The following is a 277178-nucleotide window of genomic DNA, read 5'->3' as shown; positions in this document are numbered from 1 at the left end:
TAGCGCTCGCTGCCGCCAGAGCAGTCCAGACAAACTAACTTAGCCCCGCTCACAATATACGCGAAATTATGCCGATGTCCCACTGTTTATACTTATATTCATTAACTTTTATAAGGACATATGTGTGTTTTTATTGCATTAATTTTCTGACTAGACCCTGACACAGAATGACTTGAAGTAAGTTTTTATTGGCTGTCTTGAAGGGAAAAAAGGGTCTCTATCTGCATAATATACAGTAAATCTTCATTATACAAACCTCAGACTGAATGGTTGAAGGAACAAGCGTAATGAAGAGAATATGCACAGCAATGCAAAGTTATAGTCTGGTAATTTTGTGAATTAATAATAAAGCTACCTGGGACTTGTGTCTTAAAGGTAAAAAAAAAAAGAAGAAAAGGATTATGTGCACTTTATAATAAACTTGGTCCAGGCGGAGATAATCGAGGCAAAGGAAGCATGAGAAGTACAAAGACAGGAAAACGGGTGTATGATTCATATAGCTTTACATATGTATATGTATTATGTGCAAGAGAGTAAAACCTTTTCGAGACGCCTGCAGCCCCCCCTGTGCAGTGCTTGAAATTCCACACACAGTAAGCGTAATTAAAAACAGGTGAACATTAGGTAATCTGAACATGAGGCTCGGATATGATCAAACATAAACATTCTTTCGTTATTTGCTATATATTACCAAAACTGCTGTATCAAAACTGTGGCTTTGGCACTTTTGGCATTCAGCGGATGTATCTGAAAGCACTCTTGTCATATGGGTGATACTGAATCCTTTTTAGGGCTTCTCTTCACAGCTTTTGCCTGTGAAGCAAAGAAGCATTTATTCCTGCCCTCGGACCCTGGGTCATTAAAGCAAACTCTCGGTCGTTACAGAACCAGAAGCAAACAAGTGACTTTTATTTTTTTCTTAAATTTTTCTTTTTTTTTTTTTACTACGGCTGATGGTCTGACAGAAATAGAAGGGGCGTCAAGAGTCACCGCAGCAGACAGATCGCTTCAGGCTGTGGCACACACCACCTGAACTGCCTGCACATGTATGCTTGTGTGTATGTGTATGTGTGTGAGCATGCATGATTTTGTTGTACATGATCTGCAGCCATTAAAGCATACTATCAATCAAAAAACATCATTAAAGTTTGTATTTTAAATAAATGATTTTATTAAAACATAATTACTGAAGCACTGGTGTAATATATATTATTTCCAGTAAAGGACAGGAGGGTGTGCGCTCGCCACACATCATGGTCCAGCTAATTCTGGGAGATTACATTTGGGTCATTTTGAAACAGCTCTCTTGTGGTAGTTTTGTAGCAGAATAATTTATCAGAACATTTTATGCTGTCCCCCAATTGATTGTGACCAGCACTAAAAGATGCAATACTTAGGCATGCAGTATGCATGAAATTATGCTAATGCATAACACTAGCGTTCATATGGATCTGCATATTGATATATACAGTATCTTTTACCTGATTACATTAAATCTAATAAATGTAGGCAAACACCGAGTGATTCAAAATAGACATAAAATACAGAGCACCAGCCTTTTCCTTATTGCACTTTTTAATATAATAAAGTATATATGCGATATATAGTATAAAAGTACCAGACATACGTTGGAGCGCTCCAAATTCAATTTCTGCAAATGTCCACATGAGTTAAATGGTTTAAGTTGGAAGTAAATGCAGCCATGTATGCCATATATGCTGAAACACAATATTGTGACTCCTTAAACTTCCAATTGTACTTCACCAAGATTTTGAATATTTCCGCGTGATTCTTTTGTGAATTTTGAATCAAATAAGTATCATTACATGCCATTTTCAAGCGTAGGCTTATAATTTCAGTCGCTTTTAGTATGATTTTTTTTTAATGCTACGAACCCTAATGGTAATTTAAAATTTTGCTTTATACATTGGAGTTAGTCATTTCAACTGATGAATCAGATGTGTTTCGTAATATAACAGAAATTGATTTTTGAATAGTTAGGCCATTTGCCAGAGGAGCGTTGGAGTATCGTATTAAGCTAAAAGCTATAGCTGTAGGTTAATGCTGCTTAACTGGATGTTTAGTTGCACACACAGACACACACATGCACAAGTTACGAACGTTCAGTTTGCTGGTGACACCTCAGTAGTCACATGCTTGGCCATATATCTATGATAATGGTTGCTATGCTGATGATCAGAGCTATTTACTTTAAATGGGTCATTATCAGTCGAAGACTCTACCGTGTGATGGTGATGAGGGCTTTGACAGATATATTGCTAAACGGGAATAGGTGGTGATGATGAGCCACAGAAGTGTGCCACTAGTCTGTGCTTCCATTCGCTCCTTGCATCTCTCCACTTCATTGTCGCTTCACCTCTTTGTCCTTTAGCTCAATTTTCGAATCACAAGTCAGGAGCAGTCAAGTGCTGCCATTCCAGCGCACAACAGCGTGTCTCGGGACTCTGGAAAAAAAAAAAGATTATAGAAAAGACAATGGAAATGTATTAGTAACACAAAGTCTGCGCTCTGTTTTTATTGAATTATGAAGAATTTATGATAGCAATTTGATCTGGGGTATCACTTTCAGCTAGGCTCTTGTTCTGCATGTTTAAGATATAGTGCAGCGCTTGGATATCTGTCTCTTTGGGGAGTTGGCAAGGAGCAAAGCATGCTGTGTGATGCTCCGCTCATCCCAATCACAGCTTTGAGTCTTCAAAGAAAATATGACGACTCAAATTCATATTTGACACGGTAATAATAAAACTACTTAAAACTATAAAGTCTCTCCCAATTCCCCCATTTTCATAAGCCCATGTTTATCTCCCCATTTTAATTAGCAAGTGGCATTAATTTCTGCTTTTGCTTTTATCACCTATAATTTACAAGCACAAGGATGATCGTGTGAAAATTACCGAATTATGGAATACATTCCCTAGGTTAATTAGGTTGTTCTTTTTAATTAGAATGTAATTGTGTGAACTGGTGTCTTTTCAAGGGGAAAGACAGGCCATCAGGCAGCACAGGCAGGCCAGACTTTCACCAAGTCTGACACTGTAGGCAACAGTGCCCTCTACGTGTCAACAATGGGACCACATTATTGTGCCGGGACTGGCCTTCTAAGTGTTAGAAGGCTGGTTTGTGTGTGAATGTTTGTGTGTCAGGGTGCACATGTGTTTGTGTAACAGGCCTACATGGGAAAAAAAACGTGAAAAATGGTCTGATTCATAATGATTCATGGCTGAGTCATAAATTAAACTGAACACTCCTGGAAGAATATCTATTTTCAGGCGTTTATGCTCGGACATACTTATGATGTTAGGTAACAGATTTTTTTTCCATCTAAAGCTGATCTTTTGGACTGGCAATCAGTTTTCCATGAAGCATGAATGTGTTGCAGAAGAACCTTTTGAGCTAAGCCACCAGAACTCTCGATTTGGGCGCGTTTCTTTGGGAAAAAAAAGGTTGGAATTTTAATATATGAAAGCCACTATAAATGCAACTACTCAAGGGCCTCACGAAAGTGTTGCGTCTGCGCATGTGTGGATGTTATTCTCCTCTTTTGTCTATCTGTACATATACTGCTGTGTATTTGCCTACAGCATATACACCAGCGCCTCCAGCTTAATCATTCAGCGCAGTCCCTCGCCCTCCATCACGCCCACAAACAACAAACATAGTGGACCGCAGGTAAACAGCACTATCTCTAGGCCAATCCCTCACATGGGGTAAGGCAATTACAAACTCTGCATGCCACCACACCATGCCACCTACATTGCACACACTTCCACACACACATTTGTGCACGTACCTGAAGACACACCCCCCTGTTTCGAACCACCCTGCACACTTTCTCAGCATTTCATCCCTCTCTCATTCCTTCTCCCGCCCGCTCTGCGTGTCATTCTCTGTCACTCGCCTTGTGCAAAATTGCACCGAGGCGAGCTGCCACAGTATTGAGGAATAGTGTCATATACTGGCAATTTCCTCCCTAGGTGTCAGGCATACTTTACCTTAATATGTCTGCAGCGACTCTTAATAAAACAGTCTTGTCTATATACATATCTCTACCGCAGCCTGGCCTGTGCCACACTGCACACGGCACTCAATAGCATGCTGTTAAATATTTACCTCCGCTGAATGTCAATGGAGGAGGACTAGCTGGAGAGGAGAGGAGACAGAGGAAAGAAATGGAAAAATGTGTCCCCGGTTGGTGTTTTAGCTGTCTGGATCTATTGCATGGAGAAATTCCATATCAGCCAGCAGAATGTTTTAGGATCTTGTGACGCCATATCAGTGTAGCCTGCCTGCTTGAGAAGGGGGGCGGAATAAAAAAATAAAAAATAAAGTTAAAAAAAAGGCGACAACTGGAAATTGAAAAATAGTGGGATATTTGCGATTCAGACAGAAAAGAGGAAGTATTTGGATGCAGAGAAATTTACTGCGCCTATCTGCCTTGCATTCACGATCTTAAAGTCATGCACAACGTGCCAGAACTCTATGTGCTGACAAGCCTTTGACTTAAAAAAAGAACAGTAGGTCCCTTACGGAGAGCCCGGGCAACACTTATCAACGCTAACTAAGACAGCCTATTGTGGTTTTGGATCAAGCCGTGCATTGCGCGATTTCACTGCTAACCCTGCATCTTGCGACAAACTTCATTTTTACACCTCACATATTCACTTCTCACTCATACTCAGTTGCTGAGGGGTAGTTGGGAAAGGGATGGAGAACAAAAACAGACATGTGACATTTGACCTTAATTTTCAAGGTAATGACAGGGATATTGGATGTCACAGAGCGCAGATATGTCTTGGTTTATGGCTTGTCGTAGCTCGACTCTGGCTTCTTTCAAAGTCGTCACATGTGGAGAGCTAAAAATAATGCAATATAGCATGTGCATTGTATTCGGCAAGATAGCACAAGAAGTGCTGGGAATGTGTCCTAGCTTTCAAAGCCAGTGGTAAGCTGAAATAATCCTGCTGCACATGCAGTAGTTGCCCTGAATAATCACTAATACTGTGGCTTATCAATCCACTCAGAGCACGCACCCTCGACGGCTTCATGTGGAAATGAAAAAAAATGCACTGTCCAACCCCACGAACTTTATCACTTAGCAGTGGCATTCATTTGAGCGAAAGTTAGAAAAGTATCTCCTGGATGTTAACTATGTGGCAGGTGATCCTGATAATAATCATGAGCTTGAAGGAAGGAAAGCTAACATCTCCTTTAAGTGCAGATTTTCCAGCTCAGACTTAGAGTCAGAAATATTCTCTGCGAGGGGAAACAGAAAAAAAAGAGGAAGAAAAACGGCAGCAGGGTTTTTAATGACTTTCTGCACATTAGAATAATCTGTCATTTCAATTAGCGGGATTGTCATCTATGAGATGTCTCCCGCTGCACCCATACATAGACACACCCACGCGCTCACATGCACACACACAGGCATACCACACATACCTATACCTTGAGGTTGTCATCTGTGTACCCCTCATGGGAGAGAAGCAGGGGTGTCAAAGCATCCCCCTCCACTCTGCCGCCACCCACCTCCCTCCCCCCAACACCGCCACCACCACCACCACCACCGCCGCCATCACCACACACGCAGACACACCACCAATACCCCCACCACCGCAACTACACACACCATCCTTAAAAAACAAAGCAAGGTTTCAAGGGAAATTGCTTGACAGCAGCTTAAAAGCCAGTCAGGAATAACTTATCAGGCAAGGGCTGCCATCGTGCCTCGCGGGGTCATTTCATTACGATTACTTTACCCTCCTTAACTCAAAGAGAGTGAAGAGAGAGAGAATGAGTAAGAGAGAGAAGGGGGGGGGTACAGGTGGTAGTGGTGGTGACGGCAGGGAGGGGGTAAACTCTTCAAGAAAGATAGATAGAAAGGAAGCTGAAGTTTCAGGAAGTGCTTAACTTTTACTTTTCTTCTTTTTTTTCTCCACTCTCTGGTTTTAAAACTTGTCTCAGTAATGAGCTTACATCTTTTTTTCCCCCTGCTCCTCAGTATATCATCTGCTGTTTCCTCCCTCCTGCACGTGGGGTGTTTTAAGCCGTAGAAAATGAAAGGTGAACAGTTTAGATATTTCTTTCAGTTGTTTCTGTTTTGGGTTTTTTTTTTTTTTTTTGAAGGACAACATTTTTGTACAGTGGAACATGTTTGACCCCAGACCTCATTTGCCCAAAGGGCTGTTGCTGCCTTCAATACCGTGTGTGTGTGTGTGTGTGTGTGCGTGTGTGTGTGTTTGTGTGTGTGGGGGATTTCAAGCAGAGGAAAATAGCTTGCCCTCATGTCCAGTGGAGTAATTTCATTAAACTTTTTTTGTTTATTCAGGATTACTTGACCCACTTTTAAGCTGTTATTCCTGCTATCTAATTATGTTCTCTAGGTTAAGGAAATAGATATTTCTTTATTTTTTTTGTTTGTACCTCAAGGCAATTAAGAAGCTTCTAGAGAATAAGACTGCATGGCATGTAGGGATGATGTTATGATTGCTAATTATGCTCTGATGCGGCCCTGAGAAATGCTCTGCGTTCTGGCTTTTGTCCGGCCAGCTTTGCCAGGCCCAGATAATATTTATGAAATGTAGACATTCTTGGGGCTAAAGCAGAGTCTTTATAATGGGAGACAGATGGGGTCTGCTTCGGATTAAGAACATCGAGTCCACTATCTGTGGGAACACCTTCTCTCTCCGTATGTGTGCACTTAAATGTGTGTGCATGTTTGCCTCAGTGGGCTTGCATCTGTGCGTATGTGCGCCTAAGTGCTCACTCATGTGTGGATGCGTGCGCGTGTGTAAATGCAATTGTCTTTGACAGCCGCAGCGTAGTTATTTTTTAATGCATTTCTGAGTTATGATAACCATCGTGCATTCTGCCCTTCCAATGGCTTATATATCTGACAGTGGAAATGGGAGTAATTGTACAAAAACGCTTCTCAATAACAACAAAAAATCCCTTACAATTACATAGCTAGAGTTCATTTGGGCCAGAACTTTGTTATTGCCAACAACCAAGGCAATGTTTCGGAGTAAATGTTTCTTCATTCCTGATTCATCAGAAGCAATGATCCTCCAGTACCTCACTGAGAGGAAGAGATAAGATAAGATAAGATAACCTTTATTAGTCCCACACGTGGGAAATTTGTTTTGTCACAGCAGGAAGTGGACAGTGCAAAAGTTATGACGCAAAAATTAGAATACAATAAGAATAAATACAGTACACAACTGTACAGAATAGAATAAAATAATATACTATATACAGTAGAATAAAATAGAATAAAAATATACAATAAGATAAAAATAGAATACGAATGCTATATACAACTGAGTAAAAATACAACGATGCCAGAAAAGATTATTGCACTTAGTGTTATTGCACATGTGTGGATGTGTGTGTTTGTTCAGTTAAAGTCTTTGTTGTGGAGTCTGACAGCAGTGGGGAGGAAAGACCTGCGAAATCTCTCCGTCCCACACCGTGGGTGCCGCAGTCTCCCACTGAAGGAGCTGCTCAGTGCTGTCACAGTCTGCTGCATGGGGTGGGAGACGTTGTCCAACAGGGATGACAGCTTAGCCGCCGTTCTCCTGTCACTCACCACCTCCACTGGGTCCAGAGGGCATCCTAGAACAGAGCTGGCCCTTCGGATCACCCTGTTCAGTCTCTTCCTGTCCCCAGCAGAGATGCTGCCGCCCCAGCAGACCACACCATAAAAGATAGCAGAAGCCACCACAGAGTCATAGAAGGTCTTCAGGAGTGGGCCCTCCACCCCAAACGACCTGAGTCTCCGCAGCAGGTACAACCTGCTCTGCCCTTTCCTGTAGAGGGCGTCTGAGTTATGAGTCCAGTCCAGTCTGTTGTTCAGATGAACACCAAGGTACCTGTAGCTGTCCACAGCCTCAATGTCCATACCCTGGATGTTCAGTGGTTGCAGTGGAGAATGCTTGTGCCTGCGGAAGTCTACCACCAGCTCCTTGGTTTTACTGGCGTTGATCTGGAGGTAGTTCAGCTGGCACCAGTCCACAAAGTCTTGAGTCAGTCCTCTGTACTCCTTGTCGTCCCCATCAGTGATGAGGCCGACTATTGCAGAGTCATCAGAGAACTTCTGCAGGAAGCACTGGGTGGAATATGATATAGATATGCAATATGAAGGCAAATTGCAGATAATATTCCCCTGACAAGCAACAATATAGTATATGGTGTATTGTTTACACCACTAGCATGTCATCTTAATGCCATCTGCTGACGCACTACTGATAAATTCAAAAGCACAGAGGTTAGCTCAGCGGGCATGATGTACTGCTGTCTGTTATTTGCACTTATTGAGATTTAACTATGTCAGTGTGACTTCCAGAAAGGGTGAGATCAAGTAATGGCACGTTGTTATGTGTGGTGCCATGGCAGAACTGTATTATGTTCATTAGATTCCAGAAAACAAGATGAGATTTCAAAATTCACATTAAAGATATGACACCAGGAAATAACCTACACGACTGCCTATCGCCCTTTCGTCATTCCTTCTTTCCTCTTCTTTATCTCCCGTTTTCTGTCCTCCTTTTTTCCTTCTCCCACTCTCTTTCTCGGCTCTCTATCTTATCATTTATCTCTTCTCTCTTTTCTGTTTTCCTCTTCCCCTTCCTCTCTTACTTCTTCTCTATGCTCTCCTTCTTTTAATCTTCCCTCTTTTTATTTCTCCTTCTCAAACATCTTGTACTGAGAAAAAAAAAGTCATAGTTTTTTGCATATTTGTCACACTTAAATGTTTCGGATCATCAATCAGTTTCTAAAATTAGACAATGATAACCTGAGTAAAATATAGTTACTAAATGATGATTTCATTTATTATGGGGCAAAAAAAGAGCTATCCAAACCCTACTGGTCCTATGTGGAACAAGTTCTTGATTTCATTTCCACAGCTAGATCCAGGCCTAATTTTTGAATCAGGAAATCACTTCAACAAAACCTGTCTGTCAAAGTGCAGTAGGCTAAACGATCTCAAAAAGCAGCGCATCATGCCAAAATTCAAAGCAACAGCTGACAAATAAATTCTTTGACATCTTTGGTATTCCAGCAAACATGGTGAGAGCCGTTATCTACAAATGGAGAAATGTGGCTGGCCTTTGGAAATTACTCCAGGACCACATCAACGACTCATCCAGGAGGTCACAGAACAACATCTAAAGAAGTGCAGGCCTCACCTTACTCAGTTAAGGTCAAAGTTCATGATTCAACATTAGAAAAAAGCCTGGCCAAAAATGGCAGCCAACTTGTGACATCCGGCATAAAACGGTATTTCGTAAAAGAACGTCATACCATAAGTCAAACGTGGTGGTGGTGACTGATGGCCTGGGGCTGCTTTGCTGCTTCGGGACCTCGACGACTGATTGATGGAACCATAAATTCTGCTCTCTAACAGAAAATGCTGAAGGAGAACGTCTGGTCATCAGTTTGTGCTCTGAAGCTTAAGATCAAGTGAATTATGCAGCAGGTCAATGATCTAACCACACCAGTAAATCCACCTCTGAAGGGCTCAAAACAACAAAATGAAGGTTTTGGAGTGGCCTAGTCAAAGTCTGGACTCACATCCTATTGAGATCCTATTAAGATGTTTCGGCATGACCAAAACAGGCTGTTCATGTTGGAAAACCAGTGTAGCTGTATTAAAAAACTGTTCTGCAAATAAGAGGGGATCAAAATTCTTCCGCGGTGATGTGAAAGACTCGTCGCCAGTTATTGCAAACACTTCATTGTAGTTCTTGCTGCCAAGACTGGCACAACCAGATATTAGGTTTAGGAAGCGGTTACTTTTTATTTCAAAAATTGGTTTGTATTTGCTCAGGTTTTTGTTTTTTTGATGATAAGAAACAGTTTCTGTCAAAAACTTGTTTAAAACCATGCACGTAAATGATGGTAATTTGGTATCTTATTCAGCAACCACATATATAAGATTCTGTGTTTTTAATCTGTATTTTTTTCATGCATATGTCTCAGCTGCACACTCTGGTCCTCTGGTCTTTGAGCTAGAAGAGACAGAAAATGGAGTAAAAACTCAGATGATTGCATTACTATTGAACACGGCTCAGAGTTAACCAGCAAAACACTGCTTCTATGAAATACATTGGCTGAAATTTATAAAGACACTAAAACTCTACCGAGCCAAAAGAAAGCCAATGTTTTGTTTCAACTGTTTTGAGATTGTTGGGCTTCACTTTTCCTTCTCTACAAGATCCTAAGATATTATGGCATGTTTGGATAAAATACCTAAGCTTTTTCAAGTGTCTTCCACTCTGTAAATACTATTTTTGAAGGTGGAAATGTCCCCGCTTTGGTTGCAGAAGAAACAAGAGAAATGAGGGATGAATCAAGCCTCTTTTGCCACATATTCATACTCATCCTTCACCAAATTGAGCAGATGGAAATTAAGTGAATCTGGTGAGGCCATATTAGTCCCATTTGGGTAAATGTCATTGAAAAGATAGTGAACAGAGCTAAGTCGAATAACGCTTTGAGCCCAGTGAATTAGGCACAGTTAGGGATTAGCCCACAATGGGGGTCAATTGATTAACAGTGTTAAATACAGTGTTAAATGTTGGAGTTTGAATAAAGAGAACAGAGAGGGGAAAAAAGAGGAAGGTTCACATGGAAACTTGGAAGCAGGCTTTTTTTTCATTTTTGTTGTTTTTACCTCACAGGTCAGTTTATGCATGATCTTATTTTACCAGTTGATATGGTTTCTTTCCCGTTGAGCTGTGATTCCCTGGAATATCAAACACTTGGATCTCCCTTCTTTTATCCTTTCTTCCCTCTCTCCTCCCAGTCTTTTATTCTTTTCTCCCTCTGCCGTATCTCTTCTGTCATATCCCATCTTTTGTCGTTTGTCTGGTTTCATCCCCCAACAATGGGGGTGAAAATTACATTTCAGCTGGAACGTTTCATGTTGCAAAGCGCCAGCCGGTGTAATCTTTTTTTTGCAGAGGTGAAAACATCAGGCTGCATTTGCTGCACTTCACGTATGTAAATCAGAACGGTGATGCACACCTTCTGAGGCCAGCTAGACGATGCATTTAGACTGCTTAGGGAGACTGATACAATGTAAGCTCTCGGCGTTTGTGTGTGTGTGAGTATGTGGTTTTGACTGTGCATGAGTGAGTGTGGGTACACGTCTGTGTAGGCCTATGTTTATACCCTTTAGTGACAGCCTCAACATAATCTGAGCTTGCTCTACAGGCATGGTGGGATGATACTTCAAAGTAAGTACCTGCTAACAGACATTAGTCCATGTAAACAGGGCATACTCAACCTAAGCTGGGTGCGCAGTACAACATGCATGTACAAATATTTCTTGTTTGTGCAGTGTCACATTAATGCAATAAGACACTGTTGCGTGGTGTGGGTTTTTTTCTCTCTGTGTGTAAAGTTACATTACGCCATGCTGGACAATTCAGCATGTACACGCGAGTGTGTGAGAGTGAATGTACAGGTGTGCGTGGTATAAACAGGAGCCTGGAATAATGGAGGCAGAGACAGAGAATCAGTTCAGCTTCTTGAAGCAGAGAAATAAAGAAGGACCGAGCTTTCAGGTGTGTAACAGTTTACCACATTGTACTGCAATGAAAAAACCCCAAATTTTGTACACCTTTAGAAGGGTTCTGCTGGATAATGCAATCTTGTAACTAAAAAGGTCAGGGTAAAAAGACCATATAAAATGAATAAAATTATCAAATTTACACCATGTCTTATCCATCTTGTTTTCAACCATACATACATTTTGTTTCTGGGAGGAAAAATGAAACTACATGAAATATATATATATGGGCAGCACCGGGCCACGGTGGCACGGTGATTAGCACTGTTGCCGCAAAGCAAGAAGGTCTTGAGTTCAATTCCACCATCAGGCCGGGGTCTTTCTGTGTGGAGTTTGCATGTTCTCCCCGTGTTTGTGTGGGTTCTTCCCAGGATACTCCAGCTTCCTCCCACAGTCCAAAGACATGCAGTTAGTGGGGATAGGTTACTTGAGTAATCGAAATTGCCCATAGGTTTGCGAATAGTTGTCTGTGTCTCTATGTGTTAGACTGGCGATCTGTCCAGGGTGTACCCTGCCTCTCCCCCTATAACAACTGGGATAGGCTCCAGCGACCCTGGAAAGGATAAGCGGAAGCAAATGGATGAAATATATTACCACTAAATACTCATATTCACTGGGCTCTTTATTAGTTACACTTTGCTAGGTGAGCTCTATTTTCCTTCAGAGCAGCCTTACTTTTCGTGACTTAGATTCAACAAACTGCTGGAAACATTCCTCAGAGACTTTGGTCCATATTGATATCGTAGCATCATTCGGCAGATTTTTCAGCTGTACATCCATGATGCAAATCTCCCATTCAACCACATCCCAAAGGTGCTCTAATGGATTGAGATCTGATGACTTGTTTACACTACATTCTGACCCTACTGTCCAAATGCTGCAGTAGAAATCGGGATTCATCAGACCAGGCAGTCTTCATGGTGTGATCTTCTGCTGCTGGAGCCCATTTGCTTCAAGGTTTAATGTGTTGTGCCTTCAGAAATGCTCTAATGCTAATAGTTTCTTTTTTTTGGACCACTCTGTAACTCTTTAGATGGTTGTGTTGGAAAATCCCAGCAGATCAGCAGGTTCTAAAAGACCAGCCCGCCTAGCATCATCAACCACAGCACGTTCAAAGTCAAATTCAAATTCAAATTTTATTTGTCACGTACACAGTCATACACAGTACGATATGTAGTGAAATGCTTGGACAACTGCTCGTGACCTAAAGAAAACAAAAAAAGGAAAGGCTATGAATAAGATAGGAAATAAATATGAAAAATTAAAAAGGGTAAATTTAACTAGGAAGGAATAAAATATAAATTAAGGTTAAAAATGAAATAACTGTACAACACAAATTAGAATGAAGGGTAAATTTAACTGGGAAGAATAAGATAAAATATATAAATTAAAGTTGAAAATAAAATAACTGTACAACAAAATACACAATACACAATATAGAACTATATAAGAATGTATGAAGAAATCTAAATCTAAATAAATATATACACAATAACAGCAGCTGTACAAGTATTAACTGGAAATGAAGAATATAGTGACCAGTGTTGTGCAAAAACAATGTCCAGAATGTCCAGTGTGTGTGTAAGAACTGTATGTGTGGGTCAGTACTGTGTGGTGGTGTGATTGAGAGACCGTATCGCCTGCGGGAAGAAGCTCCTCCTCAGTCTCTCTGTGTTGGTCTTCAGGGAGCGGAATCGCTTTCCTGACCTCAACAGAGAGAACAGTCTGTTGTTGGGATGGCTGAGGTCCTTCACGATCTTCCTGGCCTTAGTCCAGCACCGCCTGCTGTAGATTGAGTGCAGGTCAGGGAGCTCGGAGCGGATGGTGCGCTCAGCTGACCGCACAACCCTCTGTAGTCACTTAAGTCACTTAAATCAGATAGGTAGATATAAATAATAAACAGGTGACGCTGGATTAGAAACAAATCAAGACATCTCATCCTTCTGTTATTTATTTGCACTTTTTTGTAAGAGAAAAATTGGATTTAGGGCACAATATGATTCACTGACTTACATTATCTGTTAGGACAGATCACCTCCAAGCCCAGCACCTTTGCCCTGTAGTTCACAATGCTGCTGACAGGATATATATCAAGTGCACTTATCAAACACCATTATCACACCTTCCGATGCATTGATGGTCGTCCAGAATGTGCCCAAACCAGTCAGTCCATCCCTCACAGTGTGTTTTTTTTTCCATTGATAGAAATGAGAGAATAGATGTGAAGAAGGTGTAAGAAAATCACCCTGGCAGACATCATTGCCACGCCGAGACCTTTTTCTGTGATTTGCCTTTGTGTGACTTCCATCCAACATACTTTTGCACTTTCTCCTTTGAATCCCTCCCCTGTTCTCCTTTTCTGTCACTTCTCGCTTCCTCCCATGTCCCGGCTCGTCCCTTATCACTGCATGTTCAACACAGGCTGAGGGACTCCTCTCCCTTTCTCTGTCCTTGCTCTCTCTTTGCCCTCCTCTTTCCTGCAAAGACAATAGGCAAAGAGGATAACCCCTTACTCTAGAATTAATTATCTGCCCCTTTAATTCTGGGCCACGCTGATTAGCTCTGTATGTAAAATGGAGTCCATATTAACATAATATTTGGCTATCTTCTCTAAGCTGAGGTCCCCTGACCTTTTCCACCTCCTAAGTCTCTCTGTCTCTCTCTCTCTCTCTCCCTCATCTTTTACTCTCAGGAGGTCCCTGACAGTCCCAGCCTATGAATGTGATTTGAAGGGGTAAATTAGATTTTGCTTCTCTCTCCCTTTCTCTCACGTTTCCCCTCCCTCCTTCTGTATGTTTATGAAACTAACGACAGTTCATTTCGAGGCCCCCGGTATAATTATGTGTGCTTTTTTTCTCTATCATTGACTGCTCTGATGGCAAGGCTGATATGCTGTGTTAATATAAACGTTTAGCTCAGTTATTATGAGCCCTGAGAGTCATAAAGGACAGCCAACCTGCGCGCCGATTGCCTCCCGTACAGGATGTCCACCTTCACTCTCTGCTGCTATTCTTCCCTTTATCACTGTCCCCTGTCTCTCAGTTTCTATATTTATTGCTATGTTGTGTCTTTTCTAACATTGCCCGTGCCCAGTGTAATGTCTGCCTTGCAGAATTGCAGACACCGGAGATTGCTTTCAAATCAACTTTCTTGAATAGCCATGAATGGATGGCACACTTAAGATGGCTGCTGTAAGAATGGTGATAATGTCATTTGTGGAAATGAACATTGGTATGGTGCCTTAGATCAGAAGAGCTGACTTGCCATTGCAATCATGGCAGATTTCTCTTCAAAAAATCTTTAACTGGTATTGTTTTCTTTTGCTTCGGTATTATTGGGCTGCAGCCAACAATGTTAATGATACACTGAAAAATCTGGATGGTTTTTGACTCAAAGTTTGCACCACTTACTCGCAGATTCCAGATTTTTCTTTTTTTTTTTGCTTCTTTTGGCATAACAGAAAGATCAGTTTGTTCTGAACTCAAAGTCGGATTTCAAATGTGCAGATTTTTGGTAGTTTTAATCTACATTTCTTTAAGTACACTTTTTGTCAATGGACTAACTGGTTGATTCTTAGTGCTAGCTAAAAACAAAACCTAAACGCTCTTGACAGTTTGGATGGACCGCCCTTTTTTTGCCACACCTTGGCATGATATTATCTGAAATCCCCAATCAATACAGGGCAACTTAACTAACTAGCCTAGCCAGTATTGCCCATTCCTGGGTCAGTACTTGAATATTGTATACAAGCCTTTTATCAATATGTACAACACCAGCTATATACAGTGGGGCAAAAAAGTATTTAGTCAGCCACCGATTGTGCAAGTTCCCCCACCTAAAATGATGACAGAGGTCAGTAATTTGCACCAGAGGTACACTTCAACTGTGAGAGACAGAATGTGAAAAAAAAATCCATGAATCCACATGGTAGGATTTGTAAAGAATTTATTCGTAAATTAGGGTGTGAAAATAAGTATTTGGTCACCTCAAACAAGGAAAATCTCTGGCTCTCACAGACCTGTAACGTCTTCTGTAAGAAGCTTTTCTGTCCCCCACTCGTTACCTGTATGAATGGCACCTGTTTGAACTCATCATCTGTACAAAAGACACCTGTCCACAGCCTCAAACAGTCAGACTCCAAACTCCGCCATGGCCAAGACCAAAGAGCTTTCGAAGGACACCAGGAAAAGTATTGTAGACCTGCACCAGACTGGGAAGAGTGAATCTACAATAGGCAAGCAGCTTGGTGTGAAAAAATCAACTGTGGGAGCAATCATCAGAAAATGGAAGACATACAAGACCACTGATAATCTCCCTCGAGCTGGGGCTCCACGCAAGATCTCATCCCGTGGGGTCAAAATGATCATGAGAACGGTGAGCAAAGATCCCAGAACCACACGGGGGGACCTGGTGAATGACCTGCAGAGAGCTGGGACCAAAGTAACAAAGGTCACCATCAGTAACACACTACAACGGCAGGGAATCAAATCCCGCAGTGCCAGACGTGTTCCGCTGCTGAAGCCAGTGCATGTCCAGGCCCGTCTGAAGTTTGCCAGAGAGCACATGGATGATACAGCAGAGGATTGGGAGAATGTCATGTGGTCAGATGAAACCAAAGTAGAACTTTTTGGTATAAACTCAACTCGTCGTGTTTGGAGGAAGAAGAATACTGAGTTGCATCCCAAGAACACCATACCTACTGTGAAGCATGGGGGTGGAAACATCATGCTATGGGGCTGTTTTTCTGCCAAGGGGACAGGACGACTGATCCGTGTTAAGGACAGAATGAATGGGGCCATGTATCGTGAGATTTTGAGCCAAAACCTCCTTCCATCAGTGAGAACTTTGAAGATGAAACGAGGCTGGGTCTTCCAACATGACAATGATCCAAAACACACCACCCGGGCAACAAAGGAGTGGCTCCGTAAGAAGCATTTGAAAGTCCTGGAGTGGCCTAGCCAGTCTCCAGACCTCAACCCCATAGAAAATCTGTGGCGGGAGTTGAAAGTCCGTGTTGCTCGGCGACAGCCCCAAAACATCACTGCTCTCGAGAAGATCTGCATGGAGGAATGGGCCAAAATACCAGCTACTGTGTGTGCAAACCTGGTAAAGACCTATAGTAAACGTTTGACCTCTGTTATTGCCAACAAAGGTTATGTTACAAAGTATTGAGTTGTATTTTTGTTATTGACCAAATACTGATTTTCCACCCTGATTTACGAATAAATTCTTTACAAATCCTACCATGTGGATTCATGGATTTTTTTTTTTTTTTTCACATTCTGTCTCTCACAGTTGAAGTGTACCTCTGGTGCAAATTACTGACCTCTGTCATCATTTTAGGTGGGGGAACTTGCACAATCGGTGGCTGACTAAATACTTTTTTGCCCCACTGTACTAGCCCACTTTTACAATGCCGATTCCAGTTGTTATACCCTAATGTAAAAGTAATTTCACAAAACTGTCTTTGAACAGAACACTTAAAATGCATTATATCCACTTCCACTAGACTTTATAACCATTTTCAGTGATTTAAAAAAGTTCAGTATAACATTTTAGATGTTTATAATCACACATCTTTAAGAAATATTGCAAGTTCGTGGCAGGAGGGGGTAAGGGAGAGGGAGCAGGTGTCCAAAAGGAACCAGAAATCCAGGGGGACTCATTTATCTCCAGAAACTGAGCAGGTGAGTTCAGAGTAGAGTGTAAGATTTGTGAGACGACATTTACATAAACACTGACTGGGTAGAAAACAAGAAAATCCTAATTTTAGACATCTGGTGAATGACAATTAGATGTGAGCGCTTCACAACTGTTGAAAAGCTAGGTCCTTATTTCCTTATTTCTATATCTGATCTCACATTCTCCCCATCAGAAACAAGAAAATGTTCATATTCTGTTCCTGAAAATTAAAGAAACGCCTCTAGCAGCAAAGGTATTTACAGTGGCTTTTCTGATCTGAAGGTCAGGAGTATGTAAGAATGTTCAACGGGACTTTTTTTGTTGTATTGTACATAGTCACAAATGAGGAGTTCTCAGGCAGCTTGCATCAAACTGTGCACATGCAAAAACAAACACACTCGAGGCCTTTCCACCACCACTCAGTCACAGAGAATTAGCAAGCCGTTACAACTTTCACAATCTCGGCTGAGGAAGGTTTTTAATTGCCCAGCAGTGTGTAGGAGAGAATGTGTGTGGCTGCGCTTTCTTCATCCTACTCCTCAGCTCATTAGATATGGTGTGTGTAGTTCCAGCCCTGGGCAGGTAAACAGTCAGAAGGACATTAGCTTCCAATCAGCCTCCACTATATCACCTAGAAGTTTAATTAATTCCAATCCATAGGGCACGCAGTGTATGGAAAGTCTGTAATTCTACGTATGTGTGTGAGCGTGTATGTGCATCTGTGTGTGTCTGTTTCCATTTAGACTTCCTTATAACCCTTTCACGGACACGGTGTCTAAAACTGCTGGAAAGGTCAGCACATAATCACTCTCTTTAGCCTGCCTCACATTTTAATTGACTATCTTTCCCCCTGCTCCCCTTCCCACACACACACACACACACACACATACTGTACACACTCCCCCATCATTACAGCCGGTATAGATCCCAGTATGAATTGATGATCTCCTATCTAAAGCCTAATCACTGTGCAGGACCTTAGGGAGACTCAGTGATCCGTTTCCTCTTCTACTACACCACAGGAATCTCACATTCGCATGCTGAGCCTTTTGATGGGTAGAAAATGAGCATTCTACCTGGTTTAATATTGTAGTTCATCACAAGTCCTGTGAAAAATGGAAACGGACATAAAATGGTTCTCTGAGACGGGCATTAAGATTGGAGAGATTGGCTGAAGTAAATGATTAACTGTGTAATGCAAGGGGGCAAATTTAGATAGAAAAATCAGGATGATTTGCCTTGTATTGCAGGGTAACCATACGTAATGGTTGCATATAGATGTAAGATGTGTGAGGTAAGATGACAGATCTTGGCTTTGTTAAAGAAGCTGTTTTTTCTTTTTATTAAACACATTGCAACACATGCTGAATGCTCCATGTTTTCTAGAACACCTAGAGGAAGAAAAGCTGTGTCTACTGATGCTAACGGGGATTCTTACTGTACAACAGCCTATTTAGTACAGCAAGCATCACTGCAGTACAGAACCGAGTGGCTATGGTGTTTAATCATTGGCTTTCATGCTTTAATATTAACAATGGGAAAAAACAATTAGAGAAAAAGTAAAGTGGGAAAATAGTAAAAGCAGAAGTCAATTGAACATTTTGTCATGACTTCTTTTAAAGTTCTGAAAAATCACTTTTAAGACGCACTTAAGCAGAATAGCAGAAATAATTATGTAATTAGTCTCATAAGGCTAAGACGTCATATTTGTCTCGAGAAAAGAAGGAAAAACCATTAAGAAAATATAAAACACTGCTTTGTAAAGCCGTGTTGCAAAAAGAACATTTTTTTTCTTTCGTGATCATTTCTACTTTCTTTCTTAAAATAAAGAAAGGCGCAGACAAAATTATGGCGACCCCCGATAGACCCTGAACAGCAGCTATTCAAGCATCTACATAATGCTCTTTGATGCACCATTTCCTGAAGGAGCAAGAAAGGACCTCTACATACACACACAAACACACACACACACACGCAAGCTCACGCACACACTCGCAAACAAAGTGGCGATAACACAGGCCTGCTTTTGTCTCAGCCTTTTGGAAGTGGAGAAAAGGGGAGTGTGAAAATGAGTGCGCGAGAGAAAAGAAGCCCAGGATGAGGTGTGTTATTCAGCCTCGCCGCAGGGGGTTAGGACAACTAGGAGACCAGGAGAGTCTGCCCATTGTCTACACATCCCACACACAAGCACACACACCGGACAGAAAGCAGGCTCTGCCGAAGCAAAACCCAATATGTTGCAACATTTGCCAAAGAAATGTGAAAATGAGTGTAAATTGAGGTTATTTTCTCCACCTCTCCCTCACTACCTCACACTTGTTATCCAGTCACCCTGCGAGAGGGGGGTGGGTCATTCTACACCCCTTTCTATGGCTGAGCGCAGCCACCATATGCAGGTGCTTCCAGAAATGTAAGTAGCAAACAAGGAGCCGAGATTACTTTTTGCTCAACTTCTTCCTAACAGAGAGTTCTCCATCCGTGTCTAAGATATTGGACGAAACAGCTTGTATGCAGCTCATGATCATCCATGAGGATAATATTGATGGTCACTCTTATCCTCAATAAGTCTTAACTATATCTACTGAACTCCCAACACCTCCCTTACTGCTTTCTGAGAACCTGCAGCTGCTACTACTTAAGATACACATTATCATGAATCAGAGATCACTGCTCCTTCTTGGAAATTTTAATCATAGGTTAAAATTCAGCTACATTTGCACTGATGATGCAACTTTGAATGTTTGCACATCACGCAATCAAATCTGACTGTGGGAATTCACCTTCAGCACTTGTTCATTTATAAGCATTTGCTGTAGCCCTACATTAAGATCTCCCCCATGCTGTGGAAGCCAATATATTTCCACTGAATTTGGAAAATGCCTCCAAAGCACTGCTTGTCAGCTCGGTGCTAACTTTAATATGATTATATTAATACGATGTAGTTGGAATAGATTTTTTAAAATATTATTATTTGTGGCAAATTTATTTCTTTTTTTCACACTTTTGAATGTTTAACACAGACCTCCCGCAGTGTCATTGTCTCCGCTGTTTAGACACAACACAGCCAAAGTGTTTGTGGCAGCCTTTTATTCCACTATTAACGCAGTCAAGTGAACCCTTTTCTCACAGTAACCTGTCAGATTTTAGACAATGATAGAAATGTTTATTTTGAGAAATTCAAATTGATCTGACCAGGAGTAGGTGCACGATCAATCATGGTTCCCTGCCCTGAACCGCTTTGATATATGACTCGCTTCAGTTTGCTTTTAACTTTTTAGAACAACGTGCAAGACTTGTATCAAGGCTAATAAACATCAACACATATCAGTTAATACAGCATCCCTTCCTGTGCGGGCTGTACAGAAAGAAAAAAATCCCTTTGTGCTCCATCACCACTGAAAATCCTTCTTTGCGCCTCCAAATAGCTTTCTTTCTTGTACATATTGAGTTTGTTTATTGGTCAAAAAGAATATTAAAGAAGCTCATGCGTAGTTGTTTCTGGTACATAAATATCAGCAGCAGTGTACCTATCTAGGTCTGAGCATACTGAATAATGTATTCGATGTACTGGATTTTTTTCTGCGTGTCATTAATAGTTATCAGTCTTGATGGTCTTTAAAACATGCCCCGTCAAATTCAACTGTGAAAAACATTGGGAATGTGTACTTTTTTTTTGCCAGAGACAGCCTGATCAAGGGAGTCCACATGAAAGCCTTGATTCTTTATTGATTTCACCTTTTTTTAAGCCTCAGCTCCCCCGAGGGTGAGTTTCAGATTATGAGAGGTTAAAAAAGGCTTCACAAATTGACACACTGATTGCAACCAATCGGATGGAGCTCATTATTAAAATGCCATTCCTAATATTTTGTACACTCCGTGTTTATTAGCACAGCTGAGTTCCTAATTTTAACTGTCTTCACACATACATCATATTAGAAGATGCTCGTTTTTTTTTCCTTGACTTGCAAGATACCCAGTACAAAGTGGGCACATGCAACACATCTGGTTGCTTTGAAAACAAAAGCTGATAAGGGTTGATAATGATATAGAGAACTACAGTAGAAACTGTCATCATTTGTTCTTTGCATAGCATCTTCCAGTCATGCAAATCAAAACTCCAAACCAGAGGCTCTCCGTTTGTCTCCAACTATTTTTGATCATTCTGCTTTATCAGTTTCAAAGAAAAAATTGCAAAAAAGAAAGAAAAAAATATGTCACAAGAGCTAGACAACTACGACATGTGGGAGAGAAAAGATGGAGCTTCGATAAAGGTATTCATTGTTGTTACGCACCAAACACTCCTGTGTTCTTATTTTGTGCTTTGCTTTTGCTTTTGGCTTCTTTCAGCTGATCCACTGCTTTAAGCAGGTGAATGTGTTTTGTAAATGTTGACTTCTGTCAGGTAAGTTTCTGTCACTCGTGGAGTAAAAGAAAGAACTGTCTTTGAGTTGCAGCTATGCAAGTTCCCTCAAAAAACATCCCTAAATTAATTCATTTTAAATACAGTTATTATCATTATTGTTGAAATGTCTATTATTTTGTGTCTAGTGTCACCATTACTCTCTCAACGCATCAGCTTGGTTAGCTCGTAACGTGTTAGCGCCGCGCAGCCCCATGCACGGTGCGATCCGCGTTAACTCGCTAAGGAGATTTGCCATAACCGCGTTAATGCGGTTATTTTTACGAGATTAACACTGACAGCACTAATATTATTATTAAAGTGTACACTTGAACTTAAATACATTTCCCAGTTAAATTACGCTAAAGTATTAGCCGCTAAAGTACCAGCAGCTGCTAGCTAGATTTGCCAGCAAAATACTGTTATTTTACAGCAACGTCAGTGTAATGTGTAGACAAAAATATAGCATACAAGCATTGCCATGCAGTACTGTCAGGTTGGAAATTTGATGTATCTGGCTCTGTTTAGTGTTATTAGTATTATTACAGACAAGAACTCTTGGACAAAACTAGAGGAATGCTGCCGTGTTCAACATTTTATCAATCACCTTGAAGATAAACGATAGCCGACCAGATAAATATCTACAAGAGTCTTGCACATGGTGGCCCTTGTTGGCTAAACTGCTACTGCAAGCCACACACTGGAAATCACATCGCACATTCACAACAATCAAAGGCTAAGCACGCCATACCTAAAAAGTCCATAACAACACGACTAAATTAATCATTTAGTGTAGTAGGACGTGAGGAGAGGAATGTATGTCCAGAGAGAGATGAGATGGTTAAGAAGAGAAAAAAATTTTTTTTCCTTAATTGTCAGGAATCAAGAGGTGTGTGCGTGCATGTTGATTCATTCACACCTGTGTTGCGTGCTGTATGTTTATGAGCGCTCTGTAATGATAGATTGACAAGCTGCTCCCGCTGGGCTGCGGCACCTCTGACCCTTGACCTTGAAATCTCCAGTCTGGTTTAATGATCCAGTCCTCTCACACCCATCCAGGAATATGTTACCGTGGAAACATAGCCTTTTACCCCCACTCATAATGCAGGAGAGTTTGCCATCCGTGTCTAATTCAGTCTCAAGCCAAGTCGGTGACCTCTGAAGAGATGTTTGCAGTCTGATCAGTATATCCACAGATGCACTGCTTGTGTCCCAGAAGCTGCTGTCAGGATTTCAGGTTAAATACTACAGTTAATATTGGCGGGAATGATCTATGCAGAGATAATCTCATGCCATCCAGCACAATCCTTCAGAAAACATCTGGATTACATTGTTAAAATAACTCAGATACACGACATAAATAATTCTCATTACTCCATAAAAGGTTGTTTCCACCTTCCTTGTGAATCAAAGTGGAATTTTCTTTGAATACATCGACTGACTTTGAATATTATGCGATTCTTAAAGTGAGCATTTCTTTTCTGCCTTGCATTCATATTATTCAAAAATGCTGCTTATGTTTTAAACATTCACATGTAAAACAGTTTTATCATGTTTATCATGTAACTATGTGACTTTCAATCTGCACGTCACATGTTGATGGCACCATATAGCAAGCTAATTGTTTGCCAGATAAGGTTTACAGCATATAGTTTATAGATTCTTAATGTCCAGCTATTGGGAAGGAGAAAGAAATGGTTGCTTTTAATCAAGGCAGTATTTGTGTCTGCGAGCTGGGAACCAGCCACATTATCATGTCAAGTTACAAATTAAAATGCCTGGCCGCTAACAGACTCGGGATATAAATGGGCCATCATGGCCATCTAAGTGTTGTAATGACATTTTTTTGCCTGCCAGACAATTAATTCTATCAATCTGCATAACCTTTCCCAAAGCTTGGAAAACAATGGCATTTTTATGGCTTGAAATGAATGGAGTCCAAGTGAAAAGTATGCTTAGGCAATCATTACATTATTTAACAAATGGATTTAATTGGATTTTGATGCCTGGGTGTCTGTTTCTGGAGCGCTGCGGCCAGTGTGCTGACTCCAGCTCTGGCTAATTCAATAGGCTAAATGGAATCAGTGGAAAAACTCTGCAATCATCACTGCATTAGGACACCCATTCCCATCATGTAAACATTGCTTTGAGCTCCTGCCATTTATCTTATGGTCTGTCTGTCTCTGTTTCCTCTTTATTTCCACCACTTCTCAAGACATTCTTTCATCCTCCGTTTAATGAAAGTTGAGGTTGAGTTCCGTTTTGGACTCAAGTGAATTCAGAAAAAGCAATTTACCAAAAAGCTGGTACTTCTAGACGCATGAACTGCTTAGCTCCTCACTTTTCATAAATTAGGGGGGGAAGGCTTCCATCAGACAGGGTCTCAGAGGGATTGGGAAGGTGCTAAGCATGTCTGCCTTTAACGGAGGTGAAAAACAGACTAATTCATTAAGCATTGATCACCCCAAATGACAGCAAAGTGCTTCAACATTTAGCGGGCAAATAACTGGCAAATTGGCACACAATTTTTGTACATTTCCAACTCTTTAATGGGTAAAGTATGGAGCAAAAAGGCAATAAAAATGTTAGCAGACAACCCGATGAACCCACACCCAGCCCATTATGTTCACCACTCCTTATGGCTAAACGCCCTTAATGTCTTAAACTGTGGGCAAGGGCTGTCCTAATGATGCATTTTGGTGAGTGTTTCTTACTTTTTGATCAAAATTACATGTTTTATTTGATTCTTTTAAATGCAGTTTGTAACAGGATCCCCATTATGCAGTGGGTGAATGGACCCATTACGAAGGGTTAGGCTTAAAGTACCTGAGTATGTATTTGAGGAAAAGTGCTTAATCTTGGATGGTCTAATATAATTTCTATCAACACTTCACCCTGTTCCGGCCTGTGAGATGAATACTGATATGACCTTATTATTGTATTATCATTGGTTGTGCAGTAGGCCTTTGCAGTCACATACATACTTTAACGTAAAGTCTTATAACAAAAAAATGGAGCATGTAGACATATCAAATATCAAAATTTGGCAGCGCACACACTGTATCCAGACACGTAAATGGCCACAGATGTAACAAATTCTGCATTTTTAACAGATTCAGCCTTTGGCATGGCTCCATCTGAAAAAACAATTAAAAGAGGCTAGGGCATGTCAGTCAACACAGGAAAGCTGGGAGACGGCACCAAATGTGCGAGAGTGCGCAAGGCTGGAGCAGTGCTGGATGAGCAGAGAGCTGACCTGAGCCCCAGACAGACTTTATTAATCAAGGCAGGAAACGTGTGCAACCTCTCAAGCTTGACTGTACTCGCTGTCTTCCTGTGCTGTCTGCTTCTCCATCTCAATGCTCTTTTCTGTTTGTGCTGTTGGCCTTTTCCATCCGTGAGTCTCTCTATCTCCTGTGCATGTTTTGCAGATAAATTTTGTCTCTTAGAGCATCAGATAGCAGCAAAGGGATTTTGAAACAATACCTCTTCAAGCAGTGACTCCGAAAGGTGGTAATGATTTACAGCATTATACCTGCAGAGACTCAAGAACCCCTGTGTCTCTGTGATTCATCTGTTTCATCTTCTCATTTCATAGCCGCGGATGGATTGATGTCTCGTCCCCATTTCTCCCCTTAAAACTTTGTTGTTTGTGGTGTTGGAGAAGATGCTCTTCTCATTTCCAGTGTTTTGTGGATGTGATTGAATTTTTTTCATTTTCTTTTTGGCTATCTGTGGCTATTTTTTGCGTATAGATGCTGGTTTGTGTAAAGGGCTCATCTGGTAGACTTTCAACATAAACCTAGTTCTAGTTACACAGAGATTCAGGGTAAAATCCACCAGTGACTGTCATTCCCTGTTCTGTCAATGTGTCAAGCGTACGCGATGGATCTCCTCCGCTGTGTCAAAATGTCAAACCTTTCAAATTAAATTTCAATTTTTTTGGAAAGAAGATGAAAGAGGCTGAAGACAAATAAGAGAATGGAATAACAGGGAACCAAATCTAGTGAATAAGGCAACACTTTTGTTGGTGTGGCAAAATAAGTTGCTTGTTTTTAGCGCACCGTTCTCATGTTCTCATATAAACGCCTCGGGATGTAACTGAAGATCTCAGAGTTAAGAGTCGGAGCGGAGTGGAAGGATTCATGGTACAGTAGCCGTAGACCAAACTCTCGTCATCAGTGATGATCATCAAAATTAAGGTTAGGTCATCCTCGGCTTGTTGACAGGCTTCTGCTTCATAGTGCAAATCATAAGTGCTGACTTGGAAGTGATCGTGCAATACACAACACAGGTCTCTATACTGGTTGCATCACATCACACCCTCCAGCACTTGGCTCATGCACAATGGGCAAAGTCTTAGGAACTTTTTCACTCCACCTTGCCAACTAAATTTTAAACACTTTCAAGTGCCAGACCCTTCTCCATCTTTTATTACTTTCATTTCTATTACTCTCCCCTTTGTCTTTGCCTCCTACCTGACAACAGGGTCAGGGGGGAAACAAAAGCATGTCCTTGTTCCCCATTTAACCGAAGCTCATAGAGAACAGCTCCCGATGTATTCTGTAGCCAGTGTACGTTTTACCCTCAAAATTCAAATCAAAATATCAGTTTGTTGTGACTTTAATGTTCAAGATAAATTTAAGTTTCAGCCTTGTTACTTAACACAAGATTCTCAACTACTCCTCAACTTTGTTTAAAAAGAAACCTCATTGTTCACCCAGTGAAAATATACAGAATAAAGGAGAAAATAGTCTTGAAAAGGCGTTTTGTTTGAAATTCTGAGAAATCCAATGCCAGTTGTCAGTGACTATTGCTCTTACCGAATATTGCTGACGTGGTTTGAGGAGTATGCTGTCAAAGGTATATAAAGAAGCAGAAGTAACTGTGAAGTATATTCCACTTGGGGTCTGAACATTCTTATCCAAAATGACGCAAATAAGGCAGAGAAGAATGATTAATGTGATTGCATGAGTGATTGCAGGACTGATTGATGGTTGGCCCCTTTTAATGAAAAAAAAAAAGTTTGTGACAAATAATGTATTTTTCGTCACAAGGAAAAGAGCAGAACTGTAGCAGAGACTGGGGGGAAAGTACTCAGACAAGTTGGTGCAATATTGACTGTGCCATCTGTGATGTGTGTGACTTCAAAGGTACAATTACTTTGAGCGGTTTTAAGACTGATACCTGCTCATGTTAAGAGGCAGCCTCTCACCTCCGGAGAGCTGCCTGCCAGACGAGAAATAATTCATTTTTAAGAAACTTAGGCAAGGGCAAATTCTGCCGTGCAGCTCTCTTCACATCCATCTTCAAAGAGAACCAAGTTCCTATATGAAACAATAGAATATTTGGCTTCTTATTCATGTCATGGGGCTTTTTTTTTTTTTTTTTTTTTGCCAGTGCAGGGTCCTTTAATTCCTCTATTGTTACTGACAGGCCCTATTGGGAAGGCCTAAGAGGCTTTTTGGACCCCACTGGACACTCTTAAACAGAGACCAATCAGAATGCACAATAACAATTGAACATTCATTCCAGAACTGCAGGGATTTTAGTATCAGGATGATCTCCATCTTTAGAGAGACAATAAAAAGTCCCAAAGACATCCTGGGTGTTTCCACGAGAGGCCATTTTGTTCGCTGCAGCTGTTTCCTCGTTTCTCTTAAATGACAGCTTTGCTGCAGCCATTAACATGCATGCCACTGAAACAAGTATTATAGTTTAATTCCTACCATGAAAAGCTTCCAGAGGCATAAAAATGGAGCCGCGATGCGGAGGATGGTGCAAAGGCAGACAAGCTCCAGAGGCCTCGTTGCTTGTGTGTTGCATTGACTTAATGGCAAATGGATGTCATTGGAATTTCGAGCGAGGCAGCAAGATCTTATCACTCAGATAAATGAATTAATATTTTACACTTCAGCTGAATATTTTTTTCTGTTACAAGAGGGCTAGATTTGGGGGGGTTCAAGTAAATTAAGAAAAAAAAGAGAGAATGAGACAGAGTAAGAGAGAAATAAGAGCCTGGGATGTGAACTCTCCTAATGTTATTCAGAGGCAGTGAGTCATGTAAGAGAAAAGGATCTTTTCTTGTACCAGTCAAGGACATTATCTTCTCCTGCTAGCAGTTATTAGCATTAGCATTTATATATTCAATGCAATTTTGAGGTCTGGTGATACTCAGAGGGGTCAGGAGAGAAAAACGAAATGAGGGAGGAAGGATAAAAAAGGTCTTTTCTCTGTGCGCAATTGGTGCTAACCAGCACAGAATAACCAATGAGGTAAGACACAAGGACATTTCATGCTGGAATTTAATCTGTGATCAGAACTCAAATTCTCTCCATCAACAGGAGAAAGCCATACCTCGGAACAAAGCAGAAATTATATGGATAATTTCAGTCTGATTGAGAAATGAATGATTTGATCGCTTAAGATTCTGAGCCAGCGCTTGAATCGCAGACTAGCATATCTATTTGTTGATTTAAACAATGCATTTACATGCATTTATTTTGTAAAAGGTATTAATATTATACATTACATTTAGATGGGTTAAAGCCATCCAAGATCGACTGTCTAGAGATGTGCGATAACATTTGTGGGTCAGATTGCATTCAAAGCAAATGGTTTGAATAATTGAAGATTGGGTGTTAAATTGTGTTTTCTATGAAGGAAAAGTGGGGGAGGAGATCCACTTGATAGACATGCACGCACACACTCACACACACAGCCATGCGTGCACATACACACACAAAGTGGCTCGACGTTCTCATCTAATGGTTTATCCCTGCAGCCCCGGAGGGTCAAAGATCACGAGCTAAAGCACTCAGATGGTTTGACACAGTTAGATGCATCACCTGTTCAGTGTAAAGACAATAAAAGGGACACAAATTGTTTCATACTTTGCTTTTAATAGTGAAAATTGCGCCAAAATTATGGCAAAGCCTAATTCTGAACTCTATAATTGCTTTTAATCATATATAGCTCGAGTTACAATTTCATTCTAGATTAGCAAAGAGTGGCATGTGATTGACAGCTACAGCCTGTATGTTGCATTTGACAAATAGAAATGCACTTAGTATTCATGTATTCATCAACTAACCACTTTGTTTAATTCTGCAAAAAGCATATATTTGAAGTGTTTTCTTTTTTATTCTAGTTTTTTTGAGAAGGCATCCTGTTTCTTAATAAACCTTGTGCTGAAAATGTTTTCCACTTGAGCCGTTGTCCAAAGAACCAAGCGTACACTGGATTTTCTTTAACTTGAAAGACAATAGGTGCTCCCACTTCAGCGACACCTCTTCATCTCATGCACCTCTCATCATTTTGAAGGCAGATGGGGCGTAATGCCCATCATTTCCACAGGCGATGTGAATTATAGAATGAAAAGAGGCGGATACAAGCTCCGAAAACAATGTGGGCTTTTTTCCTGCAGAGACAACAGAGCTGAAGAAAGAACGACGGCAGTTCTTCACTTCTGTGTGGAGCTGAGATGGAGAGAAAGAGAGCCACGGTCCATGAATCTTTTCTCAACATTCATATTTCATTGTAGCTTTAAATCCCACCTATGAGAAATGTGATCTTTACATAAATTCACCCCCTTTGTGTGTCCACTAAAGTCGTCTAATCTCACATATAATGAGTCTCTTTATACTCGCCATCATTGTGTTTGTTCCAGGAGTAATTTTGGCGGCCCTAAGTGTCACAATTTGCTCCCCCCCCAACACCACCACCCCCCTCCCCTCCTCACACTAACACACACACACCCACAGCCCACCTTGTCCTAGACAGTCATTGTGCAGTTGTATTAAGTGGTAGGGGGCAGAAGAGGAGGGGATGGGGCACAGTGAGGGGGGTGGTGGTGGTTTGGTGGGTGTGTGGGGGGGCACATTCTCTTCTGAGGCTGACTTTGAGATTGTTATTATCATTTTCAAAGCATCAAAGCTTTCTCTCTCTCGCTTTCTCTCACTCTCTCTCCATCCAAGCTTAAAGAGATGAAAGTTTGCCTTTGTTCCATCCCCTGCTACATTACCTCTATGCATTAGGCCTCCTCTTTATCCGTGAAATTACCTTTTAGCTTTCTCATTCAGCGCAGGCAGTCTGCATGCGACGAGATGGCTCGCACTTTTTCACCACATCATATCCCCCCTGCACACCTCTCTCTCTCTCTCTCTCCTAAAAAGATTGTTGCATTTGCAGTTTGATTTTGTCTACACCTCTCTCTGTCTCTCTCTCCTCCCATTTTGCTGTAGTTCTCTCTGTCTCTCTCCACTTCATATAAGGTCCATCTGTCCCTTCATTATATGGTTAGTGCTGTTCTTTGATCGTTCTATCTCCAAAGCAAACACAGGGGTCTGTGTTGTTCTCCCCATAACGCAGATGGCTGAGAGATGATGGCTGAGATGCTTCTGTTCTCGCTGCTGTTCAGAGAGCCACTTTCCCAGCCTCTTAAAGCACTCTTTGAAGCTGACAGGGAGCACTCTAAGAGAGAAAAGTTGCTTGATAGTCATGCAAAAACATTTTCATCTCCCCCTTTTTTTGTTATGCATGTTTTCCCCTTTGATTGAGCTAATCTTTCCATGTCTGCCTGTGTTTCTATCTATCTATCTATCTATCTATCTATCTATCTATCTATCTATGCAAGATTTTGTTTTACAATATCTGAAACTCGTCAACCGCATTACAAGCAATGAACGGAAAACCATGTAATGCTCAATGTCTGTGCAACCTGTGCCAAGTCAATAGATGTGATAAATGTTCCCCTGTCCATAAAATGCTCATATAGCAGTGGCTGTGTGTTTACTTTGCAAAGCAATACATGAGAGTAAAAGTCCTTTCCACACTCATAAACTCATCTCTGGAGAAGCACTTACCGGCTATTGTTTGGCCGCAAGACAGCATTAATATACAAATGAGCAAAAGTGTATACAGTATAAGGATGAGAGATATACACAGACAGAGATACACACACACACACACACACACACACACACACACATTCTACACAGCTGGAATGACTCTCTGCAGACTAATGTAATTAATAGCTTTTTATCCATGTAGAATTTGAAATGAAGATGTAAATTGTTCGTTTAACATAGCCATAGGACATGGAGGCTTCTGCTGTCAAAGTCAATTACAGACTCAGCATAGTCCCAGACTTTATGAAAACCTAATCAAGATGTGGTCTGTGTGTGTGCGCATGTGTGCTTGTGTGCATATTAGCATGTCTGGACACAATATGAGACATGGAGCGCGAGACTGCACGTGCGTTTGTATGTGTGTACATGTGAGTGTAAGCAGAAAGCCTTATTCTGGGAAATACAGCATCTACAACTCGAATCTTATCAACAGAGGAAAAAGTTCTGTGTTAGCTACTGTATCAAAAGTGGAATATAGTCTTCATTATTATTATTATTGTTATTTTACAGATTATTTCAATTGCTTTGGCTCATTTTTCCAATATGTCTTCAGAGTTCTTAGCGCTGAAGGTGCAGTCGTCAAAACAGCTCTTACATTCAGCAAAACACTATGGTTGATGTGCATGGGGCTTTAAAGTTTTTGATCCTCATCTTCTAATTTCCAGTCTTGCCCTACTTTTTTTTAAGCAGCAGTGAATGTCTGCTGTACCAGACTATTATCTTTCTGAGGATAAGTAACAGCTATTATGTATGAAAAGTGAAAATTCCTCACATTTTAAGAACGCGAGGTTTTTCCATTCCACTTTGTGAAGCAAAAGCACACTTGTATTTACATTTAATCTGATTTTTTCCCCTATCTCTATATCTAAAGTACAATAAACAGAGAAAGAAAAGTAATGTAAATAGAACGAAACAGAACAAAAGCATGTTGACCATCAATTTAAAGAAGAACATGTCATTTAGAAATAAAGCAGGCCTGCAATGTGCAATATTATACCACAGTGAAAAGGACGAGAAAATATGTTGTGAATGCTTTTGCTGCAGTCCTTGGCCACAGATTCTCATCAGCCTGACATCTAATGCTCTCCCTTGCAATGTATGGGGGGAAAACTGCCCGAGTCATCCTCTCAACTTTTCGGCATTTTCATATATTCTTTTTGTCTGTTCTTGACTACAAAGTGATATATCTGTAGTCTTCTTCCTCTTCTGGCTCTGAACAGGCTCCTGCAGTGTTTCCAGACTGTTGTAACTCTGGTGGTCTTGGCAGATTTTGACATTTAAATTGACTATTTTTCATGCAGCGACTTACACAATGAAACGATTCTAACACACGTTGGAGGATAAAACTATTCAACTGAGACGAGACTATCTGTTTTGATCACAAACACATATAAAACCACAGTATTGCTCAAATTGCAGACAGTTGAGCAGTTTCTTAAATGTGCCGAAGTGTGTGCAAATGCTAACATAACTTTAGCTATCATTAAAAAAAAAAACAGAGCTAAATGGTGTTGCATGGTGTTTTAGCAAAGGGAAGACAAAAAAATTATAGGAAGATTCAGAATGACATGGAGGATGTTTGGGGGAAGCTTATCACCATTCTTTAAATTGCAAATGAGAAAAAAAATTGCATTTCCACTGCTTTCTTATCAAGAAAACCAAGACAATTGAAAGACTTTTGAAACCTGATCCATCTAAATTCATTTTGGCAGTAAGACCTAAAACATACAGCAAGAGTCATAAACTGCCCTAAACTTTTATAGCCACAATCTCGAGATGATTGTATTTCTTATATTAATGTTATTTATTTTGTCATAAACAGGATATGACAAGTGACAAAAACTACTCTGTGTTTATCAGGCCTGTAATGTGTGTTTTTAACATGTTTTAGTGCTTTGTATCTCGTTCTATTTAATCTGAACAAGCACCTAAAAAAGGCTTTGATCACTGTCGGCCTCTCTCGTTTTTTTTTTTTACCACTCTTCATTTTAAAGTTCTGTTTTTAAAACCTTACAATGTAACTACAGCTCAGCCCATGCAGCAGTATATTAATGACTAACCTCGTAATGTGGATTATCTCAGTTGTTCTCTTGACTGAAATTTGGTCCGTTTACAGCATCCTGCCATGTGATTGCATTTGTCCCAAAACATCGGGAACCCTCACGGTAACTTTTAACGAGTGGAAAAAGTTAGCGTTCATCCTCCAGCTTCACTGTGTTTATATTATGCTAACATAGCTGTGTAGCTAGCCACCATGTAGCACATCATTATATACCGGCTAGCCAAACTTCAGTAACCCTACGAACATCACTGCTGTTTAGTTCCCTGTCTTACAGAACTCAAGAAGTGATAGCAGAGCTATACGTTTTAATTTTTCAGAAATCCCTCAGCCTTAACATGGTATATTATTTAATCTGGAGACTTCCCGCATACCACTAGATGGAGCCCAAGTACCACGAGTGGTACGCGTACCACAGTTTGCGAACCAGAACCATTGGTATAAACCATTATGGTACCAGATTTCTAACAGTCGGGACAACCTACCTGTCAAGTCCCTTTTTCTATTGTGAAAGTAAAAACTGAAATATAGTTTTTACTCTTTGTGGTATTTTACTTATTATTATTTTTACTTACAAATTATTTAATTTAGATTAATTGATAAGCAGAAAATCTATCATTACAAAACAATTTTTTAAGCAAAAATATCCAAAGCTAGCTTATTAAATATGAATGTTTACTATTATTATTGTTATTTATTCTTCAACAATAGAAAACTTAATCAACTAACTATTTTGTGATTATTTTGACCAATGACTGTTTTCCACGGTCATTGTTTTTGACTGTCAAACTAAACCAGCAGTCTGAACATGTAAACTTTGATGGCCGTTTTCTTTTCCAGTCTGTACCATCTGTGACCACATTTATGACACTGAATCTATAAAAATACGGTAAACTTTAGATGTTTTTATAATCATATTCATTTTTCTGGATGACTATGCAGTGATACTACATTCATTAGTGTATTTCTGTATAAGCTACCAAACAGTGCATAACAACAAAACCATTAACATTTCACGTAAGACCTAAGACTCTTTTTAGTTTCTCACCTGCTGATCATCGACTGGAGATCGTTTTTTTTTTTTATGCACATTTCTGTTTACCCACGCAGTGCTATTTATCACTCAAAAAGTCAAAAACAGTAGTGAAAAATCTTGTCAAACTTTTTAATGCAACTTGTCATGCCAGTGGATGACTGACACAAATTCTGTTGACAGACCTCAAATACCCAAATGAGCAGTCGAGTAAGCCATGCAGGCGGAGGTTTGCTTGTGTGGAAAGTCATTTATAAACGCCAAGGGTAGCCATTCATGCTCAATGATTTAGGACTTTCAAAACACATTTCTAGCTCATTTGAATAATAATGGTCATAAAAAACACTGCCTCGGGCGCAGCAAGCATACATCAAGCAACAACAAATGCCTTCTGAAGTTGTCGAAAGACCCACAAACACGAAAACAATTAGGACACACAACTTAATTTGCAAAGAGTATATTTCCCAGTTACGCCTTGCTCATTTTAATGAGTTTGAAGGCAGGAGTGTCTTGTAGTTCGTGCTGCTGATTAATTTACTGTTGCAGACATACAGTGAAGTCTCAGACAGACCTCCATTAAACTTCAGCATGTTTATGCAGATGTGCACACTCAGGCCTGTTTGCACAGCACACATACAAAAACATATTGTGCTCTACCTGGTTTCTTAATCGCACTAGGTAGCTGGTGATACGACACTCAAACACCCACATGCACAGACTCAACACAAAGATGGATCAAACAAACCTACCCACTTCAAACAGATGACCTCGCGATTGCCTTACATCAAAACTGCATGCAATTAAGGCTGAGTAGTGTTCATCAGCCTGGCCTCGCTTTGTCCAGAGGCTTTTCATTGTCCAGCACACTCAGCAGCAAACATCAGCGTGGGGAATCAAAAGATGAGTGCAATTACATTTTACCAGTGTGTGTAAAAAAATAATATATTGACCTTTAACATCTGAATAAAAATAATTTTAGGATTTCAGCGTACATTCTTGACACGTTCACAGGCTTACAAAATTTAAATTTGCACTACACAGATTTGAAACATCCTAACAAGATAAGATCAAAGATATAGGTCTATAGGTAAGCATACTAAATAACTTAAATATTTGTATCTTTTTATTAAATGCCTATAATGCAACCGTTACATACAATAATCAAGTATATCTCTGAAGTATTGCCACTACTAGAAGGTATGGATTACCTAGACACTGAATTTTTGATAATGCCTTCTCTTGCAGTGCTGCTTATTTCAATGATATAAAAATACACATGATCTTTTTGGACATTTAAGTTTAAAAAACCGATAAAAAAAAATCGCTAAAGACATGTCAGTGTGTTGTAGGGAAGCGAACCATTATAGCAACAGAAAAAAAGCTCTTCATCTGATCATGTCGTGAGGCTTAAAAATGCAGTGGCAACACAGTGGTGCTGAGATTAGCACTGTTGCATAACAGCAAGAAGGTGCAGGGTTTGGCTGGAGCCTGTCTGTGTGGGGTTTGCATGTTCTGTCTTTGCCTGTGTGGGTTCTCTCCAGGTCCTCTGGCTTATTCTCATAGTTCAAAGGGATGCTTGTTAGGTTCTAAATTGGCTGCAATGGGTTTCATGGATGGGCCCTGAATTGGATAAGCAGAAGAAATGTAGGAGCTTAAAACATTTAAGTTACAGCTTTTTTTGCATCTTCGTCTGCAGTAAATGCGATTTAGTCTTCTGTTTGGGAAGTTGTTCAGTTTTTGGTTTGTTACAGTTACACCATCCAATTTCACTTGTTTCACATTTTCTGAGCCCACTTTGTGACATGTAACCATGACACATGAATTTACGCTGGAGATTTTACATGCTGTTCGTCACATGTTTTCCCTAGTCTGGGTCACTCTTTGTTTACCCTTATTGCACTGAGTGATAACCATTGTTAGCCTTGTGATAATGCAATGTAACCGAGAGCATATCATTTACTGATGTAGCCAAGTGAGACTTTTATTGTCAGACAGATACAGAGGTCATGTCTGTTCATTTTAGATGTTTTCAACATTTTTAAGAGAAGTTGTTAACTTATTATTAAAGTTTGGCAAATATGTATATAAGACACATACTATAAATGGAATAATGTATATAAAATAACAATAAAACAGCCTGTCAAACAGTGGTCTAGATACAGTTTCTTTGACAAATGGAAAGCTGCACACTCTGACTGACTTTTCCCTTTCCGCAGCTTGTCATACACAGTCGCCTCACTGATTGGCTTTTATTGTCTTTGTTGAGTGAGAATAGCACATTGCCTGTCTCCACTGGAGACCATATATACGCATCCAGACAGCACATGCTTCCACACATGAAACAACATGCTGAGATACACGTACGCTCTTTAGGCAAAGAGGACAATACCCACTGCAGCCTAGGTGGAAGTGACACAAACAAACGCACACAGCTCACTGACTAAAAAAGTGACTAGCAAACAATGCAAAGTGGAAGCATATTAATATTTAAATAGATCATTTGCAAGATTGCTATAATTAGCAGCTCATATTCATGTATTCACTTCAGGGATATCACATCGAGACATGTCTACTTATTCAAATAAGATGCAACATGTCACAGGGTGCATATATGCAAATGCACATATGCCACTAATTACACATTGCCTGTCACAAAGAGAGAGAGGCTTTCAGCAAAAATGTTCAAAGTTCTCTATGAACTGCTCAACCAGGCTGCTCAGGTCTAATTAAAACATGCATGTCCCCAAGGCCTTATCAAAGCACTGTAGAAATATGTACATCTCAAATAGAGGAGAATTAGCTAAATAAAGGACCTCCCTGGTGCTTTTGTCCTGCTCACATTCCAGGCACTGCGCTAACAAACTTTATTTCTGATTGATACTGATCGTCCACCGCAGGGATTTGAGAATATTTTGACCTGAGGCGGGGGACTTTTATTTTGACATCTTTTCCCCTGGCACCATCCCAGATTTGATACCGTACTTGACACCAGCTGTATTGAAGGCTGTTGTGATGGAGATTGTTATTTTAATGAGGTGGAAATGAGATGTAAACCTTCTAGGAAGTGTTTTCTAATTAACCAAATGATTTGGCCTATGGGGTTGGCTACTGACAAATCATGCATTGTGTACCACACGAGGCTGATAACAGGATTTATTTTAAGGCTTCAAAGAGCCAAAGATTCAAGAAGTGCTTTACTTTTTGCCACAACTTCTGACTGATTCTTGCTATAATGTAATTTTGTGGCTTGATTTGATGAAGAGTAACAGAGAAACATTTATGAAGTAATTAACTGTAAATAATGAAAAACACTGACATTTTCACAGAAAAGCTCTTTTCAACTTTTAGAAAGGTCATGTTATGACATGCAGATTGAAGTGAATAACTTAAAGCTGACATACTGTAATTCACTGCTGGGCAGGAGAGACAACCTCATTAATGTTTCCTCTATTGTGCATGCAGTTTGACCAGCAAATGAACATTAATTATTTTTCAAGTTCTGTGCATTAATGTGTATTTCTCCAAAAGAATTTTACAACCAAATAGATAAACAGAATTGCATCTTTCTAAAAAAAATTGATCTGACCACTCACAGTACACCTGTGTGTACACACACACACACACACACACACACACACACACACACACACACATACATACATTCATTCTAACATATACTTGCATTTGTACACACAATGCATCCATTCTGCAGAGCTCAGAGGTGTCCAGAAGCCTGTCTGTGTGAGGAAAATGTATGCAGCTCAAATCAAAGTGATGTTGCGCACAGTAATCTTTCTCTATTAAGGCTGTCACTTTTTGCAATCTTTTTGCAATTGCGGTCTAATATCCTTTACCACTCCACTGCTGGGTTGGTGAGCTTCTGCAAGGCTGCATACACACATGCACTCGCTGTCTCATCACACACTTCCACGGCGTGCGGGTATCCCACTGAAGGAGTCAGTCATGTGTGTCTTTCAGATAGGAGCTGAGAAAGCTCTTGATTAGGACAGGAAGTCATGTGTGTAAAATTTACACTTCTTTACCACCGCCATCTTTCTATACACGGTGAATGTAACGTGTAATGCGAGGCTGTGTGTGTCCGCGTGTGGAGCGCACATCTATAGAAGCCATAATTAACTGACGTAAAAGTAAATAGTAATATAAAATTAATTACACGCTTACAGTGGATTCCTTTGTACCTTTTAAAGCGAGCTCAGTTCTAATTTCGAGGTAAAATAATTAGATCCAGAGCTGTTTGGGAAATGAGACGCCTTGCCTCCTCTATGAAATACAAATTATTTACACTTGGTTTGTTTCTGATGATAAAAATTCGAAATGAAGACTCAACAGTCTTGTGAACTGCCGATAAAGTGACTATTGTCTAATTCCACTGATCTTTCTCAGGTGTGTTTAATTTTTTTCTCTCTCTGTCTCTTTTGATTAAACTCCATTTACTGTGAAAATACTGTAATTTATACTGACAGCTGCACAAAATCCCCTCAATATGCATGGGTTGACCAGAGTTTACCTCTGTTGAAGCATTCGTGCATTTAAAAAAAAAATCTATTCATGCATTTTAGTATTTAGTATTTAGTATTTATTTATTTATTGTCATTGTCAAGAACAATGAAATTGCGTTTGGGGCTTCCATACAACCCCCCAAAAAAGAAGAAAATAATAAATACCCCTTAAAACCCAAGTGTACATATTTAACCCAGTGTGACTCCAATGCAATAAGACAATCCTTAGCAATAATGTTCGTAGAAATTCAGACAAAGACCTGAGAAACATGACAAAATACAACAATGCAACCCATTCAATATTATTGTACTGTGAGATATGATATCAGATATGATAGTTATCTATTTAAGAAAGGGGGGGGGGGGCAGGAGGGGGAAGAGAATAAAGATATGATGCACCAATGCAGACCAGTTCATTGCTATTAAGAAGTTGGATATGGTTATTGTCCGTGAGAGGGGGGCAGAGAGTTCAGGAGCCTCACAGCCTGTGGATACAGGCTGTTGGCCAGTCTGGATGTTCTGGCCTGTATAGACCTGTACCTTCTCCCTGAGGGCAGCAGATGGAAAAGGTGGCGCGCAGGGTGATGTTGGTCCCGCAGGATACTGTGCACCCTCCTCAGACAGCGAGTGGGGAAGATATTACTGATCTCTGGCAGACTTGTTCCAATAATTCTGCCAGCTTCTTTCACCACCCGCTGGAGTGCTTGCTGATCGGCCTTGGTGCAGCTGGGGAACCACACTAGAAATCCATACGTCAGAACGCTGCTGATGGCACAGTTGTAGAAGTTCAACATCAGAGATCTGGGAATGTGTGCGCTCCGCAGTCTCCTCAGGTAGTAGAGGCGCTGTTGGGCCTTCCGTACAACTGAGGTGATATGGTTGCCCCAGGACAGGTCCTCGGTCACAGTTACCCCCAAGAATTTAAAACTGCTCACCCTCTCCACCGCCTCACTGCCAATGAAGAGAGGCAGATGGTTGTTATGACCCCTCTTCCGGAAATCTACAATGATCTCCTTGGTCTTTTTGGTGTTTAAGACCAAGTTATTGTCGTGGCACCATGACTCTAGTTGTTGCACCTCTGTCCTATAGTTTGTCTCATCATTGTTGGATATAAGTCCGAGCACTGTAGTGTCATCTGCAAACTTAACAATGAGATTGGACGCGCAGGAGGAAATACAGTCATGGGTGAAGAGAGTGTATAGCAGAGGGCTCAGAACACACCCCTGAGGGGCACCGGTGTTGACCACAAGGGTGGAAGAGGTGTTCTTACCCACTCTGACACTCTGTCTACGGTTAGTGAGGAAGTCCACAATCCAGTTGCACAGAGAGGAGTTAAGTCCCAGTTGGTGGAGTTTGGGACGGAGTTTGTATGGCCGGATGGTATTAAAAGCCGAGCTGTAGTCTACAAAGAGGAGCCGTGCATAGGTGTTCCTGTGTTCCAAGTGCTTCAGTAATGTGTGCAGCACTGTGGCGATCGCATCCTCGGTTGACCGGTTCTCCCTGTATGCAAACTGGTGCGAGTCCAGGGATGGTGGAAAAGCAGCTCTGATGTGTTTAATGACCAGTCTCTCCAGGCATTTGGCGGGAATGGGGGTGAGTGCCACAGGTCTGAAATCGTTCAGACATGTGACATTTGACTGTTTTGGGATGGGAACGATGGTTGCTGCTTTGAAACAGGATGGTACCAGTGAACAGGACAACGAGGTGTTATATATAGAGGTGAAGACGTCCGCCAGGTCCGCAGCACAGTCTTTTAGCACCCGGCCCAGCACTCCATCCGGCCCGGCCGCCTTCCTGGTGTTAATGCTCCGGAACACACGCCTCAGCTCATGAGTGCTCAGGACCGGAGCAGGGTCGGTTGAGGGGAGAGGGGACAGGAAACACTAATTTGTAAAAACTGATGTTTTTTTCTTCTTTTTTGGTTTGCGTACTGTTAAAATTGTCTCATCTATGTTTAATTCTGTTGGAAACCTACTACATTTCCCAGAATCCCTCCTGAAAACATCCAGAAAACGTACTTAAACTTGTCAGCTGTTTTGGGAGTAGGGAGCAGTGAAAATGCCAACCAAGTGAGTAAGCTTTCCCAGGAGAGAGAAAGCGAGGGTCACAATTAATCAAGACACAACTTGTCTTATGACAGCAATATCACATTATGGACTATTGATGCAAGCGTCACAGGAGAAATTGCCATCTCTTGGAATGGAATTTTCCCATACTGCCGAACATAAAATTGGTTAAAATCCTATGCTGCTTGGTTCTCAGAGGCGGAAACAACCATCTAAGAGCCGCAGATATTTTAGATATAGATGCAGTATAGATGAAGTTACCTGAAATTTCTTTTTTCTTTCTTTCTTTCTTTCTTTCTTTCTTTCTTTCTTTCTTTCTTTCTTTCTTTCTTTCTCACTTATTTACTTACTTATTTATTTTAAAGGTTTGCATTTATAGCACTGGATTGCTGGGAGGAAACTTTGTGCTGAAGCTCTAACATAATTAGAAATAAACATGTTAAAAACTTGTTAATTACTACAACTGCTAATGCCAACACTCTGTGTTATATTAAATTCAAATTAATTCAGTTTAATTCAGTTTTAATTCAGCTTTATATTAGAAAGATGCTATAATAATCTAGGGGAAATCTCCAAAAATCATAAGACTCCATATAAGCAAGCATTTGGTAACAATAGGAAGGAAAAACTCCCTTTTAACAGGAAGAAACTTGTGGGAAAACCAGGCTCAGGCAGCCATCTCCTGCATCAGGTTGGGGTGAGGGGAGGAAGACATGGCAAAAGAGCCTGTGGAAGAGAGGGGGAGATTAAAAATAACTAACAATTAAATTCAGAGTGGTGTACAAACACATAGTGGGTGAAAAAGGTGACTGAAGAAGAAACACCCATCCGCCTAGGCCTGTTGCAGGGTAACTAAAGGAGGGTTCAGGGTCTGATGTAGCACTAACTATATGCTTCATCAAAAAGGAAAGTTTTAAGCGTAATCTTAAAGGTAAAGATGGTATCTATCTCCTGAATCCAAACTAAGAACTGATTTCATAGAAGAGGGAAAGCTGAACGCTCTGCCTCACATTCTACTTTTAAATGTCCTACAAACCACAAGTAAACCAGCAGTCTGAGAGCAAAGTGCTCTACTGAGGTGATATAGTACTAGATAAGATGGGGCCTAATTATTCAAGACCTTGTGTGTGAGGAGAATGATTTCTCTAAGCTAATATGTGAGAAACATGGTCTCTTAATATTCAGGCCTGCCACATTAAAACCGTTGGTTCTGCAAGGCAGTGTTCTTAGAAGGGCTTCTATTGGTCCCAAAATCATCTCATTTAACTGAAAGCACCTAATGAAAAAGTGGAAAGCAAAATCATCTGCTTGTTTGGTCAGAATGAAAATGTGCAGATTCGTTGGCCTGCAAGGTTAAAACATATTTCAGTGATGACATCAAAGAGAGCCATACTTGGCTTTGGTTCCATGCCACATTGTGTATAAATAAGGACAGTATTCCTGCACCTTTATTACTGTTTCATATTACCTCTTATTGTGCAAAACATAGCCCACCTACATGCTACAATTTGCAGTACATTTAGTATTATTGACCAAGGTCCATAGGCCCCTATAATTTAAGATACCAAGCGCAGACTTCTGCTGCGCTTCACTACAGGGTCCCTAATATCCTTTGGATTGAAGGCGCTTTAGTTTCCGCTCCAACAACATTAGATGGGTAAAAAGGTAAGAATTTCCTAAATGCATATGGAGTTATCTGAAATCATGGCTCTAGTATTCAGTCCTCTCCCCTCCTCCTCCCTTTTCTCCTCCTTTTTCTCTCTCGCCCCTTCTTTCTCAATTGTGTCCCTCGCCTCTGGCAAATGGGAGTCATTTGTTTGTGTGAACTTCCCATAACCCGCAGTGTGTGAGACACTTATCATTCAGAGTGGGGCTGCTTCGTCCCGAGTTGTAATACCTCTTCTCTTCTCTTCTCTTCTCTTCTCTTCTCTTCTCTTCTCTTCTCTTCTCTTCTTCTCTTTGCCATGTCTGTCCCATTTGACATTTACCATGGTTCATCATAAACAAGTCTCCATATTTCTCTATTCTTTCATTCTCTTCATAATCCCTGCTGCCTTTTTTTCTCCCTCTACAGTACACCCCCTGCACTCTCATTCTCTCTCTCTCTCCAATCTCATTTCCTATGTAATCTCAGGCTACAGAGGACCATTTTCATTCCTGCTCTACTCATCTTATCATCCACCCTGTCACCTCCTCTGTCTGCTGTCCTTTTTTATATTCCTTTATTCTAACAAGTCTGCATCTGAGAACCCATCAATAGTCCACCCCTTTTCATTTCCCTAATGTAACCCCACACTTGCACACACATACACACAGCACTGTGTGGCCCTAACCCTTAATTTCATCACCGTAACCTGTTCCCCCATCATTGCAATGTGGTGGACCCCGCTCCCTATAACTATGTAATTGACTGTGTGTGTGTGTGTGTGTGTGTGTGTGTGTGTGTAGCCAGCAGTGCACTATTTTAAATCTGCGTGTGGATTATCTCTGCAGGTCAAAATGAACAGCAACAAGACAAAGCAGATAACTTAAAGAAGGAAGAAGATGTAAAGGGGTGAAAAAATTGTGAGACAAAAATAAATATGAAGGTGACGAAAGGAGGGTGAGACTGGGAGGGACAGACAAAGAGGAAAAGAGTGATTTCAAGGAGGGAAAGCTGTCACCGAAGGCCGAGGTGAACCCTCACCCTCATGCTTGCTTTAATCCCTCATTTATGTGAACTCAGCTTTGGAAATGAAGCTGTCTCTGTATTTTTCTTCCCTTCACCCATCCTGTGGTATAATCAGAAACCACACATGCATTCAACACACACACGCACACACACACACACACACACACACACACACACACACACACACACACACACATATACACAGTTGCAGGACAGAGACACAGAAAATCACTCAGGAGAGGTTTTAAATTCATTCCAGAGTTAGAGGCAGAGATTCATACCGCCTCACCTTGTCTCCTAGAGGAGAAATCATCGGATATGTTAGAGACAGAGGGGAAATATGGGTAAATGCACTGGTGAGGAATGATAGTCTGCAATCTCCGGCTGTAATCTCGGATCGCTGACACATGCCATTCATTTCAGACTGTACCAATATTCTCCTGCGTGGTCTGGAGCCAAAGTGTGTGACTTTGCAATTTTTTTTAGCCATTTTCCATAAAAAAAATAAATCACAGTTTTAAATCACAAATGCAAAGTTACATTTAAAAAAAGAAAGAAAGAAACGCTGAAAACCCCTCTCTTTAAAAATCTTTATTGCTTAACTAATCCTTAAGCTTTGATCTTTAATTAGTTTGGGAAAACCACAGATGAAGAATAAATGGTAAAAAGAAACATGTCAGTGTGTTTCACGCTTCAAACACGTTAAATAAAATGACTGATATAAGCACTGTGACATCTTAAATGTTGCAGCTAAATGAAGGTGGCTTGTTGCATTTGTGAATCTGGTTCAGATTTTTTGATTCTTTTATTATTGAAATTGTGATTATTTTAATCTTTTATTTGGCTTAGGATGGCAGAAGAAGAAGGAAATATATATACACGCAACCAATAAAATGCAACACGTCCCTGTGGAAACAACAGTACTGTACAGCCATCTAGTGGTCATGACAGAAAAAGGCAGTGTGGATTGTTATTTGATGAACAGATCAGAAAAGGGGGATTAACTTTTTGCAGCCCAGCTCTCAGCACTTATACAACAAATAATAATATTGCAGTTTGAAATCAGTTTTTCTCCAAAGCAAGTTAATCGATGCCCTATCAGCTTAGCCACTCTAGAAGCAATGGCCACTTTAGAACTTCTCAATCTTAAGTGTAAAATTAAAACATGCAAACCTAAGATCCAGCTAAGGAAGACCAAAACATTTCACAGTTGCATCCTTCTTTTGTTCCTCCTTCTGTCTGTCTCCTCATCCCTTTGTTTCACCTTCCTCAGGTGGAGTGAGTATCATACTGGTTTGTAATAGCGTGCTGTCAGTGTGGGCCGCTGTGAGGTGAGGTGTGGGGAGGAGAGCAGTGCGTCTCAGATGAGATATGTGACTGGCATGCTAACACGCAGTTTTATCTGAGCAAAAAGAGAGAGAGACAGGGCCCCCATATCTCCTCACTATAGGCCTTTGATTAAAGCTCCCCAGGTACGCACACATACTCACAATTCCAATAACACACACAGGAGTGTACACCCACTCACCCGCTCGGATTCTAAATAAATTGCAGCTGGGAGAACACACACACACACACACACCTACTGTATATGCACATACACACATCTTTCCGTTGCAGGTGGTGTTGTTCTGACCTAAGCCAGGTAGCTTGTCCATTATGGAGTTGATAGGAGGATTTGGCCATGTTGATTCTAGACAACATCATCTCCTCCGCCATAAATAACCTGAATGTTTTCTCTGAGTCACACCACAATATATAGACAATAAGAGCTCTCGGCTTTATCCCTGGGTTGCATCCACTGCACGCAAACAATCACACATACACATAAACCTCCATAAAATGATTGCGTGTGGACGGACGTAAGCAGAATCACAGATTTAAAAGTACAGTTGGCCCCTCAGCTTAGTTTTATTGTAAATTACAGCTTTGCATTCGAGTTTGGCTTCAATGTTTGTCTCAAAAATGTGTTTTCCTCAGATGGACCACGGGGGGAAGCTGGTTTGCTTTTAGATGAGCAGCGTCGTCCGGCGCTGTGGTCTCAATAGCTTGCCAATAAAGCTTTGGATACAAACTGTATACCCCTGACCAGTGGAACTATGGGGGAGTGTGATGACTTCCATGAGGGAAGTAATAGACAAGCCACACTCACTATTACTGAATGTGGGTAAACCATATTGAAATATATTTCTGCCAATTTGTCATTATCTGTGTCTATATTGTCTTCCTTTCCAAATATGGAAAAAAAGTCAATTTTACCTTTTTTCCATATAGCAAAAAAACCCTATACTGAAATTACTTTTTATGGTTGTAGAAACAGATAAATTGGAAAGGAATCATCTTTTTTTCCAGACATTTTTTTATTTGTTTTATAAAACACAAAAATGAATGAATGCATAGACATATAATATTTCATATATTACATATACAACAAGTAGTACACCTGGCACGCTGTTGTATTTCACCTCTTCACAGCTAGAGGGTAGTACTGTGCTACAGCATAATGTACTGAATGGCAAGGTCATTACAGTTAATCCAAATTGACAAATTCATTCACAAGCACTTCTTAAAGATTGTCTTTTAATCAACATATAAATTCAGAAATGTACACATCATCAGTACAAACCAACCAAAATATACAGCTGATTCAAGAAACTGAATGGATTTATATTTTCTGTAATTTTGAATATATACAGCAAGTTAAATATTATCCACATTCCTTTCTGCATTTATCATGAATTTCATTACTGCAATGCTGATCTTTATTATATTAATATATGTATGTATATCAGGCAAGTCTCATTGTGTAAGCTATGTGTATTATAACTCAGTATCAAATATTAACTACAAATTTAAATATATATATAATTTTGTTGCATAACTGTCATTTACTTCCTGTGTACATACTTTAGTTTAGAGGTGAGCACAGTTTTAGATGTATTAGGCCCAAAAGAACAGTATTATTTTTGTGATAGCCAGCTTTTTTTCCTGAGTATCTTTAATTTTTTTTATATTTATTTTTTTGCAATAGCTTTTTTTCCTATAATGAATAAAAGCAATTTTTGTACATTCACATATTTTCAGATAAGTTATAAACAGTACCGTTTAGTACATTAGGATTGATCTACAGTAGATATATGTTTTATATATATGTATAACCAATCAAGTAAGAAATTTAAGACAAGAAAGAAAGTTAAAAAAAAAAACATTTTCATTTCACTAAGCAAGAAGGGTGCCTTACTGACTTGAATACCATCAGTCAGTTAATGGTTTTAAGTGACCACATAGATGCACAACTTCCTTCATTAATCCCAGTTTTGCAGCAGAATATTAAACTCTGAGGGCTCAATTTTCTTGAGACCGAACACAGATGGAGGCTCAGACACAAAAGCAGCAACAGGTGAAACAGAAAGCACACGAATTTCAAAATAAAAATCAAGCTACATCACCTTAAATAGGCTGTCAGCAGTGCCTATTTAAACAGACCCATTTATGTCTTAAAAGTAAAGTCAGCATTCTAAATATAAAAGAGTGTCTCTGCAAAATACCAGTTTAAAATACTCATCAAACAAAATAAACAGTCTTCAGGTCACTTAGAGATAATTTTGTTAAACAAACGGTCAGACTGAAATTCAGTGAAACCATGAAGAGAGCTCCTGCCGCCACCATCTGGACTTTTTTTTTTTCTTCCGGTGTGCTGCAAGCTTTTATCTTCCTTACTCAGCACAGCGAAATTAAAGGCTACTGGACCCCTGCGGGAGTCTATCCCTGATATTTAAAAATAAATTTGGAAGGCATGCATTTGAGCTTGTTTTAAAATGTTTTCACCAACATGTTTACTTGTTTAACATTCAGGTTGGATGAAAGTCATGTGAGCAAATATTTATGAATATGATTCCAGTGGTCAAAATGAAATATTATACGAATGTAATGTGAATATATATAAGTTTAGATAGAGTCTGGACTTTGTATTACACATAATATATGTGTGTGTGTGTGTGTGTGTGTGTGTGTGTGTGTGTGTGTGTGTGTGTGTGTGTGTGTGTGTGTGTGTGTGTGTGTGCGCGAACGTATTTTGATGGAGCTCGGAACTCATCCTGGGGACAGCTGCATTACTCCAGATGATTTCACTGTTAAATCTCTGAGAAATAGCTTTCTAGTGTGATGCTCAGAAAAACAGAGAACATGCCTTTAGTTGACGGATCCTGCTGCCAAGTCTGGAGATTTAAATGAATAATAAAGTTGCTGCTGTGCCATCATCGCAACTTAAATACAATCCCTCTTTCATATCAGTGACTACAGTGGAAGCACACGTATCATTCTTGCTGCGGTGTGATGACTATGGGTAAGACATGGTCTGAGCGTGTTTTAAGGCAAATACAATTTTGTGCTAAAATGAGCACCAATGTTTGACTGCGCCGCCTGATCAGGATACCCAGAGTCTGCGCTGCCAAACACTCTGGTGCCAGGAAATAAGCAAATAAGCATAGACACACACGCAGACACACACAGACAGGGTTGTACCTGAAAAAGACTGCATAAACATTGTGCTTTTCTTTTGTGAGTTTTGCCACTGTAAGAAAATAAAACCTTGAAATGTGGTGCACATAACCGGTTAGGATATTGTATCAGGAGCTCCAGGAGTCATGGGGTAGGAAAGTCTAACTGTTGACACTGAACAGAGATTTCTGTCATAATTTTCATACCATGCCTGGATAATGAACAGGGGGCAAGGAAACTGATCTGCTGTCAGATTCGTTGACATAATGCAGGAAAGAGTCAGGGGTCTGTCTGTGCAGAAGGTGAAGGGCTCGCTGGAGGACAAACAGGCTGGGGAAAATGTTTGTACATTTCCGGTGCAGGACCCTGCGGGGGCGATGGGATGGGAGTGTCTGGAGAGGCTGCAGGAAAAGAGACAGGGACAAAGCAACATTTGTAGGATTGTGTGATATACATACATATATATTACAGATTTTAATTACTTTGTTGAAGCATAATTTTAAAAAAAAAGTTTTTGGACACACTCTTTAGATAAGATAAAGTGTGTGTTTGTTTGTGTGTATGTCACGTTTGCTCCAGTGTTACTGAATGCACTTTACATGACTGCATGCATTTTTGTTTGTGTGTGTGTTAACTGATAGCATCCAGAAACTTACCTATTTGTGGAGTGTGATTGACAGGCATGGTACTGATGACCAATGTGTGTCCAGTCACAGGGTCCTGGGCCAGCTGGGTGTGTGCTGAATGGTGCAGGTGTGTGGGTTCTGTTGCAAGCCCTTAAAATATAACACAGGTGCAAATAAACTTCAACACACAGTGATGAAGTTGTAACCAGAGTAATTTTGCAGATTTCTTCCTACTTTGTTTCATGCGCTACTTTATGTTCAGGGGTGTGGATAAAGGGGGCACCCGGGGTGGCACTACCTCCCTGAAATTTGATTGCCACTCCTTGTTGCCCCCTTTAAACTGTGTTGCCATGTCAGATAAATGTATAATTAAATGTAATAATAAATGTATAATTACGTACTGCTAAATAAGTTAAATGCAGTGATAAAATTTTGAAAGTTGGACCCCCTCTCATCGACCTCAGTAGTCTGGGCTACTGCCTACCATCCCCTGTAAATGTAGAGACTATGTCATTTATGTATACCACTCAGTAAAATTAAACATATATGCTGTTGTAACCAGACTAACTTTTATTCAGCTTTTACCATATTACAGTTGCAAAGCAGTTAGGTTTTTGAGTGTTTCTACAGGTGAGAGGTCTGTTCACATTAAAATATATTAACTCACTGATTTTTCAGCTAGTTTGTTTGTATGTGTGTAGATATCCTATTTCCTTTTAAAAAGATGGGCCAACCTGAATGAACCTTTGCACAGACATTGTCACATATACAGTAAGTCCCAGTTCTTTTGATTTTGGTGTATCATGTTCACTTCATCATTCCCCAGAGGATGCCATGTTATGTTCTCCGATATGTGTATGTCGCCCGTACATGATTTCACGGTCACGAAAATTTGAATCAATGTTCTGTTCGAGTCACCACTGAATACAGATTAAAGAATAAGAAATATGGTCCATAAATATCACAGCCGTAGAACTTAACAGGTGACATTTCATTCAAGTAAAGCTAAAGAAGCTGTAAGTACTGCAAAAGGTTTTTATGTAAGACTTAATTTTTCATATTGGTTATGTGGGTGTTGTTAATGATTCCTGTATTATATATACAACATTTCTTTAAAATATAAATGAATTACTATGAAGGCAGCAGTTTGAAGTTAAAAGACCAAAGGCAGGATGTGAAACCATGAGGCTACAATTGTGATCTTAAATTATTGTAGAAAAAATCCCCTAAAGCACTTTTTTAAAAAATTACAGGTTACATTTTTGTCTGTTTTTGGTGATTATTACCAGACATACTAACATAACCTGTAAGCCGTCTTTCTTTCTGTTTAAACAAGTTTATATATACATATATGTCTGTGCCATTCATGAGTAAAGCTAAAAAAATTACTTGATATGAGAAGACACATTGTTTTTTATAGATGTTTATAAGCTATACAGGATCTTTCCTTTTGTCTTTCAGTTTTGCTTGATCATACTCATTGCTAAATATAATGTCATCTTAACAGAATTTGAATAGCCTGAGAGTTTTTATTACTGCGTTTTGTGTGTGGTTTCGTTCTACGTTCTGACAAGATGCTGGCAAATGCAACAAGTGCAGCTATTTCTGTGCTCTTTCTTTTAAGTCGGGTTGTCATATCATGGAGGGTTTTTTTAAGCATATATGGTGAAAACTGGAAAACATTTTTGGAGATGACTTTTTAGTTTATGTTTCAAGCTTCAATTGTCTGTCATGGCCCTCCTGAGAATATATTTGATGCACTGTAGCTTTAACTTCAGATTTCCCGTATTTATATACATTTAGATGTGTTTGCAGATGTCCCTAGCAGCATCTTATGTACCCGGTTTATTCTATTTCAGCTTAACGTAATATAAATATAAATGCGTATTGTACAAAGTTATTGTGTAAAACTTTTTGCCTCCTGTATATAAACTAGAAAACTTTCAAGCAAGTATTCTTTTCGTTTTCCGCAGTGCTTCATAATTCTGCACTGAGAAATTTCAGCAGAGGATTTGGTGGTAGTGCTCAAGGTCAAATTAGTTTTTTCTGCACATTTACAAGCACAGACATCAGCCAATCTCACCTCCTAGAAGCATTTCATGCAACAGGTTGTCTATCTTGGCCAGGCCGCAAAACTTAATGAACTGGAGCTGTTCGATCATCTGCCAGGTGATGCTCTGCAGGGTGGGCAGCAGGAGTAACAGCTCTCCAAAACGACCTCTGGAGTCATACTGACGATCATTAATGTAGTCTTCCAGACTCATCTGAACCTGTGCGCACGCACAAACACAGAGTCCCTATGTGGTCACATGTCACTGTCATTATAAGCAAAATCCATTTTTCTTTAATTTTGCTGACATATTGAAAGAAGATGTGCATAAATTAAAAGAAAAATACATGATGACATTGAGGTTGACATTGACAGGATGGTTGCTTTTGAAATCAAAATCATTTACATGATTGAAAATTTAAAAAAAAAAAAGAAAAAAGAAAAAAATATCCTAGAACGACCAGATGTCCCGCAACAATCTAGAAAGGTCAAATGCTTGACCTACCTGCAGTCGCATGGTCTTAATCTTCGAAGGATCCCGCAAAGACTTTGCATCTGCAGAATGGAAGGCAAAGCAAGGAAGGGGGGTTGCGTTAAGGCGGGGAAGGGATATAGGACAGGATTGAGGGACGGGGCAGCACAGGATAAATAAATAAATAAATAAAAATGGAAAGATCATGGATGGAATTGCGGATATGAGTGGAATTGATGGAATGATTATGGTCAAACTTTGGCATGAAGTGCAAAATGAAGGATTTAGTGAAGGGGATAGAAAAGGGAGGGAGTAACAAAACATGGGGGCAGGGATTGTGGTCACACTAGGGTAACGTAAAGAGGCAAGAGAGGGATTGGGACCTAACTTTGAGGGGAAATCTAGCCGGGACATGTCGGGAAAGATGGATATGAGCAGAAAAGGCAATGCAGACAAGATAAATTCGTCTGTTCAAATTGATTGTGATGTCTGTCATCATCTGTGGTTTACTATTTTTACTGGTTCTGGGGTTAAATGCCACTTTTTATTCATTACCTGGGTCAAAAAAGACAATAGCCTTGAGTGCTGCAAACTCGTTGTCATCTATTTGTATTTCCTGGAAGGGCCGCACCAGCTCATCCAGGACTCTGTTGGCTACCCTACAGATCTCTGGTTCAGGACTGTCTCTGTGGATCACACAGCCATTACCTGCAGGGACAGTGAGTAAAGTTAGCGGCAGTGTTGAGATGAAGTAGGTACTGAACATGGGTGTGTATGAGGTGGAGCGCTGTGGTATGTGCTTTTGGAGCCAGGTGGATTTTTGTTTCCTTCAGAGAAACTTGTAGACTCTCTTTTAGGCAGGGCAATGGGCTATGGAAAATAGGTGTGGAGATCTTAAGAAGTATAAAAGTGCCTGATTGTTTGTAGTTGCTTACAGTATGATGTATCGATAATGAATAATGTAATTTACAAGAAAAACTTTTGAAGTCACAGAGTAACAGAAAGCTTTAGTTAATCATTCTAAGTCCACATGACTTCACCACACATAAGGAAGAGGCCTTTCTAGTCATTGGTTTCTACCTAAAAGCAGGAAGTCCTTGAATGGCATTGACCTTTTGGCAACCCCAAGCAAGAGGTGTTCACCAGCATGAGCCCGAAGCAAGCTCACCTATGGACAAACACACACAGGTAAACAAAGAACAGAAACAATGTAACAATGCCTCAAATTTAATCATTACCTTCAAATATTCTGTTTTCAAACCTCGCACATCAACAAGTGCTGAAAATTAGTTTCCAAAACCAGACATGAGATAATAAGTACAGTATTGTACAAATGTCCTGAGTCCACCCTCATTTCTCTATATTTTGGTTCCAAGTGCTTGCTTCTAATTTTTGTGGTCTTAATCAATAGTTCTCCAGGATGTCTGAAGGGCTTTGTACCTGACTGTTTTCAGAGGAATGTTTATTTGTTTTGTTTCGCTCTGCTTTTTGTTAAGCTATTTCAAACGGACCTATGAATCATTCAAGCATAAAAAAGGAGTGTAACTCAAGGGATTAACCAATGTTCTGTCTACACATAACAACTCTGGAAAAGAAACCCTTTTAAATTGTATCTTTGAGCACTTTGTTGCTAGCAACCTAAAACCCCCCACAATTTCTTCCCCTTTCCTTAGTTGAATTTATGGCAAATGCCAAAGATAACACAGTTTCACAGGCATAAAATATATAATTTTTTGCACCTGCAAGGGGATTCTCAAAAAGCTGTTACTTGAAAATTTGGCATATCTCAGCGATGTGTGTAAAAACATAGAGAATCTGTACAGGTGGAGGACAAAAGACGATGCGGCAAGCCTAAACAGTATGTGCAGAAGATGAAGAGTAACTGAAGTCACGTCATTAAGAAATAGGAAAACTCCAGCAAGGACCTCAGCAACTAAAATGTGCATCTGGCTAGGGATGGGTACCGGTATCCGGTGCGCACATTTCGGTGCTTTTTTTTTCCTGAGATGTCATACACTTTGGATTCTAGCCAATCATTTTACCTTTGCAAGCGTAGTAGGCGGGCCCAGGTACCTACATTCTTTTAGAGCAGAGCTACAGATTAAAAATGCCCAAGGCGAAGCGGTCAAATTCTGGCTGTACTTCACAGCAAAAGATGCAAACTCAGCAGCCTGCAACAAGTGCTTTAAGGTGATACTGTGCAAAGGAGGTAACACCTCGAATCTGATGAAACACCTGGCGACGTATAGCATTTTGTTAAAAGCCGAGAAATGCGCCGTATTTGATAGCTTGCTGCGAGACTTCACACCGTGCACATCTACTGCGGGTGGGTTGCCTGTTATCGGACTAGGATTTAGTAACATCCCCCAAGAACCCGAAGAGTAGAGTCCTGGCCCGTAGCCCGGCCAGTGTAGCAGAAATGATGAGGGATGATGATGGCAGCAGCAGCCGTTCTTCTCTGCGTGAGTAGCTTAATGTTGTTCGTGTGTAAGCTAACCACGTTATTGAATTAATGCATGTAAGGTGAACTAGCAAACACCGTCGTAGTTACATGCGGCTGTCTTCTTGTTTGATGGCAGATGCTCCCTTCACCCTGGCCAAAAAGGCTAAAATGACCAAAGAAAAAGTGGAGAACAGCTAAACATGAGAGGTTTTTGGACAAAGTTTGTTTTTTGCATTGTTTAAGCACTGCTTCCATCCAAGAGTGATACCATAAATCCCCTATAGCTGCAGAAAAGGCTAACATTGTTATCTTTTTACAAAAAAACAGCTGAACATGAGAGCTTTTTGGACCAATTTTGTGTTCTCCATTCTTTAAGCACCGGTTCGAGCACCATTTAAGCACCGGCACCGTTTCAAAAGTACCGGTTTGGTACTGGTATTGGATAAAACCTAAACGATACCCATCCCTACATCTGGCCCTTCAGCTGTTCACCAAGTCTTAGTAGAAATAGCCTCAGTGCAAAGGTGGCTGTCAAGAAGCCATGGGCAAGAACTGGACTGTGTCATCAATATATACAAAGGAGATCAGGAGAGAGGCACAGCAGTGAATGTCCACAGAAACCTGTAAATTACGGTGGAGGCTCTCAGCCAGTGGTGCTGTGAATCTTGTCAAACATGGACTGGCCTTGCAAGAGCCTGGACCTTAACATTATTGAAGCAGTGTGACTTAATTGGGACTGAGAACATAACATTCAAAGAATAGCTTTAGAATGGCCTTTAAGACTACCTCAAGAAATGGCAAGAAATTTTAGGTTGAATTGGATATTAAAGGCAGTCATACCAAACTTCAAGTTCCTTAGGATTGTCCAAACTCTGTACAAAGTCTTTCCATGTATGTTTTTAGATGTTACAGTACATTGCTATAGCCATTTGCTATCATATATTAGGAAGTGAGGGGCAGCTCAAGACTTTTGCGCAGTACTGTATGCATGACACTCATTACATGCAAAGAAGAAATGTCACAGTCACAGATTGCAAATCAGGCAGAACAGCCAGTTACCTGGTCATCCAGTGGAAGTTCTCCAAAAGTAGGAATATATTTGGCCCATTCCACCAACACCAATAACTGCTGTCTCATAGAATCACATATGTCCCCTACAGTGGCTGACTTCTGCTCTGACAAGTCTGCTATTCCAACCGGAGTAGTGCTCTGCCGGAGAAGAGGAATTGAACAGCTTGCAGGTTACAGGTCACTCATATTACTGATAAAGTTCATCAACTAACATACAAACATAAAAGAGATTTAAAATAAGAAATTTATAAAGGGATTATCACCTGGTGGGACAATGATTCTGCTTGGGCCAAAATAGTAATAGTTGGAAGGTCTTGGGAGTCGGAGATACTTCTTCGGGAACTGATCCGATCCCTCTCATTCTGCACAGCTAATATATCACAAACATAATTATGGCTGTGTGTATGCATGAAAGAGGAAGCAATCTAAAAAAGGGAACAGTGAAGAAGCAACATCTCCAACACTTTACCAGTCAAATAGCCGCCCCCCCCCCAAAAAAAGAGTAACAAAGTAACAATAATGAAGCTTTATTCCTGGTTTTCCAGTTTTGAGGCTTTAAATTTTAAGTAATTTATGAGTGTTAAGAGATGCCTGCATACACTACGACAGTTAATAATTAGGAAAAATAACACTACAGACTCTCATCAACAAAGGGAGTCAAACGTTAACCTGATACAATCCAGAACAACATGTTTAAATAACACATGATTAGGGGTTGTAAAACTCTGTACCAAGGTTATACCCCTCATAAATACAAACACACACTAAGTAAACACCTGTTTTATGGCAGAGCCCATTTCATCCATCTTGAAGCAGTTGTCGGTTTCTCTGACAGAAGTAATTTCTTCTCTCATTTTAATTTTCCACTTTGTCATTAAACTTCACTAAGAAAGGTACTTCTCCTTCATAGTGTGTATATAATGTACATACAGTGCTGTGAGGGATTGGCCCTCTTCATGATGCCTTATCTTTTTGCATATTTGCCACATTTACATGTTTCAGATGATGGAACCAATTTTAATATTAGACAAAGATAACTCGGGTAAATACTGGTTGACAGTTATCTAAACCCACTTGGCCCTACGTGGAAAAGTAAATGGCCCCTAAACTTAATAACTAGTTGTGCAATGAGTCATTCACATCGCGGTGGAAAAACTTTGGCCCACTTTGGAAAACTATTTTTATTCCATTTCATTTTGAGCATGAACAGCCTCTTTAAGATCACGCCGAAGCATCTCAGTAGAATTTGAGTCCAGACTTCGACTAGACCACTCCAAACACTTCCGGAGTGTTTTGGATCATTGTTCTGCTGCATAACTTGAGAATACTTAAGCTTGACTGATAACGGATGGTCTTCTTTATGTAAAGAGCAGAATTCATGGTTCCATCAGTTATGGCAAGTCATTCAAGTCCTGAAGTAGCAGAGCAGGACCAGATCATCATTGCCAAGTCGCTTTCTTATTGTTGAATCATGAACTCTGACCGTAATTGAGGCAAGTGACCTTTCAGCCTACTTCACTTCTCACTTTCTTGATTTATCTGATCTGACAGATGAATGAAATCATTGTTTAAAAAATGCATTTTGTATTTACTCAGGTTATCTTTGTCTAATATTAAAATTTGTTTGACAATTTTGTGCGACATATATGCAGAAACGTAAAAGATCAGGAAGACTCTATCTCTATTCTCTGCATGTAGGTGTAACAATTTCACTTTGCGTCTCATTCAAAAGAGGTTTCACTACCTTCTTTTTTCATGCCAGCTCTGAAGCATTTGTTGAGTCTGCAGAAACGACACTGGTTCCTCTTATCTTTATCCACGACGCACTGTCTGCTGAACCTTCAGAACATGCAAAGTTATCAGAGCAAGAAAATTGTGACATATCATTTGACAATAAAGTATGCAACCCTGAAACAAAAAGCAAATTATCACTATTTTTGGCAAATTATCTTAAGGGTGCATGAGTATAAAAGCACATTTGTGATGATATTTATGACAATTGCATGAACTATTTCTTATATTTCCCACATGCATACACACATTATGCATTTCATGCTTGCACAGTGTATCTTTGCAAACTGTACCTGCAGGTATAGACGTGGCTCTTGCGTATCGAGCGTCTGAAGAAGCCTTTGCAGCCATCACAGCTGGAGGCTCCATAGTGTTTCCCTGTGGCTTTATCTCCACAGATTGCACAGTTACTAATGATCCCATCTGGACCAGGCAGGCTTGGCTCTGTCGGCATGCTGTCTGGAGCACCAAAAAAAACAAAATAAAACACACACAGGTAAATACAAATGCATATGCATTATGCACACGTCATTCTTTCAAAAGTGATTCACTTTGTGCATTTTATGATGATGATGGAGATTTTGACACTTTGGTCCCCAATCTCCAATAACCATGTGGTGATATGAAAGACCGTAGCATACAGTTCACATTACTTTCACACATTTCAAGCTATTCAGTGACCCCTAAAGCCCTGTGGGTGGGGGCTTTTGGATCACGAAAGAGGCCACTCTGATCAGGAAATGATCATCGGATTAAAGGTGATTTTGTAATGACTTTTATCCCCAAAGGAACTCAAAAGTCCCACTCGGTAGGTCAGCAAAATGCCCCTTCACCATTAGACCCGCTACATCCTCTGTGGGGTTAGATTTTTTCCTTTAACTTCTCAGTGTATTGCCTCCGTGGGAGCAATTAAGGTATAAAATGTTTAGTTAATTAGTCACTGTGTGAAGCCTTACTCCAGAAATAACAAATATCAAAATGTCCCCCCCCCCCCCCCCCCCCCCCCCAAACCATGTATCACTGAAGGAAACCCATAACACTGCTGATACTTCTCTGGTAAATGTGTTGTGCATTGTGTTGGAGGATGTCTGGTATTACCAGACATTGCTGTTAATGACAAAACATGATTGTCATTGTCTTTATTTCTATTTTTATGTCTTTATTGTCATCATCAACATAATCTCTACCATTATACCAGCACCAGCATCGTCACTGTAATAGAAACCATCACCATCATCGCTGCCTCCATCTAAGTTGTTCTGTTAAAGTCTACTAAATGGAACCTACTGTCGATCGAGTAAAAACTCAAGATGCATCGAACACATACATGTTTAAATTTCTACTGCGCACAACTCATTTGGTCTCACACGGGCCAGTGCCATTGTTAAATGAGTCAATGAGTGTCTACAGTAAATGTTTGACTAATTTTCCTTCCATGCTGAGGTAACGCCTGTGTATCACAGAGATTTGTGCTTGCTGTCCAGTAAAATATCTTTATGACACATTCCTGCAGTTTCTGCCTAAACTGTTTGGTTATCATTCATTTAGTCCCCCTCAAACTTTGACACAGCCCTTTTATTTCCTTCACAACACACACTTCCTTTCATGATGCATACACACATACACAGGCAACAACAGGCAAGTGGGATTTACTATACATAATGGTGTCAAGCAAGACACACATACACACTGGCAGTCAGTATTAAAACATCAGTCAGAGTTTCCCAAGCAGTGCACTTGAGCATATCAAACACATCAAACACATTTCCCCTCTTTCTGCAAATAGCAACTCATTTGCGTTCAGCTGCTGTCACTAAACTTCATCAGTGACTGTCTTATTTAACAAACAGCCACAACTCCTCATCCAGTACTCTGGCTGATGACCCAATCAGATCATTCTAAAGGCCCTGATAAGTATGTGAGAGAGTGGCCTATCTTTCAATGTATGTCTTTCTGTGTGCTTGACTTGTTTGTGTTTTGGTGTGAATCTGTCTGTATTTGCACACACTTACCTCGTCCTACATAGAGTACCTCTGCATGCTCAAAGCCCAGCGTGTTGTACGAAGGATCCAGGCCTTCACAGTAGTTGGCTACTTCCATATCTAACAGAGTTTTACTCTGAGGAGTAGGAGGATACTTCATTCCTGTTTGAGCCTGGTTTTCTCTCTCTTCTCTTCTCTTCTCTTCTCTTCTCTTCTCTTCTCTTCTCTTCTCTTCTCTTCTCTTCTCTTCTCTTCTCTTCTTTTTTCCTATAGTCCTGCCTCTGTTTCATCTATTTCTTTCAGAAATAACAAGGGAGATCCCTGTCATAAAAGACCCATAATCTGATCTGATTGGGCCTTGAACAATAAGGAGGGGAGGAGCTGGGGTTCTTCTCACCTTATTACACTTCACTTATCTACCCTTCTCTCATACACTTATCACAGGGATGAATAGATAGTGAGAAAAGAGACATTTCCTTTCCCTCCTCTGTCTTTCATTGCTCTTTTATTTATTTATTTGGAGAACGCTTGCACACTATGTGCACAATTTAGGCGTTTGTTCTTACAGAGAGTAGCATGTATGAATGTGCATCTGACGTATGTGTGTGTGTGTGTGTGTGTGTGTGTGTGTGTGTGTGTGTGTGTGTGTGTGTGTGTGTGTGTGTGTGTGAGTGACTGTGCGTGTCCTTCCCAGGTTTCCTAATCTAATCAATGGTGAAGTAATAGCACTACCACCTCAGCAGATATAATCGATAAGGACACGCAGTGAAGTAGAAAACACTGATAACTCCCATTAAGGCATCCACATACACACCATGGGTTCACCCAACCCACTGTTTTTAACTCTTTATTTACTCTTTTTCTACTACAAGTTTCTAAATAATCTGACTGCTACTTTAAACATCACCAACAACACTGCTTTTAATTTCTTCTTCTTTCATAGTTTTTTAGCTCAGTCATCAATGTCTATGGTTTCATATCAGTTAGAATAATTATTTGCAAAAAAACCAAACAAACAAAAAAAAACCAAACAAGATTAGTAAGTACAAATTGACTCTAAAGTGCAAATTGGAACAGGTGTTACCCTCCTATTTTCAGTCAGGGAAGTTAAAAACATAATATGACCACCTTTGCATGAATCCATCAACATGTGCCTAACCCACCCATTTAAATCAGGGGTTTCATTACACTAACTCTTATCGTGTGGGTTAAAGGTAATCAGCTTGAGGCATTGTGCTGTGAAGACTGTAAATGATAAGAGGCAGTGTCATAGGAGATTTGATGCCCTAAATCAGCAGTGAATGGCCCAGTCTGAGGGGTTCGTCATATATGTGCAGGTATGGTGTGGTCAGTTTAGGCAACAATATTGCACACATGACAGAAAACGCTATTAGCACTTGGCTGCATGGTAATAACAGATATATTCTATAATATTGGAAGCGTAGGGACTAAGAGACAGAGGCGATAGAGAGAGAGAGCGATGTGATAGAGAGATTATAGAGAGATTACATTTTAACCAGGTAGTAACGTTAGGACTCCTGACTCATCACATTTGTGGAAAGGGAAGATGAAGAATTGCATCCTTACCGTCACATTTAGTCTGTATAAAGGCATGAGGGTAAATGCAGATGCTCCATGTTAGTTTCTAATAAAGGTTCTTATGTGATTACAGTTTAATAGACAACAAAGAATCGTGCTTTTAGGCTTGTAGATAGAAAGAAAAATCAATGTTCACTCAAAAGTAAAAAAATCTTTAATCCAGAACAGCCTAAACGCTCTAAAGGGCTTTTTTAAAGCTTCACCTTCCACTCTTAAGAGCAAGGACAGAAAGCACAGCAATTGAGGTCTTTATTTCTGTAATGATGAGTGCCTTTGATCTTTCCCCTCTTTTTCATTTTGAATACATAAGAAAGCACTTTCTGATTTGCACTAAGGAAGCTACAACATTTGGAACAGCAAGGGTGATCAGCTGCTTGTGTTGTTTCACAGTAGGTTGTTAATTTTGTTGATCTCTCAGATACATTGAAAGTCTATTCTGCCACCTGGCAAAAAAAGAAAATATAATATAGAAGCAGTTCAGCCTAGACGTAAATTTAAATTAAAAAGATTTTAATGTATGAGAATCACATTCATAGAAACAGTTGTAATACTAAAAAGGTATTGTGGCTTGTTGCAGGACATGTCTGAGAAAGCTTGCATCTGCCTAGCAACCAAAAGCCTTTTGTGGCCATAAAACCCATAGCTAAGAGGCTATATCTGTGTGAACTGGCCATAATACTGTCGCTTCTATTTAGACTAGGTTTTAATAGTCACAGATGACAATCAGCCTCGATTACTGACTCTAGTAAACCCTTACTTCCTGATACTCTGGAAACAGTTAAGTACGCAGTTCAGTAGTATTCACTCCTAAAACTGTACGTCTTTAATACAGTATTTCTTTTTTATGTGTTGCAAAAGAGAGGAAGAGAACATGCAAGAGACTAGATGCATGAAATAAATAGTTAACTATGGTTTTGCAACTCTCACTCTTCACAGTGAAAAGTTAGCGTTACTGTATATGCAAGCTGAAAAAAAAAATGTTAAAAAAATACAAATCAATAATTCAGCTGAAGTGCGTCCTGTGGGTTTAGACATTATAGTTAAGTTTAAGTCTAACAGAACAGCAGAACAGTAAAGGGCAGACCGATATGCACAGCCTCAAAAGTCAATCAACAACTCTGGGAATGCCTCAGCAAAACAATCCCATTGCAATCTGGGCTAAAAAATTAACTAAGGGTTGTTTCTTTTTTCTCAATATGTGTATACTTCATGTATTGTCAAGGTTTGTGCAAAAAACAAGTAGTTTTGTTCACACAGGCGTTGCATGTTCATGTAAATAGTAAAAAAATAAAGAGCAAAACTTCCGCCTCCTTCAGATCAATTCATTATAGAACTGCATTATAGAAATGGAATCGTCCTATTGGACATTAAATGCAGTGATAGTAGAAGAAAAACACCACATGAACAGATTACCATCTTTCTGCAGATGAAATGGGTTATCGCCCGATCAGCGCAAGCCCATGTTGCAAAGTTAGTATTTCTTATCTGCTTTTTACAAAATGCCTGCAGATACAGAGTACTGGCTACAGGACATAGCAGCAGGTGCCAGTTGTGCGAACAAGGAGTCCAACCATTGCCACCATAATACAGAAACCACGTGATTTAAGGGATCGCATTCACAAACTTCCTTGAAAAACTACCAAAGGTAACCTTCACTCCCACTACAGCAAAAACAACACTTCTTCTACTCTTCTTAGTCTGATGTGAACCATTTGAATTTCAGCGACAGTGTACTTAAAAAGAAATGTTTGGCTTACCTGTGTTTCTGTTTCTGTCCGGGATGTGCATTTATCCAGGTGTACCGTTGTTCTCCGACAGCTAGCAGCCCTGAGCCCCTCAGTGTGTCATTGGACTAAGTCACACTGAGCATGGGAAAATAGTAAAGGTGTTCAACCACGTTAAAAGGGAAGGTTGGAGAGCTGAGCGGCCTATAATTCAGAAAGCGACACATTGGATGGCGCCACCATAGCCCTGTCATTAGATCGATTTACTAAACAAACTCAAACTAGGGTGGGGATGTTAAACAGTAACCCAGGACCATAAAACTGAAAAGGAAAAGATCACCAGGTGTGAGTCTGTGTGTGTGTGTAGGTGTGTGTGCCCTCTGAGACCCAAAAAAGGTTTGAGATAATGTTTCACAAAATAATGGGGGAGACATAACAATTTACAGTATTTATTTCTCTTCTTCACATCGGCTATGTACACAGGATTTAACTGTTAAGTGCAAATACAGTTAAAAAGTATTCACTTCCACTTAGAGTCCTTGTACACAGATTTACAGAAACAATATCCTGAGATCTCCAATTTCATAGTCTAACATTATAAATTCTAAGTATGAAGCCTTTCTATTATAAGCACAAACCAGCAAATTGCAAGAGCGCCTGCATTAGGAAATAAAATCAAAAGACAGTTTTAAAGTCCTTAAATGTTCTCATGAATAAAAACACGGCTTGCTGTGACACAGTACACATATATAGTAATAACAACAGTAATAGTTAAAAAAAAGCACAGCTTGAAAAGTGTGTGTGTGTGTGTGTGTGTGTGTGTGTGTGTCAGTCAATGGTACAAAAATTGTAAAAGTGCAAAAGCATAACTAAGGACATCGTCAGGGGTCTGTCAGTTTTATTTTTTGAAACTCTGTATATATTAAATTATGTTCAAATGTAAAGTGATCTGAAAGACTTGAAGCCAAATAAGCCACTAAGGGAATGTTTTGTCTGACTAAGGTCAATATTTATTGTTAGAAACTGAAAGTCGAACCTAAGCTTATAATCAGAACCAGTGTTTATGCGTCATTCGCAGTTGTCTGCACAGTCTTTTTTTTTTTCATGTGCAATTTTTATGATAAAATTTGTTTTTTAATAATTTTTTATGCTATTTCAAACACTTCAAAAGCAATAAGATTAAATTGTTTAAATTTATGGAACTGTACCAGAACCCTGACAGGCATAAAAAAAAGTGAAGCAAACACAGTACCAGCCGCTTTTAAGCAGCTTTTCCTACAAAGCACATGTTACAGGACCTCCTCCCCAGGAAAGTAAGCATGTCCAAACAGTTAAAAGTGGTTATGCTCAGAAATATTTCATTTGTACCCTCTAATTCTTTTATATTGTTTAAGTAGGACAGTCGAAAAATGTGGTAGGGAATGAAGCAGATGACCATGATTAGCGCAAAGCACAGGCTCTTCAGCTGAGCTCCGAACTCCTGCTGAAAGGTGCATCCCTCCCGATGCTTCTTGTATAAAACCCATAGGACATTGGCCTGGAAGGCTGTCAACACAATGGCAATGACTATAATCAATATGCTTGTCAGGTAGTTCAAAATCAGAACAGATTCTATAGATTTTCCAAACTGGAAGCAACGAGTGGCATTTTTGTCATGGTCTTTGCCATAATTAAAATGGATGATGCAAGGGACAGTGATCAGCACAATAATCCACACCAGAAAACTGATAATGCATGCATGCATCCTGTGAAAGGACGCCACCTGGCAAGCTTTCTTGTAGAACGTCAACAGACGGGTGATGAGGATAATCACATACAGGACAAAAGACATGTACATGTGGATGTGGATCATGCTGCTGGTTATTTTACACCATTCATAGCTCAACTCCCATTCATGAACTGCGTAATAGTAGATTCTGAAGGGAACCGTTAGCAGGAAGATGAAGTGAGTGAAGATCAGGTTGAGTACGGCAATTGACGTGGTGGAAGTTGTGGTGGATTTCATGATGCGCATCATCATGGTAAGGCTAATTGTACCACTGATCAGGACCACAGTGTAGATGACCAAGAGGGCTGTGTGGTACTCTTCTAGTTCATCTTTCTCTGAAACTGAGGGTGTGGTCATTGTTGAACTTTGGTTTGGAGATAGTGTGGTCCCATTTAATGTCGAAGTCATCCTAAACAGAAGAGGAAATTGAGTAAGAAAGAGTAAGAGACATTAGAACAGGAAGACAGGCAGGTGTGAAGAGTTAGTGGAAATGAAGTGTATCCAAAAATGATTAAAAACGGGTGTTATAAAAAGAGAAAGAAAACACAAGGCTGTATTGAAAAAAAATAAGAATGACTGATTTAATGTATTTTAAGGGCTTGTTTGTCTTCGGGTGATGAAACAAGACTAAAAACATGTGGCTATGTCACACACCAAACATGTTAGTAAGACTAACTAAAAAAGGTATCTCAAGAATTAAGAAATACAGATAGACCATTTAACCAATAATGGAACCACTGAAGGACACCATATGGTCCACATTAACCATTAAAGGAGCACCACAACACTGGAAAGAACATGATGAGAAAACACAAAGTCCAAGCCAGAGATACTATCGTTTATCAGTGAACTTACTTGCGCTTCGGTCAGTGAAGAACTGTATGCCGAGTACTCTTCTGTGTGTGCGTGTGTCCTCTGGAGTAGATCACATTATATCCAGCAGCGGTATGTTCACAGTGTCGCAGAGGAAGAGAAAAGCTGAGAAAAAACGGATTCTGGTTGAGTGCATTTGCGCATATGCCTTTGAATGCGCGCATGTGTGTGAGAGAGAGAGTAAGAGTGGAAGTTTGCCAATGTTCGGCGGAAGTTAAGGTTCTGAAAATGAAGCCTTTGTGAGCCTGCGTGTGAGTGTTGTAAAAAACCACCATCTACTTTGCATACTGTGTCAGAAACAGGAGGTTGCTGTAAACACATGTCAGCACACAGGAACACAGGGTTGCTTACTTCCTCATTTTTCTCTAAATGCACTCTTCACTTTGACATTTAAAGTGAAATATAGACGATAAGAAGTTGTTGTAGTAGGATGCCACTTTGAATAAATTAAGAAATTCAGTAATTTGGGGAATGTAGTGCTTGTGTCCTGTATAAAAAATTGTGTGTGGTTTACCAGATGACCGTAGATAAAGACAGTTAAAAGCACTGTGAAATGATTAGAGTATTCGCAAAAGCAACAGATTAATGCAACATATTAGGCATGCATGTCAAACAAAAAAGTTTATACTTTTTCACTTTAATGTTCTTGCATCTCTTACACCTTAGGAAGATAACAACTTGTTGTCGATTGGAAGAACACAGTTAAGTCCACTAGTATTTGGAGTGTGGCACAGTTTGTGTTTTTTTTTTTTTCTAAATTCTGCCTCTGTACACTAACATAGTGGATTTTATATCAAACAATCAAGATGTGATTATAGTGCAGACTTTCAGCTTTTTTCCAGAAAAGTTTAGCCAAAGTATTACATTAATATTTTAGGAATTACAGCCATTTTTATACAAAACTTTCACAAGGGTGAAAACACAAAACAAGCAGAAGCTGAAGGTGACTGCAAAATCTCAAGGGAGGGGTGATGGCATGTGGCAATGTCTGGGTGGTGGGGGGGGGGTGTTCTAGAGTTCAGAACAGTTAATGGTTTGTAAATAATTATTTTTTGAAACCAGTTATTAAACAAAGCTGAAAGTCTGCACTCACATCCTAACACCACTCTGCTGTAGAGAGGCAGTATTTGGCATCATCCAAATACTTTTGAACCTGGTTACAACTTTGAAACATTTGCTTTTGCACTTGCTAGACAAAGTCATCTACTTGCTTATTCAAAAGAGAAGTTAGTCAGGATGTGGTAATGCTAGCTGTGATGTTGACAGATTTATTTAGTAACAACAAAGTGCAAAGACAAGTTACAAGTCATATGACATATACAGCACATTGTATATTGTGATTCCAACTAATATCATAGGAATTTATAAGCTTTTGACTTTGCACCACAGTTGCAAAGATGTCAACATAAAAGATCCAATTAACACCACAGTCCACTTTACTAAACAGGAAAACACCTTCGCATCACTCCGACCACAAGCTTAGTGTGCATGCTGCAAACATTTACCTACCAACGCTGTCCAACATCGATGGTTTTTTAAAGGTTGGTTTATTTGATCCTGCGTATAACCGCACACAGTAAACATAGAATTTGTTCAGTTACACTTTTGCCACAATTAATACTGTTATATTCTGATTTAGGTTTGCGCTTATTTTAAGAACATTTACCTCATCTTTTATTTTTTTCTAGTTAGCTTTAAGTCCAACTGATGTCTATTTTTGAACAAATGTAGCTCTACTGCACTACTAGTGCATAGAGGGCCAAATATTAAAGTGTTCAATCGTTTGTTTTCATTGCAAAAAGAACCCTTGTCCTAAAAACTGTTGCCCCAGCCTTTTTGCACAATTACCCACCAACTTCTGCACCTTCCTGGCCCTGATTCTGCCAGAGATGTTGACACCACACTCCATTAGATGTTAAAGAACCTCTCGTCACTCCTTAAGAATTCCCTGTCAGTTTGATTTTTGATTTTGTTTAAATAGGTCATCTTTACTAATATGCACTGTTGCGAAGACAACCAAACGTCTAAAATGATGGAAAAAGTCAACAATTTGCAACTCAAGTTTTCACGCGACAATTAAATTCTCTTAAACACACGTTTGCACGCCAATCCTTCAGTTTTATTGATACACACGTAGTCAAAATAAGTTAAAACATCCCTTTTCACACTAAAGAAACATACATTTTAGGCAGCGTTATGAAGTCTCATGTTACATACTTTCACCAGACCATTTATCGTAGCAGCATGAAATCATGAAAAAGCAGAATAACACACACAAAAGCATTTGTTTGCTTTTTGCATGCGTTTCATAAATCAATTATCATTACTAATGCTTTTCCTCATTTGTTTACACGATTTAACCCTTTCAGAGAAACATGTACAGAGTAAAATATTTAAATGTGACAAGCAACATGTGGCCAAAGTTTTTTCTTACTGAGGTACAGTCCCATTGTATTATGTTGCAAATCAACACCCTCATCAAAAACCCAATTCACAGTCATATTTGCAGCAGCCTATTACAAATTCACAAATGAAACTAAGACTGAGTGCATTTGTACCAAAGAACACAACACAGTACTGTGCAAAGGTCTTAGGCCACTCTGCAAAAAAAGTATCGCATTATTTAGGTTCCTAAGATTATTTTCCATTTTGTCTATTAAAAAAATTAAAACAATATGACAAAACATAAAACATATCTGAAATAAGACAGTTAAATAGGTACACTGATAAATATCGTGTTTAAGACACATGGTAACATTTACTAGGGGAAGTGCATCTTGCGTTGCCTCCACAGGACGAGTCTTTGTGAAGTGAGAACATGTGTAACCACACTCAGCAACATGAGAAAGATCGTCATTGACATCACTATCACATAGTGACTAATGCTGTAAAAGACAGAGGAAGCTTAGCATGTTTTCGATGCATCGCAGACACCCAAACAAGAGATTGATAAGACATGGTTTTAAATGCATGTCCAAGTTTCATTACCTTGTGCCAATGTCCAACCAGCTGCCATAGTCCTGCACCATGAAGAAAAAATGCTGAGGAGAGCAAGAGTGAGTTAAAATCTATTTGAGCCTCATGTGCAGTTTGCTTAACAGTGGACGAGAGAAAGTCTTTTATAAAAGATCAACATTAAACCTGCATTACCAGAGCCATCAAGTCAGAGATAACCAGGACGATGAGGAACAAACTGCAAAATAAAAATAAGAGAGATTTAAACATTAAGGAGCACACATTGGTCAGTGCATTTAAACCTTTTCATGCACAATGAAGGAGGAACTAGAAGATCCTGGGCCATTTACTATAGTTATTTTAGATGCCTCAAGGTTTAAGAGTCATGTCTAACAAAGCAAACAGAACGTACTTTAACTCTACAGACAGAATCAGATCAGTGATTCAACGTTTCCAACAAATTCAAAGAGTTAATTCAAGAATTAAAAGACTAAATTTATAATTTTAGATGAGGAAGCGAAGCGTTACCTCCTTGATGATAGCTGTGTTGCAACTTGGATGGTCTCAAATGTACACATAACTATGATGAATGGAATGATAACCTGGAAGAACAGATGACAATTTAAGGAAATGCAGGATTCTATTAAATGACTCGAAATAAACACATTATTATATAAACTCGTTTAGACGTATGATGCTAAAAATTTCTATTACAAATCTGTCTGCCTAAATTCTCCGTACAATAAATGTAAAAAAAGATACAGAAATTAATGGGCTAGGTCATGGCTGTTAAAACAAATTAACATGAGCGAAAAAGAAAGGCAGGTTAAACCGTATTTAAGCTTACTTCTCAAGCAGAATATGAATAGATCATGACTTGTCATAATGTGCAAGACTCCTTCCCCTTTTGGGGAAGCACAATACATATCACAAAAAGGAAATGTTTAAGAGTACAGTACCTTCCACATCATCAACCCTCCCATTATGAAAGGGTTGAAAACAGTGAGGAAACAATAAACAGATGCTGGGTCAAAACTAGGCAAAGGGAAACAGAAGTACACAAAGTGACTACAGACACCAGACTAGAATCTTTAACTTTTCAGAGAAGAAAATGGACCTCGTGTTGTAGAATATACACACTAACGTACTCTATGTTTGGTGCAAAACATATAGTGCATAGAAAAGAAATTTGTCAGAACTGACTTTTTTTTCTTATCCCCTTCCTGTATGACACTCTCACACTCACACAAAAATACTATAATGCATATACCTGTTTATGGACGCAATGTTTCCTGTGCCAAAAAATGCTGTTATTATAAAAAATACCTGAAGAAAAGGTGAAGTCAAGGTAATGCCCAATGTGAGAATGAACCAAGTTGATTTTTTTTTGTCCGATTGTACACTTTAAACATAAAAAACTTTTATATTACATTTTTAATACTACATCTTATTTGATCAAATCCAGCCTGAACATCACCCACAGACTCTAATGAGCCCAATGCGCTTCTGTGCTTCGGCGAACTAACATTGTTGCGAACTTGCGACTGGTCTTAACAAGGATACAAAAAAATAGGACCTTCGGATGTCATCCAGCTTCAGCTGTCGAATCTTGGTGATGTCGATGTTTGCAGAGAAATCGATGGTGGATAACTGGAGGAAAAAGAAAAAAAACATGCATGTCTGTAAACTAGTGGTGCAACGGATCAAAAATCTCACGGTTCGGATCAGATCGGTTTTAAGTCACGGATCGGATCAATTTTCGGATCAGCAAAAATAGAAAAAAAAAAAAGACAAAAATTCAACTCGCCATTTACTTTGCCTATTAAAAAACATTCAACTGAAGACTCATTCCACGCACTTATATAAAAACAAATTAAGGTGCAATATGGACATTATGGACCATGCTGGGCATCCTCTGCACACGGCCATAAACAACCAGAGGAGTCTGTTCAGTGACAGGTTGCTTCTCCCAAAGTCAAGGACCAGCAGACTTAAAAAGTCCTTTGTCCCACACGCCAACAAACTGTTTAACTCCTCGCTGGAGGGGAGAGGGAGGGGAAACGGGGACAAAGGAGGGGCGAACAAGTAAGCTGTAGTGCCTTTTCACTGTGCAATAGTTTTTGTTAATAACCAACGGTGTAATAGACTCACAATACTTGAAATGTGCCGTTCCCTTGTATTCTTATTCCTATTTATTCTTTTTATCCCTTTTGTATTCTCTGTGTTTATATATCTGGTATATTTCTGCTCACATTCTGCAACTTCTGTGGGTGCTGTGCTACTGGAAACTGAATTTCCCGGAGGAACCCACCCGAGGGATAAAGTTTCATCTAATCTAATGTGATCTATAGGGCAGTACAGGGCCACTCCGCTGTGATATAACGAGCGGTCACGGTCACGTGGCTTTCCGTTGCCCTGGAGGTCCACCCATTTGTAGTTTGAGCAACAGAAGATGCCTGGGACAGTTCAGCCATAACTTTAAACTTCTCCTGCTCATACATGCTTGGAACGATCTTGTCACACTGAAGTGGACGCGCAACGAGATATCATAGCGTGGCTCAAGCACGTTCATCACAGTTTAAACCCCTTGTTTTGCACAACTAAACACCCCAGTAGCTTTTGTAATAACTTTAGCCCGGTCGGATTGGTCAGCAAAGGGCTGCTTAAATGCCGCAAACTCCTTTGCTCTGCCACTTGGACCGCTAGCGCTGGCCATAACTACCGCTTGACAGACTGACCACGCGCACCATACACATACTTTTTTTTTCTTTTTCGAATCTTTGGATCACGTGCGTACCGAACCGTGGAGTGGGATCAGTTTGGATTTCGGATCAACCGTGATCCGTTGCACCTCTACTGTAAACCCGGCCACAATGAGACATGGACTTTAAGACCTGTGTCTTTTCTTTCCTGCAATTTGAATTTTCTGTGTTCTCTCTAAGCTCTGTTCATTCTCATCTCTTTCCCCTCATCCTCAAACTGCTCATAGCAAACAGCCTCTCCCTTAGCCTGGTTCTGCCAGACATCTCTTCCTGTTAAAAGGGGGTTCTTGCTTTCCACGATTACTGAGTGCTTCCTCATGTCAGTTGACTGCTGAGGTTTTCTTTCTGAGATTGTATGGTTTTTACCTTACAATATAAAGCTCTGTGAAGTGGCTGTCGTTGTGAATTGGAGTTATATCAGTAAAATGGAAAATATGACCTTCACAATTAAATACATACATAAATGATAGCTTCCCAAAGCTTTTGGTTTGCAAAAGTTTTCTATTACAAAGGGAAAAACAATGGCTCTACCTCTTGCCTACCAGACATGCCCTGAGCAAGCAAGGCTTCCTGTTCGATGTTAATCCACACAAACATTAACCAGGATAACACAGGGGGGAACAAAGCCTCTGACCTGTGAGGGAGACAAAAATAGAAATATCATTTTACAGCTTTGCTGCGGTGGTGCAACTCTGCACAAGACACAACTAAAGCATCAATGTGTTGTCCTACCCAGTGCTAAGCAGCAGGTAGGTGGAAGTGAGAGACAAGAATATGCTGAGGAGTCGATGAAAAAGTCGTGTTGAGCTCAGCAAAGGAACAAATATAGAAGATGCTGTAGAGAGAAGAGTTGTCAGAGGTTACTTGGGTGTCAGCGATATGACGTTTTAACGTCTTTTGAGGTATAGCTTACGTATGCGATCAATATTTAAAAAGTAAACCATTCTAGATCCCAAGTATCTTGTGGCCACTTGCAACCAACCCACCTAATGTGCTCCAACTTATGATCTGATTAAGAAGGGGTAGGCCCTGTTTCTGTTGCAGGCTGGAGTGTGTGAGGGATGGCACGTATGCACACACAGCAACAAGGAGCATCTGCCGGGTTTGACAGGTAATTAATCAGTATTAGCAAATGCAGTAACACACACAAAAACACATATGCCCACAGTGACATGTACCTGTATGACAAACTGTGGTCTGTCACCGAGGTGCAGCGGTGTCCTCCGTCGAGATGACCAGAGGTAGCAAGCTGAGGTGAAAAGAGCGAGCAGACCTGCACAGGTACTGAGTTGACAAACAGGATGTGTTACTGTACTTTCAAAAACATGGATAGTTTGTACACACAGCTCGTTGTGGAAAGACGGTATTGTGTAGCAGTTTAATCATTCCTCGTTTTCAAATGTACCACTTTCAAATTTCCCGTCTGTTTATATATAGAGAAAGTAACCATCGTGGGACTTTAACTTTTAACAGTAAGTCTATTCAGTTTCCTTTAACTGGGGGTGGATGCTCGTGGCTCCACAGTTTTTTGGGGTTTTATATTTGAATATTGTGATGGATATTTGCATCACTAATATGATGCAGATTCCAGTCACATTTTATCTTCCTGATCTGTTTTGCAGATGTTCTAATTTACTGAAACTCACCTACCTAACCTGGCATGAATTGGGCTCTCAGTTTTTTCCGTGATAGGATATTGCGGTAAATATTCAGATAAATATATACAAATAAAGGAAGTACTCACACCAGATGTATGTTAGGTTCTCTACCCACAACAGGCATGAGGGGGAAAGCAGCTAGACACAGACAGCCCACAAGCCAGCTCAGTGAGCGTGACTGCACCGAAACAGAGACAAAAAGAAATGCTGTCTTCCACTTTGACACATTTACCATTGTGTATCTATATTTAATAATTACCTTTATAATTATCTACTGTTTTAGGCAAGCAGTACCAATAACACTCTAGTTATAGACACATAAGAAGAATTAGAATGGCTAGACATTTCTTATTAATGATTAGGCATTTTTTGTAACTCTGTTTACTCATAATATATATATCTATAAATATATATATGTAGATATATATATTATTGGAGAAACAGTGCTGTCCATAACCAAAACAGGGATGGATATTAAAAACAGCTATAACACACATTTTCCTGCTTTTATCTGGCTAATCTGTAAATTACCTTAGCCTTGCCAAAAAGCCCCGACAAGAAGGGCCAGAGAGAGAGAACAGCCAGCCCTACAGTCAGCATGGCGCGATGGAAGAAGCTCACCACCTGGGGGCAGCAAAAATAAACAGCCATGCAGCATCCAGGTTTATTTCTTACAGTTAATGATACACAAGTGAAATTTTGTGCACTTATGCAGAAGGATGCCTTTAACACAGCAGATTTAAAGACACCTACCAGCAGCTCAATCCCAAACGCCACCAGCACAAAATAGCCCAGACATTTCCACAGTGGGAGAGAAGGGGCTGTCTGAATCAAATCTCTCAGAGTTCCAGACCTAAAAATAGATCATTGAGGGGATTACTTTTTCCTGTCATAAAAGGATGAGATGAAGAATAAAACATCTCTTTATCCCTTTTACATAGGAGAACCATGAATGCATAAAACGCCAGTTCAAAGGATCTAATTAGCACTTCACTCCACCTGAGCCAGATGTGCATACAAGCCTGTGTGAGGCTAATTAGATCCAGTGAAAAGCTGCTGTACTCACTGACTGATGTGATCCTTTTGCGTGTGTTTTAATATCAGGGTTCTGTGACTATAGTAAATATACAAATTATTGTAAATTGACTGAATGCATCTGAACAAACTTGTTTTGTACATTTTTTAAATCCAGTTTGCATTATTTTGAATGTGTCTTTTACTTACTCTTTCAGAACAGAATACCACACAGGGATAGGCAGCAGGCAGTAAATATAGTAGGTTATGGGGCTTCTTTGAATAAGCAGGAAGAGTGTGATCACCACTGCCACACACGTGCACAGCCTTGCCAAGTTACGGCCAGGAATCTGCACACAGGAGAAAAATACCAACTTAACAAGACATTCGGGTTGTGCAGACTTGTTTGGGTGGAAGGCATCTTGAGGGATTACAATCTACTGTATATCCTAACCTGTTTAGTGAGATTAGGATGTCTGTTGAGACTCGCGTGAGTCTTCAGTATGACTAAGACGACATATGAGGTCCAGCCTACAAATCCCAGCACCACACTGCAACCGAGGAAGAATCGGTCGTAGGTGTGGTAGTAAACCAAGCCTTCCAGAGAGCGAGATATCAGAGACTGGCACAAAGAGATCTGACAAGAGACAAAATAGGGGGACAAAAACCTAATTTGTTGCTTAAGCGGAAGAAAACATACGATGGAGAAAGTAGCGATAATGTAGAATGCATTTACTGTAGTTCATTTAAGTTAGACTTTAGTTTATGAACACAGGTTCAGTAAATGTTTAAATAATTCATCAAAGTATCAAAATAAATCTAGAAATTGGCTTTGCACGTATTGTAAAAGTATGATTAGATTTAAAAGCCACAGACCCCCCCATACTCACAGCATCCTCGTACTTCTCCAGCTGAATGAGTATTCGGGCCTTCTGGGTGAATTCTGCTTGTTTTGACTCAGTCAGGAGTCTGGGAAGAAAGAGGGTGCAAGATGGTGCAAAACAGATGAAGTGTGTGAAAGTGTGCAATTTAAATACGGCCATGAATATGTGGTTTGGTTAGTGGACACATTCTTGGCCTTCGTGCTGCATAACCTCAGAAGTTAATCTAAATGTCACATTGACTGATTTTTAATGGGTCAGCAAAAGAATTTACTGTGAAAGTACAAACCCCGTCTCCAGAAACGTTGGGATTTTTTCCAAAATGCAATAAAACCCCCCAAAACTTTATATCTTCAGAGGAACCAGATTAAGCAGGGTAACTGATTGGGTAAAGGTAAATTTAGAAATCACCACAAACTCGGTCTTTGTGGGTTGTGGTTCATCCCTTATTTCCTTATGTGTTATTCATGAGAGAATTGCTCCAGATTTCAAAAGAAAAGATTTCTCAGTGCACTATTGCAAAGAAATTTCTTCAGACATCTATAGTATGTACCACTATGAAAAGATTAAGAGAATTCAAACCATTTCTCACACTAAGGTCAAGACTGAAACCAGCTTGAGCCCTCAGGCTACACCGCCTTAGAAACAGTCACGCTGCAGTGATATAAATATATAAATATAAATATAGCCACCGGGGCTCAGAAGTACTTCAGAAAACCACTGTCACTTAACATAGACCCACATCCACTAATGCAACTTGAAACTGTATTATGATTGAAGGAGGAAGTCAAATGTCAGTTGCATAGAGCTCTCTATGTCAGGGTTCACCTCAGAAGGACAGAAAGACTGTGTCATTGTGCGCTATGCACAGATAAATCCACATTTCTGTGTTTTTGGAAAACAGCGCTGAGTTCTCTTTGCCAATGATGAAAACAACTATCCAGATTGCTATCAGCGAAAAATGCAAAAGGATCTGTGATGATACAGAGGAGCATCAGTGACCACAGCAGGGCGAGCTGCATCTGTAGATACCACTGACTGAGGCACAGAGCGCTGCCTGTTAGGATCTATTTCCTACAGACAACATGACCGCAGGTTAAACCAAGTAAAAATGAACAAAATTTCTAACTGGAAAACTACAACACTCAGTTAAAAAAAAACAACAGTAAATATGTCTCAATCCCAACTTTTGTGTTTACTGTGTTGCACCTGTCAAATTCAAATTTTGGTACATTTACAAAAAACAATTAAGTAGGTCAGGAAATCTTCCAACATCTTTGTACTTTGGTCACTTGAATATATGTTCACGTGAATTAACATATCACAGATTTGTATTTTTTAACTTCCTAGGACCTGGCATCCACATATGTGGACATCACATTTTGGGTTGTCTAGACAAAAATACTAAATTTTGCTCTACAAGGGCCTGATATCCACTTACGAGGACGTTATACTGCTACTGTTCTATCAAAATTTAAAACAAATGTCTTCATATGTGGATCTAATTTTTCTCAGAAACAAAAATCAGTAAAAAAAAAAAAAAAAATAGATTGGTAATTCTTTGTTTTTACATTCATCAGGTCCCAAACAGCCCAAATAGCTAAGAGAAATTAAAAATGCATGCCATGAAAGAGTTTGGAGGTTAAAAACATTTTAGAACATATCCCAACTTTTCTGGAAATGGGATTGATATAAAAACACAGCATTTACGTTACAAATACTTTTGTTTCTGCCAATTAATTCTTTGCAAATGACTCTTTTAATCTATTCTCTTTACACTATCTATGAGGTCACAGTAAACACAACAGGCCACGGTGAAAAGCAAATTCATGTTCTTCTGATTGGATTTTTGTTAGAAAAACATCAGTTAGTTACTGTACGTACTGGTATGGGGTGAAGAGAAAAGATAAGGTTGTCTCCTTTTTCTGCATCATTTTCATCTACAAATAAACACACACAGTAAAAACACAGCTTTACCATCAGTTTAGATCACAGTGTCATATAGAATAATAAAAGACATGACAGATAGTTGATAAGCATTTTGTTAGCCAAAGCAGATGCTGTACCTTGAACTGCTCCAGTACTTGAATAGCATTAGTGTACATGCTCTCAGCCATGAACCGCTCACTGTTGTTGAGGTAGAGAAGAGGTAACACGCCCTGAAAAACAAATACAGACAAAACATGTAACAAAGACTTGAAAAATTATTGAACATTTCCCATTAAATGGCTGATTTTGTCTCTGACTTACAACAGAGTTAACAGGAATAGGCACACCAACGAGGGAAGCCATGAGCGGAGCAATGTCAGCCTGCCAAAAAAACCCAAACAAACAACGAAGACACACAAATATTACACTTTAATACAACTGATGACAGGAAATTGTTAAAAAGTTTAAATTTCCATGAGCTTTACCTGACTGACGTCGACTCTACGAAGATGCTCCAGTTTCCAGTCTAAAAGAAACAAACCAGGACAATCATTTAGACAAAGTAAAACAGACAAACTGGAGGGTATCGGTTGTAAATTTAAATCTAAAAAAAAAAAGTGTTTGAACGTACCTTGTAGGAACCCATCATTGTATGGTTGGGGTTCTGTGGCTCCCTTGGCTTTCTGAACCCCAGCTCCCCACGCCACTAAAGGGGTTAGCGTTTCAGAAGGATGGCCCGCACCGTGGGAACCTGGAGACAAACGCACACAAACATGCCAAAGTAGAAAACTGTAATAGAAAACTCGCTAGCAGGCAGCAAAACATTTAGATACACAAACAAGTTTACCCCAGTTTGTCATGCCGTGGTCAGAGGTAAACACATAGGCTGTTCTGCCATCATTGTCGAAGAAGTCCTCTATTATAGACACCACTTCAGCTACACCTGCATCTACTAGACCAATATTGTCTAGGTATTCTCTGGGGGAAAAAAGACAAAATAGAAGACAAAGATGCAGCTGGATGAGAGAATGCTTATTTGGATGAATTTGTTAACACGACTAAGAACCACTGCACAACTGCCCAAAGGTTAAAAAATAAAAAAAATTAAAAATCAGCAGCTCTTAATACAAGGTTAACTACTTACTGCGACATTGGTCTGTGAGCATGTCCATTAGTGTCAATTCCAAGCAGATGCAGGAAGAAGACATTTTTATCCTCCCATAGGCTGGCCTTCAGAGTGGAGTTAGACTGTGCAGACTTAAAGAAGGACTGTTGAAAAATATTAAATAATTTTAGGCTTATTCAGGAAATCCATGTGGATCAATTCTGTAAATGAAATTCTGCAATGACTCCAAGTTGGGTTATATTTCACTGCATGACACATGACACACATAATACACATAAAACACAGTCTTTATAAAATGTGTTTTTGTGGGTAAACCTGTAGTTAATATCAATAGATCAATCATAAAATATTTTTTTATGCTAATACTTCCACTACATACTTTGACTTGAGTGAACACCCAGCTGTCTAGCTTGGATGCATCTGTGGAGGCAAAGTCCTCCTCCACTGCCGGGTATGTGTGGGTATACACATGGTCCCCACTAGCGCCTGAAATAACCAAAGGAAACATGTTTGCTCAGATATGTGATTTAATGTTTTTTTTCTATTGTGTAGATTAATGGTTCTGTTTGTGATGCTTGTGTACCTTTGGCAAACATAGGTAGGATATCAGGGCTGCCCCAGCACCAGGTGTGTCTGCTCTCATTAAACACAGAGTCAAATTCTACAGGATTTTCCTTCCAGCCTGAAAACAAGCACATAAATGGTCACAGTAGAATGCCACAGAGAAACACATACAATAGAGAGTAATCTCTCCAAGTCGCTGAGCATTTCTCTTCCTACCATGTAAAAAACAACAAAAAAACAAAATACAAAAACCATCATGCACACACCTTTAGCAACTGCACTAACATCCTCATAGAAGCCAGCAATGAGAGCAACGTGACCGGGCCGAGACTCGGTAGGCACACGTGTGTGTGACACACCCCAGGTCCCCTTGTCCTCTATTATACTCCTGAAATATGGAAACAGAAGCACATATGCTTATGCAAACAGGGGGAATGAAAAGACATGCTGTAAAAATGGCATCACCTTACAAGAATAATTAAACAGACCCAAACTCCACATCAAAATTTATTTCTTTGTATTGGTTTCCTGACCTCAGGTATGGTGTCCTGGATGAGCCATTGGGGAGCAGGGTGAAGAGACTGTCTGCTCTGAGACCATCGGCCACCACTAACACCAGTCTGGAAGCAGGGGGTTCCAGGGGTGTGGAGTGGGGTGTCATGCCATGGACCAGAGGAGAGGTGAAGTAGATATCAAAGATAGAGATGAAGAAGACCACGTGGACTGTCAGCCCAATCACAAAGAAGGTGATCATCCTCATTTTGGGTGCCAAAGCCACACCGAGGAACAACTGAGGGTTTACTTGAGGACAAGCAGGGTAGATTTAATTCACTTGGAAGTGAAAAGAGGTGACTAGAAGAAGGAAAAATTAAAAAAAAAAATGGAATAGAATGAAGACAACTCACAGCCTGCATTTGCAATCAGGATTAAGAAGTTAAAGCCAATAGAAGGGGCATTAGAAGGTTTCAGAATAATATAGGCTTGTTAAGCCAAAGTATGCGGTCTTAAGAGCAGCTTAATCCTTCATTCACCATATGCCATTAAGCAACGTTAAAAAAAAGGCTTTAATGTTTAATTCGGAATATTTTAATGGTCCAGCCAACTTACCACTGGTAACAAGAAAGTAACTTAGAAAAACAGGCCATGAAAAGAGTCTTACCTGCATGTAACGTCTGCGGATTTTGATCATAAAAACGGGAATAATGTTCCGTTAAAGAATGAATGAGTGAGTGACCAACCTATCTACTACTATTACTACTACTACAAGTTCATAGATTCACACTGCTTTAGCTTCCATTGTCACTTCGTAGATCGCCAAGAACATGCTCAGAGAACCAGACAGATCAACCTAAAAAAAGATCAACCTAAAACCAAATGTCTCCCTGTTTAAGAAGATTACTACAAGAAATTCAGGCAGCATGAGCATTCACTTCCTTGTTGTCACTCGTTTTTGACGTTGTGTGTTGACGTAGTGGTTTGTAGCTGCATTGTGGGTAGTGTAGTTTAAATTAAACGATTCACTTCAAGTTTACCTATTACGAAATGTAATAAAAAATAAGCAGCCCTTATTTATTTGTTTTGTTTGCAGTGAAGTGCATTTTTAATAGAAATGGTTTGAGCGCAGCTTTTTTTTGACAGCATAGTAGCTAGCAATTGCTATCAGCTGTCAAATGTGCCCTGCCTAGTTTTCCTCTCTACATCAAATGTACCCAATACTTTTCCAGTATTCCATAAAAGGGGCGGGCTTTGGGAGTAGCGTCTCTTACATTTGACCAATCGTAGCTTCGCATTTCTTCTTCTTCCTCCTCTTCCACCTACCAAACCTTAGCTAACCTAATATCCATTCAGGAAGCAGCGGGTGTGATTAGCTTAGCTAGCTTTAAAAAAAAAAATCTCTTTAGGGCAAAAATGGCGTCGGTGAACCCATTTAATCTCAGTGATTCTGAAGAAGAGGCCGAACGGCGCCCTAACGAAACAGTTGACACAGAGCGGAGTCCGAGTGACGGGGCGCCAGGACCACCGCCAGGCAATCCTTTCTCTCCGCCTGCAGACGCAGAGCCTCCGTCGCTCCTGCTGTCTAGCAACCGGACGAGCCCCAGCGGTGAGGGCATCTCGGCGTCGGCCGCCGCCACCTCCGCTATGGCAGGCAGCGCCGAGACGCGGGTATCTGTAGATGTCATCGCTGCCCAGTTATTGCGGGACCAATACATCCTCACGGCCTTGGAGTTTCACACCGAACTGCTGGAAGCAGGCAGAGAGCTCCCCCGGCTGAGGGATTATTTCTCCAACCCTGGCAACTTCGAACGACAGAGCGGTACTCCACCTGCCAAAGACCAGGTACTCGGACCTGGAGGACCACTGAGTAAGTGTCGTTAGCTGCTCTCTTAGTGCTACATATGTAGCTGTTCGCTAGCTCTGTATTGATGTTGTATGAAACAGAGTTAGCCCATCAGCTGGCTAACGTTAGCTTTAATCATTGGCTACGATAGCTTGAGATCTGTTTGCTGCACCTGCTCTTCAGCTCCAGGGCCGCAGCCAGCTATTGGGTTTTGTGGGTCAGTCGTGAGATGACAGACTAACACAGAGTTGTGACAAGGCATTAAACATTAACTACTCACTGAAAGATAAATACTGGTAGCGTAATAATGCTGGTGACCTGTAGTGATCGCCCAAGTGTAATTTAGCCCTGTAGGAAAACACCCGTCAGAGGTCAGAGGTCAATATCGGCTATAGAAAACAAAAGAGAGGAAGGAGAAGAAGCGGGTGCCTGTACGAACAGCTTTTGCCTTTCCCTGAACCACAGTATTGCTCAAATAGCACATTTGAACGAAGGAGAATTCTACAGTCTTGTAATAATGATAAAACAGGCTTCAGGCTTCCTGAATTAGTTTGAAGCTGTATCATCTGGTCCAGGAGCAAAGTGTCTTGTAAATGGTTGTGTTGCTCTACACAGGTTGCGTCTACCCAGCTAGGGAGATAAAATGTTATTATGTAAAATGTGTACATCTGTTGCACCCTAATCCATTTACAAGACTCATTTTCATTAATCACCATGCACCAACACAGCAGTTGAAGAGTCTGGCAGCAAGGACCTTAGGCAGACCTGCTATGCAAATGGTACCCATGGTCACAGCCTCATCCACAAATAAACAGCACCTGCTATAGTAGAAGCAGTAACTAAAGAGTTAAATCTTGTTAAATAGCAGCAAAAACATTTGTTGTGGCCCCACTTCATACCAGTGAGTCAAGTGAATGTATTTGCACTCAGCATAATGTCTTGACATTAAAGGATTAGCAAATTGGCTACAATGATAGACCATTAGCATTAAAAAATGACCAGATGAAAATATATTGGTCTAACATTTAGAAATGTGTTGACTCAACATTTATTATTGTATTTACTTCATGAATTCATTGTAGACTTCATTAATAGAATTTATAATCTTATAATTCTATAATTTTAGATGTGTGATAGATTAGGAAGCTTATAGGTAGTAAATTGAATTATGTTACACCTACATTCATTGTTCACCACACTAATTTAACAGAAATAAATCTCCCTTCCACTGAAAATGAGGTGCTTTTTTTTCTGTTAGTGTGTTTTGGTGAAAACAGATTGTATCTTGAATAGAAAGTGCCATGTCACACCAGTGGGTGTGTTTGTCTACTTGACTGTTTGAAATTAGCAGGGGGGGAGAGAAAAAAAGTCTTCTTCCAATATCTATTTGGCAGTGAAACATGCACTCAAAATCAAGGCTGACTGATTTTATATCACGGTTTTAAGATGTTTTTGTAGGGTGAGTTTAGTCATTCATTCGAGACATTGCCCTCACGAATGAAAGGATTTTTATCAGTGTGCCAGACTGAATGGCTATGGCTTTTTGCAGCATGTCATTGAAGCTGCACTGCAAATGTAATTTTGACTTTTTCAAATTATGGAACAAGGCTAAATTATGTATTTTTACTGTAGAAGCATTTGGCAGTTTTCCAGCTGAGGGATTCATATAAATAAATGTTAAAACCAGACACAACTATTTTGTATGCAGTGGCAATGAACATTGCCTAAGATCTCAGAAAACCGGAGTATAGTTTTAGGCGTGTGTCTTGGTAGCTGGCCTCAGTCTGGCTTTTCCAGATTGCAAACGGCAGCTAGTCATATTCCTTGTCTTTTTTTTTCAATCTGTTCAACCTTTATAATTAAATTCTGCCCCTGTATCTATGCCTTAAGGCTACAGCAGTAAACACAAACCACTATAGGATGTGTGTCTTTTAGTATCTCCTATTTCCCAAAAGGTTTGGAACACGGTAAGACCATGAGTTTGAAAGGACCTGACACCTCCCCTGTTGTGCTTGTGACAGGAACATCATAGAGAAGTGGTGTAATCTACAAGCCTGTAGCCTGTAACAATGAGTTGATATGAGGGACAGACTTTGCTGAAGGCCATGTCATTTTTCATCCTAGCATAGCTGATAGTCCAGACCTCATGTGATCTCTGCAATTATCTTTCTTTTCATGTGGGAGAATTTCTCTGCCACATTGCAACATTAGGATTTACTTAAGTTGCTCTTGTTGCTAAAGAAGGAGGGATACTGTTTGGATGTCTGCTTTCTTTTTCTACATTGACAGAACAGCTTGCTATTTCAACAGCCAATTTCTCGTGTGTGTTTTGTTTGTTTTGTTGTTGTTTGTTTTTAAACAAATCCCCTTCAGTGGTTTCTGACTTTGTGATCCTTATGATTGTAAACACTATAAATAAAATAATGTCTAGTTTATGATGACTTATTGTGTTGAAATAAATTTGGTCCATAGATTCTGATGCCTGTTATCAAGTCTGAAGTTAATGAAAAGATGGATATTGTACCTGCAGCATACAGTAGAGAGTGTGATAGTTTCCTTGGATAGGTTTCATCCATATAGTGCTATAATATATATATATATATATATATATATATATATATATATATATAATTTTTTTTTTTTTTTTTTTTTTTTAAGATATGTGATACAGGCTAGAATTTAAAACAAAATCTCTCTGACGAAGTAACAAATCTCTGATGAATCTGAAATGTAATTGGTGTGGTGATTGCAAATAAAAAAAACAAAACTTGTGACTGTGAATCAGCAGTGAGCATGTGTGTGGATAATGACTGTGTTACAAGCTGCATCTGCAGCTGTTGCTCTAGGGCACATGACACAGCATGCCATCTCCCACCACCTTGCTAATTTGCTGCAATGAATTTTGCAGGATTCTCTCTTCACCTCTTGCTAGACAGGCAACTGTTTATTTGTAATCGTTGCAGGAACTTTTGTATTCTTTAAATAGGTTAAATAGAAGCTTCACATTATCAGTTCTAGATCATTTGTGACCACAATTTATGTGCTGTCCTAGTCTGAAATCGCCAAACTACATTTTCAGTGTGCTGCACTCTAATGTAACCTGTCAATAGGAGTATATTGCTGTATTGTATGAATTCACACAGTAAACATGAACATATATTTGATTTTTTTTTCTAATACTATGCAAAGCGATTGAAATGATAACATGCTTAGGAATAGGAAATCCTGACTTGACATAGTAATTTTGTACTGGAAACTGTGCCTCAAATGGCTTTATTCTGTTAGTTTGAGTTGAAAATATTAAGATAAACAGAATCAGTGGTAAAATCTCAATAAGAAATCATCATCATTTATTCACATACATGCATACAGACATACATACACACTGACGTAAATAAAATGATCTGCTGCCAGACAAAAAAGGCTTATTTTCTTAAGATCTAAGATATTTGATCTTGTGTAGGTTTGTGTGCTTGTCTGTGATTCACTTATAATTTGTGCTCCACTTTTTCATCCCATATTTATAACCACAGTTTAAATCAGTCTTGCCAAAAACCTTCCCATTAAATTAAAAGTGCCTGTTGGCTTCCTCCTGACCATTCATCAATATCAGCTCCTAGGCCCTGATGTAAACTCGTGTACCTTAGCTTTCAGTTTATATCTTTTAGCGTTCTCTGTTTTGGCAAGTAGAAAGACAGTCATCTGTGTGCGCTTAGGTGTTGTATAATCAGCTGGGGTTGAATAAAGGGAGGTGGTGACAGACTGAAGTGTCAAATCTGTCAAGGAAATGAAAGGTCAACCAGGCTTGGTTTTTTTTTTTTTTTTTTTGCACATCAGACATGTACACAAAGGACATCTGCAAATGCCCCCTCACATTATCAAATTACTTTTTTGTTTTTTCTTTTGCTCCGTTCATGCACGCACACCTGCAAACTCTATTACTCACTGTTTTGCCAGATGGATTGCAGCTACTAACAACAAATGTCCTCACACATCATCAGGAAGTAAACATGTTTGGAAGCTTTCTATGCAGGAAAATTAGTTTGCCTGACATCAGCTTGGCAGAACAATGACACTTGTGTAGACAGACATTGGAGAAACACTGTCACTATATCATAAAGTTGCATGGTCGTGAATTTGAACATGACATAAAATATTGTATACGCTTATATAGACAAACCTTATATGTAACAGAAAAAGAAATATTAGTGAAATACATTACTTGTCTACAAAGGGAAATACATGCTGGTTTTTTTTTCCTTTGATATCTAAGTTTTCCTCAGTCTTTTTTTTTTTTTTAAACTCTAGAGGATTTTAACAATCCAAAGTAGTAATATGATCAAAGTTTATAATACAAGTTATAACTTAATGAGTGGAAATTATTTGCTAATTCAGTTAAATTACTCACACAGCTTTTTTTTTTTTTTTTTTTTTTTTTTTTTTTTTTTTGGTCTTTCAGGCCAACAAGGTCACATATGATTTGACATTGTACTGTATCTTGATATCAGAGAACAAACAGGCCAATCTCACACTTGCGTTGCTGTGGAAAGAAAGCCAACACCATTGACTTAGCTATCAGAGCAGCCTAGCCCAGTGAAATATGAGCAAAGAGTGTGCTTATTTATCACCTTTATGTTCCTTCTCTTAGCACCTGCCTACCCTTGTGTATAGTTGGTGGAATTAATAGTTTGGAAGTGGGTTTTACCACACTGAAGCTGATCCTATTATTTCATAGAGAAGAATCTATAGAGCACCATGTAGGCTGCACAGTTAAATTTTTCAACTGTGAGCTCTTGGGGAGTGCAATCATTTAGCTGTATGGTTATGCAGGTGTATACTTGTCTCACTTCTGTCTCTGTGTCTGTGTTTTTGTTCAGATCGAGCAGGCAGCATCAGCACCTTAGACTCTCTGGACTTTGCTCGTTACTCAGATGACGGTAACCGAGAGACAGACGAACGGGTGGCAGGTAAGATGAACCATACGGTCAGGGCTCAAAACAAGAGGCCTAGCTTACACTGGGGATAAAAGATCGGGAGAGTAGACAATGACTGAATGGGAGCGCCGTGGAATATGGCAAAATGAAATCTAAAAGCTGCTTTAATAACAACGATGACCAGTAATAAATAAACTCTGCTTAATAACACAAATGTGTTTCTGTCAGTCCTGCTTTATTAGGGATAAATTAGTCACATTTTTCTCTTTTTAAGTTCATTGAGGTCTTTGTGCCTCCTCTCACGAACCGTCACACAGCAAAACCAGTCTGTGGTATTTTTGGTACCAAACATGTATCAGCATTATTTAAAAAGCGCACTCTCCCCCGCCCTCCCCTCTCAATGGCTCATTCGTGACACACAGTCTGATAGTTTTAGCTAAACACATTAACAGCTCCTCCTGACGCCAATGATGTGTCATCACACCATTGGGTTTAAGAACAGGTGTTCATTTACTGGCATATTGCCTTTTTTCAGGTGTTGTGTGGTGAGCATTTTTATGCCGTGGACTAAAGGAAAAAATAAATGAGTAAGCCTTTGATATTTATGTAGAATGCCGAACGCAAAATGGGATCAGGCAGGGACTATGTGTATTAACCAAATCCCCTTCTGGTTTTAATTTTGTAGTTTCACAATCCTCAAGATGAAGACATTAATGTTTAGCCATGAGAAGTCTGCTAGATTATAAGGGTTAAAGCTAGTAACAGTTTTCTGCAGCCATCCACACATTTTAAAAGTAAGTGTGTGTAAGTGTGTGTCCCAAAACTGTGCCTAAACTGTTAAAGTGGTGGATTATGTTGTGTATTTTTGTTTGTTTTTTTTGTTTTTTTACATTAAATTTGTTTTCCCTTCCACTGTACATGAATATTAAGGGTGAGAAATAGATTGTAGAGCATGATGGGATGGGGGATGGCATATAGATTGTCCTATGAATATAAATGTCATTTAATTTAAATGTGTATGTTGCATTCTGATGGTAAAGTCTTGGGTAACGCCAGTTAATGCACCAATAATGTAAATGCGGGAAACGCTTGCTTCTGGTTTGGGGCTTTTATCAGTTGAGAAAAACGATGACATGAAGTAAGGGCCCAGTTAAAACCATGCAGCAGAGATGTTGGTTCCACCTCACACCTCCAAATTATGCATCATTTTTAAAAATGACTATTCACACACTGCCCTTTCTACCAAATTGCCATGTTTCCCTTCCTCTCTCTTTACTTTTGAAACATCCCCACTCTCATTCCGCTCAACTTGTTCTTCTTGTAAGAGCCCTGCCCCCAGCTGTCTGACTCTGGGTTTTCTGGCTTTCTCCGTTGACGTTGATCAAACCCCAGTAAAATACTGGACAAGTCACTCCATCCAGTCTAGCTTTTTGCTTTTATTTATTTATTTTTCCTTCTCTTCCCGTTATTCAGTTCTTGGTTTTCCATTTTGTTGCGTTTGCATCCTGTGCACTTGATCTGCTAGGAAGGTCTGAATGGTAACTCGGTTTCCTCTGGCAGAAATTTACAATTTTTTAATGCTCAGAAATTGGCTTTGACCTTTATATGGAAATTCAGACTGTTTCCTGAAAATGTTTTTCGGCTTTTTGTTGTTTTTTTTTTTGTTTTTTTTAAGCTCTTCTTTATAGCGTGAAACCTGGTTTCACGCTATAAAGAAGTGTGAAACCAACAGCAGCCTTAAACCTTAAGTGACACATGTTGGGGAAACAAGAGACGGACCAAATTGCAGATTTTTCAGTGCACAGCTATGCAACATAGTTTTCCTGCTCCATTGCTTATTACTTTTTGCGTGTGTTTTTAATCTAACATGTCTTAAGACCTTGTGTGTTCTTTAAAGAAGAAATCAGTATGAATCTAGCATTTACCATTTTTACTTACAGATTAAAAATAAACATTTTTATAAATAATACCTTCTGCTCCTTCTGATAGTATATAAGATGCCAGAAACAGCTTCCTCGAGTTTCTATGATTGGCTTGATCGTGTTATGTTTTTTGTTTTTTTTTTTATTTGTTTTGCAAAGTCAAAGTCAAGAAAGACGAGTCTAAATCGGTAACCTAGCAAAGAATGCCAAACTCACGTTTTGTCTGTTAGCTGAAATAGCTTTATGTTGTGGTGTTCATAGTGTGATGGTCTTATCTCTTAAGAACAAAACATTTGAGCATTGGCTGTCCCTTGAGTGGCTTGAATTAAAATGTGTAAATTACTTATTACTTATAAAAACCTGTGTCAGACAGCTCCTAGTTTATCAAGGATACATTTTAGTAGCCTGAATGGATTTATTTGCCTCTCAGCTACAATGTAGGTAAATTTGGACTTCCATTTGTTAAGTATTAATGAGAGGAAAACAAGGGCAGGAAATTCTATCATTGAGCTGCGTCTCAATGCAGAAAACACACCTGTCCAAGAAACATCTTGCCAGCTTTACCATAGTCCTCTGCTGCATGCGTTCCTTAGACCCATGATTTGCATGCATCCTTTTTTGTTTTGTTTTTATGACTTTTTAATCTTTTGTGTCATTGTTTGGTTTTTCATACCCATCTGTTTTATTTGTTTGTTCCCTGTCTTTGGTTGGATGCACTTCCTGTGTGTGTTGTCACTTCCTGTCCAGTGCTGGAGTTTGAGCTACGGAAAGCAAAGGAGACCATTCAGGCTCTGCGCGCCAACTTGACTCAGGCAGCAGGTGTGGCGCACTTTTAACTTCTTCTCCACCTGAACCCTTTTTGTTACAGCTTTCTCTCTTTTTTGTCAGAGAATTCCTTTTGGTGAGTGATGCTCAGCATCCTTTCAAATTTATCTCATATATTCTCAATTTCTCAGAGAGCGAAGTGCCCTCTCAGGAGAGAAAAAACTACAAGTCAAGCCCTGAAATTCAGGTGGGGGATTTACAAGCTTTCTAATTTTTCCTTTGTGGTGAAATGAGTGAAGAATGAACGAATGTGTCCCTTTAAACCTTTGTGAGAACATTGCCGTGATCGACCTTGTTCTTCTCTGCCTCAGGAGCCTATCCGCCCACTGGAGAAAAGAGCCTTAAACTTCCTTGTGAATGAGTATTTATTGAAAAATGAATACAAACTCTCATCCATCACCTTCTCTGATGAAAATGATGATCAGGTAAAGGATGGTAAATGCCTAACTGGAGTTAGTCTTTTATTTTTAAAATTAGGTCTGTCTCCTTTTCAACAAAAAAAAAAACAAAAAACATCCTAATTCATAAGAAAGTACTGAAGGTAGTATGAATAATTTAAACTTGTACTTGCACATAATTGTGTAATGCAAAGGAAGAGCCCATGCCTGACACAAATGACAATTACTAAACTGTTTTGCTTTATGTTTCTTCCCAGGACTTTGAGTTGTGGGATGATGTTGGCCTCAACATCCCCAAACCCCCCGACCTGTTGCAGCTCTACAGAAGCTGTGGCACCCCCCTCCCTTCTCCTCGGGACACAGCTGATGTGTCAGTTGGAGTGGATTTTGTCGATCTTCCTGGAAACTGCATTGCCCAAGATCCACTAAAGAAGCCTGACCTTTCACAACAGGTGTGTGTACGCTGAGTTGAACCTGTTTTATTGCTTTGTATTCCTTCTAGTACCAGAGAGATTCATTGAGAAAAGGCTGTGAAACTAAACGCAAAGTGATTTTTCTCTTTCAGGTAAATCTGAAGAAGTTGTGACTTCAGAGCTCCGGCTCTTGAGCTGAGTTTGTAATTTGTCTGCATTATGTTTTTTTTCTTCTCTTTAGCAGCAGACAGAAGTCGTGCAAGAGTTGGAGTACCAGATAAGCCTCCTCAATAATGAGAAGCAGAACCTAGCAGAGCAGATAAAGAAACTGCAATGGTGTGTGCTTGAGTGCATGTCTGTGCTCGTATACTATTCTTTTTGAAAAACTCTGAAGTCTTTGATCCTGACAAGGTTTCCAACATTCATAGCTCTTTCACTGCATGTCATTTCAGCAAGAACATTTACCCCTTCTACTGCTGAGCAAAGAGTCAGCAGAAGTATTCATTAAAAAAAAAAGTCTCAGAAGTTTTCAGTTTCTATAACCGTGACCAAAACTGGCCATGGTGTAAAACCAGATTGGAAATTTCTCCCAAGCACCACAGCTGCATGAAATTACAGAGGAAACTTTGGTCTGATGAAAAAGTGGAACTTAATTTTCTTGTCATGTGAAGTCTTTAATTGACACCATCAGGATTCTGACCAATTTTACTGAACAGTTCAAGCATGACTTTGATGGTAGGGGTGAAACAGTCGATTGTCTCGTTCACTTGCTGCTTGATTAAGTATGTAGTATTTTTTGACTTATGTTATGTTACCTCTGCCCCACAGTGAGATTCAAACACTGAAGAGGACAGTTTCCTCCCCGCCTCCAACCACTTTGGACCTGGGCTCTCAGAATACACCTAACACTTCTTCCTCTTCTGCTACCACTGCTTGCTCCGCTGACCCTCTTTCTGTGGTATGTGGTCATTTTGAATATGTAAAGCACAGGCTTATTTAAATGTCTACCAGTCACACAGTTTTCTATAGTAAATTTTTAAAAAAAGCAAGAAGAAAGGAAAATCATTCAGTCTGTATGACGGTTTCTCTGTAGTTTGTTACAAGCCCAAATATTTGACCCTATAATGCTAACATCTTGTAGTCTTATCCTCAGCCTCCCATGGATAATGGCAAGTATCTGGACATCCGAGGGGTTTCAGAGCCTGACAATAACGCAGACAACCTCTCTACTCAGAACACATCACAATTCCACCCACAGACTCACAGCAAGCTGAAGAATAAGCCACCTGTCCAGTTTGATCAGCCAAACAGGTGAGTGAAAATTCAGGCATGAAAAAAAAACTTGCAAAACAAAGACCCAACTTTCCTAACATTTCCTGTATCAAGGAATGCAAATATGATGCTCAAATGTAAACAAAAAATATAGGGCTTTTTTTAATACCCGTGTGACATATGTAAATCCACTAACTGCCTGAGTCTAAAACCTGTGGACATCCCTTGAGATGTCCTGCCAGGCCTTTAGTGCAGCCAAATTCAGTTGCTGATTGTGTATCTTTGTGCTTTCAGTTTTATCTTCAGTAACAGCAGCTTTGCAACATTTGTCTGAATATGACAGGGTATAGCCCTGTACAGTTCACAGTTCATCGTGTTACTGTTATCAACAGTCACATCAATAATTGAAACTACAGGGTGGGCCATTTATATGGATGCACCGTAATAACATGGGAATGGTTGGTGATATTAAAGTCCTGTTTGTGGCACATTAGTATATGTGAGGGGGCAAACTCCTCAAGATGGGTGGTGACCAAGGTGGCCAATTAGAAGTCGGCCATCTTGGATACAACTTTTGTCTTTTCAATAGGAAGAGGGCCATGTGACACATCAAACTTATTGGTAATGTCACAAGAAAAACAATGGTGTGCTTGGTTTCAACGTAACTTTATTCTTTCATGAGTTATTTATAAGTTTCTGACCACTTATAAAATGTGTTCAGTGTGCTGCCCATTGTGTTGGATTGTCAATGCAACCCTCGTCTCCCACTCTTCACACACTGATAGCAACACCGCAGGAGAAATGCCAGCACAGGCATCCGGTATCCGTAGTTTCAGGTGCTGCACATCTCGTATCTTCACACCATAGACAATTGCCTTCAAATGACCCCAAAGGTAAAAGTCTAAGGGGGTCAGATCGGGAGACCTTAAGGGGGCCATTCAACTGGCCCACGACGACCAATCCACTTTCCAGGAAACTGTTCATCTAGGAATGCTCGGACCTGGCACCCATAATGTGGTGGTGCACCATCTTGCTGGAAAAACTCAGGGAACGTGCCAGCTTCAGTGCATAAAGAGGGAAACAGATCATCATGTAGCAATTTCAAATATCCAGTGGTCTTGAGGTTTCCATTGATGAAGAATGGACCCACTATCGTTGTACCCCATATACCACACCAAACCATCACTTTTGTTGTTCCAACAGTCTTGGAGGGATCCATCCAATGTGGGTTAGTGTCAGACCAATAGCGGTGGTTTTGTTGGTTAACTTCACCATTCACATAAAAGTTTGCCTCATCACTGAACAAAATCTTCTGTGTGAACTGAGGGTCCTGTTCCAATTTTTGTTTTGCCCATTCTGCAAATTCTGTGCGCCGATCTGGGTCATCCTCGTTAAGATGCTGCAGTAGCTGGAGTTTGTAAGGGAGCCATTTGTGAGTAGCTAATATCCGCCGAAGGGATGTTCGACTAATGCCACTCTCCAGTGACATGTGGCGAGTGCTACACTGTGGGCTCTGGCTGAATGAAGCTAGGACAGCCACTGATGTTTCTTCATTAGTGACAGTTTTCTTGCGTCCACATTTTGGCAAATCCAACACTGAACCAGTTTCACGAAACTTAGCAAGCAGTTTGCTAACTGTAGCATGGGAGATGGGTGGTCTCGTAGGGTGTCTTGCATTAAAATCTGCTGCAATGACCCGGTTACTGCGTTCACCAGATATCAACACAATTTCGATCCGCTCCTCACATGTTAACCTCTTTGACATGTCAATGGCTGTGAACAAAGAGAAACTTGTAAATAACTCATGAAAGAATAAAGTTACGTTGAAACCAAGCACACCATTGTTTTTCTTGTGACATTACCAATAAGTTTGATGTGTCACATGGCCCTCTTCATATTGAAAAAAACAAAAGTTGTATCCAAGATGGCCGACTTCTAAATGGCCACCATGGTCACCACCGATCTTGAGGAGTTTTCCCCCTCACATATACTAATGTGCCACAAACAGGACTTTAATATCACCAACCATTCCCATGTTATTACGGTGCATCCATTTAAATGTCCCACCCTGTAGAGAGCTGGTCCAACTGGCAGCCATATGTGTTCACGCTGCCTCCGCCATGTTAGACAGATAATGTGGTATGCTTCAGACTGTGAGGTCTCAAAACTTTTCTCACCATTTTGATACAAGATAAACCTGGTTTCATTTGTTCAGATAGGTGCATGCTCTTTTAGTCTGGCAAAGTCCAATATAGCCATCTGTTCTTCAGAGTGTGCCTTCCTCTAAGCCCTGCATTTGCCTTCATAAAAGGCGTGTCTTGATTGTAGACTTTGACAGTGATAGAACTACTTAAGACAGTGTTATTGACTCAGATTGTTAATTTGGCCACTCCTAAAGTTTTTGCCGTTTGCCTGAGAGGTATGTTTTAGTTTTTCAGCCTAAGGATGGCCTCTTTCATTTACATTGACATCTCTTTGGACGTCATTGGAAAGTTCCAGTGAAGTTCCAGCTATCAAATTAGACGCTCAATACTTGGAATCAACTCCAGATATTTTGTCTGCTTAAATTTTAATGGAATAACAAATGAAGAGGCCTCACTGGGCATGAACTGCTCATCAGTCAATTGTCCAGTGACCTGGCGCTTTTGAAAATGGGGGGACTAAACTTAAAAGTGGCTGTAAATTCTAAGCAGTTAATGTAATATCTGTTAAAAGCTAAAGCTGAATAAAAGCTAAAAATTCTGCACTTTTACGGTTAGATTTTTTTGTTTATTTATTTAATTTAAAATGTAAAATTCTCTGTGGGGGTTTGAAGGCCAAAAAGAAAAAAATATATAGTTGTAAAAATTATTAGAACCAACCGTGTCTACTACAGCCACGTTGGCCATTTTTGTGTAGTCACTAAATGTAGCCACTAGATGGAGGTAGTTATTCGTCTTTGTCTAAAACCAGGTATTAGGTTGTGTGGCTGCCCTCTTGAGTAAGAAAGTGTATTGTGCTTTAAACTAGTCATCACTGAAACTGAGCTTTCATTCATTTAATGTTTTTTTTTTTTTTTCTTATTTGTGTCCCACCTATGATGTATTATTTTTAATGATATTTTTTGATGTTTCATTATTTTTATCATTTAAATATGTGTTCCCTTAAAAAAACAAAATCTGATTTATGTGGTGCTAAAAGAAAAAAGTGAGTGGTGCGTTACTGTTAGTCAGCCACCTGCTATTCTTAGTACTGTGGTAATGTCACGTTACATGGGAGAGTGGCAGCACTAACCTCAGTGGCAGGGTAATCTATTCCAGTCCTCAATCATTCAACGGTCAGGACATTCTCCAGAGCACTTGTGGTGTACAGATTAAGTGTTGCAGACTGTAGTGACTGTTTTTGGTCTTTTGTTTTTTGTGGTGTCTCAGGAAGTTATCTCCGGCCTTCCAGCAAGCCTTGTTGTCCTTCTGCAGAATGTGCTCCGACAGCCGCCTAGGAGCAGAGGTCAGGAGCACACATTTCATATACAGATTAAAAAAAAGAAAAGAAGTAAATTTAGGAAAAACGGAATATAATGTCCCTCCTGTTCCCAGGTGTCTCGTATAGCAGACAGCGAGGAGAGTGTGATGCTAATGCTGGGTCGCTGTCTCCCTCACATCGTCCCTAATGTCCTTCTTGCTAAACGAGAGGTAAACCTGCTTGTGCTGGTCATCCTGCCCTCTTCTTCTCCTCCCTGTTTCCCCATTCATTGTCACCATCACAGGCTTCTTGTTTTAATAACCAATAGATACACACAGAGCAGCAAGGATGAGAATAGGTTAAAAAAAGTAGTTGGTCATTCACAACTACTAAAGTTTCCTCTAAACTGTGTATTTATAATGTAGAGGGGAAACGACTCTAAACAGCTTAATGTGGTTATTGTCAGTAGTTTTGGTAGTAATGGTGCCAATTTGACAACTTTGCAAACATATTATTCCATTGGTGATTCATCCACTTCACCATCTGCTGTTATGTGAAATATTGCTGCTATATTACTGAAATATTACTGCTTTAAAGGAACATTACCCCCCTTTTTTTCTCCCTTTTGTGCCTAAACTGTTCTCACAATATGAATATGAACTGTAGAGTTACACATTGTGCAAAGGCTGTTTTCTTGGCAATAGTGGGATTTGTGTGATTTCTGTTTTTTGAGATAATTAAATCAATGTCTCAAACTTGATGATGCACAAAGCGCCTTTGTCCTTGTGTTGCCTTTTTGTCGTTCCCCAAGCAATACGAATATAGAGTTGGAGACATTTTTACCTGCCAGATCCTGCTGACTTGTGTCTTATCTATTGATATGTCGGGTCACCTTCTTTTGTCATGGCATTTGTTTTTCAGAAGTCCTCATCATTTTTCCTCTGCATTTTTTCCTCTCATATTTGCTGTCCTTTTGCCTTCACGGTTTTTTTCTTCTCTTTTCGTCTCACTCATTCTCTCACTCTCATGCATGCCTCTCTTCTAGAGAATGGTTGCGCATCTTTGCCAGGTGAGTCTTTCACGCACTCATTTGCATGATTCTCACATGTAGATCAGAAAAGTGTAACTAATGCCAATTCCTTCTGCTGCAAAACCGCTGTCACTAAATATATTTTCACACATGCGCTGCAGCCCTGAACTTTTTCTTACCTGAGAGAAATGCATGAGATAACAAATGTCCAACTCAGTTGGATCGGACAATAGCTTCACTTAAGCACAGGTGAAGTGGAATTATTTCCTGTGAGAACAGACAACAGTGGGAAAATATCCTGGCATAACGCTCTTGAAGTTGTTTGAAATCCAACTATAAGCTCTGATTTTCCATATTTATTATTTTTTGCAAATACAGTCTGCAATCCTGTAACGGTGACACTGAAAAATAGTGTGTACCCAAAAAGTAAGTTGCGTTGCAGTTTTGGGGCCAAATTTATTAACAGAACATTCCAGAGCAAATCACACTCCTTGGGGGTTGCTATCTACTCGTTAAGAGGTATAATGGCAGTTTTGTAACTGTGAGGTGTGGCTGTTGTTTGGCTAATGTGGCTGTCATTCTCACTAGGAGTGTTCTTTATTTGAAATGCCAGGGGGAGGTTTTTGTCAGAATGAGTGTGTAATTAACACAGGTGAACGGTTTAGAGCTGAGCACAGTGCCATAGCTATGAGCTATAGCTGTTCACTGTGTCCTCGCCCTATATAGAGCAGACCTTAAATGATTTGCGCAGTTTCATTTTTATTCATGTTTCTAAACAGAGATTTGGTCATGAAAAAACTAAGAGCGCCTGCTCGTCTTTTTCTCAGCAGTGTGCACATCACACAGAGCAATGTAACATTACGAACACTGCTGTGAAAAAGTATTTGCCGCCCTACCCGAGTCCTCATTTTTTTTGCATATTTGCATCAGTTACATGCAAATTTGGGGGAAAAAAAGGTTAAAATATCAATACTACAGTCTAAATATCAGGAGAGCAAATCAATTTGCTTTCAGATGTGTGGCTGGTTTGATCATTAAACAAATTTCAATATTAATCAAAGATAACCCAAGTAAATACAAAATGCAGCTTCGTCATTTGTGTGACAAATATGCAAAAATATAAGAAATTAATAAGGGGGCAAATACTTTTTCACTCCACTTTAATTTGGTTTCTTTTATGGTTTTGTTTGATTTTAAATGTGTCCAGTACCGATTCTGTTACATATCATATTAAAATGTCTCGCTGTCAAAATTAAATTTATGTGACTAAGACACATCTGCAGTGTACTAAATTAATGTCTGTCTTTGTGCAAAAGAACAATGACTCCATTTACACACAGCTGGAGTAACTTCAGTAACATGCAAATCTCTCAACGTCTGATCTTATATAACGTTTAGTGTTCTATATGTCCTGCAGGACCCATACATTTTATGTTTATATAGCAGTCTTGATTAAAGAAGCCCTTCTCTGGATAAATAGGGATAAATAATAGTGTTATTTATCCTGAGAATTGCTGCCTGAACCTCTTAGACCCCACAAAGTCTCAATCAGTATGAGTTGAATTCCCCTTCAGCTGCCTGAGTCTGAATTACCATACTGTTTCTGAAGAGAAAGTGTTTATACTGTAATTTCTCTATTTTTTTTATTTTTTATTTTTTTTCCATTTAGCAGAAAGTAGCAGAACGATCACTCGCTTATCTGATCTGCTTGTTTTGTTTTGGGTTTTTTTGTTTTTTTTTCTTATTTGTTTGTTTGGTTGTTTTGTTTTTTCCATTAAATTGGGTTGGTCTCTTATAGAAATGAGCTGCCTACATCTGTTTGTACATTAGTGTGTTGTTAGTAGATCAGCTGCTGTTTCAGCTCCTTACAGCACATTCTTGCAGTTGCAACCTCACACTGATTTGCCCTGTTTAGTAAATCAGGCCCTTAGTCTTAATATGCCATGCTGTACGATATGTCTCTTCAATTCGCTCACCTTTGATTTATTAAGCTCATCAGACATGGGCCCAATCAGTCTAATCTCTTTAAGTGTCTAAATGCCAAAGATTTTGAAACTGTTTTGATAAATATCAGTTTAGCAACTGTTTGATAAATGGGGTTATGCTCTATTTTTAAATCTGAAAACCTGGAGAAAAAAGGTTTTAAAATCCCAAATCTTGATGATTAGGTGACTTAACGAAATGCAGCCAGCTTTCTTCCTGCAACTGATTGGTTTTAAGTGCTTTTGTTTCCACAAACAAAAGTGTTTTTTTGTTTTGTTTTTTGTTTTTTACTGAGAAGAGTAGGAAAGGAGATTTGAAAAAACAATAAAACAAAAAATGTTGCATTAGCAAGAAATTACTCTTTAAAAGCTGACACCTGCACAGGTGTTCTATGTGTGTCCATGCGTAACATAAGTGCAGCGCATGAAATTTTATACAAGGAACTGAAACTTGATCGGAAACCAAATGGATATACTGAAAGAGGTAAATCTAGTTGGAGTAGTCTTTGGTCAGGCTGCTTTGCATATCACCATGGTTATGAGGTTTTAATCAACCCCCAGGCAGTTATGGAGAACTTAATCTCTTTTAAAAATCAAGAAAAACAAACTGAAGGGAGAAAAGGCTGGCAGGAAAAAAAAAAAAAAAGTAAATGCAGCAGCGCATTAAGACTTCTTGAATAGTTGGACTTTGTACAATATCCGTTAGATTCACAGACCATGACTGTGTGTGTGTGTGTGTGTGTGTGTGTGTGTGTGTGTGTGTGTGTACACATACTCACACCCACACAGATAAAGCTGCCCGTGCTTCCGTATTGCAGGCTTGACCCTTCTAACCAGCACGACCCTGGAGACACGCCTTTACTTGTTTGAATGTGAAACCCTCTTAAGGACAAAAGGTGTTTGACTTAAAACGATAGTATGACACACTGAAACACTGCCTGCCACCTGGCTGTATTAGCAGATGCTGTAAATCATCAAACCCTGTGTTTTTCTTAAATTTAAAGGATTGCATTGCAACACTTTTTTTTCTCTTTTTTTTCTTTTTTTTCTTTTGGTCAAAAACATTATTTTGTAGTAATTTGCTACAGTACTATTTTTATATAGACTTTCCAGGCATCATTAAGGCAAAGATGGTATCTAAAAACTGCAATTATAGACTTCCTGTTTTTAGTGGGTAGATTATCTGTAATCTTTAACGGACCTAGACATGACACAGAAGGTTGATAGTTTTACTGGAACTGTTTCTTTGACAGACAATTTCTGGTAATGTACTATTGAATGCATGTGTTTGAATTCAAAACAGACCTGTGTCAGGAATTCTGTGTTGGAATATTTCATACCTAAGACATTATGCCTAAACTCCACTTTTGGCTGATGTAATTTTCAGTAGTTGTGCATCAACCAAAGTGCTGGAATTTCTTTTTTTTTTTTTAATTTATTTATTTTTATTTTGGCCTGATGTTGGTGTTTGATGATTGCTCAGGGAGCTACTAAAATGATTAGACTTCACATTGTGATGTGCATGCATACCACGTTCAGGTGCCAAAGAAAAGGTCAGGGCAATTTAAAAAGCCATCTATACCAAGTGATCAGATAATCCAGTTTGTAGATGCTGACAACATTAAAAACTAGTGGAAAGAGCAATAAGTTACTTTAAATTCTTCTGATGCCTAAACCTAACCACAAAGCGAGGAAAAAACAAAACTAACAAGTCCAGTCATCTTAAAGTATTGAGACAGCCTTAACATTTAAACCACGTGCATAATATGTGTAGTTTGTGCGGTAAGGGTATCCTGTGATGTCTGGCACCAACACGTTGGCACTGGGTCTTCAGTTTCTGTGAATTAGGTGGGGCCTTTTTGGATTGGAATTATTTCAACGCGCTGTTCTTCAAACAACTTCTGTGAGGTTTAGAGGCTGGGTCGATGCTTTGATTTGGCCTTGTAGTCCTGGAGGCATTCCTGAGCAGTTTATGCAGTTTGGCACACAACTTTATCCTGCTGCCATCAGGAAATGCCTGGAGAAAGAAGTGCAGTGTTGTTCACGTGTTCACGTCACCTGTTAGTGGTTTAAATGAGTGTGCATCTTCTGGAAACTATGGATGAGTTGGTGTGTAGTATTAAGAGAGATATGTTCATTACTGTTTTTGTTGGAGATAAGACACATTACAGGTATACCCAATAATGAGCATCTGGGTCAAGAAACTACATAAGGCAGTCTGTCATTGAGAGCTGCTGAGATGTTGCATGCAACATCTCAGATGAAAGTTGTAAGCCATCATGTGAGTGGTAAAGCAGACATTGGTCTTTCCATAGCCTCATAGTTAAAATAACCGAAAAGACTGAAAGGAATAGTCACATGGAAGGGAGTTGTTGCTTTCCTTTACTGAATGCAGGCTCTTCTACATTGGTCCTTAAATTAAAAGGAGTAGTTGCCCTGAATCTGGCCCCTGGTCCATGGTCCCTGGCGTCATTCTGTCCACTCTACCTGCCCACAGTGTTTACACAGGACTGGTCAGTTATGAAGGAGATTTCACATCATAGGAGTCCACACTGAAATAGAACAGGGTCAGCGTGGTTTCTGGCTTTTTAGATGTGTGCTGTTTATGAATTCCTCTATTTGCTTTATCAGCCCAGTGCTGTTGACTCTCCAAAATGTGTCCTGTGAAAATGTGTAGCCTTGTAATAGACTGCAGGAGAAGATTATTCAATGTGACTGTTAAAGTTGGCTGAATTTGTTTAATTTGTCATTTTAAGCTGTTTTGTTTTTTTTCTTCTTCTAATGCTGAAATTGACTTCAACTATATTGGACTAGTCATGTAACCACTTAAAATGACCCTTTTGATAGTCAAATGTTATATTTTTGCTTTTCTAAAATATAGCCAACATGGCAGTGACTTCAGAGGGTTGGTCCAGCATTGAACGAGTGACTCATCACAGTCTATCTTTACCCAAGTTTCTCTGTTAGGTCCTTTTGTCCATCCAGCATTGGGGTTTAGCTTGTTCTTCCAGTACTTGGCAGGAAAACATCATATCTTCCTGGAAAAAAAACAGACTTTGAAAAAAAATATATTTTTAACTTTGTGTGCACTCTCTAATTTCGGTGTGTGTGGCGGGAATGCAGGGCTGACCACAGTTTGGCCATGGAGGCCCTGTATCAAGGGCAGCTGAGTGCTCTCCCCTCTGGCTGGAAGGCCCATGAACTTTGTCTGAACTCTGAAGTAGGAATCATTTATATGAGGAGAACTAGTGCATTAGGTTTGTGTTTATCTGTCTATATGCCGCCGTGTGCATGCACTACTAAGCTTCTACAGTATGTGGCCATAACTTTCTGTGCCTCAAAGTCCAAAGAAGAGTAGATATGAAACCAGCAAGGGATTTACCGTAAGCATGTTTGCAGGAGTGTTGAAAATCTGCTGTTGGTTTTTAAGAGTGACCCCCTGTGTATTTTTCTCCTTGTGACTTTCCCATTTTCTGTCTTCATAATAAGCCCCCTCTTCCCGGTTGCTGTTCCTGCTACTCCATAGAATTACGGGCCTGCTTGAGTGCTACAAACCATCCTTTCCATCCCTGTGTGTTGTAACCATAACCACACACTTTTTTAAAAATGTATTTGCAGAGTAATCTAAACTGATCCTAGCCTTTTCTGTCTCTGTGTCTTCTTTAATTCAGGAGTTGATTCCACTCATCTTATGTACTGCCTGCCTTCACCCAGAGCCTAAAGAGAGAGACCAGCTTCTCCACATCCTCTTTAACCTAATCAAGCGACCGGATGATGAGCAGAGGTGCTAACACTTTGTGTCAACAGCCTGTGGTTAAAAAAACTCTGCCTGCCTCCAGTATTTTCTCAAATGTGTGTTTTTGTCTCCAAAGACAAATGATTTTGACGGGCTGCGTTGCGTTTGCGAGGCATGTGGGGCCCACACGTGTCGAGGCTGAGCTACTCCCTCAGTGCTGGGAACAGGTAGAGTACATGCCTACAGGGGTTATTAAATATACTCCTACTGAATTTCACAGCTTTGAGATCATATTACTGATTTATAAATGGTCTCTAATCTGTTTTCTTTTTAAACATCTGAAGTTTATTTGAAATTCATGAATAATGCTAAAGTGATCAGGTGTGTAAATATTTAGATTTAATTAGCATACAGTCTGTTTGCTTGGCATTGTGATGTGAACCTTTCTGTAGCACTTGAATTTATAAGACACGTCTCTGTTTTTGTTTTTTAATTTCAGTTCAAAGATGGGAAGTATACGTATGAATGATTTGCGTTTTCTCTGTATTTTTGTTTTGCTTTTTGTTGTTTTCCCACTTTTTCTCTCATAAAAACACTCAAAGGTTAGAAATGCAAACATGTCAGATCTTTCTGATTTGGGAATCTGTTAGCAATACCTCCATAGGCGTCCTTGAGTTAAATGGGTTAGCGGTTTGGTCTTCGTTGCCACCTGTGTCACCACATGCAACACATGTGTGATAAACAAAATCTGCTCCCATGACAACGGCCGCTGCCACCAGTTTGGAGTCTGAGAATCTGCGCAGAAAGACAAATAGTGGTTTCCACAGGGTCAGGATGTTGCTGATACTCGAGTTGTTTCCATTCCATGGTGGCTGCACTCCCGTCTGCCTCTCCTTTTCTTTCAATTTCTATTGCTCTTTCTTTAAACACTTCAATTCCTCTAAACTTGTCTTCTCCAGATTAACCACAAATATCCAGAGAGGAGATTGTTGGTGGCAGAGTCCTGTGGAGCCTTAGCACCTTACCTGCCTGTAAGAACACATTATGAATGCAACATATTCAAGTTACAGTATATGATGAATATGGGCCTAAAGTGCAGACTAAGCTTTCATTTGTGAAGCATTAATCTATTGCAATAACTGTTGAGAAATGTTTATACTTTATAGACAATCCCCTATTTTCAAGGGCTTAAGTGTAATTGGACACTCCTTATTATTTCTTCATCAATTGAGTGGGCTGTGAGTTAATTCCAGGTGTGGCATTTTCATTTGGAAGGGGTTGCGAGGAAAGTAAACTATCAGAAGGGCTCATAATCCAAATGCAACCCACACCACGGTATAGCTTCCTGCTTCCAGTGGAAGTGGTTTTACCAATTAAATCTGAAGAGCACGGGGATTCACGGTGTGCTCGGACTGAGCCAGGTGCAGCTACGTTGATTGGATGGTGCTTTAAAGAGAAGAAGTATAAGAAGAAGAATGATCCAGGACAAATTTTAAAAGCAACGTGGGAGTTCTTGAAAGCAAAAATGGCAAATCAGTTGCCTAATGTCAACCCGATCATAAATCTTTTTCCAATTTCAAACAAGAACAACTGAAAACAGCTGTTTTAAAGACCTGGCAAAGCATCACAATAGAGGAAACCCATTGTTTAGTGATGTTCATCAGTTCCAGACATCAGGCAGTCGTTGCCTACAAAAGATTCTTCTAAATATAGACTGTATAAAAAAAAATGAGTGAAATTTCTTGAGAGTTAATAAATATCTTTGCTCACCCACAATTCGGAAATAATCCATTTAAGCCCATACTCATCATGTACTAAATGTAGAATTATAAAATATGACCTGAATGAATTCTCAGTCGGTCTTTTTTTTTTTTTGCTGTCACTGTTTGTCTCTGTAGAAGGAGATTCGCAGCTCCCTGGTGCTGTCCATGTTGCAACAGATGCTTGCTGAGGATAAGGCGGACATGGTCAGGGAGGCTGTGGTCAAGAGCCTGGGTATAATTATGGGTTACATAGATGACCCAGATAAGTATTCCCAGGTGTGTATCTTTGTAGATGAACATGTATGAGAGTGATTTGTTTTAATGATGTCCACAACTGCTATTCTGCATTGTATGTATTACGCCAGGATTTTACAACTGCTTTTGTGGGTGAGACTGAGTGTTGCTCTATTGTTTGTCTGTTTTCATTCCAGGGTTTTGAGCTGATGCTGCTGTCTCTTGGAGACCCATCAGAGCGGGTGGTCAATGCGGTCCACCAGGTCTTCATCCCTGCCTTTGCTGCCTGGACCACAGAGCTGGGCACCCTGCACACTTCACTCATTCCTTCTCTACTGGCACGTATAGAGAAACTACATACAGTAAGTGTCTTTCATTTCAGTCTTGGCATAGTGCATATATAAAATTGCACTGTCTCACTTTCCATAATATGTGCTGCTTCTTTCTCTAGCAAGGAGAACATGGTCTAGATGAACACAAGCTACATGTTTTCCTGTCAGCCCTTCAGTCTCTTATCCCTCCTCTGTTCGCTGTGGTGCTGCAGAATGCACCCTTCACCAGCAGAGTCAAACTCCATGGTGACATACCTGCAATTGAAGGTAGGATGTTTACAAACACACACAGGTCAATTGTAAAAGAAATGCAGAAACCTAAGCAGAAGTAGAGGTTTGTATTTTAGTGTGACTAAAATGCAACTTTCAAACATTTTTCATTCACATATAGTCTACTGGTGCTAGTGTGGCCTTTAAGCCTTTGACATTTATTATTCAGTTTCTGCCTTGGTCCTCTATCTTTGGATTTGCAGTGACTCGATTTCCCCGGCCAGCTTCTCCCCTCCAAGATGTGGCAACCATCATCGGCAGCAGGGAGATGCTGAGTGCCCTGCTGCAACTCTATGACCACCAGCTGGAGCATGAAGGAACCACTGGATGGGAGAGCCTGCTATGGGTGGTCAACCAGCTGTAAGAAACGCACGCACACACATACACTCAAACCCATGAAGCTTGGTTTTGATCACTTCAGTGACTTAAAATAACTCATCGTAACCTAAACCAAGGCTTACTATAACCTTAAGCTATCGTGGTAAAATGCAGTGACTAATGTTATGAGGATGTGGTTGTTATCCTCAGAGGGAAGAGGGACCTTATAATGGGAGGTTAAACACATTAAAGACATTCTAGATTTCCTCACAACACAAGTAACACAAGTGTAATCGGCACATGTCTACTAACATCGGTCGGCAAGGTCTGTCATCTCGGTTGTGGGCAAAAGACCTGCAACTGACAAATAAAGGCTATCTCATCTCTCTCAACATACTTTAAAAAAAAAAAAAAAAAAAAAAAGATGTATGAAAGAATGCCCATTGTCATTAACAACATGGACTCAGACTACTAATTTCTATTTTTTTTCCTTTCTTCTGTTTTTTTTAAACAGCCTACCGCAGCTCATAGAGATTGTGGGTCGCATAAATGTGACATCATCAACTTGTGTTCATGAATTTTCTCGCTTTTTCTGGAGATTCTGCCGCACCTTTGGCAAGATCTTCACCAACACTAAGGTAAACCTGTGATAACTGAGTAAACCATGACAGTTTAGTCTTAATAAGCATTCTTAAAGTTTCCTCCAGTTTAGCTCATTTCAACCCACCTTGTTTACCTGAACAGGCACACTTGTTTTTAGAATACTGAATGGTGTTTAGAGCTGAGGCCACTAAAAAAATCTATTCTGTCATGTCATATACATAGTGCAACTACAATAAATGTGTCAGTTTACTGTGTATACGTTCATTCTTAGTTTGATATTTAAAGATATCTTTAAAGTTCATATGGGATGTTTAAAAGTGTGTGTGTGTGTGTGTGTGTGTGTACAGTAAATGCCAATATTTATAAGTATTATGCTGGCATTTTATCATTGTGACTTTTGCAGGTTAAACCACAGTTCCAGGAGATTCTCCGACTGTCTGAAGAGAACGTTGGTAAGGGCAGCTTTAGCCTAGACGCAGATGTGCAAGTGTAAGGTTTTCTCAGCTCTCTCAAGAAACTGTTGATAGGTGGAGTTCAGACGCTGACACTGTTGATGTAAACAAGCTATTTGGAGTCTGTTATGGGTGTTTCCATCTCCTTTTTTATAAATTCCAAACATGTTTATATAATTATAAAGAGGTGCTTGGTCTTATGTGGCTGCCAAGTGTTTTAGTTTTGGTATTGTGGCCACTGATGAAATGTGTTTTGTATGGAGACCCAGGCTGTGTTGAGGTCATCGGGACCTTTTCTGACATTTTTATAAAACCACAACAGTATAACATGCATGGTGAGGCCACAGTGTCACACATATACTCATGTTAACAAATGCGAAGCCAGTACATTGGGTTGAAAATGACCTCGTCATGTCATATTTGTTTGTGTCTCGGCTCATTTCTAATCTTCTTGATTAACTGAATTTATTGCGTTCATTGTTATGATCGGCTTTTGTTCTCCTGTCAGATGCTTCAGCAGGGAATGGTATTCTCACCAAAGCCACAGTTCCTATTTATGCCACTGGAGTGCTGACATGTTATAACCAGGTAAATTAACAGCTGCTCAGAAACTAACAATCGTGATCAGACTTTTTGATAGTTTGTAGATTTCTTCAAGATTTAGGTAATCTGAATGATGGAATAAATGTTATACTACCATTTTATTTAAAAAAATAGCTAAGTCTTTATCTTGGTTGGTTTGAGTTTTCCAGGGAGACAATTTTTTGATTAATTAGACAATTTGTGACAGAATCACTTTATTTTACAAATCTGGTCTATGCAATCTAAATATACACGTATTTGCAAGTTGGAACTGGATCCAGCAGCCACAATTTGCAAATACATGTGTTTGCAAGTTCAAATACATGTATAAAATTCACTCCTAATGCCTGAGGTTAGCTGTCTGTCTAAGTGCAGTGTTTTGCATCAACTTTTAACACAGTGTCAATGTTCAGAGCGGCCAGACTAAAAAGAGAATAAAATTAACCGCACTCTTATAAATTATATACAGGTGTTACAGTGAAATACATGAAATTGTCACAAGTATGCTGTCATCTCTCAAAAGGAGGAGGATCGCAAGCTGTTGGTGGGTTTCCTAGAAGATGTTATGACAACCCTGTCTCTGTCCCATGCACCTCTTGACAGCCTGAAAGCCTCCTTTGTAGAGCTGGGGTAAGCTGAAACGTGTGTGTGTGTGTGTGTGTGTGTGTGCACCCATTTATAAGAATGTGGCAGGTTCTTTTATACAGTTACTCGTTTGTTGTTTTAACTTGACAGTTTGAAAGTTAATGATTACTTAATCGGGTTGTTTTGTGTTTTTTCAGTGCCAACCCAGTGTACCATGAGCTGCTGCTAACTGTTCTGTGGTATGGGGTGGTCCACACGTCTGCTCTTGTCCGGTGTACGGCAGCACGGATGTTTGAGGTACAAACACACAAGCACAAAAGGTTTTTTTGGAAGGAAAAAAAAAAACTGTACCACAGTTGAAACATTGCACTAAAATGTATTTTAGTAAAATATAGACCAATGAAGCTGCACAATTATGGATAAAATCCTAATAATTTTTAATGCATTGTAGACATTTTTATTATGTAGTTATTGTTGTTGTATTGTGTTAAAGAATCTAAGTTGGTAGATAATGATTATCAATACATGTATAGTTTCACTGAGCTAAAAATGGTCAGTTGTGGAGTTATAAACAATATAGACTCAATATTCACATTTCCATATTTGCTATACTTGTGCTAGCTTTGCTTGCTGTTGCTGCTCTTGAACATTTGTTATTAAGCTGTTCTGCCCTTTAAATGTGAGTAAAGACTGTAGCATTTAGCTTATCAGTGCTCTGGTTCCAACCTTATGACTAGACCCTCAGACCTTTGACTGCACACTCATCCCAGTAGCGACAACATAAATATCTGCTACATGTCAGAAAAAACCTGAGGTCAGTACCCTGAAAGTACGGCATAGTTGAAGGAGCTGAAGGCCTGTTCCCTTTCAGTGTTGTTGGAAAGTATAATTTAATCAGAAATGTTCTTTTGTGAATTTTTTTTTTTTTTTATGTTTTCAGAATTTCAGATCCTGTGGAAACATAATACTGCTGTTATTTTGTAAAGGGAGACAATACCTTCTCTGTTTTCTTCAGCTGATTGGATCCATATTAAACCAGCCTCCCAAGGCAAAAGTCCTGGCCAAAGCCATAAGAGACATGAGATCTCGTTTGTCCACACTTTAGGTCAAATACTGGGATGAGACTCTAGGCATAGCATTGGAACCTGGCCTTTGTTGATCTGAACTGGGGGAGGAGGAGTGGTAGGCCGTATTCATTCCCCCCTGTTTTGTGAACGACTCGTTCTTTCCCAGAACACCTCACTGTCACCATTTCATAGTGTGTAGCTGTCCACCATTACCAAAACTGTGGATCAAAAAGTGGCCCTTTACCACAGATGCCAGATCAAATTACTCTCAGCTATTTTATAATCTGGCGTGTGTGGAAAGAGCCCGCTGTTTTATGCTCACTGTATTGTAACAATACTTGTGCAATTTTAGCTATGTTGGCTTTGCCATGTGTGCATACCTGAGATTGCATGTGTGTGCGTGCGTGTGTGAACGAGTGTGTGTACACACTTGCTTGAAACATACAGTGCTGTTCCGTGTCTTGCAGCTATTGTTCTTGTCATTGTATATCACTTTCTTCCTATCTTTTTGTGTTTTTCTTTTCCCTTCCTTCTTTATTTTGCTTTTCCCTTTTTTTTTTTTTTTTTTTTTCTTTCTCTATTTATTGCCGGTGTTGCTCACTCTTGTCCCAAATGCCCCGCCCACCTCTGTGACATCACGGCTGGCTCTGTCCAATCCGATCAGCTGCTGGTGAAGGGGGTGAATGAGACGCTGGTAGCTCAGAGAGTGGTGCCGGCTCTCATCACACTGTCTTCTGACCCTGAAATGTAAGTGAAACAACAACAGCAAACTGCGCCGCGTCTCTCTCCCCCTTCTCTTTGCTGCCTGAGAACTATCACATTTGGACCAGTCTTTACCTGCCAGGAGCAAATTCAGCAGAAAATAAGACAGTATGAACATTGAAATAACCTATTTGTCCAATACATTTTCATTCATTCTTCAAATATAACTCACTCATGTGCATTAGTTTAGAGCGGCTCCTGTTTAGGTTTAGGCTGTGCCATGGGGTAATTCTTCAGCATAACCACGGTGAACTCTTTTATGCATGTACACATCATCAGTCTGCATCACTAACTCATGCCAGCTCTCATTGCCTCATCAGTCTACAACTAATAAGTCCTTTGCCAGAAATGTGGTTGCATATTTCCCATGTGTCAACAGCACAATCCCTGCATGCCTGCGTGTAACCTGCCCCACCTCCTCCTCTTCCTCTCTATCCCACTCTGTGAGAGCAGGGCCCCTTCTGATTGACTCCAAATAGTGGTTGGCAATCCTTTTTTTTTTTTTTTTTTTTTCTTTCTTTCTCTTCCATTTTATATATTCTACCTTTACCTCTTTCTTTCACCTCGCTTTCTTCTTTATACATTTCCCTCCTTCCTGCTGTCTCTGTCCCCTCCCATGGCACCCCTCCCTCTCTCTCATCCTGCTGTGTGGTGGGTTTGCAGTTGATTCTCCGAGGCATGAGTGAAGCATTAGTAGATCGCCGGGCGGCTCCAGCCCTTATAACTCTGTGCAGTGGGCCTGAATTGTGAGTCAATCAACACAGAAAAATCTCTCTGTAAACACTGTCCTTTTGTGGGCTGCATCCTTGCAGTGGTGCGTTCGTATAAAAAGAAGAAGAAGAAGAAATTTCTTGAATCTGTCTTGCTGAGCTGGCATCAATATGATGCCAGAAGTCTAAGTCTTATTTCGCTAACACAGCAGTTTTTCTAACCACAACAAAATCCAGTGAACGAGGAAGTAAGAGCCTGAGTTCGCTGGCCTCTCTTTCTTACCTCCCGTTTTCAATAACCACTGATGTCAACCCAGTGACTCACACTGACTAACAACATCTGTGCTTGGATAAATAGTTAAGTCTCCACTCTCTAGTCCAACAGGAAAATGTTTATGCATATTCATTTTGGTGATCTTTAGATTAATTAGCAAACAAATTTGATTCAGCCCTGTGTCACGCTATAAGCTGGTAAACACATAGCACACTATAAACAACAGCCTGTCTTCTGAGCCATGTCGTGACAATAATTCAAAGGGGTTTTTTGGCATGGATCTATCAAACTCGACACTAATGAAATTTGTGGCATCACTGCTGGAATGCAGCCCCATTCATCTCACGTCTCTGTAATGAAATACATTTTTGGGTGCATATGCTTGTCCCCAAATTGTACTGTGAACACAAATTGATTTAACTTTTAATGCATGTTTTTTTTCCTTTTTCTTTGTTGCCTTAAAAAATTGGCTTCACGTGTTTTGCCGTATCTACAATTAGCAGTTTATAAATTTAAAATTAATGTTAAGAGAAATGATGAGAAACGTTCTTTTTTCCTCCAATGATCTCTCAGATGACCTCTGGCTTTTCTAGTCCTACTGACTGTGAAATGATTATTTAACATCACTCTAACGCCCCCTCCCCATTAACCTTGCTTACTTCCATTCATCGCAGTCATTAATTCAAGTGATTAATGTCAGATATTCTTATTATTGTTTTGTATTTTTACAGCAGATTTAAGATTTTCATTTGTAGTTGGATTTTCTTCAAGAAAGATATAAATATATATAACTGTACCTTATCTTATAGTCCACTGATTTCTAAATATAGATGTGGGGCAAATAATATTCACAAAGACTTAGCATTTTGGTGCTCTGTAAAGTCAGATGAGCTCCCAGATCTTGGCTAAATTGATCATTACTGCTCAGATGATCACCATTTCAGATGCTCAGTCCAAACACAAACTCTCTATATAGCAGCTCTGTCATTCAAGTACTCAAAGCACTGATGGGTCATGCACTTGACACTTTACTTGACACATGTAAATTTCACTGTTTATGGACATGTAATAACTTGAGCATAATGTAGAGCCTGATCTGGCACTACAGTAACCATCTCAGTCATCATTGTGGTTACCAGTGTGTCATTACACTGTAATCACTATATTTATGCAAAACCTAGAACATGTGTTAGCCACAGTAGTCCTAATTCTTTGACTTGTTGTGGGTTTTAGTATAAATGCTTGCTTGACACTGGATATGGCACTGTAATAAAAAAATGTACACAAATGAAAAATTTTAAGTCAATTCTGGAATCCGTTAGCTGCACTGTTTAAAAAAATCCCTTACATGCCTTTCATCTTATGACATACCCTGAACACATCTCACTTCTTTTAATGTGGTTAACCCAATAATCTGGTGTTTCCCACATTATGAAATGAATCTGAAAACCTTTTTCCAGATAATGTTTGACTCATTCTAATTCTGCCATAATGGCACGCTAATAGAGTGTTAGAATGCCTGAAATAGTGATTAACTGACTATCTATGGTCAAAGCATTTTCTTGCATTCTTGCTGTTTGTAGCTCAGTGAGGATCTCTACTATTCCTGCCTTTGGTACCATAATGGAGACTGTCACTCAAAAAGAGGTGGGGAACTGTCAAAATACACAGTGATGAAATTAATTGAAAGCATTTTTAAATTCATCATCATTCTAAAATGTCTAAAAATACTTTTGCTTGCGTGTGTTTAGCTGCTGGAGCGTGTAAAGATGCAGCTGGCGTCATTCCTGGAAGACCCTCAGTACCAAGACCAGCACTCTTTGCACATGGAGATCATCAGGACATTCGGAAGGGTTGGGCCCAACGCAGAGCCACGCTTCAGAGACGAGTGTATGAAAATGACTAACTGTTTAAAGGGGGACTTTATGCTCAAATTTCCAGCTCAATGTGTTTGTTCTTGGACTCCAATTGAGGAGCTTTGCAGGATTCACTGCTTAAGAAAATTCCTGTTTACCTTAAACTGGGCTTGAGTGCAGACTCTCAGCTCATGCTCTGTAACGAGGCGTTTTAAGTTTCTTTCCCTTAAAGGCCACACTTCCTTTAAGCCAACTTTTTTCTGGTTGGCTTCCCCTCACAATCAAAATATTTGAACAACTGGTGGATTGAGCTTTGTTGTCTGGGATTACCATATAGTGGGTATCCGCTCCTACTGTCATCATTGAGAGCTACGCGTAGGAAAAAGCTTCTGAAACTGACCACTTATTTCATTTTGCTATCTCACCTATGCCAAACCTTGGCCATGTTTGATATGAGCATGCTCCAAAAAATACCAAAAAATAAGGACATCTCATTTTTTTAAAATATGCTTTTTAATCTCTTCATTGTTTTGTTTAATTCTGCTTTTTCTGTGCTCTAACCATTTGCCCCTGTCTTTGCTATTCTCCTAGTTGTGCTTCCACACCTTCACAAGCTTGCTCTAGCTAACAACAGCCAGAGCGTTGAAAACAAGAGGATTGACATTGCCACTCAGCTGTTTGAGGCCTACAGCGCCCTCTCCTGCTGCTGTATCCTTTTAAAGGTCATGGTTCACAGTCCATGTAAGCTGTTTAGAAATGGATTTCCATTCTTAAATGAAAAAGCAATTTAACTGTCACTCTACGTGATAAGACCTAATAGCTTAAAACTAACTTACTCCAAGAGGAAATATGAGTCCACTCGTCCTTTTAATACTCCTGTACTTATGTGTTTCCAAATGATTTACCAGAAGTCAGTGTCAAGTTTGGTTAGGGTTCAGGGTTAGATGTTGTAACTGTAAGTCAGTAAGAAGAACCTAAGCGTTACCAGTTATTTCCTAGCTATCCTTGTGAGATGTGCTGGTATGTATCAGTGTGGTCTCGGTGCCTCTGTGTATGGATCACTGTGTGTATTGGCAGGATTTAACTATCATTTGGCAGAAGGAGAAAGGAAAAATAAGCTGCCTCCATTTTGGGGCCAGATGTAATTACAGGGTTGGTTAAGCAGAGGAAAGGATGAGAGAGGGAGAAAGTGTGTGAGTGGAGGGAAAGGACTGAACATCAGCTCCAATCCTTAGGAACAGTTCCCAGGACAGAACTCACGTTTATATCATCTCTGCCATCCCTCTTTTCTCTGATTCTTTTTCCTCTATTTCTCTTTTACTCTTTTTTTTTTTTTTTTTCCCCTCTTCTCTTTTTCATCTTTACTGACAACCCAACCCCACCCAGGTCCAACACACACACACACACACACACACACACACACGGCAGCTGTTGAGGTTCATTCCTGTGGATTTTTGTCAGGCTGTGATTTTATAGTGCAGTAGTGTCCAGGAGGTATAGCCCTGACCTCAGAGCCTCTACCTCCCACTGCACTTCTTTCTCCTGTAATCAGTGCGACAAGCTCTGAAAGTGTACATTTCCATCCCTAAAAATAAAGACGTGCTCACCGCTGGTCCCATATAGTTTCACTGGGTTTGATGGGTGGCAGAACACATGCAGTCTAGGATGAAGGAACATGGAGTAAAGTTTGTGTGAACCTATTTTCATTCTCAGATGGGTGGAGTGTGCCCTGTAGCTATAAAGTAATGAAGTGAATTTTTAATTGTAATTACTATTGATTTCATCAGCAGCAAAATATTTTAAATTGTCCTGAAGTAAACCCCTCCCATCTGGTGATTCCCGGAAACACTGTTATTGCTCAGTAGTATTACTAACTGTCTGACCTTGGAATCACCAGTTCTTTAGTTTACATGTCTATACAAGTAGCAACAAGAACAAGATAGTAAATTGTAAAAATCCTCCTATGTTATTATATCCCAATATTCATCCTTCCAGACTAAGTGCATTTTGCAACTTTTCTTTTTAATGAAAAAAGCAAAAATCTTTCAAATTTGTTTACTGTATTAAGTTTAAAAGTTCAAATTGCATGTATTGTTTTAAGAAATAGATTGCATTTATTCTTTTTTTCCCTTTCTTTTCTGTTTTACTGTATTTGATCTAATTTAGTAGTTGTGATTTGTGGAGAACCAAGTAGTTTTAAAAGGACTTAAAACTGAACACTTGCATTTGAGTTTCTGATGGCTGCATTACTTCAGTTAAGCCCTTAACTTTCAGTCCAGTCATTTCCGAGGAGGTGATGGTCAACCATTTCCTGCCTGGTCTCAGGTGTCTGCGTGCTGACATGGAGCAACTCTCTCCAGAGCATGAGGTCAGGAGAAAACACAAAGACATGCTTGCACATTCATATAAGCCTGACTGATATATTGATATTGGCATTCATAACAACCAATAAGTTAAAATGAAAAAATTAAAGAAGACAGCCTTGAACCATGAATGTAGCTGTAGCATAGCTTAGCCATTAGAGGAGTATACAGTGGTCCCTCGCTATAACGCGGTTCACCTTTTGAGGTGTCGCTGTTTCACGTAATTTTTTTTTTTTTTTTTTTTTTGGTGCAATTTTGCATGCGTTTTGTTTTTTTGTTTTTTTTTAGGTGCGCGCTGTGTTCTGCTTTCTGATTGGCTGTAGACTATTGTCAATCAATCTTGTGCCCCATCTCTTGTCCAGTACAGAATGCGTTCAGCTTTTCAAATTTGCATAAATCTTCGATTGCTAGCAGTGTGACTCTGAAGTGCTGTACTGTATGTTTGTAAGTTTTGTCCAACAAACACAAAAATGTCGATGAAACATTTTGCACCGCCATAGGCAAGAGAGAAAAGTGTGGAAATGTTCGAGCATGTCGGAGAAAAGTGTATAAAGTGTGTAATGAGGGGTTTTACAGCCATAAAACATCATAACAATAAAAATCAAGTTAGCTACTCTGCGAATTTCACCTATCACCTGCTATTTTTAGAATGTAACTACCGCGATAAACGAGGGACCACTGTACTATAACGGAATTGTAACACCAGCAGGATTTCTTTACATTTGCTTGCTTGTAAAAATCTACAATCCCAGTGAGAGAGGGTGTATCATGGGGATGGTTATCGACTGTTATGCCGGGCTTTCTGCTTCAGGCTCTGTGTGTGATCACATAAAATCGAGTGCTCCTGTAAGTACAGCCTAGTCCAGTCAGACATCAGATGATGATGATTAAAAAAAAAAAGATTCAACATTGTTGCATTTTGATTAGATTAGTGGTTCAGAAAGTCCAGTAATCGGGTGGTCTGGCAAAGAGATCGGTAAAATAAACATTTTAATTTGAGTTCTCAGTGCTGCTGTTTATTTTAAATAAGACAGCAGCATATTAGTGCTCTGAAATTTTAAGTTCATTCATTTAAACATTAAAGGTAAATGTTCTGCAGCCAAATACAGCAGATGTGAAATCTGCTGTTTAACTCTAGTCCTGTGTTTTAGTAGCTGCAGTTCCAGTAAATTATAAAAACACGTATAAATTTTCTTCATTATCAAACATACACATTCCAGCAACAATGTGATGCACAGTTTGTGCTGCTATAATTTGTACGGTGGCAGGGATTAACAGCTTGCACATAGAAAACATATACCCCAGCAGAGAATCTTTCCTACACTCCATGGTCTGTAATGCATGCTGTAAATACAAAAATCATTGAAAACATGGTCAAGATAAACTCCTCCTGACCAGGTTATGTGTTCAGCAATAGTTACCATGGTGATTTAGCCAGTTAAATGGAGAGCAGCTTTCGTGTTACAGAAAACTCTGACTTCAAGCCCAGCGTTGCTTGGTAAACCATTAATCTTGCTTTTTTGTGATGATCAAACAAGATTGTTTTTAAGATGCATTGTGATGCAGGACTCGTAATTAATAAATGTTAAGGAGATCTGAAGCCTGAAAGGAAAGACATATTGGCCTATGTGAAAGATTTACATAAACAAATAGTGGTGTCAGTCTTTAAAATTCTATATTGTTTGGCCTCTAAACTCTACACATCATATTCGTGCGTGCATACACATGTGTTTGCATGCTTTTATGTTCCTTTGGGGTTGCTAATTCAAACATGTGGACCTATCCAATGTGCTGACTGCTTGGGAATAAGTGAACAGCTGAAAGCTGTTTTTATTGATGAGCCACATCGTCTACCTTTTTTTTTTTGTTTTTTTGTTTTTTTGCTACTGATCTGTGATCTCGCACAAATAAGAAAAAAAAGACAGTCTTTCTCAGACACACTCATACACACACCTCTCATATATATTTGTGTCTTGGAATCTCACGCGATCCGTTTCATGTGAACATTTAGCCAAGGTGACTAATGATCAGCTGACTCTTTCATTCATAAGACATCGACTCTTGACTGTAAGCTGTGCATACCAGATTAACAGATAAAAAAGGTTTCACGCTGTGAAACATATGAACTCTAAAGGCCTTTATAGGACTAACCCAGCCCAAATAAATACACGAAAATAACAGGAACTAGTTTCAAAAATTTGACAAAATAATTTCCTTTTATTTGCGTCTGTGTTAATTTACTTCACTATTAAATAATTATTATGTTTCCATTTTGCAAGTTCCTCTGTTTTCTATCAATCTGTTGAATAGAAGCAGTCGTTTCTGTTGTTAGCCTGGCTTTGATTAAGCAAAAGACATGAAAGTTAATCCCATAAAACAGCCAATGAATGACAGCCAAGTCCTTTCAACACTCAAGACACACATAGAGAAATGTAGAAGAAAAGACGCACTAAAAACCAGCATGCCAAAATAAAGTGGTTGGGATTGGTTGGGTAAAACACAGTGATGTGAATTAATGTAAAGGTACAAATCACCTGAACAAAACGGAAACATGGAGAAACATTTGGGGTTCTTTTTTTAGCTGAATCTGTTTCTTTCATTCGCAGGTGATTCTTAGCTCAATGATCAAAGAGTGTGAAATCAAGGTGGAAAACAGAGCGATGTCAGACCCACAAGGGTAAGGCTCAACGCACCCCCATTCATACCATTACTTTGCTCTGAAAGGAATGTCAAAATATGGGCTTTTATTGCATAAGACTCTGACAAATGAAGACAGAATGAAGTAGTGAAGGATCCTTACCACGTGGCGAGCGTGAAAGACAGAGCCCATATAGTGGGAGTTTTGGGTTTTTCTGTATCCCCCGTTACGAGTATTTTTAAGTGTCAAAGCCACACGAAAGGAAGATTTTTGATCATGTGTATTTGGAGCTTATTAAAAAGAGGGGCGATAAAAAGTGTATGTTTGTGAGCATGTAGATGCAGGAAGTGTGTATAAGTCTGTGCGAGTAGATTGTGTAAAAGTGTGTTCCCCCGAGGTTACAGCCGTTAAAGTCTCTGCGCTCACGCTGAGAGATTTTTCTTACCTTTTCATTTTGTTCTCCCAAGTCTGGCTTCAACTTCTCTCCCCATAACTGGTAACATGGATTGTTACTTTTTAAGATAAGATAAGATAAGATAACCTTTATTAAGGAGATCTGACCTCTGAGAAAAGAGGTTTGGAAAGTTTTGTACATTTTTAAGCCCCATTTAATTTAATTTTACTGTAAAAACCATGTGATTCTGCGCTCAGTGAATTCTTTACCAAAATAATTATTGAAGTAGGATCGCCTAACATGGATCCAATTCCTTACCACTGAGATTACATATTAGAGTTTCTAAGTCAAGTCTATGAAGTTTGATGTGATATTAAATGCTCATGAACTACAGGTGGTACACAAAAGCATGGACTAAAATGGTTCGCAGGTCATAAAGTGCTTTGAGTTGGTGTTATGTTTGTGCTGGTATTGAGCAATGCAGCTCTTTGGCACCAACTTGTTCTCTGTATCATTCTGAGTCCGAACAAACTCAAAAGAGGAACTTGAGGAGCCGTTAGACTGTAAAAAATCAGGAGGGGCTGAATTGGCAAACAGTATTTCCTTTCTAAAGAAGTGGAGTAGAGGGTGATGTGAGCTCAGACAGATTGCAGAGGGATTTTTGGCATAGTTTTGATTTGATTTTGATTTTAATACATTCATATCGAAAATGGCTAAAGTTCACTGCTGCGTCATGTCTACGTTCTAACGTTGTCTTTTGTTTTTTTGCATAGCTCCATGTCAATTGCATCCAGTTTGGTGGGTGAGGATGCCAAGACCAAGTTTCTAAGTAAGATGGGTCAGCTGACTACCTCTGGCGCCATGCTGGCCAACGTCTTCCAGAGAAAAAAGTAATCCCAACACTGACCGATTCATCATCTCGAATAACTGACCAAACGCTGCACTCATTGGGAGCATTTCGTTTTACTGGGAGTAAGCAAAAAAAAAGCATATGTTCAGCTTCGAGCAGACGGAAGTCAAGTGTATAGTTGAGTTGATTTCGAGCAATTTTGCTTGAAGTTGTATTGATTTTAAAATCTGTGCAGCAGGACTACTTGTTAAACAGGGATGGTTTTCGCAGCGAAAGCTTCTGAGGTTTTCCTCTGCTCGTATTTTCCTCTCCTCAACTATTAATCACGACAGATGCATCATCAAGGACTAGGATTTTCTTTCATTAGTCAGTGTTAGAATTATCATGTCACAACAGAAAGAGAGGAGAGACGAGAAGAAACTCTACAGTATCGAGACTAACCCACAGCGATAACGAGGAACTCGTTACCTGGACATTTCCGGACTTGAAAGGTATCACTGAGTTTGTTTTAAGTTTTAGTGCAGTACTTCTTGTATCAGAAGAGCCTCACTCGTTTTTGAGAAGCAGAACTCTGAGCGCAGCCTGCGGGGGTTTCATTTACGATGTTAATGGGCGCCATTTTGGATCAAAAGGTTCGAAAGAAGTCTCATTAATTACACTGAAGGTCTGAACCACCAAAAGGCTGCGCGGATTATTTAGAATGCCTTGTACAGTGTCTCTGTACGGCTCTGAAGTATCGCCTACTTGAAACTATTAAAAAGAAAAGTGTCTTGCCTTTATTTCTTCAGTTTCTGGTTTTTGTTTTGATAGCTTCTATTTTATAACTTATTTATGTCTTAATGAAGAAAAACATACTTTATTCCAACTTCCAAAGAAATTTGCACTTCACTTTACTATTACGTTCTTTATTATCTATATTGCTTTTGTTTAATTCAGTCTTACACACGGAGATTATCACTATTGTTAATGATCTTTTTTTTTTTTTTTTTTTATCCATTATGGCAATGTGAAGTTGAAGAGAACACTGATCATAATTATTCCTTCTCTGTCTGTTGCATCTTGTCTCTCAGTGTTGCAGTGTCTCTGATAACTGTACTTTGTTTTTTTCTAACGTGGGGATTTGGTTCTTTTTTTTCTTTGTCGTTCGTTCAATTTGGACATGCTCTAAGAGAAACCGTAAATAAATGTATCATACACTGAACTGAAGAACACGGTACTCATTGTGTATATTTGAAATTCGTGTCTTGGTGTAATAAAAGATGGAGATCAGTTGTGTACTTAAATTTACTTCTGGAAGGTTCATTGAATGCCTGCATGTACCGGGACTTTTTTTTTTTTGTCCGCCGCAGTGATTAAGGAGCTCTCACTGTGGCTCAAAGTGTCTGCAGGTGTTAGAAGGCTGTAAAACAAAGTCATTTAACAGGAGAAACGCACACCGCTCCTGCCCGTGTGCTTCAACTTCAAACGTTTCAAGTCTCCTATTGTCTCCTTAGTACAACAAACCAAAGTCCATCTTATGGGACATTCCCAACAACTTAACACCCCCCAAAAAACAGTAATAAAAGCCCAGATCTGCCATCTAGATTACACTATCTCTCAATCCCTGCATGTTTTGGAAAAATGACTTTGTAATGATATGGTCAACTTTGGCCTTAATCTATAAAAGAACACGATTGAACTCAAAGTGTGGACTCTAACTTTCAAATGGGTTTTTGACATCCCTGACTGGCCTGTAGTGGAGTCCAGTACATTGATTTGTGATTGCAAGATCTTATTTAGCGGTCGAACATAAAGCGAGTTGGCCAACACTCTGATAAAGAGCATTTGCATATTCAAGCTAATATTCAACCACCATCACTGATAACTCGCCAGGTGGATAAATAATTGTTACACACTGTTAAGGCATGGCATCGTGGCTTTGTGGGCGTGCCTGTTGTTCTACGTGTGTGGGTAAGTGCATGCTGTGGTATTTATAATTTGCATTCATAGTGAATAGTGTTGTCCAAACAACTCGTGTATCCAGACAGGTGTAGTCTTACACACAGCCGAGTATTTTCTGTTCATGAAAAATCTCCTGGTATTTGTAGGAATTGTCTGAGAGGAGCTCTTACTCACATTAGTGGTGACTCACGGATCACATCTGTTTCCAAAGGCAGATGAATCGATGTAGATCCAGTCCTAAAACCACTGGAACACGATTGCTTTAGGTTTTAAAACTGACTTCCTTTTTTGGCCGTTGCACTTTTCACCGTTTTCAAGTGAGACCATGCCTAACCCATGAAGATTCCTCCAAAATCCTGGTTTCAAACAAGACTGGCTGTTTTGTTCTGTGGAACGTGTGTGTGTGTGTGTGTGTGTTACATTAAACAAAACCTTTCAGTGACTTATGTGAGTTTAAGGATGCATTTTTATTTTTTGTGCCGTCTAAAATAGTTCTGCTCGGTGAACTTTGACTTGTTATAAGTGATGCTAAGCAACGCAGCCCACATGCTTGCAGAACAGTCTGTGCTCTGACCCAGGTCATTAGAAGTATAATGCTTGTAAACCAGCGTGGTGTTTGCCTGCAAGCAGAGCTCCATTTTTATACATCAAAACAAGCCACAATGCAAGTGTTTTTGAAGTGGGGGGACTAACAAGGACTTCTGTGATAATAATGTAGTTTTGTTGTCGGGGTCAACCTAATGTGGATGTTTGATGCTTTAAAAGTCAAGTTTGGGCTCTTAGCAATCAAAGGCCTAATCTTAATTGCTACTGTAACAGCTGCAGAGGCCCTACCACAAAACAGCTTCTCTCAGCATGTTTTTCTCCATTTTTTGTTTGTTTGTAGACAATATGTGCTGTACATTCACATAGATAAATGAGTAATTTATGTTTCTTTTTAAAAATTTCTCAGTCATTTTTCCCCCTCTGGGTGTTCTCTCTTCTTCTGTTTACTTCTCTTCTCTCCAGCCTTTGCCCTATTCATCCAAGGCATAAATATTTGATTTAATATTTGCATAACTGTCGTTGTGAGAACATGTTCTTTTTTTTTCTCCAAAACATTTCCTTGCTAGACCTGCCAATGTAGGCTTGAACTGATCTGCCATGCAAATTCCCAGGAAAAAAACACAACTCCAGCTTTTTCTCATTCTTTCCTGGGCAAAGACAACTGCTGCAGTGTTTCCTGGAAGCAATCGCTATACTTTTGTTTTTGTAGAGAAGACACCATCATGGTTGTTCCAGGACCCACGCTCCAGGAACTATGTTGAGCGCAGCCTACTCATGTGTAGTGATGAATGGCTCCTGCAGGAAGCAAAGTGTACAGAAGTGACCACATGCTTTGAATCCTGCTCCAGTGTATGATATATGAATTCATCTCTGCCATGAGGTCATAGCTCATCCTGTCTGACCAATGATGTGGGAAGTATCATCTGACAACCTACAGTACTGTGCAAAACTACATTTTATTTCCAAGGAGACAGACTTTTGTTTAAAGTGGCATTGAGCAATAGTTCTCCTGGCTTTAGAATTCTCTTTTTAATTTTTAATTATTTTTTTTTTTTTACGCATTTTCAGTCGAGTCTTTTTATCTGACCATTTCAGAGGAATGTTTTTCTTTTCTCAACTTTGTTAAGCTACTTGAGACTGACCTATGAATCATTCGGGCATAAAAAAGTGCTAACTCTAGATGTAACAAAAAACTTAGCAAAGATCCAATTTTAAGATGCATCTTTAGGCACTTTGTTACTAGCAGTCTGTTACAAAAAAAAAAACACTATTTGTGTTCTTTAGACAGAAAGACGCAGCTTAACAACCGCAAAACAGTATTTTTACATGTTCCCCAAACATGATTCCCCAAGATGATGAAACTGGAGAAGTGGAGATCATAAGAACAAGTAGCAGGGCAGCAGATGAACAGTATCTGAAAATCATTTTATTAAGACATAGGAAAAATATCCTGCGAAAATCAAATACAGGACCTGAGAGATGCATCTGGCCCAAAATCGAATCAGACATGGTCTTGGTGAAAGGGTAAATGACAATAAGCGTTTTTTTCATGAAGAGAAAAAGTGGGGGAAAAAAGGCTGAAATGTGACAAAATATAAAAGAACTGGACTGGAAAGCAAAAGCAGATCTTATGGAGTGATGAACACAAACTTTAAACATCTGGTTGAAATAAATAGTGTCTTCAGCCATCTGTAAAGCACGGTGGAGGCTCTGTTATGATTTTGGGCTGCCTTTCATTTGGTGCTGTTAGGGATCTTGCCAAAACTGATGGACTTGAGTACAGAAAAGTACTGTCACATTTTTATCCACCATGCTAAACCATGTGGAAGACATCCATTTGGCAATAGCTTCATTTTTCTGCATGACGGTGATCACAGACATACTGCCAATGCAGTTAAAGTGCAGTTAAAGCATACCTCAGAGAAAAACACACAATGGTGTCATGGATCATTGAAGCAGCAGAAAAAGAAACAAAAGGCAGCCAACATACAAAGAAGAGCTCTGAATGTCCTTCATGAAGCCTGGAGAACTAATCCGGAAGATTGCCTAAAGACGTCAGAAGAAGGCTTGTCTATGAGAGTTCAGGCTGTGTTGAAGAATAAAGCTGGTCATACCAAATATTGACTTTCGAGCTCGTTAGACTTCTACAAACTCTGTTTTTGCCGGCACTGAATGTAGATTTTGGTTTGCACATGTTTAAATAAATCTATCCACCTGAGAAATAAGGGGTGGTTCATAGTCGGGCGCACTAAATGTCACACACATAATTTCTCCGGCTTGATCGGGAGGGCTGCGATGGAGGCGTGGAACCGTTCTTTGCGTATGAACGTGGGAGGAGTCCACTCTCGGTAAGTCACTCATTTTTTACAAGCTGTTGCATTGCAGCTCCCTTCACTACGCGTGGGTGAAAAGCAGAAGGAAGATGAGAGGGCAGATGGGAACTGAAGCTGTCTAATCGGGAATGAAGGCGCGATGTCCTGTGAGATGTTTGGAGGTTCAACCACATTTACGCACTCAAGAAGAATTGATTTGCAGTGAGGACATTTAAAGAGTCCGGGGATCGGATCTTTGTTTATTGGCTAATAAAGAAAAGTTTGCCTCAGAAGTCGTCTTTGTAAATCAGTAGAGATGAGATTAAACTTTTCTACAAGCTGGATTTTCCGCGGCTGGATTACGTGTGTCCTTGTCACCTTTTACGCACAGGTAAAACGCGTTTTCCCCACTATTAATGATAAACATTTACCCCATTAATTAGCTAAGAGGTTGATATCAAATGAGTTGACGGTCACCTTTGAAGCCTGTGGGTCTCTTGTTTACTGCTTCCCTTGGGTTATCGGGGTCCCTTTAAATGAGAAAGTTAATGCAAAAGTGCTGAGATCAACAGTTGTTCAGTTGTTTTAGGCAAAAGATATGTAACCGTAAACCCGAGTATGTGTCAACACACCAGCATTTGCATGAGCTGGTCAGATGAGGGACGAGGGAAATTTGGGGAACAGTGTTTTTTTTGTTTTGTTTTTTTTTTTACGCACAGACACTGACTAGAAACAGCTGTATTTGGGCCGAAGCCACTTCTCCCCTGCTCTGACCACAGAAAAGCCGCTGGCAACTGGACGTTCTTCTCCCTCCACCAAGTATTCTTTCCACGTCCAAGTTGCTCATCAGGAACCTCATTGGGTCAGCCAGAGGCGAGGTTTAAAAAGGTGGTGCAGGGGCCACAGCAGGATCTCTATTTTGCATATCACAACCAACTTTTACAAACTTTTTTTTTTTTTTGTGGTTTCCTTTTTTTATCGTAGTTCGTAATATACCTAAGAAGCGCATACTAAAAAACCCTATTAAGTAGATTTACAGAGATTAAAAATGACTTAATGTCGCAGCTGATACACTGCCACAGTTAATTTGAAGGGGAGAGTGAATATAGTCGATGGCATGTTGTTGTCCACGCCGTTGTTTAGTCCAACCAGCTAACGCTGTCCAGGTGGAGAAGTTTATGAGATGTGGTTGAAGTGGTGGGACTGTTGGGCACCAGTGATCTATCATTGCTTGTGTGCCTGCATTACCGTAAGCCAGCATTGGCATAACTTTGACTGGAACGCACGCTCTTCTTTCCTGAGGTGTGTTGCAAGAGAAAATGCTTGTGGGGGCATTTTACTTGTCAATGCAGTGATCCAGAGAGGCAATTGCGCAAAAGAAATATATAGTTGTTCCTTTCCCCCAAAAAGTCTATGAAATAAGTCAAAGTTTTACCAGCAGCAGTGGCAATAGAAAGCAAACACGTGATACAGACAGTTGTCTGGATAGGAGGGATGGAATATTTTTCAACTACGTTTTAAGGTGACATTGCAAACCCTTGGCTTTGGTTTGTTCTCACCATGGTCTTGCCATTACTGACTCACACTATTCCCAAAGAATTCCCCTTCTTTTTCTTGGTTTGCAACCACTTCATCCAATACATTCCGAGTTCATTTCAAACTGTCTTTGTGACATTGAGCAATGCACAATTGCTTCAAGATGTTCAGAGCTTAAAAGTCAATATATCATGAAGAACTGTGCTTTGTTGGGTTTATTGCTCGCCTGCCCACAAACAAGGCTCCTGAACTTTTTATTTGCCAGATTTTCAAGTCAGTCATGCATTCATCCCTGCTTGTATGCACTCGTGTTGTCCTGTTATCTATTAGCAACATCTTGCTGCCTCTTCCCTGACTTTTTTCATTGAATATTTGACCAGTAATTATTTACCTCTTCAAGTTCCGTCAAGTACCAGATCAGATTTATGACTACCTCCGGTTTAAAAAGCAGTGCACTGCCTATGAGCTCTGGATCAGGTTTCATTAAAGCAATTAGCACATATTCTTTTAACTTTTTGCAGCACCTGCTCTTCCTTGATTTTTGGGTTGTTTCTATTATATATTTTTTTTCTATTCACACATCATTGACTGTCACCAATTTCCACCAATTTAACAGCCGTTCTTTGTGGGGGGGTTTTCTTCTGTTACTTGTAAATGAATTTTTAAGACAACTTAGTCCCTTCTTTTTTCTGTTTTGAAGAATTATAATTAAAGGTATGAGATATCAGGTCTTGATTTATGCAGGTGGCATTAAGGGGATTTGCTTTTATGGCTGTTAAGAAACAAACTAATCACAGGTGCAAACATTATACAAAGATCCAGTTGTTGTGCAATATGCTTTTACAGCATCTTATCGTGAACCAGTAAAACCCCTAGAGGCCTATGAGGTGCAGTGTGCTTCTCTTGGCTTTGAGCCTGTTGCTGCTGTGGCCGTTATGCAAATTCCCTTGTCCGCTGAAAGCTTATGGAATGTGCTCTGCATTTGATAGGGTCACACACGGCGGTGAATGTTTCTGTAAGTTAAACAAAACAGCTCGGAAACCAGCTAGGGGGCAGTTGTGACATGTCGCTGAAGGGCTGGAACTCTTAATACCTCTTTGTTCTTAAGCTTCACCAAGTCCTGCCCGCTCTGTCCATCCATATACTTTCCACTTCCCTACATCTTCTTTTTCAAGCAATTCTATAACTTCATATCTGAGTACATGCAGCACATCAAGTTAGCTCTGAGGTCGGATGTGCTATGTTTACCATTATGTTAACCTATAATCATATAGGGTGGGTCACTTGTTTTTCTTTTGCATCCATTATATATTTAGTAAATCAAAACACATTGTTTCACGTAACTCAGACCCAATGTTTAGATGTGGCGGTAACAAAAACACAATTCCCGGCATTCCTTTGGCTTCCTGTGCGCTCTGGTCCAGCTGTGCATATTAAAAGCCATATCTACCTATCTATCTATACTCAAGCCTTTTAATAGCATGGGAATCTTTCCTACTTCTGTCACTTCTGTCTCCTGCAGCATATGGTGTCCATTAGTGCTGCGGTCTGAGCTATGAGCACTGTGTATGATTATCCCTCTGGTTAGATTATAAAACAAAGATTGGCTGATGTGTGAGTCTGAGTGGAGGTAATTAAAAGCTTGAGAGTGTTCATGCTGCGCTGTCGTGGTCTGAAGTTGGAAAGACTGACACAGTCTAATCAGAGGTGTGAGAAAGAAGACAGGGGAGGATGAGAAGGGTGTGAAAACAGTGTTGAGTCTAGTATTGTATACTTGAACTGCTGGGGTAAGCTCAGGGATTTTTCCATTAAAAATCAAATGAACAAAAAGAAATTGTGAATATGCTTCCCAAAGGAAAACTTCGGGGAAGCTTTTCTGAACCTCTGCAACACCAGCAATTCAATTACAGTACAAATTACAGTATTTAGTAGTAAGGAAGATGAAGCTTAGACTGAATGGCAAAATGTTGGTGGTCAATTCAAGGTCGGAGTCAAAGCAGGCCTATAGGTTTTATTTTTCTACATTTATATATAGACACTGTGGTTTTGGCATCATTTCTGTTATAACAGCCAAACTGTCTAATTCAGCAGTGTGGCCAGGACTTCTCCAGCCCTTAATTTAGAGCGGCTGGAAGGTCAGTACAGTAAGTAACCTTTTCAATAAAGCGTTTATTGTTTGTGAAGAGATGCAAAGATGTTTCATAGTTTGTTTCCATGCTTTCTAACGAGAGCTGTGTTTAGCTGCGTGACATCAGGAAACTTTGCATAGTGGTTTTTTTAGAGCAGAAGGCCTTTAGAAATCTAGTGTAACAACTGCACAAGATTTGTTTTTTGTTTTTTTTATTTTACAGCACAGCACTGATGGCTGGGAAAATATTTGCAAGTGATTAATTATTCAAAGTCAGCCAGAATGGATATTATATGATTCCTGTTACTTCCCTGTTGTGTACTTGTGGACTTTGTTTTTCCTGGTCTGGAGGCTTCAGAGCTGCGCTCAGGTGTTCTGAGAGCATGGAAAGAATTTCTGGGCACGTCTTGAAAATGTTTTTACCATCCTGGTCCTGACTCAAACATTATACCTCTTACTAACTGTTACAAACTTATCTTTTGTCTTCATTAATTACAGAACGCAGATTCCAGACCTCAATGTAAAGAAACACAATACCTAAAAGACTCCAAATGCTGCAACAAGTGTCAACCAGGTAACTAACACACACACACACACACACACACACACACACACACACACACACACACACACACACACACACACAGATAGTGGATGCATATCTGGTTTCCTCTGTGGAGTCAGCATAAAGTAAAAATAGCTTTCCATTCACAAATATTCTAAAGTAAAAGAGGAAGGATGTTTAAAAGCAGATCTTTTTGGCTTAAAGTGGCACAGACATGTGCGTGTGTTTCCACAAATGCGTGATACACACACACACACACACACACACACACACACACTTAAACTGCTAAATATATCAACTGCTTAAAAAGAAGAAGGGAGCTCCAGTTTTATCAGTCTCTCTTTTGTTTTCTTCTATTTAATTAGGCTTTTCTGTGTTATTGTAATTATGTATGCTGGGTTCTTAAATCCTCTGCCTAACACCCACTGTCTCTTCTTTTTGCCACTAGGCTATTATGTGTTTAAAGACTGCACTGATACCGCTCAGACTATATGTCGTAAATGCAGTTACGGAGAATATCAACCCAGCTTGAACAATGCCTATCGCTGTCTTAAGCAGAAGTTTTGTGATCAGAGTGAGTACCTTCATTTATTTATCAATTCCATACATTTAAATCCATTTTTCACTTCTTCCTTGTGACAAATACCATTCATTTCAATTCTAAAAAGTTAATCAATTAATTATAAAACGTTTTGCTTATTAATTTGGCAATCTCTGGTTACTTGAATGACAAAGATCAAACAACCTTTCCAAACATACTCTACAGTCACAGCTACACCATAAAAGAATACTCTCCAGTCAACAGTATTTAATTTTATACTCATGTTTTTAATGTTTTAGTTTCTCTTTTGCAATCCCTTTCCCAAAAAATCATGAAGCTGTGTAAACATTAACGAAGTGCAGACCATTTGCCACCGTCCCATTTCTAAAAAGTTGAGATTGAGACGGTTTACTGCCACGTTGGATCGCCTCATCTTTTTAAAACTCCCCATACGTCTTTGGGGACTCGGGGAGCATATTGGTGAAAAAAATCTGAACGTTTTTGCTAAATTCATTCTCAATAAGGTTTTAAGCTGTTCAGCAGTTAAGGTCTTTGTTTGCCTCGTTTAATAATGGGTCAGATATTTTCAGTAGGTCAGATTTTTTCCCCCCATGTCGTTTGGTATTGTCCTGCTGAAATAATGAAGGCCTTCCTCCAAAAAGGGCGAAAACTTTTATCATTCAACTTTAATATGGCCTTTGTAGATATCACCCTCTCCTGTGTCTCCTGACAGTGATGTTTGGAAGTGCTTCTGAGCCCATCCACTGACTCCTTTGTTTTTTGTTTTTTTTACAAGCTTGTGTACAGACATCTCCTTGCCCTCCTCTCCGAATGTTTTTTGAAACACAATAAATACATTTTCCACCTTTTCCATACTTTTATACATTATTTGTGCTATTTTCAATCAAATAAATGATTTTCACTTCAGTTTTTTGTTTACTCTTTACACAACACCTCTATATTCATACAAACGGGGTTGTGGTAGCCAAGAATGCTCAGATCATGGAATTATTTTTCCTTTGTATTGAGCTGTGGAATGGGAATTTGCATTTAACACACTTAATCATTCACTTCATTTGTACCTTTGTCTTTTTCTTTTAAATCTACAGGATTGGGTTTTATGAGAAATAATGAAAACTCGATAGAAGAGGAGCCATGTCGCTGTGTTGAAGGCTTCCAGTGTTACCCCATCAACTGTGAGTTCTGTGAGAAGATACCCACCTGCCGACCCGGACAGGGACTTGAGACAAAGCATGGTGAGAAAGTCCACAACGCAGAACATCCCCCATTTATAACAAGTCCCTACAAACGAGTTGTAAATCCGAGATTACGATTTGTGTTGTTAATTATAGATCAGAGGAAGGTGTGTGAGCCGTGTCCAAAAGGATTCTTCTCTGATAAGGACGATGACGAACCGTGCAAACCGTGGACAAAGTAAGCGCTTACACACACGTGCACACACGTGTTTTTAGCCTGGAATCTTTTGACATATTGTGAAGGGAAAATGCAGTTGGGCAGCCGTCCCTACCGGCAGCCAGCAGTGGTTATGAGTAATATATTCACCACTTCCTCTGGAACCCTGGCTGGAGCAGACATCAGCTTCCACTGCCAGCCAGACCTGACAGATCATCGGCGATGATGATGACGGTGGAGAGAGAAAGAATTTTGTTTTCCTCTCTATCCATCTGCCTTTCTGGTGTTATCTTTGCAGAACTGCGAGTTGAGCACGTTGGTAGGAAAATGTGGAGTAGAAGGGAGAACTAAAAAAAACGAACTACATTCTCATTGTCTAAATATTCCTCTTCTTCTTCCTCTTTCCCAGTTGCAAGGCTGATGGCAGCAAGGAGATCAAGCAAGGCAGTGCTGAAGCCGATGCAGGGTGTGGACCACGTGAGTTTGGAAAGACACGGACATATACAATGTCATTTTTTTCCATATGACAAAATCGTTTCTGTTAATTGGAGGCTTAAATGTCACACTAAATGTGGAGAGGGAAAAAACAGTAGACTAAAAGCAAGCTCAATAATTGTCTGTCTTACAGGTGACCCGGTCATTCCTATGTCCTTCTGGGTGATGGTTTCAGTCCTGTCAATCATTATCATTCTGTGTCCCCTCATTCTGCTTCTCTTCTGCTACAAGGACAAAATGAAGTTACTCTCTGGTAGGTCGAAATTCTCTATGAACCTTTCTCTTCTGCCTGTACGACTGCTTTAACATACATGTAGACGTTGGCACAAAAACGTGAACTTTCATAAATACTGTGATTTTTTTTTTTCCTGCATTTTTTTCAGTACTTACATCTTGTTGTTTCATTTCTCAGTAAATCTGCGATCCTGTGTCCAGAATCTGAAGAGGACCCGGATACAACAGGTAAGGTGGAATTTCTGTTAGAATAAAAAACCTCAAACAAAACCGAATACATATAGAAACTAAACTTGTTGCAAGCTGTTTCATCTACTTTTTCTATTGTTTGTGACAATTTTTTTTTTTCCATTGAAGCAAAGAGCCTGTATATATCTAACATCATCTTACGTGCATACTTGCAATAATTTACAACTCTTCTTTTATCGTTTTCTTCACTCTAGGAGACACTGGCTCCTCTTTACCACAGCGGAGCAGGAGGAGGAATAGGAGGTGGTTCTGGTGCCTCAAAATGCACGCCATGTGAGGTGACCAAACTTATCGACCAAGCACCCTCCAGCCCCACTGACAACCCCTCGTGCACCTTGCCCATCTCTGTTCCTGATGTAAAGGTCTCTCTGCCCTTCATAAAAGAGATGACAGAGGAAGGAGGGACTGAGAGGAAAACACCAATGGAGGATCAGAGCAAAAGATCTGGAGAACCAGAAGAGGTGTCGGAAGAAGAGGTCATGAGCGTGTCCCGGCTTTTGACAGGTTCTTGCATGTGTGTCATTCCTGTCCACGAGCCCCTGGAAGTAGGGGAGAATGAGGACTGTAGCCAGGCTGTCAGCCCTGGAACACCGGGATCGTGTTCATGTGGAGGGCTAGATGGAGAGAGGGATGGAGGTGGAAGTGGGAAAGAGGCTAAAGATGGAAATCTCAAGAAAGTGTCCACGAGTCAGTCGGGTGTCGCACCGCTTGTTTCTCTTTCTCCTCCTCTCCTCCACACCTCCACCGCCGTCCAGTCAACCAGTCCGCTTCCTGAACTCTACCTGCCATTGTCCCAGATGTCGCCGGAGTTCAAATTTCACCTGAAAGAGAGATCGCCAACAAAATGGGAGGGGTTGTACAGACTGATGAGCACAGACTCCACATCAACAGAACATAGCACGACCTCTGCGATGACCTCGGTCACCCCCTTGTTGCCATCCCCATCTGTTGGAGAGCTCTACATGGACAAGCCCCCTGAGGCCACAGCCCCAGAGCAAGACCAGGGAGTTCCCTGTGGGGACAGCAGAGACAACAAGCTCTCATCACAGGAGTCAGAATTGGAGTGCTCACCGGAGAGCCTTCAGAGTCAGCTGGCTGATCCAAATCTTACCTCAGGTACATGAAATTTCAAAAACTGATCATATGAGAAGCCCCAAAAAATGTTAATGATAAGGAAAAAGAGAAGTGATAAGGTACTAGCTCCAAACTAGTGGGGGAGGTAAAATATTAAGTAATAATAGTAACTTAATAGTAATCATCAAGTGTTGACAGGACAGAATTATGGCTTTTAAAATTAATGTACACTTTTGTCTATTATATTATATTATATTATATTATATTATATTATATTATACTATATTATATTATATTATATTATATACTTTTTTTCCCCAAGCAGTTGAGTCGCACAGTCACAAATCTATTTTTACTCCTCTTGGGGTAATGAAAAGCTGATTTGGAGCTGGCTATTTCCTGGCTATTTTTTTGCTGTGACCGCTCAGCAGCGTCAATAAAAACTAAAAACACAGTGGTTGAGCGTTATGGGGATAATGGCTCATTACAAAGTTTGCAGGACCACAGTTGTGTTTGCCAGGTGGATTTCTGTGTTCGCTGTTTGTGTAGGCAGTCGCCATTGTGTTGCCACAGGGTCATACCCATACATGATTGGATACACCACATAGCAGTGTTCTCTTTCCACAGCATAGGTGGGACTAGCCACCAAGAATAACAGAATGAAATTTAGATTGGTTTTAATGGAAAGTTTTACAGTCACGGGGTTGAGCATGCATTGTTCTCACACAGACCTTATGGTTGTGCCAAAGAGAAAAATCTACGGGAAACATTTATTCTCTGTGCCTCGAGCTCCTAGTGGTTATGGTTAGTTATAAAAGCAGTAATATCTGAGCAGTCTGATAGAGACGGTGGTCAGCTCGAGCTCAAACGTTATTAGCCGAACACAGAATAGACAGAGGATTGGTCTCAGCGTAAAAATATGGCGTTTGTGTGATTGTTTCCAAGAAATAGCTTTTATTAAAGCCAGTATTGATAATCTGAGCCTGGATTTTGGCGGGGCCACACAGGGAGCAGGAAAAAGATATGTGTGTGTGTGATGTGCTAGTGAGCCACCAGAACCGCACTCTTAACAAACACTGCTCTTTGTGTATGTGTGCACCAGTGTCGAGTATGCCATCTACAGTACAAAACTCCTGTTTACCCAGAGTTCCATAGGGTTGCGCAAAGTGACCGCAGCTTTAATTGAACCAAGATGTGCTCAGCTTGAGTAATGCTTTTATAACCTCGCAAACCCAACAAAAACACACACACACCAACTTGTGAAGCCTTTTTTTTTTTTTTTTGACTCTCACTGATGACTGGTTACTTTAATTACACATCTGCTGGCTTGAAGTGAACACAGTTTCCCATCATGCAGTAATGAAAATTGTTACAAGGGCTTCCCGCCTATACTATTTAAAGGTTAGGCAAGGTTCAGAGGTTTCCCTTGTCTCACCCACAGTAGCCATCCCAGTGCACATTAGCTTTATTTATTAGCTACTGACCGGCTCAGGGCAATTTTGGGGCTGCCTTTGTTGAGCGTCAGCTCAATAGGGCTAATGACCCACATTTAGTCTGGCAATCAAAGACTTAAGCTGACACCTATCCATGAAAAATTGGCAGATTCTGATAGAGAATATGCACAAGTCAGTTTTACCCCTGTCAGCGCAGTTTTTGGGTATCCAAAAAGATCAACGTGGTACTGAGAGAGGATAAACAGAAGACCCAAGCAGATTCCTCAGAGCATTGTTTTCAGAGCTGTGGTGAAATGGCATATTTTCAAGCTTGCCCTCTCAGACTGGTATTCCGGGAAATGCGATTGGATACTGAAACAGAGACACACACATTTTGAGAGTCTGTGGTAGCGTTTGCCTTTGGCTGCATGTGCTTTTGAGCGCATATGTGTATGTGTAGGTGTGAAAATGCCTGTTAGTGCATTTTCTTACATTTACTGTATGTGTGTGCGTGTGCATATGTGTGAACAGATGGAACATAAGCTGTGAGTCATGGAGGTTTGGCCTCCTCTGTCGCCTGGAAAGTCAGACAGGAGGCTGGAGAAAATGGGAACCAGAGGTTTGATGCGGTGTAATGCGATTTACAAAACAAAACTGTTTATTTCCTAATTCACCTGCTGGTTTAACTCTGTAGGTGAACAATATACAGGCACTGGCACAAAGGGTATTGATGCAAGTTTGTGTTTGGCAGGAAAGCAACTGTAGGATGGAGATTAGACACTGAGATGTTTGTGGATGGAGCGGCACATTTAAAAAAAAAAATTGTTCAGTTGAATCCTTAAAACCCCAAAACCTGTGACAAATTGCTTCCCTTTAGTGGTCTTGAGTTTCACTTAGTTAGAAGTGCTGGATACTGACGGAGCTATGTCGAGAAGGATATGATATGGCGGTCTCTGTAGCCGTTGCCTTTTTGTGGTCATCCTGCAAAGTCATTACACCCACTGTCCATTTGTCACATGAGGTTAGCCAACAGTTAGTCCCTTCTTCACTTGTGTCATGAAATAGGGCTCTGGAAGCCTGTTTGTACAGGGAAAATGAAAGTCCTACACAACCCTACAATTATAGCAACACATCTCGTTGAATTTCACAATAGGCTGTTATTGCATCGGCATTTTCTATACCAGTCTGGGGATACAGTGTTTATGATTTTCACGTGAAACTAAAGATTTTCTCAGACATCGTCTATAAATAGCCTCCTAACCATTTACGCCTCCTCTGTGTTACTTTTCTATTTAGGTCAGGTGTCTGGGAACCACAACACCACCTTCATCTCCAGCGGTCAAGTGATGAACTTTAGCGGTGACGTCATTGTTGTCTGCGTCAGCCAGACGTCTCACGGCAGCGACGAGGTGGAGTGGGATGATGGCTTCGGCAACCCTGTCCAGGAAGAAGCCACTGAGACTGCTCCGTTTTTTCAGACCAGCTTGAGATCACAAGGGGACTACATTTCCCACTGTACTTTGCAAGATGAAACACTGCCAGTCCAGGAAGCGATGGAGGAGCAATCACTGGGAAAGTGAAAAGCGGCCGGTGGCTTTGCTTTATGTTTTATGTCACTTCAGAGATCATCGCCATAGTCCGGGTGCCTATGTTATCTTTTGATTACACCAATCAGCCACAACATTAAAACTGCTGTCAGCTGAAATGAATCATGTTGATTATATTGTTACAATGCAATGTTCTGCTGGGAAATCTTGGGTCCTCTTCCATTGACTCATACCACCCACCTAAACATCGTTAAAGATCAGTCACATCCCTCCATGGCAACGGCATCCCCTGACAACAGAATTCTCTCCAACGGGACAGAGTGTCCTGTCACAACAAAAAAACTGCTCGACAACTTGGCATAACACATGGCAGTCCAATCAAACATCTGCTGAGTTAGCAAGAACAAGCCTGATCTGCAGAGGCGCACAGGACCCAAAGGACCCACTGGCCAGACACCACAGGACACCCTCAGTGGGCTCATGTGCATGCACAGCAGAGGTTTTTTTTTTTTTTGGCAGAATGGTGGGTTTAGTGTTATGGCTAAGAGGTGTACATCAAATAAGTTATAGTAATAATGAAAAACAAATGTGTCTTGTCATGTCTGTTTTCCAGATAAAAACAAGGAAAGGATGGTGTAAAGTCATTTTAAAGTGATCAGTCAGATAACTGGGAGATCAGTCTTTTGGGAATCTGACTCTGTGTCTCCACAGTTGTCTTACTAATGAACCATCTATAACCTGGCCTATTTCAGACATTAGTCACTGAATCTTGCCACGGGAATCTATTCCCAGAAAAAAAAAAGAAGAAAAGCTGCAGTCCTTTTCAGATGGAAACTCCCTCCATTCCAGACAGTGATGGGGAATTTTGTTGTGAAATGGATGTGGAAGTAGAGTTCATACTGCAGGTGCATAATATTTTTATCGTTGCATTGAACTTACAGCTTGGTCTCGATACAAAGAAGTTACAAAATATTTAATGTCCCACACATTTCTATTGATTACTTGCTTTAGGTAACATCTGTAAGCTCTTAGTTTTTAACTTTTGTAAGTCTGGATGATTTTGATACTTGCGTAACGGAATATCCACCGTGTGGAACATGCGTTTTAGTTGTTGTATCATAGAACTTTGAATATGCAAGCCACAATAAGATCTGGCTGGACAGAATTTTAAACATATCAATGAGTGAATTCTTCTTTCTTGCCTGCAGGATCTGTTTATTTTTTAAGAGACACGTCCAGTTTTGGTACGATGCTTGTTTGTAGACTTTATTTTCTCCCTACTGCAACACAAGTGCAGTTTTTGTCTTCGAAACAAAATGCTATGCATTTGATAAGCTATTCTATTAGTGATTTCTTTTATTCGATTTTAATGCCCAGGCCTTCCGATGCTTGTTAATAATAACGGTTTTGTTTAAAAAAAAAAAAGGAAAAAAAAGAAAGATTTTACGAGGCAGATTGTTTGTGTGTATTTCAGAAGTTTCAGATGTGATCAGTGTGTGTATATATTTCATCTGTTTCTCAAAGACGAATGAATATGCTGTCAATTGATTTATTGTGTGGATTTTGTGAAGTCGAGTGGTGCCATTAACAGCGAAGCGCACACAGGAGTTTCAATGAACTGTTAATTTATAGCCCTGCCATATGTATGCAGCTTTGCAAAAAACAAACAAACAAAAAATGTACATATAAATCAAATCTATTGCAATGAATTACTGAAAGACTATTTTGATCGAAATTAAATGTTTTGCATCTAATTTTTTTCACGGATGGCTGCCATCCTGCATTCTGTGGTTACTCTTGGTCAACTTTCCTATTTTAGGGGGGGGGAAGATTGACAAAACACAACCAAGGCTTCATTTATCTCCACAAGATGATCTATAATCTTTGTGAAGCAATGCTAATTACACATGTGGCAAGGCCTCTGTGCCTTTGTCCCTGTGTTGACAGACAGGCAGCCTTTCATCAGGCCCGGGGATGGCAAGCAGCTGTGAGGAGAAACTAATCTAGCAGTCAGACCAGCTAGCGTCACAGAGAGACCACATGAGAGGAACTGGCAGCACTCATTTGGGCCTGGTTTGGGTCAGCAGGAGTATGTTTATATGTGTGTGTGCATGTGTGTAAGAGTGCGTCTTGTCTCAGCTTATTTTATGGTTGTTTGTGAAAACAGGAAGTTATGACTAGCTTTCACATGGTTTACATGAGAACTGGCTGGCTGGCCAACACAGAGCCCGACTGCACATTTAAATGATTTCAGCTTTTTCTTTTCTTTTCATGTGTGAGAGAACAGCCTTTCATTTGACTTATATGTAGGGTAGCAACCACCTTGTGTTGCTATAGTGTGCCTCCTAGTGGTAAGTGCAGGTTAAGATGATAAACAAGACAACAAATCATGGATAAATGTTCATGTTCATGTTTACAGTTTCAGCAACACAAGAAACGAGATGCATCTGTTTGTTGCATTTGTATAGGCATTTCTAAACAGACATACAGACATATTATTGTGTACCACCTTATTTATTTGCTTGCAATTATAAAGGAGGAATCGAGATCACTGGAAAAGAGGAAATGGGCTCTTGAGAAAGGGTTTGTCTTTCATACTGGAGCACTTTCGAGGCATGAGAAAAAGCCCAATCAGCTGTTGGTTTAATAACCTGACAGTCGGTGTAACCAGGTGACAGCGCAGACCTGTGGAAAGCACCAGAAAATCCACAGTGCTTATGTGCTGAAATTACAGTCATCTCACCTGTGGAAGCAAGTTTTGGATTCCAGCTGCAGACTTGCAAAAGATCATTACAGCTGAGATTCGTTACTCAGCACTGACAGCAGATGGAGTTTCTAGTTTCTTCAAAGATAATGATTTTGCTTTTGAGAGGATGTAAATATGATGAACTGCTTTGAATGGAAGCAGCAGATGGTAGCTGATAAATACATAATGAATGAATGAAACTGTGTGGAACTTTTACATTTTTATACATAAGAATCTTTTTAATGAGTGTCTTACAAATTTAATTGAAAAATTTGCTCTTGTGATTTTGTTACATCTACGACACAGTAATAATAGACAGTAATAATAATAATAATTCTAATGCAGAAAAGGAAGAAAATTTTCAGAGAAAAGGTAAATACAGCTACATACAGTCATGTGAAAAAATCAGACAAATACAACCGCGAAGAACTACAAATATGAGCATACGCTGTGTCAACGAAAACTAAGGCAAAATGCAGAAATAGTGTGTGAAACGCTAAACACGCCCTTTTAATGCTTCCATAGGAATTAAGAGTGTAAGTAGCAGCCAGGTGATGCTGATCAAGTGCTTGTAATTAATACATCAGCATCACACAGTCAGTGCGAGCAACTCTAAAAGCAGGGCTTTTGGCTGTTTGTTTGTGTGGAAGCACAATGCCATAGCGGAAAGATATTACGAATGATTAAAAGAGGCTGTCTATCAGTCTGGAAAGGGTTATAAGGCCATCACTGAGCACAGTGAGCTAGATTGGCAACTGCAAAACATTCTAGACAGTTGCCAATCTTGCTGAGAGCAAACGCACTCAGATCAGTATGATTTTTTTGGAAGGGTTGCAGGACAAACGCTCTTTTCTCTAAAATGAACAAAGCAGAACAGCTTAGGTTGGCACGGCTGCATCTGAACAAACCACAAACTTCTGAAGCAACGTCCTTTGACCAGATGAAACCAAAGTAGAGTGTTTGGCCTTAATCCACAATGCCACATTTCTTGAAAACCAAACACAGCATATCAGTAGGGCTGCTCGATTATGGCAAAAATGATAATCACGATTATTTTCACTGAAATTGAGATCACGATTATTTGACGATATTTATTTAACCCTTTAAGACCTACTATAGAACCAAGTCCACCAGAGCTTATATTATTTTTATTTATTTTTTTTACATGCTGTAGTGCCATTTGTGGGAGCATTTCAAGTTGCTATACATCAATACAACTGTTATAGCCCATATTTTAATAATATGTATGCATTAAGTGCATAGTAATTACATAAATTGCAAAAAAGTGCAATAAACTACAAAAAAAATTGAAAATCGCTTTTGTTTAGTTTACATATATTTCTACTTGGAGAAGTTTAAGAGGTTTATCCCTCAAAACTTTAAATACAATAAAGTTGCAAAAAATAGTTTCCCACCACAGGAAATTTATTTTGAGTGTCTTCATAGTTTTATTTTGGAGATACAGCAATTTTTATATACTGCAGGAAAAACAAAAAACAATCCTATGATGCAAATTTGCAAAGAAAACAGCATGTGCATCATTTCACTGTGGGAAGTGTTACGAACAGCTGATAGGAACGGCAAAGCGTGTTTCTGGAATATTATGTTTTTGTTCCTGCAAGCGCTTTTTATGCAATTTTTGCAAAGCTATATGTGGAACGAAACCGTGACCGAGGACAAGCTGATGGCATAAGATGTAAGTACAACTCCTCCGGTTTCATATGCAAAACAAATGCGCTAGCTTACACGGTTCAGGTTCTACAGGGATTTAAAAATAGTTACGCAAAACGGAGCTTACTGCTCTGACCGGCTTTAAAGGGTTAACAATGACTTTAAAAAAATAATATAAAATAGTGTGCAACACCACTGAAGTTTTTTTTTTAAAACTCTTTTCAACCAACGGCAGTCACTCTCCTCTCCAAATAACTATAGCTTTCCGAGCTTCCCTCGGGTCCTCTTAATCAGCGGTCTCCAACCTTTTTTGCGCCACGGACCGGTTTATGCCCGACAATATTTTCACGGACCGGCCTTTAAGGTGTCGCGGATAAATGAGGGAGGGGCTAATAATCGGCTCAGTCATTTTTAATGATCGTTGAAAGCCCAGATCGTAATCGTGATTAAAATTCGATTAATTGAGCAACCCTACATATCAGCACAAATGCCTCATACCAAGTGTTACGCATGGTGGTGGAGGAGCGATTATTTGGCCTTGTTTTGCAGGACCTCGGCATCCTGCTGGGGTTGTGATGAGTCTTTTTTTCTGTGTCTGTCACAGGGATAACACAGAGAGAGGCGGAAAACCGTTCACACTCACAATCTCACCTACGGCCAGTTTAGAATCACCAATTAAACTAACCCCATTCTTGTCTTTGGATGGTGAATGCAAACTCCACTGAGTCCTGCCTGGATTCGAACCCCGGATGTTGTTGCTGTGAGGGGATAGTGCTAGTTCTCGTTAAACAGCCTTATATTAAGACATGCTAAGGACCAGGGATTTTTATTGATCCCTGATTTATAAAGCCTTAGAATTGAAAAGGGTTTACTTTCCTTTTACAGTAAATAAAGATTCAGTGTCTTAAATCTAGTTTGCTGAGTCATTTCAAATACTTAGTTTGGTACGCAGAGCTGAAACCTCTTAAACAAATACTTCTCTGTTTCTTTGATTCTTTAAAATACTGCATCACCAATCATATGACGCTTATCTTGAAATTCCGCCTTAATTGATTAGCACCAGTGATGAGTTCCAACAGAGGGGTATTTCTTTCTGACAACAGCTTACCATTTAAAAGGCGGTCATGTTTGCTTTCTCTCTCAGCCCTGTGCCTCCACATCTCTGGGACTTTTCAACATCAGCGAAAACAATTTTTGAGTAGGGATATCACAGTTTTATTTTACTTTGGAAATGCAAGCAATCAGGTAAGTTTTTGTACATCATCACCAGAAAGGGGGGGAAAAGTCTGACGGTAGCTTTTCATTCATCCATCTGAGATAAAGGCTTTAGGTGTCTCACTCCACAGGTCTCTCTTCATCCCCACATGGTCTTCAGATACACGTCTAGATGGGAAGACAGCTATAGTGACGGGGGGCAACACTGGAATAGGAAAAGAGACAGTTAAAGACCTGGCTAGCAGAGGCAAGCAAACAGCGCTGCACATGTAAAGACAGCAAATGCAATGATGAGTAACAAATTTCTTTACAATTGTTGTCATATTCTTTCTCGTCTGCGTGACTCAGTGTACTTGTGAACTTGTGCACTTGAAGCTTCCTGTTCCCGCAAATATAATAAATACAATCAGGTTACTCAAACATAAACTGTCTTTATGATAACGCATAATTCTAATGAACTCATGTATCGGTACTGGTTAATCAAAGGCAGGCAGAGGGATTAAGTTCAAAGCATACTGCCACGACACAAAGACTGCCAAACTGGCCCAGACATATGTGTTGAAATCGTGCTATCTTGTTCAAATGTCAAACATGCATGTACACGCAAACAAGAGGAATTAATCTCCCGTAGGCGCCCGGGTGATCTTGGCGTGCAGAGACATGGCGAAGGGAGAGCAAGCTGCTTGCGACGTCATGAGGGAGGTGAAGGGAGCGAAGGTAGTCACCAGGCAACTGGATCTGGCTGACACCAAATCAATATGCCAGTTTGCTGAGAATATCTACAACAGTGGGTGGCACACGCAACACACACGCGGACTTCGGAGTAGTGCGTGCATTCTTTTTTCCTTCTAAATACTGTGATGGTGGTAACAATTGTCCTGTTTTCACAGCTGAGAAAGCTCTTCACTATCTGATCAACAATGCAGGCGTGGCTCTGTGTCCTTTTGCCAGGACAGTGGATGGAATTGAGATGCAGTTTGGAGTCAATCACTTGGGTAGGAGGAAAAAACACACAAGGTTTAGTTAATGACAAACATGTTAGATTGAAACAGACTTTAGCAAAAGAGCAGATGAGTTGTCAGTCAGCTCCTGTTGTTACTGCTAAATATGTGATCAGTGATCAGTGGTGGCTTAAAACTCCTCGCCTTTTTCTCTCCTACCACCCATTTAGGTCATTTCTTCTTGACTTTTCTGCTGCTGGACTTGCTGAAGCACTCGGCCCCATCTCGGGTCATCAACCTGTCATCAGCAGCTCACATCTTTGGCAAGATCCATTTTGATGATCTGAAAGGGGAGAAGGATTACCATCACTTCAGGGCCTACGCACAGAGCAAGCTGGCTAATGTCCTGTTCACCAGAGAGCTGGCCAAAAGGACAGAGGGTAGGGACGCAGAGACTGAAATATTATCTAGTCATTATGTGTCGTCTTTTGCCTGTCTACCTCGCCTTCCTTATGCCAGGAGAAAACGGATCTTATCTCAACAGTGTGAGAGTCCCATGCCTCAACCACAACCGCTCTGGGCGACATCAGAGCACAGGGAAATAAGTTGTGTTAAAGACTTAATTGTTGCCCAGCAAATCACTCCTCGTTCACTAATAATGCTGTCATTTCTTCCCAGATATGAGTCAAGGCTTTCTGTAACTTTTTTTTTCTAAATCAAGTGAAACTATATATTCTGGGTGTTTTACTTTACTGATGTGTCCACTCATGTGTGACTACAAGCTGTTATCAAGGATCTGCTTCATTTCAGGTTGGATAAATAATATTTATACCAATCCCTCCAGTTCTAGGTATCACAGCCTACTCAGTTGACCCCGGCTTCGTGAACACTGACATTTTAAGGTATATAAGGCGCCCTCTTCTGGATATAGTCAAGAACTTCGGGTTTCTGATCAGGACCCCAGCAGAGGGAGCCTACACCACCATCTACTGTACCGTCACTCCTGAGAATCAGCTGGTCACTGGAGGATACTACAGGTCAGCGTGAAAACTATTTACAATTACAGACAAAAACTTGCTTAATCGCTATAAAACAGGTGTGATTAAAGAATCATGAAAGACGAGAGGAGCCATTCATCGATATCATCCGAATAATTCTTAATACACTAATTAATGGGTAATTACTAAAGATCTATGAGTCATTCTGTATAAGTGATTCGTTAGATAATAAATATTTTATAATATGCACCTTTCTTAGAAAGAACAGCGTTATCTGTTCAGTCTCCAAATCGCTCAGCACGACCGGAAAATACTGTATCTCCACCCATGGCTATAATTCACATTTGATACATTTTAAACCGAGTCTGTTGATGGTCATGCAGCCCTGAAGCAATGAGTAACTACCTGAAGTAACGAAAAAGAATAAATTAGAAATGTAATGATCAATGAAGAAAGTGTGGAGTTTGATTAATTTACACGTAATGCACCAAATATTACCTTACAGCTATCCAATTGTGTCTCCATTTTATCTACTATCTTCTAACTATCAGCTGGTTACATTTTAATTATCACATGTTTTAGTGCACTTTATGTTACAGCGATGGAAATGTATAGCTCACTTAAACGATGTGCTTATGTATTGTCCATTCACCCCTTTCCCCACAGTAACTGCTCCAGAGCAGAGAGCTCCAATGCCGGCCAGGATGACGGCACAGCCCTGAAGCTGTGGGTTGTGAGCTGCCACCTGTTGGGCATCCGCTGGAGATAAACTTCACCTTTGATCTGAAGGCTAAGACAAATGTAACAGCTTCCAATAAAGAAACATCCCTGATATAGCATTGTGTGTCCTTGTGTGTCCGTTTGTGAGTGAAAAAAAAAACAGACTTCCCATTTTTATTAGACTCTTACATCATTAGGATTTTAGCTCTGGCATGCTGCTACATAGTGAAGTGAGGCACGTTTTAACTTTGGGTTTTCCACGTTCTCGGTGGTATCACACACTGCAGTGGTGAATTATCACACTCTCGCCTCAGCTAACCCCATAACTCGAGTCTCTCCGACAGCAGGAGGCGGCAGGAGAGCCGGCTGCTCCCACAGCCTGTAACTTGTGAATCAATTATGCGTCAGCCCGCCCCTGATTGGCCCCGGCACCTATACGCAAAAGAAAACGAGGAGAGGTGGCTGACAGATGAAAAGCACGGAACCCGCTGATAAAGTGTTGTGGCGGAGAAAGGAGCTGTATTGTCGCAGAGGTCCTAAGGTGGAAACCTGTTGCTCTTTGAGGAAGAATGTACTGCAGGTAGGAGAAAAATACATAAAATAGAGCCTGCAGAAAACGTTAAAGGTTAGGTAGCTGGCTCTAATAATACCAGCAGTGTGAGATATTTGAAGATTATCCACTGTGTCACCAGATTTTGCAGAGTGATTTGCGTCGTGGTTTTATTGGTGTTTTTATGCAAATTTTGAAAACGGAAAAAAGAGCTTTGAGCATGAATCTGTTTAGACGACTTGCGCAATTATTCTGGAAACCAACTGATGTAATATACTCTGTTACAGATGCAGTATGTGTAAGTCTGATGTTGAATAGTTAGTATGAGAGCATGTGCTGATTTATAGACTCTTTTGTGTCCAAATAAAGATCAGGTCTTTAAAACTTTAAGGAAAAATATATAATCAATGCTTTTACTTGCCTCTTGTTCAGGGGTGTGTGCTGTAACCACTGGTCTTCTGAGGAGAGGTTAGATGGGAAAACAGTGGTCATCACTGGAGCCAACACTGGTATAGGCAAAGAAACTGCCAAGGACCTGGCAAGAAGAGGTACTGTGCCCAGCTGCGGGTCTTTCTCCATCTGCCTCTGTCTATCAGGTTTTCAGACGTGTGCCTGCCTCTTTAATTTACACTAACTGGCAGGCTGTGACTTACAGTGCATATCCCACTCTGACCTCGTGATTTAAGCACTAAGAACACTTATGTGATTGGGCTAGGTCCAACTTGCTTGGCATACCCAAGTCTATCATGAATCTGAATAAAAATATAGCTAAAAATTTGTGGGTTTTTTGTTTTGTTTTGTTTTTTAATATATATATATTTTTAAATGAGCATCTTGGTTAATGTTTCAATGATTCCAGACGACTGTCAGAAATTGAAGACAGATGAGGCGTCGCAGGGACAGAGGGAGCATTGTGAGGGTCCCCTGCAGGGCCAGACATGAAACAAAGACAGTGCATCTAGCAGTCGTGCACACACATGCACACACACACACACATGCACACACACACACATGCACACAGAGTGAGTAATATGAAAGCTGGTTCTGCATACAAGACTCAGTTTGTTCAGCCATCTGCATCATGACGGACACAGCATGCCACATACACCTTCCTCAGTTTAAGAACAACCAACATGTAATTTTTTTTTTTAAATTTACACTGGCACCAGTATAAAATAACCCATAGTAATAATAATACAACTAGATTCCCAGCCTTAAAACAAAGTAGAAGGAGGCACAGCATCATCTTTCAGTAAACTGGATTATGCAACAATGTGATGACAACATGATTGGATTTGGAAAGATTGATAACGAGAAGCGATTCCTTCAGGCACTGCATCTCAACATTGTCAATCGTTTGTTATGATTTTGATCGAAATTTATTTTATTATTATTATCATTTACTAATTTATTTTACTTTTTGGTCCACGTAATGAGTTGTCAAAGGAAGCTGTCCATGTGAAATTTAATGTTTATGAAGTGAAATCAGGAAAGACTGTTACAATTACATATCATACTGAGTGTGAATAATCAGTCTATGATCAAAACTGACTCAAGCCATTTTTGCTTTTTATTACATACTCAGATGATTTGCGCATGTGAAAAAAAAATCATCTGCTGAAAGATCTTGGACGTGACTCAGTACACGCCTCTTGGACTTGACTCTCACTGTTTGTTTACTATTTTATTTAATTGTATGAACTCGGCATCCCTGTTGATGTGGGAATAGTTTGGTCCTCAGGATGGAAACAAAGACGGCAGCAATAGGATGGAGATGCTATATTACAACTAGTTAATGGCTCCCATCTTCTGTAATTACTGGGCGCTGCAGCTATTTTGCATATGTGTGAGTGTGTTTGCAGGAGAGCGTGTGTGTATGTGTGTGTGCATATTTGTGCCTGCATATGGGTGAAAGAAAGGGTGGGTGCATGTGTCCTCAAACCCCCCCTTCTGTGCTCATTAAGAAGAATGCATGGTAATTTGTGTCAGAAGCGAATGAGAACGACACAGTCGAGAGGGTCTTGTGTTTGTTCGAGTGGAGCAGTTGGCTAAATGAGATGCTGAGTAAGAGCTTAGAAAACATTACAGGACAATCTGAAGAACCCTGAAAGATTAAGGTTCTTCATTTAATGCTGGGACCTTTTGTATCCCACCAAATGAGCAAAGCTTTTTTTGTAGTTTTAAGTTTGGGAATCTTTTGAACTCTACTGTTCAAGTATTAGGGTAGTACAATACAACTGCTGTGAAAATGGCTGTTATGGGGTGTATAAAAATCATTTGCTGCCAAAAACAGGATGTGAGCTCAGAGTGAAATTTCACACTTTCAAGAATATGATGTGGGTCAAGTCTTTCCTAATGAAACTTGGGGTGATTTAAGGTCCCTGTGCTCACCTAAACTGATACTCTGTAGTGAGGGACTGTATTTTATTATACTATTTGTCACTAGCTTGTGCTCTGTGGATCTTACTTTGTAGGTGCACGCATCATCATGGCGTGCAGAGACCTCGAGAGGGCGGAGGAGGCACGGACGGACATTTTGGAAGACACAGGAAATGAGAACGTGGTCATCAGGAAACTAGATCTGTCTGACACCAAGTCCATCAGGGCCTTTGCTGAAGTTGTTATCAATGGTATATGCTTTTTTTTTAAATCCACTTTTCCTTTCAAGAGCATACTTGTATGCCTCTTAAGGAGTAATGGACTCTTCAAGCAAACAGGGCTCACTAATTGCAGGGCTGATGTATAAATCCCTGTTTGTTCAGCCCCTCCACTGCCTCTGCTGCAGATAATTAGAGGCATACTGTAAAAGCATTTGAATTTAAAACCAGTTGTTTTATCAGATATGCAGTTTGTGTGGTTTTTTTGTTTTTTTCTCCAGAGGAAAAACAAGTGAATATCCTGATAAACAACGCAGGCATTATGATGTGTCCCTACTCCAAGACGGTTGATGGGTTTGAAATGCAGCTAGGTGTCAATCACTTGGGTAAGTTACTCTCAGTTTTGTATTGTTCTCTCTGCATTTTTACGCTTCTTTTTTGTTTTGAAATTAAGGCTCATGTTTCATATTTAGAAGCAGTCATTAAATATGTTTACACAGTTTGCTTGGCTACAACTTTTTCTGACAGCTTAGATTTGCCAGTTTACTTTAACGTGAACAGCTGACAGTTACACTGTGCCTCTGACTGAATTTATGCTAAGTTTGCCTGGTGACAGGCATATTTTCATAGTGAAAAAGGTCATTTTAAATCTGGCATTAATAACACATACGCCAATCTGACTGTCTCACCAAGCTAGGACAATGAACTAGAGTTGCTGCTGCCGGTGTTTCCTCCTTTATTGGACCATGGATTCTTCCTAGGTGATGTTTTCCTCAATGTTATTTTTGTCTCAGGCTGACGGAGCGGGAACACTCTGTGCTCCAGCATGGTCTCCCACACACATATGCAAACACACAGACATGTACAAATATCCAGAAATAAACCTGTGCACTTTGGCACATTCTTTATGTGTTCACATGCTCTTTTAAACAGTGATATTGTTACGCAAAATGGGAATTAATGAAAAAACAGTAAAGAAAAATGCTCTTATTAAGATCAAGAAGAGTCCCTCAACGTTTTGCAAACAAAAAAAGAAAAAGAAAACTTCTTGGCATGCATTGTATTGGGTGACACACTGTTTACCACATCAGCAGGAATAATATCCGGTGATAATGTAAACTTTCTGACTTCTAATGAAGCAGAAAGCTCACAGCAAGGAAGAAGGAGTAGGAAAAAAACCACGAGATTTGCTTGAGATTGCGACTCCTGCGGTTGTAGAGTGCCATTTAAATTGAAAACGAGGGTGGCCAGGTTTGGTCGTCTAAATGGAGTCAGATTTTAGATTGTTCTCAGTCAGGTGGCTGGCTTTTTTATAAACTCCACAGGAAGAGCTACTTTATGTTGCATATGAGAAACAACCACACAAATTCCAGCAACAGGTATACAAGAAGCACAGCTAGTCACTGATGTGATTGGCACAGTTTCCTTATGTGTCTTTTTTGCAAAATAGTAAAACTAATTATATTTGTTAAAAGGGTTATTATACATACACTACACATTAACTGCTGGGTTTGCTTTGTTAATAAATTAACAAGAAAAGGTGTTCTAATTGTTTTCATCAGGTCACGTCCTGCTGACTTACTTACTCTTGGACCTCATCAAGCGTTCTGCTCCGGCCCGTATTGTCGTGGTGGCATCGGTGGCCCATACTTGGACTGGGCTTCGACTGGATGATATCAACAGTGAGAAGAGTTACGATGCCATGAAGGCCTACGGACAGAGCAAACTGGCTAACGTCCTCTTTGCATGCTCACTCGCAAAAAGGTTGCAAGGTGAGCTTTTAGAAAAGGAATATCCAAATGTGCATCATGAGGAATGAAGGCTATAACACATGGGTATCTTACAGCCATGATATGACCACAGAAATGTGTAAAAGTGGAGCATGTGCAGACATCGTGTAGGCGGGTTTTGCTGAGAGACTCAGAGTCATGGAATCTGACTAATGGGATGAAGTTGTGCTGTTGAGTCAAGGAAGTAGATTTTTTTTTTTTTTTACATTTTTACATAACAACAGTCTGGCAGCAACAAGCTTAAACTTTCTATTAACGTCACCCTGAGTAACTTGCAGAAATACTTGCCTATGTCAGTACCTGTCTGCCTTCGTACCTACTCATCTGCCAACAGGGTCCCACTTCCACTTGAATGCTCTCTTTAATCCTCCAGGAGTAGAGCTCAGTCCATTAACTCAGAAATAAACTGAAGGTGTTTTAACAAAGGCTAACTTGTCTGTTGTTGTTTTCATTAAAAATAAAAAAACTATATTCACTGTAGGGACTGGTTGAAAAAAATGTTACAAACCTCGCTTAAAATCCCAACATGCACATATAAATAGCAGGTGACAATTGTTAGCACATGTTATTTGGCAGCATTTGTATGTGCTTGCATTTGTGTTGCAGGTACAGGGGTGAGCGTCTTCTCTCTGCACCCAGGGGTGGTTCAGTCTGACCTGTGGAGGCACCAGCACCAATGTATCCAAGTGGCGGTGAAGATCTTCAAGGTTTTTACCAAGACCACAGTGGAGGGAGCGCAGACTACCATTTACTGTGCTGCAGAGCCAGGTCTAGAGAGCCTGAGTGGAGGGTACTTCAGGTACACAGTCCCAGTATTTCAGTTAACCGCAAGAGCTTTTAGAGTGCCGGTGTTACCGTGCCCAGTGTTTCTACCTGGTAATAAAGGAAAAGTTACACTTGATGTAATGTTTTTTCCCCATTTTTTATAAGTTACATAAATGCAGTGCATAGTGTGTAATTCTCATTTTCTGTTTCTTTGTGTGTGCAGTGACTGCGCCCCTGCAAGGTGCTCAAGAACCGCCTCTGATGATGACTTGGCGCAGAAACTGTGGGAGGTCAGCTGTAACATGCTCGGCATCACCTGGCAGTGAAGACACTGTGTGTGAAAACATCATACTTTAAACAGCACTGCTAAGCACTTTTATACATGTATTAATGTTACTGTTTAAAAGAAAAGTAACAGGATTGCTCCAAAGACCATTTTATTTTGTAAATGATCTAAAAAAGCTGTACATTGTATGTTTTGGTGGGAAAAAGTGTTATTAAAAAGTGCATGATGCTTATTTCTGTGAGGGCATATCTTGTTCATTCCAGTCTTGAACAGCGAGATAGAGCAAAGTGTGGATCTGGTTCTGATCAGTAAAACTCAGATCATTATAAATGCTTGCAGTTCTACCTTTCCTCCTAACAGTAGAAAGAACTATTTACAGCATGGACACATATGGTTGTAAGTGTCAGCATGTAAGAGTAACAACTACATTGCAAAATTTTGCTCGTTTGTAACCTATAGACATGTTATGTGATGTGACATGTGTGCTTTGACACTATGACACTGAGATGAGCAGAGGTGGGACCAAGTCATTGTTTTGCAAGTCTCAAGTAAGTCTCAAGTCTTTATCCTCAAGTCTCAAGTCAAGTCTCAAGTAATGTCAGGCAAGTCAGAGTCGAGTCTCAAGTCACTGGTGTAAAAGTCCGAGTCAAGTCACAAGTCTGAAACTTTGAATTTCAAGTCCTTTCGAGTCTTTAAAAAAAAAAAATGAAAAAATAATGTTGCAGTTATATGCTAAATGTAAATATTAGACCATGTAATTTTAAAATCTGTGTTTTTCTCAACACATGACAAAATAGTGAACTTAGAAAATATACACAAATTGTGAAATTGCACCTCTTTAAAATGCAGCTCAATTAAACCTAGCTCCAATAATAATTTTCACCGACAGTTCTGAGATAAGCTGCATGTTATTCTTGGATGCGGTTGTAGGACCGGCTTTAAAATCGCATGACAAAAATATACACATTAAAAAAAACTGTATCACCAACGTAGCCTGGACAACATTTGCTAGTTAGATGAAGTCAGCTATCTCATCGTAGCATATTTATATGCATATTTATAATTATACGGTTCTTGGAGTGAGTGCATACACTCATGAAGTTTAGTAACTTCAGGTCACTGCAACAAGCCCAGGTACAGTTTACCGACGGATGGGTACAGGACCTTGAAATGCACCGTGTAGAACGAAAGACCATCGTACGTATCATAAGTTTACCAGTCTCACAAATTGTCGTCATAAATACACATTCCTTAACAGTTTATTAATAGGACCTTTGAGCTCAACGGTAATTAATTAGTAGTGGAAATAATTTCTGGTAGCATCACAGAAATGTAGCAGTGACAATAATACTGTATGCTGTAATCGTACTGGACAATTGGTGATACAAAAAACCTGTTTTATCCTGTGAATAAAAGTATATGTTTTTGTCAGTGTACCATAATAACAGAAGCGAAACGCAATATTGTGTCAGGATAATTTACTATTTATGCACAATAAACAAAGAAGCATAGCGCGACCATTTCTGTTCAGCGCCAGACTTGCTTGTAACCTATATCACTAATTATGTTATGAAAATGACGTATTAACTACTAAAAAACACTGACCTTTGTGTAAATGCTTGGAGCAGACTAACCTGTGAGCTGGAGTGTTCTGGGACGTTATATTTGGTCTTTGAATGGCTGCAATCCAGTCGCGTCTTTGTTACTTCGGAAACATGGCTTGAACAATTTCTCTTCAACGACGTAATCCGATAACAACCGATCTCTTTACCCGTCGGCTTCCCGTGGCTGTCATGCGACCGGCTATTGCAGTTAATAATACAACGGCTTCTTGACATTTTTGTGTTTCTTTTTATCGCTGTATAACTGATTTTAATTGAAAGCCTGCGTGCGCTAGTACCGCTTGCCACGAGTTCCCAGAATCCTTTGCGGTTCTACCCGTGAATGACGTCACATTTTCAATCTCTATATAATATGCATGTTAAATTTTATATTTGGGGTAAAATATCAAGTCTTTTCAAGTAAACCGGTTCAAGTCCAATTCAAGTCCCAAGTCATTGGTGTAAAAGTCCAAGTCAAGTCACAAGTCTTAGAACATTTTTTCAAGTCAAGTCTAAAGTCATAAAATTAATGACTCGAGTCTGACTCGAGTCCAAGTCATGTGACTCGAGTCCACACCTCTGGAGATGAGTACGCTAAGTATAATGAAGAAAGGAAAGAAAAGTCATTATAAAGCAAATGCCAGAATGCTGTTTAGAAATCACATCTTAATCTGCATCACATGAGGGAGGATTTAGTGCCTAAGGAATGTGGAATAAGATAAGCCCATGACCAGTAATCTGTCTGAACAATGTGTGCATTCTGATTTAGATATACAGTCTCTGAAAAAAAGGATCTAGAACCCCTGATTGTAATTTTATGGATTTAAATATGTGATAAATTTAGGGGCCCTAATTCCTTTGTAACTATTTAGTTTTCTTATTTATTTTAATTGTGAAAGTGACTAAATCATTGCCAGTTTGCTGTCTGCTAGAGTGTTTTATCTTTATTAAAGGGGATAAACTTGTTTTTCTATACCTAATTCTAGTCCTCGACTAAAGACTTGTTTATTATCTTGATTGTTTTTCATTTTTCAGTCTATTGCTATTAATGTGTTTCTGGGATGATGGCTACAAATGTTTGCTTGCCCAAATATGTAAATAAAGCACAACTTCGATGGGATATATGATCTTACAGTATCACACCAATCCTCTTTATAGCCAGCTCCATTACATTCATGGATCTTCTTTGAGGTCTTCCTCTCTTCCTTCTGCCTGTCGACTCCAGAAAGTGTAATCGTTAAGAACACCTCCCCGCCTGCAGGGGGCGGTGCAGAGAATGATAACAGCGCATAGAATACAATACGCATGCGCTCCTAAAGTCTACGTCAGCTCTTTCTGTACAAGGGGGTGATTTGTGTCGTAGCTACGTGGCTCTCACTTCTCCGACTTTCTTACTAAACATCACGTAGGAAATAGGTAAGCTAACTGCCGCTTTTAAATACACATGTGTATTTTTCATCAGATAAATGTAACCAACTATAGTTGGGTTGGAACCTTTTGATTTTATTTTACATGTCGAGGTTTATTGCCAACATAACGCTACGTCGCCATAATAGTTAGCATATCTTAGGATAGCGTTAGCTAAAGTCGAGTTTTAATTAAATTAACGTAACATAACTGACTTAAAATCAGCTTCGCATGCTTGTTTTTAATCGTGTTTTTTGTTTCTTTCTTAGAAAATGAGAATATATACAGTATATTTATAATAACAAAGTTGTTAAAGCTCGGACAGCTTAAGTCAACGTCAGCACTGAAACCAGTCCCAGCTTTAAGATTGACTTGTGTTGTTTCAGACTAAGCACCATGGATCAGGTTATGCAGTTTGTTGAGCCCGGCCGGCAGTTCGTGAAAGACTCCATCAGGCTCGTTAAGAGGTGCACAAAACCCGACAGAAAAGGTGGGTGTTGTTTCTTTTTATTTATGTCGGCTAGCCTTTGTTTGCTGGAAACGAAAATGAATATATAAATTTGAACCAATTGACTAGCAATTTCCGGATCCAAAGAGCTCAATTCTTTAATAGGGACATTGTATTATTTCCAGTATTTTTAACAATGATTATTTTTGCCCTCACCCAGAATTTCAGAAGATTGCAATGGCCACAGCGATTGGGTTTGCCATCATGGGATTCATTGGTTTCTTTGTCAAGCTCATTCACATCCCCATCAACAACATCATTGTGTAAGTAAACAATTTATGATAAACAGCATCACGCAGACCGTCTCCGAACAATTTTTAGATAATATCGTCTAAAACGTGCTCTCATCTGGCTCACTGATAATTGGGGGGTTAGGGTTTTCCTTTGTATTCCTCTCAATCTGAGTACAGCTGGTCATTCAAAATTAAAGTCAGTGATGACTCTACAGACAATGAGGGTAACTTACTGATCCAGACCCACTTCTCATTATCATCTGCCTTTACTTGTTGTTATCTAAGTTCATCCTCAATTTCACTCAGTACAATATATATGTATTTTTATTTTAAAACTCCTGTAATGTCTTAATTTTATAATGAAAAAATACTGCACTTTGATCCAGAATTTCTGCCATCACCCTTGAATCTTGTGAATCACTATGGCTCTACCATTAATTGTTACAGTCATATGTTATAGCTGCTACTAATACTATATTTCCACAGACAAATTTAACATGATTGCATCTTTTATTTAAGTCTCTGATCAAGTTTCTCTTGTATGTAAATTTCATGAAATGGATGATAAAATGACACAAACTCTTCCAGTGATTAATCATTTTTATTACACAGAACACAGGATTTAAAAAGTCACACCAGTACTGTTGGCAGTTGTTTGTGTACAGTAGAAGACAGCATAATAATACTGCTTAGGCTGTTATAAAAAGTGAGAATATGTGAAAAATAAGGTGCATTTGTGTTCTCCAACTTAACATCCCCTTCTCTGTTTTTCCTTCTAGTGGCGGTTAGGTCCTGATCACTCAGACTTCATCTCGTGGGGACAGGAGATGGTGGTGCAGTGTTAACAGCTGGTGTGATTGGGGGGGAGGGGGGATTGTCGGGATGGCATTTTTACATTCTGTGCTCAACATTTATATGTCACTGTGTAAATAAAAATAATTGGAAATCTGATATGTCCCGTCTACTCTATCAACACAGCACCTTTTTGCAGTAGCTTGGTTTTTACCTTTTGTAAATCTGCAATCAAAAGGCACTTTTAATTAGGCGTTCTCAATTTGATTTAATCCATAGAGATTGCTAACAGCCACAGAAGGCAGGCCCATCGTCTTGACCTCAAAGGCACACGCAGGATGCTGCTATGCAAAGGATATCTGGACACACGTAGGCAATAATGTGCAGATATTAAAACAGAATTGTTCATTTTGAATTTAACACTGCAGTGTAGAAGCTCAAGGTAGGAATAGAGTTTAACTGTATAGTGCCACTTCACGTTACCATCAGAGTAGTAATAATTTGGCATTCACGACTATTGTGGTTTGAGTATGTTATTCAAAAGACAGTGGTCACCATGGTTACAGCAAAGAAATTAGCTTTTCAGCATTAGATTTTTCATTTATATCTGAGCGAACAAAAATTAAAAAGCCTGTTCAAATGTGTAAAACCTGAGATTTTTTTTTTTCCCGTAGCTGATCTGGAGAAACTAGGTCACAATTCCACATTTTTCACTTCCATTAAGAAAGATTTCTCTTCTTTGTCATTCCCCGTTTTTACCGATGCCCATGCTCCAAAGAAGAGGCTGGTCTGTGGTCACGGTTACGGCCTTCCTGGGCTTTCCGGGGTCAGTGGGCTCATAAGTGTTGGAGGTGCTTACTAGCTTGCCAAACTGCAGGACGTCATTATCTGGACAGAGGAGACAGAAATAACAATTACACACAATACTAATGGCAGACCAAGTGACACCACACTTAATGCTCTTTGGCTGTTCATTATATTGCTGCATGCCAGAGTCTTTTTCTTTTTGAGAAGTGGTCTGGATCAACATGGTCTTGGATAACAATTGTGAGGCAGGGTGGTCCGCATGACTTTGGATTGTGTAAAGCCGTGTGAGGCCACACGTGGTTTTACAGCCAAATCCACAAAGGGTCTTGAATATTCCTACTTTGTGATTACTGCAGTAATCACAGTCATTACAGTTATGTCCTCATTTTAATTGCCAGTAGCAGGGAAGGTAACCACTAGGGTATACAAGTCACATACCACATTTTCTTTTGTTTTGTGATTTTATACACAACAAGCCTTCAGTACTTTCCCAAAAACGACAAATGATTTGACTAAAGCAGCTGTCCAACAGTGTCCTCAAGTGGTCAAATTAGGAAACTCAGTATCCATGCAACCCACTGTAAGACAAATTTTGCCATCTGCTGGTCCTTTATTGGGAACTTATTTAGCCTTTTGCTGTAGAGAACTAAATTCATTTTAGCCTCCTTACACTGACTCCCACTAAGCTTTAGACCTGATCTTAAGAACACAGCAGGGTATGAAGAGGACTGGTGCAAAACCAATCACATTGTTAAGAACATAATACCGCTTTTTACATCTTTATATTTTGCTTTAAAATAATACATACAGTAATTCACTGAAACATGACAAACATAGATGGAAATACAATACATAAGGCAAAAACTGACAAGCTTCAAAGTCACCATCTGCTAGGACCACCTTTCTTGCTTTGTTTACGTACTTCTTAAATGGCATTGGAAGCTCTTCCTTGGATGTCTGCTGACTTTTGTTTATTTTTCTGTGGAGATGATCCCACAGTGCTTTAAACATTTTGCGGCCTGGGCTCTGAGGAGGCCATTTAATCAGTGATAGCGGTCCACTGTGGTTTTCTCTCCAGGTTGGTTCGGGATTGTCATTTTTTCAACATTATTATGCTGAAAAATGAAGCAGATACTTTTCAAATGGTACTGAATGGTGTGTTAACTCCATCAGTTTTAACAAGATCTCCAACACCACTGTATGAAATGCAGCACCAAACCATGACAATGCTGCCTCTGTGTTTTACTGATGGCCGTAAACACTCACTGTTCACCTCTCTCGTGACCTCCTCCACATGCTGCCAATGATTTGAGCCAAACAAATCATCATGCCATGATTTTCAGTCCAATTCTTGTGTAATTTGGCATACCTCAGCCTTCTCTCTGTGTTTCAATTAATTAAGAATGGCTTCTTGACAGCCACCCTTCCCCTGAGACCATGTCTAATGATGTTTTTGACAAACAGTAGAAGGTCCTGATGGGTCTTTCAGGTCCTGTGTCAGATCTTTGCTGGATAATTTCCTGTCTCTTAAGGACATGGCTGTCAGACACTGATCATCTGCTGTACATAGTTTTTTAGTCTTGCCAATTCTTCTTTTGTCCTCCGCTTGTCCAGATTTTTACCTCTTTTTTTTTAAAGAATGTACTGCACACCACCATGAGATATATAAAGGTTTTCTGCTAAGCGCTCTTTGTGAATCACCTGGCTAGTGCAAAAAAAATTATTTTATGCTTATCAAACTGTCATCTTTGGTATTTTTTTCACAGATTCAGCTACAGAAATCCAAACAAATTGTGTGTTTAAGCAGGCTAGTAATAAAATGTCTAAAGATAAATGTTTAAATTGATTCTTTGCTCACTCGTCTGTTACATGTAAACATAAAACTGGTTATTAAATAGAGTTAGGTACTTTTCTTAGGTTTAAATGAGAAGCACTCCTTCGAAAATGGTCAGGTAAAAGGACTGGACTGAAAATGAGAGAAAAAGTAGCCGATGTCAAAAAACAAAACAAAAAAACATTTGAAAGACCCCAAGAAAGCCTGGATAACTACTGGATCCAGACCGCTTTCACAATAAATGAATAAATAACAACAGTCTGTCTCACTGGAAGGAAAATGTGAGGGGTGGCTCAAGACTTTTGCACAGTACTGTGAATATTAATCTAGGCAAAATAACAAATCACTGATCATGCTTCAATAGCCCCGAATGGCAAAAAATGTGAATTTGCACGTCACTTTTTCCATTAAGCGTTACATTTATTTACGCTGCATTAGCTCTGAACAAGCTGAGCTGACAAACACTGAGGGAATGGAGCTATTCAGTCGTGTCTAATATGAAAAGGCTACGCTCACGGTAGGAGATTTACACCTGGGGCTTTTTGTTATTTCCTTACTTTTAGCTGGTACTGTGTCCTTAACATCTGCAGCAAATTAACTACTTAAGAAATTTCTGAACCTTCAGTTTAGTAAATTTGCAAAAATTTACTTCAGTTGTGTTAATGAAGGAAAAACAGTTAATGTGGTTTTAAGATCTGAATGGAGGAAGGTTTTTTTTTCCTTTTGGAAAGCTTTGACCCGTTCATGTCTGAACACTTTCACAAAGCAAGACACAGCAGCCTCTCTTTTTTTTAAAATTTCCATTTGTTTTTGGTTTCTTAAATCCATCTTTATTTAATTCTCTGGTTTGCCTGCTTGGTGTCAAGTGTGCTATGATCAGTGTTTAAGAGTAAGTTGGAGGATGAGTTCTCATTAGTACTATAAATCACACTGCAAGCAGGTCTTTCTTTTTTCCTTGGGAAATTATTTCTGCTCTATTAAAATATCAATTTTAGAATTTTGTGGAAGCAAAACTGCCTTAACTTCAAAAAGCAGCAACCTCCAAAGTCTCGCTGACAAGAAAACATGCAAACATGATATACTTAAGTGAAAGAGCTAAACAGCACCTTGCAAACCACATTGATTTTTTTTTTTTTTTTTGCCTGTCCCGTTTGGCTCTTTTGCCATCAGAATTGTTGTCTAAAGGCAAAGAAAGATGCCCAACGGATTTACTTTACCAAACTGACCATCCCAGCCATCCCATTTGATTCACCTTTTATTGTTTATTTTATTTTCACTTGCTGAATATGGGACAGACTTGACTGGAGGAAAGAAGGGGAGAAAGAAAGAGGGAAAGAGAAACAGCTGAGAAGAGGGACGGGGGAGAAGGGCAAAAGACAAAAACCAACAGAACGGGCAGAGAAAAAAAATGCATATATCAATCACCTGGGTCACCTGCTGAGAAAGAAAAAAGAAAACAAGCAGAAGAGAACAAGAGTAATAGAATAAACAACATTACAATGATATATGGGAATATGACAGTAAATACTAAATATTAAACATTATTGTGCAGCACATAAGATCAACAGAACACAGTGTGCTTTGAGGTAGGAGCCAAAAAGGGTGTAGTTTGTGGGTGTGATCACCCGTGTGAACACCTGTGAGCATGGACGCGCTTGTTTTTTGTTTTTTTAAAAGGTTCCTTCATGTAATGATCTGCTAGAGGGTGTGGGGGGGCCACAGCCCCGTCCTCCAGGGCATGAAGCAGGTATGGAGGAGATCAAAACTCCAGACATCCAGAGGCCCCCAGAACACAAGAGACCAAGGAAGACCAACAGAGGGGCAGCCGCGCCACTGTCCCAGAAAGAGCTGAGGAGAGTCCCAGATGAGGGCTCACTCAGCAGCCGCGGAGCAGAAGCCAGGGGGAGTTGCAGTGACGCGCCCGTGAGCTCCGCCGGCAGCCAGCCGTGCCTGAGTGACCGAGCCCCAGGCCGAGAGGCCGGGGGCACCCCACCTCCGAAGTGGCCCGAGCAAGCCCCAGGCTCCAGGCCCCGATAAGCGGCCGCCAAGGAGTGAGCCGGTGTGTACCTGGACGCCCATCCCCGGACACAAAGAACCACCAACGCACCGATGTCTGAGGGAGTCCGCCACTGGCAGGGGAAGTGGTGGTAGGGGGAGATAGGCCTCCAAACCTTGGAGGGCCTGAGATATCCCCAGAGAGGTGGCGCCTGACACCCAACCTGACATATAGACACAGAAATACAGGCACACACAGACACAAACATCCATTCCCACCCTCATGCTCTCATATGCACTTACTCCACACTCAACCAACGTGGAGACAGACATAAAGAGACGCTGTACACACGATCACACTCCCCAAGCGTACTCTACAAACCGGGTCTAGGTACCCTTGCCCCTGGAGGGGGGAACTGCACCCAGACCCAGGTGGTGTTACCCTTTTCCCTGCGGTGGGGGGAGGCAGACCGCCCCGACTCCGCAGCAGCAAGGAGGCCCCACACTCCAGACTGCAGTCGGACGGCCAACTCCTCCTTCCAGCCCCCCCGCTCCAGCAGGCCGCAGAGAATGGGGGTGAGAGAAGACTCCAAACCTCCCTCCACCCGCTCATTGTAGTGTTGATGCATGTGTGTTCTAAGGTGCATTTAAAACCCAGGAGGGCTTGGAGCTACCTGCCAGAGAGCAGCAGGTAAGCGCATGGTCCCTCCTGCTAGCCCTCAATGTCTACGTGTATTCAAAATTGAGAGGTGGGCGACGACGCCAGGGGTGAGGTGTACACCCTGATGGTACTTTGGATTCCGTGTATCGTGCCCACCCCCAAGATCCTATATGTATGTGTAATGAGAGTGTGAGTAATGTGAATGTCTAAGTTGTGGGATAAAATTGAGGCACAGGCAGCCAGAAGGGGACAGAGGGGGGAGGGGGGGGTTTGCCTCCTCTGCACCCTGGTGACATACCCCTACTCCAAGGTCCTGCATGTGTGGGTGGTTGTGGTGGAGCAGGAAGAGGGAGGCAGCTGGAGATGGGGAGGGAAGGAAGGGAGGGGCAAACCACATTGATAAGTTTAAGTAGCCAAAATATGTTATTTAAGATTTTCTACCACATTTGAATTTAAAGGAGGCCAATATTACAATTACTGGGGGCTGCAGGCACCTGTGCATTCAACCAGTCATCAATTTATCAATTATCCAGTTAACCAATCGTGTGGCAGCAGTGATGTGCATAGGGAATCTCAGTTAATGTTCACAGGAAACATCAGAAAGAGGGACAAACTGAACATCGATGACTTTGATGATAATGATATTGTTGATACCAGATGTACTGGAGTACTGTTCCTCTCCTTGGATTTCCAAGTACAGCAGTCTTTGCTTAGAATTGTGTGAAAAGTATGAAACCACGACAAAAAAAAGTAACATCCAGTGAGCAATAGTTTTGCTGAAGAAAATGTCTTGTTGATGAGAGGTCAAAGGAGAATGGTCAGACTGGCTGGAGCTGACAGAAGGGCTGAGGTAACTCGGATAACAAATCTTTATGACTATTGTGAGCACAAAAAGGATCTCAGAGTTCACAAACATCCAACCTCGAAGCGGGTGAGCTGCAACAGCGGGAGCGCACATAAATAGAAATATGGAGCGGCAGCTGGCACAAGCTCACAAGAAACCGAAGAACAGAAAAACACAGCCTGCAGAGTGACGCAGATGGTAGGGTCAGAAATTCACATCAGCACCAAAGTGCCCTGTGTCAACAGTCCAGGCTGGTGGTGGAGCTGTAATGGTGTGGGAATGTTTTCATGGCAACACCAGTCAATCAAGGATTAAATTCCACCCCACTGCAGCTGGCTAAGTGCAGTCTATCCCTTTACACCCACAATTTACAACCTATTGTCTAATGGCTACTTTCAGGATGATAATGCTCCGTATCCTAAAGCAAATGGCCACAGAGGCTAACATCTGGATCCAACATCAAACATCTGGAAGGCGGAAGAGTGGACGATTTGCACGATTAAAGTGCAGCTACAAAACAAAATAAGAAATAAAACATTCTGCAGACATTAACTGATGCAATCATGTTAACATTTTGTAGAAGCTGCGCAGCAAAGGGAGGTCCTGCTCAGTATGTAGCATGGTGCTCCTAATAAAGTGTTCAAAGAGCACATGCTTCCCCCCAGAGCTCACAACAGCAAAAAGCTGTTTTGTACACAGGTGGGTAGAGCCGAGTACTACATCTTTATATGTAAAATCTTAACAGAATATAGTTGAAATCAAGTGTGCAGTCATGCAAAGCAAAGAACAAAAACATCGTACGTCATTAACTTTTTAAAAAAATATGTGCGTGTCGTGTTTCTTACATAAACAGAATATAGTTAGTTTTAATAAACGAATCATATTTCAAAAGCATAACTTTAGCAAAAGTCTAAATTAATCATTAGGCTGCAAGTCTCTGAATATTTTAAGGGACATATTTCCTCCAGCCTCAGTAAATTGGGTGCCAGGACAACTACTATGCATCATTAGTGCAAAAATATCTTATATAATCTGGGCTTTTTCTTTTTCTCTTTTTTTGAGGCTTTTTGCATTTCGATACGTCTTTAATGGTCGACACTTAGACACGCATACTTGGAATCTTATAAATGTGAAGTAGCTTTATATTTTATATGTATACACACACACACACACACACACACGCACGCACGCACGCACGCACGCACGCACGCACACACATTAGTCATACTACTATTGCACAGTAGTAACCTCAAAGCACCACCTTGCGTTGCCTTGGCACACATGTGAAGATGCAAAATGTGAATAGCATTAGATATTAAGAATTTTATAAATATGCAAAAATGGTTTTGGTGCAATCACATCACACAAGGGTAAAAAAAAATGAACACAAAAGAACAAAGCCAGCAGAGAATGAAGCAAATCATTTGTCCACAGGCGCCTGCACGCACATCAAACAGGGACAAAGAAAAATCCTATTCTGCTTCAAAGACTGCCAAACAAGCATGGTATTAGAGCAGCTTGACTCAGAATAAGGGTGGTGGGGAAATGAGTTGTATGTGAAGTTGCGTTACTTAATAATTGAGCGAGCACAGAGTCAGGCTCGCTATACCCTGGGTGTACGAGAACAATGTCTGACTGCGTTTAAGTGCCGGCTTTAAGGTTACTCTCTGTAGGATAATGTGTTTCCACCATGTTCTTAGCAACTGGGAAAAGAGGGTGAAGTCAAGGCAGATACTGTCGGATTATGAGTTCTGGACTCTCTTAAAAATGTGAAATCAAAAGGCTTTAAAAATACTTTTCTCACATTCTTATTAATGCACATGAGGGGGGTTACTGCCACGGGAGGAACAGTTCTCTTACTTTACATTTCAGATTTCTCTAACTATCTTGTTTGCTTTTATAACATTTATTTATTTATTACATGTACAAGAATATGGAGTGTTTACATCTAAATGTTAGAGGCTTTGAGTAAATTTTGGAGCAGGGTTACAAAAAGTGTGCACTAAATCAATGAAACAAGATTTATACCAGTGTACCGGTAATGTGATGTGACAATAAAAGTGATTTGGTTTGATTTGAACTTTGATAAATCGTAATGGCCTTAACCCAACAGGGTTCCAAGACCAATTATCATAATTATCAATCATCATCCAAATGCAATGATCATAAAACATCTACCTCTGCATACTGCCATTAAACTAAAGTCACTGTGAAGCCTTTTTCTGTTGTAAATAAAAGTGGAAGCTGTTCTTAAAAGTACCACTAGAGGCAGCAGAGCACCACAAGAATTAGGAGTCATTACCAAACAGGATGTCAGAGTGGCACCTGCATCTACTGACACACATTATCTCTGTTTTTCCTCTCCAACACACATCCATTTACAGACCTACACCCACACACACTTACTTACAGACACACTTATGCTCATGTGAACTTCACTGAGCATAAAAGGCATTAACAGTGATGTGACAGTAAATGAATATGGGGGTTACTCCCAAAGAGGGAACAGTTTTTATAAAATATTTGAAATTTGAATTTGTTTATTACATAATGTAAAAAAAAGGCAATTTTTAGGGGCTCTATGGCTTTCTCTAAAACTTTGGCGTAAGGCTGCAAAAAAATGTGCACTACATCTATGAAATATGCCAACACTTTGATAAATAAAAATGGCATGAGGCACTGCTCAAAAACAGGCTTGCAAAGCTTTACAAATATGCAATTATCACAATATTTCTACCTCAGCGCACTGCCATTGGACTACAGTCAATGTGAAGTGTTTTTCTGGGGGAAATAATCGTGGAAGTAATTAAGAAAAGTACCACCAGAGGCACCAGAGCACCACATGAGGAAGAATTAGGAGTCATTACCAACAGGATGTCAGAGTGGCACCTGCATCTACTGACACACATTATCTCTGTTTTTCCTCTCCAACACACATCCATTTACAGACCTACACCCACACACACTTACTTACAGACACACTTATGCTCATGTGAACTTCACTGAGCATAAAAGGCATTAACAGTAATGTGACAGTAAATGAATATGGGGGTTACTCCCAAAGAGGGAACAGTTTTTATAAAATATTTGAAATTTGAATTTGTTTATTACATAATGTAAAAAAAAGGCAATTTTTAGGGGCTCTATGGCTTTCTCTAAAACTTTGGCGTAAGGCTGCAAAAAAATGTGCACTACATCTATGAAATATGCCAACACTTTGATAAATAAAAATGGCATGAGGCACTGCTCAAAAACAGGCTTGCAAAGCTTTACAAATATGCAATTATCACAATATTTCTACCTCAGCGCACTGCCATTGGACTACAGTCAATGTGAAGTGTTTTTCTGGGGGAAATAATCGTGGAAGTAATTAAGAAAAGTACCACCAGAGGCACCAGAGCACCACATGAGGAAGAATTAGGAGTCATTACCAACAGGATGTCAGAGTGGCACCTACATCTACTGACACACATTATCTATTTTTTGTGTCTCCTACACACATCCATTCACAGACCTACACACATACACACACTTACAGATACTCTTATGCGCGTGCAAACTTTACTGAGCACAAAAAGCTTTCAGATGGCTTCATTAGTAATCCCCTCCTCAAAGCTGATACCGATCAATAATGGCCCCCTTTGCAGAGGGGACCGAAATGAGTGTTGCATCCTCCAGTGATAACAATGGAGATGTTTGCTGCCTGTAATTGCATTTCCAGCGCCACAGCTGAAAGGACCCGTCAGCTGTAAGTAGACCGTATTTACACAACAAATTGCCTTAGAGAGAGGCTGGGCGAGAGGAGAGGAGAGATTCCCAGACGTTTCTGGGGCCATTTTTGTGTTTGGGGGCCATTTTTGAGAGCGATAGAGGGTGTGAGAGGAGAGACTGTTGCTGGTTTATATTTTTTTCTTCTCTGTAGTCTTTTCTATAAAACAGGCTTAGAAACGCTAAAATATGGAAACGAATTACGTTTGATGCAAACTAACCACAGACAGCGCAGTGGTCAAGGTTACCGCCCTCTATCTAAAGCTGCAATTTATATAAAAACTAGAAGATTATACTCAAATTTGAGTCTTTTTACTGCAGGTGCAGCACTTGTTAGAAATCATTTTTAATTTTCAGTCATTGTGAGCAGGAAAGAAAACACTTCATCATCATTTTGAACAACGGAGATGCTGATCAGTGTCAGGGTGAGTCTTATCATTAATGATTGTGTTTATTCATGATCATTTTTCTAATTACTAAAATGAGGTCAATGTATGACCGCGTTTCACACAATGCTGCAGCTCACTCACCACACTGAGAACAGCATCATACAATATGTCATTGCATTTGACTGTGAAGATGCTTTACCTGTTTAAGGTGAAACCAAAGAGATAGATACATTAATATAAGCTTTTTAGAAAATATCTGCTATGACCACCTTTATTCTTCAACACAGGCTGAACCGTATTATTGAAGCTTTCTTGTAGTTTCTTTAATTAGTCCTCAAGTCTCAAGGCTTCTTAAAGGAAATTCAAAGCTCTTCTTTGGATGTTAGCTGCCTTTTGTTCTGATCTGTCAAGATGTTGAGGTTCAGGCTCTATGGAAGCAAATCCATGACATGATAATGTTCCCCGGAATTTTTTTCTATCCATCTATACTTTTATTTCATTGGTAGTGTGTTTAGGATCATTGCCGTGCTGAAAAATGAAGCTGTTGATTAAAAAAATCTGAGGGTACTTTTTTGGGTTTGTGACCCCAGCAATTTGGATTAGATCTCCAACACCACTGGATGAAATTGAGCTGAAAAACCATGACAGAGCCCCCACCATGTTTTAGAAATAGCTGTAGACAAAGTTGTACCTCCTCTCCAGACCTCATAATGGAGGTACACAATTGACGGATGGATTGGCTTTACATTTGGATTGATGCGTCTTGAGGTCAAGGTCACTGGAACTCATCTGAGATTTTTAGCAGATGATAAGAATCTGAAAGTCCTAGGTGACTTCCTTCTTCAGTTATTGCATTTACCAAGATTTTCAGAAAATTTGACCTCTGACCTTGACCTTGATTTTGAGGTCACTGAGACTCAAACTCGTTTGAGATTTTCAGTAGATACAACCTATAGCATGAATTTCAAAATTCTACACTGCCTCATTCTCGAGTTATCAAGTTCAAATTTGGGTGTCCAGCCTGCCAGCCTGCCCGGCAGGGTGATGGCAACACCCCATCAGACTTTTATGGCTGAGGGGTAAAAATTGCAAGAGGCTAAATATTTTTGCACAGTAACTAAAGTCTGGAGATCGTTGAGGCAAAGAGAAGAAGAAAGCTGTATCTTACTCAAACAGAATACAAGAAAATCCGGATTTGTATTTTCTCTATTTTATTTTCTCGGAGAGAACAACTTTTCAGGTTTACTGGAAGAAAACCATTCAGATGCAAAACTACACAAGAGCTTCTCAGTTTTGTTTGTACAGTTGATTCAAATCCTTTGGAGTGTGAGCAATGATCACTCTGCATGAAAGAGCGGGGAAAAAAAATAATCAGAAAACTAAAAAAGTGCAAGTCGTTTCAGTTTTGCCAGTGGTAGCAAGCTCACGCCATCAATAAGACAGGATTTCAAAAATCACTGACATGAAAAACGTGACTGCATTGGGTTTAGGCACCGCACATTACATCAAGCCTTGATTTCATTGCAGCGCTGCCGTTCGTTCTATCCACCTGAAAATTCTCCTTACATTTAAGGTTATTTATTGGCCGTGACATGAGCAAATATGTGCACTAGCACTCTTAGCACCATCTGCTGTGCAATGATAGCCGCTTCTATTAAATGTTGCTGGGTTTTAAGAGTGTGAGGTGACAAACACTGTTATGGCTTCAGTTGACCTTCAGATAAGAAAACTCATCTCCGCTGAGAATGTATAAGCAATCAGTCGACAGAAAAAACCCCACGGAAAGCAGAGCAAATTATATATTTTGTTATTAGAATGTGATTGTGGGGGATAAGTCACTGGCTATGTGTTTTGCCTGATGGGGAAGTTGAGCAGATGAATTAATAGGGCCCATGCGTTTGTGTAAATGAATATGCTGCCATGAATAGTTGAGCATAAGCATTTCCATATTGCGTATGAGCGTACCTGTGTGTTTGTCTACACAGTGGGGTGTAGCTAATGGATATTTGGTCTAAAATATGTGAAAAGTGAGCCTCTTTACTCCCCTGCCTCCTTTGCTAGTCTGCAGCTCCACTGGGGGTACTAGCAGCAGTTCAGATCAGGCTGCTCTTCATTTCTGCCCCTGTGTGTGATGTGCAGAGCGTCAGAAATCTACAGATCCATAAATAAAACCATAAAACAGCAGTTTTCCCTCCTGCTGCCACACTGTGCTGCTGCTACAGAATACATACACTTTTCATTTCCTCTGTCTAGCGCTGGGTGAGCCGGCGTGGATGAGAGGGGGAAGAAATGCGAGGGAAGGGAATAAGTTTGAAGTGGGATGGGGAAGTAGAAGGGCAAACAGAGGAGACGCCATTATGTAGGAAGGTGTAGCAATGTAAGAGAGGAAAGAGAACATGTGTTGAAAATGCATACGAATAAAAAAGAAACACGGAAAGATAAAGGGAGACCAGATGAATTTCTTTAGACTGAATCCCTGAAAGCGAGACAAAAGCACGCGGCGAGTACAAGCAGAAAAACACAGACAGCGACGAGAGGGAAAAAAAAAAAGGATAAAAGAATAGAAGAAGGTCAGGGTGCATGTTTGCATCTTGAGAAACAAAAGGAAAAGGAACAATGTTACAGTAAAGATGTTTGCGCCTCTGGCAGGGACACTGGGTTAGACCTTGCTGAACCAAGTTTGTCAGACATATCTATCCGTTCGGCTACAAGATAAAGTACATTGCTTTGCCCTTCTTTGAAAACAATCCTTCCCAGTATTTAGAATGCTTCCTGAATACTGATATCTCCGGCTACACAAAATGCCAAAGGCTTAAGCTGCATGACTTCATCTTAGCCAGTCAAGCAAAACTTTAAAGACAGTCCTGTCAACATACTATCCGTAGATTTATTGTTTCTGAATTCATATCAAAATATCCCCCTCCTGCTGTTTCACACATTTTATCAGGGAACCAAATGCCTTCCTGCTTTTTCTTTTTCTTTTAATAACGTTGCTGAATGTTTTTGACGAGTCTGAGCCAGACACCGCATTTCAAATCCTCACTTAAAACCTCGACACAACAAAAATCCCCGCTGCTTTTATCAATGGAGTATTAGTGAAGTCTGTTTTCCTCTCTTCAGGCAAACTGTGCAGCAGGAAGGCTGTGTAAGTCTGTCCTCATCACCAATGTCTCATGTAAATCAAAAGTCATTGTTGAAAAGTCCCCATAAAGTGCTGAAGGTATGATTAATTATGCTCACACGGAACCAAATCCATGGCAGCGGATATTAATTAGTCTACATGCAACTCATTCTGCATGTCTAAATGGTCAAAATACTATTCTTCATGTTCACAGTGTAACAACAAAAAATATGGGGCATGTAGTGAAATCCTTATTAAAACTGTCTCATTTGCATTCCAATGTGTTTTTGAAGGCGTACATTTCATAAACAGCATGCTCTCATTAACAGTGAGGGCAAGCTTTCTAATCTTGCCCAAAGTTTACTTTTAATTAAGTTTTCTCAATTGCTCCAGCTCTCTGAGAGACTTTGCCACTGAACTCCATCTGTGTTCATGTGTTTGTTTTTTATCAAACTCACCACCTGTCTGTCTTGAACGTGTGTTCATGTGTCTCGTGTTGGGTGGTTTTGTTGAGGGGTGAGGTTTGTGTAAACTCAAATTTACTTTTCTATTTTATGGGAGACAAATTACTGATCAATGCAAATTTTAAATAGCACCATTACCTGCTATGTGCTCGATTAAGATTTCTAATCTAACCATGTTTGGTCTGCTTCCATCGTGACTACGGATCGATGTGCTTCAAAAAGGTATGAGAAGTTATTGTTTTCCTTCCCAGGATTTGCTGCTACTCCCAGAGCTCATACTGAACTGGGAGGAGAAAGTGTAATATGATGCTCCCTGTTTCTGGAAGAAAATTGACTTGACTATTAAGGACCTGATCTTATTTAATTCATTCAAAGCTATTTTAACAAGTCAACATATTTACACGTTTTAAGTCATTCATGGATTTTTAATGACATGTACACTGGATATAAATCTCAATAACATCTTGATGCATGCTCAATCATCCAGGTAAGGAAATCCCAAAAAGGGGATTCTGCTCATCTGGATGTAGAGTTTTCAGTGGGAGAAACGTTTTGTCACTCATCCAAATGACTTTTCTGGATGAGTGACAAAATGTTTCTCCCACTGAAAACACTACATCCAGATGAGCAGAATCCCCTTTTAAATCTCAATAAATCTTTTTTTTTTTTAAATATTCATAAGAGGTTAAAACATTGAGCACAAGTTGGGTCTCATTAGGTGATCATTGAGTGTAAGTTTCACTAAAATCAGACTGATAATTTTGGAGGAGCAGCTATTCCTGTGAACAGTGGATGGAAGCATGGACAACGCATCCCTCACCATGGCACAAACTCATCAGTCCTTTGGCCAGCTGAGCTAACAAGTCACAGTGCATTTAATCATAGCAAATGATAGCTATATTCTGTAAATACATCACACGAAGTCCTATTTACAGTATATACACTGCATGTAATACTATGGTATACAATACACGTAGTCATGGTATATCAGGTGCTTAGATGGTATTAAAATAAGGTAAATACAACCTCAGATGAACAACACATATTACACTTTTTCATTATTTGTTTACCCTAAATTAGGCTAAAATGGAGAACCAGTATGTGGGGGAAAAAAGTACATCCTCACTCCTTTCACTGGAATTAAGAGGATAGGCAGCAGCCAGGAACTGCTAATCAAATGCATTTGACTTAAAGCAGAAATTTTGGTAGTTCACGTCCTCGTGTTTTAACACTAACGTCGAGAAGCAAAGACATCAGCTTATGAAAAAAAAGAAAGACATCTTATAAATAGAAATATATATAAAAACATCTTATGTCCCGATAAGTAAAAGCTTTAAATTAATAGCAGGTGTATTTTGTTTTTACTATGACTGTAAAATACTGTGACATTGAGCATTTTCTGAAATCTAATTTGACAAAAGCTCCTTTAAATAAAATGAATACAGATAAAACTATTCAGCTATGACTGTCATTTAAAAACCAGTACCTGTGCGGGAGATGAGATTATCAATGGTCCTTTACTAATGCGAAGATCATGAGATAAGATAAAAGACCAAAAGAGTCTGTGCAGGGACGCACTTCAAACTTCGTATTTATGGATGTGCCAACATGTGGGTACCCGTGGAACCTGAATGGGCTGAACGTGCTATCCTATTATATCGGTAGAGACAGGTACACTAACTTTTTTTTGGTCTGAAATATGTGAAATTTCACCTCTTTTGGTGCTTTCATTTAAACCAAAACAGGTAAAATTGTTTCAGAATTGCTAATGCACAGAGATGCAAAAGTACTAACTATTGCCCCACCATGCCATTTTAAGAATGCAGTATTTTCTTCCCTTTAATACACATAACTACAGTGATAGTGGGTTTGTGTGCCCACAGATGTGACATTTAGAACTTTGAAGACCTTGAAGAACCAGCATAATGTATGAGATAAATCTTATAAAGTATTATACATCTCAATATTATAAGAATCAAATTCAATTCTAGTAAATTTTCTGCCGCAACAGAGATTTTATATTGATTTAATACCCAGCTCTGGTATGCTGTGTGTGCATGCATGAGCTGATGAGGAGTTCTAAAGAAGTAGTATGGTGGAGTACGAGGAGCTTATTTGCATATCAACTTGAATGGAAACCTTACAGTAAAAAGCCACCTCAGCCAGTCTGTCATCATTGGGCTGACAGCTATTGTTTATTGTCCATGAAAGTTTCTCTCGCCTGCATAACACAGACACACACACAGACACACACACACACACACACTCATACACTCATACATATATATATTTACATACCCAAAGATAAAAAGAAGTCCAGTGTGCAGGGAAACACAACCAGTAGCACAATAAGGTGTGCTCACAAGCACATGCATACCTCCTAATACAAAACACAAGCATAGAAAAGACACATTCATATCCACCCACCCACACACTACGCAGGGAAGAGTTGGTTTGTGGATGACAGCCATTCAAATTTGCTGTTCATTATGATCCAAGCTAAGCCAAAAACATCATGACCAAGCAGGTTTTAATACACACAATCACACCGTGCCAAAAGCCATAACTCAGACCGTGTTGCTGCGGCATGAAAGCTTTTTAATATTAAGCTGTCAGATGGGAGAGGGCTGAGTCACAAAGAAATGACTAAGGAGGTTTTCTGCACACCAGTACATAACATGCATATTCAGAAACACGCATACATACAGTATAACAGTAAGTCAGTCATAGATTCAGACTCAATGTCTCGCTGACCTTCGTAACTATAATTATCTGTGGAGGATTTACTAATTTTTTTTGTGTGATTTAAAGGAGGTTAAAAAGTCACCTTTGGTGGAGTTTCATCTACAGGCAGTAGTAACCTTTGACCTCTCTATTTGCTTGTAAAGAAGCATAATAGATGGCAACCAGTGAGAAGCATAATGGGAAATGCTTCAAACCCAGAGGCATGACTGTATAGAACTTTGTCAAAACCACAGCAGCATTTCTGACAAACGTCTACATTGTATTTCGAAAACTGTGTGCATGTATTTAGACAAAGAGCTTGTTTATTTCCAGTTCTGAACACTACACAACTCCAAACCAAACCTTAAACCTTTGCTTTAAAATTGTATATAAATGCCATTTCTATTAGAAAGTCTTAAATGATAGAAATCTGTTAGTTCTATTAGATCATTTATGGTTCATATTGATTACTGTCTACATATAAGAGTAGTAGTAGTAGTACACTCTGTTTGCCAGCTGATCACATGGGTAACATGGAGATGCAGATGAAAGTCAGAATTAAGCTTGATATTGCCATATCCGTAGATAGTTGCCTGCCTTATTTCGATATAAAACATCATACCTTAACGTCACAAAAAAACAAACATGTCCCCTGGTGGCAATCCCCAGGTGAGAGGAGCTTTATTTACTTATATGTCAAAGATCATATGACTGTAGTGACTTCAAAAATCTCATTTTTACTTTAAATATACACAGGCCCAAAAAGCTGTGGAAGACAGCTCTTCTCAAAGACGCAATCTTAAGCTAAAGGCAACAGATTTAATGTGTCACACATTAAAACCGTGTGCGTTATTTAAAGAGACTCGGTCGTCTTCTCACATCTACACAGTTTTTATCCTAAATGTTGTTCACAGTTCATAAGTCTGTTTCGGCTTGAGTATTTTAGTAAATGAATGCATGAAAATTTAATCATTTTAATGGCTGCCAAGGAAAGGTCAAAGTAGCCTTCATATCTTATGATTAATGTAAATGCACTGAACAAAAGCAATATCCGAAAAGCAAAGGTAAAGTAGAAAATGAAAAATTAAGCCAATACGTAACCTTTTCAGATCTTCTGGGTTTTAAAATATTTAAGAATTTTAGTACATCTCATCAATAAATAGTTATTGTGCAAATTGCGTTCTTATATCCATGCTTTTCAGTCACTGCATTATTAAGGCAAACAACCCTTATATAAAACCCATTATTTCTCCATAAGGTTTTTCACTAAAGTGCAGTCAGAGCATGCCAGCTCAGCTTCCCTCATATGGCAGGGTAATGTCAACTTGCAACTTTGAAACACAAATATATATATATCTTCCTCTAATACAGTTTTAAAAACTAACAGTGCATAAACACACATCAGCTGGCTTTAGCTACATTAAGGTGTTGGTGGGTTAATTACACACAAGTTCATTATGCATTTAAAAATGTTATTTTGCAAGATTTAGCTTTAGTGTTCGACAAAACATTAAAAGCATATTGTGTTAGGTCTTGTCAGGCCAGTAGAACACTTCTGGAGTAAAGTTGGTGTACGGCACCAGATGGTTGCTTTGTGTTTTGTGGGTTGTGTTTTTGAGCCACTATAGTACACTCACATCGTATGGGATCTGGGGAAAATGGATGTTGAATCAATGCCTTGGGCTTTGTGTCACTGAGCCATTCCAAAGCAAACGGTCCTGCTGAGGGAGGCAGCTACCATCAGTGCTCTGTTGTGTTTACAGTGACGTAGGTGAGTGCTATTTGTACCAGCCACATGACATGCCATGATCGAAAGTTTCCCAGAAGAACATTTTGTTGTAATGGAACGATCAATCAGTGATACTTGTCAGTGGCATTAATGTTGAGGCTCATCAGTGTATATTTGCATATTTTGACAGGAGGATAATGTGTCATTATTTGAAAACAAATGATATTTTCTGCATATTTAGAACACCTGCACAGCCTGTTGACCAGGTGTCCACATGATGATGCGCGGGCCGCAAAGAGAACAAAGGAAGCAACAAAAGTACTCGTATTACCTTGATTTTTGTGTATTTGACAAACTTTTTTCCAATGATAACTAAACAGGGTTGAGAAATGTAGAAAACAAAGCAGGCTATTAACATCCCAACAATAGTACTCAATGACTTCAGTATGCAATATCAGTATGTGTATGAGGCTTGGCAAGCTGAATATGCTTCCAGCTCTGCAAGGTTTAATGCCAAACACTGCTAAAGATTATAATCAGTGTAAATAAATCCACAGAGTGCAAAGCATACACCAAATAACTGTGGGAATTAATATGTTTCAACATTTGCACACACACACACACACACACACACAAGCACAGTGTGATCTCCAGGTTGCTGTGCTTGAGCAGAGGATGGCGGTGGTTTTCGTTCGGTAACTGCTATCCCGCTTTCTTAGCTGTGGAGCCTCAATGACACCCCTCTATGGTAAATGGTAAATGGCCTGTATTTATATAGCGCTTTACTAGTCCCTAAGGACCCCAAAGCGCTTTACACAACCTGTCATCCACCCATTCACACACACATTCACACACTGGTGATGGCAAGCTACAATGTAGCCACAGCCACCCTGGGGCGCACTGACAGAGGCGAGGCTGCCGGACACTGGCGCCACCGGGCCCTCTATGTCAAATTAATGTTACAGCAGTTATTTGCTATGGGCGGTCCAATGCCACTCATTTTCAGTAGGGTAGAGCAAGGGCAAAGGAATGCACTGCAGCAAAGAAAATAAGCAAGAAATGTAGAATGTGGGGCTACTTAATGCAAACAAATTGGTGGGAGCTTAAAGTATTACTGCAGGCAACATCATCAACAATCAGAGGTTGGCCAGCAAGAAGTTGGTCTGTATTTATGTGTCTGGGCATGACCAATAAAGAGTGCAAAGCACTCACCCTTATTTTGCATAATCGCTGGTATCAGCAACCCAGCTTGAGGTTTGCAAAGGATATAAGAAAAAATGGTCTCCACTCTATGTATGCTGTTCCTTATGTGAGAAATATTTAAGCCTGTAACAAAGTGCAACATATTGCAAGACTTAGTAATGCATTATTAACTGAAAATAAATCATCATAAGAAAACTTTAAAAACTGCAACTATTACTCATAGTCACTTATTTTCAGGGGCTCATATGGCATTGGTTCCATTTAAGAAATCATAATCATTTCATTTTTAACACTCTGTTGAGAATCATTTGTCATATAGGCAATAGCCGCCTAAAATCTGGGACCCATGGGTATCACCCTTCTGATACTTTTTAGTTGCAGCTGCTGCTGTCTTCAGTAGATGGATGCTCATAGGTCTGCCTTCAGTTTTCTATTCAGGAAGTGAAATGCTTTCTTAATTAGATTGATACTTGGCCATATTCCACAGCTTGACCAGTGGAAACTCCTGGGCTGTGTTCACACTGTGCTTTGGATCATGTGTACTGTGAAGCGCTATCCACTCACCATGTACCAAATCTTTGGTCGAACAGATACATTTAGCTCAATAAATATTTGGACAGAGACAACTTTTTTCTAGTTTTGGTTCTGTACGTTACCACAATGAATTTTAAAACAAACAAGTCAGATGTAGTTGAAGTGCAAATTTTAGTTCAATGGGTTGAACGAAAAGACTGCATAAAGATGTGAGGAATGAAAGCATTTTTTTAAAAACACAATATCTTTATGCTGGCTTTTTTTTAGCAAAGTCCTAAGCCTTTCTATTCTTGAGGCTTATGAGTGGTTTGCACCTTGCAGTGAACCCTCTGTATTTATTTTCATGCAGTCTTCTCTTTATGGTAGACTTTGATACGCCTACCTCCTGGAGAGTGTTGTTCACTTGGTTGGTTGCTATAAAGAGGTTTCTCTTCACCATGGAAATTATTCTGCAATCATGCACCACTGTTGTCTTCCGTGGATATCCAGGTCTTTTTGCATTCCTGACTTCACCAGTGCTTTCTTTCTTTCTTTTTTTCTCATGATGTACCAAACTGTAGACTTTGCCACTCCTAATGTCGTAGCAATTTCTCGCATGGGTTTTTTCTGTTTTTGCAGCTTAAGGATGACTTGTTTCACCTGCATGGAGAGCTCATTTGACCACATGTTGCCTGTTCACAGGAAAATCACGTGTATGTGTGTGTTTGTGTTCACCAGGAATGTTAGTTTTAGCTGATATCTTGATAGTCAACCCTCTCGTTCAAATATAGGAACTGCTGGTGCCAAAAAAATCACGATGGTGATTCCCTCCTAAGAAGCAAACCAGTGGCTGACATCACACTGAATTCAGACACTTTTTATACAAAGTGGAGCAAAATATTTAAAAAGCTTTATGTTTCAGGTTTCACACATTTCAACCTCTCATTAGAGCTAAACAATTCTGTATGTATATATGATCAAGCAAAATGCTGCACTATGCCTTTGAAACAAGCATAACTTATACTTAGGTTCATTTTTAAGTCTCAACGGCACTGAGCAATGTGTACGTCAAGGGCCCCAATCCACCTCATCTACAGTAATAAATCTTAAGACTGCATTTTGTGCAGGTGGAAAAAAAAAACATATGACATTAAAAACAAGCATCAGGACAGCTTCCACAGATGGTTGCTAAAGTATTTGGTCCATGAAGGAACAGATGTACTGCTTGACATTTAGAAGTAGGACAATTTGGACAAACAAAATTAGACACGGCGTACAAGCTTGCAGAACAGCAGCAGATCAGAAGAGTTAAAACGAGCAAGGGGAGTAGAGCACATTCAAAGAAAACCTTCAACTTCCTGTTGGGGTCCAATAATAGAAAAAACACTACAGTGAAGAAGATGAAGAAGTAGAATTAGCATATTCAAACTGCTGGCCTGTCTGAACTATGATTTGCATATTTTCTCAGCAGGAAAGTAGTCATCAGTAGAAGAGAGGAAAATGTCTCACTTCACACCTCCAGGTTAAAATTATTGCATACTATCTGCAGAAGGCTACAAAGCAGCAAAGCTTTAGCCCTTAAGCGTGTACAGGCATATGAGGAAATGGCTGCCATAGGCAGAAAAGGAAAGCAATCATTTCATTTGTATCAGTTGTTTCAAATGTCTTATTTCCAAGAAGGTGGACACTTGGGACATTCCCAAAAAAAGACTTAAATTATGAACTGAAATTATTGTATCTCATAAAATGTGTTTGTAAAAGAGATTTAGGATTTTCTTTTGATAATTATCACTGCACTGCTGAACACAATCTAAGCGACATCAGGGCTAATATTGTTGTTAATGTCGTTCATAACATAGCTGGAAAAGTCAATACTGGGACATGCCAATAATTACAGTTATCTTGGATGAAGAGTTCTAATTATATTCTCAAATGATCAGGCATCTGCTTTGATTATTTCCTTGCATCTTTATATCCTCTATGTATCCTTTGTCTTATTGTCTGGATTGCCTGAAGAATTGTAAGCCGGGCAGATTGCAATAAAGACTGCTGCTGCACATTCTGCACAAAAGGAATCACTTCATGTGACAAATGGGTTGCTTAATTTGGAAAGGTTGCCGTGTGTATGACAAAAATGTCATCCAGGACAACACAAAAGCACAAACGTAAGTTAGGCAGGGGCTGTGACTGTGTAGAGACGTACACATTTGGTGATACGGTTTACTCAGAAGCTTGTCAAAAGTCCAACAAGAAAACTGGTAAATACACAGGCGGGTTATTCACCATATTGGCAAGCATCTGCTGTGATGAAATGTCCTGAAGAAAAGAACACAATTCTGCTGTGCAAGCTTACTCTAGTGCACAATCTGCGATATCTTTTGTAATCTGATATCAAATAACTGAAACAATAAAAGAAGATGCACAAAATGGATCGGAGCAAAAAAATAAGAAAAAAAGGGCAAGAGCGCTTTTTCTTTGCAAATTAACAACAAACACAAATTTTAAAACATTGGGATGCTGGGGAAATGTAAATAAATACAAATCTCACAAACCCAGATTTTATTCACAGGAGAACATCAAAAATGTATCAAATGTTAAAACTGAGACATTTTACTATTCCATAATTTTTTGGCAGCAACACATCTCAAAATTGGGGCAAGGGGAAGAAACGGCTGAAAAGGTAGTGGTAATAAACAGCCGGAGGTAATATTTTGTAATTAATTAGCTTAGCTGGCATCAGGTCAGTAACACGACTGGGTATAAAAAGCTTTTCAGAAGTAAAGATGGGCACAGGTTCACCAATCTGCAAAAAACTGCATCTACAAATTGTGGGACAATTCCAGAGTAACGTTCCTCAATAAAAAATTGCAAGGACTTTAAATATCTCATCCTCTACAGTACATAATATCATCACTCAGGAGATTCTGGAGAAATCTCTGTGTGCAAGGAACAAGACTAAAAATCAGTGTTGGATGTCTCTAATCTTCAGGATGTCTCAATTTAATAGTTCATTATAACATTCATAAATGCAGGTTGAAGCTCTTTTATGCAAAAAAGAAGCCATATGTGAACATGATCCAGAAACACAGCTGTCTTCTTGTGGCCAAAGCTCATTTCAAATGCACCGAGGGAAAGCGGAAAAATGTTGTGTGGTCAGATGAATCAAAGTTTTAAATTCTTTTTGGTAAATGCAGGCGTGGAATCGTCTGAACTTTAGAGGAGAGGAAACATCCATCATGTTATCAGCACTCAGTTCAAAAGCCTGCATCTCTGATGGTATGGGGGTTGCATTAGTGCCTGTAGAATTGGCTGAAAAGGCACCATCAATGCTGAAAGCTTTAGAGCAACACATGCTCTCATCCACCTTTTCAGGAAAGTCCTTGCATATTTCAGCGAGGCAATGTTCAACCACATACTGCAGCATTACAAACACGTGGCTTTAAAGCTGAAGAGCCCGGGTGCTGAAGTGGCCTGCCTGCAGTTCAGACCTATTCACAACTGTAAACCTTCAATACATCCGGAGACTAAAAACCTTGTAAGAACACCTGGGACTATTGTGAAGCTAGAATCCTAGAAAAGAATTGTACAACATGGCACAACATTCCTCTCCTAAAAACTCCCAATATTAATCTCCTCAGTTACAAGAGGAGATGATTTTGGACTGTCATTAAAAGAAGAGGGGCTGCTAGATAAACACTATAATGCACTGCTACCATCAAATTCAAAATGAGCTAATATTTTTGTTAATATGCTGCATTTTCTCAGTTTAATCATTGCAAATCATTGCATTCTGTTTTTAAATTACATTTCACACACCGTCCCAACAGTTTTGGAAGTGGGGTTGAAAATGTATGTGTGTGTGTGTGTACGTATAAGTGGCTGCACAGTTGCAAGCTCCTGTTAAGCTTCCCTACAGTTTCCATAATCTGACATTTTCTGCTGCATCAGCGTCCTAAAACATCAAACGAATGAGATGTTTGACAGGTCTCCTTCTCTTCCTCTCATATGTCATCTCCTCATCGCCTTTGCTTCTTTCCCAAAATTTCACTTTCATCTCTTTGCATTTCTTCTGACTCAGCCACTCTTACTCTACCGTAACCCTCTTTGTCTCTCTTCCTACCACAGCCTCTTCACATTTCCCCTCAGCAGATCATTCTGATAGCTGCACTTTTATGAATGAAAATAAGCACAGGCATAATCTATGTTAATGGAGCCTTAACTTGATTATTAGACACAATGTGTCATAATCATTTAACATAAATTTAACAGCAAGAGAGTTTTGAGCATGCTCAACTACTGCCATTAGATTCAGGTTGGATGCATTTCAACACCATCAGAAGATTTATAAGAATTCTTTTTGTGCTCGACCTCCATGAGTGTTGGTGCCAGTGCCAGTAAGGTGTTTTAGCAGCACATGGTGGCACAACACCTTACTAAGAGTTTTACAGTATAATTTTGTTGTTTTTTCACTCATCCCTTGGCTGTATGTAAACCCACCAGATAGAAGTACACTAAATCCTTATTTCTTTCCCCTCATCTTCAAATATACAATACCATTTCATCTCCTGAGAGGCTTGTAATGTAAAACATATGCAAGGAGTATTTTTCTAAACACTGAACAAATAAAGCAAACAGCCAGAGTTGGACAAATGTAGCGGTGAGAACAGCATTTCTACAGAAGATGAGCAGACAAGCAAGAGTGGAAGAAAGACACAAACCACAACAGGGCTGTTTGTGACCAAATATGTTTATGTTTATATATATTTCTAAAACAAATGTATTTTTAATATGTGGAAATAGTCGGTGTAATATACATAACCTTTATTACTGCAATACCTTTACCCATGTAATTTTTCTCAGCACTGTAAACACCTTCCATAAAGAAACTCACTAAGCACCATAAAGTTGGATATATAGGTATATGGACAATTACGCAGTTTTCATAATTTTACCTTGTAAACCACTGCAGCATATTTTAAACCAAAAAATAAAATGTGAATTTGTTGAAGTATTACATTAACTGTTGCAATCACTTTTATGCATTGCAACAGTGATTCAAAAAAGTTTTACAACTTATTAAGAAGTCATTTTATTCATTTTTAGTCAAAAATGGTCCTGTTTCCTCCTTCAAAGTGCTGAACTTGAATTTGTTCACTGGAACTTTCAATATGAGGTCTGAAGAAAGTGAAGGAGGTCATCATTAGATTGAAAAAACAAAATAAACCTATCAGAGAGAAACGTAGTTAAAGGCAGGGAATGCACTGACCAGCTCAGCGACACCAAAAGGCCTGAAAGACCACAGACAGCAATCAAAGCAGTTAACTACAGAATTCCTTCCTTGATTAAGAAAATCGCTTTTCAAAACTAGCCAGTTACAGAAATTTCTTAAGAAGGCAGCCATATAATTGTCAGCATTGTCCATAATCACAGGAAAGCCATGCTTAGACTTTGTTAGAAGTTATGTAAAAGAGCCTGTACAGTTCTGGAAAAAAAAAATCTCTGGACAGATTAAATCAAGACCGGACAATCATCTGATTTCAACCCAGCCAAACCTTCTTTTAGGTTACTAAAGGTCAAAACTGTGGACAGAGACCAGCAAACAAGCAGCAGCTGGAGGCAGCTGCAGTAAAGGCCTTAGACCTTGGATGTTCATCAAAGTATGAAAAAACCTCTCCTATGTAGTTTGTCTAAATATCTTTGAATCAATAAAAATGGGAGACTTTTAATAAAATTGCTGTAATTCCTAAACAATTACAATGCAATACCTCTATCAAACCCCTTAAATTCAGGCCAAACCCCTGGACTTCAATTATAGCTCGATGGTGTACAGAGACAATAGTGTGTCAAATATTTGTTGACCTAAGTGTTTATGTATATGTATACATCAATAATAGCTTCCCCTTTATGAGGTGATAAAAATCACATTTAACTAAAAATACATGTCATAATAAAAAGATGTTTTCGTTCCACGTTTTTTGCCCGGCTAGATGAACACGCACAGGAATCCTGTCTATCACATCAGACTCTATGGGTGCGTTGTATAACTGTGTCGGAGCATGTGACATATGAACATGAATTTTAAAAATCATTCAGGAGAAACGGTATCATTACAGAATATTGCCTCTAGCCATCATCTAAATCCCACAACCCATCTTAATGTACACACATAAGCATGAATACAAGCTTGTACGGCGTGATGCACAGACACAGCCAGCAATACGACAGCATATTTGCGCACACACACTGATTGTATTTACTGACAGTTTCCCTGGGGGGATTTTAGAGTTGATAATTGAAAATTAATGTAACATACAGAAGGTGATGAGAAGCTCAGCTGTCAGAGTATCTAGTAATGAGGGGAAATAGATACTAGGAGTGTGAGAGGGTCTGAAAAGAGGAGAATGAGAGCAAGCTGGAAGGTGAAGGGGAGGAAAGTAGCGAATAGGTAAATGAGAGCCAATATGCACTACAACAGTCATCTCATCTATCTCTCGTTTCCATTCTCTTCATATTTTATATATTCATGCCAAAGTACATTTTATAATGAATTAATTTAATTCATTATAAAATTGTACACTTGGCCCTATATTGTTAGATTTAGTACACTGCAGTCACTTGATTATTTAGCAGCCAAAACCCTCCTTTAGTATCATTCTCCGAGCCACAGAAATCTGAAGGCTTTTTCCTCTGCCTAGTGATATTGCAGATAGTTGTTTCACCTTTCTCCTTTTCCCCTCCTTGTGCAACAGGCTCGGAGAAACGTTATGGAAAGCTTGTGCATTCAAACTCTTTCTATTGAAATTCTAGTTGATGGGACTAAAAGTTTATATCACAACAGTGGCAAAAGACATTAACTGCCTCAGAGGACACAGTTAATCTTCTGCCATTCCACACTTCAAAAGCTACACTATGAAAAGCTGAATGAATGGACATGTATAAAATTTATACGGTAAGCTCGAAATGAGCATTTTTACTCTTCCGTGCTGACCACAGTCATGGCTGAAATTATTATATTTTCAGGTTCCCTCCATTCCAATCTTGTGAACATGATATCTCAGTAACGGTTGAAAAAAATGGGAATTTTATCAAATTTCTCAAAAAAACAAAAAACAAAAAAAAGAGTCCTCTTAAACCCAAGATAGAAATGATGGGAATTTGGTCATAGAGGCATACAACTGCAAAGTGGTAATACTAGTTTTAAGTTCTCAGACATCTATAGTAAAAGTCTGCTTTATTGATTGATTGATTGATAATACTTTATTCATCCCGAGGGAAATTGGGTTAAGGCTGCCAGCCGTGCCAGCGCCATCTTACCCTTCAGTGTATATGTGATATGATCAGTGTAAAAATATTCTATTTTAAATATGCGGAAAATCTATTCAGTGTACAAAATGTCAAATTATAGCAAGAAATTACATAAAATGAAAGTGGGCCACCAGCACTACCCATGCCACGAAGCTCCCTGTGTGCACTTTTCTGCTGATGTTAATGTCAGTACCTGGAGGGAAAGAAATTCCACAAACTGACTTGCTGGAACATGGATCCTATTACAGTAAGACCAATTCTTTTACAAATGTTTGTAAAAGGCAGACTTGCATGGCTAGGTGCACGATTTTAAATGCTTACGGCAATGAGACTTTTTGTCCATATAGCGTATGTTTTCTCAATGGAACTTACTCTGTATGATAGTTTGAAGTCTGCAGACAAGCACCTCATCAACATTTACTAACCACTACTTTTTACTTTCCTTTAAAATGCCTGAATAAGTGTGGGTAAGCTGATAAGCTATAGGTTGATCACTGATTATCTGCAAACTGCCTGCAGAAATCTCAAAACACAACGCTTCTGCATGACCTTCAGATGCTGACTTTGCTGCCATCAGTATCTCCCTCCTGCTTGTACCATGGGGCACTGACCCATGTGCTCCTAAGTTCCACTGTTGACAGTCTGGTGTCAGCTGACCTTTGTATCTTAAAGGGTCAGCTGAGGAAAACAACAGAAGTACAGCTTCTTTCTTAACCCTGTCTGGTATCTACTCATGTATTTTCTTGGTGTTTCAAGATATCTGCCCCCCAATTATATGAGGTTGCACATGTACTGTGTCTTATCTGACATCAGAACAATACCAATTATTGATAAACTAGCATGCGATCATATTAATTTGGGCCAAGGCTATTTCGGCTCAATCCGTTCCTTGCCATGGAGTACAATAACCAGAAATATGTTTGCAGAATAATTGGATGGTTATTCAAATGTTTCTCTCTACAACATAACATTGATAACAATTGGATTCTTTAAAGAAACAGAAAAAATAACCCCTGGATGCAAAGAAAAAGAAAAAAAAAAAAAAAGAGTCTCTTTTGGGCCAGCAAAGCTGCAGTGGCTGACAACCTAAAACTCTGTCTTTATTGAATGATCATATATTTTTCATCATAGAAATGCTTTGAACCAAAGTGTGGAGTATCATTTCAATGGACTTCTAAAGAGTCATAGTGTCACCAGAGGCTGGCAATGTGGTGGCTTGGACTTCCCCGAGCAAGTTGCAATGAAAATTGTGCACAAATTTACACAGAAAATACAAACACACAAACTGAAAGAAAAGGGTAATATAAGACTCACTGTTGCCAGTGTTAAGAAGCAGCATTTAGCTGCATTCACATTTCCATACAGCAGTTATTCAAGTAGCACAAGTCCTCTACACTATGAGCTTCATTCACCCATTCAAACATATTCATACAAGCACTCTATGCCAAAATGCTTTCTATCTAACATTCACACACATTAACACTCCAATGAACACATCAGGAGCGACTTGGGGTTCAGTATCTTGCCCAAAGATACTTGGGCGTGCAGACTGGAACTGCAAGGGACCGAATCACAAAACTTCCAATCAGTAGATGGCCTGCTCTAGCTTCTGAGCTACAGCCACCCAGAAAAGAACAAGCATACATCCCCAATGTCATCAAAGATCAAGATCCCTGATCTAAGCCTGAAAAAGATATCCACACTTAATCACATCCATTTTTACTAACCAAGAGTAAATATAGTCTCTACTGCAAAGAGTATTTATTTCTTTACAAAACAGTTTGAACTACTTTTTCCAAGTAGCTTTAGATAACCAAAGCAGACATCTCCCTAGAGTAGCTTTGCTGAAGTTCAGTGTCTTCAAGTGAAGCAATTGGAAGGTTCCAAAGCTATGATTTCAAAGTAGCTTCCCCAACGCTGACTGTTGCTATATGAAAACTCATACATGCAAAAGGAAAACATGTGAGGACGGGGGGAAAAAAAACAATTTTTTGTTTCATATTCAGGTCCTTCCTTCCGTCAGTGATTTAATTGGAATGTTTACGTTTTGTTTCTGTTTTTTTTTTCTTCTCGTTTTTTTTTTTTTTTTTTTTCCTCCTCTCTTTTCCCCCTCTTGGTTTTATGCTGCTCACCCCTGTCCTTGGTTTCTTTCTTTATTCCTTTCACTGCCTCGATCACCTGCTTCGACACTCATCCACAAACATCCTTTATTTCGACACATACGCACCATGCGCTCAACGGCAGCACATTTACATCAGTCAGACAGCGCACACAGTCATATAAGATACACACACACTTAAGCCAAGCCTACTCATATTAGTAACTATGCATACACAAAGTCAGACTCAGGGAGCATCTCGCCACACATTTTTTCTCTCTCTCCTTCTCTTTATTTATGAACAAGTGACGTATTCTCTCCACCTGTCTAAGCAACGCACACAGCATACATCCCTAGTTATACACAAACATCTATGGGTACACTGAGGTTCATTACATGGAATATAAATGGAGCTGGCTCCAGAGAAAAGAGGTTAAAAATATTTAACCAACTCAAAAAACTACAGGCAGATGTTGTCCTATTACAAGAGACCCACAGACCTCTTAGAGGTTCGAATGAACTTAAAACACCTGAGTTTCCTAATGTGTTCTCAGCTTGTTATAATTCTAGACAAAGGGGAGCAGCAATTTTAATACATAAAAATATTAATTTCACAGTACTCGATACAGTTATAGATCCAGAGGGCAGATTCTTAATCATTAAACTATCTATACGTGATAAAAAGCTATGTATTGCAAGTGTATATGGTCCAAATGTTGATGATCCCTCATTCTTTCACGGTTTTTTCAGTGCACTCTCTGAACACTTAGATGGCACACTTGTTCTTGGAGGTGACCTCAACCTTGGACTAAATGAAGACATGGATAGGCTCAATACAGCGGGAACTCAGCGTAATTGGCAGTCCACAAATATAATCAAACAGTATATGAGCGACTTTGGTCTTTGCGATGCATGGCGCTCCCTTCACCCCACCAGTAAGGAATATACTTTTTTCTCACATGTCCATCACTCCTACTCTCGTCTGGATTATTTTTTGGTCAGCAGCTCACTGCTGAACGACATTTCAGACACTGAGATTCACCCTATAGCTGTCAGCGATCATGGTCCTGTATCTTTAACACTAATGCACAAGAATAATACTACGCCAAGAAAAAACTGGAGATTTAATATATCACTACTTAAAGATGAAGACTTTATTAAATATTTTAAAAAAGAGTGGACTTCATATTTGAACTATAATGACACTCCCGAAACATCAGCTTCTGTTCTATGGGAAGCAGGGAAAGCTGTGATGAGAGGTAAAATAATTTCTTTCTCATCACATAAAAAGAAAAAAGAAAACAAAAATATTCAGGAATTAGAAAAAAACATCAAATCACTAGAAGAAGCCTACGCGTCCCACCAAGATCAGGAAACATTGAACAAAATACGCAAAACAAAACTAGAATTAAATGAGATAATTGATAAAAAAACAAAATTCTTAGTACAAAGACTACGCCTACAAAATTATGAACATGGTAATAAATCCGGTCAATTTCTAGCAAACCAGCTAAAAATAAATAAAGAAAAAACAACTATATGTGCTGTTCAAGATTCATCTGGGAACACAATATATGATCCGATACAAATAAACAACATTTTCAGGGATTTCTATAAAACGTTGTATTCACCACAAATAAACCCATCTAAAAAAGAAATTGATCAGTTTTTGGACAACATAACTCTTCCAAAATTATTGGACACTCAAGCAATGGCACTGGATTCACCACTGACACCAGGTGAACTCCAGGAAGCCCTGATAAGTATGCCCAATAATAAGGCTCCAGGTCCAGACGGCTTTCCTGCAGAATTCTACAAAGAATTCTGGTCGATTCTAGCACCAGTTTTCTACAGAACGTTGTTGGAAATTAAAGAAAAGGGCAGACTTCCATCAAATATGAATTCTGCAAACATTAATCTCCTGCTAAAACCAGGCAAAGACCCTGTATATCCCTCAAGCTATCGTCCAATATCCCTTATAAATGTAGACCTTAAAATAATCTGCAAAGCTCTCTCAAAGAGACTGGAGAAAATAACCCCCCTCTTAATTCATCCTGACCAAACTGGTTTCATAAAAGGTAGGCACTCATCAACAAATACACGTAGATTACTTAATTTGATAGACTACTCATACAGTAAAAACCTAGAAACTACAATATTCTCTTTAGACGCAGAAAAAGCATTTGACAGAGTTAACTGGAAATTTCTATTTGCAACTTTACACAAATTTGGTTTTGGATCCTCTTTCATAAACTGGTTAAAAATATTATATAATTCCCCAACAGCTTGTGTTAGAACAAATGACCAGACATCCTCCAGCTTCTGTCTCTTGAGGGGCACCAGGCAGGGATGCCCACTCTCCCCTTCACTATTTGCAATTTTTATTGAACCACTAGCAGCAGCAATTAGACAGAATTCAGTAATTAAGGGCATAAAATGCAAGAACGTGGAACATAAAATCAGCCTTTATGCGGATGATGTGTTACTCTTTCTCCAAAATTCACAAACCAATATCTCTGGGGTGATTGAATTGATAAACTCTTTTGCAAGAATATCAGATTACTCAATTAACTGGTCAAAATCTACAGTCCTACCGATTAATTGCTCCTTCCATAATTCCTCTTCTACACCACTGCAATCGGGAAATATAAAATATTTAGGTATTAATGTTTCTCCCAAGCTTGCAGATCTAACTAAATTAAACCATATCCCACTTTTAAAGAAGGTAGAAGATGATCTGGCTAGATGGAAATGTCTACCCATATCACTCATGGGAAGGGTTGCCGCTATAAAAATGATGGTCTTACCAAAAATAAATTATTTATTCTCAATGATCCCAACTAAACCGCCACAAGATTGGTTCAGATCTCTAGATTCATGTATGTCCAAATTCCTTTGGAAAAATAAACCCCCACGTATAAGCTTAAAAACACTACAAAAGACCAAGGATAAAGGAGGACTAGAACTGCCTAACTTTCAGCACTACTTCTTAGCCAACAGGCTTCAGTTTATCTCAGGATGGCTAAAACACACCCTCTTAGATGAACCTTGGCTAGATGTAGAACAAGCACTCTGCAATAATCTAGAGATCTCAGACCTACCATTTATCAGCTCAAACATCCAACGACATGAATGCTTTAAAAGCATCAACATCAGCTCTTCTCTGACAGCATGGTGGGAGTTTCTAAAATTGACGGCGTCTTCATTAATCCCATGCAAACGTACACCTATCTGGAACAACCCTGACATATTACAAAACAATAATATGATAAACTTTTCAGATTGGAGTGATAAAGGAATCAAATATTTAGAACATATACTAGAAGGAACAGAATTTATTTCATTTGACGGACTAGTTACACAATATGGGATCAACAAGAAAAGATTTTTAGAATATCAACAAATTAAATCCATAGTAAAAAAGAAATTTAAACCGGGTCAAGTTGAACTACAAACACCACCAAGTGTGGTTCAATTTCTTACTCTTAAACCCCCCAAATTACTATCCAAAATATACAGAATGCTTTCTAAAACAGATGAATCAATATCACTTCCTATTGCAAAATGGGAAGCGGATTTATCAGTTAACTTAGACCTAAACTTCTGGTCTCAGATTTGCTTAAAAACCTTTCATCTAATTAGAAATCCCAGTCTTCAATTAATTTAATACAAAATATTACATAGAGTGCACTATACAGGTCATCGGATGTTCAAGATGGGCTTTACGTCTACCAACAACTGCTCACACTGCCAAACCAATTCACCGGACAATTATATCCACGCTCTTTGGTTCTGTCCACCAGTTCAGAAGTTTTGGCGCGAGATATGTGAAGACTTATCGAAGTGTCTGAAATGTAACATTCCAACTTCCCCCTTAGTGTGTTTGTTGGGCAGCTTAGATAATGTCACTTCAGAAAAGAATATCGCCCATATGGTTTTCACTGCCCTATGCATAGCCAAGAAAACAGTCCTCATGAACTGGAAAAATAAAAATAATCTTAATTCTAACCAATATAGAAATTATCTATTAGATTACATTAGTCTTGATACAGCCTCTGCCACCACATCAGATCAATTGCTCTGGGCTCCTTTGATCAGCTCCATCACCTAGTGGGGGTGGGGGGTCATAGTTTGGTCCCGCCTTCACTGTTGTGATTGGTGTGGGGGTAGGGACAGGCTTAGGGCGTCGGGGGGTTCCCCGGAGGCATCTTCCTTGGGGGGCTCAACCCGGGGTAGCGGTCATGTCCGGTTAGGGGCTCTGTTGGCTCTCCGGTGACTGTTTCCTCGCGGCTGCGTGCAGCGGGGCTAGGGGAGGGTCTGTGCTGACGGACGTGGGTTACTGACCTGGTAGCCTGGCTGCCCCTGGGTGGGTCCGGGATGGGCGTGAGGTTCTGGGGGCGCTCCGTCTCTGGGCTGGGACCCGGACCGGGCCTCGGGGGCTTGGGTCCTGGTTGGTGTGTTGCCGGGGTTGTGGGCGGGTGGGTGCATGGGGGCCCAGCCCTGGAGCAGGGTGCCGCCGGTGCGTCGAGCCACCTGGGGGGCTCTTCAACTGGTGGGGGAGATTGTCACATCTTGCAGGAGCTTTCCTCTCCTCAGGAGCTGCCTCTGCAGGAGGGGGAGATACAGGAGAGGTGGAGGAAGATCTCAGCCTGGGTGTTTATTGTCTTATGTAGTCTGGAAGATGAGTGGATGGTGGGGTGGGTGCAGTTTTCTCTGTGGTGGGGTTGGGTGGACTGTCCCGGGCTCTGTGGGGCCGGGCGGCGCTGCTGCACTGGGCTCGGTCTGGATGGGCCTGGGCCCCCTTTCCCTGGCGGGTCGCGGAGTATGGGGGTGCCTACTGGGGTCAGCGGGGGAGCTGGCCCCAGGGAGGGGTCACTTGCCCCTCCCTTCCTTCCCTCCCCATCTCCAGCTGCCTCCCTCTTCCCGCTCCACCACAACCACCCACACATGCAGGGCCTTGGAGTAGGGGTATGTCACCAGGGTGCAGAGGAGGCTACCCCCCCCCTCTGTCCCCTTCTGGCTGCCTCTGCCTCAATTTTATCCCACAACTTAGACATTCACATTACTCACACTCTCATTACACATACATATAGGATCTTGGGGGTGGGCACGATACACGGAGTCCAAAGTACCATCAGGGTGTACACCCCACCCCTGGCATCGTTGCCCACCTCTCAATTTTAAATACACGTAGACATTGAGGGCTAGCAGGAGGGACCATGCGCTTACCTGCTGCTCTCTGGCAGGTAGCTCCAAGCCCTCCTGGGTTTTAAATGCACCTTAGAACACACATGCATCAACATTACAATGAGCGGGTGGAGGGAGGTTCGGAGTCTTCTCTCACCCCCGTTCTCTGCGACCTGCTGGAGCAGGGGGGCTAGGACTAGGAGGAGGAGTTGGCCGTCCGACTGCGGTCTGGAGTGTGGAGCCTTCCTGCTGCTGCGGAGTCGGGGCGGTCTGCCTCCCCCCACCGCAGGGAAAAGGGAAACACCACCTGGGTCTGGGTGCAGTTCCCCCCTCCAGGGGCGGGGGCACCTAGACCCGGTTTGTAGAGTACGCTTGGGGAGTGTGATCGTGTGTACAGCGTCTCTTTATGTCTGTCTCCACGTTGGTTGAGTGTGGAGTAAGTGCATATGAGAGCATGAGGGTGGGAATGGATGTTTGTATCTGTGTGTGCCTGTATGTCTGTGTCTATATGTCAGGTTGGGTGTCAGGCGCCACCTCTCTGGGGACATCTCAGGCCCTCCAAGGTTTGGAGGCCTATCTCCCCCTACCACCACTTCCCCTGCCAGTGGCGGACCCCCTCAGACATCGGTGCGTTGGTGGTTCTTTGTGTCCGGGGATGGGCGTCCAGGTACACACCGGCTCACTCCTTGGCGGCCGCTTATCGGGGCCTGGAGCCTGGGGCTCGCTCGGGCCACTTCGGAGGTGGGGTGCCCCCGGCCTCTCGGCCTGGGGCTCGGTCACTCAGGCGCAGCTGGCTGCCGGCGGAGCTCACGGGCGCGTCACTGCAACTCCCCCTGGCTTCTGCTCCGCGGCTGCTGAGTGAGCCCTCATCTGGGACTCTCCTCAGCTCTTTCCGGGACAGTGGCGCGGCTGCCCCTCTGTTGGTCTTCCTTGGTCTCTTGTGTTCTGCGGGCCTCTGGATGTCTGGAGTTTTGATCTCCTCCACACCTGCTTCACGCCCTGGAGGACGGGGCTGTGGCCCCCCACACCCTCTAGCAGATTATTACATGAAGGAACCTTTTAAAAAAAACAAAAAACAAGCGCGTCCATGCTCACAGGTGTACACACGGGTGATCACACCCACAAACTACACCCTTTTTGGCTCCTACCTCAAAGCACACTGTGTTCTGTTGATCTTATGTGCTGCACAATAATGTTTAACATTTAGTATTTACTGTCATATTCCCATATATCATTGTGATGTTGTTTATTCTAGTACTCTTGTTCTCTTCTGCTTGCTTTCTTTTTTCTTTCTCAGCAGGTGATCCAGGTGATTGATATATGCATTTTTTTTCTCTGCCCGTTCTGTTGGTTTTTGTCTTTTGCCCTTCTCCCCCGTCCCTCTTCTCAGCTGTTTCTCTTTCCCTCTTTCTTTCTCCCCTTCTTTCCCCCAGTCAAGTCTGTCCCGTATTCAGTAAGTGAAAATAAAATAAACAATAAAAGGTGAATCAAATGGACCATTACGGCAAGGCTGGGATGGTCAGTTTGGTAAAGTAAATCCGTTGGGCATCTTTCTTTGCCTTTAGACAACAATTCTGAGGGCAAAAGAGCCAAACGGGACAGGCCAAAAAAAAAAAAAAAAAAAAAAATGCCTGAATAAGTGTGGGTAAGCTGATAAGCTATAGGTTGATCACTGATTATCTGCAAACTGCCTGCAGAAATCTCAAAACACAACGCTTCTGCATGACCTTCAGATGCTGACTTTGCTGCCATCAGTATCTCCCTCCTGCTTGTACCATGGGGCACTAACCCATGTGCTCCTAAGTTCCACTGTTGACAGTCTGGTGTCAGCTGACCTTTGTATCTTAAAGGGTCAGCTGAGGAAAACAACAGAAGTACAGCTTCTTTCTTAACCCTGTCTGGTATCTACTCATGTATTTTCTTGGTGTTTCAAGATATCTGCCCCCCAATTATATGAGGTTGCACATGTACTGTGTCTTATCTGACATCAGAACAATACCAATTATTGATAAACTAGCATGCGATCATATTAATTTGGGCCAAGGCTATTTCGGCTCAATCCGTTCCTTGCCATGGAGTACAATAACCAGAAATATGTTTGCAGAATAATTGGATGGTTATTCAAATGTTTCTCTCTACAACATAACATTGATAACAATTGGATTCTTTAAAGAAACAGAAAAAATAACCCCTGGATGCAAAGAAAAAGAAAAAGAGTCTCTTTTGGGCCAGCAAAGCTGCAGTGGCTGACAGCCTAAAACTCTGTCTTTATTGAATGATCATATATTTTTCATCAAACCAAAGTGTGGAGTATCATTTCAATGGACTTCTAAAGAGTCATAGTGTCACCAGAGGCTGGCAATGTGGTGGCTTGGACTTCCCCGAGCAAGTTGCAATGAAAATTGTGCACAAATTTACACAGAAAATACAAACACACAAACTGAAAGAAAAGGGTAATATAAGACTCACTGTTGCCAGTGTTAAGAAGCAGCATTTAGCTGCATTCACATTTCCATACAGCAGTTATTCAAGTAGCACAAGTCCTCTACACTATGAGCTTCATTCACCCATTCAAACATATTCATACAAGCACTCTATGCCAAAATGCTTTCTATCTAACATTCACACACATTAACACTCCAATGAACACATCAGGAGCGACTTGGGGTTCAGTATCTTGCCCAAAGATACTTGGGCGTGCAGACTGGAACTGCAAGGGACCGAATCACAAAACTTCCAATCAGTAGATGGCCTGCTCTAGCTTCTGAGCTACAGCCACCCAGAAAAGAACAAGCATACATCCCCAATGTCATCAAAGATCAAGATCCCTGATCTAAGCCTGAAAAAGATATCCACGCTTAATCACATCCATTTTTACTAACCAAGAGTAAATATAGTCTCTACTGCAAAGAGTATTTATTTCTTTACAAAACAGTTTGAACTACTTTTTCCAAGTAGCTTTAGATAACCAAAGCAGACATCTCCCTAGAGTAGCTTTGCTGAAGTTCAGTGTCTTCAAGTGAAGCAATTGGAAGGTTCCAAAGCTATGATTTCAAAGTAGCTTCCCCAACGCTGACTGTTGCTATATGAAAACTCATACATGCAAAAGGAAAACATGTGAGGACGGGGGAAAAAAAAACATAATTTTTTGTTTCATATTCAGGTCCTTCCTTCCGACCCCACAGGGAAATCATTACTTCTATCCTTCTAAATATGCATGTTGTTAATTATGCATCTTGTTATCACTGGCTAATCTGCATACTCTCATGTTTAAAGTCCCTCTCATTACCATTCAGAAGGCCATCTCACAGGTGTGCTGAGTAAATATACAACACACAGTAGCTGATTAAAAAAAAACACGCGCACACACATGCACACACGTGCAAACAAACAACAAGTTTACACACGGTCCGCATTCACGCTCGCATATTCAAACACAGGGACATTTTAAAACAAGTGGAGACACATGCGCCTGCTCACTCGAGTGTATAGACTCCCAGAAACATACACATGGACACGGAAACAACGAGAGTGGACATCAACCGAGTTGCAGACATATTACGCAACCCCGCTGACAGAAGGTTCAGGTTTCCCTCCTACGGGTGGCTGTTTGTTTTGTGCCAACTCATTAAGTACACAGCTGGCCAAAAGAGTTGGAGTGGGGTAAGACCACATGGGTCCTCAGATGAGGATTGGATTTCAGCAAAATATTTAAGAATATAAAAGGCTCTCTGTCACATATTAGAACATACGTGTAACACTTAAAAGTAGGTAAAACCGCAGCTTGATTTGACTGAAGCAAATTAAGCATCTGTACTTCATAGTAGGGCTGCTCGATTATGGCAAAAATGATAATCACGATTATTTTCACTGAAATTGAGATCTCAATTATTTGACGATATTTATTTAACCCTTTAAGACCTACGATAGAACCAAGTCCGTCAGAGCTTATATTATGTTTTTACATGTTGTAGTGCCATTTGTGGGAGCATTTCAAGTTGCTATACAACTGTTATAGCCCATATTTTAATAATATGTATGCATTAAGTGCATAGTAACTACATTAATTGCAAAAAATAGTTTCTCACCACAGGAAATTTATTTTGAGTGTCTTCATAGTTTTATTTTGGAGATACAGCAATTTTTATATACTGCAGGAAAAACAAAAAACAATCCTATGATGCAAATTTGGAAAGAAAACAGCATGTGCATCAAAATAAACAATTTCCAGCTGTGCAATTCGAGTTCTAAGCATCCCAGAAACTATTCAGAAAAGTCAAACATGACTTATAAAAACACCAGTATAGGTTTTTAAGGCCTATGTTACGACCCAGTGATGTGTGTGTTGTGTTATGCCTCCCACGGGGGGGATGGCTGTGGGTATCTTTCCCCTTTTTCTCTCCTAGGAGGTGGAAACCTGGGCGTGGCTGCTGGGTATCCGGGTGGAGTCTCTGCCTGTCCTGTGTGGATCCTGTGTGGATAATTGATGGACCACCTCCGGTACTTAAGGACTTAACGACAGCCACCTGGAAGTAAAAAACTACATTTTCCGCGAAAATGACGTCACTTCCGGTTTCGGGCAGGAAATGACGTACATGCGATAGTTCGCGCTGACGTCTGTTTCAATGTGGGAAGTGTTACAAGCAGCTGATCGGATCGGAATATTATGTTTTTGTTGCTGCAAGCGCTTTTTATGCAATTTTTGCAAAGCTATATGTGGAAGGAAACCGTGACCGAGGACGAGCTGATGGCATGAGATGCAAGTACAACTCCTCTGGTTTCATATGCAAAAATTTTTTTATTGCGCTAGCTTACGCGGTTCCGGTTCTACAGGGATTTAAAAATAGTTAGCAAAACAGAGCGTGCTGCTCTGACCGGCTTTAAAGGGTTAACAATAACAATGTATTGAATAATGACTTTAAAAAATTATATAAAATAGTGTGCAAATACTGATAACAGTGCAAATGTTTGCAATATAAGAAATAAATGAAAAATGTAAACATCTATGTTTAGTGAACTTTGCAGTGTTGCTCTGTGGTGCAGCTACGACACTGTAGCAAAGTTTACACACTATGTCTACTTGATCCACGTCTGACTCCGCGAACCCATAATGTTTCCACACCACTGAAGTTTTTTTTACCTCTCTTTTCAACCAACAGCAGTCACTCTCCTCTCCAAATAACTTCTGCTTAGCTTTCCGAGCTTCCCTCGGGTCCTCTTAATTGTTGTGACGCGTGTTCGAAAAGCAGAGAGGTGCGCTCGATTTGCCACACGGAGCAACGCGAGAGTAAAGCACGAGGGAGGGGCTAATAATTGGCTCAGTCATTTTTAATGATCGTTGAAAGCCCAGATCGTAATCGTGATTAAAATTCGATTAATTGAGCAGCCCTACTTCATAGTGTGTATGAATACAAGTGCCTTATATGGAAGTCATGGGGATGGTTTTGTAGCGAATTGGCTCTACATAAACACAATTGCACTTAACATTTCAAACTTCAAATTAAATTTAAATTCTCTGCAAGCAATAAATAAATTAAGTTTGTATTCTCATTTAGTAATAAAACACATTATACAAACATACTGTAGATTGTACGGAGCCCTAAAAGTTTGGCAGCAATAAAAGTGGAAGACTGATTGCTATTCAAATGCCAGCAATTATAATAATAATCATCAAAATAATACAAAAAAAAATAGACAACAAGGGACTCACTCAGGTTCCATTTGAGCCCAGTGGTGAGTGTCTGGCAGGGTCCACCTACTGGAATCAGGCTGCACCAGTCCCCCTCCAGACCTGTATTCACCTCCAGTCTGTGGCTGCCCTGATGGCACACAGCATTAGTGTGAACATGAATTAGTGTCTATGTGACTCTGTGTGTGTGTGTGTGTGTGCATGTGCAAAATCACTGAGACAAACAAACATGAAAGCGGAAATTAAATTTGGAGAAAGACTTCTTAAAGATTTTGAGCCCCAACAGAGAAACTTCTTCACCAAGACTCATTAAAATAAATTATTGCTCTTGTCAAAGCTGTAACCAATTGTTGGTTCTTACTCTAGAGGAAAAAAAAAAAAAAGAGAGACCTAGCCATTTTGAATTATAATCTTCTTTACTTTGCATTGCAGGGGGGCACGGAATTTTTGTTAATCACACCTATAACTGTACTCACAAGCAACTTTAAAGTCAAAAATAATTACAGAGTTACAGATACCTCACTTGAAGCAAGAAAAAAAGGTTCTTTCTGCTGTAATGTGTCTTAATGCCTTTGAAAGCAGAGAATCTAATGTAAATTTTCTATTTCCTAATTGTGTCTAAAAGATGGATAAAGAATTTTTTCTGAGCCACGGTGACATTTCATGTAGCGCTTTACAAAGCCAACGAACATAAACAAAATTCTGAAATGTCACAGTATCCCTTTGAAAAACTCGGGCTGGGTGACAAAAAAAGCAAGGGAGTCGCACAGTGTAGGTGCAAGCTAGTTTCCAACTTTTCAGGCTAAATAATGACTTTGGTCTCAGTGCACTGGTTATATTAAAGCCTGGTGCTGGGACACAAAAGGTCAAGACAAAGTTTCTCACATCCACGGTGTACACCAAATATAAAAAGAAATACCCTAGTTTCATTCTAGCACACAGATACATATTTGATAAACAATTCTGTGGCTGCAGGAAAGTATAACAAGCCTCAGAGTGAGCAATTACGTGCCATCAACGCGATACGTTTCGGGGCTACCGTTGCCGTGTACGTTGAATTCACCATCCACTCGTAACACTTGAGTTGGTATGTTTAATGCCAACAAAAAAAGTGTTGACAGCTACAGCTTGCACCAGTCGTCTAAAAGATAGAAGTATCACGCAGGCAAAGACAGCATGATATTCAAATAAGAGTTTGAAATCCTTCTTTTGACGTGTTTAAAGTTTTCTTTGCTTGGCTTCCTGGAGTTGCAGAGCCAGAGGGAAGGAACGATGCGGAAATTCTGAGCTTTGGAGCTTTTGGTGTTTAGGAAACAACCCCGAGGATGTTTTCTATACTTAAACACAGTATCTTTGTGTAAACGTGTCAAAGTGACACAGTAAATAAATCAAAGCAAGGCAAACGCATGTGCACTTGCACATGAACACGCACACACATATAGAAGAGAGGCTTGACGTAGAATAAGAATGTAGCCCTTTCTGTTTGTGAAGATACAAACAGACAACATGGAGTCAAACTCTGTCAGGGGGCAAGCTTAATTTTTAGAGTTAAGTTACTTGTGACTTAACTACTATGTAAGGGCATTCTTATTCCAATGTATTAAATATATATAATTAACACTCAACAAAAGCATGTAAAAACCATGTAGGTACAACGCTTGTATTGTTTACTCAGGCTGAATTGTGTGGTATTGATTGAGCTTACTTTTTAGCAGCCTGGTGTAATTTTCACATAATTCAATAAAGATAAACACAGTGGTCGGCCGTGTATAATGGTACTGTAATTTTGCATGGTGCTTTTTTTAAATCAGATGGTGCATATTTTCTGATGCTGCTTGAATTTCATGAAAAGAAAGAGAAGCTTTCCACGCAGTACAAAGAAACTGTGACGTTCTGTACAAACTACAAGATAGATTTTTTGACCAAAACACTTACTAATTTGTTTTCTAATTCCAACCAACATCTCTGCTTCAAATAAAATAATTTTTATTTTTTGGTATAACAACATGGCCTATTTTTTTTTTTCTTTAGACTTTACTTGCTGGTACCAGGTTGGAACCCCTTACACCTTCAGAACAGCCTTAATTCTTCAAGGAATATATTCAACAACATGCTGGAAACACTAGTCAGAGATTTTGGTCTATATTGACATGACAGCATCACACAGCAGCTGCAAATTTGTGAGCTGCACATCCATATGAATCTGCAATTTCGCCACATCCAAAAGTGACTGCAGAAGCCTTTTGAGTGTCATCGTCATGTTCAAGAAACCAGTTTGAGATGATTTGACAATGTGGTCTGGTACCCTGCTGGAAGCAGCCATCAGATCATGGCTATCTGTGCAAACCTTCAGTAGAAGGTGGGATGGATCCATGCGTCCATGTTCTTTATGCCACATCACAGAAGAAAAAAAAACTTCATTGTAGTCAATGTGTTTCACATCATCTATTGTTCACTTTCGGTGAGTCTACGCCTCAGTTTTCTATTCCTACCTAACAGCAGTGGCACCCGGTATGTTCTTCTGCTGCTGTAGACCATCTGCTTCAATGTTCAACATGCTGCATGTTCAGAAATCATCTTCTGTATTCAGTACTTTGGTTGAAACAAGTGGTTATTTATGATAAGTGGCCATTCTGCTCTGACCTCTGGCATCAACAAGACATTCATCTAGAAAACTGCTGCTTAGTGGATATTTTTTTCTTCTCTTTTTTTGGACCGTTCTTTGTAGTGGTTGTGTGGGAAAATCCCAGTAGATCAACAGTCTCTGAAATACTTAAATCACCTTTCTTTCCGTTTCTAATGCTTGGCTTGAATTTCAGCAGGTTGTCCTGACCATGTCTGCATCCTTAAATGCATGGAGTTCCTGCCATGCCATTTGCTAATTAGATATATGCGTTAAACAAGGAGTTGAGCAGGTAGACTTAAGAAAGCGGCTGGTGAGTACATCTAATGACTGGGTAAAGTCATCAATTAAAATTATTTACTATTTTAACCCTTGTATGGTGTTCGGGTCTGTGAGACCCATTTTCAGTTTTTCTCAAAAGAAAAATTAAACAATTAATTATTTTTTCAACCTGAAATTCATTGGCTTTGGCTTATTTTCTGTGAAGAACATAAATCCGAACAAATTTTCAATGACCTCATACTGTACCTCCCCCCACGCATTTACATTACATACAAGGTGTTCGGGTCCACTGGACCCAGGCCTAATAAAAGTGTTGAAAGTGTAGGTCCTGTGTTCCCACACTCTGTCTTCCTCCTTTCTGGTGCTGCTGATAGTGTTTTCTTCCGCTCCCGCACAAAGTTGCAACATTGTTGAAAATTCAACTATCAACACCGTCTGCTCTTACATTCCCACACAATTTACCCTCTTTCTTGAGGGATCCAAATTTTATTTTCTCATACCATGTCCCACCTGCAAATTAGGGGCATAATACTATAAATAAGACTTTGCCAGTGTGGTTCCTTATCACAACTGATCAAGATGGCAAACGATTATCTGCTGCGAGGGCCATCCAATTGATTTTGGAAGAGAGAGGGGCTTCGGATGATGATGTTGACAAAGAGGTTAGAATATTTCACATTTCTGAAAATTCAGAGTCTGACAGGGACTTTGAAGAAGAGGATGAGGTTGAGCACCATTTAGTAACAAAACAAAGACAGGTACCCCATCTGCAGCCAGCTCCAGGACCAGAACAAGCCCACCAGACAGCAAGTGAAGAAATATGGATGTCAATAACTGGTGAAATTGAATGGTCTTCTTGCCCAAGAAATGAGCCACCCTGCAGAGCTGCTACTGTGATAAGCCAGGGCCAACACGGCTGACAGTTACTCATGTGCAGGACATCAAGTCTTCATTTGAGCTTTTCATCCCAGATTCCATCCAGAAAATTATTCTGGATTGCAGATCTAGAAGGAAGGTGTGTTTTTGGAGAGAGGTGGAAGGAGACCAAATTCATCTAAGAACTCCAAAGGCCTACTTTGGGGTTCTTATCCTTGCAGGAGTTTTCGGGTCCAAAGGGGAATCCACAGAATCCCTGTGGGATGCAGAAACCGGCACGAACCTTTCCGTGCATCAGTGTCTCTGGAAAACTTCCACAAAATTTCCAGGATTATCCGTTTTGATAACCGAGACAACAGACCAGCTCGACGGCAGAGAGACAAGCTAGCTGCCATTAGCACAGTGTGGGATAAGTGTGTGCACCACCTCCCCCTGTTTTGCAGCCCTGGGCCTAATGTCACCATTGATGAGCAGCTGATCCCATTTACTTGTGAAACATATTGCTTCACGTGTAAATGTGTTGTGTATTTCCACTCACTCCACTTGATTATAACTGATTTTTTTTTTTATAACATTTTATAAAAAAAAAAAAAAAAACGAGAAGCACATTGATTCATAAATGTGATCTAACAAAGGTAAAGGGAAAAAATTAAACATGTTTGCTGTTCATATGGCTTGTAATTGGGATGAAGTAAACATCTGTTGAGTAATTTAACATAAAATTGTTTGATAGTGTTAATTTGGAAAGCCAAAACTCTAGCGGGTCCACCAGACCCATGAACACTGGCTGAGTAACAAAAATATGAACACCACACAAGGGTTAAGTATTACTCAATTGTGTCTGCACATTAGCTCTGAGATTTAACAGCTGATTGAGAGATATTAGATGCCTGTTTTCTTTGCAGTCTCCCACCTCCCACTTGTTAGCTACTCTACAGATGTATAAGGTCAGGAAATTACAAAGCTGTTGAAGCAGAAGGAAAATGCTCATGAGGGAAAATTAGTAATAAGAATACTATTAGATTTATTTAAGGACCTTTCTTACCCTCCCTGCATTACTTCAATGAACATTTGAAGCCATTTTCTGTCTCATATTTATTAAACTAAATTATTAATATCAGTACAGAACTTGCTCTGGCACAGAAGGTAGACAAGGTACCTCAGGTATCACACTTTATCATTTAAATCAGCTACTGCACTGACAAGTTTCACTCCTTGAAAGGGCATCAGGTAAACAGGCCTGTAGTTCTGACCTCGAGTGTGTGTGCTAGAAGCTAGAATGATTTATAGCATGAATTTGGCTGACACAGTGTTGTGCATTGAATGTCCCACAACACAGAGAGCCAGATTTCTCAAGCATCTTCATAGGCTGGGATGCTAATTTGAGTAAATGTGGCTCTGGTTGGTCCTCCAACTGAGATTCAATAAAGCAGATACTAAGAGAAAAACAAATAAAGCAGACGCAGTCAATGCAACTTTCCTCTTTTTTTTTTTTTAAAGATGGAAACTGAGTAAATTTAGCTCTACATTGGGACCTAGACTGATTAAAACATCCTCTTAGTGTTTAGGGACACAGAATCACAAGCTTGTAAGCAGCCCTCACAGTGTCCCTATCCATAACTTAATAAAAGACACCATAATTATGCGACACCCTGAGCCAGCTATAGAAACCACATGACTTGTGCACATTTCCCAAAGACAGCATAATAAAACTTTGACACTTCATTTGGGAGACAAAAAGTAAAACAAACAGACACAACCCTGATTAAATCAGTTCATCCCTGAGTCACAGATATACACTGATTTAATCAAGACGAAGAGGCATGCCTCATACATTTCATACAGTGTGCACGTTTAATGGGATACTGCAGTTATGAGCAGCTTGAATGGTATGTGCTGGCTCTGGTGACATAATCCCCAAATTTGTGAAACAGAAAAAAATGTAATTTAGTTCTGGTCATCATTTGTTTTTGGTGTGTAGCTTGCATACAAAACGTGAACTCCGTATGTGCTGATTGTGCCAAACGCTGAAACGAAGCACTTAACGAACCTGCGATTGCACGAAATATGTGTGGTGAGGATATTTGGCAAAAGTTGTAAACACTTCAATTACAGATGTAACTTGAACAAATAGCACTGGGCTTTTCGAAGGTTGCGTTCACCTTCATGTACAGGCGTCTGCGTTCATCAGTCGCTGGCGAATTGGAGCTGCGTTGACAAACGAGCTTAATTTACCTTCACTGAAGTAAGATTAATTGGAGGTGTCGAGGTATGAAGCAGCAAATGACAACACGCCTTTGGAATAATGACAAGAAGTAGGGAGAGTGTGTATGAGAGAGAGGTTTACTTAAGGTGTTACAAGGTGTCATCAGGAAGTGAGTGACTGTTAGTTGTTTGTCCCGAGGACCTCTCAAATAAACAACACTGGGGACTATGGAGAGAGTGGGGGAGGGGGCTAACACATGTCCCAAATGGCGGTCATTCAGCCTACTTGTAAACTCAATCATGTGAGAAGAGTGTGAGAAAGTGGTTAGCATTGAGGGAAAACAATTTAGGAGCATCAAAAGAGATTCGCTCACTCTCATTCACAACAGCAAATTGGGGCACCATAAGAGCAGAGAAGTGTGTGTGTGTGTGTGTGTGTGTGTGTTAGGGTTGCCAACCGTCCCTTAAAATACGGAATCGTCCCGTATTTAGAAACAAAAGTACACGTCCCGTATTGAGCTAATAAGGGACGCACTTTGTCCCGTAATACAGTGAGAATCAAAAGTAGTCTATAAATGTTAATGGAATTAACGCTTTGTTTGAAAACATAATTCCCAGCCCCTCTCCTGCTTTGTGACCAATGAGCTGACAGCACACTTATGACAATTCGAGTATGACAATTCAGATTACCGCTCATCTCATTGGTCGAGGAAAGGTCGCTTACGGAGAAAATACCGGAAGACAACAGATGACCACAACAAGAAGCATGGCCAACAGGGAAACAAACGCCGACTCTGCGGTGCACGTCTCGGATGACAGTACACCTAAAGCTGGGCAAACACTGTGCGATTTTTTTCAGTCACGTTATTCAGCTCCTGCTCAAACTGCATGATTGACTCGCAGGGGTTAGAAGTTCGTATGTCACGATGCAGGTCTCACACTATACCGCCCGATGCTCTGATGCGACCTGAGAGCTCACACTGTGCCTCCATAACATGAAGGTTATAACAGAAAATCTGTCGCTCTCTCTCTCTCTGTCTTTCACTCACACAGACACACCACCACCATCAACTTTGCTAAATTGCTAATGAAAAACACTGATCAGGCAGCTGTGATTGAGCAGCGATGTAGATCCAACTATTTTCACGGTTGTTGTGGTCGTGATAATTTTGTGATGCCACATCGAAAAGGCTCGGATGAGCTTTTCAAAGTTCTACAAGTTGTGCCTCCATCGCTTGTGTCCAGATCACACGCTGCACAGCCGTGCTGCTCCGTCTTTTTCACCAACGTTTACGTGTTTGCGCGTGCGCAGTGTGAGCGGCTGTGGTGACACCCTCACGAGCGATTGATGATCGGGAGCTGGTCGTGAGGTGTTAATCACTTCTCTTTACCCCACGTATACTACACGACGCACGATGAAGGCCAAAATCGGTCCGATCACTCAAAAATCGGCTCAAAATGGGCCAAAAATCGCACAGTGTGAGCCCAGCGTTAGAGCAGCAATGTTTGTTCCCCTCAGAGAAAGGGAAGAATGGGAAAAGGAAAACACCTGGCTGGAAAACGTTAATATGGGCATGTGCAGTGAATATCAGCGCTATGTGGCCAGAAGTGTGATAATATAATTTATTTTGTGTAATAAACAACTGCAAGGATAGATGATTACAACAAATTGATGACTAATACATAAAAGTAATACATAGATGAATAATGATGATGAGTTATGATGCGTAATCATGGGAACAAGCGGGTTTACAAACAGGAGCAGCTGATTAGCATTAGAAAAGCTGAAATAATACCTCAACTGAAGCCAATTGTACTAAATGCACTAAATGTGCACTGTTACAAGAATGTTTTTCTTTCTATTGTTTTCTATTATTTTAAGTTAAGCAGGACAGAGTGCTTTTAAAGAAAGATTTACTTATATTTTCAAAAGTTAAGCATGACAGGCTTCTGTTTAAGAAAGAGACCTGTTTTACTGTGTTAATGTTGTCATTTTGAGCTAAAAATAAATGGCTAAATGATCATTTGTTTCACATGTGTTCATATCACAAAGAATAGAATATGCATCTACTTAAATCAACTTCAAGTCAAATGGTTAAAAAAATAATTTCACACACAAAAAAAGAGCTAGAAAATTCACCACACTGGGAAGGGTGAAGACAACTGGGTCGCCCGGCCCTGGCCACGAGGTGTCCCTTATTTATTTTTCAGGGAGTTGGCAACCCTAGTGTGTGTGTTCTCTTGAAGTGATTACTTAACAAAGAAACAAAGTGTTCAACACTCCAATCAAGGTGGAAGTAGACCAAGGAAAAGAACATTTGAGAAAGAACAGAAAATGAAGGGCTGGGCGAGGGGTGATTAGAAGAACTGGGAGACATTGTGCTCCCCTGCTAGCATAGTGTGGGTAAAATACTAGAGGTCTCCTTGTGTGTGTAGTGTTTATAATGCAGCTTAAGAAAAGCTAGAGTCCATCCTTTAGCTTTATGAAAAATGAAAGGAAAATGTGCTTTGTAGCTCAAAAATGCAAAAAAAAAGAAAGGAAAAAAAATAGAAAAAGTGGAGGGGAAATTTTACATTAGCATGTGGATGTTAAGGGCAAGTAGCTGGACCGGTAACTTTATTTACCTACAATACCTAAACGCATTGTGGGTGTTTTGTGGGTTTGTATATACTCACAGGTCTGAGTAGATATGCCAAGCTTTTTCCCTGTATGATCAACAGTGGGAGTTGTGTCATTGACAGAGCGTGGTAGAGAGTTTCCACAGATGCCATGGCCTGGTCAAATCTGCCCGCCAGACCACCCAGTGTCACTATTGTATCCACCTGGAAGAGCGACGAGAGGTTAAGAAAACTGAAAAATGTTAGTGTTTGATAAAGCAGTCTGTGGCATTATGTTAGTGTTTTCTTTGCTTCAATTAACATGCCATCAGCAAAACGACAGATGTAGCTGTAGAAAACAAAATATGATTAAAAACAACTACAGTGCATGCATTTTGATCAAAATAAATCACACTTCCTGACTGATGCTATGTGATTTGGGGAAAAGATATGAATCATGAAAATATTATGAAATTTAGGGGTTTGTAAATGGAGGACTTGTACAAATTATCAGGTTAGTTAGAATGACTGTAATTTGTCTGCTAACCAACACATTTCAAAGAACTTCTTAGTAAAATGAGTAATACCCAGCTATTTTCAAGAATGAACTATGGGAACAAGAAAGAAAACTGGAAGGACTCGTCTTCCCTCTGGTTCTACACACATTCTACTTTCCCAACAAATGCCATTCAATTTTTCTAGCAGTATACGCCAAGTCAAAGAAACAAAAGAAGGGCATTTGGAGAGCAAAACACTTTAACAAGGCCAGTGCCCTATCTTGGCTTTATATAATTCTACTGATAGAGAGACACACAAACAATAAAGAGAACAACAAGGCTTTCATTTTGGCAGAGAAACAAACACCAGGGAACTCAGAAAAAGAAATAAGATGGAGAACAGATAAAAAAAAAACAACTGAGCTGCACTATCTGTGCAGAAATGTGAAGAATTAAACCAAAGGTGGACAAAATTATTATCAGGAACTTGTTAAAAGCAAATAAATTGCTATTTCCTGGAATTTCAAAGTAACTTCAAAAAAGGCTTTTCTTAACTTTGGGGCAGGACTTTGCTATAGAACAACCTATATGGCTCTGAGCAGCTATATCCTCATACAAAGTCTCCAAGCAGTCAAGCACCAGTGCTGCCAGCCTTAACATCAGACAGTCTAAGGGGCAAAGGCGCTGTCACATCCTGACTGACCGTTACACCAACATGAAAAATGTTCCAATGAACCATCAATCATACACTCTTTGATGTTTGCACTTCAGCCACATACAGCATAGAAATACTAGGTAATACGAGCTATTACTATTTTCATTTTTCACCACCAGTGGATAGCTTGGGCTGCAGAACAGTTGTGACATCCAAAACCGAATAATGTAAAGGTTATTTCTCTGTTTAACAATTTCTGACTTTAAGAATTTACAGTGAAGTGAAAAGAAAACTTTTCAACACCTTCGAACAAGCAAACACTTCGCACCTTTAGCCTTAACAAGGTACATTAAGCACATTTGTTTAACAAGAGAAAAATAAATATATATATATATATATATATATATATATATATACACTCAACAAAAATATAAACGCAACACCTTTGTTACTGCTCCCATTCCCCATGGGATGGACGTAGAGATCTAAAATTCATTCCAGATACACAATATAACCATCCCTCCTAAACAGTGGTCACAAATCAGTCCAAATGTGTGGTAGTGGGCACATCTGCCATATTGAGATAATCCATCCCACCTCACAGGTGGGCCACATCAGGATGCTGCTCTGACATCATGAGTAGTGCACAGGTGTATCTCAGACTGCCCACAACAAAAGGCCACCCTGGAATGTGCAGTTTTTTGCGCTATTGGGGGTCTGGGGACCCAGAACCGGTCAGTATCTGGTGTGACCACCATTTGCCTCATGCAGTGCAACACATCATCGCATGGAGTCTATCAGATTGTCAATTGTGGCCTGTGGAATGTTGGTCCACTCCACTTCAATGGCTGTGCGAGGTTGTTGGATATTCGTGGGAACTGGTACACGCTGTCGTATACGCCGGTCAAGCACATCCCGAACATGCTCAATGGGTGACATGTCCGGTGAGTATGCTGGCCATGCAAGAACTGGGACATTCTCAGCTGCCATCTGCCCTGAACAATGTGAACCATGATTCATCCGTGAAGCGCACACCTCTCCAACGTGCCAGACGCCATCGAATGTGAGCATTTGCCCACACAAGTCTGTTACGGCGACGAGCTGGAGTCAGGTCAAGACCCCGATGAGGACGACGGGCATGCAGTTGAGCGTCCCTGAGACTGTTTCTGACAGTTTTTGCAGAAATTGTTTGGTTGTGCAAACCAATTGTTCCAGCAGCTGTCTGGGTGGCTGGTCTCAGACGATCTTGGAGGTGAACCTGCTGGATGTGGAGGTCCTGGGCTGGTGTGGTTACACGAGGTCTGCGGTTGTGAGGCCGGTTGGATGTGCTGCCATATTCTCTGAAACGCCTGTGGAGACGGCTTATGGTTGAGAAATGAACATTCAATGCACGGGCGACAGATCTGGTTGACATTCCTGCTGTCAGCATGCCAATTGCACGCTCCCTCATTGCTTGTGGCATCTGTGGCATTTTGCTGTGAGACAAAACTGCACATTCCAGGGTGGCCTTTTGTTGTGGGCAGTCTGAGGTACACCTGTGCACTACTCATGATGTCAGATCAGCATCCTGATGTGGCACACCTGTGAGGTGGGATGGATTATCTCAATATAGCAGATGTGCCCACTACCACACATTTGGACTGATTTGTGACCACTGTTTGGGAGGGATGGTTATATTGTGTATCTGGAATGAATTTTAGGTCTCTACGTCCATCCCATGGGGAATGGGAGCAGTAACAAAGGTGTTGCGTTTATATTTTTGTTGAGTGTGTGTGTATATATATATATATATATATATATATATATATACACAGTTGCATAACTGTCCACCAGTGTCAGGCAAAGTCATGTTGAAATATTTGGCCACTTTTCCATACAAAATATGTTCAGCTTCAAGATGATTAATGGTCGCCTTAAATGTAGGGCTGGGTATCGTCACTGATTTCTAGAATCGATTTGATCCACGATTTGATTCAATCCGATTCTATTCGATTTGAATCTGGTAAATTTAGCCTCAGACAGTCAGAAATATTATAATTCTGATCACGTATCAGTGCATTTCCATATTTTTATTTCTATAAAAAGAAAGCTGAGACTTTCGAGACTTTATCAAAGGTGTAAGCATCACAGCAGATGCCTTTGTGTCAAAGTAACTGAGGATAAAACACAGAAAAACATGAAGGCAACTTTCTTGGCCTGGGATTTTATAAAAAATATTCTGCAGTAGATCAAAAACGAAAGAAAACCATTAATCAACATATGAACATTATGCTGCTGAAGTGAAGCAGAGCAAAGTTACAGCGGTTTTATTAGAGACACAGCTAAGCGTTTTGCAAGTTTGCATAATTTTAAAAAGTTTACATTTGTTCAGTAGCCTATTGAACAGCAGAAATGAGGCTTTCTTTTCGGAAGCAAGTAAAAGGAAAAAACACAGCGGTCGACAGCGCTGTAAACAACTTGTGTGTAATAAGCAAGCAAATAATGCAGAAAACAGATTTTTAGACGGGAAACTGTTCTTGAAGTACAGAGAGAGAGACAGCTACCTCTGCATGAAATGTGATTTTATCGTGGTTGAAGCAAAAGAGCAAAAGTAAGAGGGAATTCATGACGATGTTTATGTGAAGTGAATTTTGGATCTTCTTTTGCTGCTGGTTCATTCAATATTGTTTGGAGAGAGATAAAACCTGCAGCTTCAGAATAAGCACAAAAAGGGCATAAACACGAAGCGCTGACCCGCTGAAACATTAGAATCAGCGAGCTGTCGGCTTTCAGCTTCAGCTGTCCCTTATATTCCCTGCAATATTTATTTTAAATTCAAATTCGGGCTTTAACTAGGCTGTTCCATAAACCTTCTTTCTTTTTTTCTTTTCAAACTATTCCTTAGCGGATATGAAAGTGTGCTTAGAATCATTATCCTATCCACTTCTTGTTCAACTTCAGCATGGAGACAGATGGCCTATTATCTTCAAGTAGTTTTGTATATGAAGCAGAATTCATAGATGATCAAAGACCAGTCCCTGAGGCGGTGAAACAAGCCCAAACTACAGCATTTCCACCACCATGTGTCCCAACTGCCATGAAATTATCCTAAAAGGCTGCCTTTGGTTTGTGCCCAAGTATCAACTGCCATTATAGCTTGGATTGATCTATCCACAGGTTATTATTTCAAAGCTCTTTGGCTTTGTTTTAATTTCCTAACCATTTTATTTTTTCTAATATAATTTTTATAAATGCAGGTTAATTTTTTTTATAGTCTTTTCCCAGTTGCAGAAACACGCACATTTGAGACCAACTTTGCAGGAATTAATGTACCTGCAGATCCTGTGATACATTTTTCATGTTCTTGGAGACTCCTTCTTGCATCAGAAAGTTTGCTCCTGGGCTGAAGTTGCTAAAGCAACTAATGCTGCACAAATTGGGACATTTGAAATCTATGCTACTTTTAGATGATATTCCTCAAAGTGGAATGCTTAATTTCTCCGGCTCCATACATACATAACCATTTTTTCTGAAGGCCTTGTATAAGTGTGCATATGTGTCAAGCAGTAAAGCTGGGCAGGGAGTGCAGGAGAGCTGAGAGAGTGAAGTGGTTACTTAAGTTGAGAACAACTTGAAACAATTTTGTATATATTCTTATATATTTTTGTACACCACCAAAATGGATTTTAAATTAAACATCATAACAGGCCAACATGCACACTTTCAGCTTTAGCCTAAAGTGTTTACAAAAGTATAACATTAACTGTTTAAGAATCACAACCATTTTTATACATAGGCATAATCACTCATTTTCAGAAGCTCAAAAGTAATCGGACAACTGACTGGCAAACAGTTTCATATACACGTGAGGTCTGTTCCCTTAAAAACAAATTAAGCAGATAAAAGATCTGGAGCTGATTCTAAGTGTTGAATTTTCATATGGTAGCAGTTTGCTGGAACTTTCAATATGAAGTCCAATTGATGTAATTAAAGGTCATCATTAGCTTGAAAAACCTAAATAAACCCATCAGAGATATTGCAAACACATGATGTGGCCACAACAATGGCCAAATCAACAATCTGTTACATTCTTAGGAAAAAAGAAATGCAATGGTCATCTCAGCAGCACCAAGAGGTTTGAAAGACCAAGGGAGACAACTAAAGCAAATGAGAACAATTAAACCAGGTCACTTATTTTTCCTGATGACACAACTATTGATAGAACTAGCAGACTTTTGATAGAAATCTCTGATCAGATGGATAATGACCCAAAGCATACTGCAAAAGCAACCCAAGAGTTGCTCAAAGAAAAGAAACTAAATTGACTGACTTGGCCATTGAAGATCTGATAAATGTTCCACCCAATGCAGCATGCTTTTCAATTATAAAATACACAACTGAATGCAACAAAGACACACAAACAAGTAACAAATGAAGGTAGCTGCAGTAAAGGCCAAGCAGAACATACGTCTTTAAAATTGGGGTAGTATGTATAAAATTAAAGCCGAGAGTCATAACTTCAATGACATCTTTGGGGTTTTTTTTTTGTCAAATCCACTGTGGTAGCGTACAGAAGCACAGCTACTAAAAATGTGCATTTGTGTAAATACTGTAGGCTTATTTTTTATATGTGCGTGTAGGGCTGTTCGATATAACGACATATCGGATGACGATATAAAAACGTCTATCGTTTCATTTTACGCTATCGTTTGTTTTGTGGTGTCGCAAAATAAACTGTTTACGGCAATATTTTTTCATTGTTTTGATGGTCACTGTAGTGGCTATATTAATTTCTTGAAGTTCACTCTTTCTCTTATATTTAATATAACCACACTACGGATGGAAAAGCGCCTGTTTTTATGCCTTGTCGTTAGCAACAATGATGGTAAAACCATCGCTTGTCCGCTTGTTTATTTTCCACATAAACCTTTCACAATAAAGCTCAAGATGGATACATACATACACACACACACACACACAAACATATATACACTCATCCCCCCTCCCCCTCCAAACGCCTTCTACGCTTATTCCCCTCCGATAGATCAAGGAGACCAGCGCTTATGCTGCAGGGGTGGATGCACTGTCTACACTGGCTGTCTCTCACCCTTTACCCATCCCTGTTGCTTGTCATGTGTTTCTTTGGTGCATTAAGAGTTTTTTCATGTGCTATGTGCAGAGGTGTTTTTTCTCAAACTGTTTTTTGCTCCAACAGGGCCCATTTGTAATTACACTGCAGAAAACTACTGCAGTGTGCCTTTGTCAGCCAAAAAGGCCTTTTTTATTACCTTGTTTACTTGACAACAGTGCACTATTACTTCAGTGTATTCAATGTTCTTCATCACTTAAAGGAACTAAGCCATAACTTGTGCTTTAGTTCATAACAGGAGCACAAATTGCCAAACCAAATATGTCATAACTGACTTTCTCCCTCAGGAGTTGCAGTTAAAACAAAACAAAGTGCTGAGATTGAGGTTATTTCAACATCTGGCAGACGCCCCCACATGCAGAGACATCACCTAACTGTTAACAACACTTGGTAAACAAACTCCACTCTTAACATGATACAGATATTGTTACTCTGTGATTTTTCTTTGTGTTAACATATCGCAAGAATGAAACTGCTGAGCAAGTTAGCTTTTAGCAACCGTTACTCAAACCAGAGTCAAAAAAGGGCTGTTTTTATCTACATACCAATAGCCTACACATTTAATGTTTTATAGCACTATGCCCGTGTCAACCTGTGTGTCAGAGTGGATCATCTACACTCAATGACCAAGGTATACCATGGTAGTACCGGGTTAGGCCCGCTTTTGCCTGTAGAACTGCCTTAATTCAGGGTTTTAGAATGGTACCTGGTGTTGTAGCTGATTTCCTTCAAAGTTAGATGTGTTTTGCATTCGTAGATGTGCTTCTGCATATCTTTTAGAAAGTGGTTATTTGAGTTACTGTTGCCTTAATATCAACTTCTAGCAGTCTGGATATTCTCCTCTGACCTCTGGCATCAATAAGGCATTTTCACTCAGAGAACTGCTGCTCACTGGATATTTTCTCTCTTTCACCCTATTCTCTGCAAAATCCCAGTAGATCAGCAGTTTCTATGAAATACGCAGACCAGCCTGTTTCCTCCCCATTCTGATGCTCGGTTTCAACTTCAGCAACTTCAGTCTTTACCTAAATGCATAGAGTTTCTGCAATGTGTAATTAGGTGTATCTGACAAGGTGGCCAAAGAGCACGTGTGTTTTTGAACAACAGTGGAGGTCTGCAGGACAAAGTAAGGGGATTTGGAGATGTGAGACAATCTGTCATTACCACCTGTCACTTTTAGTGCAAATTATTATTCAATAATAAATCCACAGAACACTTATGTATTTTCTTATTTAAGTGTGACCTCTTACCTGCAACAGTAAAGCCCCAAATTCATCTGTGATGTCCTCCATACCCGTATTATAGCTTAGTTCTAAATTCTTGACACTGTGACAAAAATACAGGACACGGAATCTTAAAAAAATAACAAATACTGAAAAAAGAATGCAGAACAATGAGAAGAGGATGAAAGAAACAAAACAAAACACTGTATTGTGTTTCAACGTCCAATGACACACCGGCTTGCTCAATCTTCGCTTTCCATCATCACTTCTGTTGTGGCAGCTACGCATATCAAAGACTACACAACTGTATGAATTTTTATTTGTTCATATTTCATGTTTGTTTACTAAAAACAAACCAGTAAGCGGAGCAAGGAAACTCTCATGGCTCAATGAAGAAAACTTCACAAGCTGATTTTATACATTTGGTCACTTCTCTTTACTGGTTGGCTAGGAGACGAGGAGTAAGCAAAAAAAGAAACAAACACAAAAAAACCCCCACTTCCATTTATTAAGGATAACAACCAAAGAAAGACTAAAGAAAGTAGAAATAGGGGATTGAGAAGAAATGAGCTAACTAAACAGAGCTGTGAGAGGATAAACAGACCAGCAGACCTATCAGACTTGGGGACACACATACACATGTGCGCTTCTTAGAGAGGAAAACACATGTAAACAGCAATTGAATTCACACACAGAAGAACTAGCTGCCCACAAACACATTCACAGAGATACACACTTTTCAAAGCACTAACACACAAACATAACTACACATATATAAATATATATATATGTATGTAAACAAACACTAATCTACCCAGCATAATCCCATGGTAACATTTTTTTAGGGAGGATTTCAACCAACACAATATGAGATCAATTGAGTGCTAAGCTGTATGGAGGAAAAACATACGGGGGCTGATAGGGCGACTCTTCAAAGCCCAAACATCACAATGCCCAGTAATCTGCATATGTTATTACTTCATCTACATTTATAATTCATTAAATGAAAATCAGTGAATCTGAAAACAAAAGAATACGTATAAAACTATCATAAAAAAAGTATTTTATATAACCCATGCCTATTCTAAGTGCTGAAAAGAACAAAAGGTCAAGTAAGAGTTATAGTGGGTAAAGAAAGATGGAAAAGCCTTGGGAAACAAACAGAAAAAGTCATCACCAGCAACTCTTACAGAGAGCCAAAAACTGATTGCCAGGCTCCTATCTCTTGCAGGCAAACAGACGGACAAACAGTGTGTGCCGGTTCAAAGGCAGATTACATATTAGCTGGGGGAGAAAAAAAAGAGCCCACGGAAAGGAAGGACAAAAGTATAGCTCCTCTTAAAGCCTGGCAGTGAGCAACAGAGTAAAAATGTGGCAACATGTGAATATGAGATGAATGGGTTTCTGTAGCTTAGCAATGTGAAGTGATTGGGGCGCTAGTGTGTGATTGGAGCAACACTTATTATGCTGTTAAAAATTCTACTAAAAGGACAAAAAGAAACAGAGAAAGGTCAAGAGGAAGGCAGCGTCAAAAGATAATGTTCTAGGACAGTGCTCGTCTTAACAATCATCACTATTAGCATTTTTAAATTAAAAACTGTGCTGTTTACTAAATTACTAACATTATGGACATTCTGTTGGCATTTTGGGAGTCAGGCTGGAAACTGAATGAATCTCTGGATCGTGTTATTGTCTGCGTGTCTGGCTCTGCAGCAGCAAACTGGGCATGAGGTGCTGAGCAGCCTGTTTAGCTCATTTCAGAGTAGTGCATATCAGCTTGTTGGGAAATGTTTTTACACTTTGAAAAAGATCACAACAAAAGTGAAGTATTTCATATTTTAAGACAGCCAAATCTCACTTTGCATTTTCTGTGTAGGTGTAATGCTATTCCAATGATATTTTTCAGCAGCTATTTCTTCGGGGGACGTTGAGTGAGCATGGATGGTCTTTTCAGGCAAAGAGATTGTTTCATATCCATACACCCACACGCATTCACTACAGGGATTTGCCACAAGAAAACCGACAGTAAAACACTACTGACCTCTGAGCACCTGATCTTAAGTACCTGAAGACTGAATGCCTTACTTAAGGGCACAAAACTGAGGGAGACGTGAGCCTTGCTTATTTCTTTTACCCGGTGCTACATCTGCAGCCAGTTAATGTCATAAAAACTGTTAGTGAAATGAAATAAAAAAAACAATTGTTTCTGAAAGTGATATGTAGATGAAATGTGACTTTAATAAAGCAATATGGACTAAAGCATATGCATTATGCTCATATGAACATTTTTAGCACAGGGGTACCTATCAAGCCCAATTATCGCCAAATAATCACCAAATAATACTATAGTTTGCTAATCTGATCAGTGCAAACAACAGATTAGGATTTTATGTCCGTAATACTGCCCAATACATCTGCCCAACATGGACTTTGACCTTGGCATTAGGGATATTTGGATAAGCTTTTGCCACCTGCATCCAGGACTTTATGCTGTCTTATAGGACTGGAGTTTAACAGTCATTTTGATAAATTCAGAAGAAAGTGTTTTCCAAAATGTCAAAGAATTCCTTTAAAATATAAACCATAAATATCAGAAGTAAGTCAGAACCATATATGAGCTGTGTGGCATTTACCTGTAGCTGTCGCTTCTGAATCTCCTCCACCATGATTGCAAGACATTTGGTGTAGTCCGTAAGATCCTGGTCAGCTGTTTCTATCAGCTTGCACCCCTACACACGCACAAATATCAATATATTAAAAACAAATCACAAAAAAACAAGCAGGCAACAAAACACAATCCAACAGATGTACATAAACATAGATAGTGTAACAAATACCTAAGATAAGGGATAGGGGGATAACAGAAAAACTGAAAGCGATAGGGAGATGGAGAGAGGTATAAATCAGTGTTTTACTGTTGTCTGGCTGTCTTTGGCTTGTGTTGCTGAATAATGTAGAGGTTCCAGTCAGTGGCCCTAAACTACAACAACCATGCTCCGGCTTACTTTCCTTCTGTCTCTTTCTCTCTCTCCACAGTGTCACTTTCCTCCAAAACACAGCGACTTTGCTACTTCACTGACACACACACACGCGCGCACACACACACACACACACACACACACACACACACACACACACACACACACACACACACACACACACACACACACACGCGCAGTCATATCAAACTTGTTCGCTGTGCTCTGTTTGATCCCATCCATCCTCCCTCTCCTCCCCTCCTCTTCCACCAACCCTCCACCCCCCATCTCTCCCTCCCTCCCTTGCTGATGCTTTTCTGTTTTCTCCCTCCCATTTATGCAGAATTATTCACCGTTTGCCAGAAATCTCTGAAGGAACAGCTCGCATTTTCCCATATTTCTGCTTCAAAGGCATTACCATAACAGACTGTTTTTCTCTCACCCCCCTCAAAAAAAGGCATTTCTCTCTTTTTTTTCCAGACAACCTGTGTGATTTTTGTGAAAAGGGTCTAATATTACAGATAGCTACAGAGAGAGCCGGGGGAATCGTGAGAAGAGAAAAAAGGAGAGAGAAACAGCTGAAGACATCAAATAATCTGTGATGGGTGCCTAATCATGTGTGTGTTGTGTGTACGTGTGATGATACCGAATCTGCATTTCAAACTGTAAACAGTGTGCATCAGTAGCATCTGATCAAAGTGACACAGCACAAAGATCGCACAGGCACTGTATTTTGTTTTCTCTAAGGTGTGGGTGTGTGTATGCATGTCTGACTTGCCCTGTATTAATTATTTATTGAACAGCGCTTGTGGGTTGACATTTTGCTTGCTATAAATAATGGAAAGTCCCCTTCATGAAATCATTTGCATTTTATTTTTATGACCTTGAATAGTTGAATCTAAATATGCCTACATGTACAAATTTCTTGCACAGTGAGGTACACAGGGAGTAAAGGCTACAACGAAGAATGTCAAAGGGGGACTCTGGAGAAGCACTTTCTTGTACCTGGACCGTGTTATGTTAAATCTGCAAACTTAGTCACCTACAAAAAATGCAGATTGCTTTGTCCATTTCCAATATCCTCATCCAAAGTTTAATCTTTATGTGTAGCTAACCCTTTTCAAATGTTATTTTTGTGCATTTATCCCGTTTCTAGTAGTTTTGTATGGATTTTTTTATCATTAGTATTATAATATTTCATGATCACTGATTAATGAAGACTTTTTAAAATATAGTGTTGATTTTTAGCAATGATTAATTTGAAAAAGTGAAGAAGATGCTCCTCCATCTAAGAATCCATCCTCTTAACTGTTAAGGCCTCAGTTAGGACTGATTGGCTGCCTTGCAATCACCGGTTACTTGAGTGTTCCCCTGAATGGTTGTGAGTGGTTGCTGGTAGTTGCAGTGAAATCACTTGATAAGCCCCACACATCCAGGCTCAAAGGCCAGTCAGTGACCCTGGTAACCACCGGTTGCTAGGGAAAAATGTATATTACCTGACTGGATGGTGAGTAAGTTGTTTGCTGTCACTACGTGGAATTAATAACAAAGAGGTGTACGGTGCTGCACTAAAAACCTGCACAGCTGTAGCCTGTTGGAAAGATGCCAATGTGTCTGCAAACATTTGGCAACTATTTGCTAGGTGGTTGTGAAACAGTGAAGACTGAAAACTGGTAGTTTAGATTGTTTTTCTTACTGCTGAAACCAACATGTTTCAAAAGATCTAATATTTACTCTGAAGGCAAACGGGCTCTATTTCACGTTTGTGTTGCATTTCTTCGAGTTTCACTATTGCTCAGTGCTAAGTTTTTAAGTATTTGCAGACAAGTTGGCATTTTCCATGCAGACTACGGCTAACCGTGGCATTGTGCTAGCGACCCAAACAAATACAAGCACCCTATTTGCAACTGATTTCAACTAGCAACAGTCGACAATCTCCAAGAGTCACTTTCCAAGCATTCAGGGAATACACATTTTTCCCATGAGACAGGACATTGCTGAAATCATTCTCCAAGCTTGTGTGACCCAAACGTTATCAAATTCAGGGTCGTGAAGGGACTGGAGACTATCGCTACTGAGACTGGGCAAGAGGTGTGGAACACCTACTGGTTAATTTTGAAAACATTTGTGTGGGATGTGATGTATGACTCCGAAAATATTTAGTAAATGCGAGTGTGTGAGATTCAACCCAAAGATAAATTTGTATTTATAAATGCTAAGAGGCAAGTGCTCATAGAAATGATTACATTTTCCTTCAAATATAGGTCACCTGTGTCGTGCACACCTATATCATCACAGAGAGTAGACTTTCAGCTGTGCACTAAGCCAGGAGGTTGATCCTCTCTTTAGCCCAGGGGGCACAAGCAGAATTCTAAATTTTGACTTGCCAGGTGACAGGATGGTTTTCCACTTTGCCTCAGTTTATCTGATGCAGGCACGAACTGTGTTCAGTGAAAATTGGCTTTGAAGCTGTTCCTGAACCCTATCGGATATTTTCACTACAGAATCACGTCTGTCACATCTAATGCCAGGCCCAAAAGCGCAGCCATTCAGTGACCTCATCTCCTGCATGATCTCAAGATTCTCTGAATAGATTACTATCATGTAGTTAAGCTGAGCATCTTCACAGCCTATGTAATTTTGCATTACTCTTGAAAAATGATTTTGTTTCTCTTTTTCTTACTCTTAAGAACATTAGTTTTTTTCACAGAGTGATAAATTTCTTTCTATCTTCACTTCTACAAGCCTCTTTTCAGAAGTGACAGATACAATGCTTAAAATACAGAATAAACTGCTGAATGTCTCCCTGTGTGTTAATGGCTGGGTGTGGTGATTTGAGTGGTCAGTAAGAAGAAAAATGCATTTAACATTTACCATATACAAATTACCGTACTAGGCTTTTTAGACAAACCAGCTGCTCCAGATGTTGAACTAGGCTACCCTTTGTTTCTTGGACTAATCCACTATAATTTCTAAGCAACTACCTTTTTTTCTTTGTACATCCAGATGCTACAACATGTGTTATGGACTCTCCCTACAATCCTACTTCTTCTGTATGAACACCTGTAGGTATAAGAGTGCGTGCAAGTTTTGTTCCACTTACCTTGTCTGCATAGAAAGCTTTGACCTCTGCTGTAATGGAATCAAAATCCCCACTGATATAGTCGGGGAGAAAGCTGGATATAAGGACAGAAAGATGGGGGTTAGTGAAAAAGACAGCGGGTTAAGATTGCAAGAATGACAGAGCCAAGAAGTGAGAGTTAGAGATGGAAAAGAGAAAGGACACTGGGGCATGTGTTAGCTCTTTGATCTGTGCAGCGAGGGAGAAGAGTGACGCCGCCGGGACAGACGAAGAGACATGGAAACTGACAGGGTGAATCTCTGTGGCACCGAGCCTGGCCCTGTCACACACACACACGGCTGACAGAAGATATACATAGATTGATGGGAAAGTACACCCAAACAAACGTGGCAGAATACAGAAGCAAAAGTTCATGTTGATACTGTGATAGTTAGGTGCATAAATGCAAACGCATCAACAACAGATTGGATGCAAATTACTCATTAGTCACATCTAATAAACAGATCACTGAGTTGGTGTCCTTCTCACACGCGCAAGCAAACAGAGCATCATGTACATGGTGTTCAGATCTTGAAATATTCCAGCACACGGGATGAGTAGATTCTCCATTAGAACTGTGCATCAGTTTTAATAAACAGAGGTCACAGTGTAATTGGATGTTTTGACGCATAGGATCAAGTAAAGACTATGTTGCTCTGAACTGACATCAGTTATGTTTTAGAAAGGTATGTGGACTAATGATAGGAATCTGACAGAGCACACAAATAAATTGCACGATAGTTGCTTTCAACTAAACTTCCCTTGTAAATCATTTAAGTCTAGTTGAGTTTCTATCTTTAAAGGAAAGTATCAACAAAAAAAGCACTGAATGAATGAATTGAACCATAAGTTAAGCTTCGTTTTAAAATTTTTCAATTAAGCTTGAAGAATAATCACCTCGACTTCCAACTTGTATTAATGCTGACAGCTTATTATTATGCATTTATTATGCATGAAACAAATGTAAAAAGAATGAAAATAAACCTGAGCTACTTTTGCCAATTTTATTCTTGAAAGTTTATGGTTTGGTTAAAGAAGAGCACTTTCTATATAGCCGCTTATAAATGTGGATACATGTCACAAATGCACAAACAGGCACAATAACTCTGAACTAACAGGATGCAGAAATAGCATGTTGATGCATGCAATTAAAATGATTAGTGCAAATAAAACTGGTCAGGAGTTTTGGGGAAATACGAGCGTGCTCAAAGTAAACTTTTATATGTATTTCATTCATATGAATTGAACTGTTTTCTGAGGCAACCTGCAATCCCCAGAGTGTAGGAATTAACAACCAGCCACTGCTGAATAGAAGATTCCTGCCGGAGAGTAACAGATAGCTCTCTGTTTATTCATTTGTGTGTATGTGTGTGTTTATGTGTATCGGGCAAAACCACGCAGGGATGCAGTGGCTGCTATCTAGAGGCATTAACAGGTCTGACATTACGATTTCATGGTTGGTTGGGTAGCGTGTTTGTGTTTGTTTGTGTGCATGTGCTCCTCTAGCAAGAGGCGAGAGCGATGTTCCAGTTGGTTGAAGAAAGAGATACATAAGGATTATTCCCTCCCTCCTCAGGATTCCCATTTACACCAACAAGATACAGGAAGACAAACACAGGAAATGTTTGCAATCTGCTGCCACATACATGTGCGCACACGCACACACACACACACACACACACAGGTTTAAAGACAAACAAGCACAATTCCAACTGAATAAGACAAAAAAAAATATGATCAAGGAACAAATTTTTCATCTTGAGATAAACACACAAAATATGCATAAATAGCAGCAAATATGCAGGTACACACAACCAAAGGCTATTTCGCCTCCTTCTTATTATACAGAACGCCACAATTGCATCTTCATTCAGAAATAACCTTCATGTGACAGATGGAATGAGCTGTGACACTGGGTCTGATCAGAGCTTTACACAAACGCATACACACACATGCACACACAACCACACGCACATTCCTTTGTGACCTGTGTGCATGACACCATCGGCGGAGAGTAATTGACCAGCCAAGATTCTAAATTCTGTATTTGTGTCTGTGCACATGAGGGTAAATGCTGTTTGCGTGTTTGTGTGTCTGCATGTTGTGCGCCTGACAGTCTTCACTTCCACATTAATGTTAACTGACACTTTAATTTGGATGGGAAATAGAGCATTTTACCACCAGTTTGTCTGAGCACCGAGTGGCAGGACTGGCTGTGTGACCTTTGCCTGTGTTTGTGTGTATCTCTTTGTCTGTCAGGCAGCTTGTGCGTCCCTCTCTCTCTGCATCGTCTGCCTGTTTTTTTTTTTATCATGAACAAGTTCTCACATAATGCTCTTCTCTTCACGGTCTCTTCAAATCATCTCACACTTTTGCACTGCAGTTCTAACTTTTCCGCATAATTAAAGCGACTCTTCAATCTAAACACTGTCCTTAGAATCAACATCTAAGGACAGAAGAAACACCTTCTTTTTGGATAGATGTGCTATATTTTCCACCTTTCTTTTTCTGTCTTTGTTTTCTTCAAATTGGGTCTCACTGCTTCCATATGACCACTTAATTACAACCAAATGTTGTATATGTTATTTTATTTTCTTGTAGCTTTCACCCTCTCGTGAATCACAACATGATAAACACTCTTCTCCCTTTTTCAGGTCCTTTTCATCACTTGAGGAGATGTGGCTCTGATTACTCCTCTCATCTATCGCATCTCCCAATCAGAGTAGAAGAGATGATGAAGAGGTGGAGGAATTGCTTTGGATGACATCATTACATGCCGTATACATAAACAACCAAAACCAAAGCGGTATGACATGCATAGCACTAGATAGACTCACAATAGCTGATGTGATCAGTACACTCTCTTACACACACACACTTGCATACAAATGTGGACACATGACAAAAAAACATTTGACAACAAATCACATGACATTTTTTGGTCAAGTGTTAAAATGGAACCTCAAAAATGACTCTTTGCTTAGAAGATAGGAGGGACAGATAGTGGACGATATAGGCACGGTGCTTTTAAATATGACAACAGGTTTTTTGTATTGTTTTAATTACCTTAACCAGACTGCTAAAAGGCTATTTTTACTATGATATGATATAATATCTTATAATATTTGTTAAGATGCACTGCCTTGTGGCGACAGAAAAGCAACAACCTAGGAAAGGCAAGGTATACAGAAGAGCATCTCTGAACACATGTTAAACCTTGAAGTAGATGGGTGATAGCAGCAGAAGACCACACCAGGTGCCACGCCTGTCAGCTAAAAGCTAGCAGGAGGGGCACCTTACAGTTTGCATGAGCTCAAAATTGGAAACTGGAAAATAGAAGATCATAAAAATGTTGCCTGATCTGATGAGACTGTCTCTGTTGCAACATTTGGATTGCTGGGTCAGAATTTGATGTGAACAACATAAAGCATGGATCCATCCTGCCTTGTACCAAAGGCTCAGGGTGCTGGTGGTATAATGGCATGGTGGAAAATTTTCTTGGCACAGTTGGGCCTCCTAATATCAACTGAATATAGCTGAGCATCTTTTAAATACCACAACCTACCTATAAATACATTATACTACCTACAATAGTACTGATGCTGACTACGTTCATCCCTTTATGACCACATATTTGATTGGCTGCTTCCGGCAGGATAATGCACCATGTCACAAAGTTTAAATCATCATGAACTCATTATTATTATTATTATTATTATTATTATTAACTAGTTTTTTGTGTATATACCTAAGTGCATAAACAAAGATGGGTTAATGTGAAGATATAAATTATTAGTTAGTAAAGACCAGTTGCATAATTCATCTTTATGTGGTCGATAACTATCTGGTTTCATAATGGGTAGTTATGCAAGCACAGGCCTTAAAAAAATCAATCAGTGTTAATAGAGTTCTTATTATCCCACTGCAGCAAAGATTCTAATTATCAAAACCTCAAAGCACGCGAGTGTGATCTTACTTGCATGTTGGTATACGTGTGTGTCTAACACGTCTACGCATGTCTATATCGACACACCGCAAACCCTCCTGTCTCGACGTGGCATGATGCTGAAAGCATACATGTGTACATCTGAAAAATTAGATTTCTTTATGTGATTCAATTGTGTCTGATCCCAAAGTTAATAAGTTAAATATCTGCAGGCTTCTAATAACCACATACCTGTCATACCCAAACCACATCTTCTAGGTTTATTAACTCTCTGTATTACTCTTAGGGCTACTAGCTGTAGTATAAAAAAGGACAGTTGTAATTTTAATTATCCTTAATTGCTACAATTCTAATACAATAAACTTAACAAAATGTAGCACACCGCATTATGTAGAAACAGAAGTGCAAAGCTCTCATATTAAAAGGCAAAGCCCAGTTCCCTGTGCTCATCAACTCGACTCAGCATGTCAATTTCCAACACAGAGCAATAAACACTGGGGAGGATTTTCAATCAGTCTGTAATAGACAAACTCCATCAGGAGTGTAGCAGAATCGCAGGTGAAGACAGAGCCAGTTTTGCGTTACGAGTTATACGTAGTCCTGCTAAATAAATTGCTGGTATTTGACCCTGATTTGGTCAAAGAATACCTGAAACTCAACTAAACAGTTTCCAAATGTATGAATACAACCTACATTAAAAAAAACAGTAAAGGGACTATATAATATCAACATATTTGTCTTTTAAATCCTTTCTGATCACATCTGTATTAGAATTCAACCAACATGTGGTTTTGTCTACATCACACATGCAGGTACTTTCCTGTCAGGCACACATAAAGAATAAAAATCGTGAGGCGTCAGTGGAATGTAGAATATATGAAAATGAGAGAAATAAAATGAAAGGCTGTCAAAGATATCTATCCAACACTCAGGCTTATAAAAAAGTACTTCTGCTTTTGACAACTTCATTTGCTGAGGCGGACAGCATTATCTTCAACAAACCAAAATGAATAGACCTTGATATGGTGATATAACTACGCTATAAAATTCACTTTTACATACAGACTAGTCAAACAGAGACACAATAACACAAGCATATGTTCTCATATTTTATTAACATCACATACACCACTAGCTGCAAATGTTATAAACTGCTTGTGTTCAATTACCTCCATCCACATTTAGCCATACTCCTCAAGCTGTTCATCCAGCTCTTGGCATCATCCTGTCTCACAGTGTTAGATTTGATGCAGACATTATAAACAAAGTCAATTTATTTGAAAGAGGCAATTTATTTATTTATTATTTATTATTATGCAAGAAAATCCAACCATCAGTGTCAGACCTGATGGAAAGGCAAAAAACCCATGAATACCCATGAAGTTTATTTATATGAAGTCAGATGCTTAATAGTTAGTGTTAGTGCCCAAAGACAATTAACAATATCATTAACAATATTATAGTACACAATATCATAATGCAGGATGATATAACTAAAGCCTCAAATATTATAATTATTGTGATCGATATTTTAATTGCACAATCCCAATTCTAAACTGGAGGGAAAAATATTATCTCATTTTGAATTTGATGGCTGCAGCACATCTGTGGAAGGCTGGAAAAGTAAGTGGTACTAAAAAGAAACGGCTGGAGGGACACTTTGAACATTTAGCATCTAATTAGATTAATTGGCAACAGGTGAGTAACATTAAAATGCTCTTTTTATACCCAGTAGAGAGGCAGAGCTTCTTAGAAAGAAAAATCGCAGGAAAAAATAAAAATTGTTGGTCACTGTAAAATTGTGAAGTGAATATTTCATCTACAGTACAGAATTAAAAGAATCTGGAGAAATCTCTGTGCAGTGGACAAGACCAATAATCAATAGGATAATAATATAAAAAAAACAGGCATAGTTATGTCCTGGAAATAACTGCATGGGCTCAGAAGTCATTGTCTGTGAATCACTGTTTGCCATGACATCTACAAGTGTAGCCCATGTAAAATGGACTGAGGCAAAGCAGAAACTGTTCTGTGATCAGATTAATAAAAATTAGTTTTCTTTCTTTTGGAAAACTGCATCCACCAGATGAAAGAGGAGAGGGACCAGGTTTTTTACAATATCAGTCCTCAGTTAAAAAAGCATGCATCTCTGATGGTATCTGGGTGCATTACTGCCTATGAAATTGCCACCATCAATGCTGAAAGGTACATATAGCAACATATACTAGATGACGTGTTTTTTGAGGCAAATTCTTGCCTGAAAAAACTTTCAGAATACGCAAATACGCAAACAACCAAACACATGACCACATACATACAGTAGATACCTGCATCTATTACAATAGCATGGCTTCATAGTAGAAAATGACCTTTTTTCCTGTTTCTCCGCCTTTGCTTTACATTGAGTTTTTTCCACTGTACTGTGAATAAAATACAGGTGTATGAGATTTGCAAATCATTGCATTCTGTTTTTATTCACATTATACACACTGTCCTAGCTTTTTGGGAATTGGGATTATAACTCATTACAGCTGTCTAAACAGCACTGCCTTATAAGTAAGTGCAGTGTTTTGTTATATATATGAATATATATTTCTTATACATAGTATGCATATATTTAAGTAGCCATAGTTTTCAGGGTTTTCCCTTAGGTAATAGAACCTGGTACCAGGTACTTTTTCAGTACCTACTTGCCCAGTGTTCCAAGTGATCCAAGCAGGTACTAAAATATGACGTTGTCAGACTGCACGCCACCAATTGGCTGGTCAGTAAGGTTACTCGATGAGTCATGAGAGCATCTCGTTTATAAAATTCAGAATTGCCATTTTTCAACCAGAGACATAGCAGCAGGTATCGCGTTGCCTTGACATCTACCTTTGTTGTAGGGTTTGTTTTACATACTAATTACATCACGGGACAACAACAATGTACATTAGGTAGTAAACCCTGTTAAGTCGTGGTGATCCATGGTGAGTTGATCCAACTAGGTACTAATACAAAAGGTTCTTTTGATTTAAGCAGAGCAGGGCTGAGCGCATAGCAGTAATCCACAACTTGTTGTTACAATAAACAAGATTATTTACATTCTCAGGAGTGGCCCCAACAGACTAAGAGACTTGGAGAGTATAATCCCAACCTAAGGTGGAGCAAGATAGAGGACAACTTAAAAACGTAACATGGACAGAGTAAAAAGCACATATGCATAAACAACACTGTCGGGAATATTTAGGAGATCTAAGCATGCTGCACTTAAATATGTAAAAGGAGAATTGGAGATGCAATACCAAGAAAAGAACAAACAGCTGACCCAAATTTCTAAGAAATTAGCAGTTGGTTAAATAGTATGATTCAGGGCGTGCACATCAGAAAGAAATGTATTTAGGTTTGAAAACAGAGTTCGAGAAATATATAAACTTCAGCTGGAAACTAGCTAATAGAAACTCAATAATGCATGATATTAGAATGTTTCTATGTCTTACATAAGCTTGGAGTGAACACTTTAAAATAAGATTGAAAAAAAAAAATATATAGATGCATGCTTCATGGAGAAATCAAAAATATGCACCGTTTGCCTTCTCTCACCGAGTAGAATCATTGTCGTTTGACTCATCATGAGAGGCAGAGAGCCTTAGCCTGAAGCACCCCCTCCTCTCTACATCCCTAATGTCTACCATTAAGCCTGTTTTGACAGAAGATTACGTGGCGCCTTTCTTTTAACTGTAGGAGGCCGTCCACCCACTCTGCTCTTGTGGCAGTACAGAAGAATGTGAAGGTTGACCAGAAACATTATTCTCATTATTCTTTAATGGAAATCATAGTCACAGCCACATATGTGGAAAAAACCCTGCAAAGTCTCACTTCACTTTTTATGGTTTGACATCGTCCACATTTTGAAGAAGGCATTAATAAAATCGCATTGCTGGAAAATTTCAATTTCGAATGTCTCTTGTCTTCACTGGCAAACAAAGCAGAAAATATGGTCAAACTGAAGGACAAGAAAATCCATGAAAACCCCATTCTGCAACTCAAAGATTTACCCCCCACCAGACACTAATTATGGCCAAAAGGATACTCACAATTATTTTAATCAATATTGAGATCACTACTGTTTCTCACAACCTTACCTTGATTTTAGTGACAAAACTGTTTTTAATGGACTGTCATTTGACTGCTGCTTTCACATCCATGTTGTTCTACATTCTTACTACAGCAAAATAAAATTGGTCCTCCAAATTCACCTAAATTCAGTGCATCTCTAAAAAATAAAGAAAAAGAAAAATCGCTCAGCTTTCCCATTAACCTTGTTCTACATTCCCGTTTATTAAGTCCCTCACAAAATAGAAAGTGTTTCACTTCGTACCTGCATAATGGATGTGAAGAAAAAATCCAGAGAAAAGTATTCAACATCTGTGAGATCCGTTTTTCCCTTCCATGTGATGTTTTGCATATTGTACAGTGGAGGTATTTCCAGTTAGAGTAAATCATTGCGTGAGGGGATAACATATCTTTGGTTGATCGGAAGTATTTGCTTTGAGAAAAAAGCTCTTTACCTTCTGCTGTTACAGACATTGGAATCGATGATTGTTGTATGCCCGACTGTGAAATGCATAAGTGGAAGAGGATGGATTGATGAATGGATGGATTTGTCTTATGATGTAGTGTTACTCATCCAGGAAACATCAAGCAGCATAGTTACAGTGCACAGTTTTGACTGGCACATGCAGGCACATCATCAGGCATAGTTTTAGGGTTTCTTTTGCTTTGCATTTTAATTGGCTCAGCAGGCATTTTTTTTAATATTACTTAATAATGTTCATTTAATTGTAGGAAAACAAAATTATGATCAAGATTCAAATTCGACTGTGCAGTCCTAGTCCTATCGTTCTTCACTATGGGGGCACGAGTATGAATGTGCCCCCATAGTGAAGCAGTGCAATTTTTCTGGATTACTTGCAGGAATTTGAAGGGATTAATCGTTTTATGAGTCTGCTGATCTCCAAGTGAGAGTTTATAACACTGAACTAACAGCTTTTTTTATTTTTGAGTGCAATTTGCTCTGTATGTAAATGAATATTAAAAAAAGAAAAGAAAAGAAAAGAAATTCTGTAATGTGTTTACACATAATTTGGGGAAAGCTCAACGTGCACTCCCACATTACTATAGACGAGCATGCCCACTGTATGTACTACATCTTTATCTTCAACTTCTCTTTGTTTTCAATACATTTCTTCTGCTTTTCTCTTCCTATTTATCTCCCTCATACCTCACACTGCTGAATCTTATTTGATTCATGGGAAAGTTGCTGCTCTTGTCTGTGTTCCAGCACCGTTATGCTCTCATAAAATTTGGCTTTGATTGATTACCTGCATTTCTTTATCCCTTCCTCCTTTTCTATCCCTCTCTGTAGTCCATTAGTTATGGTAATGTTGGGTTAAATACATCTTAACTTGCTGGTGATTGATTTACACTTCCACACCCATAAGCATCCCCTCCCTTTCTTCCCTCCTTTCCGGCACCCTCCCAGCACTGTAATGCATAACTTTTGAGGACAGATGCTGTTGGTGTTTGGAGCACTCAGGCTAAAAGGCGGGCATAGCTGACAGCTCCACTGTACAGCCTGCTGACAGAGCTCGAGCTGAGGGGTCAGATGATGAATCTGCTGTGTCACACAACTACACAGAACTAAGTGCAATGCTTCTGCCATCAAGACTCACATGGCGTATGTGACAGACACACAACATAGATCTATATATCTATATATATATAGCTTGCTTTATTTCTAAAGCAGAGCAAAAAACACACAAAAGACAGTCTTACTAGCTTATTAGAAATGATAGTTGCTGTTTGAGCATTGTCATAATATATGGTAAAATGCACTGCAGTCAACCTGCAGCATGCAGGTCTTAACTCACCATGTTTATAGTATTGATCAGATGAAACTGTCTTACTCAAAACACTTTGTTATAACACTGAACTGAAATGGCAGTTTTGTTGTTTCATATTTGCAGCAGTCATTTGTAACTATAATTTTTTAGCTATTACTGTGGCTGGAAAATAACATTTTATTGGTTTTCTGCTTACATTTGTCCTGATCATGCAACAGTGCACTGGCCATAAATTAACATTTTTAATCAATCCAATTATACTTTTACTCTTCTTTTATTTCACTCATATTTTTCTTGTTCTTAGTCTGTTTTGCAGAGTTACAGACAATACAGGTAAGCTGTTATTTTTGAAAAAATTGCTAAAATTTACAACACTACACACAGCCACTTCATTAGGTACACCTGTTCAGTTACTCATTAACGCAAATACGCAAACAACCAAACACATGTCGATATGGTCAAGTGATTCTGAACATGTATTTTAGAAAGTGCTGATTAACACATATTTCACTGCACATATCTCTGGAATGGTCTGAAAAAGAAAAAAAAAATAATATAAATATGTTACCTAGATATCAACTTAAAGTAGGGACCACTTGTCACAAGATATGCAGAAGACCCTCTATGAATGCACAACACAGCTAACAATGAAGGAGATGGGCTACAGCAGCAGAAGACCTCACCTGGTATGCTTCCTGTCAGCTAAGAACAGGAAACGGAGGCTAAAACTTGTATGGGTTCACCAAAAAAGATAAACAGAACATTGAAAAAACATCTCCTGGTCTCATGAGTCTCAATTTCTGATGAAACATTCAGCTCTGAAAGCAAAAAATAATCCAAACTGGTACTAATAACGTGTAACTAATAAGGTGGCTGAAAAGTGTACAATTCATGAGCTCATGCTTTAACTCATATTTGATCGAACAAAAGTAAATAAAGATAAATAAACAATATGCCCAGCATAACTACATACTTTCAGGCAATAATATTTTAGCTTGAAAATTTAAAAAAAAAAAAAAAGATTGATGTATTTTCTCTTTTTAAGGACTAATATAAGTTTTTCTTGTGAGGAAGTTAATGGGCCTCAAAGACATTAAAGAGATGTCTACAACTTGAAAGTTTGTTACATTGAAAGAAGAGAAAGAAAATGCACGTCGACAGACAAACACACACAACATCCCATTCACACCCTTACAAAACACAGGCTCGTGCTCACATGCTGGGTGTTAATGTGAAAGCCTGAACACTTCAGGGACCCAGTGATCCCCAGATCCATCTCTGACCTGACAGCAGTCCTCCATTAGCCTCACACGCACACGCGCACACAAATGCCACAACAGAATGCACTCCTAAAATACTCTGTCAGAAACACACATGTGGCACACATACAGGATACATCTGAGCTGGAGAGCAGGGGTAAAGTCATACACAGAAGTCACAGAAACCAGACGTACAGCTGCTGAACCCAAAACATAGCACTTGGAGAAAAATATCTAAACAATTCCTTTGTGTAATTAAAATTCTCCAAATCATACAAGTAAGCACAAAAACAAAGGCACTTTAGAGAAAGCACATATTAACTAATGCAAATGTGACACGAGGTCGCCTCACCTGTCGCGATCCCCAGCTGTGATGTTATGAAGGTGATTAGCAGCTCCATCAGCACATGCCCTCAAGAGAGCTATAGAAAGAAAGATGCATATTTATCCAGTTTGTTTGAAATAAATGGTGCATATTTCTAAAATTTCCTCTAAAGGTGAAACAAGATTCTCTTCAAACCTTGATCAACACTACATGTGTGTTCGTAAAGTCTCTTATGGATCAGTAACCTGGATACAGTCACTTCAGGATTTCTTGAGTCAATTTTTATTTTACCATATACCATAACTTTAATTTTTTTCCATACGCCTCATTACCATAATTAAGAAATGTGCCATTATGAGTGCGAAAAATAAAATAATTAAGGAGCTTGTATATTTAGATACACTATCATTAGGAACCAGCTCACACGCGACATCTTTCCACTGTCACTTCTAATAAATGTAATTCACACTCGCTCTTTTTATCCCCGAAAAGTTTCCTTTCAAAACGTGTCAAGTGTTTTGTTTTTTTTTTCAAAAAACACATTTATACAAAAAGGGACTTATATAACATTAACAATGTGTTATTTTTAAGAAAGTACTTTGAACGCCAACATCAGCATTCCCAAGGTTTTTTGATAAATGGATTTACTTCAATCATTGCAGAAATGTACAAAGTTTGAATAAGGTCCAAATTTTTTAGAAAGAAACCACTTTCTCCCAATGAAAACATTACAAGCGGCGCATTCCACAGTGCCAGCAAAGCATTATGGTTAAAGCTATTTGACCCTTTAAAAGGGAAAGGCAGCGAAAGAGCACTTATCTTTTTAGCTTTAAGTAACACTCAAATGATGGGATTATTTGCCATTCTTAAAATATTATTCAAGTTGCACTAAATTAGATGCAAACCATTTGCAAATGTATGCTCTCTCTCTCTCTGCTTCTATTCTATTCAAATTTAACACGCAACCTATTTTTTAAGAGCCCTTTTCTGTTTAGGGCTGCCGTGTTCACACAAGGGAAAACTTCAAAGGATCAGCCAAAGTTTTACTTTCACCTTGTTTAAAACTAACTAAAGCCTGCACCACAGAGACGGGCAACACTCGTGCATTTTTATGTCTCTAAAGCTTTCTTTTCAAGAACTGTGTCCATTCCCCCAACCCAGTACTTTTCATACGCTTGATATAACTCTGTGTTGTGTTTGGAACACGGAACCCCCCCAAAGTTTACTTCTCATTTAATGTGAACTTAGAAAAGAAGACATTAGTCTAAATAAAGTGGTATTTAGCGTTTGAATATTACTTTGCATTCCTAGGTGTTTCATTATTAACTAAATAATGCTGAAAAGATGTTTGGCTGTGGTATAAAAAAAAAAGGAAAAAAACTCACACTCCTGGGGAAAGACGCACTGATTTTCACACATCATACATGCACATACTGAGTGAACTGTGACAAGAAATACAACAGATGTGCAACAGTGTCAACTTGAAATAGGTGCTAAAACCGACTTCCATTACTTTTACATATGGCACAACTTTTAACACATCAGCAGCACCGTGGCCTCTAAAAATACGTGAAGGACTTAACAATGTACATCACACCTACATACTGTAAATCACATTTAAACGTATGCTAAATTGGACGCAATTAGCGAGATAAAAGGAGAAGAATGATTATTCTCACATTCTGAGTCTAACTCTCCTCACCCTTAGCTCTTAAAAAGCGACAACGCAGATGCATTTGCACTGATGTAAATAAGACGCTTATACTGAAGGTACTGCTTTTATTCATAACCTCCACCACCTGCTGCCGATGTTTCACGTCAAGAAATGATTGGAATGTAAATGACTCATTATCTCTGACAGAGAGCAAAGGCTGAGAAACTTTTCAAATGACAACTCCTTGAAAAACAGAAACTTTCCTTTAAGACCGGTGACAGACTGTAAAGCTATCAGTCATTATCTGTGTATAAGTGTGTGCATACACACACAGACACTGAATAATTTTCAGACTTCACACAAATTTGAGAACAGTAACTTCTGTCTGTCAGTTGTTTTTTTTGCAGCTCTGTCTATATTGCGCTCCATTTAAGCGTACAAACACATGTGGTTACAATAAATCTAAAAGCCTTACCAACAGCAGAAAAATGTTTCAAAATGATGTATTGTCATTTGTAGCAATGATTATTACATGCAATAGCGTGGCTATATTTATTTTACTTGTAGTGATCCGGTAATCTCGACACATTCTTTCTAAGTTGTAAGAAAAAGAGCTGCCAGTAGTCACTCAGTAACACTTTAGAGCCGGAGACTTCTCCTAGACAATGCTTGTTTAGATGTGCAGTACTTCCAGTACTGTCTAAAAGTCCATTTTAACTTTACATGACTTCCATCCATCCATCTTCATCCGCTTTGTCCAGGGCCGGGTCGCGGGGGCAGCAGCCTAAGCAAAGAGGCCCAGACCTCCCTCTCCCCAGCCACCTCCTCCAGCTTATCCGGGGGAATACCAAGGCGTTCCCAGGCCAGCCGAGAGATATAATCTCTCCAGCGTGTCCTGGGTCTGCCCCGGGGCCTCCTCCCGGTGGGACATGCCTGGAACACCTCACCCAGGAGGCGCCCAGGGGGCATCCTTGTCAGATGCCCGAACCACCTCAGCTGGCTCCTTTCGATGTGGAGCAGCAGCTGCTCTACTCTGAGCCCCTCCCGGATGGCCGAACTTCTCACCCTATCTCTAAGGGAGAGGCCAGCCACCCTTCGGAGGAAGCTCATTTCTGCCGCTTGTATCCGCGATCTCGTTCTTTCGGTCACTACCCACAGCTCGTGGCCATAGGTGAGGGTAGGGATGTAGATCGACTGGTAAATTGAGAGCTTCGCTTTTACACTCAGCTCCCTCTTCACCACGACGGACCGGTGCAGCGTCCGCATTACTGCAGCCCCAATCCGTCTGTCGATCTCCGGCTCCCTTCTCCCATCACTCGCGAACAAGACCCCGAGATACTTGAACTCCTCCACTTGGGGCAGGAACTCATCCCCGACCCGGAGTGGGCATTCCACCCTTTTCCGGCTGAGAACCATGGCCTCAGATTTGGAGGTGCTGATCCTCATTCCCGCTGCTTCACACTCAGCTGCGAACCGTTCCAGTGCGAGCTGGAGGCCCTCACCCGATGAAGCCAACAGAACCACATCATCTGCAAAAATCAGAGATGAGATTCTGAGGCCACCAAAGCGAAAGCCCTCCGCCACTTGGCTGCGCCTAGAAATCCTGTCCATAAAAATTATGAACAGAACCGGAGACAAAGGGCAGCCCTGGCGGAGCCCATCACCCACCAGGAACGAGTCCGACTTATTGCCGGCAATGCGAACCAAGCTCTTGCAACGGTTGTATAGGGATCGAATGGCCCGTAGCAATGGGCCAGACACCCCATATTCCCGCAACACCTCCCACAGGACACCCCGAGGGACACGGTCGAATGCCTTCTCCAAGTCCACAAAACACATGTAGACTGGTTGGGCAAACTCCCATGCACCCTCAAGTATCCTGGAGAGGATAAAGAGCTGGTCCAGTGTTCCGCGACCAGGACGAAAACCGCATTGTTCCTCCTGTATCCGAGGTTCGACTAACGGACGCACTCTCCTTTCCAGCACCCTGGCATAGACTTTCCCAGGGAGGCTGAGGAGTGTGAGCCCCCTGTAGTTGGAACACACCCTCCGGTCCCCTTTCTTAAAGATGGGGACCACCACCCCGGTCTGCCAGTCCACAGGTACTGCCCCTGATCTCCACGCAACATTGCAGAGGCGTGTCAACCAGGACAGCCCTACAACGTCCAGAGCCTTCAGGAACTCGGGGCGGACCTCATCAACACCAGGGGTTCTGCCACCAAGGAGTTGTTTAACTGCCTCAGTGACCTCGCCCCCGGAAATTGGCGGGTCATTCCCCTCATCCCCAGACTCTGCTTCCTCCTCGGAAGACGTGTCAGTGGGATTAAGGAGGTCCTCGAAGTATTCCTTCCACCGCCTGACAATTTTCTCAGTCGACGTCAGCAGCGCTCCGCCAGCACTATACACAGTGCAGGTAGAGCACCGCTTTCCCCTCCTGAGACGTCTGACGGTTTGCCAGAATCTCTTCGAGGCAGTCCGAAAGTCTTTTTCCATGGCCTCTCCGAACTCCTCCCACACCCGAGTTTTTGCTTCAGCCACTGCCCGAGCCGCATTCCGCTTGGCCTGTCAATACCTGTCGGCTGCCTCCGGAGTCCCACAGGCTAACCAAGCCCGATAGGACTCCTTCTTCAGCCTGGTGGCTCCCTTCACCTCTGGTGTCCACCATTTGGTTCGGGGATTACCACCACGGCAGGCACCAACCACCTTGCGGCCGCAGCTCAATGCAGCAGCTTCGGCAATGGAGACGCTGAACATGGTCCATTCGGACTCAATGTCCCCAGTCTCCCTCGGAATGCTGTTGAAGCTCTGCCGGAGGTGTGCGTTGAAGATCTCGCGGACTGGGGCCTCTGCTAGACGTTCCCAGCACACCCTCACTACGCGTTTAGGTGCACCAGGTCTGTCCAGCGTCTTCCCCCGCCACCTGATCCAACTCACCACCAGGTGGTGATCAGTTGACAGCTCAGCCCCTCTCTTTACCCGAGTGTCCAGAACATATGGTCGCAGATCTGCTGATACGATTACAAAATCGATCATCGACCTACGGCCTAGAGCGTCCTGGTGCCACGTGCACTTATGGACACTCTTATGTTCGAACAGGGTGTTCGTTATGGCCAAACTGTGATTAGCACAGAAGTCCAATAACAGAGCACCGCTCGGGTTCAGATCAGGGAGGCCGTTCCTCCCAATCACGCCCCTCCAGGTCTCGCTGTCGTTACCCACGTGAGCATTGAAGTCTCCCAGCAGGACAACAGAGTCTCCAGGTGGAGCACCCTCCAGCACCCCAGCACCCCCCCCCAGGGACTCTAAGAAGGCTGGGTACTCTGAACTGCCACTCGGCGCATAAGCGCAGATGACAGTCAGGACCCGTTCCCCGACCCTAAGGCGCAGGGAACAAACCCTCTCGTCCACCGGGAAAAACCCCAACGTACCGGCAGCAAGCCGAGGGGATATTAGGATACCCACCCCAGCCCGCCGCCTCTCACCAGGGGCAACTCCAGACTGAGACAGAGTCCAGCCCCTCTCCAGGAGACTGGTTCCAGAGCCCAAGCCATGTGTAGAGGTGAGCCCGACTATATCTAGCCGGTACCTCTCAACCTCACGCACTAACTCAGGCTCCTTCCCCACCAGAGAGGTGACATTCCATGTCCCTATTGCTAGTCTTGGCAGCCGGGGGTCAGTCCTCCAGGGCCTCCGCTCCTGGCCGCCACCCGGCACACAATGCACCCGACCCCTATGGCGCCTCCTGCGGGTGGTGGGCCTGCAGGAGGATGGGCCCATGTCTCCTCTTCGGGCTGTGCCCGGCCGGGCCCCATGGACTAAGGCCCGGCCACCAGACGCTCGCCCTCGGGCACCCTCCCCGGGCCTGGCTCCAGGGCGGGGCCCCGGTAACCCTATCCCGGGCAGGGTAAACTGTTCCCTCGGTGTGCTTTTCATAAGGGTCTTATGAATCGCTCTTTGTCTGGTCCCTCACCCAGGGCCAATTTGCCATGGGAGACCCTACCAGGGGGCAAAAGCCCCCAGACAACATAGCCCCTGGGATCCCTGTGACACACAAACCCCTCCACCACGATAAGGTAGCGATTCAAGGAGGGGCTTTACATGACTTTAAAATGCAAATAGAAAATCTTATAAAAGATTGTTTTTACAACCTCCTGCCTGACTTAAAATAAGGACAGTTTACAGCGATGAGTTAAAAAAAAAAGCAATCTCATAAAATAATAATAATTGAGCAGTGGTGTAACAGCACAAAACCAAAAGCTATGTATTTGTTAAGCAAGCAAGAAACTACCTGTTCTTAACAAGTGTTAGCATGACTCTGCTCAATAGGCGACCAATTAATTTGTTATATTTACAGTTTATTTCGAGTAAATGGGTTAAGAATTAACATTTTGCTGCAAATACAATGATTTCTTGGTGAATGATCATCTTGCAAGAGGTGTTTGCAGACACACAGACAGTGATTTGGTGTATTATAGTGAGAATTTTTGCATGTTAAATGTCAACTGTTACGGTCCTTTTCTTGTGTTGCAGGTCTGCCTCATGAGCCACAGCTGAGGTGTGTTCCAGCTCGTCAGCCACGGCATATAGTCTGCCATCCTAAACTGCCACAGCCCTGCCACTTTCCCCATTTTTGCCAGAGCTGTGAGCTGTAGTGTTTTGGGCAGCGGGCCTTAGTGCGTATGGGTGTGAGAACTTAAACTCTGTGAACTTTGGTTTTCTTTCTTTTATTGTAAGCAAAGGTGTGCCCTTATTGTGTTAATTAGTTCATCCTTGTGGAAGCAGGTAGGGGTTCTCTGCCATTTTTGTTTCAACTGTTTTCTCCTGTTTCTGGTTAGACAGGGAGCTCAGCCATTGTATTTTGTTTTGGTTAGTGAGTACTTGGTTTGATTTTTAGCTAAAGGGGGTGTTTTGTTTGTTGTTTTGGCCTTGGAGACCCTGAAGAAAAGAGCTTCCTTGTGTTCATTTTTACTGTAGTAGTTTTGGGCAATAAATCACGTTTAAATGACATCTATTCTCCAGTAGTTCATGTGTTCTCTTTCACTTTGTGTTACCCCTCACTCCAGTCAACACTTCGTTTTTAAGTGGGGCGTAACATAAGTGGGGGCTCGTCCGGGATTATTTTGGTTATGGCACAGTTTAGCCTGGGTGATTTTATAGCTAAGCCTGCATTGGACCAGCTTGATGCATGTAGGAAGGAGGATTTATGTGCCGTTGCCACGCATTATGAAATCCCTGTGGCTAAGTCCATGAAGAAGAGCGAGTTAAAGACTCTTGTTGTCAGTGGGTTTGTTGGGAAAGGTGTGTTCCCCTTTAGTCGTGGACTCGGGGGATGCCGCGTCAGACCTCGAAACCTCTGATCAGCCTGAGGTTTGCGCTGGGGAGGGGGCGGGGACACCTACGGTGGTCAAACCAGGTGAGGGAAAGCCACCAGCCTCTCTTCCACAGTTTGAGCCCTTCTCTGTCGAATCCAGTAATCCCAGTGTTAGTGCACGCGTAAAGGTACGTTTGGCTCGTCTTGAACTTGAGGCCAAAGCAAGGGAACGTAAGGATGAGCTTGAGTTCAAGCTAAAGTGTCGGCAGCTACAAGCTGAGACATCTATTAGGTTGCGTCAGCTGTAGTTGCAAGCTAACAAATTGTCTCCTGAGCCTTCTGCTCCACATTCAGTGAAGGATGAAGATAACAATAGTAATCCTTCAGATAATTCTCCCCCTGCTCCTGCACCTCCGACATTTGATGTAGGCAAAAACATTGCCCTAGTTCCACCATTCAGGGAGACTGAGGTGGAGGCCTTTTTTAATGCGTTTGAGCGCATTGCTATGGCTTTACATTGGCCCAAGGAGGTTTGGCCCCTTTTGCTTCAGTGCAAATTAATTGGTAAGGCACAGGAAGTATGCGCAGCTCTTACTATCGAGGACAGTCTTGTGTACAACAATGTCAAAAGCGCTATACTCAGAGCCTATGAGTTGGTGCCTGAAGCCTACAGGCAGCGTTTCAGGACCCTGAGGAAATCCACTGCTCAAACATTCCTTGAGTTTGCAAGGGGAAAAGGTGGTGTCAAGCAAGCAAAGTGTCAGAGTTTAACGCATTGCGTAAACTGGTATTGTTGGAGGAATTCAAAAACTGTGTTCCTGACCGTACAGTGCTGTACCTGAATGAACAAAAAGTTGCCACTTTGCAGGAGGCAGCTGTCTTGGCAGAAGAATTTGCTTTGACGCACAAAAGCGTGTTTGTGGGTAAATCTGAATCACACTATCATGAACAAATGAAAAAGGACACAAAGCCGCACCCTCAACAACCTAGGGGTTCCTCGGGTTCCAAGTCTGATAGACAATGTTTTTACTGTCACAAAGTGGGGCATATAGTTTCTGAGTGTTTGGCTCTTAAACGTAAACAAGTGCCCCAGCAATTAAAACAAGCTAAAGGGGTTGGCCTAGTCAAGTCGCTGAACTCCCCCTCTCATGTGACCATTAGTGAACCTGATAAGTGTTTTAAACCCTTCATTTTCAATGGTTTTGTCTCCTTAACAGGGTTTCCTGGGGATCAAAAGCCCGTGAGAATACTGAGGGACACGGGTGGTTCACAATCATTTCTATTGGCCGACGTTTTGCCAGTCAGTGAGGAGTCATCTTGTAACGCGAGTACGATAGTGCAAGGTATTGGGATGGCCTACATACCTGCACCATTACATTGTGTTCATGTGCAGTCGGAGTTAGCCTCTGGTTTTTTCAAGGTTGCAGTGAGAAACTCATTTCCTATTCAGGGTGTTGAGTTTATAATGGGAAATGATATTGCTGGGGACAAAGTACTCCCTGTTCCTGAAGTGGTGGATAAACCCAGCTGTATCCCAGAAGAGGATGAGCTGTTGAAATCCCACCCTGATGTGTTTTCTGTCAGTGTTCTTAGCAAGTCGCAAGCTCGTAAGCTGGAGGAAGTGAACCTGAGTGAGACTGTTCTTGGATCTGTTCTAACTGGGGACAGAGAGCTGGCTGCTAGCCCTTCTAAACCAGCACTCGATGAACAGGGTCTGGCTACTCTGTCTGAGGTTCTTCCTTTGCCAGTCTCATGTGAGTGTTTGAGCCATGCTCAGGAAAATGATGAGTCACTCGCTAAGTGTTTTAAAGAGGTAAGTGAGTTAACAAACAATAAAAAGGCACACAGGTTTTATCTTGAGGATGGGTTACTGCTAAGGAAATGGGTCTCAAGACCTGCATTACAGCAGGAAGGAGGTGATGAGGGTTGGGGGGTGGTACGCCAAATAGTCATTCCTAGGGATTACCGGGGTGGCATGTTGCAGCTTGCGCATGAACACCCATGGTCAGGTCATTTAGAAATCACTAAAACCTATGACCGCATTCTTCAGCACTTTTTCTGGCCAGATCTAAAGAAAGATGTTGCCAAGTTCTGCAAAACTTGCCAATTTTGCCAAATTGTGGGTAAACCTAATCAGACGGTGCCACCTGCTCCTCTTAAACCCATCCCGGTAGTTGGGGAGCCTTTTGAGCGTGTTTTAGTGGACTGTGTGGGTCCTCTACCCAGAACAAAAACGGGTAATCAGTTCCTCTTGACAATCATGTGTGCCACAACCCGTTTTCCTGAAGCCATACCACTTCAAAAAATCACCGCTCCCACTGTGATTAAGGCTCTACTTAAATTCTTTTCAACATTTGGTCTGCCTAGAGTTGTTCAGACCAACCAAGGCAGCAATTTGCCATTGGCCAGAGGGGCCGATGGCGCGATATGGCAGCCTCGCTTCTGTCAGTCTGCCCCAGGGCAGCTGTGGCTACAACCGTAGCTTGCCTCCACCAGTGTGTGAATGTGAGAGTGAATGAATAGTGGCATTGTAAAGCGCTTTGGGTGCCTTGAAAAGCGCTATATAAATCCAATCCATTATTATTATTATTATTATCATTATTATAATTTCCAGTCAAAACTGTTCAAGCAGACATTACAATCACTGGGTATCAAATACATCCCTTCCAGCCCTTACCATCCCCAGTCAGAAGGTGCACTAGAAAGATGGCACCAGACCATAAAGTTGATGATGCGAAAATATTGTCTGGTGACTGACAAGAACTGGGATGAGGGACTGCCATTCCTACTGTTTGCAGCTCGTGAAGCAAAACTGGAGTCCCTTGGTTTCAGCCCTGCTGAACTAGTTTTGGGGCATAGTGTGAGAGGGCCACTAAAAACTCTGACAGAACAGTTTTTATCTGATGTGCAGCCGCAATCAAATGTGCTTGAGTTTGTCACGCAGTGTCGGGAACGTTTGTACCATGCTTGTGCAATAGCTAAGAAGTCTCTGTCAGCAGCCCAAGGGAAAATGAAGCGGCAGTATGACAGGAAGGCAGTGCAGCGTTCTTTTAAACCTGGTGATCAGGTACTCATGTTGGTGCCCACATCTGGTCCATCTCTGTCAGCCCAATTTGCGGGACCATATGTGGTAGAGAGCAAAGTCAATGACACAGACTACATTGTTTGCAGTCCAGATAGAAGGCGTAAAACATGGCTCTGCCATATAAATATGCTGAAACTGTTTCACTCTCGGGAAGACGATCGCGAGGGCTCCATCTCACTCATTTCTGTGCCCATAAACCATGATGATGGTTTGGTGAAGGGTAGTGAAGGTCAGCAGAGTGGCAGGCTCGCAAACTCAGAGGTTCTTGGTGCCTTAGACACGTACCTCTCCTATCTTCCTCATGACAAGAAAGACGACGTGAAAAATCTGATCCAAGCGCACCCTAGTCTGTTTGGGGATGTACCGTCTAGAACCCTAGTGTTAAAGCACGACATTGACGTGGGTGATGCGTGCCCTATTAAGCAACACGCATACCGGTGCCCCCCACTCAAGAGGGAATTAATGAAAAAAGAGGTACAGTACCTGCTTGAAAATGGTTTGGCGATACCTAGCCATAGCTCTTGGAGCTCTCCATGTCTGCTGACACCAAAGTCAGATGGTTCTCCACGTTTTTGTACTGATTTTAGGAGGGTATATGCAGTCACAGTCCCTGACTTATACCCGTTGCCTCGCATGGAAGACTGCATAGACAGTATTGGAGCCGCCACCTACATAACAAAGCTAGATCTGTTAAAAGGGTACTGGCAGGTTCCTCTAACTAGCAGAGCCTCTGATATTTCAGCATTTGTTACTCCAGACCATTTCTTGCAGTACACAGTGATGGCGTTTGGCATGAGGAATGCACCAGCCACTTTCCAACGACTTATGAACTTTGTGTTAGCGGACATTAACAGTTGTAATGTGTATTTGGATGACATTGTGGTATATTCTTCTTGCTGGACTGACCATGTGAGTACTCTGAGGGATGTTTTTGCTCGTTTAACAAAACAGTGAAGAAGGCCCAGCAGCGCCTCTTCTTTCTCAGGAGACTGAAAAGATTCGGCATGAGCCCCCGCATCCTCAGGACCTTCTATCACTGTGCCATTGAGAGCATCCTCACTGGATGCATCACCACCTGGTATGGCAACAGCACCGCCTACAACTGCAAAGCTCTCCAGCGAGTAGTGCGGTGCTCTGAACGGATAATTGGAGGTGAGCTTCCCTCCCTCCAAGACATCTACAGGAAGCGGTGCCTGAGGAAAGCGGGGAGGATCATCAAGGACTCCAGTCACCCCAGCCATAAACTGTTCAGACTGCTTCCATCAGGAAGGAGGTTCTGCAGCATCCGGTCCCGTACCAGCAGACTGAGAGACAGCTTTTTCCATCAGGCCATCAGACTGCTGAACACGTCATAGACACCTCAGCTTCACTACTGGAACTTCAACATTATGCACTCCACACTGTATATAAATGCCACTTGTTTTGCACATATTCAACTCTGTATATTTTATATATTTTATTATTATTATTATTATTATTATTATTATTTTATTTTTTTACTATTTAATTTGTAAAAATGTGTACACACACACACACACACACACACACACACACACACACACACACGTAGGAAAATATTTAGTATACACATCCAGAAATGCATACACTATTATATATTGTACATATATTTATTAGTTTCAGGTTGGCCATTCTTGTATTTTGCTCGTTTGTGTTGTTGTGTTTGCACATCTCTGTTGCTTGTGGGGCTCGCACACAAGAATTTCACTCGCATGTGCTGTGCCAGTGTGCCTGCACATGTGATGTGACAATAAAAAGTGATTTGATTTGTGATTTGATTTAACCCAGGCTTCCCTAACTCTGAACCTGGCAAAGTGTAAATTTGCCAAGGCGGTAGTGACATACGTCGGAAAACAAGTAGGACATGGCCAGGTGCGCCCCGTGAATGCAAAAGTGGAGGCCGTACTGAGCTACCCGGTGCCCACCACAAGACGGGAGCTCAGGCGCTTCCTGGGTCTAGTGGGCTACTACCGATGTTTCTGCCGGAACTTTTCGACAGTAGTGGCTCCCCTGACTCATCTGTGCAGTCCAAAGGAACCCTTCGTATGGACTGCTGAGTGCCAACATGCATTTGACTGTGCAAAGTCTCTCCTTTGCAGTGCCCCTGTACTGGCTGCTCCGGACTTCAGCAAGGCCTTCAAGCTGGAAGTGGACGCAAGCGCTACCGGCGCTGGAGCAGTACTGTTACAGGATGGAGTTGATGGCATCAGTCACCCGGTTTCCTACTTCTCAGCTAAGTTCAAGCCTCATCAACTCAACTATTCCACCATTGAGAAGGAAACCCTGGCCATGTTGCTTGCTCTGCAGCATTTTGACGTGTACGTGGGGTCAACCACCACCCCTGTCATGGTTTATACTGACCATAACCCTCTGGTATTCCTAAAGCACATGTACAATCACAACCAAAGATTGATGGGATGGGCGTTGCTTGCTCAGGAGTACAACATAGACATCTGACATCAGAGAGGTATGGACAACGTGGTGGCTGATGCACTGTCAGGGACCCAGTATTAACCCCAGTAACGGACTTGGTGGCAGTTGTTAAAAGTGTCTGTTTACTGTATGTGATATTTTATGTGGGGGGGTGTTACGGTCGCTGACCTCTAGTGGCTCTCCCTCTGCAGAAGAGGGGTTTTTTTCTCCTTTTCTTGTGTTGCAGGTCTGCCTCATGAGTCACAGCTGAGGTGTGTTCCAGCTCGTCAGCCACGGCATATAGTCTGCCATCCTAAACTGCCACAGCCCTGCCACTTTCCCCATTTTTGTCAGAGCTGTGAGCTGTAGTGTTTTGGGCAGCGGGCCTTAGTGTGTATGGGTGTGAGAACTTAAACTCTGTGAACTTTGGTTTTCTTTCTTTTATTGTAAGCAAAGGTGTGCCCTTATTGTGTTAATTAGTTCATCCTTGTGGAAGCAGGTAGGGGTTCTCTGCCATTTTTGTTTCAACTGTTTTCTCCTGTTTTTGGTTAGACAGGGAGCTCAGCCATTGTATTTTGTTTTGGTTAGTGAGTACTTTGTTTGATTTTTAGCTAAAGGGGGTGTTTTGTTTGTTGTTTTGGCCTTGGAGACCCTGAAGAAAAGAGCTTCCCTGTGTTCATTTTTACTGTAGTAGTTTTGGGCAATAAATCACGTTTAAATGACATCTATTCTCCAGTAGTTCATGTGTTCTCTTTCACTTTGTGTTACCCCTCACTCCAGTCAACACTTCGTTTTTAAGTGGGGCGTAACATCAACTGATGTAGAGGCCTGAAATATATTCCTCCATAGCTTTGCCAGTGGTCAGAAAATTGCTTGAGAAGCATTTATTTGGTCAGACAGTCAGCTGACACGTGCCTGATAATCCCCATTTAAAGACATTTTATACATGATACAGTGTGGCCATGCTGAAGTAAACTGAATTAGCATCAGCTCTTAGGACCAGGTTGGACCAAATGCCTGTGACTCACTGGCTAATTTTCTATGGTTACTTGTATTTTTTTCCCTCTAAATTGTCACTGTGAAGGCCTTTGATTCATTTCTGCATGTCAAATACTCAGAAAGTGAGTTCTCCCGTTTTAACACTGCTATTCTTGACACAAATCCTTTAGAGTCAGAAATGTGCATACAACAGATTTCTCAATGTCCCATTTGTCTTCATCACAGTAAATGGCTCAAGTGGGTAAACCGAACTTGAGAAAGATTATCTCTCCATCTGTACTCTATCCGCAGGCAGTAAAATCTAATTACTGTTATTCTGTTGTTTGAAGAAGACCACAAATACAACAATTAACTCATCTTCTCCTTCACATCAGGGCATTTGAGCCTAACAAGCTCATTCACATACATACAAACACAGCAGCATAAAGGTTTTGGGAACCCAGAATTTATGTCACTGTTAAACTGATGTCCAAAAGGCATGATGTTAAATATTAAATATTACTTTCTACATTATTATTTTTATTTTGTATAATTTCAAAGGAAAGAGTGAAGGAGTGCTATGCTAAAGTTCGGGCAGAGTTCAAGCTTTCATAACTTTTACCAAGGTCTCAGACCTTTATTACTCTGTTAAGGCTATGGCTTAACAGAGTGTCCTTTTACCTTGTTCAAAAGCTAAAAGGACATAGGATGCAAATTTCAAAGTTATACATAGTGCTTAGACCTTGTCCTATCAATCAGCAGTCATGGGTTCCTCTAAGCAGCTGCCTAGCATTCTGAAAATAATTGATGCCCATAGAGAACAGACGAAAAATGGTTTTGGGGTAGCCACTTGCTCATTTAATAATCCAGTTAAGAAATAGAAATTAACAAGTATGTGGAGGTCATGCTAAGATCTATAAGAGAACTTTCCAAGAAAATTGTTCACAGGGTGAGCAGAATGGCAAATCACTTATTTCTCCAAAAGAGGCCTTGAAGAAGATTTTGAAGCCTCTGTAGTGGTGGTGTAACAATCCTAATGTATCTTGGAAACAGGGTCTGTGGACTGATAAAGTTATAACAGTTGTGTTTTTTCTATATTTTTGAAGCAGAAACACATTTGGATTTTAAAAAAAGGCTGAATAAGTTTGGTGGAAGCATATGGATAAATTGTCTAAGGAGCTTGGAAAGAAAAGCGACTGGACTTGTTTAAGTTGCTTGAAGATGTTTCATCTCTCATCCGAGAAGCTTCTTCAGTTCTGAGGGTCAAATGGTGGAGAGTCCCAGATTTAAACCCAGTGGGAGTTTCCCCCCAAAGAGGGACAAAGGACCCCCTGATGATCCTCTACCTAATCACATGAGCCGAGGTGTGAAACTGGGTGTGGGTCACAATCAGCCAGGGTTTCGGGTGAGCTCATTGTGAAACCTGGCCCCTCCCTATCATGTGATTTCCTGAGGTCAGATGGCCCAGGATGTGAGTGGGTGTTAAGGCGTCTGGGAAGGGTTCTCAAAACTGGATTATAGATGGCAGACAGTTGGTGTTGTAAACCACCGCCTCTGTTCAAAGATGGTCGCTCACAGTGGACATAGATGGCTTCTTTCACTCCTCTTTCAAACCATCTGTACTCTCTGTCCAAAATGTGAACATTGACATCCTCGAAAGAGTGTCCTTTATCCTTAAGATGCAGATGGACTGCTGAGTCTTGTCCTGTGGAGGTGGCTCTTCTATGTTTTGCCATACGCTTGTGAAGTGGCTGTTTGGTCTCTCCGATGTAGAGTTCTGGGCATTCCTCGCTGCACTACACAGCATACACCACATTGTTAAGTCTGTGTTTTGGAGTTTTGTCTTTGGGATGAACCAGTTTTTGTCTGAGCATGTTGCTGGGTCTGAAATGCACCGGGATGTCGTGCTTGGAGAAAACTCTCCTGAGTTTCTCTGATACACCGGCTACATAGGGGATAACAATTTTGTTGCGTCTGTCTTTCTTATCCTCCCTCGCTGGTGTCTGGTCTTCTTTTCTGTGCATCTTTGCTGACTTTATAAACGCCCAATTAGGATAACCGCATGTTTTGAGTGCTTCCTTTTGTTACGTTCCCCTGGGGGGGGGGGGGGGGGGGGGGGGGGGTGTCTAGGCGGTGAGGGGACCTCAGGCAGGAGGTAGTGGGACACGCCCACACAGGCACCCTCAGGAGAGAGAGAGGCCCTGCTAGGGCCGTAACACCCCCTCCCATAAATGCAAACCCATGGTTTGTCAAATTACCATAACCAAAAATGAGTCCATAACTGTTTCATGACGAATATTGCAGGCTTTCCACCTACCAAACCCCATAACAACGGTTAGGCATTTCCTGCGGAAACTGCCAATCCCATCTCAGTGGGTTCACAACATTGCCAGAGAGTGGCCCCAGACCCTCGAAACAGTGTCCCATGGGATAGCCAGGGCTTCGAACCTTCACGTGTGGAGAACCCAGCAGGCAGCTAGCAGGCTTCACTGAAACACAGACATGACTGTTAGCAAGGGGTGCAGGTCTGAATGGTGGTTTTAAACATGAACCGGAGAAAGGGTCAACCAGCGGCAGCTCAGGGTTAGTTGGCCTCGTACACTGATTACGGGGTGCTACTGAGCAACTGTGCTCCAGGTTTAGCCTTTTAGTAGGCCTGGCAGGCTTGTCAGTTTGAGAGCCACGACTGACTTTACTCAAAACAGGCCCCTTTCGTGTTGAGTGGGCTTTCTGTTTGAGTGCCAGTCTGACACAATTGGCAACCACATGGCCAGGCTTGTGACAGAAAAAACACAGTTTGGGCCTAGGTCTTAACACCATAACTGCATTTTCCATCTTAGCTGGCCCACTTTTACCTGTCCAGGCTGCGCTATAGTGCAGAGGGATATCCTGTCCTACCGCACTTGCTGTATGAGTCAGCTTAAACTCATCTGCCAGGGTGGCAGCTTGCTGTAGAGTTGTAACCCTCTGTTCACTTAAATAAAGGGCCACAGACTTAGGAACAGAGTTTTTAAAATCCTCCACCAGCATAAGCTCACGTATGGACCCCACATCATTAACCTGGCTTGCCGCACACCACCTATCAAAGAGCCTCGCCTTCTCCCTGACGAAGTCAAGATAGGACTGTCCCTGCACCACAATACACAGCTCACTAGCTGGAAACCACAATACACAGCTCACTAGCTGGAAACCACAATACACAGCTCACTAGCTGGAAACCACAATACACAGCTCACTAGCTGGAAACCACCGCAAACACTCAGCTCACTAGCTGTACCCACACAAAATGGCACTCTGGCCCAGAGCTCACCCTGCTCTGGGCTTAAATACCTTAATTGCTGATGGGAGTCAGCTGTACAGGAGGGAAAGGTGGCACCTCAGGCAGGAGGTAGTGGGACACGCCCACACAGGCACCCTCAGGAGAGAGAGAGGCCCTGCTAGGGCCGTAACACTTTACATGTGTGTGTTCCTTCTTTTTCCCTTCAGGCTTAGAGGGAACATGTTCTGCCCGGTGGTGTAGGGTCCTAATTACTCCAAGTTTGTGTTCCAGAGGATGATGGGAGTCAAAGAGGAGAAACTGGTCTGTGTGTGTGGGCTTCCGGTAAACTTCAATGTTGAGGTTGCCATTCTCTTCAATGTGCACAGCGCAGTCCAGGAAAGGCAAACAGTTGTCCTTTGTGTCTTCCCTGGTGAACTTGATGTTTTTATCCACGGCGTTAATGTGCGCAATTAAGGATTCCACTTGTGTTTTGATTTTGACCCAGGTGTCGTCTACATATCTGTACCAGTGGCTGGGTACTCTCCCTTTGAAAGAGCCAAGAGCCTTCCCTTTCCACTTCTTCCATGTAAAGGTTGGCTACAATAGGTGACACAGGGGAGCCCATGGCGCAGCCATGTTTTTGTCTGTAGAAGCCCTCGTTGTATTTGAAATATGTAGTGGTGAGGCAGAGGTCTAACAGTGTGCAAATCTGATCGGGTGTGAAGTCTGTCCTGTCTTCCAAGGAGCTGTCTTCTTGTAGTCGTTTTCTGACAGTCTCCACTGCCTCCGTGGTGGGTATGCAAGTGAAGAGAGACTACATCAAAGGACACCATGGTTTCATCTGGATCCAGGGTAAGTTTCTGGACCTTATCAGTGAAGTTGGTGGAGTTCTTGATGTAATGTGGGGTGTTTCCCACAAGAGGTGCCAGGATGGTAGCAAGGTGTTTCGAAATGTTGTAAGTGGCTGAGTTTATGTTACTGACAATGGGTCTGAGTGGGACACCTTCTTTGTCGATCTTAGGAAGTCCGTAAATGCACGGTATGGCATTCCCTGGGTAAAGCCGGTGATATGTGAGGCGGTCAATGATTTTGTCCTTTTCAAGGTCTTGAAGGCAAGCTATAGCTTTCTTCTTGTAGCTGCTTGTGGGGTCTCGCTTCGTATGTATTGTTGTCACTGAGGAGAGTAGTGATCTTTGTGGTAATCCGTTATGCTCAGGACCACGGCGCACCTTCCCTTATCAGCTGGTAAAATAGTGATGTTGTGGTCTTTTTGTAAGGGAAGCGACGGCCTTCTTTTCTTGTAATGCGAGGTTAGACGGCGAAACTTTTGCACTGGAGAGGGTGGCTGAGACTTTCATCCTGATTTGCTCTGCTTCTGTCAGTGATAATTTATTAATCTGTATGGCGGTTTCTGTGGCTGTGATGAGGTCCACTATAGGAAACTGTTGTGAAGAAATGGCAAAATTGAGTCCTTTGGCTAATACTCTCTTTTCAGGTTCAGTGAGATTCCGGTCTGAAAGGTTCTTCACCCATTTTTACTGACTGTCCTCAGGTGTGTGTTCTTCTCCGAGTTGTGTAGGTTCAGACCAAGGAGTGAGTGTTCACATTTTGGACAGAGAGGACAGATGGTTTGAAAGAAGAGTGAAAGAAGCCATTTATGTCCAGTGTGAGCGACCATCTTTAAACAGAGTTGGTGGTTTACGACACCAACTGTCTGCCATCTATAATCCAGTTTTGAGAACCCTTCCCAGACCCCTTAACACCCACTCACATACTGGGCCACCTGACCTCAGGAAATCACATGATAGGGAGGGGCCAGGTTTCACAATGAGCTCACCCTGGCTGATTGTGACCCACACCCATTTTTACACCTTGGCTCATGTGATTAGGTAGAGGATCATCAGGGGGTCCTTTGTCCCTCTTTGGGGGGAAACTCCCACTGGGTTTAAATCTGGGACTCTCCACCATTTGACCCTTAGAACTGAAGCTTCCTTGATGAGAGGTGAAACGTCTTCAAGCAACTTAAACAAGTCCAGACGCTTTTCTTTCCAAGCTCCCTAGACTACGATGACCTGGATGACTGAGAACCTTCACAGACATATGGATAAATTCATCCATCATCCTTTGAGCTTGTGTTTAGTCCAGTCAGTGGCACAGGAAAGAATTTATTGGCAGAGCGAAGAATGGATTCATTCAAAATCAGCAAATTTTGTAATCAAACTTCATATTGTCTAAAAATGCTGAAAAAAGGATGAAGAGGATGGCTTCTATAACAGGAAAATCATCCTCTAAAGCCCTCCAATCGACTATCTAAAGTATAGCGACTCTTTAGGTAAGACATGACTGAAAGTCTGTGGATAGACATCCAAAAAGCAGGGCATCCGGGGAACAAGCATGACACACAACTAGAAGCCCTTTGTAGTGAATAATAATAGAAAATCCTTCAAAAAGGAATCAAAAGACTCTTATCTCTACAAAAAGTGCTTACAAGCTTACCAAAAAGGAAGTTATTGTATACTCGCAATGTGCTGTGAAAAAACGTTTGCCTTAAGGTTTGTTTGTTTTTTTTTGTTTTTTTGGGGGGGGGGGGTCTTTGTATTTTTTTTTTCAAACTGTGAAAGCCAGAAATAAAAAAAAATATGGAGAAAAAAATAAGAACAATTAAAATATTAAAGAATTCAATTTGGAAATCAGGCCACCTTTGACTCGCTCAGACTCACAGTAAGAAAAATGCTAGGGACCCAAACGTCTGGATGCCACTGTAGATCTCTCATCATTCCTGATGGCAATATGATGTGAGCTGAGTGGGGACAGCAGAAGAAATGAAGAGGAGATGACCTTGTAAATAAACTACTGACTCTAATCCCTCCCTGCAGGCTTCCAAGCCATCCTGACTTGTCATTCACTCTGCACTTCCACACACACGTAACTAAACCTGTAATTTTACTAGGTTTTTGACAAACTGTGATGCTGCTTTAGGTATGATGTGGAAACACCCACATACGCTCATGTGTGACTGTGCTATAAATGTATATTTATATATTGTTATATTGTACATACAGCAAGCCTGTATTGATGGGTTTTTGCTAGGAAGATTAATACCTGTCAGGTTGGGACTTTAGCTCTGTACAGGAGAGGGCAAACGGTCACGACGAGTGGTGAAAAGATTATTATCCTTATTATGATGCCTCGACACCCTCACTTCATCTATCATACCACCTCCCCCCTCCATATTTCACCCTGTCCTCAGATCCAGTACGCACCCCACACCTTTCCTCAAATATGATTGATTCCCTGCACAACCATCTCATTTTCTATAACTCAACTCTGATACTTCTTACACTACTCTAGCCTTCCCTTTATTACTCTAGGTGGTAAATTTTCAAATCTTTTTATGCCCATCCGTCTTTGAAAGTCTTGTTGGAATATTTGGAGCTCCAACCTTGCTAATGGCTTCTCTCTTTGAATTCTCCACATACCTATTAGCTCCATCTGATGTGTTCATAAATGCTTCTTACTGGCAAGGCTGATATTCCTGATGGGTGATGTTTGCAACCTTCAACTTTAGCAAGCTGCTCAATGTCATCAAATGATTGATTGATGCACTTGTAGCCAACTCAGGTCAGTTTTGTTTTGCAGACAGGGTCACCTTCACTGAATCACCTTGATTTGCTAAACTGCTTATTTGTGTTGCTGTTCAATGAGCAAGTGAGGGATCTCAAAGCAAGTAAATGCGTGACTGAGTGAATGAGTGAGCGGGTGACTGATGATGAGTGAAAGGTTGGGTTGGTGAGATAAGCAGGTTGATCTCACTTCACAACATTACACTTGGCACCAGTAAATGAGTTTCCCCTTTGATCAGCTTTGCGCTCTTGTAGCCTCCATTGCCGCTGTGCTCCCTGCTGCTCTACCTCTCCCACAGGTAATGAGGGGTGGGGGGGCCCAGGGGCACCAGATCAGAGGACCTGAAAGTGTGTACATGTTTGTGAGATACACCAGATGTTTGTGTATGTAAGGGTGGAGACTTGGCTATGATGCCTCTAGGTGAACAACCATTTGGAGAGTGGCTCACACTCAGACACGCTCATGCACACGCAGGCATCTGCTTAGCCAAAAACAAAATTAAAAATGCATCGCACATCAAGCATGGGAATGATAAACTTGCCACAACTGTGTTTACCATTGAACCATGAGAGATCTGAGAAACGCCACTCACACACAATCATCATCTTGTCAAAACTTCTTGAAGTCCCAGTGTGCACTGCTGCCAAGACCAAAACTGATCAAAACTCCTTTTGTGTTCAAGAGAGCCTCACAATTTGACATCAAAACCACAGCATTGGTTTTGGCACTTCAGAAAGCACCCAAAATCACTTTTTTCATCAAAGTAACATTGTCTTAGCACAACCAAATGCACAAATCATTGCATGACACAATCAAGCCGCATCATGTTTTCAGCTGCTGCCAAATGGTGCACTTGCTCTGTTTGATGATTTTTATGATTCTTGCGCCCGTCATACAGCAGAGAATTGAACGTGATAACTAACAAAATTGTCACCTTGCAGCTGTGTGCCCCACCAGGTGAGGCTGCAGTTTAAACACATGTCAGTCAGTCTAATGACTTACATAGTCAAGACCCTGAACCTACCTATTAGATGGACACCAAAGATTAGTGTCAGCATGTTCTCCTAGGTTACAGGAAAACAGAGTGCAGTGAAGATGCGGTCATTGCTATGCTTTTAATCCCTCTATTTGTGTTACATTTTCAAGTAATTAAAAATCTCTGGCCATCAAAATGTAATCAGAAGTGTGAAGAAAATTCTCTCAAGACATTCAACAGATTAATGAAAATTTAATGGGATAGACAGCTTTTTGGGTATATATGCACTCATATGTATATTTTTTCTTTATACAATTATATAGAACTATAGACATATACAAATATTGTTTCTAATGTTGTTTTGTTATGCATTTACCTAATCATCTTATCTTCTCCCTCAAGACCCCCACCCACCCAAAAAAAAAAGAAACAAAAAGAAAAGAAAAGCAATCTTCATCATGTTGGGTAGCAGGCAGGTTTTGGTGTGAAATCTCATCAGGAAGATTGGTTTGTCTTGTGTTATTAAACACTTTTCACAGGTTCTCTTATGCAAAAGCAAAAATCAAGCGAGCAACATATTTCTTACTATACAGCTGCTGTGCGATGGATAAAGCGGAGGTGCCTCTTGGGTTTTTGCTAAGTTGATAAGAATATCAAAGCCACGTTCATTAAAATTCCACCTGAAGTGGTTTCAATCACACGTTTGCCTTCAAAGTTATTTTGTTTACTAACATTCCTCCATGACTGCGTAAGTTTGCTAATTACATTATTTCATATATTAGCGTACAGTTTTATTGTATTTTCAGGTGATCATCAAAACTGAGGGAAAACCAGTGATCCAGCTCAAATAAATGAGAATTTTAAAGTTATTCTAGTTCAGAGCGGTGCTGTTTTTGATCAGTGATTAAAAAGAAAAATAAATAAACAAAGCTATAGGATGTAGGTTATCATGACACTGCCTGGTTTATATATTTAATACATCACAGTCAGCTAGCATAACTCTATGCATCAATGCATCTAATAAACAACACCTTAGGGAGTCTGAAGCTCTACTTTTGTTCAAAAATCTATTTTTAATCTATTTTTAATCTTTTAACGACTAGTCTTACACACATATTTTCTGAGTTTCTTTTTGTTTTATACTCTGATAAAGTGACTCAGACTATTCATGGAGTCCTCGCATGTCCCCTAGTTACCACAAGGAAGTGGCTGGAATCTAAGAGATTTCCTTGGTCCATAAACTACCAGCAAACTTGTGACCAGCAGGTTGCTGATGTGAAAGTGACTGAGCACAATTCTACTCATCTTCAACAACAACGATCAAAATGCCCTTGGCCATAACTGCTTTTCTGAGTGTGCTAAAGTGGAGCCATTCAGTGAGCTTGTACTGTGCAACTACTCTGTGTTTGAATAGGATTGTACAGCCCATTCTGCATTAAATTTTCTGCCCTTTTCACAGAAGTTTGAGTTATTTGCAAATATTATATGTGTAAGCAAGATTTTCACAGGAGTGAGAAAACCTTTAGGGTGATATAGAATGGCAGTTCCCTAAATGAATGGCCTTTTAGAATTTCACATTTGACAATGCTCTGTACTCATACTAACATCTTGTCATTGATGAAAAACACCACAGGATTCACGTACTCACATTGCAGGCCTAGTGATAGACTGGCGACCAGTCCAGGGTGTACCTGCCTTTCACCCATTTCTTTGTAATTTATAGTCTGGACTGTACAGACAAATAACCAGACCTTACTTGCCTTTTAATAAGCATATATATCCTACAGGGTAAGGCTCTGACTTTGTGTGCACGCATGCACCAAGCAACACTTCAGAGTATCTAGCCTACTTGGAATCTCCAAGTGGTATCCTGGTCTTTGGTTATGAGTATATACACTCAACAAAAATGTAAACGCAACACCTTTGTTACTGCTCCCATTCCCCATGGGATGGACGTAGAGACCTAAAATTCATTCCAGATACACAATATAACCATCCCTCCCAAACAGTGGTCACAAATCAGTCCAAATGTGTGGTAGTGGGCACATCTGCTATATTGAGATAATCCATCCCACCTCACAGGTGTGCCACATCAGGATGCTGATCTGACATCATGAGTAGTGCACAGGTGTACCTCAGACTGCCCACAACAAAAGGCCACCCTGGAATGTGCAGTTTTTTGCGCTATTGGGGGTCTGGGGACCCAGAACCGGTCAGTATCTGGTGTGACCACCATTTGCCTCATGCAGTGCAACACATCGTCGCATGGAGTCTATCAAATTGTCAATTGTGGCCTGTGGAATGTTGGTCCACTCCACTTCAATGGCTGTGCGAGGTTGTTGGATATTCGTGGGAACTGGTACACGCTGTCGTATACGCCGGTCAAGCACATCCCGAACATGCTCAATGGGTGACATGTCCGGTGAGTATGCTGGCCATGCAAGAACTGGGACATTCTCAGCTGCCATCTGCCCTGAACAATGTGAACCATGATTCATCCGTGAAGCGCACACCTCTCCAACGTGCCAGACGCCATCGAATGTGAGCATTTGCCCACACAAGTCTGTTACGGCGACGAGCTGGAGTCAGGTCAAGACCCCGATGAGGACGACGGGCATGCAGTTGAGCGTCCCTGAGTTTCTGACAGTTTGTGCAGAAATTGTTTGGTTGTGCAAACCAATTGTTCCAGCAGCTGTCTGGGTGGCTGGTCTCAGACGATCTTGGAGGTGAACCTGCTGGATGTGGAGGTCCTGGGCTGGTGTGGTTACACGAGGTCTGCGGTTGTGAGGCCGGTTGGATGTGCTGCCATATTCTCTGAAACGCCTGTGGAGACGGCTTATGGTTGAGAAATGAACATTCAATGCACGGGCGACAGATCTGGTTGACATTCCTGCTGTCAGCATGCCAATTGCACGCTCCCTCATTGCTTGTGGCATCTGTGGCATTTTGCTGTGAGACAAAACTGCACATTCCAGGGTGGCCTTTTGTTGTGGGCAGTCTGAGGTACACCTGTGCACTACTCATGATGTCAGATCAGCATCCTGATGTGGCACACCTGTGAGGTGGGATGGATTATCTCAATATAGCAGATGTGCCCACTACCACACATTTGGACTGATTTGTGACCACTGTTTGGGAGGGATGGTTATATTGTGTATCTGGAATGAATTTTAGGTCTCTACGTCCATCCCATGGGGAATGGGAGCAGTAACAAAGGTGTTGCGTTTATATTTTTGTTGAGTGTAATTGAGAAATACTTATTTATTCCTCTGCTGACTTTGCATGTTTGCTCACTTCCAAAGACACAATCTCTAATTTTTATTGTAGTTTAATTTTAATGGAGACATATGGAATATCAATCGAGAATCCAGGGGAAAAAATACATTACATATAAGTTATACATTGATTTTTTATGAAAAAAGCATTTTATCCTCAAGAAAAACAAGACTTAGTACTTGGTGGAAAAGCCTTTGTTGGCAAACAGATATGAGATGTTTCTTGCAGTTGGTCACTGTCTCAATCTCACGATGGATTTAGGCACTTTGCAGAATTTCTCTAAATCTTTTAGGTTTCTTGGCTGCTGCTTGGCAATTTGAAGATCCTGGTATCTCCACAGGTTTTCTATAGGACTGATGTCTCGAGACTGGCTAGGCCACTCTATGATCTAATTGCACTTCTTCTTTAGTCACTCCTTTGCTGGCTTGGCAACAAAGGAATTGCTTTTGGGTCATTGTAAAGCTTGATTTAGACTTCTAAGGGAAATATACATCCAGACTTGCATAGTAACGAGAAACTCCTGCCATCCCTACACTGCAATCTTCCACCCCATTCAAGACAAGGTATCCGTTGACCTGACATGTAGTTACATTTTATCACAGGTGCACTTCAGGTTACGTAGAAGGTTGGAGCATGCAGTTAAAATGGGATTCCGGTTATGCTGTAAATTACAACATTCATTTTCTGGCTGAGGAAAAGATGTTTTTATCCATTGGTCACTCGATCCAATTAAGCCAAAAGCCCAGATGCATAGTGTTTCCTCCTCCATGCTTGACTTTGGGGATGGTGCTCTTTGGGTCATACTTGGCATTTCTAGTGCTCCAAAGGCTTCTTGAGCAGGGGGGACTTGCAGGCACTGTAAGTTTCAATCCATTAGCATAGTGTATCATCAGTAATGTTCTTGGTGACTCTGGTCCCAACTGCTTTCAGGTCATTAACAAGCTTGGCCTGTGTAGTTTTGGGCTGATCCACCACCTTTCTCTTAAATCAACCTCACTTGATCAAACCTCATGCAAGATCCTGCATGGAGCGCCAGACAAACATCCATGCCAGAATCCAAGGCACTATCAAACCAGCCACCAAATGTGAGGGCTCCACCAGACCAAGCTAGACACCTTCACAAGGTTAGGCAGGTGTTGTGGCTGATGTGCATGTGTTCTTGTTTGATCACAGGTATTTAAGAAATGACAGCCATTGTATTACTTAGCGATAGTGAGCATAATAGTCTTCAGCTCAACTAAGTTTTGCACTAAAGTCTGTATTGCTTTTCTGCTCTCAAGTTACCCTCTGTGTGTCTGAAGAGCACAGCCCCACTCTCATGCAAACAGACAGTGACAAAGAGAGGAGAGAACGGAAGAGAAAAGCAGTCAGACACAAATCAACACTCACAACTGGGTTACAAGTGACATCCCTTGCCTGTATCCGTGCTCCTTACTATCAGACATAATTACTGCCAGAAATTCCATTACTGAAATTAACAATAGTTTAATTTATTTTTGAATAATTTACTGTCCACCAGTTCATTCATAATGGAAATGCCCTTTTTAAAAAGCAAATTTTGTTTTGATTGTAATAACTGTTTAACTAATTCAGCTAAAGAAGTAATCAAAAAAATATAAAAATGGTACCAATGCAGAAAGCAGAAAGGAAAAGGCAGAGAGTGGGGAAGGAACACTTTCAGTGACATGGCAGAGTGAAGGCTACACAGACTAGAGAGCACAGTATGACAAAAAACAACTGGGGAATACATGTTCGGTGCAAATCAATGCAAATGTGATATAAGTGCTGTAAAAGGGTCTTGTCTGTTGTCTGATCTATATTTGTGATGTGTGAGAAATGTACCTTTACTCCAGAGGATATGTAGGTGGTCCTTATCCAGCGGCTGGTTCAGTATGATCAGACAGATCCTCTGTTTGCCTGAAAAGAACAGACACAAGGAAAAGGGGAAATGTGTAAATAATAAACAATCAGATAGAAAACACAGACGACTGATGGAGCATAATCAGTAACACGTAGCAAAATGGCAACGCTAGAACATGTCATTACTTGCATGTTCAAATTAATACCTTTAAATCCAGACTGGAGAATACTGTTTGTGTTATTGAATATATTTAAAAATAATAATAAAGCAGCAATAACAAGGTTATTATAAGGCTCCACAAAGGAAAGAAGAAAATAAGAGAGAAGATTAAAAAATGAATTCATTTCAAGCAAGTCTTGGTTTCTTGAGAGATCAAAATTGGTTCCCACTCGATCCAATTAAGCTGCAAAGGGTTTGTTTGCAACAGCAGAAGATAACAAAACCTAACACCACTACGGACAGTGTGCATCCAGCTCAGACAGTGATTTCCCTTGATTATACTGCCTTTAATCTCTTTAATCAGGGTCACAATCAATGTCTGGATACCTACCATTTGTTAAAGAAAAATAAAGAAAATCAGTACCCACACTTGCACGCATTTCATTTTTTGCCATTTAAAATCTTTAACCTTAGTTGCATATCATACATGAAAACAAAGCTAAACCTTTTCTGTCATCCTCATCTCTCTTATCAGTGTACCTCTACGTTTCTTTGTTAAAGTCTCTCTCGTGGTGTTGCTTTTCATAAACCCATTTCTTTCCTGAAGCTCCCATCAATCTCGCTTTTAGCTTTTCTTTGCTCTGCTGCTAATGCAGATCCCCTGACTAATACTTTAGAATTGTCATTTATCTATCTGCAGGAAATGGGGAAAAAATGGAAACATTCATTGACAAAGTAAAAACAGAGCTGCTAGAAAAGCTTTAATGGACCAAAGACTAAAGCACAACCTTTCTTCTCCTCACCATCGCACTTTTCATGCTCATTTATCTTTCGCTCTCATGTCTGCTCTTATAAATGCTTTCCCATCAATGTTTAAGGCTTTCTTTTATAACAAAGCCAAAATGCTATCTGCAACTTGAAACACCACCTTGTGATTACTCTCTCCTAAAGCGAATTTATGTAAATTCCATAACTGCAAAACAAGAAATATCCAGTAAAGCCTGTATCCCCAGTTTCCCCAGTATGGAGGAAAAATGCAAAAGCATAGAAAGAAAATATATATATATACACTGTAAAACCTGACAAGTTAAGTTAACTCAAATGATTTGGGGAAACCGATTGCACCAATTGATTCAAGTTTTATAACTTAAACAGTTTGGGGTTATTTAAGTACTTTATTAGAGTCCCAAGAACCCAATGCAAATATGATAATGTAACTCAAATGCATTATGTTTATTTACTCATTGTATTTAGTATGTTTCAACTTAAACCATTAAATTTCTTGTACTAAGATGCTGTATTTATTCAAACTTATTTAAACTGTTACATGCTCATATTCAAATTAAGTTAAATTAACTTAAATAGTTGTATTTAAACAACTTAATCCAATTGGGGAAACCGATTGCACCAAATGGTTCAAGTACTATTAACGCAAAACCAAGCTATTATTCTTTCCATTCAGTTTTTATTAACTTTAACTGCAGAGAAAATACAGAATGAATACAACCATACTTTCAGTCATAACCTATGACTGCTAAAGCCATTATCAAATAACAAATAATTAGGCATTTTAAAACTTGCACTTTTAGGGAATTTTGAATGTTTTTTGTAGCATTTTGAAAATCGATTAAATGTACAAAACACAAATTTAGTCATGTAGACCTGATACATAGGTGTACATCATAAAAAAACAATAGTCTAGAGGCAATTAGAGCCATAACAATCACAATTTTAAGTAACATTTAGTATAATAATGAAATCACATGCACTACAGCAATGCAACTATAGAAAACAGCTGAACTAAGGATGTCACTAACAAAAAGTATTCTCAAAGGTATTTGTGGCTTCGCAACAGTTTTGCCCAGACCTCGAGTGAACTGGCACTCATCACACAATTAAAAAATAAAGCATGAAAGTATACTGTACATATTGACTAATTATCAGTTATCTCGCAAAAGATTTCCATGTAACTAAAATATGTTTTTAGAAATAAGCTTAAGATTACACACTATGTGAAGATTTTTTTCAATCACAAACAAAACGTCAAATATGGATTTTCTCCTTATTCTTAGCTTTCTCCACATTGCCTTTTAGAAAGCTAATTACCCAGAACAAATAAAACTATTGAAGCCATTCACAGATAACTGAAAAAGCACGAATATAGTGACCAGTGAAAAACAAACATCATCTGCACAAGCTCATTTTTTAGTGTCTGCAATTTTGGTTTTAGTTGCTTTCTCTCATCGTCTAGCTTCAGCAACACTACTTGAATGAACTCAAAAAAGCCAGTATACTTCATAGGATAGCTCAGATGCAGAGCATAGATTAGCCCAAACAAAGACACCAGGGCATCAGTCCATGAGTGATGAGTCATAACAAACTGATCTTCAAGTTCTATGAACACTTGGCGTGGTGAGAAAGGAACTCCTCCAGGCACCTCCTCTTCATCGACATCAGCAACCAGAGCAATTCTATGGCTTCATAGAACTCAATTTCACCCTAAGATATAATACAGAGTGCACAATTATTCATCTGTAATATCTCTGTTAAAAGCATAAATACAAATGTTCAGGCACCTTTCTTCAGTTTTTCAAATTCTATATATCATAACATGTTTTAAGTTGACAGTGAAGGTTCATTTTTCATTCATCCAGGTAGTCAAATCAAGGATGAAAGAAGTTTATAAGTCATTCAACTTCACGTCTTCAACTTTCAACCCAAGTCCAGATGACTTATAAACTCCTTTCAACCTTTTTTAAATTCAAATGTGCAAATTATTGTAATACCAAAGTACCTTGCATGTTTTGAAAATCTCTGAGGTACATTGGTAGGCCGGCCAGAACTGCTGTTCTAGTTGCATAGATGTCGTTTGTGTCCTTATATATATATATATATATATATATATATATATATATATATATATATATATATATATATATATATATATATATATATATATATATATATATATATATATATTAGGGCTGCCACGATTAGTCGACTAGTCACGATTACGTCGACTATCAAAATCGTCGACGACTGATTTAATAGTCGACGCGTCATTTGAAGCTTTGTAAGATCCCAAAAGCAGGAATAAGTAGCAGGATTTAAGAGTGTAATAACGGACTGAAACAGAAGATGGCAGTACTGCATGTACAAGGATGCCAGCTGCCGTTAAACCCCGAAGAAGAAGAAACTGTGTCCCAGAATTCATAGCGCGGCCCAGCGCAGTTGTCAACAATGGCGGCAGCTAGTTAGTTTTAATATTACTCTTATTATTCTTTCTGGGTCACAAAATAAACGTTTAACATATTTTCAGGCGAGAATGTAGCTGTGTAAACCTCAAATATCTGCTCAGTTTATCAAGACACCACATATTTTCAAAAGCGCTCCGACGTTTTCGGAGGCGTCTGTTACCCACTAGCTCGATAGCTAGCCGGGGGCCATGAGAGCACCGGACTCCCGGCAGATCGTTTTCAAACCCACCGCCCTACTCAGGTTAAACATATACAAGTCACTTAGATAACTTAAAAATGTTATTGTTTGGCTTTTTTCAGTATTTTATTTGTTCCTGAGTAAATCGGCTGAGTTTATTAAACTCCACCGAAACAATCTGCACATTTAATTAGAATTCAATTAACTATCATCTTGTCTTTATTTTTAGTTAGCACAGACCTTAAACACTTAAAGCTGTAAGCTAATGATAGTTATATAAGAGCAGATGCTGCTGGTGCAATAAGCTGTACTTTTACGTTCAGTGGATGATGATCTGATTAGTCGACTAATCGCAAAAATAATCGGTGACTAGTCGACTATCAAAATAATCGTTTGTGGCAGCCCTAATATATATATATATATATATATATATATATATATAAACACATAACAATGGCAACTGCCAAGCAAGCAGAATAATAATTAGTATCTTTTAAATACCTGTTTTCCATATGCCGACAAAAGCTGCTCCATCCTTTCACCGACCCGTCCAGTTTTCCTCTTTTTGTAAAGTCCAGTCAGCTGAGGAGCATAATCATCCAGCGCAGCATAAAACACATGTGGCAGATTCTGATTGGTGATCCGATGAAATTCAAAGTAGAGCTGAAGAGAATTCCAAAAATATTATAAGCAAAACACAGCATACTATATGAGCAGCAAATGTTATATACATAGTTGTACTTACCTGTGTCTCATGAAAGAGTGCTGGCCATGGTCCCTCGCCTGGCAAAATTTGAGGTTATTGGATGAGGGCGATTAACTTTGTCAGAATGTTGGTATGGAAAGTGCAGAATTGCTCTGTTTAAGTCTTCTAAGTTAAAATATCTCTTAGAAATCAAACCTTTAAACAATGTGCCAACTCCACTGAAATGACACCTTCAAACAGGTCGTGTAGGAAGTCAGGTGGGAAGCCTGTGACAGGATGAAAGAAAGAGAGATGGTCAGAAGGAACACAGGTGTTTTTAACACCATAGTTTTCCTTAATGTCATCATTCTGAAGCTCTTGCACAATAATTATCATGAGCATCTTTTGTTCTCATTACATAATTCCCTGTAACAGCATTTTCTGTTTGCATTTCTGTTTGGGTGGCATGACAAAACCTACAGAAATATGTAGACCTGAAACTCTCATTGAAACCAGCAAGTCCATGGGCAGAAGGTTGTCTGCCACAACAGAGTAGACAGTGCCTTTAAGACATTCACCAAGAGTCTCAATGTAGGCACCTACTTCTTCAAGAGTTTTCAGATCATTTAAGAGTGGTGACAGCATTTCCTTACACCCAAACTGGCGTACATCATTGGAATTGCACAGCAGAGCAAGCTGGGTGCAGTGTAGAGCAGAACAAGATTTAACTGGAAAGTTTTCCAGTGTCCAATAAACTGCAAAGACTTTATGTATTTTCTTTGAGGTACCAAGTGGGTTTGTGATCAAAATCATCCACATAAAGTATCATTGACAATTTCTGTCCCTCTTGTGACAGTAGAACATTTTCCTGGTAGTAGGATCCATCACAAAATGACATGAAATGTCCAGGAATCTGTGTGGGTGCTTGTTTAATTTCTTCAAGCACATCATTTTTTTTCAACAACAATTGCAAAGATGTGAGAATAGGCACATACATATAAGTGTGCTTTGACGATTCAATTAAATACTCCACAGGTTTGACATATGGAAAATTTTCTTCATAATATGATTTCCTCCTCTTTGCTGTAGATAGTGGTCCTTCAGATGTGACACATTTATGTAAAACATTACTATCAGAAACTGCCTGACAAATCTCATCCACCAGTTTGTCCGTATATGTACAGTTGTGCTTTTTCAGTATATCTACAACTGATTTTCTAACCAAAGGTTGTGATAACAAAAACAACTGATCAATATGCTCAATAATCTCCTGTGTTGCTCTCTGGGACACATGGAGAAGGGTCTGCATTTTCAAGAAAAATCCAGCCAGATTGTATTGCAACTGCTCTTCTAAACCCTCAATTCCACTGATTTCACTGGTGGATGCCACTTGATTGTCATCTGATGACTCTATTGAATCAAGCTGCATGTCATCTTTTTGTTCTACATTTATAACACTTTGCACAATGCCTTCATCGTAACTTGTTGAATTTTGGTGGTCTCTGCATTTGTGGGCATTGAAGGTTGAGTAGACATTGGTTTTAAAATTGCAGTTCTTGAAAGGACATGGAACAGTTTCTTTTCGTTTTAAATGCCCCCTCAGATGGATAAACATTTGGCTTTCAATAAATGGCTTTTTAAAATTACACATAGAGCAACAAAATCCATAATTATTCAAATCTGGATAAGAACCGTCTTTTCTTTGCGTGGGAGTGTGCATTGTTGACATGTGTATCTTTAATGAATTAAATGTATTAAATGTACACATGCATGTGTTGTAGAGACAGGGTAAGGGTGAAATTGTGGAGTACTGACCATGGTTGAGCCGATAATGCTTCAACAACATGACTTTTATGGCAGTAGAAAAACTAGACAAACTACACAACTTGCAATTCCACATTTTGATACCAAATCGTTTTAAAATCACCTTTACTGGTTGTCTTTAGTGCAGTGCTGGATGATCTCTCGGCATGCTACTGCTCCTTCAATCGTCAGACTGTAATAACACAAAAGCCATGAGGACAGAAAGCTAGCAGAACAGTTTTTACTTTTACTTCACTTAAAAACAGTCAATCTGAATAACACAAGCTTGGAAAACAGTAAGATTTATTCTTGCACTACAGTTCATTTTCAATTCAGGTTGGTCAACTACTCCAAACGTTATAAAATAATAAAGCAATTTTACACAAGTGAAGTACACAATAGGCTAACCCTTGGAAAGTACAGAGTCAGAAACGTTTAGGTTTGGTGCAGTGCAGCTTTGAAAAGGTAAATTATTTCGCGACTAAAATGCCACTAACCATCATATTCAAAATTTGTGAAGGCGAACTTGTCCGTTAAACTCTTAAAATTAACACTAAATAAATTTTCTACTATTTTCACTGTGCAAAAGTAGGCTACATTTGAACTTGATAAAGGTCAGAGTCAGAAAAGCGTAAACACTGATTTTACCAAAGGTTTTGTGGCATGCAGTTTGCAAAAATCAGACTACTTACCAACTATTGATTGAAACAAGCCACCAACCGTTAATTTTTTAAATTGTGAAGGCAGACTCCATACAGCGCTAGGCGGGAATTGTGTGCTGGCAAGCTAAGTTACGAGCTACTACAACAAAGTAGTCTGATAAATTACAACGAAGTACAACTAAAACAAAGCAGTCTGATAAATGTACGTTTTGTATGCTAGAAGTAAGCATTAACAAAAAAACATAAAAATAACTTTATCTTGTACTTTCCACTCTCTTGACGAGGATCCTGTCTCATGGCCGACAAGTCCAGGCAAAACACTGGGGGCGGGGCTGTGGATGATGACTAATACAAATGAATTAGCACAACTTAAACAGTTTAAAGCAACAGTACTTAAAACATTACAAAAACATAATGTGTACTTATTACAATAAAGTTATTATATCATATGTATACTTTTGGGTCTACCTAACACACTTCATGAAAGTTACTTTAACTATTTTTCAGAACTGAGTAAGAACAACTTACTTCTTTTAGTAAGATGCACTGTTGGGTTTTACAGTGTACACTTCAGGTTTCATCATCAATTTCTCACAGCAAAATGTGCATCACCTGGGAAAAAAAGCTCTTTTTTGGGGGGGATTTTGGACCCTCAGGTGTAAAAAGTGCATTTAGGCTTGGCTGAGAAAGTGTGGAGAAATAAAACGTCCTTTGGGTTTGTGACTTTGTTGCAGCAGTGGGCTTGATGTTGTTAAAACCCAGTAAACACCAGTATGTGGGCCCCACATGGGCTATGGGGGTTCCAAGTGGGGATGGGCTTACAATGGGCATCCAATCTGGGACCCACCTGGGTTAGCCAAGTAGGACCCACTTGAGCCAGCCCAGATGGGCTATATTCTATGGGCACCATATGGGTAACATATGGGAAGTTGCATGAACAGGCAACTGAGTTTAACGATCTTAGTTAAGTATAATTATTAGTCATGTGTAAGTATAAACATGAATTAAGATGAAATAACTGATAATAAATTATGCCAGAGGCAGCATATGTATATTTAATTAATAACAAAATATACATATAAAATATATTAATATAAGTGAAACACAAAGAACAGATGCGACTTAAAATTGTAAGACGCTTAATAAAATAAAACAAATGGTTTTACATTTGAGTGGGAAAAAAATTTCACTCCATGTAGGAGTGCTTTTCGAAATCTCGCGTTATTTCATGAAATATCACGAGGTTTTCTCAAACTCGTCCCCCCATTCTGGAACATTCTTCATTTCGCGCCCTTGGACAAAGCTGACAGTTAAGATGGCAATTTTTGGATTAAGTTCATCTTTGAGCTATGGACTTATTTTCTGCACTAACGGTAAGAACTTTTTGACTTAATTTGAATCCCTAAGTATAAATGAAATGTTTACAAAGTTATGATGCTGCAAAGTAATGTATGGCACAAGTGCTGGCGAACTTTTTCCTAGCACTCAGGCAAGGCTAAGCTAGTTTAAATTTTTAGGTAATGTTGGATTTAGCCAATTTTCACAGTTTGAAAGCATTTTCTGGTGTCCTGTATACTGCTTAACTAGCACCAAAATTAATTACTGCGTGTACTTAACATCAAGTTGTACTTAAACATTATCTTGGTTTTTCTCTATGATTAGTATTAATAAAGGACTGTATTAGACCAATTTAACAAAGTTCTAGTTTTTTAGGAGGAATATGGGAGGGTATTTTCACTATCAGAGCAACCAAAATTGCTTTGGTGTTGTCTTTATTAGCTTCATTCCTCACGGCTAAGTGAGGAGGGTAGGCCATGAGCAACTAGTCCCCAGCTTTTGCCCCTGTGTCAGGAGCATGCACAGCAGTCAGAGAGGCAGATCAGTGAGCACTCTATTTCTGTAGAAGACATAATCATCATTTTTCTTGCCATTGTTCTCATTTTTCCAGAAAAAGCAAAAAAGAAAATATAGGTATTCTTGATTTGTTTGGGGTTTTTTTTTTTTTATACATACTTTAGTATGCAACTTTATATGTGTAGTTGTTTTAGTGAGAACTTCATCAGAAATACTGTACTGACTCAAGAATCTGCCTCTTACTGTTGTGCAAGCTCTGTACATGAGGGAAACTGAATATTTAAGCAGAACTGGTCGGTCTTGTTAGGGCCACAGTGCCAACTCCTTTTACTATGATTGCTGTGGCCCTCCTTTTTTCCTTTTTGTAATGTATATTTGGCTAGAATCTACACATTTATTTATTTATAAAAAAGAAAAGCAATTGCTCTTTGGATGTGGTCCTAAAGATCTGTGATCTTTAAGTGTTTGTCTGATGCCTTATTTGTGCATGCGCACTGTTATTTTAATTTGTTTCATTATGGCTTAAATTTGTTTGAATTTTGTGCATGCTCCTTTATCAGCCTTCCTGCATGGACAGCTTGTGTGGTTATTGGCCAGGAGGGTTTGCAATTATCTCAAAACTTGAGATGTTTGTTGTTTTGATTATGACTATGGCTACTTATAAATTGCATAGTCACACTATTACAATAATATGTTATTAATATCTGTATATTGGTTTGATTTTGCTGTTGGACAGTGGAGTGAATAGTAGCAAGGGTTATGTGTGATTTCTTTCTTTATTTATTTTTACAGACTTTGACATAAGAAGCAGTGTATATTTCAAAATTCATTTATATTTAAAATTTGATGCATGCCAGAAATATACTAGTAGGAATCTTTTTTTGAGTTTGTAACAATTCTAATTGTTACTTTATAAAGTGATGTCAGGGTCTTTTATTGTAATACAACAGCTTTTAAGGCTGGTGTAAGCATCACAGCAGATGTCTTTATGCCAAAGTAACTGAGGATAAAACACAGAAAAAAGGAGATTTTCCTGGAGTGGCTTTTTAAATCAGATAGCCTTAGAAATATTCTGCAGTTGAACAAAAACTGAAGAAAACCATGAATCAATATATGAACATTACCTGATGCTGCTGAAGTAAAGCAGAGCAAAGTTACAGAAATTTTTTTTAGAGGTTTTAATAGTGAACAAGGTGAGTTTTTTGCAATTTGGCACAAAAAACAACTGACAACAGCGCTAAGCACAACTGTACACTGATGTATAATAAGCAAGGGAATAATGTGGAAAACATATTTCAGATGGGGAAACTTTTCTTGAAGTATACTACGAGAGAGCTGTGCAAGAAGTATGATGTTTTGTTTTTTTGTTTTGTTTTTTTTTTCAATCGTGGTGGAAACAAGACAGGAAGAGGGAATTAATGACAGTATTTATCAAATGTGAAGCGTAGTTTGGATCTTCTTTTGCTGCTGGTTCAGTTAATTTTTAATTTTGATTGGAGAGTGATGAAACCTGGAGCTTCAGAATCTGTGAGCTGTCTTTCAGAAAGCAATGGAGCAATCTCAGAGGACAAAGAGCTCAGAAAGTTGTTGAATATTTTAGTTTCGTTTCACAGTAAAATGAGTCAGAGCATCATCAGGACTTAATATTGTACTCTGATTCTTTTGAGAATAAAACACTTGAGGAAGAGCACTACGATTGCGATGAACATGCTAAAGATTATGTTATCATGAAATTTATGTTGACTAAAGGACTGATGAAACTTTGTGCTATGGCCAACAAAGAGCACCAGGTTGGGGTGTCACTTTGAACGAGCTGGGTGTGGGATATGGGGGTAATGCGCAAGCTTATTTATCTTTGGTTAAAAAGTCCCCGAAAATGCAGACAGTCTATGCAAATTCTAACTGATTTCAGCATTCATGGTTTCTGTCAGGCAATATCTTCCTTAAAGTTTTGCAAGAAAACCAAGGTCTCTCATTGAAATTAGCACGTAGAAAGCAACTGAATTGAGACAAGTTTTGCTTTACACAAGCCCAGTTCTACTGAATAATATACCAAGCCAAATGTATAGATACTTTATACTGTTATCTGTATCTACAAGAATTCTTCTAAGTCCTGATTTGTATATTGATAACTGACTGTGATTATGGAGAGGATGTTTTGAAGCAGTTTGTGAAAGATTTTGCTTTGATTTATGGTCTTGACTTTGTTGGTTATAATATACATTCTTTAATACACCTAGCTCAAGATGTACGGAAGTTTGGCCCTTTAGACAGCATTTCCTGCTTCCCATTAGAAACCTTCCTTGGTGGAATTTATTTGGATTCTGGAAGCAGATTGGGAAAGGGAAGCGGAAAAGGAGGTAATTGTGTTGAAAACACCTTAAAAGCAAAAATTTATTGAGATTATAAGAAGAAAAAAAACCTGACAGTTTCTTTAGCAGACCCTTGCTGCTCATCAGGTTCAGATATGATTTCAAAATAGCGCTTTATAACTTGTTGACTTTTAAAAAATTGTTTTAGACTTTTTTTTTGATGCCATTATATACATTGTTTTTAGTTTGTAGGACTAACCAGTACCCTAAATTATGTGTTTGGATTATTATTTATTTGTGTGTGTATGTTTGTTGTATTTTGTTTGTTTGTTTGTTTTAAGGCCAGTGATCCCGTCGAGCTCTGATGAGGATTGGGACAACACTGCGGAACAGCCAGAGACCTCACCACCATCAGCAATGGAGAATAGACATTCAAGTGAAACTCACTTCCTGAACATCACTCATCCATTTGTTCAGCCGCTACAACCCTCAACTCCTTCACCTGTGGTTTCACAACCAGTTCCAAGACAACTTCTACAAGCCACCAATACGAGCATGTTTGTACGTGTTCTAACCCTCCTGGAAGACATTAAGGACACTCAGAGGGTCCACAGTCGAATGCTACAGTCTCTCCTTACACAACGTGATGGACCAGTTGCTGCAGTATTACCCGAGGGTGCTGTATTTCCCATCCGGACAGTAGCAGATGTGGCAGCACTGGAGCAAAAACTGGCAGACCCTGTCTTCCTAAAAGAAGTGGTAAATAATAATGATGTAATAACAATATTCAATGATTAATGCCTCAATCAGTCTGTGTTTCATGCTAGCAGTTATGATCAAGGAAAGTTGCTGTTTGTTCGAACATGGTCAGTGCAATGAAGGAGTGGGAGGAGAGCTGAACAAAAGTTGCTATTTTTGTTAATAAAATAACTTCTCCAAACATTACCTAGTTATAAGTTGTGCCATGCCAAACCCAAAACTTAAGAAATTACTTTTGGTGAATCATTTAGCTCTTTGCATTCACATCAGACAGTGTTTGACTTTGACACCTAACTCTTTCTCAGTCAATTAGCATCAATATTATAGAGCCTAATTACTGTGTAGCTGTGCTTGCTTTCTTTTAGGTGTGACTGATGGTACTACTGTCAGTAAAATTATTGTCCTTGCGTGTCCTAAGGTTTCTGTTGTGGCAGAGATCAGAGGGAGCACTGTTGATGAAGCCACAAGAAGAATGATGGCCTTCATTATGGACAATGCTCTTTCCAGGCAATATAACTTCGTTGGGTGCCATGGAAAGCGGGAATTTCGAGGGCTTAAAGTTTTTGAAGTGCTATATGGTAAGTTCATTAGTTGTAAGATATTTTGTTGATGTTTGAATAACGGATGCTCACTACAGCTGCAGTCATTCAGAATCAACTTTTCTCTCCACCATTGTGAGCGGCTAGCTTCGCAATAACAGAAGTTTGACTTGATTGACGCGGGAATGTTCCCAGTTAGCCTAGCAGTCAGCAAGGAGGCTTCAGCGGTGCATTATGGGATCTGTAGTTTGTATATTATTAGCGCCTCATATCGCCGGGCCATGCATAACAATAATAGTACATCTATATAAAATTATCTTGCGGGCCGGATATAAATGTATGCCGGGCCGGATGTGGCCCGCAGGCCTTGACTTTGACACGTGGTTTAGATAGACTGTACAAATTGTGGAGATGAAACCATCAGCTCATGTTGTTCTGGAGGTTGGTGGCTGCTGGCAGGAATGACCACGTTTCTTTCTGGCTTGTAGCATACTTGAAGAAGTCTCTCACTAAACAGTTTTTTGGTTGCTCACAGAATGTGAATAAGCTCCAGGAACTCCAGAGCCAGCCTCTATTTTTTCCAGTGTAATTAGTAACACACTGATTTATCTGATGGCCCTATTTTTGATTTACATGAAAATTATTGGCGCCCGCCTGGCACACACCTCAAGAAGTGGAATCTGTTTTCTCCTTGGTAGATGTAGCCCTTGTTACATTTTACTATTTTGTTTTGTGTTCATTATGAGGTGCTGTACCATGCAAAAAACTGGTTAACCACTTGCCTGTTCTAAGCTCTGTGCCAATCACTGAGACAGCCCACAACACCAGTTATCATTGTAACTATGTAGACATCTTTTAAACATTTGTCTTAAAATATTTCACATTAATTTAATTTTTGAGTGCCTACTTGGTAAATCATTTTGTAAATAGCTTTTCTGTTTCCATGAATACTCATGGTCTTCAAAGAGTTCAATGTAGGAGGTCAAACAACTTGAACAGCACAACCTCCAAAACAACTTCAGTACTATCGCAAATCTGATTTTGTTTGTGAAAATGCACTAATTTTTTTTTTTTTTTTTTTTCTTTCAGGACCAATGGATTGGTGAATGAGTGAGAAGCTGTGGTTTGCTGCATTTGTTTTTCCTTTAAACTGTATAACATTTATTTGTTATTGTTTTGTGTATACTGTGGACATTTTTGTCAACATGTTCTCCACACAAAAAATGTATTATATAAAAAAGCATACTGTTTTAAAATTTCATAGTAATCAGTATTAATAAAAAAGATAAACTGGCTTTGTTGTACAGGTGATTTAAATTATAGCTTACTTACATTATCCAAAATTCCATCTGGGCAAACACACTTGGGGCCACCATGGAAACTGAGGACAAAAATAGCTGGGTCTCAGGTTGGTAACCCAAGTGGGCCCCAAGTATCAGACCTGCTTCTATCCATCTGGGCCCCATACTCATTTATTGTCTGGGGCTGATTTGGGACCCATCATTAACCCATCTGGGCAAACACATTTGGGGCCATCATGGAAACTGAGGACAAAAGTAGCTGGGTGCCAGGTGGGTAACCCAAGTGGGCCCCAACCATCAGACCCGCTTCTACCCATCTGGGCCCCATACTCATTTGTTGGCTGGGCCTGATTTGGGGCCCATCCGGGTCCCATCAATAATCCATCTGGGCAAACACATTTGGGGCCACCATGGAAACTGAGGACAAAATTAGCTGGGTCCTAGGTGGGTACCCCAAGTGGGCCCCAAATATCAGATCTGCTTCTACCCATCTGGGCCCCACATATTTTTTTCAACTGGGCCTGATTTGGGGCTTATCTGGGACCCAGCATAAACCCATCTAGGAAAACACATTTGGGGCCACCATGGAAACTGAGGACAAAATTAGCTGGACCCCAGTTGGGTTTCCCAAGTGGGCCCCAAATATTAGCCCTGCTGCTCCCTATTTGGGCCCCACATATGTGTGTTGACTGGGAAAGTTCACATCACTAGAAGGTCATTTCCAATCCAAAAGCCAAACCCCAGCCGGCTATGGTAAAAAGTCGAGGAAAGGAAGAGAGGATAAAGAGGCGACACAAAGGAGGGGGGAAAGAGAGGACGATGCACGGGCGGGGGTAGGTGAGGGGGAGAAAGAGGAGGAGAAGATTTGTCAGTCTTGTCTCTTAATTGGCTGGAGGTGTACAGAGAACAAAAGGCAAACTCAACCAGCCGTGACTTTTCAGATAACCCTTCGACACACAAACACTCACCTTCCCACCCCACCCCCCACACACAAACAGACACACACAAGAGGAGGCGCGTGGCCTTTCCTGCACTCCGTTTCAAAGAAATGTCACCTTGGGATTCTCTTAAAAGTGCCAGACAGCATAAATACTACAAACACGCGTGCACACGCGCGCGCACACGTACAGAGTATCCAAAACACATAAGCTAGCACAAAGATATTCCAGAAATAAGTATTTATAATTAAAATGATGAAATTTAAAAGGCTAACTGTGCACACTAGGGATTTTAAAATGCAGACATCCAGGGGCTGTTCTTATATCCTCCTCAGAGTCTAGATAAGCATTTCCTCCAAGAGATTAAACTAAGGAAGCCATATAAATATATCCTAAAAGTGTATCGCTATACTGTGCACTTGGGTAAAAAATAAATAAATAAATAAAAAAAATGTATGATGCTGGGAATCTCAGGCACATCTTTCACCTTTAATAGCAAGTGACAAATTTATCCACAAAATTATAACACCGGGGGTGTATGTGATTTGTTGCTTCTGCATCATTCTGCGGATTATTTGCACACCCAGAGAAATCTCTAGCCTAAATCTTGGATTTGTACAGTGAGCAAATGCAACATTGCAGCCTGTAACGCTTATCTAACATGCTTGAGTAAACATTTGTTTCAATGAATGCTTCAAAACTGCTGATAGCTTCCTGACATGAGTGAGTGTCTCTTGACTGATGTCGGTCTCCGTGTGGTACTGATTTTCAAGCTGTACACAAACAGAAAATCAACAGCAGTTCCGTCTTCCTGCGTTGCACAAATAATGCACGTGTGTGAGAATGTCAAGTATATACAAACATACCCTGTGCACACAAGCATGCAGCAAAAGTACGCCTCTGCAGTTGAACAAGATGATTGTAGTGCTTTAGACAACAATAAATGAGATGTGACTCAAATGTGCTTTAATGTAATAAATATTTTGATCAAATATGCTAGATAATTCATTGGAGACCATCGCAAGTTGAAAGAGTGCCTTCAAATTATTTATTTCGTATGTCAATGGCAAAACTACAAACTGGGTCAGTTTAATGGAGAGAAACAGCGAGTACGTGCTGAAAGGCAGAAAGCTGCGAATATGCACTCATTGCCCACTATATTAGCTTCTTAACATGAATATCGAATCAGCTAATCAAGTCAGGCATTCGAGATGACCTGCTGAAGTTCAAACTGAACATCAGAATGAAGAAGAAATGTGACTGAAGGGAGTTTAGACAGTAGAAGTTCATAAAAACACTGCCTGGTCTGGGTCTGATGAGACGCCTGATCACTACTTAGTATCAAGCGAACATTGTTTAAACACCACAGACTCGTATTGTTGCCAACCAAGTCCATCCCTTAATAACCAGTGTATACCAATCTTCTGATGGATGCTTCCAACAGAATAAGACATCCTGTCACAAAACTCAACTCTACTCAAATGGCCTCCACAATCATCAGATCTCAGTCGAATAGAGCACCGAAGGGATGTGGTGGAACGGGAGATTGACATCATGGATGACAAATCTGAAAAATTAAAGCATTTCTGAATCCAAACGGGGGTCCAATCTGGTACTAGTGAGGTGTACCTAATGAAGTGGCTTGTGAGTGCACAGCTCTTTATCATAAGACACTTTTAAAACAACTTCTGTAAATATCATAATTGTTGTTTTCAGTCATACGCAAGTCAATTAAAGTTAACTTACTAATTACTTTAGCTCAATTGAGTACAAGCTTGAGATTGTGATTATATTTTATGATCTGATTTAAATCCCTATATTTAGCCCACTCTCAATATAACTGCGAGACAAACTATAAGCATGCAGCTTAATCGTAACATTAGCATTAATAAATGCTCAGCCTAGAGCCAACACAGTAACTGATGAACAGAGGCAAGCAAACAGGTTTTTGTTGTTGTTGTTGCTTTATTCAATTAATATCAACTCATTTATAGCAAACTGTTCCCAAAATGTTCCCATGTTCAGTTAAACCTTCATTTCCTTCTGTTTCTTACCTTATTGCTAAGAATTTCACGTTCATACAAAATAAACCCAGTAGCGCTTTTTTGAAAACAGTTCTTGACATCCCAGCTTGTTTTTCTTAGTCCACGTTCTTATTTGGTAATGCATTTTTTACATTCCACTCTATGAACTGTGAGGCATACACAAGAAGAGAGACCAGCAGTATAGCTATCCAAACAGTAGCAGGTTGGAGTAGAGTGGTTAAAAAAAAAAAAGACAACATTTCAAGAAATGACTCCAAGAATGCAACAAATGCCACAGAGCACCAAGACTGATTAAAAGGACGATTTTTCTAGGACTCAGACCTCAGATTCATCTTATCAGTAAAACTACACACAGTGTGTGCCTGTGATAGTTAGATGCCAAGGAATCCAGAAAGAATGAGAAAAGCCAGACCTCAGACAGTGCTCAGCATACCGTGGATATAACATTTTATCATATCTTTCATATCTTTCTGTGGAAGAATAATATTTCTAACCTGGGTCAAATTTTCATAAAATGTATTAACTCACCTCCAATGACCCGAAATATACTCTTCTACTCCATTATGTTATACGTTGCTTTATAAAGTAATCCGTGGTTCACTGAAACAGATGCAGCAAACATTTATCGAAACACAGTATAAGGTGAATACAACTCAAACTAACTTGAAAGTTGATATTTGCCATGATGACTTTTATTCTTCAAAACAGCCTGAACTCTCTTAGGCAAGCTTTCTTCTTTAAGTAGTCTTCGTGAATCTTTCTCCCGGCTTCTTGAAGGTCGTTTCAAAAGGCTTTTATTCTGCTCTGTCAAGGTGATCCCACACTGCTCCAATAATTTTGAGGTCCCGGCTTCTACATAACATATTTTCCATTGGGTATTGTATGTTATCTGACTGTACATCCCTATTTCCATCAGTTTCGACAAGATCTTAAACACTACTGAATGAAAGGCAGCTCAAACCATGACAGAGCCATGACAATTCTTAATTTTGGCTTTCAGTTGTTCAGTTTCCTTAAACTTTTTAAGAGCAAACCGCACACCATGCTGTAATATGCCAAGTTTATGTTTAATAGCTTTTTGGAATTCACCTTGTTAAGGCAAAAATATTATTTTATGTCTGTCAAACTGAGTTATCTTTGGCATTTTTCATGGACTGAACTAAACAAATGGAAACAAATGTGTGTGTTATGTGTAGACACAACACTGATTCATTCTTTAGGTAGGTAAAAAAAAATGGCTGGCTCCTTGGATGCAAAACATGAAGAAATGAGGGGAACCCTCGAGACTTTTGCACAGTACCCAACTTTTGCAAAGCTTCTTTTCCATTTCTGTTCATGTGGTCAGTAAGGTGGATTATTCTACTTTGTGTTCCTGGTTAGGTCAAAGCACGGTATTAATAGTGGAATTCACAGAAGAGCTGTTGCAGCTGACTGCATTAGATTTTAGCTAATAAAATGAGTACAGTTGTCAGGAATTACATGGAACTAATAAATGTAACTCGAGCCTGAGGAAAGTACAAGTGTCTGCTGTCTGTTCTACAGGCCAAACTGTTGTACGATCCCGTTGACCTTTACAGGTCTGGTAATAACCTGCCCTTCGGCTCACATCAGCTTTCCTTCCTCGAAGCTCATACCACCAGAGAGCTCACATAAACCTTGACCTGAGAGCAGTGGCTAAAGGCAGATATAACCAGCTTCCTTCTCAGGTCTGTAGGGCAGCCAGCCATCTGGAGAGTTTCTTTTTTAGGAGCATCACTGGGTACAGGACATGTCAGATTATCGTTAGGGTAATGAATTCTATTGTAACGTGTTAGCTTGCCTTTGGAAATGAGATAATAAATGTGCTATGTACTGAACTTAGACACATTTAATATGGATCTAAAATGTTTTGTTGGAACAAGGAGAATTTATGTGATGTCAGGCATTTCATTCAGACGCAAAAAAGATGATTAGATTTTAGAAAGATCAAACTTAATTAAACCACCCCTTTAAAGCAAAAACATCAAAAAACCCTTTCAGCAAAAGAGAAGGGAAGGCATGTCTCATACATATGTACACTGTTGTCATGAAAGTGCAAGTGATTTGTTTTTGAGTTCTAATTCCCCAAAGACCGTGTGTCGGAGTGAGTGGGAGAAGCAGAGGGAGGAAGACAAGCGTGACAGTGATGCGAGTAAGCGTGAATTTTGATCAGATGCATTGAGATCGTCTGTGTGTGGGTGGGTGCCCCACGCAAGAGTATAGTTTGTGTATGACAAAACAACAACAACAACTGAAAAAAAGAAGACATATGCATCTGTGCATGAACCTTCAGATTTGATTGATTGTGTGCATGTGTTTTTCTGGTGAGGGAATGTGAGTTTGAAAGGCAGTACCTGAGGGCAGCAGGCAGTCCAAAGGTGTCATCTTTTCATCCATGGCTAGGATCCACAGCAGCCTGTCTTCAATCAGTCGACTCACTTGGACTTGAGGAGAACAGGGCATATGTTGCTGCTATTCTTCCTTTTGTCCGTCTGTTTTCTACTTTTATTCTTTGCTTGTAAGCCGACAAAGAAAGAAAGTCATTTAAATGTCTACCTCTGACCGGGCTTGTACTGAACTATTAATTCTCCCTAAAACAAGAAAACTGATTAAAAATACAAACATCCACATGGAAGCTGCATTTGTAAAATGGTAAATGGCCTGCATTTGTGTAGCGCTTTTCTAGTCCCTAAGGACCCCAAAGCGCTTCACACTACATTCAGTCATTCACACACACATTCACACACTGGCGATGGCTAGCTACATTGTAGCCACAGCTGCCCTGGGGCGCACTGACAGAGGCGAGGCTGCCGGACACTGGCGCCACCGGGCCCTCTGACCACCACAAGCTATGCAACTTCAAGGTTTACACGCATGTTTCAAGACACAATACCGACACAACAGGGTTGCAACTAATAACTATTTTTCTTTGCTAATATATCTGTCTTCTTTGACTGATGGGTCATGTGGACTTGGCTGAAAATGTAAAAACCTACTGTCAAAATTGTCAGCAAATTTGCCTCAGTCTTCTTGTTCATGTCAATAATCTTCTGGTTTAACAACAATGACAAACTGATGTGATGATTTTTTTTTTTAAATGTTCTTGCTGATTAAATTAATCAATGAATCAAACACAATACCTGTGAAAAATATAACACCATCTGTATACTAGAGAGGAACTAAAGTTAAAAATGGAGCCCAGGTAGTTAATGATTGACTAATCTATTAACAGAAATCTTAACACCCAACCCTTTTTCTCAAATGTGTGGCTCTTGCATATCTGATGTGACAGCAAACTGAATATCTTTTGGGCAGGTTGGAATGTTTGAAGGTCATAATATATGACAGATTCATTAAAGGAAAATTAAAAGCTGTGACTCTGTAAACTGTACTTTATATGAAAAAAGAAAGCAACAACCCTGTAGATAACCAGGGCATATAAACGACCAAAAAGGCTAAATACGCCTAAAACCTCACGAACCAGCTGATGACAGCACTAAAACAAATGTATACTTCACCTGGATCTGCTCACCTTCCAGCTTTAGCAACCAAAGCAGAGCAAACTACGAAAGAAAACCAAGTGCAGCAGGGTTTAATGATCATTATAGTACTCTGAACTCAGCTGAACCTTTAACAGCTAGCCCTCGATAACGATCAGACCCTCCCCTCACGGTGGACTCTCAAAGATATAGTGCAGGCAGTTTTTTATTTTCTCTTTCTAAAATGGATTTATTGTTTAATAGTGGGCAGTTTTCCTGTCTTTCTCCCTCATTTCTCTCTCTCTTTAATACTCCATACACACTCTGGACTCAATGAAAGTACATTGCATCGTCTCGTTACCTCTTTAATACTAACCGACAAAGAAAATTAGCTCTTGTCACATATTAACACAGCCCTTCTCTTAAGTGCTCGACCTAAAGATCGTTCATTCATTTCCACAAGCATTTCTCCCACTTCACGTGCAACACGTGACGAAGAGAAGTCCTCCCGTCACAGACACAACAGTCCGACTTCAACAAAAGCGACACATAAACACTCTGACTTCACACTGTGAAGCTATCAGTGCTTTACTTTAAAAGAAATCCTTTATACACTCACAGACTTAATCCGCTTCCGCCATTGATGGAGTAAACAGTCAACGAGAGGGAAGGATGCGTGCAGAGAGGGGAATGAACAGCGGCTCGTGATTGTTATGGTGACCCCTAGAGGCCAAGCGTGGAAATGGCGCTTCTTTGTGCTCTCAAATGGGAATTCTCCAAGGTAGTCCCAGGGTTTCTTAAGGAAACCTGAACAATTATAAATAATTTAACCTGACAGTTTGATTTATTTCTTTTTTCATTTTTTTTACTATATAAGAGGAAATAACTGCTGTTCTCTCTCCTTTAAGTTTACCTGCACTATCCATGCTATAAGGACAGCGAAAAGATGTCAAATTTAATAACTACGCAACAGAACAGCTGTGTTTTTCATTAAAGATGGCAAAACAAATCACATTCAAAAGCTTGCTGTGCTGTCATATTGTGTTTACATGTGGCGTTATATGTAAAATTTAAAAATGTTAAAATGTCGGGGACCCCTGAAGCAAATCTGCACTATTGTCAACGACCCGTGCTTTAGTTTAATGAAGCATTAATAGTCTGACATTTACATGCTTCATTGATTTAGCAGGTGTAGTCCTGCTTTAAGAAAGTACAGAATTGTGGTGGATTAACCCGTATCCCAGTGTCTTTATCATGCTGCCATTCAAAGGTAGACATGAATGATTTTGAAAATTTGAAACATCTACATCAGTTCTCATGTCTGTATGAGATGTATAGCAAGATATGATAAAACATTTCTGTTTTTTCGGTTGTTTTTCTGGCTGTTAAGGTTTCTTAGACATGTAGATTTATTGGTTTAGTGGTTAAGTAGGTCAGGATAATTGAAATAATGCTTCAACATTAATTTATAGCAACCAGTTACACCCACACCCTATCACTTAGCTTTCCCTCTGCTGTTCTCGTAGACAGGGGCACCAAATCTCACACTTGCTATACAAAAAGAAAAATGCACAAGCAAAACACAGAAAGGTAAACACACAAAACAAGCACACATACACACACGAATGCGAGCAATAGACTGATGGTGTATGCCTCAGATATCTCCAGACAGCAGTAGAAGCACTGTAAAGTGAGCAACCAAATCTTTCTCAAGGTGAAGCCACTCCAGAGGCTCGTTAAAACAAACGTTGTCTCATCAATCAGCAGTTGTTCTGTCTCCCTGACACACCGCACATGCAATGTACACACTCGCAGTTTTGCACAAACATGTATGTGTAAGTCACACGCACGTGCACACATGTGCTACGGGAAGTCATTCATTCTGTGGGCATGCATTATAAATGCATCTATGAATAAATTCCTGGCTCAGTGCATTCTTCATTGGAAAGGATTTCTTTTACAAGCCTACACCCACTGAATGTTTGATCAGATTTCTCTTTCACAGTGCATCCATCCAACCAATCCGCCTCGTTCTTGGACATCAGTCTTTCCAATATTTACTACTATTTCCCTTCCTTCCTCATTTAGCATTTTTTTTTCCTGTTTAAACTTTTTTTTTACCCTACACTTCCCCCTCTGAAACACTTTTACTGCTTAGAATTCCCTGATATTTTTTTAAGCTTGACTATTTGTAGGTAGTAACAAAAAGTGGGTCAGTGGTGAACTAGATAAAGATGACAATGGAGCCACTTTCTCATGAGCAGTTGAGGTGTGCGGCTATAATGAAACAGGTGATTGATGGACGCTGAATATTTAACAGCTGACGCTACACTGACAACTTTTCTGTCAGTCATTAGAAACTCAGCATGTCACCAACCCGGCACTCTTAGCTCAGGTTGTAAAGAAGGCAGGGATTGCATTCTTTAAAGTTTATTTCAGAGTTGACTGCCAATCTCAGGATTTCCAGTGATGGCAAATAAATCTGTTTTTTTCTGGATTTGGAAGAAACGTTTAATGCAATGGCCTCCTTTATATTGTACATATATATTGAGAAGCTCCACCTGCATTGTAAGAAAATTCATGAAACATTTTTAAATGAGCAAACACACCAGTCAGTGACTACAGTTTAAAACGACATATTTAAAAAGCACAAAGAAAATTAGCTCCATCTATAATTTATACAACAGAAATATGAACAGATCTATTCTTCTGAGTACCCTCATTATTTTATCTCTTGGTTTCCTTGCACGTCTTGTTTCATATACAATATTCCTGGGTACCACCATCACCCAGGACCTGAAGTGGGAGCCCACCATCACCTCCGTCATCAAGAAAGCCCAGCAGAGGATGTACTTCCTGAGGCAGCTGAAGAAATTCAACCTGCCAACACGGACGATGATGCAATTCTACACTGCAATCATCGAGTCCATCCTCACCTCCTCCATCACCGTGTGGTACGCTGGAGCCACTATCAGGGACAAACAGAGACTGCAGCGTGTTGTGCGCTCTGCTGAGAAGGTGATTGGCTGCAGACTCCCATCTCTGCAGGACCTGTACACCTCCAGGACACTGCGGCGTGCAGCCCGGATCTCAGCTGACCCTTCTCACCCTGGACACAGTCTGTTTGACCTGCTCCCCTCAGGCAGGAGGCTCCGGTCCATTCGCACCAGAACCTCTCGCCACAAGAACAGTTTCTTCCCCTCTGCTGTTGGACACATGAACAATAACCACATGACTGTCCCCGCCACTAACACATGACCCTACGCTGTGTCACTGCATCATTTCATGTCTGGCACTGATCACCACCTGCACTCATGTATATATCTTTCTACGTAGCACTCATAATTCTTATTCTCATGTATATATCTCATGTATATCTCATGCACATATCTTTCTTTCTACATAGCACTTTAATTCTTATTGTCTGCACTGAAGCACCGCAGCAATTTCCTAATGTTGTAAACCTCAACATCTGGCAATAAACCCATTCTGATTCTGATTCTGATTCTGATTTAATACGATTTTTAATCTAGACTTCGACCAGTCCATTCTGTAACCCTCAATTTCTTCTTTTTGAAGCATTCCTTGGTAAATGTGCCAGCGCTTGTAGGATCATTATTCTGCTGAAAAGGTCTCCTTCCAGCTCAGCATCAGCTCTTGGACAGATGGCCTCACATTATCTTCAGACACTTTTTGATACAATGAAAAATTCCTTATTGAGCCAATAACAGCAAGCTGCCCAGTCCCCGAGGCAGTAATGCAACCCTGAAACATAAAATTTCCACCACCATGCTTAACAGTTGGTGTAAGCTATATTTGGCTTGCAACACACTTTTCTGTTGTTAGTGTGGCTAAACACACTGTTTAGAGCACATTATTCCAAAGACCCTGCTTTTGTTCATTAGCAAGCTAACTGCATTGGGCGATCGTGGCTCAAGAGTTGGGAGTTCGCCTTGTAATCGGAAGGTTGCCGGTTCAAGCCCCGACTTGGACAGTCTCGGCCGCTGTGTCCTTGGGCAAGACACTTCACCTGTTGCCTACTGGTGGTGGTCAGAGGGCCCGGTGGCGCCAGTGTCTGGCAGCCTCGCCTCTGTCAGTTCGCCCCAGGGTGGCTGTGGCTACAATGTAGCTTGCCATCACCAGTGTGTGAATGGGTGGATGACTGGATGTGTAAAGTGCTTTGGGGTCCTTAGGGACTAGTAAGGCGCTATACAAATACAGGCCATTTACCATTCCCCAGTAGTTTAATGGCTACAGCTGCACAACTGACCTGTAATGAAAATTTGGGTTTCTTGGAGAATTATGTTGCGTCTGACAGGAAGCTCTTTGAGTTAATTTGCTGGGACAGCCATTCTTTGGCAAATTGGCATTTGCTTAAAATTGAGAGCTCTTGTAGATCTTTTTTTTTTTATTGTAGAAAAATATCTTTTGAAATCTCTTACTTGTCCCAGAGGGTTATTTAGCTCTTGGCATGATGGCAACCAATTTTCAATACTTAAGAGAATGACTTGAGTAAGACAGATTTCACATGCAGCTCCCGACCGATGTCCCTGCTATTCTGAGATTTTACACATCAAAACATCACTCAAAAATAATAATAACCCAGTCCTTCACAGATCTTGAAGTTAGGTTAATACAATCGTAGATTAACTATATTGCTTGTTTGAATGTGTTTAGGAGGAAAGACAGATCGTAGAGAAGCGATTGTTACTCTCCATCAGTCTGGGGAGTGTTATAAGACCATGTCCACACATTTGAAGTTCATCATTCTATAGTAGGAAAGTTTATTCGCAAATGGACAACATTCAAGACAGTTGCTAATCTTCTCAGGAGTGGATGCCCCAGCACATTCACACCAAAGTCAGACTTTTCTCTGAGCAATGCTCAGAGAATTAGTAAAAAAACCCAAGAGCTACATTTCACTCTCTAAAGGCCTCAGTTAGCGTGTTAAATGTTAAAGTTCATGACAGTAAAATTAGGAAAAGACTGAACAAGTATGGTGTTTTTGGGACTGTTGCCAAGAAGCCTCTTCGCTCTAAAGGAAGATGGCAAATTTGCATCCGAACAAACCACAAGACTTGTGGAGCAATGTCTTTTGGACAAATGAGACCATATAGTGGAGATGTTTGGATGTAATGCACAGTCCCACACTTAGAGACCAAAAACTTCATATCAGCATAAACACCATGTGCCAAGTGTCAAGCAGGCTGGTGGAGGGCTGATTATCTGAACACGTTTTGGACCTTTATAGTGATTGAGTCAACAATGAACTCCTCTGAGTATCATTATTATCAAATGTGAGGACATCTTATTTATTTACTTAAATTACATGAATGATTTCTGAATGAATTTAGCAAAATGTTACACCATTTCTGGGGAGGGGTAGGAAACAGGAGAAGGATGCAGATTAAGTAATCTGTAGTTTTCTATATGTTGACATGTGACATCACAGAGTTCTTTAGCTGTAGATGAAGATATAACTGATTCATTTACAGCATGAAGCTCACAGCTGGCACATCATGTAACCTCAGAAAAAAAACACCTTTTCTAAGAATCCCTGTGATTTTCTTTCTGCTACTTTGCAAGGCAGGCGAATATCAAAATCTTGTGTCACATGCATTTTAATCATCACGTTTCTTTTTACAAGATATTGGTTTTCTTCCAACTATCCGGCAAAGAGCGCTGTTGACAGTTTCTCACCTGCAAAACCGAGCGAGGCAACGTTTGGTTGTAAAACGCCCGTGATGGCTGCCGAAGCAGAAACAAGCATGCTCTGTCATTCTTTTCTCAAATTATTACCTGCTTTCAGATATTATGGTGAGGAACTGCTGTGGACTTTCTGATTTCATTTTCTCCTCGAGGTCACATCACGCTGAAGAGACTGTGTTTGTCTTTAGTTCAATTTAATATCTCTTATCAGTGGATACATGGGTCATAATAATGCCCCTTTGCCCCTCGGCAGAAAACACCTGTTATTCTAGCAGATAATGAAACTGAAAAGGAGAGACACTAACTGACATGCAAATCCAGACTCTCTCCCCCTTGCAGGCACTCTCTCTTCCTTTAATATTCCCTATCATTACCTTTACTTCTTTCTGTCATTTTTCTTTCGCTTGTTCTTTTTTCTTCAGTAATATGCTTTCTCTTTGTCTCTCTTTTATTCCTTTTTATCTGTCTTAACCTCATATCCCAGCTGCCTTTTTCCTTTGCCGGCTCTCTTTTGTCTCTTCCTTTGCTTTCAGCTTTACTTCCCTTCATTGTGCCTATCTGCTCCTTTTCTGTCTTGCTGTGGGGTTTTGTACTCGTGCGACATTTTACTTCACCTATAATGATTTCTTTTTTATGGCAGATAACAACTCAAACAAGAAAGTTCGGGTTACTCAAGGGATATTACAGCTTTGCTCAGTTTGGGGTCAACTCCTCACATACTGGCTACTGTTGATGAAGTGGTAGGAGAAATGTGCATCTGAATTAGGGCTAAGTAGGCCATATTTCATCTTTATCTGCCAATTATGATGACCCATTTTTTTTTTGTTAGAAATGAACAAGATAGGAGAGTGATGCAGGACAGACTTTTTCTTCCGCTTGTGCCTATTGTGGAATCTGATGCCATGGTCAACAAAGGTGAAAAAACAACACAGTTCACTGCATCTCTCTTGGATGAATTACTCTCCTAAAGCTAATAAATATCCCCTAGTGGAAAAAGACTGAGTCTAAATTACTTGAGGTACACCCGAGCTCTGAGGAATGGGTCACTGAGAACAAGGAGGGCATATTACAGGTGACTGGCTGCTCTTACATGGGCAGGGTGGGTATTATCGACTACTTGGCAGCTTCTTCCCTCTGGCATCACCTTGCTGTACTTAATCCCACAGAGGCTTCCTCTCATATATCCAAGGGAGGAC

The 277178-nt window shown here is 40.2% G+C and overlaps 10 protein-coding genes across 13 annotated transcripts; 6 read left to right on the top strand and 4 right to left on the bottom strand.

Moving 5' to 3' along the window:
* Window positions 1-46798: 46798 nt before the first annotated feature.
* hnf4g (hepatocyte nuclear factor 4, gamma) lies at window positions 46799-58051 on the bottom strand. Its single transcript, XM_085362991.1, has 11 exons — window positions 57898-58051; window positions 56179-56344; window positions 55839-55933; window positions 54358-54464; window positions 54083-54232; window positions 51661-51748; window positions 51136-51288; window positions 50614-50663; window positions 50142-50328; window positions 48089-48208; window positions 46799-47833 (listed from the first exon to the last, which is right to left on the bottom strand). The coding sequence occupies exons 1-11, from the start codon at window positions 58025-58027 to the stop codon at window positions 47712-47714; spliced, it is 1368 nt and encodes a 455-aa protein (XP_085219117.1). The 5' UTR covers window positions 58028-58051; the 3' UTR covers window positions 46799-47711.
* A 4400-nt stretch (window positions 58052-62451) lies between these two features.
* Window positions 62452-63909, bottom strand: gpr141 (G protein-coupled receptor 141). The gene is made up of 2 exons (XM_085362475.1): window positions 63814-63909; window positions 62452-63367 (listed from the first exon to the last, which is right to left on the bottom strand). The coding sequence occupies exon 2, from the start codon at window positions 63364-63366 to the stop codon at window positions 62452-62454; it is 915 nt and encodes a 304-aa protein (XP_085218601.1). The 5' UTR covers window position 63367; window positions 63814-63909.
* A 2651-nt stretch (window positions 63910-66560) lies between these two features.
* pign (phosphatidylinositol glycan anchor biosynthesis, class N) lies at window positions 66561-78106 on the bottom strand. The gene is made up of 29 exons (XM_085362990.1): window positions 77880-78106; window positions 77254-77572; window positions 76987-77108; window positions 76740-76838; window positions 76536-76642; window positions 76175-76299; window positions 75878-76008; window positions 75662-75781; window positions 75516-75556; window positions 75352-75411; window positions 75168-75260; window positions 74986-75041; window positions 73111-73189; window positions 72675-72857; window positions 72431-72570; window positions 71960-72059; window positions 71738-71830; window positions 71293-71384; window positions 70727-70832; window positions 70535-70643; window positions 70281-70383; window positions 70080-70182; window positions 68350-68436; window positions 68057-68112; window positions 67746-67821; window positions 67315-67388; window positions 66982-67024; window positions 66820-66872; window positions 66561-66716 (listed from the first exon to the last, which is right to left on the bottom strand). The coding sequence occupies exons 2-29, from the start codon at window positions 77478-77480 to the stop codon at window positions 66593-66595; spliced, it is 2802 nt and encodes a 933-aa protein (XP_085219116.1). The 5' UTR covers window positions 77481-77572; window positions 77880-78106; the 3' UTR covers window positions 66561-66592.
* A 453-nt stretch (window positions 78107-78559) lies between these two features.
* On the top strand, window positions 78560-115821 carry relch (RAB11 binding and LisH domain, coiled-coil and HEAT repeat containing). The gene is made up of 31 exons (XM_085362989.1): window positions 78560-79082; window positions 83936-84025; window positions 86662-86733; window positions 86871-86926; window positions 87051-87164; window positions 87395-87589; window positions 87792-87886; window positions 88379-88508; window positions 88704-88861; window positions 92233-92308; window positions 92398-92493; window positions 93309-93332; window positions 98947-99059; window positions 99148-99238; window positions 99971-100042; window positions 100910-101050; window positions 101206-101370; window positions 101460-101607; window positions 101814-101970; window positions 102443-102566; window positions 102935-102983; window positions 103492-103571; window positions 104089-104195; window positions 104348-104447; window positions 105882-105964; window positions 108547-108610; window positions 108715-108853; window positions 109411-109527; window positions 111099-111187; window positions 113789-113859; window positions 114988-115821. The coding sequence occupies exons 1-31, from the start codon at window positions 78629-78631 to the stop codon at window positions 115106-115108; spliced, it is 3591 nt and encodes a 1196-aa protein (XP_085219115.1). The 5' UTR covers window positions 78560-78628; the 3' UTR covers window positions 115109-115821.
* Window positions 115822-120179: 4358 nt separating this feature from the next.
* tnfrsf11a (tumor necrosis factor receptor superfamily, member 11a, NFKB activator) lies at window positions 120180-131218 on the top strand. Of its 2 annotated transcripts, none has more exons than XM_085362474.1 (10): window positions 120180-120254; window positions 124026-124101; window positions 124541-124666; window positions 125743-125889; window positions 125986-126067; window positions 126456-126514; window positions 126675-126794; window positions 126954-127003; window positions 127219-128140; window positions 130828-131218. In XM_085362474.1, exons 1-10 carry the CDS (start codon window positions 120180-120182, stop codon window positions 131109-131111), a joined length of 1941 nt encoding a protein of 646 aa, XP_085218600.1. In that variant the 3' UTR covers window positions 131112-131218. The 2 variants fall into 2 exon arrangements, with proteins under 2 accessions (XP_085218600.1, XP_085218599.1); XM_085362473.1 differs by having other exon boundaries at window positions 126456-126523.
* A 1900-nt stretch (window positions 131219-133118) lies between these two features.
* Window positions 133119-139418, top strand: LOC146625778 (retinol dehydrogenase 11). 2 transcript variants are annotated; one of them, XM_085362470.1, is made up of 7 exons: window positions 133119-133183; window positions 136842-136957; window positions 137342-137497; window positions 137601-137705; window positions 137882-138091; window positions 138496-138688; window positions 139316-139418. In XM_085362470.1, the coding sequence occupies exons 1-7, from the start codon at window positions 133119-133121 to the stop codon at window positions 139416-139418; spliced, it is 948 nt and encodes a 315-aa protein (XP_085218596.1). The 2 variants fall into 2 exon arrangements, with proteins under 2 accessions (XP_085218596.1, XP_085218597.1); XM_085362471.1 differs by lacking the exon at window positions 133119-133183 and adding an exon at window positions 136727-136740.
* Window positions 139419-139938: 520 nt separating this feature from the next.
* On the top strand, window positions 139939-145397 carry LOC146625777 (retinol dehydrogenase 12). Its single transcript, XM_085362472.1, has 7 exons — window positions 139939-139949; window positions 140352-140467; window positions 142394-142549; window positions 142798-142902; window positions 144079-144288; window positions 144913-145105; window positions 145295-145397. The coding sequence occupies exons 1-7, from the start codon at window positions 139939-139941 to the stop codon at window positions 145395-145397; spliced, it is 894 nt and encodes a 297-aa protein (XP_085218598.1).
* Window positions 145398-148297: 2900 nt separating this feature from the next.
* On the top strand, window positions 148298-150051 carry sec61g (SEC61 translocon subunit gamma). Of its 2 annotated transcripts, XM_085362986.1 has the most exons (4): window positions 148298-148374; window positions 148752-148855; window positions 149034-149136; window positions 149886-150051. In XM_085362986.1, the coding sequence occupies exons 2-4, from the start codon at window positions 148762-148764 to the stop codon at window positions 149893-149895; spliced, it is 207 nt and encodes a 68-aa protein (XP_085219112.1). In that variant the 5' UTR covers window positions 148298-148374; window positions 148752-148761; the 3' UTR covers window positions 149896-150051. The 2 variants fall into 2 exon arrangements, with proteins under 2 accessions (XP_085219112.1, XP_085219113.1); XM_085362987.1 differs by lacking the exon at window positions 149886-150051 and having other exon boundaries at window positions 149034-149140.
* tpk1 (thiamin pyrophosphokinase 1) lies at window positions 149722-270929 on the bottom strand. The gene is made up of 9 exons (XM_085362985.1): window positions 270893-270929; window positions 269149-269309; window positions 250266-250340; window positions 223858-223927; window positions 212398-212470; window positions 208950-209045; window positions 198892-199038; window positions 190251-190359; window positions 149722-150786 (listed from the first exon to the last, which is right to left on the bottom strand). The coding sequence occupies exons 2-9, from the start codon at window positions 269255-269257 to the stop codon at window positions 150641-150643; spliced, it is 825 nt and encodes a 274-aa protein (XP_085219111.1). The 5' UTR covers window positions 269258-269309; window positions 270893-270929; the 3' UTR covers window positions 149722-150640.
* Window positions 261187-263606, top strand: LOC146625775 (uncharacterized). The gene is made up of 5 exons (XM_085363226.1): window positions 261187-261242; window positions 261536-261953; window positions 262372-262531; window positions 262981-263077; window positions 263582-263606. Exons 2-5 carry the CDS (start codon window positions 261612-261614, stop codon window positions 263604-263606), a joined length of 624 nt encoding a protein of 207 aa, XP_085219352.1. The 5' UTR covers window positions 261187-261242; window positions 261536-261611.
* Window positions 270930-277178: the final 6249 nt, after the last annotated feature.

The sequence above is a fragment of the Diplotaxodon limnothrissa genome, linkage group LG9 (assembly GCF_057381915.1).
Source record: "Diplotaxodon limnothrissa isolate DT_005_m linkage group LG9, D_limnothrissa_male_GT1.1, whole genome shotgun sequence".
NCBI classification, from domain to species: Eukaryota; Metazoa; Chordata; class Actinopteri; order Cichliformes; family Cichlidae; genus Diplotaxodon; species Diplotaxodon limnothrissa.
Note: the sequence above shows the minus strand (reverse complement) of the source record. Positions and strands in the feature narration are given on the sequence as shown.

What these genes read in the sequence shown, in the direction of transcription:
- hnf4g (XM_085362991.1), bottom strand. Translation starts at nt 58,027, where the DNA reads ATGAAGTATCCTCCTACTCCTCAGAGTAAAACTCTGTTAGATATGGAA. An exon ending in AGCCACGTCTATACCTGCAG is followed by an intron (nt 55,934 to 56,178) that starts GTACAGTTTGCA and finishes CATGTTCTGAAG; the next exon opens with GTTCAGCAGACAGTGCGTCG. An exon ending in CAGAATCATTGTCCCACCAG is followed by an intron (nt 54,233 to 54,357) that starts GTGATAATCCCT and finishes CTTCTCCGGCAG; the next exon opens with AGCACTACTCCGGTTGGAAT.
- gpr141 (XM_085362475.1), bottom strand. Translation starts at nt 63,366, where the DNA reads ATGACTTCGACATTAAATGGGACCACACTATCTCCAAACCAAAGTTCA.
- pign (XM_085362990.1), bottom strand. Translation starts at nt 77,480, where the DNA reads ATGAGGATGATCACCTTCTTTGTGATTGGGCTGACAGTCCACGTGGTC. An exon ending in TGGTATTCTGTTCTGAAAGA is followed by an intron (nt 72,060 to 72,430) that starts GTAAGTAAAAGA and finishes ATCTATTTTTAG; the next exon opens with GTCTGGAACTCTGAGAGATT. An exon ending in TCTCTGACTTGATGGCTCTG is followed by an intron (nt 66,873 to 66,981) that starts GTAATGCAGGTT and finishes TGCTCTCCTCAG; the next exon opens with CATTTTTTCTTCATGGTGCA.
- relch (XM_085362989.1), top strand. Translation starts at nt 78,629, where the DNA reads ATGGCGTCGGTGAACCCATTTAATCTCAGTGATTCTGAAGAAGAGGCC. An exon ending in CAACTTGACTCAGGCAGCAG is followed by an intron (nt 86,734 to 86,870) that starts GTGTGGCGCACT and finishes TCAATTTCTCAG; the next exon opens with AGAGCGAAGTGCCCTCTCAG. An exon ending in CGGCAGCACGGATGTTTGAG is followed by an intron (nt 104,448 to 105,881) that starts GTACAAACACAC and finishes CAATCCGATCAG; the next exon opens with CTGCTGGTGAAGGGGGTGAA.
- tnfrsf11a (XM_085362473.1), top strand. Translation starts at nt 120,180, where the DNA reads ATGAGATTAAACTTTTCTACAAGCTGGATTTTCCGCGGCTGGATTACG. An exon ending in CTGCAACAAGTGTCAACCAG is followed by an intron (nt 124,102 to 124,540) that starts GTAACTAACACA and finishes TTTTGCCACTAG; the next exon opens with GCTATTATGTGTTTAAAGAC. An exon ending in CGATGCAGGGTGTGGACCAC is followed by an intron (nt 126,524 to 126,674) that starts GTGAGTTTGGAA and finishes TCTGTCTTACAG; the next exon opens with GTGACCCGGTCATTCCTATG.
- LOC146625778 (XM_085362470.1), top strand. Translation starts at nt 133,119, where the DNA reads ATGAGAGGAACTGGCAGCACTCATTTGGGCCTGGTTTGGGTCAGCAGG. An exon ending in TGCTGAGAATATCTACAACA is followed by an intron (nt 137,498 to 137,600) that starts GTGGGTGGCACA and finishes CTGTTTTCACAG; the next exon opens with CTGAGAAAGCTCTTCACTAT. An exon ending in GTCACTGGAGGATACTACAG is followed by an intron (nt 138,689 to 139,315) that starts GTCAGCGTGAAA and finishes CTTTCCCCACAG; the next exon opens with TAACTGCTCCAGAGCAGAGA.
- LOC146625777 (XM_085362472.1), top strand. An exon ending in TGCTGAAGTTGTTATCAATG is followed by an intron (nt 142,550 to 142,797) that starts GTATATGCTTTT and finishes TTTTTTCTCCAG; the next exon opens with AGGAAAAACAAGTGAATATC. An exon ending in GCTAGGTGTCAATCACTTGG is followed by an intron (nt 142,903 to 144,078) that starts GTAAGTTACTCT and finishes TGTTTTCATCAG; the next exon opens with GTCACGTCCTGCTGACTTAC.
- sec61g (XM_085362986.1), top strand. Translation starts at nt 148,762, where the DNA reads ATGGATCAGGTTATGCAGTTTGTTGAGCCCGGCCGGCAGTTCGTGAAA. An exon ending in CACAAAACCCGACAGAAAAG is followed by an intron (nt 148,856 to 149,033) that starts GTGGGTGTTGTT and finishes GCCCTCACCCAG; the next exon opens with AATTTCAGAAGATTGCAATG.
- LOC146625775 (XM_085363226.1), top strand. Translation starts at nt 261,612, where the DNA reads ATGGAGAATAGACATTCAAGTGAAACTCACTTCCTGAACATCACTCAT. An exon ending in AGTTTTTGAAGTGCTATATG is followed by an intron (nt 262,532 to 262,980) that starts GTAAGTTCATTA and finishes TCTGGCTTGTAG; the next exon opens with CATACTTGAAGAAGTCTCTC. An exon ending in CAGCCTCTATTTTTTCCAGT is followed by an intron (nt 263,078 to 263,581) that starts GTAATTAGTAAC and finishes TTTTTCTTTCAG; the next exon opens with GACCAATGGATTGGTGAATG.
- tpk1 (XM_085362985.1), bottom strand. Translation starts at nt 269,257, where the DNA reads ATGCCCTGTTCTCCTCAAGTCCAAGTGAGTCGACTGATTGAAGACAGG. An exon ending in GGACTGCCTGCTGCCCTCAG is followed by an intron (nt 250,341 to 269,148) that starts GTACTGCCTTTC and finishes TGTTCTTTTCAG; the next exon opens with GCAAACAGAGGATCTGTCTG. An exon ending in AAGCTTTCTATGCAGACAAG is followed by an intron (nt 209,046 to 212,397) that starts GTAAGTGGAACA and finishes GTGCGTGTGTAG; the next exon opens with GGGTGCAAGCTGATAGAAAC.